This window comes from Antechinus flavipes, chromosome 1 (assembly GCF_016432865.1).
Source record: "Antechinus flavipes isolate AdamAnt ecotype Samford, QLD, Australia chromosome 1, AdamAnt_v2, whole genome shotgun sequence".
NCBI classification, from domain to species: Eukaryota; Metazoa; Chordata; class Mammalia; order Dasyuromorphia; family Dasyuridae; genus Antechinus; species Antechinus flavipes.
The window spans coordinates 62,077,725-62,332,679 of record NC_067398.1 but is presented as its reverse complement, the minus strand read 5'-3'; the positions used below and the strand labels follow the sequence as shown (position 1 = coordinate 62,332,679).

At 35.0% G+C, this 254,955-nt stretch overlaps 1 protein-coding gene and 1 pseudogene across 2 annotated transcripts; both read left to right on the top strand.

Annotated features, from left to right (window-relative positions):
- The first annotated feature begins 89,228 nt into the window (after positions 1-89,228).
- Positions 89,229-236,961, top strand: FAM120A (family with sequence similarity 120A). 2 transcript variants are annotated; one of them, XM_051983899.1, is made up of 18 exons: positions 89,229-89,796; positions 117,497-117,743; positions 124,751-124,833; positions 149,615-149,743; positions 150,616-150,712; positions 166,649-166,746; positions 167,008-167,291; positions 174,359-174,446; positions 177,300-177,524; positions 180,515-180,689; positions 194,513-194,762; positions 205,551-205,665; positions 214,237-214,446; positions 216,634-216,817; positions 217,574-217,711; positions 219,843-219,984; positions 226,834-226,930; positions 235,066-236,961. In XM_051983899.1, exons 1-18 carry the CDS (start codon positions 89,323-89,325, stop codon positions 235,375-235,377), a joined length of 3,348 nt encoding a protein of 1,115 aa, XP_051839859.1. In that variant the 5' UTR covers positions 89,229-89,322; the 3' UTR covers positions 235,378-236,961. The 2 variants fall into 2 exon arrangements, with proteins under 2 accessions (XP_051839859.1, XP_051839866.1); XM_051983906.1 differs by lacking the exon at positions 217,574-217,711.
- Positions 222,983-224,218, top strand: LOC127545929 (receptor-binding cancer antigen expressed on SiSo cells-like; annotated as a pseudogene).
- Positions 236,962-254,955: the final 17,994 nt, after the last annotated feature.

The window sequence follows — 254,955 nt, the reverse complement described above, 5'->3', positions numbered from 1 at the left end:
CCTTCCCCCTCTCCTCCAGCAACTTCCACTTCTTGGAGAGTTTTATCTCACTTCATTTGCATACACTAGCTGCAGTTAATTAGTATCCCACTTCAGCTCATAAACTGTCCCAGATAACAAGGTTGTTTTTTTTTTTTTTTCCCCTCCTGAAACTTTCTTTAAGGATTTATAGCCTTTATACAGAACAATATTTTGAACAATGTTTGTGAGCAGAAATAAAAACTGGTTTTAGGAGAAAGTCCAGTATCTGGACAGTGACATATAGACTATTAGGTAAAGCTGAGAGTCATTAGATGTCCCTAGTTGTTGTACGACTTTGGCCAAGTCATTAAAATTTCTGCATTTTATCTTCTTATAAAAACCCAGGAGTTGGGCTAAATAATTTCTAAGGTTCCAGTTCTTCCAGTCCATAGCCTGTTACCAGAACCCAGCAGAGTTGACTAGAGAGGGGAACTCAGCCACTTGTAGGGGGCCCTAGGCTATGAGAGGGACACAGTCAGAGAATCTTAACTCCAATTCTGGCTCCTGTTTGTCCTGGAACAAAATATCTCCCTTATTTGGACTTCATTTTCCTCCTCCGCAAAATGAGAGTTGAATTGGAAGATCTTTAAGTTCCCTCCTAGAATTGGTCTGTAATTAGTTATGAGGCAGTGTGGCCCATTGGGAGAATCTGGGGAGGGGAAGAAGATGCTGGAAATGCCCTCTTTGCAGGGGTTTGGGGAGAACAGAGAGATGAATGGCAATCCTGAGAATGGAAGAGTCACCTCATAGAGGGATGTATCACTAAAAGGTCTTTGTATGGGTGTGTACCACGATTTAAAATAGAGAAAGGATAAAGCTCCCAGCCAGGGCTGAAATACGCCTAATGAAGTCTGGTAAGAACATCATGTAGAGACAACTAGATGGATAAAGCACTGGACCTGGAGTCAAGAAGACCTAAATAAAAATCTGGCTTCTATCACTAGCTGTGTAAGTCACTTACTCTGTGTTTGCCTTAATCTACTGGAGGAAAAAAAAAAAAAAAAAGGCAAACTACTGCAGTATTCTTACCAAGAAAACCCCAAATGGAGTCATGAAAAGATGGACGTAACTGAACAAGAACAAAAAAATACTGAAAATTTAACAATCAGCTCTGAAAATTTAACAATCAGCTCTCTGGAGTAGTTACAAGGTAGCTCTAATGTTCCCTGGTTCTCCCCGTGCTGGAAGGCCCTTTCCTCCTGAGAATCCGGGCTTCCCTGGCTGCCTTTTATTGGAGGTCTGGCCAGGTCCTTCCTGCTGCTAGTTTCCCTCCTTCCGAGATCTTGCTCTATCCATTTGTACACGCATAATACACATGTATTGTAAATTCACTTATATATGCTTGCACACGCAGTGACTGAAGCACCAGCATTTTGCCTTTCTTGGGGTCCCCAGGCTCCAATCCCCCCTCCCCCCCCCCCTTGTGCCAGAGAAGGCTAAAACGGTTTTTTGCACGGTCACATCATGGCAGGGAGAAGCCCCCTCACCCCCCATCCAAAGAGATGTGTTAGCTGATTTCTCATAAGCTGCATTATGAACGATGATAAAGGAACACCAGAGACATCCTTCTGGGGATGTTTAGTCTGGAGGACGGCAGACCTGGGCTTTGGTTTTTGAGGTTTTGAGGAGGAGGAGGAGGAGGAGGAGGAGGAGGAGGAGGAGGAGGAGGAGGAGGAGGAGGAGGAGGAGGAGGAGGAGGAGGAGGAGGAGGAGGAGGAGGAAGGGTGGGAGGGGCAGATTTCAGCTCTGAAAGAAGGTTCTAACCACCTGAGCTGCCCAACCTCGTGAAGGGCTGACTGCCTTAGACAGAAGTAAGCTAGCTGTCCGTCACTAGAGAAGTAAATTGCCCATGAACTAGAGTTCAAGCAGAAACTCAACAGCCACCTACTGAGGAGGTGATGGACGAATGTATTTTCAGGCAGATGATTTGGGGGATCCCTTCAAACATTCAGATTTTATGATTTTGACGCTTTCGCCATTTTCATTCATTAGACTTTTATTTCTCCCAGAGTCATAAAAATGTCCTGTGGATTTGGATTGAACCCGTGGTTTTCTTAACACAAAGGACTCCCAGCAGAGGAAGCTCCCATTATCAAAGCAGGTCGGCAGCTTCTGTGTAATTTCCTTTCTTTGAGAATTGCCTAAAACCCTGAGAAATTAAGTGATTTTCATCGTCTCCTGCAGACAGTAAGACTCGAATCCATAACTTCCTGGTCCCAAAGCCAGCCGTCCCAATGTTCCTAAAATACTTGGTGAGAATCCCACGGATCCCGGACGGAGCGGGCGGGATGACTCTCAGCACCAGGAGGATAGACCACAGGCCCAGTTATCTAAGAGACCCACGCCAGACCACTGTTGGGACCCCTGAGCCCGCTAACGCCGCCTGCCTTCGGTACCCATCCCAGCTGCTGTTTTAACCCAATTAGCAGCACACCCAGGGGCTCCCAAGAGACGCTAGGACTTGGAAGAGCCAGCCAGCCCGGTCACATGGCCAGCGTGGGGAGCTATTTCATCTCACTGGCTTCAGAAACATTTCCTTGGCCGTAGGCAATCACTGCTAACCTACTTAAAGAGAACTTTCCAAAACATTCCATTTCTGTCCTTTCGTAAGCCCTCCGGGAAGCCGGCTTGTCCCTTTTCTGCATCGGAGAGGAAAAGTGCCCAGTGTGGCAATGAGCTCGGACCGTTTCTGAGAAGTTGTGTGCAGGAAGGAGTGCCGGACCGAAATGAGAGGAAGCAGTGGCTGTCCCCGGGCGGGGACAGCCACCAAATAAAATACAAACTCCTCCACAGCCTCAAGCCAAACTGCCTTTACATAAGGATCTGCCGAAGGAACTGGGGCTCTTTCCCCTGGAGAAGAGGAAGGAGGGGAATGGGGACGTGGGAAAGACATGACAACTCTCGCTAGAACTAGAAGTGACGAGTGTTCTTTCCCCCAGCTAGACTGGAAGCTACTTAAGATCACAAATAATTTCATTTTTATTTTTGTGGATTTCCTAGGGATTGTGGGGAGCTGCTCGCTCCCCCCCCCACCATCCCCCTCCCGCCTCTCTCTTCTCTTCTCTTCTCTTCTCTTCTCTTCTCTTCTCTTCTTCTCTTCTCTTCTCTTCTCTTCTTCTCTTCTCTTCTCTTCTCTTCTCTTCTCTTCTCTTCTCTTCTCTTCTCTTCTCTTCTCTTCTCTTCTCTCTCTTCTCTTCTCTCTCTCTCCTCTCTCTCTGTCTCTCTGTCTCTTCTCTCTCTCTCTCTCTCTCTCTGTCTCTGTCTCTGTCTCTCTCTACTATATATTATATATATTTAATATATATACTTTAAAATATATACATTAAAGAGAGACAGTTTCTATTCTCTATCTTGAGCTGTGAACTCCCTCTTCCTCTCTGGGACTGCAGATTTCAGGCTTTAGGTGGCCTGCCCTGTCCTAATAGAAATGGTTACTGCTTGTCTATGGCATAGGTGGATGGTCATAGCTTTGTTGGCAGCCTCCCAAGTTCTATCGAGGAGCTCCCTGGTCCTTCAGGAAGCCTTAGTTGAAAGCCCAAGGGATTTCTTGCATTGGAAAGAGTGATTATTGAAATAGTAGAGGGATCCCACTCTACAGTAAGGGAGTAACTGATGAGAATCCCGTGGAGTTCCCTGAGCCAGCCCCCAGAGTGCTTCCTGATGGCTCGGCTGGGGACAGGACACTTTGACATGAAGCCGTGGGCCCAGCATGGGGAAGGGGAGTAGATCAGACTGAGGTACAGGAATGGTGGTGGAGGGGAAGGGTTTGGTGCCCAGCCCTGGCATAGTGGGCAGCTGCTCCACTCCCAAACAGGAGACAGCAGTTGACTAGGGCAGCAGTTAATGTCAAGGAAGGAAGGAACTGGTCCCATTGGGCAACAGAACTGGACCCCACAGCAGTGACAGCCCAAGGCAAGCCCTCTGGCCAGTGGGCACCAGTATGGGTAGTGGAAAGGCAGACCCCACAACTCTTTGCTGACTGTAACCTAAAATCTACAGACCCCCCCTCCCCCAGGACAACTCCCAGCAGTTGTTATGTCACTACTCCCCAGGAAGAGCTTGTATTTTTAAATAAATGACTTCCTTTCTGGTAATAAGGGAAGATGAAAGTGTCTATTCAGCCTTCCCAGAAGAAAAAAAAAATCCCTCAAGAGGCTGTAATGGGGCAAAGATTTGGTCTTATGCTCCACCACTATAGAGCTGCCACGAGGGAAGGGGAGGTCCTGGAGTGGGCCAGGGCAGTGCTTTCCAACTCAAGGGAACCATTGGTGACTTAAGTAAGCAGACCATCAGCAGCCTGCACAGGAGCTCTGATTTTCTTAGTCTTGGGCTTCCTTATCTGTTGACATCAAAAATATATATGATAACTAGCAAAGATTTGGCAGATACAAGCAAAAAAGAAATGCACTCCCCACACTCATGCAGCTTATATTCTAATGGGGGAGCAGGATAGTGAGAAGGGAGGGGTAGAAAGAGAAGGAGAAGGAGCATTCTGAAGTCAAGAACAGGTCCAGGAGGGGAATGACGCACAGATATATATATATATATATATATATATATATATATTTGCTTTTGTTTTGTTTTTGCTATCCTTCTCTCCTTGCTTTTCTTTTCTCCAATGGCTTTGCCAGGCTTCTTGCTTCCCTAAGAACTGACCAGTAACAACCCTGAAGTCAGTTAATGGTATATCTGAAAAGCTTTTCAGACCCTTTTGTAAGCCCTAGACTTGCTCATCCTTAGAAGGTATTAGAACCATTCTCAAGACTGAATTGACTTAGGAGACTAAAGGCCCAGGTTCTTACTGTAATGTCCTGATCTTCTGAATGAAGAGCTTCAGGACCTCTCTAATGCTCGGATGGTGGAACACTATGGGCAAGAAACAGATTTAGATTGCTAAATCCCCTGTGTTGTCCTTGATGTCTGTCCCTCTTGAGCAGCCTTCCTCTGCCATGGCTAAGGGAATCTCTTGTTAACTGCTTAATGATCTTTGAGTTTCCTATTTCATTCTAATGTCAAGACTTAAACCACCAGGGGATTGGTCTAGATCAAGACTGGTTCAAAAAACCCAATTCCTGCCTAGTATTACTCTGTTCAGAGCATGATGCAGTCATGGAGGTTATAGTCTAGGAAGATGATGAGATATATGGAATGCCTTCATTATAAAATAATACAAAAAGCCAAAATTAAGCTCAGCTGAAAGGCCAGCTTCCCACCCAAAATAACTACTTCCTGATCTCCACCCAGCACCCCATTCCAAGAGATCCCTCCTTCCCCATAATACTGCTTTTCACCTCTCCTTTGCACTTAATAGGGGTCAGCAAACTACAACCCATATAAGAAATCAGCCTGTCACATTTGGCCCAGAGGCCACAGTTTGCTGGACCCAGATTTATCCCATGCTATTTTGTACCCTAATTATTTGTGTCATTGTCAAATTTCTCTATGAGACTGTGGATTCCTCAAAAATGAGGGATGTGTTTCATTCAATTTTGTGACTTGCACAATGCCTAGCATAGTGCCCTGCACGGAGTATAGTCTTAATAAACATTAATTGAATTGTCCAATTATCCTGGACTAAATCCTGTACAATTATTCAATTATCCTGGACACAGTTAGTTACAAAAATAACAAAATTTAATTTAAAATCCATCCAGTCTCCTTTGCTACCACAGCCTTTACCCCATATAAGCCTGGTGAATTTGTACAAATTTCTAAAAATGTTATCAAGGTTTCTTCCAAAATTCCTTTTTTTAATCTGTTCATGTTCAGGTCCCGTGCACTAAACAGGCCTCCTAGCTCCAGGGAATGATTGTGGGCAGCTTCAGGTCAGGCTTGGAGGTCCCCTCGGCAGAAGCCCAGTTTGTGTTACCAAATGGGGGCAGCATCTGTCTGCTCCCCACGAGACCTTTGTCCCCTGCGTGTCCCAGTTCAGAGGCCTGTAAAAGATAGGCAGCATGTTCTGAAAGGGCCTGCATTAGTTGGATGGGGGTGCCCAGCTGTGTCTAACTCCACAGCAAAGGACGGCACCGACTGACAGCCAGCATCAGGAGGATGGTCCTGGCTGCTGGGGATGCTGAATGGCAGCATCTGTACAGAAGAGGGCCAGGAGGGTGGAGAAGGGGAGGGATACCCTACAGGGATCTGATTGGGTTTGGGGACGCAAGGAGAGACTTGGTGGAGGATGAGCTCACCAGACACAGAATACATGGCTTATATCACCCTGAAGTGTGATTAAAAGCGCTTTAATCACATTAAGACATCTCAGCATTAAGGATGTTTTATTAATTTACTCTTAATTGTGTTGCTAGCACTCTACCCACACCCTGAGAGAGAATTAATACAATACAATTCACATCCTGTCACGCTTCTCTCGAAATGACTTCTTCCTCAATTAACTCATACATCAGCCCGTTATGGCACATTCTGGGACTCAGCCATTAGAACATGCACTCAGCGAGGAGACCCAGATTTTTTTTCCCCCTTCATTTAACGAGACAAACTATCTACTGTGGAGTCTTCTAGATTCATGGCCCACATTTGTAGTTAGATACATTCTTTTTTTTTTTTAATCATTTATTGTTATGAACCCAAGTCATCAACCAACATGAAACTTCCATATACAAAGAAAAAGATCACATAAAAAGTTGAATCTTCCACGAGCAGCTTTTTTTTCTTCCAGATTTAATATGGTAATACGAACTCTGCCTTTCTTATCTGTATCACTTTCAGTGCTTCCTTCTGCTATTCTCTGTGTATTGTTAAGTATGTTACTCAAGCAGGTGGCCATCTTCATCTCAATACAAAGCATGTTATCCTCTCTTAGCTAGGGACTCTGCATCTACTGGAAAGTACTAAAGCCTTATTGGCCACCCTGGGGGTCCTGTGTGATTCTCTGTTTCTGTCATGGGGAGGAGGAGATTTCTGTCCCTAAAATGATATAGTGAAATCCATCAAACACACACATATACACAACACACACATACAAAAATACACACATACACACTCACTCATGTGAACAAAGGCATCCACCATCATTTTACTCACCTCATAAGCAAAGGGGGAATTCAAATCCAGTTGTTAATTTACAGTTGGAAGGGATTTAGAAGTCATAGAATATAACCCCCTTGTTTTACAGATGAGGAAACTGAGTCCCAGAGAAGTAAAGATCTTACAGGTGGGCAGTAGCCAAGCCTAGCTCTGACTTCAAATTCAGAACTCTTTTCCACTTACACGACCCTGACATTCACATCAAAATTTTAGATACAAAAGGAAATGTATCTTTAAGATATTAAATGTCATCTCCAATGTAATGTATAATGGCTTTTTTTTCCTTTTCGTGCTTACTCAAAGGGCACATCTGAGGTTATGAGGAACACAATGTCAGGGCAACCATTCCTAATCTTGCCTTACTCTCTCCTTCTTGCCAGTTCTTTAGATTGACAGTGGTATAAATGACTGTTGTTTAATTCCACTACTCATTCAAATTGATACCTATGGAAGACTTTAGCTTCAAAAAGACCAAGGTCTCCCACTGCATCAGGACCATCTCCGATCATCCTGATCTAAATTTGGCCACTGGACCCAGATGGCTCTGGAGGGGAAACTGAGGCAGGTGACCTTGCACAGCCTCCCTCACTTAAATCCAACTCACTTGCATGTCATGGTACCATCTCCTTAATGTCACTGTGCTCTTCGAGAATGAAGGACAAACGATGACAATTGTGCCCTAGTAAAGAATGTTTCTTCCTCACTTTTTGGTATTCTCCCTCCTCAGGCCCGTGGTATCTCTGCTAATGAGGCTTAGCCTCTATATAAGCCTTCAAAACTACTCCCTGCCTGAGAGAAACCTCCTAAGTGAAGACATAGAAAAATGATCCTGGAATTCAAAGGCCACAGAAAGGCCACACATTTCCAAAAATAGAACAAATTCTTAACATGAGTCTACTAATTGACATGGAAGCAGTTTAAGTTTCCAAGTAGAAATGTTTTATTTTTGAAGGTCTGTGATATGGAGCATAGAATTATAGATTCATAGGTTGGGAGCTAAAAAGTCTAAAGTCATTTTATTTAAACTTCTCATTTTTACAAATGAGGAAACTGAAACTCAAAGAAATGATGATTGCCCCAGACACTTACAAGCTGAACAGCTCACTGTATCCTAGCTCTTGGTTGGCAGTTCACTGGTTATATAGATCTTAGTCATCAAAGTCTCCTGATGCAGAATGATGGAGTTATTTGCTTCTCCCTCAGTCCCAGCTTTTAGTTCTATCTTGCTCAGCATCTTAGGAAAATAAGGTGAACAGAATCTAATTGTCTGATTTGTTCAGTAATTTCAGTCACTCCAATTCTTTGTGACCCCATTTTGGGATTTTCTTAGCTAAGAAACTGGAATGGTTGGCCATTTTCCTCTCCAGATCACTTTATGGATGAAGAGGCAAACAGGGTTAAGTGACTTTCCCAGTAAATATCTGAGGTTAGATTGGAACCCTGGAAGATCCAGGCCTGATACACTATCCACTGTAGCACCTTGCTAATTGCCTCATTAGTAGCATATTAATGAATGATTTAAGTTTTGCCTGTGATACGGAGTCTGATTTTATTTTCTTAATTTTTTCCCCCTTTTGTCATATTCCTGTAAATTAAAATAAGGCTCACAGTTTCTTTATGTGAAAGTCTGAAAAATCAAATTGAAATAGTTTATTTTCAAAAGCTACCTTTAAAATATTTAGGATAACTCTCTATTATGGTCTATATTTAAACTCCCCTACCCAAGAATGCTCAGTTATTTGCTCCATAAAGCACCTCTGTGGCATGATATGTGGAAACAGAAAAGGCACTGATTTAACAAACATATTTTTCAACACCCTAGGAGATGTCATGAAGACAATCAGAGCAGAAAATTTAGGGTCATGTGCAAAAATTGCCCTTGGGGACACTGACTCTGACATTTGGCTTCTGTGAAATGAGGTGATGGAGTGTGGTTCGAGAGCTGATCATGGACTCAGGAAGCTCTGAGTCCAAATTTGTCTTCAAATACTTACTAGCTGGGCAAATCACTTAACTTCTGTCTACCTCAGTTCCCTTGATTGTACAATGGAGATCATAATATCATCTATTCATAGAGTTGTTTTAAGGATATAGAATAGTACCTGGCACATAGTAGGCATTTAATAATAAATGCTTGTTCCCTTTCCGGTGCTTCTGAATCTTTCCCCAGCTTCATCAGCTTATATTTGCATCTTATTCTGAGAATCATAGAATGCTAAAGTTGGAAGGGACCTCAGAAAACTCGGAGTCCAACCTTGCTCCATAATATCCACCATATAATATGGCAGGGTACCATGCCATATTCCCACATGCCCAACCTTTCTCCAATGCACAATAGATATTTCATTGCTTTTATTGTTTGTTTCATTTGGATATGGAGTTTAAAGTTGTTGCACAGTCATTTTTTATTCATGTCTGATTCTTTGTGACTCCATTTGCAGTTTTTTACAAATGAGGAAACTGAGGTAAAGAGAGTTAAGCGACTTGCTTGGGTTCACATAGATAGGAAGTATCTAATGTAGGATTTGAACTCAGGAAGATGAGATTTTCTGACTCCAGGCCTGGTGCTCTATAGCTACACCAAAGTTTAAAGAACCAGGTTCAAATCTGTTGCATTCTGGCTCTATAAACTTAGGTAAATCATGTTGTCTCTTAGGACCTTAGTTTCTTTATCTGAAATAGGTGGATGCCTGTACTCCTGTAGCTATGGTATGAATAATGAATGTGAAAATGTTCTATAAAGATAAGAGACTTTTGATTAAGCATCTGATTCTAAGATAGAAAACCTAGGTTAGAATCCCAGCTATTCTACATACTTGTTGGATGATTTTGGCCTAGACAAACTCACCTTATGCTTCCAAGCTCAATTTCTTCATCTATTAAATGATGGAATTGAATTAAAAGATCTCAGAGCTTCCTTCCAACTCTAAATCCTATAAATATGACCTCTAGTGATGGGAAACTGACTGCATGACTATCTTCTGCAGTGGATATTCTACTGCTCTATAAGGAGTAGGCTTTGCTTAACTAGCTGCTGAGTGTGTGAGGTTTATTGATCAAATGATACCAAATAACAGAAGGAATGAATGTGTTAAGAATCAAATACAAAATTATAACAGCCAGTTGGACCTCTGAAGAGAAAAAAGCCTCTGGAAAGCAATTTGGAATTATGCCAAAGGGAATGAGTAAAATGGTTCTGATATCTGACTGTTAGGCATAATTCCTCAAGAAAGTTAGATATAAATGTCCCAAATACACCATGATACTCATAACTCTTATGATAATAAAGTAGAAACCCATTTGTTAGAAAATAACTAAACAAACTGTGGTCCGTGGATGTAATGTGATATTATTGCCTTGTAAGGAACAAAAAACATGAAAAATTCAGAGAAGCATGGGAAGATTTATATGACCTGATGAATAGTTTAAAAAGTAGAATGAAAAAAAAACAATATAGACAATTATTTCAAAATTGGAAATGAAAAGAGCTAAAAAAAAACCTTGAATATTATGTAGTTATAATTATCAAGTTTAGTCTGAGAAGAGATGAAAAAATGCAATGAACTTTGAAGACATGGGAAATGGGTGTGGATGATTGCGTAATTATTAAACTGTTGATGTGTTGGTTAGTTTCGTTGAACTGACTTTTTTCCACTACTTTTTTTATTCTTTGTTTCAAAGGATGATTTACTAGGTGAGAAAGATATTTTGGAAAAGAAGGTGATGGTAGTGTTACAAGTGAAAAAAAGAAAAGTGTCAATAACATATTAAAATATACAGAAAAAAAGAAGTGCAGAAGGGAACATAGCAATTTTGTTATTACTTAAACTGTTATTACTATACTGTTAAAAAAAAAAAAACCAACCCCCTCACTCTATACAGAAGTTCATAACTCCTCATGCAATCTCTTTTCTTACTCTTTGTATATACTGAAATGTTTGTATTTGTTGGTGATTAAGTTCACAAGAAAAAAATTAAACATAAGAAAAAAGTAATTAAAAATAAAAGATATCAATAAAAATTTAAAAAGAAAACTCACCATTCTTGCTTCTTAGATTGCCAGCCTCTTAATCCTACTGGTCAATCTTCAAACTTAATCGCAGAGATTGTACTGAATTCTTTTTAAAAAGAAAGCTAGTTCTATATGAGACCTCCTCATAGCTGAATCAGACAGGAACATCTCATTACTAACTGAGAAACTAGTGCCCATTTCACTTAGAAAAAGGAAGAGAAACATCCTTTTTTCCTTTGCCCTTGCCTTTCTGTTCCTTCCTTTTCCTCTCCTTCCTTGTCTCCTGCCTTTTCTCCTCTTCAATCTTTCAATCTATCTTTCTCTCTTTTTTTTTTTCATTCATCTTCATCATCTTTCCCTTCCATTTCTATCTTCTTCTTAAGGTCTCTGTGCTCAGGACCATAAGACATCTAATCATTTTAGGAGCAACAAGGAAGAAACGTGTGTCCCTGTCCCTAATTTCCACTCCTTCTCCAACCAATCCAGTAAGCATTTATTAAACACTTTTTACTTGCCAGGAGAGAAGCAACATGGTAGCTGGCTTCAGAGTCAGGAAGACCCATGTTGAAGCTCCACCTCTGACACATACTATCTGAATGACTATGGACAAATTACATAACCTCCTGGGGTTCCAGATAACTCTAAAACTTCAAATTAGAGAGAAGGTGCCGACCTGTACTGGAAGAAGGAATTTCTTAATCCAAGAGTTTTCTCTATGTCAAAGGAATCCCAGATCCCTTCTCTCATCCCTATATATATATATCAGGAGCTGTGCTAGATGCTTTACAAAGATAAGAATAAAATATTTCTTGCCCTCAAAGAGCTTGGGGAAAACAATGTGTCTGTAAGCATGTAAATACTAATGGGGTAGAGAATCCTGACCACTAGGGGTATCAAGAAAGGTTTCATATAGGAGGGGATTCTTGAGCTAAATTTTGAAGGGATCTAAGGATTCTGAAAGACAAAGGAATATTTTTGTAATATTCTTTTCCTAGGGAAAAGCTTTTGTAAAGGAATGGAGGTAAGAAATGAAAGGTCATGTATAGAGAATAAGTATGGAATGGGTAATGAATATAGGAAGGAGGGTACTAGAAAGACTGATTGAGACAGACTTAGAAGAGCTTTTAAAAAGATTTATTTCTTCAGAGGTCAAGCAATTGAGAAGCATTTATTAAGTGCCTACTATATTTTGGGCATTGTGCTAAACCCTAGGGATACTAAGACAAAAAAATGAACAGTCTTGGACATCAAAGAGCTTATATTCTATTGGAGGAAACAGCATGCATGTATATATTACATATAGTATATACCATATAAACTGCTAGATGGATAGTAGTGTTGGAACTGGAGGCAGTAGGGAAAGACTGAAGATTAGAGAAAGACAAAGAAAATTGTGGGGGCAATATGCAAGAGAAAATGGGAAGAGATGGGATGGGATGGAAGATATATGTAAAAGGACAAAAAAATGAGTCACTGAAGCTTGTTGGGCAAAAGAATAACAGAGGAATTATTTAGGAATATCAATTAGCAATTTTATGGAGGATGGGTTGGAGAAGGAAGATTCGGGAGAATGATTAGAAGATAATTGTCCAGACAAGATATAATGAGGACCTGAAGCAGAGTGGTAATCATAAAGAGGAAGGAAGAATAATAAAAGGAAAATTTTGTAGGTAGAATCAACAAAACTTGGCAACTTATTGACTATGGGAAATGAGAATGAATGTGGGGGACTTAAAGGATAGTGATATCCTCAACAAAATTAGGGCAATTATTAAGAAGGATAGTTTTGGGGAGAAAAATAATGACCTATATCTTGCGCATGTGGAGTGGAGATGCCCAAGGGTCATCTGGTTCAAGATGTCCCATTTTTATCAGATATTAGTTGAAGTGAGAATAGAGTTCAGAGGAGTGACAGGGACCAGATAAGCTATATAGAGCTAATGAGATAAATGAATGAGAAATATAGATCTTGGAATCATTTATGTGCAAATAATAATTAGAACAATTGGGACTAATGAGGCTGTTAAGAGAGTGAACATATAGAGAACACATTAAAAGACCCAGTTCAGACTTTTTGAGGCAGTTAGATGATGAGTATAATGAGAGCACTGGACTTGGGATCAAGAAAATCTTTGTTCAAATCTTGCCTTAAATATTTATTAGCTGACTCTGATTAAGTCACTTAACCCCCTCAGCCTCAGTTTCCTCATCTGTTAATGGGAATAAAATAGTACCCAACTCACAGGATTGTGAGGATCCATTGAGATAACACATAGAAAGTCCTTTGCAACTTTATCCATGGTAGCAATAGGAACATCTCTATCCAGAGATATGAAATAGAGTTTTCTAGATTAAGCAGCACATTCAGTAAATCAGAACACCCCTCTCCTCAAAATCTGAATCAAATAAGCATTTAATAGATGACTATTATCTGGAAAACACTATTATATATAAAAACATATAATCAAACCTTAACCTAAACGTTTATGTACATTTGGCCACATGGACCTATGGACAGGGTGGATAGGAACAAAGGAGCTCTTTTGCTTCACTTTGCCCCTACTCAGAGTCCAAAGCCAGCTGTCTGGGAGGCTATTCCTGCTCAATGGGAATATCTTTGGACCAGAGGTCTTCAACTGCTCTATCACTGATTCTATTCCAAGATTTCCTGTTTGGGAAAGAGGGCTGGATTACTGAGAGGGCTAGAATATGGTATTCAATCGACAAGTGTTTATGAAGCACTGCTGCATGGGGTGTCCAAGGACTAGCATCTCAAGGCTTGCCAAACCTTTTTCAGGGGTACTCACCTACCTTTGGTGTCCATTTGTTATCCAACTCCCAGCAGATGGCCTAAACCAGATTGAGGGCAACACTGACCTCAAACCTGCCAATAAATTAGGGGGATGTCCATCCCAAACATGTGAAACATCCCAAACATCCCAAACTTCCTCTGGAAGAATAAGCTGATAAGAACAATTTGTTCCAGTAACCATGAAAATGGCTGAACCAGGCACTGGGGAGCTCTTAGAACTTGGTCAGAAATCAAACACACCAAGGTCATTTAATGCATCTGGGACCACCTCCAGTTGACTTGACTTTTTATCTTGCCATCGGACTTTGATGAATGTAGAGGAGACAGTGAAAGAGACAATTTTGCACAACTCTGACTCACTTAAATCCAATTCACCCCATAATTTTTTGACCTCTTTGAAAATGAGGGACAAATAATAGCAAGATGAAACACTGGACACATTCCTGGTAGATGGAACTTGGCTTGGGATACACCCTTCCCCAGTCGGCTCCAAAGGTTCCCCATCTCATGGGGTTTCTACATCTTCCTGAAGGAAAACTAACTTATAAATCAGAAAACATTGTGATTTGTTAATCAAAATGAATAATAGAACTAAATTTTCATTGTACTTCATGAAATCTTTTGCAAAATATTCAAAGTAGCAATGTTCCCACTATAAAATCACCCTCAGAAGGGACAGTTTTATCTGATATTATATATGATTATATATACATATATTTTCAGCTGAAGCATGCACAATATATATATTATATTCATAGTATATATAATAGACATACTATATATATGCACAGTATATATAGTATAAAAATATATAAAAATATATAATATATACAGTATATATACATATGCATGCACATATTAAAATGCATTTATATATAAAATACATACATAAAGTATATTCATATACATGCCTTTTTAGGGTCTATTGGAAGATATTTCATAAAGTCACTGTAGATGCCTCCAAGCAATGATGTGGTAACTTGAGCTTATGGATCCACCTTTGGAAACTATCCCCTCCTGTAGCCGTAGGCAAATCGTACCCTGTGGTACTGACATACATCATTAAAGTATTCCACAACCTGACCTCATCCAATTATTACAGCCTCTAAATCCATCACTCCCTTCCTTCACTTTAAAATCTAGCCAAATAAATGCCTTCTTTCTCTTCCTCAATAATGAGTGACAGCTAGCGCTGATGTAGCCCTTAAGGGTTTGCTTTGCAGAGATGCTGGTCTATTTTCTGGTTCTGTGCTCTTGTTTATCATTTCCCATGCCTAAAATTCTCTCCTTTCTCTCCTGAAGCAGCTTTGATTCTGCCTTCTATGTGAGACCTTTCCTGATTCCTCAACTTCTGGCAGCCTCCCTCCCAAACTAACTTGTCTTGATTTTTTTGGTTTATTCTGACACATGTTTATTGTGTCTTTCCTGAGTCTCATATTCAAAAATTACTTCACAAATATAAGATGGGGATGTATGGTTAGATAGCTGTCTGTTTGAAGGAGATAGGGATAGGAGATAAGGTTAGGAGATATGAAGGTCAATATGAGTCAATAGTGTGATGTGACAATCAATGAAGCAAATTCAATCTTGGGCTGCTTTAAGAGAGACATAGCCTCCAGGAAGATTGAGATGTTAGTCCATTTGCATTCTACTGTATTCAGGCCAAATCTAGGGTATTTTGTTCAATTTTGAGTGCTGCAATTTAAAAATAATTTGGGGTAGGGGCAGAGCCAAGTTGGCAGTTTAGAGGCAATTTAGCAAAACTCTCTCAACATTCCCCTTCAAACAACTTAATTTTTTTGTATTAAAGCTTTTTAATTTTCAAAACATATGCATGGATAATTTTTCAACATTGACCTTTGCAAAACCTTGTGTTCCAATTTTTCTACCCCACTCCCCAATCCTTCCCCTAAATGGCAAGTAGCCCAATATATGTTAAACATGGTAAAAATATATGTTAAACCCAAAATATGCATATATATTTATACAATAATCTTGCTACACAAGAAAAATCAAATCAAAAAGGGAAAAATGAGAAAGAAAATAAAATGCAAGCAAACAACAACAACAGAAAGAGTGAAAATGCTATGTTGTGATTCGCACTCAGTTCCCACAGTTCTCTCTCTGAGTGTAGATGGCTCTCTTCATCACAAAATCATTGGAACTGTCTGAATCATCTCATTATTGGAAAGAGCCATGTCCATCAGAATTGATTGTGATATAGTCTTGTTGTTGCTGTGTACAATGATCTCCTGGTCCTGCTCATTTCACTCAGCATCAGTTCATGCAGGTCTCTTCAGGCCTTTGTGAAATTATCCTGTTGGTTGTTTCTTACAAAACAATAATATTCCATAATATTCATATACCACAATTTATCCAACCATTCCCCAACTGATGGGCATCCACTCAGGTTCCAGTTTCTTGACACTACAAACAGGGCTGCCACAAACATTTTTGCACATGTGGGTCCCTTTCCCTCCTCTATTATCTCTTTGAGATATAAGCCCAGTAGTAACACTGCTGGATCAAAGGGTATGCACAGTTTGATAACTTTTGGGGCATAATTCCAGATTGCTCTCCAGAATGGTTGGATTCGTTCACAACTCCACCAACAATGCATTGGTGTCCCAGTTTTCCCACATCCCCTCCAATACTCGTCATTATCTTTCCCTGTCATCTTATTCAATCTGACAGATGTGTAATGATATATCAGATTTGTCTTAACTTGCATTTCTTTGATCAATAGTGATTTAGAGCACCTTTTCATATGAGTAGAAATAGTTTTAATTTTTTCATCTGAAAATTGTCTGTTCATATCCTTTGACCATTTATCATTTGGAGAATTGCTTGAATTCTTATAAATTTGAGTCAATACTCTATGTATTTTAGAAATGGTGCCTTTATCAGAACCTTTGAATGTAAAAATGTTTTCTGTTTATTGCCTCCCTTCTAATCTTGTCTGAATTAGTTTTGTTTGTACAAGAACTTTTTAACTTAATATCATCAGAATTATTTTTGGTTCAATAATAAATTCCAATTCTTCTTTGGTCACAAATTCCTTCCCCCTCAAATCTGAGAGGTAAACTATCCTATGTTCTTCTAATTTGCTTATAATATCACTCTGTATGTCTAAATCATGAATCCATTTCAATCTTATCTTGGTTTATGGTGTTAGATGTGAGTCAGTGCCTAGCTTCTGCCATACTAATTTCCAATTTTCCCAGCAGTTTTTGTCAAATAGTGAGTTTTTATCCCAAAAGCTGGGGTTTAGAGGTTTGTCAAACACTAGATTACTATAGTTATTGACTATTTTGTCCTGTGATTCTAATCTATTCCACTGATCAACTACTTTATTTCTTAGCCAGTACCAAATGATTTTGATGATCTCTGCTTTGTAATGTAGTTTTAGATCTGGTACAGTTAAGCTACCTTCATTTGCATTTTTTCATTGATTCTCTTGAAATTCTTGACCTTTTGTTCTTCCAGACGAACTTTGTCATTATTTTTTCTATATCTGTAAAATAATTTCTTGGGACTTTGGTATGGCACTGAATAAGTAGATTAATTTAGGTATTATTATCATTTTTATTATATTAGCTTGACCTACCCCATTTTTTCCAATTGGTTAGATCTGACTTAATTTGTGTGGAAAGTGTTTTGTAGTTGTATTCATATAGTTCCTAACTTTGCCTTGGCAAGTAGACTTCCAAATATTTTATATTATCAACAGTTATTTTAAAAGGAATTTCTCTTCGTATCTCTTGCTGTTGGACTTTGTTGGTAATATGTAAAAATGCTGATGATTTGTGTGTATTTATTTTGTATCTTGCAACTTTGCTAATGTCAAACAACCTTAAAATAATACCTCATATCAAATTTTGAGAGCCAAATACAAGTCAGAGTGAGATATTTTTCTAGCCTAAGAAACTTAGAAGGTCAGAAGGAAAAGTCTGTGACATGGGCTAGAAATCTGTCTGAAGTCCACATATTTTGCAGCAGCAATGGCAGCTTATAGCAGCAACAGCTTCAGGTGCTCTGGCCAAAAATGGTTGGACAATTAGCTAGAAAGAGATTATAAAAGATTATAGCGATTATTTGCTGGCATTGATTGGTAACACTATTACACATATGCAATTCTGAGTTGCATTTCCTGGATGGAGAGGAATAATGGTGCTTGGTCATAAGAGCACAGAAGCCCTAGTATCATTTCCAAGACAAAAGGGAAAAGTAGTGTGGTAACAGGGGATCAGGGTCTCTTTTCAGGTAAAGATCAGAAAGCAGAGTTCACTTGTCTCCCAAGACCATACTACCTTGAAAGCACCAAAAATTTATAGCTCTCCCAGAACTAGCTCAGCACAAAAAAGCCTAAAGCTTGGGACAGTGCATCCCCCTTTCAGGGTAAACCGAGTTCAACTTTTATATCAAGTTCAAAATTTTTAAAAAGCTAGAAAAATGAACAAACAACAACAACAAAAAGAACTTGACAATACAAAGCTTCTATCTTGGCAGGGAAGACCAAGACATGAATTCAGAAGAAGAAAGAAATGTGACAACTACAACAAGGCCTTGGAGAAAATGCTAATGCAAAACAATGCATTAAGGAGATAAATTTAGTAGAGGAAAAAATGGAAAAGTAAATCAGTATTACAAGAAAATTATGAAAAGAGAGTTTGATAAAAAGTGGCACAAAAATACTGAAGAAAATAATACCTTTTAAAAAACTTAAGTGGCCCCAAATGGTAAAGAGGCACAAAAATTCATTGAAGAAAAGAACTTCTTAAAAAAGTAGAATTGGCCAAATGAAAAAAGAAATACAAAATCCCTCAGAATAAAATAATTCCTTAAAAATTAGAATGGGATAAATGGAAGCTAAAAAAGACATCAAAAAATGATAAAAACAAAGTTTAAAAAAATAAAAAGAAAATTTGAAACATCTCATTGGAAAAACAACTGCTCAGGATAATAGAGCAAAGAGAGAACTGAAAGTCATGATCAAAGAGTCTACACATCATGTTTCAAGAAATAATCAAGGAATATTGCCCCGATATCTTAGATCCAGAGAGTAAAATAGAAATTGAAAGAATTCATCATTTATCTCGTGAAAGAGATTCCCAAATGAAAATTCCCATGAATATTATAGCAAAATTTCAGATCTCTCAGGTCAGAGAAAATTCTTCAGGCAGTCAGAAAGAAATAATTTCAGTATTATAGAACAACAGTGAGGCTTACACAAGATTTAGTGGCTTCTGTTTTGAAAGAATAGAGGGCTTGAAAAATGATATTCCAAAAAGTCAAAGGATTACAATTAACAATAACCGACCCAGCAAAACTGAATATAATCTTTCAGGGGGAAAATGGATTTTTAATGAAATACAGAACTTTCAAGCATTCCTAATGAAAAGACTAGGACTAAAAGAAAATTTGATATTCAAATACAATATTCAAGAGAAGCATAAAAAGGAAAACATGAAAGCATAATCATAAGAGTCTCAATAAAGTTAAACTATTTATAATCCTATTTGGCAAGATGATATGTGTAACTCCTAGGAACTTTAATTATTACAGCAGTTAAAATTATTACACAGAGGGCATGAAGATGAGTTGATTATATTAAAATAATCTCTAAAAAATGAAGAGTTTAGAAAAAAGGATGCACTGAGAAAAGGATGCACTTTTAAAGAAGAGGTATATTGGGGAAAACTTTATCACCTAAAAGAGTATACAAGGAAAAGTTTTTACAGAAGGGGGGAAAATAAGAGTTGGTGGAATTGGAATTGGTTCAAAGAGGGAAAAAAAATATATATATATATATACACACACACACACACACACACACACACACACACACACACATACACACATACACACTTGTATGTATGCATTATATATTGCATGCATACACACACACCTTCAGTTCTATACAGAAATGTAATTTATTCAAGAAATAGGAGGGAAAATTCTTCAATAAAGAAGAGGAGGAAGATCAAAAGGAGAACAGATTAAGGAAATCAGTGGTTAGAAGCAAAATAGATTTTTGAGGAGGGACAAGATAAAGAGAGAGAAAAGTAGAAACAGAAGAAAATAGGATGGAGGGAAACAAATAGTAATCATAACTGTGATTGTGAATAGGACAAGCTTACCCATAAAACAGAAGCAGATAGAAGAATGGACTAGAATTGTTTTTGTTGTTTACAAGAGACACACTTGAAATAGATAAGACACAGAGTTCAAATTAAGGGTTGAAGCAGAATATACTATGCTTTATTTGAAGTAAAAATAAAGGCAGGGATAGCAAACAAGATCTCAAACAAAGTAAAAGCATTAATTAATTAAGAGAGGTAATCAGGGAAACTACCTTTTGCTAAAAGATGCCATACACCTTTCTTCAACGATGAGATGATTCAAAGCAGTTACAATTGTTCAATGATGAAGAGAGCCATCTATACCCAGAGAGAGGAAAGTGGGAACTGAATGTGGTTCACAACATAGGATTCTCACTCTTTTTGTTGTTCTTTGCTTGCATTTTATTTTACTCCACTTTTTCTTTTCTTTTCCTTTTTTTTTTTTTTACTGGTTTGATTTTATTTTTCTTGTGCAGCACGATAATTGTATAAATATGTATGCAGATATTGGATTTAATGTATATTTCTACATTGTCTAACATATATTGAACTAGTTGCCATCTAGGGAAGGGGGTGGGAGGAAGGAGGCGGAGAATTGGAACACAAAGTTTTGCAAGGGCTAATGTAACAGAATTGTCCATGCATATGTTTTGAAAAATTAAAAGCTTAAATTAAAAAATAAATAAATGAAATGAAAAAGAAAGCCTATATAATACTACACATTGTGTTCAAAATAAATTTTTAACAAAAAAATTAAAAATGCCATAGACAATAAAGAAATCTCAAAAAAAAAAAAGTTATTGCACGTTTCTATGACAATGGCCTTATTTCCCAAATATGTTACCAAGTATGGAACTGAGTCAAATTTATAAAAATAAGAGCCTTTCCCAATTATTAAATGGTCAAAAGATATGAACAAGCAGTTTTCAGAAGATCTCAAAGTTATCTATAATAACATTTTTTAAAATGCTCTAAATAACTATTGATTAGAGAAATGCAAATTAAAACAATTTGGAGGTATTGTCTCATACCTATTAGAAATGACAAATGCTGGAGGGGATGAGGAAAAAAATAAATACACCAATAAATTGTTGGTGGCATTGTGAACTAGTCCAATCACATTAGAAAATAATTTTGAATTGTACCCTAATGGCTATAAAATTGTGTACCCTTTAACCTAGCCATTACTAGGTCTGTATCCCAAAGGAATCAAAGGAAAAGGAAAAGTATCTACATGTACAAAAATATTTCTAGCAGCTCTAAGAATTGGAATTTGAGATGTCCATCAACCAGGGAATGGTTGCACAACTTGTGGTGTATGATTACGATGGAATACTCTTGTGCAGAGGGAAATGACAAGGGGAAGTTTCAGAAAAATTTGAGATGACCTATATGAACTGATACAAAGTCAAGTGAGAACTGGGAGAGCATTGTGCACAGTAATAGCAATATTGTAAAGATGATCTACTGTGAAAGATGTGGATACTCTGTTCAATACAATGATCTCAGACAATTCCAAAGGGCCCATGATGAAAAAATACCATCCACCTGCTGAGAGAGAACTGATAAACTTGAGTGAAAAATGAAATATAATTTTTTCACTTTCCTTAATTGTCTTGCTTTTTAAAAAATATGGCTATTTTGGAAATATGTCCTATTTCTTGTCTTCTTGATGGGTTGGAGGGGATAGCAAGGAATGAGAGAATTTGGAACTCAAAATTTAAAAAGAAAATAATACTATGGCAGCTAGTTGGTGTAGTAGATAGAGCACCAGCCCTCAAGTCAGGAGGACCTGAGTTCAAATTTGATCTCAGACACTTAACACTTCCTAGCTGTGTGGCCCTGGGCGAGTCACTTAACCCTAATTGCCTCAGCAAAAAATAAAAATAAAAATAAATTTTTTAAAAGGAGGATGATTTTGATAAGCTGGAGTGTCCAGGGTGGTCAGATGAAATTGTGAAGGGCCTTGAGTCCATGATATATGAAGATTGGTTAAAGGAATTGGAGAAGAGGAGACTCAGTGGGAGAATGCTATCTGTGTTCAAGAGTTGAAGACGAGAAACTGGGCTTGGTCTATTTGGCAGTAGAAGTATCTGTAGTAGCTAGGGGGTGTACAGAGCACTGGGCCTGAAGTCAAAAAGACCTGAGTTAAAATTCTGACTCAGACTCTTTCTAGCTGAATGGTGCTAGACAAATCGTTTAAACTTTATTGGAATCAGTTTCCTCTTCAGTAAAGCTGGGGTAATAAACTGCACCTACCTCACAGGGCTGTTTTCAGATTTAGCTGAGATAATTCAACAATCCTTAAAGCCCTATATAAATAAAGCTGTGGAGAGAGAACTGGGAATCCAGCGCAGAAGTTGTAAAGAAACAAATTTAGCCTGGATGTCAGTGAGAATTCCCTACGATTGGGGCTGTTTAAAAGTAGAACAGGCCGCCTGCCTCCAGAGCTGGTGATTTTCTCCCTCCTTGGGAGGTCTTAAAACAGGGGCTGGAAAATGACCACTTGTCAAAGATGTGATAGTGGGGTTTGTTTTCATGTAAGGATTGGGCTAGATGGTTCCTTTTCAGCTCTCAAATTCTGTGATTCCCTGCTGCTGGCTCATTCCCCTCAAAAACTGTGTCTAGTTTGAGAAAGAATGTCCCAAAAGTCTTAGTGCAATTTAAGTCCAAATTTACTGCAGTTAAGACTTTTGAAACACCCCATATTTCCTATGTGCTTATAGACAATACTCTCTATTGTTTCCACAACAGATTCAACTTCTTGAGAGCAGGAATTATTTTCCTTTTGTCTTTGTATGGCCAGAGTTAAGGGTAGTCCCAAGTATAGAATAGGAGCTTATTAAATGCTTGTTTCATTAGATTGGTTGAATCTTAGAAAAAGAGCAATAAGAATTTAAGTGACTTATTCAGGTACATATATTTATATACATACACATATATTATCATATGTAATCAGATCATATGTCACTATTTTATATGTATTTTTGTATGTAAATATAATTGACATAAGTGACTTATTCAGGTGTGTGTATATATATGTATAAATATATATGTCACCATATATACTTAACTAATATATGTCACATTTTAATATATGTATGTATATATGTAAATAGACATATAAGTGACTTATTCAGATGTGTGTATATATATATGTCACCATATATATTTAGATAATATATATCACCACAATTTTGTATATATGTAAATATAATAGACATATAAATAACTAGTTTCTACAGCAGAAATCCATATGATATCATTTTATAATTTCTATGTAAATGCATTTTTAACTCTTCTTGTTCCTCATCTGAAATGATCTGATTGGATGCTGCTTTGTGATCTTTCTGTTTTCTAAGTCTTTATGTACAATAGAATTAATCTTCTCTTTCCTGTTTCTGTTTGTCTTTCCTTGGCATCATGTTTATTTTCTGCAAAAGATGGTGGTCTCTCTGAGTGTTTTGCATTTAATAGCTTTCTACTAATAAATATATAAGCACAGGATCATCATTTACATACAACAGGAATCTTTAAGACACTTTAGACTTTGCTATCAGGAACCACACTTAGCATCTCATCCAGAACCTAGATTGGTCAACCCTTTGTTCTAATGAAGATACATATATGTGTTTATTGCTTATGTTTTTGTGATGTGTTAGAGTTTATTTCATACTAAATGCTGTCAAACTTTTTACCCACAAACTTAATGTTTAACATAAAAAATTACTGTGATTCTGATAAAGGCCTCATTTCTAAAATATATAGAGAATTGACTCAAATTTATAAGAATTCAAGACATTCTCCAGTTGATAAATAGTCAAAGGATATGAACACACAATTTTTAGATGAAGAAATTGAAACTATTTCTAGTCCTATGAAAAGATGCTAAAAGTTATTATTAATCAGAGAAATGCAAATTAAGACAACTCTGAGATACCACTACCCACCTGTCAGATTGGCTAAGGGGACGGGAAAAAATAATGGTGAATGTTGGAGGGGATGCGGGAAAACGGGGACCCTGATGCATTGTTGGTGGAATTTGGAACTGTGCTCACAAAGTTATCACACTGTGCATAGCCTTTGATCCAGCAGTGCTACTACTGGGCTTATATCCCAAAGAGATACTAAAGAAGGGAAAGGGACCTGTATGTGCCAAAATGTTTGTGGCAGCCCTGTTTGTAGTGGCTAGAAGCTGGAAAATGAAAGGATGCCCATCAACTGGAGAATGGCTGGGTAAATTGTGGAATATGAATGTTATGGAATATTATTGTTCTGTAAGGAACGACCAGCAGGAGGATTTCTGGAGAGACTTCCACGGACTGATGCTGAGTGAAACGAGCAGGACCAGGAGATCAGGATCCATGGCAACCAGAGATGATTCAAACCAATTCCAATTGCTCAGGGATGAAGAGAGCCATCTGCGCCCAGAGAGAGGACGGCGGGAATTGAGTGTGGACCACAACATAGCATTCTCACTCTTTTTGTTGTTTGCTTGAATTTTGTTTTGCTTCTCTTTTTTTTCCTGTGTGGCACGATGATTGTATAAATATGTATATACCTATATTGGATTTAACATTAAAAAAAAAAAAACAGGAAAAAATTCCTATGTAGGGCGCTAGGGGGCGCAGTGGGTAGAGCACCAGCCCGGAAGTCAGGAGGACCTGAGTTCAAATCTAATCTGACACTTAACACCGGTCAAGTCATTTAACCCCAATTGCCTCAGGAAAGAAAAAAATTACTCTGTAGTTCCTATTAATTGAGAGATGGTGGTGTCATGGACATAGAAACATTTTTGAAGTTAGGAAAGACACAAATTCAAACTCTGAAGAAGTCCCTTAAACTCTTGCTCCTGTCTCTAAGAGTTCATAAATAACAGTTCCTAATCTCCATGGGGGAAGGAGTTTCCACCCCGGAAGATCTCTAAACCAAAGGGGTCCCAGGTCTGGACCCAAACCCCTCCGCTCTCCCCCGGACTCCAAACGGAATTGATCTCGCGGCCTTCAGGGAGCGCGAAGGCGTTGGATTCAGTGTCCTTCAGCGGGCCTCCCGGCTCTGCTGTTCGGCGCTGTGATCCCCGAGCCCGCTCGGGTTTGTCTCGGGCAGCTGCGGGGCCGCCCGGGAATCAAAGGCTTGTTCCCGAGCCAGGGCCGAGCTCCGGTCAGGAATGTGAGTGTCAGCGGAGCTGGCCGGGAGTCAGATGGCGTCCCGATAACGGGGAGAGGGAGCGCTGTCCAAGTGTGCAGAACGGGCAGAGCCGGCCCCTGGCGGGAAGGCAGGGGCTCCGGGAGAGGCGCGCGAGCACGGGGACCCTAGTGGGGGCGCTCCGAGGGCGGCCGTCTATTTATAGGCCGGGGCTTGTCACTCAGTTGCCGCTGATGTGAAAACTGCCCTGGAGCCAGAGCTCTGGCATTAGAAGGCCTAGCATTTGGGAGCAAGGGGGAGTTCCCTGGGAAATCTCAGCCCCAAAGGCTGGGGAGGGTCCGCCTGGCTGGGTCAGATCTAGGCCGGCTATTCCACGGGGAGAGAATGTCGAAAGCCAAATATAGAGGAACTCCTCTGAGGGGGCGGGGGAGGGGCCGCCCTCCTTACGTAATCCCCACCTGGATTACGGGCTTCTTGTCCCGAGAACCGCAGCTTATTCTTAGGGGAGAAGGGTTCTGACCCCGACTGGGCCACTGCATCGAGAAAAAAGTCTGATCAGTGACTTGAAGTCAGAAGATAGGACTCGGTCAGTTATGATCTGTGTCACTGTGGGGACGTCAGCTGGCTTGGGAAATGGTGATAACAATAGGCTGGCTATAGATCGATATTATTGATCTGTGTATGTATAGGCATGTATCTATATAGACACACGTATGCATGTATTGTGTGTACATATACATGTGTGTACATGCATTGTACATGTGTGTATACACATATATTCATATATTATAAGCTACACATATGTGGACTGCTCCATTAAAGTCAAAAGGGGTTTTGTTGCACTAAGGTCTTTTCCCTCTTTTTTTATCCAGTTTTCTGGGCTGGAGAGAAAAGAACTATGGCAGGGAGGGCCTAAGATCAGCAAAGATAAGGGGAAATGCCGGCCAATTAAAGCCCAGGGGAACAGGTGGGTTCAGGTCCTTAGGCAGACCATCTGCAAGACCTACTGTATTGGGTCAGCAGGAGCCTTTGATGAAATAACTATGCAAATCACTTTATAAACATCAGAGAAGTCTGTAAATGTCAGTTATTATTATTACTATTATTGGATAGATGTCACTACTCTCTAAAATACTGGAGCGAGGCAATCATGATAGTGGCTTATTAACTACTGGTGAGGTTGCCATCAAAGGCAACTAAGAGCAGCTTATGGGCCCCACAAAATAAGGAGGATTGTCTGCGAAAGTTCTGCCCACCTTGAACCCAAGGGGGAACCAAAGTTGGAAAATATGAACAAGGAAAGGGAACCAGGGAGTTCTAATTGCCTAAGAAAGGGCTGTGGTCTTCTATGACTCCAACTAGCAAAATTTGAACAGGTAGCAGAGTGTTCTTTGACAGATTCCCAGGACATTCACCATGAGCTCGACCATTTGTCATATGTGGGGCCCTGGGAAGAATTATTGGACATAGTGAAGTACAGGCAATAAGAAGAGAAGAAATGTCCAGATACAGATGGCCCCGTGAGAAGGATTGCCCAATAACCACAAAAGACAGATCCAAATGGATCAGAGGTAGTGTCAGAGCATGGGGATTGTCCACACTGATGCAATAGTCTGTCCACAAAGACGGAAGCAAATAAGGAATATCTGAAGACCAACCCAACCAAATCCACGTACACTAAGTTCTAAGCAGGCTGGACACTTCTTAACACGCCTCTGTGCTCTCCACCTCCACACATTTGCTCACTTTGTTCTCAGGGCCAGGAATGTAATCTTCCCTCCCCCTCTTTTCCTGTTCAATTCCTCTCCAGCCTTTAACACCTAACTCAAATGTCAGAGAGCTTTTTTCTGCTCCTCCTTGCTCCCTGGTAACAGCTCCTTTCCCATCAGACCTCATATAGCACTTTATTTCTCACCACTTTAATAAACAAATAATGCTGTAAGGGTTGTTTTTTAACTTATCTGTTTATGAATCTTGTTTCCTTATTCTAGGAGGAAAAAGATTTTTTTTTTTTTAATCTAAATTTTGTGTCTTTCCAGTACCTACCACTGTGCTATGCACACATAGGTGCTAAATAAAGGCTTGTTGTTTTTAATTAAATAGAATTCAGCCTATAAAAATGTTAACACAGTAAATTGTCTTATGTTGCTAAGATGGGTAAAAAGTCCTGACTCACCTATTAACTATTATTATTGACTATTAAGATAGGAAGCAATCTTTTTTTTCTCCTTTGAGCTAGTTTTGTGAAACATTTTTATTGATCTTTTGTTTTTATATTGCCTAGCTTTCCTCTTATGTCCCTTTCCTTCTCCCTCTCACCCAAATAACAAAGAATATTTTGATAGGAAACCATCCTGTTGTAGAAAAATATCCAACAAGGCTCGAGTTTTTGTTTGTTTGTTTGTTTTGGTTTGGTTTTTGCTCAGGCAATTGAAGTTAAGTGACTTGTCAGGGTCACACAGCTAGGAATTATTAAATGTCTGAGATCAAATTTGAACTCAGGTCCTCCTGACTTCAGGGCTGTTGCTCTATCCACTACACCAACTAGCTGCCCCTCAAGGTTCTTTTAGGAAATAGGACCTTACTGACTTCAGGTCCAGGTCCTTATTCATTGAATCATCTAGCTACCCTAGTTTACATATCAAAATAGATACCTATTTCCAGTGGGTCAGGTTTACAATCTCAAGTTTATTGTCATTTTCCCTTACTGTAAGTATCTAATCAATTGCCAAATATTGACATTTCTACCTTCATGACATCTTTTGAATCTGCTCCTTCTTTCTACTTATGTACTTACTACCTTCATCCATTCTCACTTAAACTATCACAATGTCCTTTTTTAAGTTGCTATTTACTTATTTTTAACATTCTTTTTTTTAAATGTTGATTTCCAAATACTCTCCCTCCCTTTCACCTAATGCAAAGGCAAGAAAAGTGATATTAATTATACACATGAAATTATGCAAAATATATTTCCATATTAGTCACACTGAAAAAAAAAGTAAGAAAAATAAGAAAGTGAAAAAATTATGCTTCCATCTGCTCTTTCCATCTTTCTGGAGATGGAGAGTATTTTTCATTATTAGTCCTTTGGAATTGTCTTGGATCAATCTATTGATCAGAAGGACGAAGTCATTCACAATTAATCCTCATACAACATCACAATGATTGTATATTGGTTCTGTACCAGTTCTCCTGGTTCTGCTCAGTTTACTTTGCATCTGTTCATGTAAGTCTTTCCAGGATTTTCTGAAATCATCCTGCTCATCATTTCTTATAGCACAATAGTATTCCATCATAATCATAAGCCACAACTCGTTTCCCAGCTGACAAGAATCTCATCCATTTCCAATGCTTTGCTACTACAAAAAAAGAGCTATTATAAATACTTTTATGCAAATAGATCCTTTTCATTTTTCTTTGATCTCGTTGAGATGCAGAACTAGTAATGGTATTGCTGGGTCAAAAGGTATGCACAGTTTGCTGGCCCATTGGGCACCATGCCAACTGCTTTCCAGAATGGTTGCATTAGTTCACAATTTCACCACCAATGTTTTTCCACTTCCCCGCCAACATTTGTCATTTTCCTTTTCTGTCATCTTAGTCAACTTGATAAGGGTAAGTTGTTTTAATTTGCATTTCTCTAATCAGTAGTGTTTTAGAGCATTTATTCATATGATTATAGAGAACTTTGATTTCTTCTTCTAAAATGTACATTCATATTCTCTGATAATTTCTCAGTTGGAGAATGGCTAACTTATGGTCTTACAAACTTGACTCAATTCTCTATCACAATATATGTAAAGATAATTTTCAACATTAATTTTTGCAAAATTTCAAATTCCAAATTTTCTTTCCCTTCCTCCCTTACCTGTCCCCTCCCCTTGCAGGCAATCTGGAATCGGTTATAAATGTATGATCATTTTAAACATAACCTTTCCCCCTTCTCAAGAAACATAAGTGGCTCCACTTTGCCTCTAAAATAAAATATAATCCATTTTACTACATCAAAAGTTTTTTATGATCTGGCTCCTTCATGCCTTTCCAACCTTCCTAACATTATTCCCCTCTACATACCATAATTTCTGGCCATACTAGCCTACTTTCTATCCCATATACATTAGGTCCGTCTTCTACCTCCATGCCTTTGCTCTAGCCAGCATCAGTATCTGCTGTAATCTCCTTCCTTGTTTTACCTCTATACCTTAGAATCCTGGTTTCCTTCAAGCCTTAGCTCAGACACTGCCTGCTAAAGCGGCCTTTCTTGGTCCTCCCAGGTGCTAATGCCTTTCCCTTTAAGATTGCAGAATATCTATTTTATATTTATCTTATATATCTATACATACATGCCATCTCCCCTTTTAAAATATAAGTTCTCTGACTGTTGTTTTCCTTCAGTACTTGAATCCACATTGATGAGTAAAATGCTTAATAAATTCTAATTGATTGTGTTTCCCAGACTCAATACAACTCTTCTGGATATACTCTAGCTTATTATTGCCCCCCCTTTTAAAATAGAGGGACAGAAGTGAGCAAAATGCTACATAAGTGAGCTGACCAGGGTACAATAGAGTAGGACTCCCTTCAACTAAAAAATACGAATTTATTAAAATAATCTTAGATTGTTGACTTTCACTTACCAGTCTTTATTGACAGTTATCTCAGGGAGGAAGGCAAAATGCATATATATATATATATAATGAGATCCTGGGTAATGAGATGATGTTGGTAGAAAAAACCTGAAGTATTCCCTGAGATAAACAGAAGAAGGGCACCTATGGAGATCAGTTTAACCTTATAGTTCCACTTTCTGTGGAGGTCATAGGTAACCCTAGCTTGCTGAGAACAGTCAGAAATCCAAGTTATGTCAAATCCCTGAGGTTAAATTTCTCCTATAAATCTGCCCATGCCATCTTGGCTGAACCCCTTTGGGGGTAAGCCCACCATGGCACTCTGTCTCATGGGTCTTTCTCCTTACTCTTCCCTCATGCCTCATGGTGTCTTTGTCCTTCTTACAGTTAATATACATATGTATTACATATTTTATTATTATATTTCTATCATAAAATATATTTATATATAATATAATATGTTGCTATATTATATATACATATATAGCTTTTTATATGCTCTCCCAAATTTATTTCATATTTCCCATTCCTGGTGTCTATTATATCTCTTCATTTTGTCTGTAACCTCTTCTAAATAAACCTACTTTTTGCTAAACAGAATGGCCATTTTGAATTCTTGACATGACCAAACCCCATCATCTCATAGTTTGGTGCAAAACCCCCAGACACATCATATATGAATAAATATTCTAATTTACTTATCCTAATTTATCTTTGATGTCTTCAAAAATCTTTAATGAACCCTCTGATTTATATGAAATAATTTCCTAGCCTGGCATTCAGAAACTTCTATCTGTCCTCAATCTACCTTTCTATCCTTATCTCCCACTCTTCTCCTTCATGTCCCCTGTGTTCCAGACAAATTGGGCTACTCCCTGAGTGTTTTCCATAATTTCCCTACCCCTGGACTTTTGTTTATGCAATTATCTCTGCTTAGAATGTTCTGCCGTCCCCCCTTCACAAATCCTATCCATCCATCAAAATGCAGCTCAGTTCCACTTCCCCCATGAAGCCTTCCTTTATCCCACCAACCTTAATTAATTAATTTCCTCCAAACTTCCATACTGCTTTGTGCCTCTTTAATGGAATTAATCACATTCTACTTTGTTTTATAGTTGTGTATGTCTGACATCCATGAGACTTACTAGCACAAATGGAGCTGTCTTACTCATCTTTGCATTCCTTATTCAATTATCACAAAGCCTTGCACACAATAAATCTGCAAACAATTAATGACTTAACTGACCAAAGAAAAGTGACTCCCAGGCTGCATAGAAATCAGAAGCAAAATTAATTGGAATTTAGATCTCTTAATATTTCTTTCTTCTTTTAGTAAGTGAGTGATCAGAATAAAAGATTACTTTTTAAAGGCAAGTCCACATGTAAAGCAAAGAGAAGGCAGATAATTTTCACTTAAAAGGCAATGTTTATATTTAGACTATCCTTTTAGGTTTGGGATTTAAGTTCCTTTGGTTCCTGAGGAGAAGAACAAAGAAGCTGCTGCAGCCCTAGCTTATTATTCAGGTTTCCACAAAGAGTTGAAGGTGCACTGGGGGTCCCCAAGTGCAAGACAAGAAATGAGGGAGAAGAGAGACAGAGGCAAAAAAAAAACAAAAAACTGAGCAGTACCAGCTTTTGCCTTGCCATACCTGTCAGTGAAAGGTAACTCCTTCCATTTAACCCTTTTGTTATGGCAGCTAGGTGGCTCAGTGGACAGAGCATTGGTCCTCAGGAAGACCTGAGTTCAAATCCAGTCTCAGATCCTGACTAGTTGTATGAACCTAATTGTAATCTGACATGAACAGATCACAGATTTTGTAGCTCAAGTCATGCTGTTCAACTCAGAGGCCCAGAGAGGTTGTGACTTGATCAATGTCACACAGGTACTAAATAGCAGACTTAGGATTCTAACCTAGGTCCATGGACTCCAAATTCAGCCTTCTTCCCACCATACAATGCTGTCGCTTGACATATACTGGCATTACTTGTTTGTCTGCTTTTTAAAATAATAGCTTTTTTTTTTTTCCAAATACAGGCAAAGAAAGTTTTCAACATTTACCCTTGCAAAATCCAATGTTCCAAGTTTTTCTTCCTCCCTTCCTCCCATCCCTTCCCCTAAACAATAATCCAATATATGTTAAATATGCAATTTTTCTATACATATTTCCACGTTTATCAAGCTACACAAGAAAATCAGATCAAGGGAAGACAAAGGACAGTGGGAACTGAGTGAGGATCACAACATAGCATTTTCACTCTTTTTGTTGTTGTTTGCTTACATTTTATTTTCTTTCTAGTTTTTTCCTTTTTGATTTGATTTTTCTCATGCAGCAAGATAATTGTATAAATATGTATGCATGTATTGGATTTAACATAGATATATTTTACCATGTTTAACATATATTGGATTACTTGCTATCTAGGGGAGAAGGAGGGGAAAATTGGAACACAAAGGTTTTGCAAGGGTGAATGTTGAAAAAAATTATCCATTATGCTGCAACATATTTAACATATATAGGACTGCTTGCCATCTTGGGGGGGGGGGGAGAGAGAGGGAGGGGAAAAAACGAAACATAAGTGATTGCAAGGGATAATGATGTGTAAAAATTATCCTGGCATGGATTCTGTCAATACAAAGTTATTATTAAATAAAATTAAATTTAAAAAAAAAAGAAAAAGAAAAAAATTATCCATGCATATCTTTTGAAAATTAAAAAGCTTTAATAAAAAAAAAGAAAAAGAAAAATCAGATCAAAAAAGAAAAAATTAGAAAGAAAAAAGCAAGCAAACAACAACAAAAATGATGAAAATACTATGTTATGATCCACATGCAGCCCCACAGTCTCTCTCTGGGTGAAGATGGCTCTTTCCATCACAAGACCATCAGAATAGACCTGAATCACCTCATTGTTGAAAACTACTTTGTTGTTTTAATGGAGACAAGGGAAGCAAAGGAGAGAGAAGAGGGAAATTATGCAGGGAAAGCAGTTTTCTGGATTGTACTTTCAAAATATGCCTATGGCTATATTTGAGGGAAATACACGAATACTTAAAAATAAACAAGGAAGTGTGACATATCATATTTCTCTTTAAGGAAAACATGGCTGTTCATTTTGTAGGGGGGAATGGTGGAAAAACTCCCTAGTATCAGAACAACATTTTGCAAGGATAATCAATCAATCAACAAGCATTTATTAAGCACTACTATGTTCGAAGGAACTGAACAGATGGCTTAAAAGTCTCTTAAAATGCCTGACATACACCAAATGTTTATTATTAATAATAGTACAAAATAAAATATATTTATCTGACTATAACATACACCAGACTCCAAGAACAGGGAGGTCTAGGCTTATAGCCTGATTTTCCCAGCTTTATCTGAAAAGAGGTTGGGTGGGGAGAAGAGAGAAAACATATTCTCAGACTCCCAGAATGTTATTATAGCTGTAGGAATCTTAGATGAGCTAGTTAATGTTTAACAACTAGTTCTTTGGGTGAAAAATGTGCACATGACACACTTTTAAGTGTGATCTTTATTATTACCATTTTCTTGATACTTTCTTAAGCCCAGAAAATCAATCAAATAATATGATAAATCAAGTCCTTATTAGTAGTGTTTGCCCATTTGGGAGTTGTAAATATTCACAATTGAATCGATCAATTCTCAGAGCCAGCTCTAGCCCATCCAACCCCTTGGTTTTATCTAGATGTCCCAGTGCAGTGTAGCAGAAACTTAGTACATGGGAACTTATCCTGCCTCCCATGTGGTTAGTTCAAAGATCCTTTGATTATGATTGAATGATTAAAATTAATCTTTTAAAGGAAAACCAAACCTTGTATAGTGAGATAAAAAAAAGACTTAGAAGTTTAAAAATTGAAGGAGAAGAAGATGCTCCAAATAGGAGTTTCTATAACCTAGTAAATATAAATTTGAGGGGGATGCTGTATTCGAAGAATAAATAGTTTGCTTTTCCCAAATATTTCTGTTCTTCCCTTTACAAGACAGGCTGAGTCACAAGACAGATCAATTGATCAATAAATCAACAGACATTTGTCAAAGTATAAGGGCAAGGATTTTATAATCTTTCCCTCCTCAGGCGATTTAGTCAGCATATAATCACAGATTTCTTCCTGAATAACTTTCTCTGATGAAATGAAAAGGAGCCTAGTCATTGGACTGGGCAAACAAATTGGTCTCTCTCACAGGAACAAGTGCTAGAGATAGAGAGGTTTGTGCAATTCAAGGGCTGGAGACAAGAGGTAAAAGTCAAGAGTGGCAGAAAAATCCAGATCTTTGCGTCTTGAGTTGAGTTCTTTCTCTATCCCATTATTTCTGGCAGATAGCATGGACACCTCCTCCACTACGTGGAGTTCCCCTCCTGGAAGGAAACAAACTACCCAGCTGTTCCTAACAGAGTGACTCATGTGGACAGAGGGAGGGTCACTAAAGATAAGAAGCAGTTTCAAGAAGCACAAATACCCCCTCCACCCAACAATGAGAGCCCATGGTGGAGTCCATGAGGGGCAGACCCCAGAAGTGCAGATTAGTAGCTTCCTGCTAATCCTGCCAGGGTCCTGATAATATCATGACAGTTTTACAGTTGAGGTAACTGAGGTAAATAGGGTTCGAGTGACTTATACAGGGTCACATAGCTAATAAGGGTCTGAGGCTAGATTTGAACTCAGATCTACGTTGTCCCAGCATCATTGTACCATTTACTTGCCAAAAAAAGGACCCTGAGAACTAGAAGTCCTAGAGGAATGTTTCCTACATGTGTACCTCCCTATATTAACATTATAAGTTTGTATGCACTTTTCCTAAAGACACTGGTTTTAGAAAAATATGCTCTAGGTTTGTGGGCATGCAATGTTTCTTATTATGCCATTTTAATAAAAGCCTTTGTCAAGAGACAATTGTGTTGGGGGCAGCCAGGTGGCTCGGTGGATAAAGTGCCAGCCCTGAAGTCAGGAGGACCTGAGTTCAAATCCAGCACTTCCTAGCTGTGTGACCCTGGGCAAGTCACTTAACCCCAATTGCCTCAGCCCAAAAAAAAAAAAAAAAATCGTGTTTATTGGCTGACTATTAGGTAAGCTTATTGGTGGGGGTTCATGGATTGCAGTGTTAGGAAAGCAATTCCACAGATGGATCTAGAACCTGAAACTAGCAGCTGCCCTTTGGAAACAGGTTCAAGATGAGAGAATACCTGAACAGATGCTATAGAAGCATCTATAATGTTCCAGGCCAAGGGTTGGCAAACTATGGTCCACTACGTATTTTTTTAATTAAGAAATGAAACAATCATTTCCATAAGAGTAGAATAGAAAAAAGATTATACACAAAAACTGCAAATCTATTATGTACAATTTGCCATATCTTTAAAATATAAACTAAAATTACCATATAACTTTTTTCTTCTCTTTTTCTTCCCTTTTTACACAAAAACAAGTGGAAGATCAGATTTGGCCCTTTGGGCTGTAAGTTTGCCAATCCCTGTTTCAGACTATAAAGCTGTAAATAGAAGATATTTAAATAGACAAAGACTCATTAATGACATGAGTGTTACCCTTAAATGACTATCTGCATAGAATCAGCCCATCAACTTGTTGGAACTAACATAAGAATTAGAAAAAAAATAAAAAAAAGAATAACGAGGAAGATATCGCATACAGTTTTAAAAAATTAAATCTTGAATTATTTAAACAAGTAATTGATGATTTAAAATGGAAAATAGTTAATAGAAATGATGACTGTACAGATTATAATAAGTTTATGCAGAAATTTATCTAATGTAGATTAAACTGCACCAATGAGGAGACCTAAGAAAGAACCTTAGCCAGCAAACATCTACCTGCCAAGTGAAGAGACATGGATGCCAAAGACAATCTCAAGTTAAGATATAAACTAATTTGTAAAATGTTCCAAAGATGGACGATTACTAAGTTTGTCATCTCATAGAACAGAGAGAATTGGTGAAGGCTAAAGACCAATTTAAAGAAAGCTTGCATCTTAAGGTCAGAACCACTCTTTTCCTTACTTTGGGGAGACTGGAAATGTGTTAGGAAAGCTCTAAATTGATATTTGCAGAAGTAAATTTATTTCAAGGAAGTATTCTATTTAACCCTACAATGATGAAATGAAAGGAAGCCTAGTCATTGGATTGAGTAAACAAATTGACCTTTTTCACATTGAGAGTTTTAAAAAATGAAGCCCTGGAGACAAGGAGATGATAGTTTATGCAATCTCAGCCCTTCTTTCTCTTGCTCTTTTTCCCTCTGATTTGGAGCCCTATTTTGGAGTCATCTATGGCTATCTTTGGTTATTTCCCTTTTCTCATTTTCTTTATGTATTTTCTAGGGTTTTTTTATGTTTACATTTTGAATTCTGTTTAAAATAATACTAATAAAAACAATAAATACAGAGTATCAAAAATAGTGGTTATTGTTCATATTCACTAATAATCAGAGACAGGCATATCATTAAATCTACATGGCAGGTTTGGCTAAATTTTGCCTAGCACAATCCCTGTGCTGATCACTTTGAATCCTTCTGGGCTTCTTGACTGTTTATGTGACTTTTTGAATTAATGAAAATTGATATGGAAAAAATGGCCCTTATGAAAAGGATGATGGAGAATATCAGTAACTAGTAATCTAAATGCATATTTTCCCATCTGTTCAAAGTCTTTTGAACTAAGGGCATTTTTGGTGAAGATATTAGGAGAGGATAAGTAAATTTTCATGATGATCAGTAATTCCTTTCACAACTGACTGAAAGACATAAAGAAGATCCCCATAGGCTTATTGTTTGTTGATTATGAAAAAACATTTGATTTGGTAGAACAGATATCAAGTGAAAGGCTCTTTTTTCACCAGGTGTCTCTTCTCCATATAGCAAGAAAGCTATAGCAACACAAATAACTCTTTTCAATGCCCCTTGTATCATAAACATCAGGCAAGGCTTCCAACAGGGAAACAGACATTCAACAAAAGTGTTTATCACTATGATGGAAGAAAAATGTGTAAGTTGAAAAATGTAGTGTCTATCAACTAAGTTGAAAAGTAATGTCTGTGAATGGTCATGTCCTCCAGATATTCTCCATTGTGGATTGCATCGTGTCATTTGCCCCAAACTATTGCCAAGCCTATTGGAAGAATCTCTAATTAGTCAAAGAAGTTTGATCTGATGACCAGCAAAGCCCAAGTTAATGAAGAATGTCTCTTGCTTAGATTGCAACATGCATTTAAATATGCAACCTAAGAAACTGGTCCATCAACATGTATATCTGGGACAAACAGTAGAAATGGACAAACAGGTTAGAACCAGAGTTGGACAAGAGGAGGAGAGTGGACTAGATTGCCTTCAGAAAATTGCGAAGTTCCTTTAATGACTGGCAACTTTCCATGAAAGTAAAAATCCATCTTTCTATGAGTGTTGTTTTAGGGCAATGAAATATGGAATATGTTGAACAAGAATTAAAAATGAATATCACACAGAGGATAATGGAAAGGCACATGGTGGGTGCGAGCAGGCTGAAACATACAATCAGTAAGGAATTTTGAAGAATAGAAATAAAAGATGTCAGCAAAACAACTGTATGAGAAGAGAACATGGGCTAGTTACATAATACTCCATTGTATTCTTCACAATGTCAGAAGACAGCAGCAAAGCCTATTGTGTGAATCCCTAGCGATAAATTTTTGAAGGATGTAGCCAAAGATGGCTACAGATGAAAAGGCAGGATCTTCATCAGGATTAGGAACTGTTGCATTTGAGGGGTCTTCAAGACTGTTGAGATCCATTTGAGTTTTTGAATATGAGCCACTTTTAGGCCCTTGGAATCCAAAGACAATGAAACTCTCAAAAGAATTTATATTCCATAGTGGAAAACAATATGCACATGTATAAGTACATACAAAAAATAGGTAATTTGGGAAGGAAAGATTATTAATAGTTGGTGGATTGTGAAAGACTACATTTAAGAGCTGAGACTTAAAAGAAACTAATAATCCTAAAAGGCTGAGTTGAAGAGGGCATGCCTTCTAGCCAGTACAAAAGTTTAGAGATGGGGAGCCCAATCCATTTCTAACATTTTAGGGGGCTTTGAATATTCTGACTGTAAATCCAAGTTAGCCTTATATACAAGCAGAGCAAGCTTCTTTGGGGTGATATAAAGAACATGCAAATCTTGGCTCCACTCACCTGCTATGTAATGCTGTCTTTGGGGTAAGCCATCAAAACTTCAGTAACAATAATATTACTTAAGAATGGGGTATCATCAGCCACTGACCTTTAGCTCAAGTTATATTATACCACTAGTCTTACTAAAAAGCCAGGTCCTGGCAGAATAGATCTGAGAAAGCAAAGTTTTAATGGCAGAGAGACAGGGGAGTTGGAACATGGACATATTTGGATATAGTAGATATTAGCAATTTTATATATCAATAAACTCAGGATCATGTAAAAATTTCTTGGGCAAAAAGGGGTCACAAATGAAAAAAGCTTAAGAAGCCCTGCTCTAGACCAGAGCTTTAACTAGCAACAGTCAAATGTTGTCTTCTTTGTCCCAGGACACTTGCTCCTGGGACATGATGGTCTCCGATATCTCTCTGTCAGTCCTTCAGAAAGCCAAGGCCCTGGGACCCTCCAGAAGAGCTCCTTTTTCAGCCTGACTGGGTCCCCGGGGGGACTGTCTTCTGTTTTCAAGTCTTTGCTATCCCATCTTCCATAACCATCTATCTACCTTCCTCAAATGTCCTAAATGAATTGGAATTGTGGTGCATTGTAGGTTACACATTTTTGTTCACAGGGTCAAGATTGAGGGAAGAAGATAATTGAAACTTTTTAATATTGTGTTACTTTTCCAAAATACATATGTTCAAGGCCCACAACTTCCATTAGCAGTGGGATAGAAGCATTTATTGTGTAATAAGCCAAATAGCATACGTTACAAACACTCTGCCTCAGAGAGGAAGTGGGTACAATGGAAAGCTTGATGCACCTTCCTGCAAACCCTGGCTCTGACATTACTTGGCAAATGACCTTAGGTTAATGGCTTCACTTCCCTTATCTGTAAAATAGAAGGGTTGGATTAAATGGCCTCTATGGTCCTTTCTGGGGCAGCTAGGTGGTATCATAGTGCATGAGCTCCTGGCCTGAAGTCTGGAAGCCTCATCCTCCTAAGTTCAAATATGGCCTTAGAGACCTGAAAATGCCTTGTCCAGCAATTATTTGTCTTATTTATTTCCTCAGTAAAGAGGGAATTGGATTAAATGACTCTACTGCTAAATCTATGCTCTTAGTGATTCCTTCTAAAGCTAACATTCTAAGGTATTTTAGCTATTCCAACTCAGCCAAATAGGAAATGAATATCTGGGCTATTATTGGGTTGGGTTGGGTTGGATAGAAGGTTGGACTTGAAACAAACATTACTTTTCCCTTTTGTCAGGCAAGTCAGGGAATCCAATTTCTATTGCATGAAATCGCGCTAGAGTGCTCTGTAAGAAAGACAATGGAAAGTGCTCCATTTATGCTTAAATGCTATCTAAATGCAATTATCATTATTACTATTATTATTATCATCATCCCAAGCTGACACAAGAAATACTGAATGAGTGAATATAGTCCCAGCATGATAGCCACCTGGGTTTCATTCAGCTGAGGTCACACAAAATGGCAACCTGCACCAAACCTTCAGGTGGTTTGCCAACGGTCAGCTCTGAAGGAAATCTGACTTCTCCAGAGGGGAAGAAGACTTCCCAATTCTCACATCCATGGGTTCCTTATCCCAGAAAGTACTTAATTTACAGCAATAATTTTAACTCAAGGACTTTTCTCAAAGAATGAGAAAGGAATAAGAAAGGTGCCCAATATACAAACACAAATCTGGTATGAAACAAAGTTTATTCTCAGACAGAAAAGAATACACTAAACAATGAGAGAATTGGTTGGGGAGTTAACAGTATTCAAGCCTTATTGGGATATGAAGATTTTTTGCTGTACTTCTGATTAGTCAGTTCACATTTCACTCCCATCAAGACCACAAATGACGTGCATAATCCAAGCACAATTGTACCTCTCTCTCAGGTGCCAGCTCTTCCCCTGGCACCAACTTGCTCCTGCTGCTGCTGCAAAAAGACACGCCAGCAGATACCATAGCAGTTACCCAGCCAGTCTCCTGGAACCTCTTAATCTTTTGAAGCTCACCAGGTCACATCTATCTTGAGGGGGCTGATTAGACACCCAGTTGGTGAAGGAAATGTATGAAAAGAGAGCTAGCCCCATTGCGGGCACAGGCTTGCCTCCAGAGGAACCGTAGTCACAGGTGTAAGGGATCAAGTGGGGAATGTCTTTAGAGATTTGCCCACTTATTTCTCCAAATAATTCTCACATTTCAAAGCTGGAAAGAAAGAGGAGCCTTAAAAAAGGAGTGGATGGCTTCTTTATGTATCCCTGAAGTTACAGATTAGTAATCAATCAATGGGTCTCAATTCAGAAATGATTCACACAGAAAAAAAAAAAGCTCAAATTTCCATGGTCACCGGAAATGCTGGTCAGGAGGAATAGTGACTGAGCATGTTCCAAAAGCTGGGGCGGAGGAGGAGAGTTCACCTGCTAAATACTGGTGCAAAGATAGCTTAGGAATAGCTTTACCCTCCCCTCACAACAGCAGAGGAAGAATCATTGTTTTAGGTGCATCCTTTTTCCTTTGATGGCTTCATTTCCAATACCATGTAGCCCCTTAGCACAGGCTATTCTGTCTTCCACAAGCTTTTCTGAGTTCACACTATCCCTGAAGAAATTACCAATTCAATGATCACTTCCACTTTGATGACCCCCATATCTACATTTCTGCATCTGATCTGTTTCTTGAGTTTTCATTTTTAATACTTAAATGCATCCCACCAGATGATTCACCAGTGCATTGTTCTCCCCAAATCAGCTTCTCTTCTAAATGCCTCTATTTTTGTCCATTGTTCTAGTCACCTTGACTTAGATCCTTGTTGGACAAGTCTCTGAGCTAGGAAACTCTAAAATTTATCTCCTCAATCCTTCCTTTTCTCTCCTTATTCAGTCACTAATTCATCCCCCATAATTTTTCTCTTTCTGCTCATGCTAGTGCCAATCTAGTCCAGGCAGAAATGTGCAGGAGACAATTCTAACCGATTTACAACAGCCTATTTTTAAATTTTCAGTATTAGCACTTACATCTTGAAAATAGTCAAACACTACACATTAGTGCTAGATTTACTGCTTTTTTGGTTGTTGAGACAGGAAAATGATGGGAAAAATGTTGACAATGCATGTTAAATTTGAAAACATTGGATCTCTAAATGATAAATGAACAAAGGATATGAACAGACAACTTTTAGATGAAGAAATTAAAGCCCTTTTTAGTCATATGAAAAAATACTCTAAAATATTATTGATTAAAGAACTTCAGATTAAGACAATTCTGAGGTACCACTTCAAGCTCTTAGATTGGCTAAGATGACATAAAAGGATAATGAGGGGATGTGGGAAAAGTGGTTGCATTGTTGGTAGAGTTATGAGATGATCCAACTGTTCTGGCGAACATTTTGGAACTATGCCCAAAGGGCTATCAAACTGTGTATACCCTTTGATCCAGCAGTGTTTCTATTGGGCCTATATCCCAAAGGGATCTTAAAGAAGGGAAAGGGACCCACATGTGCAAAAATGTTTGTGGCATTTGTGGTGGAAAGAAATCGGAAACTGAGTGGATGCCCATCATTTGGAGCGTGGCTGAATAAGTTATGGCATGTGAATGTTATGGAATATTCTTGTTCTGTAAGAAATGATGAGCAGGTTTATTTCAGAAAAGCCTGGAAAGATTTATATGAACTGATGTTGAGTGAAGTGAGCAGAATCAAGAGAACATTGTACCCAGCAACAACAAGATTATATAATGATCAACTCTGATGGACATGGCTCTTTTTAACAATGAGATGATTCAAGACAATTCTAATAGACTTGTGATAGAGAGAACCATCTGCATCCAGATAGCTGTGGAGACTAAATATGGATCAAAACATAGTATTTTCACTTAAAACATAGTATTTTTCACTGTTTTTTCCTCCACATGTTTTTTCCCCTTTGTTCTGATTCTTCTTGTATAACATGACAAGTATGGAATTATGTTTAAAAGAATTATATGTCTTTTCTGCTGTCTTGGGGAAGGGGCAAGTAAGGGTAGAAAGGAGGAGAAAAATTTGGAACACAAGTCTATGAAAATGAATAGTTAAAACTATCTTAACATATATTTAGAAAATAAAATATTATTGAAAAAAATTTTAAGCGTATTGGAAAGTTTTTTTTTTTTTTTTCCCCAGAGATCTTGTTGTTAAACATTTATGTGGGTCCTTTGGAATCAGAGGAACTGAGTTTGAATCTTGTCTTTGTTTCTTACTACTTGTGTGACCTTGCCCAGATTCCTGAGGCTCCTCAGGTTTCATTTTCTTTATCTGTGTATGAGGAGTTGGCTTACAAGACTTCTGAGATATTCTACAATTCTAGACCGATGGTCCTGTGATACCATTGCTGGTCCATGATTATATCTCCTAAATAGTTTCCCTGTCTTCAGTCTTCTTTAAAAGAAGATATCTTTCATTTCTATTTCAGTATTTCCCAATATAACTATATCTCTTCCACTCCCAGAGAGCCTTCCCTTATAATAAAAGTAAGAAAAAATACTTTAGCAAAATTAACTATTATATCAATCCACTATGATATAAGTCTCTTACCTCCATTAAAACAAAGGTCAGGAGGTCCATTTTTATAGCTCTTCTTTGGGGTCAGGTTTGTCCATCAAAATTGTTTTTATTTAATAAATTTTTCTTGGGATCTTTTATTTTTACACCTCCATTTTTTGCTATAACCTCTCTTTCCTCTCTTCCAGAAAGCTATTCATCTCATATTTATCTCATAATAAAGAATTTTTAAAGACATATGAGAAAAATAACAGAATCAATGAACAAATGACAAAATTTGACATTATATGCAATAGTTTACAACTATAATTCTTAACATTTGTGAAGAAATGGGGGGAGGAGTCTTCTCATATCTATTATTTGTCATCTGTGAGTCTGACATGCAACCCAGAGTTGTTTTGATTTGTATCTCTCTTATTAATAGTAATTTGGAAAATTTTAAAATATTGTTATTCATCTTTTGTAGGTCTTTTGAGAACTTTTTGCTCATATTCTTTGACAATCTGTCTATTGGGAAATCACTTTTGCCTATACATATTTCTATTAGTTTTCTCCATATTTTATATAGCAAACTATTACCAGAGATACTAGATAAAAAATTCCCAGTTGACTTATTTCCTTCTCTTACTCTTGATATGTTAATTTTGTTTATGAAAAAGCTTTTCAATTCTAGGTAATCAAAAATGTATTTTATCTTTTATATGCTTGGATCCCTTATTTGATTAAGAATACATTTCCTAGGGGCACCTAGATGGCACAGTGGATAGAGCACCAGCCCTGAAATTAGGAGGACCTGAGTTCAAATCTTGCCCTAGACATGTAACACTTCCTAGCTTTGTGACCTTGGGCAAGTCACTTAACCCCTATTGCCTCAGCCAAAAAAAAAGAATATATCTCTTATCCATAGCTGTTAAAATATTCTCTAAATTTTTTGTTGTATAATCATAAACATCCAGGTCATTTTGAGTTTTATGCTATATTGTATAAAGTGCTGATGTATATCTAATTTCTGTTAGTATCCTTTCCAGTTTTCCAAATAGTTATTAGGAATAACTTGGATTATTCTTTCATATAATTGTTAATATTTTTACAGTGCTCCTGAGAATATTTTGTTCATAGCTTTTGACAATTTGTTTATTGTGGAATAATATATTGTGGAAATATATCAAAAGTGATATATTTGTTAGTTGTCCATATCCTTTGGATATCAAACTATTATTTTTCTTAGATCATTTATGTTTGATGGTCTATCATGCCTTAGGTTATTGATTTCAATTATTTCTGATTCTTCTTTATCTAATATACTTCATTAACCTTTGTTTCTATTTTTTAATGAACTTAATGAAGAAATCATCAAAATCACTTTTCCTGTCATACGTTTTCCCCTTATTTTAATAGTATTTTATTTTATATTCTACATGTATATTTACATGTAGAGGTATCTTTTGACATTCATTTTTGTAAGATTTTGAGTTCAAGTTTTTTCCTCTTTCCTCTCTTACTTCTGCCCTCCCAAGACAACAAGCAATGTGATATAGGTTATATATGAACAATAAATTTTTTTCTTCTTTTTTCATTTTTTATTAAAGCTTTTTATTTTCAAGATATGTGCATGGATAGTTTTTCAACATAAAACTTTGTGTTCCAGTTTTCCTCCCTTTCCCCTACCCCCTTCCTAGATGGCAAGAAATCCAATATATGTTAAACATGGTAAAAATATATGTTAAATCCAATATATTCATATTTATACAATTATCTTGCTGCACAAGAAAAATCAAATCAAAAAGAAAAAAATGAGAAAGAAATAAAATGCAAGCAAACAACAACCAAGAGTGAAAATGCTGTGTTGGTGACCCACACTCAGTTCCCATAGTCTCTCCCTGGATGTAGATGGCTCTCTCCATCACAAGATCATTGGAACTGGTCTGCATCATCTCATTGAAGAGACCCACATCCATCAGAATTGATCATTGTATAATTTTGTTGTTGCTGTGTATAATGATCTCCTGGTCCTGCTCTTTTCACTCAGCATCAGTTCATGTAAGTCTCTCCAGGCCTCTCTGAAATCATCCTGATGACTGATGAACAATAATTTTTAGCATGTTTCCATACAGTCATGTTGGCCAAAAAAAAAAAAAAAAAATCAGAACAAAGGGGAAAAACCATGAGAAAGAAAAAACAAAACAAAGCAAGAAGGTGAAAATAGGAGTGTTATATTTTGATATTTGCTTTTGACTTTTGTTGTCCTTGTGAGCTTGTGTGTGCATGCTATTTTTTGGTTCTACTCACTTTTTTTGTCATAGATTCATATAATTTTCCCCATTCTTCCCTGTAGTCATTAGATTCATCACATCTTACATTACAATAACATTTTATTATGTCAGTATATCCCAATTTCTTTATTTATTCCTCAAATGCAGCCTTTAATCTTAATCCCTTCAGGGCATCTACTTAACTATGGATGAACGGTTGTCAGGGAGGGTACACCATGGATTCTTGCTCAGGTAAGAGCTGGTCTAAACATCCACAGGGCTCCCTCCCCAGCTCTCAGAGTCTTCAACTCTATGGAACTGAGCTACTCTAGAGCACCAAGGTAATGAATTTGGCACAGGGAGACAGCTCCTAAAACTAGAGTACCAAGAAATGAATTTCATTTGAAACAAGGCCAGAATCAGCCCATGAGTCAAAGGGCCAGGAACGAGCTGTCCTGATTCTGAATCACCCAACCTATGAATTCACGTATGAGTTCTTCTATTTCCCCTATTTAGGAAAACTCAACTTTCAACATTTTTCTGTTAAGAACTTTCCAAATTCAGAATTACATCCTTGATGAAGGCTGTGATAGGACAGAGAGGAATGAACAGATGTTTTGTTTTTTCCTTCTGTGTCCAATGCTTAAGACATAATAAGTATTTAATAAGTACATGTTAGGTTAGATTGAATGAAATGGATGGAGCAAAGTCTGTTTGAAGCACAGCTTAATAAGTTTCAGTTGTGAGATCTAGAGGATGCCCAGAACTCCTCCATAATCCCACTATGTTTAAAACATCTTCGTGTCCCCTTTGTCTAATATGGGGCCTTGTATGCAGCAGGTACCTAGCAGAGAGAGAGAGAGAGAGAGAGAGAGAGAGAGAGAGAGAGAGAGAGAATAATTGTATATATAACCTATATCAGCTTGTTTGCTATCTGAGGAGAAAAAAATGGAGCTCAAAATCTTACAAAATGAATGTTGAAAACTATCTTGTAATTGGAAAAATTAAAAAAAAACTTAACCAGACAGAGAGACAAAAACAGAGACAGAGAGACAGACAGAGAGAAGGAGAAGTAGAATGATTGTACATATATAACCTATTTTAGATTACTTGCTGTCTTGGGAGGAGGGAGGGGAAAGAGGGAGAAAAAAATTGGACCTCAAAATTTTACAAAAATGAATGTTGATGGGGAATGGCTCATTAAGTTATGGTATATGAATGTTATGGAATATTATTGTTCCATAAGAAATGATCAGCATCAGCAAGAGTTGTGTTCAAAATTTTTCTCTGGCATGTACCAGTTGTGTATCCCGAGGCAGGTCACAAAACTCTGGGGCTGAGGTTTTTTTCATCTATAAAATAAGGCTCAGAATATTTGTATCTACTTCATAGATGGTTGTAAGTTAATTGTTAATTACATTTTTATATGTAAAATATTTTGCAAACTTTAGAATATTATTTATCTGTCATGGTTTTAGAAAAATGCTTGTTGCTTGTTGTGACAAGGGTACTGGTGATGACAATTTTATAAAATCGAGTCTCATCACGTCATTCTTTTGCTCACAAGCTTTCAAAAGAAAGAATTATATTGGTTTGTATCAAAGGTTGAGTGGCCTGACCTTACAGAGCAATGAGTGGGTACATTGCGATCTTTAAAGCAAGTAATAAAAATACAAACAGAACAAAGCTGCCTGGATTTCTGAGTGTAAAAATAGGTGACATTTCAGAGTTCATTTCATAAAAGAAGTAATCAGATCAGTGCATCACTGGGTCCTTTTGTCTTAAATTGAGCTCTGAGTTTTGAAGTGGTCAATGCATATGGAGTCCCTTGATACAAGATACAAGAGCTAATATCCTAGCTGGTCTCTCTTTGCTCCTGTCAAATTTGTCCTACAAGTCACTTCCAGATTAATTTTGTGCTACCGTGATCACAACCTCGATCTTGTCATTTTTTTGCTGGAAAACTGTCAATGGTTCCCTATCCTCAACAGGATAAAATCTGTCCAATATTTCTCTCATACTACTGCCCTATCTGATAGTTTATATTTTCACCGTTTCAGTTGTGAGATCTAGAGAACGCCCAGGACTCCTCCAAAATTTCACTATGTTTAAAACATCTTCACCTCCTCTTTGTCTAATATGGGGCCTTGTATGCACCAGGTGCACAGCAAAGAGAGAGAGGTAGAATTGTATAAGTATAATCTATATCAGATTGTTTTCTGTCTTGGAAGAGGGAGGGAGAGAGGGAGAAAAAATTGTAGCTCAAAATCTTACAGAAATGACTTTCTTATTGTCTATGGCTGGAATATTGTTTCTCTTTCTTTGCTTCTTGAAATTTTATCCATGTTGCCCATCAATGACTGAATAAGTTGTGATATAGGAATGTAATGGAATATTATTGTTCTATAAGAAATGATGAACAGGCTGATTTCAGAAAAGCCTGGAAAGATTTATATAAACTGATGCTGAGTGAAGTGAACAGAACCAAGAAAATATTGTTCGCAATAACTGCAAGATTGTGTGATAATCAACTATGATAGACTTAACTCTTCTCAGCAACGTAGTGATCCAAGACAATTCCAATAGATTTAGGATGGAAAATGTCATCCACACTCAGAGAGAGGGCTTTGGAGACTGAATGTGGATCAAAGGATTGTATTTTTGCCTTCCTGGTTTGTTTGTTTGCTTTTTCTTTCTCTTTGCTTTTTTCCTTTTTTGGTCTGATTTTTCTTGTACAACATATTGAAATATGTGTAAAAGTATTGTACATGTGTATATCAGATTGCTTACTGTCTTACGGAGGGAAGAGGTAGCAGAGGGAGGGAGGAAAAATTGGAAATACAAAATATAAAGATGAATGTTGAAAACTATCTTTATATGTATTTGAAAAAAATAAAAGATTTTTGAGAAAAAAAATTTTTTTCCACCTTCCAAAGATCATCTTCAGTGCTTCCTTCTTCATGAAGTTGTCCTTTAGCTCCCTCAATTAGAAGGAATCATTTCTACATCTTAAGGCCTATAGTATTTAGCATATTCTAACTTCACAAGATCATGGATTTAGGGTTGGAAGAGAATTTAGAGATTATCTATTACATCATCCTATTTTACAGATAAGGAAATTGAGTCTTAAAGAAGCTAAATGAGTGTAGCCAGATTGCACAGTGGAAAAAACACCAGCTCCGGAGTCAAGAGGACCTGAGTTCAAATCAAGTTTCATAAATTTAATATTAGCTTATGACTTTGGGCAAATCATTTAATTGCAATTGTTTTTTCCCTTCCCTTTCATTTCCTATCATCATCAAAGAAGCCACAATGGCATTCAGGATTCAAATCCAATTCTAATTCCAAACCTACTGTAACATGCTAGACATTATTTGAAGAAAATATCTATCTATTTATCTATCTCCTATATCCTGATTAAAATATAGTAATCCTCAATAGAAATTTTTTCTTTTTACCTCTTTCCTTCAAGACTTCCATAGCACTAAATCAACTGTGTAAAGCTAAGCATGAGTTACCAGAGATACAAGTTGCTAAGCAAAGAGACCAAGATAGTGGATTAACCCAGACTGGAAGTCTATGATGTTATTACAGGATCATATTATTAGGACAGAAAAATAATGCATCAAGATCAGAAAGTCCTCAGCCCACTTCTAGGAGGCCCATTTGTTTGAGAGGTCAGTCCAACTTTCCAGTTTTCTTTAAATTAAGGTCCATCAATCAGCTCCCCACTGACATCCCTAATATTACCCTCAGCGAGACATCATAGGTGGATACTGAAGGCTGTAGCCTTCTTTTCCTTTTTATATGTAAAGCACTCTACCAATCTTAAAATGGCATATAAATGCTATTCATTATTATTGTTATCTTAGGAGTAGTAATGTGACCATTTATATGATACTCTATTGTTTATCATTCTTGATATATGACCCATCCTATAATCCTCACCTCCTTTTCTGACCATATATATCCTCAAAAACATATTTTTAAAAAAATAATTAATTTTAACTAAATTTCATTGCTACCTTTCATTCTAATATTATAGAATTTCCCCTCCCCTTCCCAGAAAGCTATCCTTTATACTAAGAATAAAAAAAGAAATAAATTTCATCAAAACTAATCAACACATCGATCAAGTACAAAATTGTATAGTGTTCCACACCTGTAGTTTTCCATCTCTATAAATAAGAGAGGAAAATTAATTGTCACATCTGTTTTTTAAACTGTTTGGTTATCATAATTTCAAAGCATTAGGTTTCAGTTTTACTGTTGTCCTTTCCAGTTACATTGCTATCATCACTATATATCTTGTATTTATGGTTTTGCTTACTATACTTTGCATCAGCTCATATGTTTTTCCTAAACGTCTATGTATTTGTCATATTCATTGTTTTTTATGGCACACTAAATATTTAATTACATATTCATTTGCCATAATTTGTTTAGTGATTCCCCAATCTAGGGACCCTCAAGAAAACCTTTTTATGCCCTTTCTTGCAAATGGCTTCATTGGTAACATACTGAAGCCTACTTATGGCCACTAATGCCTTTTCCAAGTCTTTTGGGTGATTTGTAATTTTAATTCTTCAGAGATCATAGGGTTCTGTGATCCTCAGCCATATGGCATGACTGAAAGAATATTGATGGTAATGAGACAGACTTTTGCAGCAGGAAGCAGCTTGGAATTATTGGAAGCACACCGCATTTTTCTTTCTTTTTTTGAAAACCCTATTGCTAGCTGCCCTATTCATGCCCCCCATCATTAAAAAAAAAAAAAAGCAAAAACAAAATATACATAGTCAAGCAAAACAAGTTTCCCCATTGGTCATGTCTGAAAGTGTATGTTTCATTCTATGCCTCCCTGTCAGGAAGTGGGTTACATACTTCATTAGTGATCATCTAAAATTGTGGTTTGTTATTATACTGATCTTAGTTCTTAAATCTTTCAAAGATGTTTTTCTCCACAAATCTGCTATTATTGCATAAATTGTTCTTTTGTTTGGGTTCACTTCTCTCTAAATCAGTTCCTACAAGTCTTAACATGTTTATCTGAATCTGTCCCTTTTATCATTTTTACAGCACTATAAAATTCCACAATATTAACAAACCTCAATTTGTTTAGCCAACCCCCTGCTGCTGAGCACCCCCACCACATTCCTATTTCCAGGTTTGTTTGTTTTTTTTTAATAACAAAATGGAGTTATTATAAATACTGTGTACATATGGAACCTTTTTCTCTTTCTTTGATCTCTGGTATCTGTGCATTAAAAGGTATTCAGAGTTAAGTGTAGTTCAAGTTGTTTTCTAGAATAGCTAAATCAAATCCAATTCTCCCTGTGCAACAAGAGAACTGTTTGGTTCTGCACACATATATTGTATCTAGAACATACTGTAACCTATTTAACATGTCAAGGACTGCTTGCCATCTGAGGGAAGGGGTGAAGGGAGGGAGGGGAAAAATTGGAACAGAAGTGAGTGCAAGGGATAATGCTGTAAAAAATAACCCTGGCATGGGTTAAAAATAAACAATAAATAAATATTTTTTTAAGTGCTTTAGAAACCTCAAAGCACTATGGGAATGCCAAAAAAAAAAAAAAAGAATAGCTAAATCAATTCACTATTCCACCAACAGTATATTAGGGTACCTATTTTCTCATTGGTCCTCCAGCAATTGTCATTTTAATTGTTGTTGTTCTTGACAATCCAGTGAGTATGAGGTGGAAAAAGGGTTGTTTTAATTTTCATTTCTCAAATTATTAATGATGTTAAGCACTTTTTAATATAGCTCTTAATGACTTGAATTTCTTCCTTTTGACCTGTTCATTTGCTTTGTTATCTATTAGGGAACAAGTTGTTGAATAAAGTAATTTCTTCCTTGGAGTCATAAGAAATTTTAATATGCTTCTAAGAGACATCTGAGAAGGCTCTTCATGCTTCTATATTATGCTACTGAATCAAATATTTTCTTAAAAATCAACAAATAATAATCACACCAGGGTTTTTTGTTCTGTATTCACCTTACAATAAATCTATGATAGTATATTATAGAAAAATCACCCCTGAAAGTCTATCTGTTCCTTTCTTGTGCCTCTCATAAAGATTATGTTGAGATGCAAAAAAACTAAAATGGGATGATTATTGCTACTATCTCCTCTATATCTTTTGGGGTTAAAAACATCTTTTCTATTCTTTTGGAACCTTTGAAATATATGCATAATGAGAGAGGCCCACTTATGGCAAAAATTGTCCTCTATCTGAGGGTACCATTATGTGATTCGAAGGAAGATAAAATAGATACTTCTAGCATCTTCTCCCTCTTTTATTCCTTCTAGAATGGGAACAGTAAGTTGGAGCTTACAGTCTCTCTTCTCAGAGAAAGAGGTTACTGGGCTGGAATATCCATCTGCTCCTTTAAATATTATTAATCTAGGAGATGTGATCAGGTCCATCCCAAACTTTGATTGCTATATCATTATTAAAATTTGGAGATCCCAAGTTTTATGTCTAAGGCTTGACTCTTTCTTCATCAAATACCAGTTCAACAATGAACATACATAGTGAATAACAAAGAAACCCATTTATTCAAATCATAGTAAAACAAATCAGAGAAGGTACATATAGAAAAAGAGATACCCAACAAGATACTATGAAGGAGCTCTCTTATTGGGAGCAAGATAATACAGCTCAGCCAAGAGAAATCTTGGGGAACTCTGCAAAATTTCTAGCGCAGCAAGCTAGCTTAGGGACATGATGGAGACTACAAACTCCTGTCATATCTTCCCATTGTCTTTTCCTTCAGCAACCTAAAATGAGATTGACCTCTTCCATCTTCCCTTCTTGAAACCATATGCTAGAAGCTCCTAAAGAGAGTTGATGTTTGAAGAGTCTCAAAGAAGACTTGAAACTAAAAGAGATCCAAAGAGAACTGAAGAAGGCTGGTGCTCTTCCATTCTCATTAATTTTGCCCTGTCTTCGCACAGGAAGGGCCTTCCTTTCCACCAATAAGGAGAAAGTCCCATAACAGTGGACTTAGGGACAAAGGGGCAGAGACAGACAGACAGAGCAGAAAGACAAACAGACAGGGACAGACGGAGAGAGAGAGGTAGACAGACAGAAAGAGAGAAACAGAGCAGAAAGACAGAGAGATAGAGAAAGATGGAAAGAGAGGAAGAGAGAAAGAGAGAGAGAGAGAGAGAGAGAGAGAAAGAGAGAGAGAGAGAGAGAAAGAGAGAGAGAGAGAAAGAGAGAGAGAGAGAGAGAAAGAGAGAGAGAGAGAAAGGGAGGGAGGAGGAGACAGAGCGACAGAAACAGAGAAAGAGGGGAGAGAAAGAGAGAGAGAGAGAGAGAGAGAGAGAGAGAGAGAGAGAGAGAGAGAGAGAGAGAGAGAGAGAATCACAGATTTAGAACTGGAAGAACTTAAAAGTAATTTATCCTGTTAGAAGAGTTAATAGGATGTTGTGAACTGAAACAGGGCTGGAATAAAAGTACACTTTGGTAGGCAGCCTGAAATCTGTCTCTGCTCCTGATAGGGACGCCATCACCAATCCCACTCAGCCACATCAGTGGGCACCCCCGCCCACAGAAAGCCCCAGGGGAGGGTTGTGGATGGTGCTCCCACTCAGGACTTCTGAAGAACAAACTGATATCTCAGGCATGTACAGTTATTTAAAATGGATGGTGATTCCTTCAAAAAAAAATTATATGATATCGATTTAAAGCTGGACCACTGAATCCAGCCCCCTCGTCTTCCTGAGTTCAAATCTGGCTTCAGACATTTGCTAACTATGTGACCCTGGACAAATCACTTAATTCTCTTTGCCTCAGTTTCCTCATCTGTAGAATGAACTGGAGAAGGAAATGGCAAACCACTCCTTTCTTCTTCAAGAAAACCCTAAATGGAGTCAGAGTCAGACATGATTAAACAACAACAATAGCAAGCTGTACATTGCCAGCTACATATTGACTTAATTTTAAAATGTTATCTGTGTTTTATTGTATTTTTATCTTATTAAATATTTCCCAACTAACTTAATAATTCAATCCAATAACCATTTTAAAGGACCTACTATGTGCCAAACACTGTGCTAAGCTTTGAGGATATTAAAAAAGAAAAAGAAACAGTACTTGCCTTTAGGGAATTTATAATACAAAAGGAAGCTGGAAGGAGGTGTCTGGGACAAGGGTTGACACCAGCCAGCACCTGCATTAGGGCATCTTCTGTAGAACTGAGCCCAAGAAGATCAATAGAGGGAGAGTTGAGGGAGCTGGTGGTCAATCCCTTCTCTTGGTCTTTTACTTCTAAATTGTTGGCCCCCCTAGATTTCATTAGTCTTGGACCTTCCATCCACTGCACCACATTCTGCTCTCTCTGGTCCAAGGAGACAAGATCCTTTTCCTTTGAACATTGGAGACCACTGCCATGCTTTTTGGCAGGTTGAACAATCTTGGTTCCCTCAAGTGATGTTCATTCAGAAGATTCAGGACTCTCACTATCTTGGTTCCCTTTCTTGTTAGGCAATCTTCTAATTTATCAATGACCCTTTTTTAAATGTGAAAAAATTATAGCACGTTTCTCTGATAAAGGTCTCATCTCCCAAATATATAGGGAACTAAATCAAATCCATTAAAATAAGAGCTATTCCCCAACAGACAAATGGTCATGAACCAGCATAATGGACATGAACCAGTAGTTTTTTTTTTCTTTAAACAGTATTTTATTTTTCCAAATCCATGCAAAGATAGTTTTAAACATTCGCCTTTGCAAAATCTTGAATTTCCAAATTTTTCTCCTTCTCTCTCTATCAATGTTCTTTGTAAAATGTGGTTTTTAGAACTGAATACAATCCTCCTCCTCCTCAATTCTGCTCTATCTGGGGCAGAGTATAGTCAGACCAACATCTCCCTTGCAGCCCAAGCTGGCATTACTTGGGAGGCTTCTTGTTCATTCTACTGATATATTCAGTTTTCAATAGATAAAATAGATTTTTTAAATCTCCAGATGTCTTTCAGAAGAAATATTGTTCATTATGCTGCTTCTATCCTATTCTTACTCAGTTGGGGATTTTTTATCCTAAGTATAAGGCTTTTCATTTTTCCCCATGACCCTGATTCTCTCTTCCAACTGATTAATTATCTCATTCAGATTTGTGTCATTTGGAAACATTATAAGCATAACACTGACTCATCTGAGTCAATGGGGAAAATATTGAATAGCACAGGGCTCATAACAAATCTCCAAGCATTCCACTATTGACCCATCCAAGTTAAGATGACTTCACTTAAGAGTTTCTTAACCAGTTCCAAATCTACCCAACTGTACTGTTATCCAGTCCCCATCTCCCAATCTTGTCTGCAGGATTGCATGAAAGGACTTGTCAAGGGCTATGCTGAAATTCAGGTTTGTTATGTCTATAGCCTTCTGCTATATAGTTTAGCAACCTCACTAGCAAAAAAAAAATGATGTAGGCCGTCATGATTAGCTCTTAGTAATCAAAACTTTTTTTAATGGTCATAAATCATTTAAAATATTTCTTCTCATTTTTTGACAATAATCAGAATCAAGGTCACAGGTTTAAAATTTCAAATCTCTACTTTCTCAATTTTAAAAAATGGACATTTCGATGATTTTTCAAAAATCATTGATAGCAAAGTAGTCTCATTGACCCATCCCTGTACCATGGAGTAGAATTCTATTGCCCTGGTAATTTGGTTTAATATCCAGTCAGCCTGTTCTCTCCAACTGATATCTTCCTGATGTGGATTACCTGTTACCTGAATGCCCCAAGCTGTTAGATGCTAAGATAAGTGCCTATTTGCAAGGGAAGTGTTTCAGAGGTTCTTTACCTGAGGCAAAAATTAACTTCTTTTTGTGATTTTTGTTGTTGTTGATGATGATGCTTTGTGTCTAGAGTTCTAAATGATCACCTGATATGAAATTCTCTTTGCCTGTAATTATTGAGTAATTTATCGTGTAGATAGCAAGCTCAGGTTGTGTGTAGACTAGAGAAGACTAGACAACATGGGTTCAGTTTTTACCTCTGATACACGCCGGCTGTCTGAGCAAACCATTTATTCTTTCACTGGACTAGACAACTCCATGTCTAAGTTATGATAGAAGGAATTTCTTTATCCTGGATCTTCCTTTGCTAGCAAAACCCCAGGTGCATTTCCCCTCAGTCTCAAAAAAAATTAAAAATAATTCTAAGTTGTCCACCCGCTTTCATTATGAAAGGTTTAATTCGAAATGGACCGGGGCAGAATGACATCATCCCAAATGTTGCGATAAGAAGTCTAGCCCAAAGGGAATCAAGCTCAGAAAGAGAAAGCCCCGCTTCAGACAATAGCTCAGGGGAAGAGACCTGGTCTAGAGGAAAGAGCTGGCTTCTTGCCATTTCAGAAGAGGAAGGCAGCTGTTCTGAGGGCCAAATGGGGACTTTGCAGACACCCATCCATGACTTAGGTACATCCTGTATGACTCATTCCATTAAGGTCAGATCAATAGTCCTTGATTAGATTAGCCACTAGATGGCACTCATCCTTGGTAGCTTATGCTTTGGAAACCTTGTTCCCTTTGGCAAGTGGGTGCTGGGAGAGAAGTTCAGGAATACCCATTTAGGATTATAAAATAATTTCTTGACTGGTTCATTTTTTTCTAAAAAAATTAATAAGCTACTTAATAGTTATAAGAATACAAAGCCATTCAGCAGATGACATTTTAAAAAAGCAAACAGCTCAAGAGCTTTACTCTCTAGACTCACTCTACAAATAATCCAGTGTTCACCCAAAGTAATATGATTTACAGTTATCAGCGTATGTAGGTTAGCAGGAGATTCCCTTCCAGCCCTAATGGCATCTCTGTGCAGCTGCTAAGTAACATAACTCCCGAAGCTAAATGCTTCAGGACACATGCCTGGAGTCTGGAGACCCTAAGGAGGATTTTACTCGGTCAACAATGTGCTCCTTAATTATTCATTCACTAGCCTATTCAAATTGGGAAATTTTCACCTACTCTGGGAGACAAATAGATCTTCTTTTCTATTGGTGAATGGGGCAAGGGGAGGGAGGGAAACAAATCTAAACTGGGAAAAGTGGTCATTTTCCTGTTTCCTCTTTGCCATTTGACTATTGAGCCAAAATGGAATCCCCGCTACTTCTTAAAACTGCAGGACATAGATAAGATCGTTGTCATTTCTGGAAGAGAACTGATGACATTCGAGGATGATGTCTTGACTTGTACATCATCAGCCTCTGTTTCTCCTCCAGTCATTGAAGTCTAGATAAGATTCTGGAGCTAAAGAAACTTTCCTTGTCATCTAATTCAATGACCTGATTTTACAAATAAATGATCTAAAGAGAATTAATTATTCATTCCTGCTAGATGTGTCTGGTCTTGCTTAGAAATGGTTGAGACTCTGTTCTTCTCCTAGGATTTAAAGCTAAGATGGAGTCAAAATGTTGGAGTAAAGGCAGGAATTCATCCACCTCTCCCCCAAATAGCTCCAAATTCCTTTCAATAATGACTAGACAAGTTTTAAGCCTCAGGACATACAAAAATAGGAATAGAACATTTTCCAGCCAAAACCAACTGAGAAGATCAACAGGAAAGGTCTGTGACACTGGAGTCCAGCAAGCAGTCCCTGTGCAGAAGGGGCCAACATAGCCCCAATCCCAGCCCTACCACCAGCAAAGCAGGAACAGGTGTAGGGAACTCTCAATCAGGATTTAAAACTAGAATAGCCTTTAAAGTTTATCTGACCTGTCCGTTTTATAGATGAGAAAACTGAGGGACAGAAGAGATAAAATAATTATAAGGTCACACATAGGACAGTATGGGGGTGAATTGGGGTATGAACCCAGACCTTCTTATTCCAAAGCCAATCCTACCTCATTCAATGAAGATTATCAGTTGTTTTTGCTGATGGCTAATTAGCCTGCCTAAAAACCACCTTGGCTCCTTGTGGACACATATTAGAAGCCCCAAGAAACACATGTAAAAGTGTTCAACACAGATTGAACAGATACAATATATCTATCCTGAGATCAAAGGAAAAGCTGATCAGAATATTTTAAGACATTGGGAACTGACTTCAAAAACAGCCACGATATAGCTGTGCATGTGACTTATGATATAAAATATATCAAATAAAGTTATTTTAAGCAATGAGATAGTATGACTTGCTTTTTTTCCTGTGTTCTCTATTTTGGAGCTGGTTGGATTATGTCAATAAGGCAAATGAACAGCTTATGTGAGAGACAATTCAGTTGAGTGGATGGAGAATAGGTATTGGAGCCATGAAGATGGGAATTCATACTCCAGTCACATGTACAATATGTGTGTCTTTGAGTAAATAAGTTAGCTTTTAAGTGGTGTAAACAACTTTTTAAGACTAAGATGCAGTGGGTTTTCATGAACAGAGAAAATTTTTCTTCTGGGAGCTCCCTATATTAGGTCCAGTCCTTGTCTCTATTTTTACTTAAACAAAAGTTTTATTTTAAAAACTTACAGAACCTCATAAAAGTTCTATAAAGATGGTAGATGTTCTCTGTTGTTCCACTGGTGTGGCTATTTCTCCCACTCACGTGGATGTCAAATCTACTTTTCACTTAGTGTTTCGGTGACCCCACAAATTCATCATCTGGTGGTAGCTTGCCTCTGAATTTAAGCAGGCTAATTCTTGTTTACAGAGGGAGTGACCATTCCCATATTCAAACTTTGCCAGTTGGAAGGCCCTACCAGAGTATGTGGTTTGCTAACAAAGCTTGGATAATTCAGGGTCTACTCCATTTCACGCCAAGGCACTGGAATACTACTTTATTAGATACACATCTCATTGATTATATGTAATATGCATGAAATGTAAGAAAGCACTGTCGGTTCACCTTAGAGCAGCAGATGAGGCAAAGGGCACAATGCAGGCAAGACTTGAGGAGCTTGCTGGGGACTTGCCCAAACCCTCAATCAGTGATAGGAATGTCAACCTGTTTCTGACCTGCTGCCTTGCTATGACCTGCCTTACCTGTTTCCCTGGTTCCTAACTGGTACCTGGTTTCTGACCTCCCAAGCTGCCTTGAAATAGAACATTTGATTTCTGCTCACATTCCTCATTCAGGATACAGTGCTTTGCCCTCTCTCCTTTACCAGAGGGCTTCCTAATTGATGATACTTTGATGGGCTGTATTCCTGTCTCACTAAATGTCTAGACTAGATGTCGCCCATGTCTAGATCATACTTTTTCTTTCCTGCTTTGCCTGGATTTCCACTCTGTTTTTATGATTTCTAATTTGATACACCATGGATCCGCATGTAAATATAATTTTCAACATTCATTTCTGCAAGATTTTGTGTTCCAATTTTTTTTCTCCTTTTCTCCACCCTCTCTAAAACAGCATGCAATCCAATAGAGATTAAACGTGTACAATTCTCCTAAACATATTTCCATATTTGTCATGTTGCACAAGAAAAATCAGACCAGAAAGGGAAAAAAAAAACAAAAGAAAAAGCAAACACAGAGATAGACAAAGGTGAAAATACTATGTTTTAATCCTACATTTAGTCTCCATAGTTCTGTCTCTGGATGCAAGTGGCATTTTCCATCCCATGTTCCATGACAAAAATTAAGGAAATTGGGCAAAGGTTCTCTTCACTGAAAATGATTGAGGAGTGACATGATACCAATGTTGTAGAAAAATTGTCCTGGTAGTTATGTTCAAGATGGAGTAGAATAGGAATAAGCTAAAGACAAGAAAACCAGGATAAAATAATAAAATCCTAAACTATCAATTAATCACTATTTTTTAAGCACCTGCTATGTCCTATAGGCACAAAAACAGCAAGACAGTCACCCTCTCAAGGAGCTTATAATCTAATGAGGAAGACAATATACAATAAATATATAAAAAGACAAGTGTGTGTGTGTGTGTGTGTGTGTGTGTGTGTGTGTGTGTGTAAAGCAAGGGTGCAAGATAAATAGGAAATAATTAAGAGGAGTTAGGGAAAGTCTCCAATAAAAGGCAGGATTTTATTTGGGATTTAAAGGAAGCCAGGAAAGTTAATGTGTGAAATGGAGGAGGATTCTATCCCAGGCACGGAAGACAAAAGCAAGAGCTGAGAGAGAGAATGCAGTGTTCCTGGAACAGCCAGGGGGCCAGTGATTCAGAGTATGTGATGGAGAGTAAGGTATGAGAAGACTAGAAAGGGAGAAGGGAGCTAGGAAGATACGGTTCTCTGGTTGAGTTGGTGTCTGGCTGTGAACTTACTTCTTACCCTCCCAACTTGAGATGATTCAAGGAGATCTTTCTTGCCTTTCTTCTTTCAGTCAAAATCTGTATTTCCTTTACCTTTCTCCTAATCTAAGCTGATAATCTAACTGGTAAGAGCTGATAATAGCTGACATAAATTATCTCACTTAAGCCTTATAACAACTTTATGAGGTAGGTACTATGGATATTATTGTTCCTCATCATATTGTACGTATTTAACCTATATCAGATTGCTTGCTGTCTTGAGGGGAGGGGAGAGGGAAGGAAGGAAGGGAGAAAAATTTGGAATGAATAATCTTACAAAAATGAATATTGAAAACTACTTTACATGTAATTTGAAAAAATATTAAGTGCAAAAAATAAAATAATAAGCAAATAAATGAAATTATTCTGCACCATACAGAGAAGAAAACTGAAGCAAAGACACATTATTTAGAACCATAAAAATATTCCATCTAGACTTCCACAGGAAGTTTTTCTGACCTTTTAAGAAAATCTTTATTTTTCTTTCCTTGTAAGATTAAAGTAAAACACTCATCTCCTTTCTTTCCTGAATCTATATAGGATTTGCTAGTTAATAGCTCTCATAGCTGATTCCCCTTAGCAACACATGGCAACTGATTTTTCTTAGACTTTACCTGAGCTACAGAGTTTAAAGTGACCTCAGAGAGCTCCTCCCAAATTATCCATTTAAGGAGGACAACCAGGGCTGGCAGCTATTAATTTCTCATGTGCTGGCAGCCCTCTGGATTTCATGATGCCCCTGGGACAGTTACCCTCTCTTTTCCGACTCATCCCATCAGTTTTCAGCTCCTTTTTATGTGTTATTTTTTCCTATTAGATTGTGAGCTTCTTGCTGGTCTTTCATTCACCAGTGCTTCGATCTCAGTATCTGGCACATAGTAGGTGCTTAACGTTTATTGATTAACTAACTGGCAATACTTGGGAAATGACCTCTTCTAGATTTTATCTAAGCTGTATGATGAATTTAATGTGAAAGAGTAAGCGTTAGAAGAAATTAATGGGCTTTTAAAATAATAGTTATTCTTAAATCTGTTAGCGGAAACTGATGAACCATGAGAATGGCAGCATGGTCTTGAAACCAGGACGCCCTAGATTCTAGTCCAGCCTTTTACATATACTGGTTGTGTGGCCCTAGTACAGCACTTGACCTGTGATTGCTTTAGGGAATTTTCTAAGGTTATAAATTGCAGAGAAGTTGCTGACTTTAATTTGTTGGGGGAGCTTCCTTATATGAGTGTTCTCTAAGATAATGAAATTAGAGATTTACTCCCAAGTCAATATTAGCTCTAATACTTGATTTTAAAAAATACTTGTCAAATTTTTAAAGCAAGATTTTGTTATATCTTAGAGATAAGCTGTTTTTTTGGAGGACAGGCTAATTTTATAACAATATTCTGTGGAAAAATAGAATTTAACACTTAGAAAACTGATTGGCAGATGTGTTTTTCTGAAATGTGTTTCATAAAATGAAGAGTGTTATGATCCATAAGCCAGATGACATGAAATGAATTTTTAAAAGTTAGATAAGATAGACTACTGGAGAAAACTGAATGAAAAAAGAAAGGAGTATACTGTTTTTTTTTTAAACTGTTGACATCTTCACAAAAATTGACCATGTATTAAGGCATAAAAACCTTCTAAATAAATACAGAAAAGCAAAAATATCAAATGCATCCTCAGGTCATGATGCAAAAAATTTACATTCAACTAAGGACTATAGAAACATAGATTAAAAGTTAATTGGAAATGAAGTAATCTAATCCTAAATAATAATTGGGTCAGAGAACAAATCACAGAAAGAATAGAAGATTTTATTAAAGAGAATAACATTGAGATGGCGTAGCAAAATTTATGGGATGCAGCCACAGCAGTACTTAGGGGAAAATTTATATATCTAAATATTTATATCTCTAAACATTTATATCAATAGAGAAATAGCAGATCAATAAATTAGGCATAAAATTTTAAAAATCCTAGAAAAAGAACAAATTAAAAATCCTCAATTAAACACCAAATTGGAAGTCCTGAAAATCAAAGACGAGAATAATAAAATGGAAAATAAGAAATCCATTGAACCAGTATATAAAACCAGGTGAAATGATAAAATAAACAGACTTTATAATAGCTAAACCATTAGTTAATCTGGTTCTTTTAAATAAAAAAATTACCTGTATAAGAAATGAAAATGAAATTAAAGTAATTATTAGGAGCTATTTTGTACAACTGTATACCAATAAATCTGACAATCTAAGTGAAATGGATGAATATTTACAAAAATATAAGTTGTTCTGATTAATAGAAGAAGAAATAGAATACTTAAAAAAAAAACCCTCTCTTAAAAAAAGAAATTAACAAACCATCAATGAATGCCCCAAGAGAAAGTCTCAGGACTGGGTGGATTCACAAGTGAATTCTACCAAACATTTAAAGAACAATTGACTCTGATATTATATAAGCTTTTTGGAAAGATTGGCAAAGAAGGAATCCTACCAAATTCTTTTTATGAGACAAATATGGTAGAGGCAAAAAAAAAAAAACCCCATAAAGAAAACTATAGATCAATTTCCCCAATGAATGCTGATGCAAAAATTTTAATACTTGTAAGGAGATTTCAGTGACATATCACAAATATTATATAATAAAAGCAGGTGGTATTTAAACCAGGAATGCAGGGCTGGTTCAGAATTAGGAAAACTATCAACATAATTGACCATGTCAATAATAAAAAAAAAATAACAAAAATCAAAAGATTATCTCAATAGATGGAAAAAAAGATTTTGATGAAATAAATGCTGACCTATTAAAAATAACCAGAAAGCATGAATAAATGAAGTTTTTCTTAAAATGATAAATTGCTATGGTTGTTCAGTTGTGTCTGATACTTCATGACCCCTTTTTAGGGATTTTCCTGCCATTTTCTTCTCTAACTCGTTTTACAGATGAGGAAACTGAGGTAAACAGGATTAAGTGACTTGCCCAGGATCAGTCAGTAAGTGTCTGAGGCTGGATTTGAACTCAGGAAGATGAGTCTTCCTGACTCCAGGCCTTGCACTCTCTTTATAGGGCTCCCCACTGTCACCACTTTCCCATCTCCTTCCCTCCATCTCCTAGCAAAACTGGATTTCCATCTGCATAACTTTATTTTATATAATTAAAAGTATCCATTTTACCTCTGATGATTCTCCATATTCCTTGTTTGATCATGAATTTTTTTCCTATCCAAAAATATAAGTAACTTTTCTATGTTTCTTTAATTTTTTGACCTTTTCTATACAGATCCTGTATTCATTTAAAGACAATTTTTATGTAAGATACACATGAGGTGCTCTTTGAAATCTAATGGAAGCCTCTTGAGGGAGAAAATGATCTCATTTTCACTTTTGTAATCCCAAAGCCAAGCCTAGCAAAGTAACTGGCATATGCTTCAAGAATATTTACGGCATTGAAATTAAAGAACACTAACTCTGACTATTTTTGGATTATAGAGTTAAAAGATAAAATTTTCCAACAAGTTATCCTGGGAAATGAATTTATCACCTAGTAACCATCAGGTAACAGTATTTCCTGTTGGGGAAGGGTTAAAAGCATACAATACTCCATTGTCAAAGAATCAAAATCATAGTTGGCCCAAAGGTCAATGGAGGGACATATGGTAGGCTGTTAACATGCCTAATAATGGCTTTTATTCAAGAGATGGCATTAAGATTAGCATGTAGGAAATGTATGACTGGAAAAGGAGGTGGGCTGGGAATGAAGATGTCACAAACAGTCCAAGGGTTACACTTGTAGTCATTAAATATTAAATGACCCTAAAAAAGGTATCCAGTATATTAGGGAGACCTTTTCCTGGAGAACATTGGCAAGAACCATATAAGATAAGAAAGCATGGACGTATTTGAATATGTACTAATGTCCAGATAAACTCAAAAAAGATCCCTAAATCTTATTTATATAAAATTAAATGTGGTAAAACATTTTTGTATATTTGGAAGTCAGGATTTCCTGTTGAAAAGAGTCAATTCTACCAAAAAGCCCCTCTGAGTTGGAAAATATTACATGTCTGAGATAATTCACTGGATTCTATTAATCCTAGTCAAATCTTTTTATGTTATTTTAAAGCATTCATAATCAACTTGTCAAAGACATTCTTGAAATGTGTGAATTCTACATTTGTCCATTAACCATGCTTCTTTAGCTAGCAAAGTGAAAATGTACCATGAAAATAATTTTGTGGAGAAATGTCTATTTTTCCCACCCTGAAGTAGCTACTACTACCTTCTTCCATTGAAACCCCACTATCATGAAGTCCTGAGGGTCAGCACAAGTATAGTACATTGTAATGAGGTACTTGTGATAACTAGGCCTTCTTGCTTGGATAGGATCCAAGTTCAATTTGTTATGTTATATTGAATTCCATGACACAGTGAGACTTCCGTTTGTATTATTAACATGATTCGTGAAGAATATGGAGATCGTGAACATATAGGATTTGCCCTCGGGCAAAACTATAAGGCAAGTGAGGTTTTTTAATTCCCCCAGGTTATTTTATTCTCCATCCTCTGTGGATGGAAGGAGATGATTGAACAGAATGAAGGAGGAGAAACTAGAGTTCAGAATTTTCAAAACAAATGTTAAAAAAATTGTTTTCCATGTAACTGGGGAAAATAAAACTTTATGGCACCCATCCTTTCTGTTACTCACTTCTCCCTTTTAGACATCTATCCATTTATGGCAATGCCCTCATGTCACCCACTGAATTCTCAGGGATCCCTGTTGTGGCACTTTCCTGGTGTTCCCATAGTTTTCTGTGACCCAAACCTTTGCCTCCTTCCACACCCTCCAATATTCAATGCTCTTCCTGCTGTGTTGGTGGGTTACTAGCTACATAATTTGATGCCTAATTTCTGCTAAAGCCATAGTGGGGTCTGACTGCTTAATGTGTTGCTGACTTCCATACAACATTTGCATTTAATAGACAGTTCTTTGCCCTGAAAGAATGAGAACTAATATGGGAATTTCAAATATCACAGCTGGCCACTGGGGAAGACATTTTGGATGTTGATGAGCCTTTATATACTTCAAGTAATGCTGCAGGAGTGGCTGTCTAGTGCTTCTGTTAACGTGCCCGACTTGTAGTAGAGCAAATTCGTTTACCCACTAATCTACAACTATCCCAACCAAACAAATTGCCTTATTTCTCTTTAATCATCTTGTTCATTACAACCTCCTCACCTTTGTTCATGTTGTTGAAATCTTTCTTTAAAATTTAACTTTTCACTTGTCCAATTTTTAATCCATTAAATACCCAATTCAAGATCCACCTTCTCTGTGAACTCTTCCCCAGACACATTGCTCTCATCCTTTTTTGAAGACTTATAAAATTTATTATTTAATTCAGTCACTATGGCACTTATTCATACATCTTATAATGTTCTCTGATGAGCATAACTGAACATATAGTCTATGAACATATTATGTATACATCTATATCCCCAAAGTCTTAGTACAGTTTTAAGCTATTAAAATGTAAATATGAATATATATCACACTTTTCTAGTATTTACTATGTGGTTGTGATTTCCTTAAAATCAAGGAGCACATCTTATATTTATTTTTTCTAGGCCTTCTAAATGTTTACTACAATGGTAATCATCAAGATAGATAATCAATGTTTATGAAATCCATTTCTCTAAAGCACTTCTGTAAACTTTCAAATCTAATATTAAAACATTATTTTACTATCCCTATTCATTTGGGAAGAAGGGCAATTAGTAATTAGCATTTAAGTCATTATCCTATTACATATACCAAATATTTTCATTTTTTGCTTGATGCACTTTTCTGAATTGTCTAATTATAAGATGCAACTATTACAATTTCAGTGGGTTTTTTTTCTAATGGTCTTCCTTCTTAATAGCACCTAACCAGGTTAACTAGCCATGTGCAGCCAGTAGACCAGGTTGGCTAGATTTTCTGCTCTGCAAAAAGAAATACCCTCCCAGTTCAGAGAAGAAAAAGTCCTGTCTCCCTTACTCAGGATCTAATTTCTTCATCAGTGAGTCCCTGGTGTAATAAGTTTGGGGCACTCAAATTACCCTCTATTATCCATACACCCCAGAGACAGATTCCTGGTTCTTAATGTCACACCTTAGTTTCTAGTCCTTCCAGAGATTATAGTTTTATCAGTGGACTTTGGTCCTTATGGGTGGGTATCTGCTATCTGCTATCAGATATCACCAAAACGCCTGTTTACTCGTACCTCTTCTTATTGCCTGCTACTAGAGATGCCATGTTTTACCCACTTGCCAAGACTTCCAAATATTTGGATATTTCCTGACCTCTATCCAGACCCTGAAGTTCTGTATGATAAATTCCAGCTTTCCATGATCTGGCTGGATCTTCATCCCCAAGACTCAGTTTCGACAGGGAATATTTTTTTCTCTTTTTTCTTTCCCCAGCTGTTCCCCTATTGCAAAATTGTGTGTGTGTGTGTGTGTGTGTGTGTGTGCATTTTCACACACATATGCGTGTACATATGTGACCAGAACCATAGAGCCAGGAGGAACTCAAGTCAAACCCCCTTATTTTTAGATAAAGAAATGCAAGTACAGAGAGCTGAAAATGACTCATTAAAAGTCATATTTCTAGTTAAGAGTCAGAAAGGAGCTCAGACTGCCTAGTTGCTAATCCAAGTTTCCTCCTCTAAACCTCAACATTCTTCTCAGATATCCTTCCTTAGGGTTCTAGGATCCTGAGTTTAGAAGTTGAAGGGATCTCAGCACTTTCAGCACTTCACAGGAGAAAATGAGGCCTTAGGTGGGAGAGAATTTTGTCAGCGGTCACAGTGTCAGAAGCAGGATTTGATCCTGTGATTTGAAAAACAAATCATTTGTTTTTCCATTCCTTAAATGGCTAACCAGATGTATTTTTTACAATTTAGACAGTGACTATTCTAGGAAGAACTTAGTAAATTTAGAGATATCACTTTTGATGTGTACAGTGTTTTAATTACATTGGCTGTCTCTTACTAGACTCTGTATATATAGCATCATTATATATCTCCAGCTCTTGTGGATTTATGTTGTCTCTTTGCTGGTGATTCTCAAATCTACCTTTCCTCCAATCTTTCTGCTGACCTCTCATCTGACATCTTTAACTGCCTTTCAGACATTTCTCTGATATTGGATATAACATCTATTTTAACATGTATAACATATATTGATTTGCTTGCCATCTAAGGGAGGAAGTAGGGGGAGGAGGGGATAATCTGAAACACAAGGCTATGTAAGGGTCAATGTTGAAAAATTATCCATGCATATGTTTTGAAAAAAAAGCTTTAAAATAAATTTTAAAAGACATTTCTCTAGATGTCCAGAAGATATTTTGAACCTAACATGTCCAAGATGGACCCCATCTCTTTCTCCAACTCCTCCCCACCTTTATTACCATAGGAGCAACACCATCCTCCCAAGTCTCTCAAGCTTGGTTCTCCTACTCTCCTCCCCCATAACTAATCTGTGGCCAAAGCCTGCTGATTTTACCTTTGCATTGTCTCTCAAATATGTCTTCTTTCTCTTCTGACACTGCTGTCACTCTAGACCAGACCCTCATAACCTCACAATGGTTGCTGGTGGGTGTCCCCCACTTCCAAGCCATCCTCCATTCAGACACAAAGTCACTTTCCTAAAACCTCCCATGTCCAAGACCTCCCATCTCCTCCTCAATAAATTCCAGTGACTCATTATTTCCAGATCAAATACAAAATCTTCGGTTTAGTACTCAAAGTCCTTCATGATTTCCGCCGCTCTCCTCACCCCAATTTTTAGTCTCCTTCTATCTTACTCTCTCTGACCCAGTGACACTAGCCTCCTGGAGGTTCCCTGATAAAATAGTCAGTTCTGAGCACTTTCTCTGGCATCTACTTTCAAACTTACTAAACTATTTCTATTTGTGAAAGTGATTCATTCAGCTTTGTATCTTGCACAGGGCCAGGGCCATGCAGATAGTTGCTGCTCAGGAAATATTTGTTGAATGAACAACCATAGGCCACATTTGTAACATTAAACATTTCTATAGTACATAAAAATTTCTAACAACCCTGTAAGATTATCCTTATGGTATAAAATGAGAACACTGAGGTTCAAAGAGTAACTTCCCCATGATCATGTAGTTAGGTGTTAGAGCTGAGATTCAACCAAAGACTTCATATGAGCCTTTCTTTCTTTTTTTAAATAATTTTTTATTGACAGAACCCATGCCAGGGTAATTTTTTACAACATTATCCCTTGCACTCACTTCTGTTCCGATTTTTCCCCTCCTTCCCTCCACCCTCTCCCCAAGATGGCAAGCAGTCCTATACATGTTAAATAGGTTACAGTATATCCTGGATACAATATATGTGTGCAGACCCGAACAGTTCTCTTGTTGCACAGGGAGAATTGGATTCTGAAGGTATAAATAACCCAGGAAGAAAAACAAAAATGCAAGCAGTTTGCATTCATTTCCCAGTGTCCTTTCTTTGGGTGTAGCTGTTTCTGTCCATCATTGATCAATTGAAACTGAATTAGTTCTCTTTGTCGAAATCCACTTCCATCAGAATATATCCTCATATAGTATCATTGTTGAGGTATATAATGATCTCCTGGTTCTGCTCATTTCACTTAGCATCAGTTCATGTAAATCTCGCCAGTCCTCTCTGTATTCATCCTGCAGGTCATTCCTTACAGAACAATAATATTCCATAACATTCATATACCACAATTTACCCAGCCATTCTCCAATTGATGGGCATCCATTCATTTTCCAGCTTCTAGCCACTACAAACAGGGCTGCCACAAACATTTTGGCACATACAGGTCCCTTTCCCTTCTTTAGTATCTCTTTGGGGCATAAGCTCAGTAGAAACACTGCTGGATCAATGAGCCTTTCTTTCTAAAAATCTTATTTTAAGTGGGGGCATTTTATTAAAACAAAACAAAAAATTTTTCTGTATTTATTTTGACATCACAGTCATATTTTAATAACATACTTTCTATTGCTCCCACAGGGAGCCTACCTTTGTAACAAAAGTTTTAAAAAAGTTAAGCAGAATCAAACCAATATGATTTCTTTCTGCCAGCATATGCAATTACCCATAATTCCTTAACTCTATAATGAAATGTGGGAGGTATGTTTACTCATCTTTTTTTTCCAGGGTCAAAATTGGTCAATACAAATACATAGTATTTAGGACAAGCCAACTTTTGAATTTTTGTTAAAATACAAATTTAATACATTGTGTTTAACTTATATGACTAAACTTTCTACATAATACCAATACAATTTGCCACTACAGAGACAGATTTTTAAGGTGTTCAATCTCAGCATAGCAATTAGAAAAGAGAAGAAAAAAATTGATTTATATATCTTTGTGGGGAGAGGTGTTCCATATAACAACACTTTGATTTAATGTGTGTGACTTGTGTCTAGATAAAGAATTTGTTGCTTTTGAAAATATTTAGACATATATTTTTACCATGTTTAACATATATTGGATTATTTGCCATCTAGGGGAGGGAATAAGGAGAAGTGTGGGGGGGTGAGGTTTGGAACACAAGGGTTTTGTGTTTTGCAAGGGTCAATGTTGAAAAATTATCCATGCATATGTTTTGAAAATAAAAAGCTTTAATTAAAAAAAGAAACTATTTAGAAATTCTTAAATCTGGCTTATGTAAAGGGATACCCAATCAGCCTCTCATGACAGAATATTTTAGCGCAAATACAATTCAGGGAAGCTTTTGAAGTGAGTGGCTACACTTAGTACTCTGTTCTTTATTCACTTCTCCCTAACTTCCCTTGAGCTTTCCAATTCAAGTCGGTATTTCTAAAAAGAGGTAAGAACAAGAATCTTTAAGCAACTTGAGTAAGATGCAGAGTGCTTTAGATAATCAAATCCCAAAGATTTATTCTTCCTTTCAATATTCAAAGATGGGCATTAAGGCCGAATTTTTTTCAAGGAGGAAGGCGATTTGCCCGAGTAACAACGGCAACCCTTTTTCTTATGTTCATTGATCTCAATGTGTTTAGAATTTGAACCTTAATGAGATTCACTTCTTAGTTTTTCTTTCTCCTACTGTACATAAGAAATGGTGTTTATTATTATGCTTTAATTTTATTTATATTAAATTAAGGATGTATGTGTGTGTGTGTGTATGTACAGATCTATGTGTCCTCCTAAATAGACATATACATCCCACGTCATTTTCTTCTCCTTGGCTCAATTAAACTCCCTGGGGGTTAATTTTGGTGCCTGAACACATGCAGAACTCCTTGGAGTTGAGTAAGTGTTATGTTCATGTAAGGACTTCAGAATCGGCCTGTGGCCTATTCCTCGAATTCTTACTTGAATTTCTTTTGCTTAGTTTTCAAAAGATAGTTTCCCGGATCTCTATTCATCTGTACACTGCTCTTTCTCTTTCCCTTTTGTAAATCTGGACCATTCAGACCCCGACCCTTTCCTTGGTTGCCACAAGTTCCGCTCTCCAGCTCCCTGTTGCCTGGCAACGGGCTCTCTGGCTTTTCCTTTCTTTAGTTCGCCACCGAATTGCAGATCAAAGCCCCCACATACTCTGACTTATTTACTAAGTGAATATGAGGAGACAGCCTCTTGTTCTATATTACTTATGGGGCTATAAAATATGCCATGGGTCCTCCAAACACCAGTGAGATACAGATCTCTGGGATTTTATTAAAAGTTTCGTTGAAATCTACCAACAGGCTTATCTTACCACTTCTAATTATTCTTTATTTTATATGAACTCTTCCTAATTTCAAAGTTGTCAGCTTTTAAAAATCAGTAAGGTGAACGTGATTTAAAAAAAAATCAAATGAGGAAAATCTGTTCACTTTAAATCCAAATTGTATCAAAGAATGAGTATATATACATATGTACACATAGGTCTTAGTTACCCTTATAGTCTAGTTTAGGAATACTGTGGGAACTTTTCCAGCTTAGCTTATCTCCTAATGATAATTTTATATATGTATATCTGCTAAGGAAAATCTACCATCAAAAAGGGTGGCTGAAAGGGCATTAATAACCATTAACCAATATGCCTACATTTGCTTTATGAGAATAATCTACACATATTTTGAAAGTATCCTGGATGGAAATATAAGAAAGGAATAGTCAGGCACTCACAGATAATTTTTGTGGAAGACCACATCTTTGTAGTTACACAACTGAATGAAAAATAGTCTTTGTGTTTTATAAGAGGTAAATGTGCTGAAGATTTATTGGTCTACAGAGGTAATTCAAAATTCAGAAGACCTGAAGACACTTTGGGGAATGGGAAACATTAATATTTCCCCCCACAAAAACACAGACCCTCCCCTTTAAATTTCACTGGCTTAAGAAACTCCCAGTGAGAATTCAACCCACACAGATCACCACCCACTCTGCAAAACTTAAAAATACTGAAATGACATCTTCCTCAACTGGGAAGTGGGTAAAGTTCCAACAGTTTGTTTTTAAAGAGAGGCCTCAGTGATAAAGCATTATAACATTAAAAATTCATCACCTGCCAAATTACCCACTGTCCTGAAAAACTCCTGTTGCTAGGAAAAGATCAAAAAGAATTCTTGAGCCTCTTGGGGTGGGGATGGGGCTAAGGGTTGAAGCTCTTGTATTGCTAAAAGATCAACAAAGTTTTTTAAATGTACACAGTTTTGGAACACTTTGTTGTGCTGCTTTTGGTTGGGACCCAGAACTAGCTTTGAGATTTTCAAATCATTTTGTCTTTTGAGCCAGTAAGAAAGAAAATGTAACTTTCCCCCTCACTTAATGTACCAATCCAAGAGACTTAATAGCTAACATTAATATAACCCTTTTTAGGTTGGCAAAGCACTTTACATAGGTAATCTTATTTGACTTAAAACAATGTCAAGTCCTTTAATGAAAACATCTTGCCCTAGCTTATTATTTGGCTCTGAGAGAAAAATATTATTTTATATGATGGGGACCCTTTTACATGTGCGATTGGGTGATAGGTCTGTGAAATATACTTACTGGTCAATTCTCGATTGGCATTATCAGGCCTTTATTGTATCAAAGATGTATTACATCTTTGTGGTCACCTATATCAAGGAAGTTTATATGATTTTAATACGCATGAACGATTTTTTAAAAAAAAGAACAATTAATATGTGGCACTTTAAAATTTACAAACAACTTCAAGTATTTTATCTCATTCAATCATCACAACAACTATGTGAAGTAGGTGCTATTACTATTCCCATTTTACTGATGAGGAAATTGAAGCTGTGAGAGATAATGTCATATAATTAGTAAGTCTTTGAGTCAGGATTTGTACTCAGGTCTTTCTTACTTCAAATGCAATGCCATAATCCACGGCATCACTAACTTCCTCATATTGGATTTCACACAAGAGTATCTTATCTTTCGGCAGTCTTTCACTCAGTTGTGCAACTACAAAGACAGGGTCTTCCATAGAAAATTATTTGTGAGTGCTTGCCTATTCCTTTCTTATATTTCCTTCAAGGATACTTTCAATATGTGTGTACATAATTCTCATAAAGCAAATGTAGACATATTGGTGAATAGTTATTGTGTCCTCTCAGACACCTTTTGTGATCGTAGACTCACCCATGATTATTTCCATTCTTTTCAGAACTTCTTCTCCCTGAGATATCCTGTAAAAGAAACCAAATAGGATACTTGACTTTCAATGTTGGGTCAACAGGATTCATTTCCTTGCTAAGTACCTGTTTTCGTGCTGCTATGTTTCCTACCTTCATTTTTAAGTATTGTTTCTATTGCCTGATATAGTCCATCAGAGACTGATATAGTACTTCCACTATCACTAGGAACAAAAATAAGTCATTACAGAAGCCCTGATGGATCTCTATTCTGTTTTCTGTCTACTTGCTGTCCTCTTGCCAGATTCATCTATGAATGGACTTAGGATAGTATGACTTGGTTGGACCTTAAGCTAAGCTTTTGGTATACTGATTTTTTATCATCACTGCTTTTCATGATTTCATGATGTTGTTTGCAATCTTCCACCATCTTCCTCCTCAAGGGATTTCAAAATGAGTTTGTATTCTAAATTGGAGTCTACCTTTACAACTTTCTTATTGGTGGGGAGAGTATTTGTCATTTAAAACAATTTCTAGTCCCTTTTGGCTTCCTACTTATAGTGACTTCTTTAAGTCACTTGGGGTTTTTTGCAGGAAAATCAAAAAATTTTTTCCAGGTTTTATTTTTCAGTATTGATGGCCTATTTGAATAGATTAGGCTGAAAGGCTGACATGCTTATATTGTATTGTACAAGTTCTTATCATTTTATCCATTGGATTTTATCCATTTTCCTAACTAACTGATCATCTTACTGGTGATAAAATATTGGAATCCAAAAAAACTCTCACATCCACATAGAGTTGCCTTTCCCTCCCTTTTTTTAAGTGAACCTTTGTTTGAGCACTTGTTTTTTGTCCACCAAAGTACCCCTGTAAAATAGGGGTCTGATGCATGTGCAGATCTCTTCAACTGATAAAACTTCTACATGAAAGATAATAGGGAATTGCTTCTGGGATAATGGTGATGTAAGGAAGTGTCTTAAAGAAACTGTAGCGCAAGCAGAACATTCTATAACTAGTTCCATTGGCTCATCATCACATTCCTGGGATAATCGCTTCTCAATATCTATACCTATAGTTATGGGCCAGAACTCTGTACTTAAACAAGGATCCTTACAAGGTGCTAATTCAGTGGAATTGATGAGACAATGGTTATCTAGTTTAGCATGGTGATTAATAGTTCTCTAAGTTCAGTATAATTGATTTAATTTTACAATAATAATGGTTTCCTAGTGATATAATGATTATACTCAGTGTAGAGCATATAAACTGGGACCCAGAGCAAGACACAGACTCAGAAGGGTTCAGAGAGAGACTCAGAAGGGCCAGACACAGACTTGGAAGGGACTCAGATACAGATTCATTCCCTCATCCACATTTGTAGTGACTGGAGGCTGAAGCACAAGCTCTCGGACACAGAGAGTCAGATTCATTCACTTCATTCACTCCATCTCACACCACTGTGGAGGCAAGACTGGCCTCCTGCACTTCTCCAATGAAACCAAGACTCTGGAAGGCCTCTAAAAAAGCTAGCCCAGGCCCCAGGAAAGGAGATAAGATTGTGAAGGAGATAATAAAGGATTTGGACTTAAACCCCTGGCTACTCATGTGGTGATTTCTGAACTGAAACGAAGGCTGCTCCAAGACTTCCAGAAAACCAACAAGAACATTACATCTATATAAAATTCTAACATTCAACATATACACATGCATATATATTATATATTCTCCAATTACATGTTAAAACAATTTTAAAGCACATTTTAAAAATTCTGAGATCCAAATTCTAGCCCTTCCTCCTTCTTTCCCCCTCCCTGAAACAGTAAGCAATTCAATATAGGTTATGTCTTTATAACCATGTAAAATGTTTCTATATTATTCATTTTGTATGAAAAGACTAGAATAGAAAGAAAGAGAAAATAGCATGCTTTACAAAGTCTGTATTCAGATAATCTCAGTTCTTTCTCTGGAAGTAGGAAGTATTTTTTAAATTTTTTATCCCAAGTCATTTGGGATTGTCATAGATCACTGATTATGACTGAGAACAGCTAAGTCATTCATAGTAGATCATTGCACAATATTGCTGTTATATTGTACAATATTCTCCTGGTTCTGCTCACTTTGCTTTGTATCAATTCATATAAATCCAAATTTTTCTGAAAGCATTCTGCTCATCATTTCTTGTAGCACAATAATATTCCATCACAATCTTGTTTAGCAGTTCTCTAACTGATGGATATCCTCTTGATTTCCACTTCTTAATCACCACTAAAAGATAGCTGGAATTTTTGACAATTACCAAAAGTCCTGAGTCAACTCTGGTTTTGATTTTGCTTCATTAGCATCTGGGGCAAATTAGTGCTTCTTTTATGGTTCTGAAAGACAACCAGTAGTAGACAAAATAAAATCCAATTCAGATCTTGGTTGAAAGAGTGAGCCACAGGAAACCAAGAGTTGAAATGCAGGCCAGGTTTTGTAGCTAGAGCAGAATCAATACCCTAAGGAGCAGGGAGTGATATACAAGAATAATATTTGGGTTCTTATTTGTGGAAGGATTCATGTAGTAGTTTTACTGCATGTCCACATGAACTTGGTAGGACCAATGGGATTTGTAGGCACTGAGCTAAATTTGAGCCTGCTCCTCTAGAGACCAAGGTAGTATAGAGGAGAATAAGTCCCAAAAGTATAAGAGAAAATACTTGTACATTTTTTCTTGGTATTATCTTTGAAGTAACTATTTTTTTGTTAGAATAATTAAATGTTAAGTGTTAAATATAAACAAGGTACTAGTTAATGGGCCCCTAACAATGAGGGGATTATAGTTAGTGGGAATTCATGCTACTAGATTTTGTTTAGTTGTGTCTGACTTTTTGTAACCCCATTTGGAGTTTCCTTGCAAAAGATATTGGAGCTCATTTTATGCCTGAGAAAACAGAGGCAAACAGGTTTAAGTGACTTGACCAGGGACACACAGCTAGGAAATGCTGACAGCAGTAGAGAAGAGAAATACTCCTACTATTCAGGGAGAGAACATGTAGAAAACCTTGAGAAAGAAGGGCAGGTGATATGTGCTATACTTGAATTAATCATTTTTTCTCTCTGGGCCTTTTGTCATCTATAAAACAAGGAATCTGAATCTCTAGATGATCTCTAGATTTTTTTTTCCAATTTTAGGATTTCTGTTTTAAAGAGTACAAAGATCAAAATTGCCCACACTTGCAAACAAAAGCTTACTTTAAGAAAAGCAATTTAAAAATAATAAAGTTCATCTAGAAGAAGAAAAGATCAAAAATTTCAAGGGAATTAATAAAAAAATACAAATGAAGGTGGCCTAGCTGTACCAGACCTAAAACTATATTATAAAGCAGCAGTTATCAAAACTACTTGATACTGACTAAGAAATAGAGTGATGGTTACTGACTAAGAAATAGAGTGATGGATCAATGAGATAGGTTAGGTTCATAAGACACAATAGTTAATGTTAGTAATCTAGTGTCTGATAAACCCAAAGACTCCAGCTTCTGGGATAAAAACTTGCTATTTGACAAAAATTGCTGGGGAAGATTTGAAAATAGCATGGCAAAAATTAGGCATTGACCCACATGTAACAACCTATACCAATATGGATTCATAATTTAGACATAAAGGGTGATGTTAAAAGCAAATTAAGAGAAAAAGGGATAGTCTAACTCTCAGATCTATAGAGAAAGAAGGAAATCATGGCCAAAGAAGAACTAGAGAACATTATAAAATGCAAAATGGATCATTTTGATTACATTAAATTGAAAAGTTTTGTACAAACAAAACCAATGCAGCCAAGATCAGAAAGGAAGCAAAAAGCTGTCAAAAAATTTTATAGTCAATGTTTCAGATAAAGGCTTCATTTCTAAAATACATGGAGAATTGACTCAAATTTATAAGAATATATCATTGTCCAATTGAAAAAATGGTCAAAAGATATGAACAATTTTCAGATGAAGAATTTCTAGTTATATGAAACAGCCATTTCTAGTTATATGAAATAATTCTCTACATCACTATTAATTAGATAAATATAAATTAAGATAACTCTGAGTTACTAATTCATACTTTTCAGATTGATTAAGATGACAGGAAAAAATAATTGGAGAGGATGTGGGAAAACTGGGACACTAATGGATTGTTGTTGGAGTTGTGAAATGATTCAACCACTCTGGAGAGCAATCTGGAACTATGCCCAAAGGGCTATAAAACTGCATATCCTTTGATCCAGCAGTGTTTCTACTGGGCTTGTATCCCAAAGAGATAAAAAAGGAGGGAAAAGGATTCGCATGTGCAAAAATGTTTGTGGCAGCTCTTGTTGTAGTGTCAAAGAACTGGAAACTGAGTGGATGCCCATTAATTGGGGAATGACTGAATAAGTTATGGTATATGAACGTTATGGAATATTACTATTCTATAAGAAATAATGAGTAGGCTGATTTCGAAGAAGCCTAGAGAGACATATCAACTGATGCTAAATGAAGTGACTAGAATCAAGAGAACACTGTACACAGCAACAAGAAGATTATGGGATAATCAACTGTGATAGATTTGGTAGTTAAAGGTGATTCAAGGCAATTCCAATAGACTTCTGATGGAAAGTCTCATCCACATCCAGAGAAAGAACCATGGAGACTGAATGTGGATCAAAACACAATGTTTTCACCTTTTTGTTGTTGTTTGCTTGGGGTTTTTTTCTTGTGTTTTTCCCCCCATTTTATTTGATTTGTCTTGTGCAGCATGACAAATATGAGAATATGTTTAGAACAACTGCTCATGTCAAAACTATATCAAAATGCTTGCTACTTGGGAAGGGGGCAGGGGTGATGAGAGGGAGAAAAATTTGGAACACAAGGTTTTGCAAGGATGAAAATTGAAAACTACCTTTACATGTTTTTAGAAGAATAAAGTACTAATAAAATTGGGGGAAAAAAGAAAAAAAATAGTTATTTAAAAGCAAGATTCCATCCATCTTACACTAAATATCATAATTAATTCAAAATGGATATGTTACTTGAATATTTATGATCATACAATAAAAAATTAGGAGACATATACTATGTCTTACACAGCTCTGGCAAGAGGGATGAATTCTTAAGCAAATAAGGGATAGGACAGATTAAAAAAGACAAACTAGATGACTTTAAGTACATGAAATGGAAAAGCTTCTACCTGAAGCTTGATAATGCAACTAAAAAAAAAGGAAAGTAGCTTTCTGAGGAAAAATTTTTGTATCCCGCATCTCTAAAAATGGTTGATAACTAAGAGACTGAGACAACTGAAATATATAAAACCAAAAGCCATTCCAAAATAATAAGTGCTCAAAGGATCAAAGTTCTCAAAAGATTTGTTGTCTATTAACAATCATATATGGGAATGTATCATATCACTACTAATAAGACAAATACAAAACTGTCTTAAAATTTCATTGCACAACTAGTAAAGTGGCAAAGATGATAGAAGATGGTAATTTTCAGTATTGATATAATTTGTAAAAAAAAAAAAAATAGGCACATTGAGCTATTGTTGGCAAAGCTGTGAATTGATACAACCTTTCTGGAAAGCAATTTGGAATTATGTGAATAGAGTGACTAAAATATCCAGATTACCCAGGTCCTCCACTGCTGAGCCAATACCCCCAGGAGGTCAGTGCCAAAAAGAATTGTCCCATGTATTGGAAAATATTTGTCACAGCACTTTTTTTTGTGGTAGTCAGGAAATAGTAACAAAATATACACCCATCACAAATTGTGGTACATGAATGAAATATAATATTATTGTGCTTCAAGCACCGATGAAAATGATTAATTGAAAGAAGCATGACATGACATATGAAATGTTGCAAAGTAAGAATTTGGAAAATTACATACTCAATGACTACAAATGTGTCAATGAAAGAACAACAGCAAGACAATTGAACTGAATGCTGCAGAGTTCTAATGACCAATTTTTGTTGTTATTTAGTCAATTAGTCATGTCCTATTCTTCATGACCCTATTTGAGGTTTTCTTGGCCAAGACATTAGAGTGGTTTGTCATTTCTTTCTTTACAAATAAAGAAACTGAGGTAAACAGGGTTAAATGACTTGTCCAGAATTATATAGCTAGTAATTAAGTGTCTGAGTCTGGATTTGACTTATTTGATCAATAGATTGCTGAACTTTTTCTTCCTCTTTTTATTCTTTCTTAGAAGAGATGAATCTCCTGGAAAGGTAGATGCAATGATTCATGTAAGTAATGTAAAAACAAACGATACCAGCAAAATTTATTTTTTAAAAAAAGATTACTCAGCATCAGCAATATTTATTAGCTATGTGGTTCTGGATAAGTCGAAGCTTCTCTAAGGTTTAATTTTTTTTCATTTGCAAAATGGAGGGTTAATTTGGCATGGTGGAGAGTAGGGTGGGTTTGGAGTAATTAAGCATCATACTTTAACTTTGACTTTGAATATTTTAATAATTTTTATGTAAGTAAACCACTTAATCTTTGCAAGACTCAGGATTTCATCTGTAAAATTGGCAAAATAATCTGTAGTACCTACTTCACAGGAATGTTGTAAGGATAAAATAAAACCATGAAGAAAGAGTGCTTTGTAAGTTTTAAAGTGCTATGAAAATATAAATTATGATCCTTGAATCATGTCAGACTTTAATCTCACTTTCTTTTTGATGAATACACCTAGAACACCCACCACATTACTTAAAACAGGATGGATGAAAGCCAATTTTAAAAATACATCAGATTTTAAAGTTCATCTGTTAAAAACACTTTACAAATAAAGAAATTATGAGGTATTTATCATCATCATCATAATTACTAACATTCACATAACACTGACTTTGTTCTAGGCACTATGCTAAACTCTATAATTATTGTCCCATTTTACAGATACCTTTAAGCCAAAAGACATGGTAGATTCTTCTTCATCAGCTCTAGTATACTATACAATGCTGTCCTGGACATAGAAGGGACCTAGGGGACACTCACTAGCTGTGTAACATCCGGCAAGTTATTTCATCTCTTAAGTTTCAGTTTTCTTAGCCTAAAAGAATAATGGGTTTGGGTTATTGTGTGAAAAGTACTTTACAAACCTTTAAGAGCTATTGTGAGGAAACTGGGGAGGAGAGAGGTGGGAGATTGAGAGCAATGTTGTTCCCTTGTGTTGCTGGTACCTTCTATGGGGTTTTCTTGGCAAAGATACTGGAGGTTGGCCATTTCTTTCTCTAGCTCATTTCACAGATGAGGAAACTGAGGCAAGTAGGGTTAAGTGTCCAGGGTCATATAGATAACATGTGTCTGAGAACAGAGTTAATCAACAGACATTTATTAAGTACCTACTACATGCTTGCACTATGCTAGGCTGGAGTTACAAATTTAGGACAGTTCCTGCCCCCAAGGAACTTATACTGGGACACATAACAAGCTGGCACAATGTAAACATTCGCATGTATGTGATCTCAAATTTGACTGACTGACTCACCTATGTACCAGTAAATTCCTAGGTATTCAATAACTGGTTTAGTCAGTTTCCTTGAAGTAAGGAATGCAAGGTTTTCCTGCTCATAATCAGTTCAGCAAACTTGCTATTTTACATATATATGTAATATATATATATTACATACATATAATGCATATATACATATACACATACACACTCTAATTTGATAGCTAGGTGGTACAATGAATAGAGTACAGAGTTTTAATCCTGCCTCAGATATGAGTCATATGACTCTGGGCAAGTCATTTCCTCTTTCTCTGCCTCAGTTTCCCCAGATTTAAAGGGAGGATTATAATAGTTCCTGCTTCCCAGAGATAGTGTAAGGATCAAGTGAGATAACGTTTGTTAAGCCCTTTGCAAACTTCAAATTGTTACATACATACATATACTCAGTATCATGGATACTGGTGAATCTTATAGGCTGGTCATATCTGTTATCCCTCACTTTCACAAGACCACCCCCCACATTTTCCAATCCTCTATCAATGTGATGGTATCTCAGACCATTTATCATGAGCAAGGTCTGCTAATATGCTGCAGACTGCTTGCACCCACCAAATATCTTTTTTATTCTTCTCTAGTCACCAGCATCTGGCTCACCAGATCATGGATACAGAACTGTGATTGTATCTTTGTGGGGAACTGTCAGTGTAGAAATGCAGACCAACTAATTGTTCTTTATTGTGCAGTCTCCACTGATGCAGACCAACAAGTATCCTGTAACATACAGTCCTAGAGAGTGTTCCATAACACCAGTGGTCACATATTGAGCACATCAGGGACAGGACTTACCCCCAAGTTCCCCTGCCTCCAAGACCACCCTATTGCTCCCTTGGGATCATGGATTTCAACACTGAAAGATAAATAATAATACAAAGTAGTCTGGGTCTTGGTGCCAAATGAGTGGGACAGATAGGCTAACAATGCAACAGGAGACCAGAAGATGAAATTACAGTGGTCAAGATTGGTCAGAGAAGATTTTGCAGAGAGAAGATGAAGCAGGGACTTAAAGAGTAAGACATGGAGGAAAAAGTAGAGTGTAACAGAGAACTGGCTAAGCAAATGAGTGAAGGTCAAAATGTACCTTAAGGTTGAGCAATCTCTTCCTAAGTCTAAATTGAAGTCACTTTGTCAAAAGTTATCAGTGACCTTATTCTAACCTAATCCAAAAGTATTTTCCTTAGTCTTTATTTTCAATAATAATTTCTCTGACACCAGTCCCCTCTTCCTTAAAGTTTCCAGGGCCAGTCTCAAGGTCAAAGTCAAGAGAAAACTTCCAAGCTCTTGTTTCCTTTTTCCATGCATCTTTTTGCATGTTCTTGCTAACCTGCCTCTTGAATGTCTTTAAGCCTGGAAGGTGAGTTGATATTTAACCCAATATGAATACTCAGGGCCATTATATACCTTGAATCTTAGGCAGGGATCAGGAGGATATAAGGAATTTACCTTAGAAATATTCTTGTTCAGGGCAGCTAGTTGGTGTAGTGGATAGAGCACAAACCTGAAGTCAGGAGGACCTGAATTCAAATCTGGCTTCAGACACTTAATACTTCCTAGCTGAGTAACCCTGGACAAATCACTTGACCCCACTTGCCTTAGCAAAAAAAGCAAAAAAAAAAAAAAAAAAAAAAAAAAAAACCCCAAACAAACACTGTCATTCAATATTGATTTTTTTTCCTACTAATCCAATCCCCTAATCTTGGAATAGCTGCTGCAGTACACATTAATCAGTAAAGAAGAAAAACATTGCTATGTACCAATAAGGGGACATTTGAAAGAAGATAATATGAATCTGTAGTTTTCAGCTTATTGAATTCTTCTGTCTCAAGCTGCTTTTGTGTGGCCCCTGACCCAGGTTGCTCTGGTCCCATTTGGATTCCTAGAATTGCATATACATGGAACACTGAGAAAATACAGACACTACCTGGTTCCAAGAACCCTGCTCCCAGTTCCAAGGAGAGATGCATCATATCCATTAGTGACTCCCTGCTGAGAGTTACAAAGGAAATCCTCTGTAGGTCAGCCATGGCTGATCTGAGCTTGTGCTGTCTTGATGAAATGGGTAATCAAGATGTGATAGAGACCCTACTTGGGACTAATGAAACATCAATTACTCCCAATTTCTGCTGATATATACACATATATATATGAACTAAGACTGCAATTAGAAGAAATCTGATATCTATCAATAACTTTGGGGGACAGAGAACATTTTCATCTTTTCCTTCATTTAAAGATGATCTTGGAAAACAGAGCTATCACTAGTTTTTTGGTGGAAGTCTGAGTATGGATGTGGCCTCATGGTATACAATTTATGATATCAAAAGGATGGGCTCCTACCAAAGGAAAGAGTACATCCTATTAAAATTGTGAGAAATATGTTTTGCAGAAGATTCATAGATCTGACCAAAAATGCTTTAAAACTGAAATGTGTTCCTCTTTTCACTGAAGAGGTGAGGGACCATGGGCAAGCAATGTCGAATATGCTATCAGGCACATTAGGTGTGTTGAATAGTTTGGCTGAAATAGTTTTTAAAAATAAGAATCTTTGCTCACTGCATAAGGGAAGTGGAGAGTAGTTAGAAACCTGCCTCTGGCATATGCTAACTGTGTGACCCTAGGCAAGAAACAACTCTCTCTGCCTCATTTTCCTCAACTGTGAAATGAATATAATTTTACCTATCTCTTAGGGTTACTGTGAAAATCAGATGAGTTTGTTTGTAAAATGCTTAGTTGTTCTACTTCTTTACTTCCTTCTTTTCTCCCTTTCTTCTTCCTTTCCTTTCTCATGCCTTCCTCCCTCCCTTTCCCCCTTCTTCTTTCTCTCTTTTCCTCCCATCTTCCCTCCTTCCTTCCTTCATCCCTTGCTTCCTCCCTCCCTTTCCCATTCTTTCCTTCCTCTCTCCTTCCTTCCTTTTTCCCTCCCTTCCTCTTTCCCTTCCTTTCTTCCTCCCTTCCTTTCTTTTCTTCCTTCCTTCCCTTTTTCCTTCAATTGGAAATGGAATGGTTACAATATAAAAGTAAAGATATCAACAAAACTTTAAAAATTGAACCTTATAAGGAGAGGAAAATGCCCAAAGCAATAATCTAGATACTGTTAAATATGAAAGGTGTGATATAAGGAAGATAGTATTGGAAGTGCCCAGTTATCATCAAATGAAATTAACAGGAAATGGGATCCTGGTAAGAAACAGAGAGTGTTTCAGGAAGACAAGGAAGAACGTGCCCGGCCTTGGCAATAGACTCATTGACATGATTAAGAGACCTTTAAACAGAAAACTTCCTTGTACTATACCAACCTTGCAATACAGGTATAAACTCAACTTGGTCACAAGTAGATAAGCCTTTTATTGCAGTGCTGTATCCTGTTTATTTTTAAAATTTCATTTGTGATTTTTGCATTTATGATTAAAATGACAGGCTTTAAAATTTTTTTTTGGCAATATGCTTAACAAGGTTTTTGAGTTAACAACTTATTTGTCTCATAAAAGCCTGTGTACTGGGTAAGACAGAGCCCCTTCCCACAGAGTTCGATACCTGGCTTATATTTCTCCACCACAATACTTAGTCCTTTCCCATTTTGGTTCAGAGGGAAAATGCTCAATTTATAACTAGAGAACCTGGTTTGAATTTTGACTATGCCATTCCCTATGTGACCTCAGACAAATTACTTCACTTTTTTACATCTCAGTTCCCACATCCATAAAATCAGGTGTTACACCTTTCACGTAGAAATTTACGAACCAATACATCTTTTTTCAAACTTGAAGCATTCAATATGCATATTGTCTTCCGAAATACCATCACTTCTCAGTTTATCATCTTCATTTCCTATTACCTAAAATCTTCAGTCTACCTCAATCACTGGTAAGGATGGTCACAGTGATCTCATATACGTAAGCTATCTCTGTGATACTGAACTCTGAGATTCATCTTTTTTTTAAATCATAACTTCCTATGCTACCATCTATCCCTCTATCTCCCTCCTAACCTATATTTTTGTCCTGAGTAGGAGATTGTCTTTACACCCTTTGCTGTTTTCCCAGTCTATCACTCCTGTTGTGATCCCCAGCATTTTTTAAGTGTTGCCTAGGTGTTAGGCCTTGTGCCAGGCCTGAACTTGAGGCTGGCCATCCCACTGGTACACTATCTTTTACTCTCAAATGCCTTTCTCTTTTGTCTTATTGCTGCTCATACCAAGCCAACCCTCACCCTTATGTTAATCCCACCATTAGTTTTCTCCACCATTACTCAAGTGCCAAGGAGGTAAAATCATCATTCTGACTGTGTTCTCTACAAATTCATATCATCTGCTTTCAATGTGCCTTCACTGGTACATAGCAAGTCTCTTCTACTTCATTAACATACATTGAAGCAGGTATTCCAAACTTTCTCTTCTTGCCTCAACTTCCTTGTACCATTTTCCTCTTCCCTGGCCAAAGAGAACGTCAACCAGGAAAAGGTGAGTCGCTACCTTTTCCTCACCCTCCAAAACCCTCAACATCAGAGGTATATCATATGACACTCAAGTTTGCAGGATGTCTTAATCCATGATATCATTTGATCCTCACAACAATCTTGGGAGGTAGTTACTATTATTATCTGAAGGCCGAGAGAGGTTAACTGGATTGCCCAGGATCAAATGGCTAGGAAGCAACTGCACAGCACTCAGACTCAGGCCACTCATGTTGCTTTGTCTACCTGTTAAGATATAATTATTGCCTTTATGAGGTTTACGATCTAGTAGGATTCAATGAATGCTATAACAATCAGATACCATTCTGTTATTGGCAAGAGAACAATATTAGTCACTAGTGACTCCAGTGACTTTTATTAAAGTCAAATCACTTTACTGATATTTGTATTACATTTTCACTGGTGTATTTAGCTCTTTAAAATTTTTTCTAAAAATCAATACAGTTTCTTCATAATATTCTTATGAACAAGATGGACTGACATGTCCTGGATATGACCATGCATTCAAATCACTGTAAAGGTAAGAAAATGTTGATTAATGGACGGATGCCACTTTGGAGTTGCTTCTACTACTGTTCCTCAAAGCTCTATCATTGGCCCTGCTTCATTCAGTAATTTTATCAAGAATTTGGAGACAAAGAAGCCAGGGTTGCCAGCTTCACAATTTCTGGTGTGGTTCAGGGACAAGCTGCTACTGTGCCTATGAAAATTTATATCCCCAAGAGTAAAAACTAGGATTTTTCTGTAACCAAAAAGTCAGTGAGAACCAATTGTGTATGAAGTATTGAGTCAAAATTCCTTTGGCTCAGAGACTTGAGTTCAAGTTGTCGATACAATTTGATAGTAAATCACTATCTGCTTATATTTTGTGTCATCCAGTTGGAATCTGGGAACTCAGCTGTTCAACATGCTAACAGACTCAAACAAAAAACAGCATTGAACACTTAATTTGGATTCTTGAGTCTTAGCTCTCAGTGACCCTATTTAGGGTTTTCTTGGTAAAGATACTAGAGTAGTTTGCCATTTCTTTCTCTAGCTCATTTTACAGATGAGGTAACTGTGATAAAAAGGGCTAAGTGAATTACCCAGGGACACACAGCTACAAAGAGGCTAAATTTGAATTCATAATTCCAACATGAAAAGCATGGACAAAGTCTCAGTGCCTTGAATGAACTCTTAGATGTCCTGGTTTGGTCTGACCTCAGTGAATGGCTATGTTGATGTCCAATCAGTTGTTTGGTTCCCTCTTTGTACCCCTATATGCATGATCTGTAATCCATCTCTCTTTAAGTGGTTCCATCTCCATGAAGCTTCTATTTTGGATTACATCAGGTACTCATTATATATTGACCACCATAGGCCAGAATATCTCTCACTGGACTTGAAGTTGAGAGTACAACAATAAAAAGCCTGCTACTGTTGCTCCTTTTAAAAAACTGCATTGCTCTGCATGGTCACAAACCTGAAAGCAAATTCCATTACTTTTTCACTTTTCCTGAAGACTCCTTTGACATATCCTGTCCATGACCATACATACCTTGTGGGAAATGGAGTAGTTGTCCTGGGAAATAGTCCTGTCACACTTATGCCTGTCACATGCAACTTGGCTGCTGAAAAAACTAACTCAATCTTGAGGCAAGTTAACAGAAGGACACTATGCCAATTATGGAAAATAAAAGTATTCTGTTTTGGATAGACCAAATTTTAAGTATTGTATCCAGTTTTTAATGCCATAGTATAGAAAGAAAATAAAAGTATATTGACAAACTAGAAAAGGGTGGGGTGTACCAAATTCTGTGTGGATACATGAATTAAAAAGCTTACTATATTCTAAGTGTTGGGACTACAAATCAAAAAAAGCAAGACAAGACTATATTCTCAAGGAGTGCACACTTGGAAGAAACCACATGTATAGGAGGGCTTCAAGATACATCAGATAGAAAAGTTCTGTGATCTTGAGAGTATGGTGGCAGAGCTCATGATGGTAATGACTTTTTGTCACATCTGCTAATAAAACCATCTCCTGTTTTACTGTTGAACTATTTGACAGTACTAAGGAACTTTGGTTAGGAAGAATGTTTTTTCTGAACCTTCAGAAAAAGGTTTCTGCTGCTAAGAAGACAGGGGCTGCAGCACCTATAGAAGCAATTGCCAGATAACAAAGGAGCATTGGTATTCCCAAGGTTCTCAGCAAACCTGCATGTTGATGGTAATCACATAAGCTGCTCCCCTTGAACATGAGACACTAAACTAGAAGCATGACTGGTCATTTGGGTCAGAGGAATTGCCACTATTATTTGGACTCACAATTCTGGACTTTCTCTAATTAGACCTTAAGGGGAGGTGATAGCAGTGGCTTGACTTTCCCGGCACTTGATACTCTCCTTCAGGGTGCCCAGCTACTTCACCTAAACTGGCATATCTGTCCTACTGGTGGCACTTGGTGGATTGGCTGGCCCCCTTTTCACAAGTATTGCTTTCCTGGATGATGACCACAATGGCAGTACTTGAAGGGGTCTGAGATGGAGGAGAGAGCTGCTTTTCCTAGGGTAGCAGCTGATCAGCAGTTGGTATTGAGGTGGAGCAGGGACCCATGCTCTGCAGAAGCCTCTGCCTTTGACAAGAATTTAAGAAAACTGAGTAGAGACTCCCCAAGGGGTCTGGGAGGCACTGCTACTCCCAGAGCTCTCGGGACCAGGGTTCTGGACTATCTTGATATCAGAAGGGTAGTGGTCCTTGAAATGGTGACAGTGGTTGGCTTTATTCATTGTTTGAAGTGTCATCTATTCTGATTTTCTGGGGCTATCTGGTTGAAAGGTCTCTTTAATCTACCAGCACCCATGCAAACATACATATCACAGTGTTTTAGAAGTCTCTAATCTTATCTGAACTTCCCCCCAATCTTCCCTAATATCTAGAAGTGCTCTTTAAGGAGCTGGAACTTTATTGAATGAATGAATAGGTGAATGATTTCCGACTCTGTCATTTACTGATTGTGTGACTATAAAACTCCTTTTCCACCTTCTGGGCTTTAAATTTCTTCCTTTCTTGTATGCTTCGCTTGCTTACCTTAATTTTGTTTTAAGGGTCAGGAAAAGTAGGCAAAAAACTTCAAAAACTATAAAAACTATAAAAGTTTGATACTGTTCTGATAGAAAAAGCATAGTGTCAAGGAAGAACTAATTTTCTGAATAAAGAAACATGGTTCTGGATTACAGTTCTATTATTTATTAGTTGTTATAAGAAACTCAGTTTTGCCACTTATAAAATGGGGATAAATATTTGCACTAATTCAAAGACTTGTCATATGCAAAATGTTTCTTAAATTTGTAAAGGCCATAGCAAAGTGTTATTACTCCAGTGTTCATACACAGCCACTAAGAGGCTGCCTTCCAATTTCCCATACAATACTTCAAGTGATTATGTACTCCCTTGAACAGGTGTGATAGAAAAGCCTGAGGCTTGCAATAGTTTCCTCAACACACTCAGCTTCTAAATGTCATAGCAGTTTTTAGGGTGTAGTACTATCATAATCCAGGGCTGCCTCAAATCGACACCTTAAATCGACATTAGCTATTGGCTAATTTCTGAGAGCTCCAATGCTGGTAAAACGTAGTCTCCTCAGCGTTGACAAAAGGCAATGGGTTTTGCTATCATCGTTTATTGGTTTGCCGGTGAAAGTTGGAACACCTCGTAATTTTCAGGAAAAAGCGTGGGGATTCCATTTGGGCGTCTTTCCTTTATGCGCGGCCCGTTTTCCCGGGGCGCCTTCGAGTACAGCCGACCCCGGGGTCTCTGGCCAAGGAAGGCTACCGGCGGGCCCGCTGCCTTTCTCGGGAAGCAGGTGATCCAGTCTCGCAGCACTTTGGGTTCAGACACCTCTCGCGTACGGCTAACAGAGATCCCGCTGCCCCTCCCCCACCAGCGCCTGAGCGGAGGAAAGGAGAGGACCAGCCTCCATCTCCATTTTTGGAAGGGAAAAAAAAAGTGTCAGGAGGCCAGTGGGGTAGGGCGAACGGGATGTGGGCAGGCTGACGTCCGCGTGCGGCCCAAAAGTCATTTGCATCCCTAGTGAACTTTGGTAATCCTCGAGGCTTGAGGGACCGTAGCATGAATCGCGCTGCCTCGCTCCAGGGGCGGCCCCTCAGCGCAAGACCCTTAACGCGGCCTGTTCCCTCCCTCCTCTCCCGCCGCGCCCCTTTCCCGAGCCGCTTGCTAGCCCAGAGCCTCCAGGCCCTCCCGCCCTTTCTTCCACGCACTTCGCACGGACGCATGCTCCCTCCCCCCCCTTCGCCCTTCCCCTTCACCCTTGACCCAGGCTTTCGGCCTGTGCTTTCCCCTCCTCCTTCCCCCCTCTCCCCAGCCCTTTAACAGCCCTTTCGCTCCCCTTCGCCCATGGCGCATGCTCCATGATGCAACCGGCCCCAGCATCCCAGGCCTCAGGCCTCACGGCCTCCTGGTGGCCAGCTAACGGCGGTGGAGGGAGGGGACAATTCGCTAGGGAGTTTCAGCCCGGCTTATCTCCCTCCCTCCCCCTCGTCCGTCCATACATTGGGAGCTGGGGGTGGGGTGTGACCGTGGCGAGGGGGAGCCTGTCTTCCAGCGCCCGTGCGTCCGCTCTGCCTGGGGCTGAGGAGCGGGCCTAGTCGAGCTCCGCTGGGCCCAGGTTGGGGCCTGTCCTCACTCCCCCCCTCAGCCTCACTCCCACTCCAGCCCAAGGCACCGCCTCTTCCGCCGGCCCCTGCAGGGTCTCCTTCCCGTGCGGCGGCGGGCTGTACGTCAGCGCTCCCCCGCTCGCCGCCACACACCACCCTCCTCCTCCTCCTCCTCCTTTCCTCCTCCTCCTCCTCCTCCTCCTTTCCTCCTCCTCCTCTCCTCTCCTCCTCTTCCTCCTCCTCCTCCTCTTCCTCCTCCTCTCCTCTCCTCCTCCTCCGCCCTCGCCCCCTCCCTCCCTCTGGCAGCAGCAGAAGCAGCAGCAGCGGGAGGAGCAGCAGCAGCAGCGGCAGCAGTAACAGCAGCAGCAGCACCACCACCACCACCAGCAGCAGCAGCAGCAGCGGCGGCGGCGGCAGATCCCTCCCCAGCCATGGCCCTGTGAGGCAGTAGCACATGGCGGCCGCAGCAGCCATGAGCGCCCCCCCGACTCATACAACTCCCCCCTAGACACCACCGCCTGCCCGGCTCAGCCCCCGACGACCCACCAGCCACCCACCCAGCCCAGCCCGCCCGCCCACCAGCCAACCGCCTCCAGCCGCCGCCGCCGCCGCCGCCGCCGCCGCCAAGGAAACCTCCGGCTCCTCACTCATCCTCCCCCGCCCCATTTACCAGCCGCCGCCGCCGCCACCACCGGAGACCGAAGGGGGGAGCTCCCGGGGAGGGAGGGAGGGAGGGAAGGAAGGGGACGGACACCAGCCAGTCCAGCCGAGCCGCTGCCGCCGCCGCTGCCGCTGCCGCCCGCCGGGCTGAGGGAGAGGAGCGGGCGAGGGGAGGGGGAAGGGCAGCCTCCGCCAGGGACCTCCGCCCGCCGCCGCCGCCGCTGCTGCCGCCGCCGCCACCGGCCGGCCTGCTAACTTCACCTCATCGCTGCCGCCGCCTCTCCTGCTCCCGCTCCCACTCCTCCTCCCGCGCCGCCGCCGCCGCCATGGGAGTCCAGGGCTTCCAGGATTACATCGAGAAACACTGCCCGAGCGCTGTGGTCCCGGTGGAGCTGCAGAAGCTGGCCCGGGGCAGCCTGGTGGGCGGCGGCCGCCAGCGGCCCCCCCAGACCCCGCTGCGCCTCCTCATCGACGCGGACAACTGCCTGCACCGTCTCTACGGCGGCTTCTACACGGACTGGGTGAGCGGCGGCCAGTGGAACCACATGCTGGGCTACCTGGCGGCCCTGGCCAAGGCCTGCTTCAACGGCAACATCGAGCTCTTCGTCTTCTTCAACGGGGCCCTGGAGAAGGCCCGGCTGCACGAGTGGGTGAAGCGCCAGGGCAACGAGCGCCAGACGGCCCAGCAGATCGTCAGCCACGTCCAGAACAAGGGGACCCCGCCGCCCAAGGTCTGGTTCCTGCCGCCCGTCTGCATGGCCCACTGCATCCGACTGGCCCTCATCCGCTTCCACATCAAGGTAAGGGCCCCCCGCCCCGGGGGGGCCCCTTCCCTGCCCCCACGCCCGCCCCTCCCCCACGCCTGGCACCAGCGCCCCCTCCGGCTAGGCTCCGGGCACCCCCACCCCGCCTCGCTCCCCTGGCATCACAGCGCCCCCTCCTCTCCCCGGGCATCTGTGCTCCATTGGCTCGCTTCGCCTCTCCCTTGCCAGGCTCCCCCTTGTTCCTTGGCATCCGAGCGCCCCCTCTCAACTCCCCTGGCATCGCCCCCGCCCTGGCCATGCCATCGACGTTGGCTCAGTGGCACCCACCCAGTCTGAGAGGGAACCCCTGCTCTCGGAACGGGAGATGGATTTAATTGGCCCGAACGCCCGGGGCGGGACTGGGGGGGTGTCTCCCGGGCTCCCCGGAGTTGAGCTGGTGGGGTTTGGGAAATCGCACCCCTTTTCCTCCTTCCCGGATCAGCAAAATGTCGTCCGAAATCGGCGGTGGTGCTGGGGACGGAGGGAGGGAGAGGAGACCGTGCCCTGGGGACGGGATTTAGACTGAAAGTTTGCTGCGCTGGGCCTCGGGGGAGAGGAGGCCATGAGCCGGGCCCCCGGGGAAGTGCGAGCCCAGGGCGAAGGGACTAGAAGGGAGGGCGCCTCCGGGAGAGAGTCCTGGAGCGCCCGGGCCTCCCGGGCTGCCTCGCTCCTTCGGAGGGCCTTTTTCCCCCTTTTGCATCACAAATTAGGGCTTTCTCTCTGCAACTTTCATTTTTCCTGGTGATTATGATATTGAATTTTTAGTCGGACTTTTTATATCCAGGATTTGGGGAGGTTTGGATGGACTTGGTAAAAATAGCTTCAGAGCGAAATTGAATGCATTTCGGTGACATCAATGCTAATAAATCTCTTCTCCTCCCCCACGGCTGTGTGTGTGCGTGTGTGTGCGTGTGTGTGCGTGTGTGTGTGTGTGTTTTGAACTCTTTTCACCTAGGGTAGAGTTCTGAAGTAGTTACTTTCCTAATAGCAACAGGTTCTACGTTGAAGAATAAAGAAAAGGCTTACCAAAGCCATGGTATAAAAGCTAAAATTATATTTAATCTGGAAAAATGGCTCATTAAATTGACCGACCCTCGGGCAAAAAAAAAAAAAAAAGGTAATTGTATAACTCTCAAAAAGATCCCAGATCCCAGAATCTTATTGCTAAATTTAAAAATTTAACGTTTTTTCTATTAAAAATAAATTTTTAAGTCCAGATTTATCTTATCGAATATTTAGAAGTTGTGAATCATTCGATAATTTAGTTAGTTTTGTCAGTTTGTGGCATATACGTGAGAGCTTGCAGGCGACGCTAGAAAGTATATTTTATATGCTTGATAGGAAAGGACTGTGTGAAGCAAAGACTTCGAAAGTAGACGTACATAGGAATGCGTCGAATCTTTCCCCTGTCTAGCCCAGGCCCTGTTCCGTGACCTTCGGGGCTGGGCGCTGATCAATGCTCAGAGCGGATGGCGACCTGCCCTCCCGAAGCTTTGCTGAGAACCGGTGCCGTCCAGTTTTGTTTTGGGGGGGCTTTTTAAAAGGGGACATGAGCCCCCTCTTCTAGTTTTGTTTGGGGAGCTCGTCTGAGGCCATTCTGAAGTTCATTCACAGCTCCACCGCCAACATCATGGCCATTCTTTTATGTCTGTCTGAAACTGAACTTGAAGTTTGAGGGATTTTTCACTACTAAGAGTAAGTGCTTCCATAAAATCCAAGGAGAGTTCAGACTAAAATGATAGCGGAAGTCCCACCTCCAGTCATAATGCTATTGGCGAAAATGTTTTTTGAGTCTGTGGGTCGATGTATCCTGAGAAGTGATTGGCTCAAGGGAATAGGAAATGTACAGTGTATCACTGCTGTTCATAAGTTACTTTGAGAGGGAAGAGCTGCTTGTTTGAGTGTCTGAATTTGAGGTTGAGGCTTCATGTGACGGCAGTCAAGGCAATAGGTCAGATGTTATCATTATGCCAGAAGAAAATAAAAAATTATCAAAACGTCATTTTAAATTGTTTATTATTTTAGAATCTTATTTAGCAACTTTTACTTTGATGTAAAATCCCTTCCCTCATCTTTACCTGGGGAAGCCGTTGAAATTTTTCATGAGAGTGATTTTTGAAAAGTAAGACTTAAATGTTTCACATAGATCACCAAACAGATACTGTAAAGAAATACTATTGGTAAACTTTAACACTAAAAATCTTTATTAATTATGCAGATAAACAGAGTAACTGATCACTTATCTAGGAATCCCATCCGTCTGAAACAAAGCTGATAAAAGACTTTTAAGTAGTCAAAAGGGCCCTTCAGTGGAGTGATCATGTCTTTGATTTCATAGAAGAACCTCTCAGTCTTTTACCCAGATCCTATTTATTTTTCTTACCCATTATATCTAGTAGAAGGTAAGCTCTTTGAGGACAGTGATTTTCAAAACTGACTTTATATCTAGCACCTGGCACAGTACTATTCAAAAGTAAGAGGTACCTAATAAGATTTATTATTTGATTTTCCAGATCTCAAAAAAGCTCAGCTCAAATTCCCCCTTCTTCATGTAATGCATTTCCTTATGCTTCTAACTTCTAGTGCTTTTTCCAGTTACTTTGGCTGTTTTTTTTTTTTTTTTAACCCCTTTTTAATGTCTGCTCCTGGAAGGGTGTGAACTGTTTTGCTCAATGTGTAGCATATAGCTACTAAATATGTACTGATTGGTATTAGGAGAATCTGACGTTATAGAAATACCCATAGTTCCCTCCCACCCCTGCAAAGAAAGCAAAGTCTCTTCTCTGCAGAGAAGCCTGGTCATTATAATTGATTAGCATTCAATTTTTTGTTTAAGAAGGAAAGAAAGTATATAACACATTTTAGAGAGGTTTCCACTAAAATTGTTGTTGTTGTTGTTGTTGTGTTGTTGTTGTTGTTGTTAACATATTCTGGCATTTAGAAATAAATTTTATTCTTTTGGAAAATGTATTTAGATTAAATGTAGATTAATTCTTTCCCCAAGAAAGCCAGATATGGCATTGGATCCAGTGACTGGAGTTATGAAGACTTGAATTCAGATTTGGGCCTGGATCCCTTCTAGCTGAGTGACCTTGGCCAAGTCACTTAAGCTCTGTCTGCTTCAGTATAATGGAGATAAAAATAGGACCTACCTCTGAGGGTTTTTGTGAAAATAAAAAGAGATAATATTTGTAAAGCACTTTGCAAATCTTAAAACTCTGTAAAATACTAGTTCTTACTGTAAATAAGGCCTTAGCAAAACAAAAATGTGCTAGTTTATTGACTCAAATGTAAGACTTAAGAGTTTGGGATGTTTTTTTTTCCTTAAAACTGTTCAAGTTTTGAGTATCCATCTATGCTGACCATGTCCTTGACTCCTCTTAGACTTGACCAGGGCCCCTGTAGCATCCATGATGGTCCATTTTTGTTTGTTTTTGAGGTTCTCCTTGGATCTAAAAATCTAGGGTTAAGATATAATTCAAAAAGCTGACAGTGCCAGGAAGATTCCAGATGCAATATTAGAGGCTGTGAAAGATAAAAAGTAAGTGGAACAAACCTGTTCCCTGCTTTCATGGAAACTGCAGTCTAATGGGAAATAAGACAACACAAAAGAGTTAATAAGAAATTTCGAAGTGAAGTGAAATGAAAGATAGCTTAGTTCCCCACTGAAAGTAGCCAGAGGAAAATGTCTCAACCTAGCTGCCCTCACTTTAAAGTATGCAAGATTTCTAGCAAGGTTGGTTGAATTTACAGAACTTCATTAATCAGAAGTTCTCACAAGAGGGTGCCGAACATGGCATTACTGGAAGATAATTTTCTCTGTGGTCCCAGATTCCCTTCCCTCCTCCCCCATTTATTTGCAACTTTAGACAAGTCAGCTGATTGTTCCGGGCTTTTGGTCTTCTTAGCTGTAATAACAGAGATGCAAAAACTTAGATGTGAGTACCAATTCTGTTCTGCCTTGTTTGAATTTTTTGGGGGCAACTCCCACTTTACCTTTTTGGGCCTGATGTCCTTATCATTAAATGATGGAGTGGATTAGATTTTGTCTTAAGGTCCCCTTCAGCTCCAAGTATTATAGTTTTATGAGGAATTGAAAGTCACCAACTATTTCTATTTACACTATTAAAAAGCCCAATCTGAATTTGGCCTTAGTATCATAGAAAATGCTCCCAAAGCCTTGAGCTTCTTAATAACCTATGAAACTTGAATAGCTTGGTTTTTTTTTAGGCACTTGGGTATTAAGTTATTTTGAAATCCTCTTGTATAAATGCTGTCTTCAGCTTCCAAACCTAATTTGTAGATGAGACACTTTTAAAGTGTGATAATTTCAAACTTTATTTGAATTTCTCTTGCATATAAGTAACATGTATGTTTTGTGTTTTTAAGTCAAAAGATATGAGATTGTATAAACTAATGGTGAAAATACTACATATTACTTTTGTTTTGATGTGACTTTACTAGCAAAAGTTCATTATTAAATAATACCTTTCCTTTTGATACTTTTAGAACTTTTAGGGAATTGGTGGTTCTAGAATTGATTGACTCTATTCTTCTACATCTGAATAAACAGAAGTTTACTTTTTCCTAGTAACTTTTCTTAAGTGAACTACATGAACCATTTAAAGCTATATTTATATAAAAATTGTCATTTAAAATTTTGAGCATCTATAGTCATTGAATGTGATACATTTTTCAAAGTCTAAAGTAATTTGACCTCATTTTATACTTGCTAATAAGTTCAGTTACTTACAGGGTCAGAATAAATTCTTTGCTTAAATTTGATTCTCTTTCCTCAGGATTGGAACTCTGTAAAAACATTGTTGATATAAATTTTAAAAATGTATATTAGGAAATAAATTTTTTTTTTCTGAAGTGTTTAGTATACAAAATTTAGGAATAATGGAGCAGGTTTTGATGATTAATCTTTGTAAGCTTATCAGAAACATTAAACCAAGGTTCCTGTTTATTCGTGTTTTCTCTTTTTAAAATTTTTTTTCAGTTACATGTAAAGACAATTAAAAAATTTTGACAATTTATTTTAATGGTGCAAAAACTTATTTGTACTCACCAAAAATATTAATATCTTTAATGATAATAATGTAATTTGAATATGACTCATTTAAAAAGTTTTTTGTTTTAATAATTTGTGATAAATCAGTGCAAAGATCTGGTTCCATTTATTTCAATTTGTGGTTTTAGTTGCTATCATCCCACAAAAATATGATTTACAGTGATTCCTAGATTAACACAGAAATGTATTATTTGCTTGAATTAGAAATCATGATACTTTTTTTATATTGTGAGAATTTTTTTGCTTCTTAATTTTTTAAAATAGTTTTTTTCCCCCCGAAATATATGCAAAAATAGTTTTCAACAAATTCACCCTTGCAAAATCTTATGTTGCAAATTTTTCTTACTCCTTTTCCCCGTCCCTCTTCCTCAGACAGCAAGTAATTTAGTATAGGTTAAACTTGTGCACTTCTTCTAAATATATTTCCACATTTGTCATGCAGCATAAGAAAAATCAGATCAAAAAGGAAAAAGGGAGGAAGAAAAAAAAGAGCAAGCAAACAACAACAAAATGGTGAAAAAACTATGTTGTGATCTACATTCATTCTCCACAATACTTTTTCTTGATGCAGATGGCTCTCTCCATCACATCTATTGCAATTGGCTTCTTGTTGCTATGTACAGTGTTTTTTTGGTTTTGCTCACTTCATTTAGCATCAGTTCGTGAAAGTCTCTCCAGGCAGAACAATAATATTCTATGTCATTCATATACCATAATTAATTCAGCTATTCTCCAACTGATGGATATCCACCCAGTTTCCAGTTGCTGCTACAAACATTTTTGCACATGTGGGTCCTTTTCCCTTTTTGAATGATCTTTTTGAGACAAATCCAGTAGAGACACTGCTGTACCAAAGGGTATGCACAGTTGTTTTTTTTTTTTTTTAATTGAAGATTTTTATTTTTAAAATATATGCAAAGATAATTTTTTCAACATTGGCCCTTGATGAACCTTGATAAACCAATTTTTTCCCTTTCCCCATCCCTTCTCCTAGATAGCATGTAATCCAATATATGTTGAACATGATAAAAATATGTTAGATCCAAAATATGCACGCGCGCGCGCGCGCGCGTGTGTGTGTGTGTGTGTGTGTGTATAAATTATCTTGCTGAACAGTTTGATAGCCTTTTGGGCATAGTTCCAAATTTCTCTCCAGAGTGGTTGGGTTAGTTAATAGCTCCACTGACAATGTATTAGTGTCCCAGTTTTCCTATATCTCCTCCAACAATTATCATTATCTTGTAAACACAATTTTTAAGATTTTGAATTCCAAATTCTCTCTCTCTTTCCTTCCCCTCTTCCTAGAGCAAATTTATGCAATTTTATATTGGTTATAAAAGTATGCAAGTATGTTTTCATAATAGTTCTGTTGTGAAAGAAGACAGACCAAAAACATGAAAGAAATAGTGAAAGTGAAAAAGAGTATGCTTTGATCAATATTCAGACTCCCACTAATTCTTTCTCCTGAGGGAAGAAGGCATTTTTCATCTTGAGTCCTTTGGAATTGTCTGAGATCATTGTATTATTGAGACAGTGAAGTCATTCACAGTTGTTCCTTCTATAGTATTGCTTTTACTATGTACAATGTTCTCCTTATTCTTTTTACTTCACTTTGCATCAATTCATGTAAATCTTTCTAGGTATTTCTGAAATCATCCTGCTCATCGTTTCTTACAGCACAGTAGCATTCTATCATAATTATATACCACAGCTTGTTCAGCCATTCCTCAGTTGATGAGCATTCCCTTAATTTCTAATTCTTTGTCATCATAAAAGAACTAGTATATAAATATTTTTGTACAAATAGATCCTTTTCCTTTAAAAAAAAATCTTTTTGGGATACAGACTTAGTAGTGGTATTGCTAGGGCAAAGGATATGCAAATTTGATATATCCTTTGGGGCATAGTTTCAAATTATTCTCCAGAATAGTTGGGTTTGTTCTCAAACTCCACCACTAACCAGTATAGTAGTATCCCAATTTTCCCACATTTATTCCAACAATTATCATTTTCCTTTTCTGTCACACTAGTTGATCTAAGGTGATATCTTGGAGTTGTTTTAATTTGCATTTCTCTATAATCAGTAGTGATTTGGAGCATTTTTTTTCACATGACTATAGATAGTTTTGATTTCTTCTGAAAACTGCCTGTTTATATGTTTTGGTCGTTTCATTTCTTCTTGAGAATTTCATTCAATTCTCCTTGAAAAATGAGGCTTTTATCAGAGACATTTGTTGTAATTCCTACTTATGTTTTTAATTACATAAATGTTTTAGTTTCTCTGAGAACTCAATGCCCACAATTTAAGAAATTCTAAGACTTTGACTTTAACTAAATCTATTTACAATGCATATATCACAGAAACTTGTTAAGTAGCATTGATTGCTGAGTCGGTTGGATTTTTTTCCCCCGGTTATCACTTCAATGCTTCAGTTTCTCAATCTGTAAAATGAGAAAGTTGGATGAGATTAACTTTATTGGAACAATATAGTTCCAAAGGTTCTTGTGATCATCTGTTAAATACCAACTCTTACTCTTTATGGCATAAGAGTGGCATGATGTCCAATCTTTTTTCTAGTCAAGTGCAAGCTGGTCCTATCAAACTAGAATGTGTTTTGTTGTGGGATTGTGTCTGTTGAGAGGGCAACACCAGAGCATTTAGAAAGACTCCAATCATGAAAATTGCCATGAAAATGACTGGTAAAGAGTAGAGAGATTCTGTTCAGTATTAGTAGCTGTACTCATGAGAACATCTTTAAAATATATATGTATATATACATAGTTTATGATTTTTTTCAATTATATGTAAAGATGGTTTTCAACTTTCAGTTTTGAAAGATTTTGAGTTCTACATGAGAAACTCTTTGAAGAATTGGGATCATATAGTAAATAAGAACAGATATTCTAGGAAGCCAGTCAAGAAAACATAGTTTAAGGAGAAGCAGTGAGAGGTAGTATATTCAGCCTTTGGTATTATACTTTGTGCAGTTGTAAACAAGAGTTATTTAATCTCTTAGTATCCCAAATAACTCTTAAAAAAAAAAAGTCCTATATTTTATTTTCACTGCTGCAGAGTCCTGCTTACCCATTTTAATCAATTTCCAGTGAATAAACATTTTGAAAAATTAATCTCCATGGAGGGTAAAAATAAAAAGAAAAACATAATTGTCCTTAATAGATAGTTATATAGTCTAAGTTTTAACAAAACCAGTTTTCACATTGACTATATCCAGAATTCGTTATCTTTCTATCAGTAACTTGTTTCATCTTCATTCTTTTGAATTTCTAATTTACCATTGCTTTGATTACCATTTTTAACTCTTTCAAAGTTGTTTCCCTCTACATTCTTTTATTGTATAAATTGTTCTACTTCTATTCACTTTATTATGCATCATTTCACAGAGATCTTATCCCAGTGCCCTCTGAAACTGATCATTTCCTTTTTTTGAATATTTTAAAAAATAATTATTAGGTTTTAACATTATAAGATTTGGATTTCCTTTTTTTCTCTCCTCACTCCCCAAGACAGCAGTCAGCCTGATATAGGTTATATATGTGCAATCATAATAAGTATATTTCTATGTTAGTTATGTTGTGAAAGAAGAATTAGAATAAAAGAGAAAATCATGAAAAAGAAAAAACAACCAAAAAAGTAGAAATAATATGCTTTTATCTGAGTTCAGATTGAATAATGTTCTTTCTCCAGATGTGGATAGCATTTCCAATCATGAGAGTCTTAATTTAAGTCTTAAGTGTTAGATTTTGGTATTTCTGAGAAATACAAGGTTTATCTAAGTTTGATCATTTATTTCTTATGGCATAGTAACATTTTCATTACAGTAACAGTTCATTACATGAACATACCATAGGTTTTTGTTGTTGTTTTGTTTTTTGCCTTTCTCCAATAGAAGATACACTTTTAATTTCTAATTTTTTGGATACCATGAAAAGAGCTGCTCTGAATGTTTTTAATACATCTAGATCCCCTTCCTCTTTCCTTTGGGTATAGACCTTGTAGCAGTATAGTTGGATCAAAGGGTATGCTTAATTAGGTCACTTTCTGGTTACAGTTCTAAATTTCTTTCCAGAATGGCTGGACAACTTCATTGATTCACTAATAAACTAGCATACCTGTTTTCCCACAGTCCGTCTACCATTTGTATAAGATAAAACCTTAATGTTGTTTTAATTTTCATTTCTTTTATTATTAGTGAGTTAGAGAATTTTTCCATATGATTGTTAACAAATTGAGGTATTTTTTTTTCCTTTGAAAACTTTTTTGTTCTTTTGAATACTTTTATCTTTTATTTATTGGGGAATAGCTTTTACTCATTTGTGTTTGAATTAGTTTCTTATATATCTTGAATATGACAGAGAAATTTGCAGCAAATTTTTTCCCCCAGTAATTCTAATACTTAGTAATAATCTTCTGTAATGACCTCATTCTCCCAGATGAGGAAACTGAGACCCAGAGAGTTTGGCACTTATCTAGAGTAATATGGGAAATAAACATGAACTCATGTCTTTAGATGACAAATGAGTTAATATATGTAAACAGCTTTCCAAACTGTATAGTGCTAAATAAATGCTACCATCACCACCACCATTTTTCCCCCCTAATGTATTCTTCGGCTTTGGCTATGGTTTTTCTAACTTTCAAAAAATGCTGGATTTATGGCATTTTCAATTAGTTGCTTAGTTTTACTTTCTTCCTCGCTTTCCCCCCAGTATTGTTATTTAAAAAAAAAAAAGTCTGTGCTCTTATTTAAATTAAGATACATAAAAATTGTTCCTGTAAAATTGCATGGTTGTCAAGAATTACTAATGTTTTTGTTTTTAATAAAATATTCAAGAATATTTTAATTAAAACATTTGTATTGACACAATACAATTCTGTATTTTCATAGATTTGTTTATAGTTAAAATTCATGTCACTTGTCTCTGTATTGTGATGTTTCTGTTTATTTACTTCCATGTTCTATAATTCTGCAGTTTTATAAAACTATTCTATAATATAGCACATTATTGACCTAAATTCTGTCATGTATGTGATAAATTAACCATGAAGCAAGTAAAAAAAAAAAAAACCTAAATATTTGTGACTGAAGATTAGTTTAAAAGTTATGATATCACTCATAATTAAGACTTGTGATTTCAGTGTTGTTTTGCCTTCAGACCAATTATAAACTAATTTCAACTAAATTGCAATCACAGTGAAATGTATTCATAAGATATTTTGTCATTGTCCGCTACTACTAATTTTCATGGATAGGAAGCATCTTCTCTATTTGGGGCACTGTTTTATTTTTTGAGGATTCAGAAACAGATGGGAAGAATTGCTGCTGTCAGCATCAGTGCTCTGCTTCAGAGACTCGATCTGATAATGGCACACCCTAGACTTTGGATAGATCTGGAGTCTGTGTAGTCCCACCTTCAGAAACAAAGTGAGGCAGGAGTCTTACTCTAGATTCCTGTGTTTTATCATCTCCACTTCAGACTAGACAGTTCCAGGTACCATCCCTAGAACACGGATTTAAGCTTAAATGAAGAACTTTAAACTTAAAATTTAAACTCTGTGAGTTAGGATGATGACTGTTACTTAGAAATGCAGGACTTTGGGACCCATAATTACATATGTTGGTGAAGTGGTCTTAGAATTAATAAAATTATTTAATAATATATTTGAAGTGTAGGTGACACAGGGAATAAAGCATTAATTTGGAAATTAGAAAGAATCCTCATTACAGTCCTCAGAGGTAGGTACTTTTATTATTCAGATATTACAGAAGAGGAAATTGAAATTTAGAGAGCTTAAGTGACTGGCCCAGAGTCCCACAATTAGTGTCTGAAATAAGTTTAAACCAGGGCACCCCGATTCCAGGTCTGGGATTATGTTTTAACACCTAACTGCCTCTCTTAAATTTGAGATCTTTGTAAAAGATGATTTATGTCACGTTTTACTTAATATATCAAATTAAGTATAGTACTCAACATGATTAGTAAAATTTTCTTATAATTTTCTTATATTTAATTATTAAATAACTAATAATTAATATTTAATATTAAAAATGGTTTTTTGTTTTAATTTCATTTGTTCAGTTGTGACTGACTTTTCATGACCCCATTGACCACATAGCATGCCAGGACTGTCCATGGGGTTTTCTTGACAGACGCTGGAGTGCTTTGCTATTTCTTTCTCCAGTGGATTAAGGCAAAGGTTTACTTGCCCAGGGTCATATAGCTATTAAGTGTCTAAGGCCAGATTTGATCCCAGGTCTTTAATTTTAATATTAAAGTAATATTAGTTTTTGAGAAATATGAAGAGAGGCTCCTTTGATTATGAACTTTGCCCTGCAGAGAAGGTGTGTTTCACATTTAAACATATTACTGATTCATGCCATGACATATATAAATTGATGTTTTTCTATATCTTACTATGAAATCTTCCTCCTAATTGAGATTCACTTTTTATATGTTCACATTGAGAGGGGAAGGACAAGAACTACACTGGAAATTGGTTGTCAGTTATTAGTACCTACTTAAGAGTGAGTAAGCTCTGTTAGCCATTTATCTCCTTTTAGAAATAGGATTATAGGTCAAAGCCTGAATTTTTGTATAGAATAATGGATGTTTATTTGTATTTGATGTAGATTTACTTCCGCATATCCAAAGGAGGTTCATTCTGTTAGTCCCTAAATTTGGTACAGCACTACTGAAAATAAAAACATATATGCATAGTTATAAGAACAGTCTTTACAACAACCCATTGTATGGTGGGACTTTAAGATAGTATAAAAATACAGTCCCTCTTTTCACATAGCTTACATGTATTTGAATGAATTTTCCCTACTCTGTGCCAGTCAGCAGTCACACTAACTGGCTGTAAATGTGAGTTACTTCAAGATGGGGACTATATTTGTCCTCTTTCTTTGTATCCCTGGTGCTTAACTCAATGTCTGGTAAAATAATAAGCACTTATGAAGTACTTGTTGACTGACTACTGGAGTGTTTTTCTTTTGGAGGGTTGAAAGTTCTAAATTTAGTTTAAGTTTCAGTTATTTTTAAGCATTGGTTACTAATTATGTTTACAAAGTTCTTAAAGGTATTTGATAATCTTCTGTAAGGTCTGGATCCTGTGAAGATGGAGAAGCTTCTTTCTTATATCATGTTCCTAAGAGTGAGGAAGTTGAGCCACAGATGTGTTATCCCATCAAATCTCATCTAGTGTGGGGCAAAGGAAAAAGGAGGAAGAAAGAAGAGGAATTGGTGAATTCTTGCTCAAGGTTATTGAGGGGACTCTTGGTCAGTGTGATGATAGTAACAGAGATCTATTATCTGTCCAAGACACATATCTGCTACATAACAGGGATCTTTCAAAGACTTACTTGAAAGTGATTTGTGTGGGAACAAATGACACATTGAGAAGAAAACTAAAAAGTATTGACAGTGATTTGTCTTGAGCAAGAAACTTAGACCACAGAGGCACAGGGTTTTTTTTTTTTTTTTTTTTTTTACCCTTTTTGTCCTCAGTGAAAGAAAGGGATGAAGAGAAGAAAAATTATTTTGGGAAGTAAACAACTGCTTATCCGAGAGTAGGATTTGGATTTCTGGCTCAAATTTTACAATACATTGTTGACAGATTTCTTGGCCAGAGAGAATTTACATTTAACCAAGGTCAATAAAGAATGTTATTGTCAGGTGTCATAGTAGTTAAACTAAAATACTCTTACATGGGGGAGTGAAAAGACTGCCTTGGTCTATCCCTCATAGTTTTAGATATTAAGAGTAGTTACAGAGAAATTACAGGAAGCAGAATTAACTGGAATGTCGATGACTTCACAGAAGACAAAATCCAAGAAAAGTGCCCTTGAGTATATAACAAATATCCAAAGTTTAGGAAACAAATGGAAGGAAGTAGAGGATGTATGCCACAAGAGGGCACATTTGACTGAGCACATATCATTGAGGCTTGGTGGAATGATTCCTATGATTGTACTGTGGTTCTAGATGAGTACATTTTAATTACAAGAAACGGGATAGGTAAAAGAGTGTAGGTAGCATGCATGTTGAGAAGATAAATTCAAGTTAGGAAGTCCAGGTGCTAGAGGGACCAACAAGAGAGAAGAGTTGGGGGAAGGTCAAGTGGAAGTAGAGGGACAGAAATGACTTTTATCATTGATTGGTATACTCTGCAGACTCTTTGATCCAAAAGGGAAATTAAATGATTTTGGGAGACAGATCACAAGTCTGGCCCAGAGGTATAATGTAGTGATGGAGAATTTTAATGATCTAAATCTATTGGAGCAGGCTCTCTTTCTCCCTTATGCCACACTTTCTCAAACTCCCATGTCCTTTCACCTGTCTCCTATCTCAGTGAAGAACAAAAGAGAAAATGACTTTTTTTAGTAACAATTTCATCCTTTAAAAGGTGGAAGAACTAACAAGGAGAAATTTTATTGGACCTGATTCTCACTATTAAGAGGCACAGGTGTCCAGGGTATAAATAATGAGAGAGAGAGAGAGAGAGAGAGAGAGAGAGAGAGAGAGAGAGAGAGTGTGTGTGTGTGTGTGTGTGTGTGTGTGTGTGTGATAATTCCATCATAAAGTTTGTGCTAGAAAAAGAGGAAATTTAGGTATAGTCACATAGTTTGATATAGCACTGATAAGTCAGTCATTGAGCATTAAGTTCTTACTATATGCCAGGCACCTTATTAAGTACTGGGAATACCACTATAAGCAAAAATATAGTCTCTGCTCTCAAAGAACTTACATTTTAATAGGGAAAGACAACACATAAAGGAATTTGAGGAGTTTAATGGGTAGAGAAGATCTCCTTAAGTTGACATGATAAAATGCAGTCAGAAATAGATCCAGGAGAAGAAGGCAAGTTGATTGGGAATCCTTCCTCAAAAGAGAGATTTCCAGAGGAATTCATCATTGGAAAAAGAATTTCATAGGAGTGGAGAATGTATCAGAGTGAATGGATCACAAGGGACTAAAAGAACTTCCAAAAGGAGAAGTCAACTGAGGAATGGGCGCAAAGTCCAAAGAGTTAGGATACCTGGAAGAGGAGAATAAAGTAATCCTTAATTTTGGGAAAGTATGATTCTCTTAAATCAAATGATTCAGAAGTCATCTGAGAAGGAATTGGAAATAATAATGAAATTCCAAAAATACAAGAGGAGACAATTACATTGTGAAAGAAAGTGGGATTTGTTCTTAGATTTTAATGTGGATACATACGGAACTGACTTGCATAGATTTTAGAAAGAAATGTACAGGAGATGGAACTAAGGTGAGGTAATAATTAATATGAGCGTGGCACAGATATTTTAAAAATGCTATCAGGCTAAATGATCTGGGACTGACTGGAAGAACTAAGAGTAATATAAAGGGTGGTTTTTATTTTATTTTATTTTTAAAATGTTTTATTTTATTTTATTTAATAGTAACTTTATATTGACAGAATCCATGCCAGGGTAATTTGGTGGTTTGGTTTTTAAACTCTTTTGGGAATAAAATGCTGGTCAAGAAATGATAAGACCTTTGCATTGAGTAGATAAGGTGATGAACTGCTCAGTTCTTTTCTAAATCTTAACTTCTTTGCAAAGGAGAATGACTTTTATTTGGAGAATTTCAGAATAAAAATAATTAACAGAGAATTTCTACCTAAGGTAAAAGACTTAGTAGGAGGACACTCAGCTGCTCTTGATGAATTAATTCACCTCATCGAGAGAAACTATGTATCTCAATTGTCTGGTTTTGAAAGATCTGACTGATGAAATGGTTGAGCTACTGTAGGTGACACTTGCAAAGTCAAGGGAAACCAGATTGAGGAAGAGTAGCCTAATTTTTAAAAATGGGATGAAAAAAGCATTAACTAAGTTCCTTAGACCAATGAGCTTAACAAAGAGCTATGATCTCATCAAGAAAAGATCCTATCAAATAGCCTTTCTTTTCTTTTTTTTTTGGACAGGATTATTAAATTCACAGATGAAAGATTATACTGTGACTATAATTTACCTTGATTTACAAACTGTTCTTGTGGAGAAAATGTAGAGAAATTACTTACCGGATACATTCAGATTCAGAATCAGTTGGATAGTCAGACCCTTCTTGGTTCAGTATCAGTTTGTCAGGAATAACCCAGGGTTGTATGCTTGGCTCTTGGATAAAGACATTTATGGAATGCTAATCAGTTTTGCATATAACATCAGGCTGGGGAGAGGGAGGGGAGTAACTGTGAAGGGTCATGGAAGTATTCAAAAGATTCTTTAAAGAATAGAGCAGCTTGATCACCTAATAAGGTGAAATTCAATAGAGATTAAGTCTAGTACTTGAGTCGGAAAAAAAATCAGCTTAAGTGTGGGTAGAGAACTGTTTTGGAAAAGATAGAGGCATTCATGAACAACAAGAATAATAGGAGTCTGCAGTATAATATGGTGTTAAACAGACTTAATGTAATTTTCCATTGCTTTCAGGAATTTATGGATATAGTTTATGCCATACTTCCTCTGAACTATAATTTTCAGTTCTGGGCACTCTTGCTTAAGGAGATCATCGGTATGTGGGAGTGTATTGGACATTAGCAGCTGGAAGGTTAAGGGGTCTTGAGTTTACAACATATGAAGATGATTTGAAAGAGTTATAGATGTTTAACTTGAAGGGGAACAAAAAAAAAAAAAGATTGGAGGGACAAGATAGTTGTGTTCAGTATTTCAAGAGTTGTCATGGTTTCTTTGGCCATAGAGGGCAGAACCCAGGTACAATGCTAAGAGGTAAACTTAGATTAGATGTATTAGAGCTGTCCAAAAGCTAATTGGGCCTCTTCTCATGGTAGAGGATTTCCCCTTTCTTTGGAGGTCTTAAAGCAGAGATTTGACCACTTGTTTTCTTACCTTAATTACATTGTATTCAGTTTTTGGTTCTTTCTACTTCAGTTGTAATAATTAGTCATTGTAACATTGTTTTTTTGATTCTGCTTACTTTACCCTGGCTCTATTCATGTAAGTCTTCCTATAATTCTTTGTATTCATTGTTTCTTACTGCACTGTAATATTCTATTACATTTGTACATGCTAATGTACAATGCTAATTTGTTCGGCCATCTCCCAGTTTGGGGATATCTGGTTTTTTTGTTTTTTTTTTCCTCCCAGTACTCTCTTATTGTCATAACAAATGTTACTGTGGTTATTTTGATATATATGGAATCTTCAGTAATATCTATTGACCTCTTTGTGGTCTTGTTTCTTCTAGTGGATTTTCTGTCACTTTCAGTCACTTTAAAATATAGTTCCAAGTTGCTTTTCAGAAAGCAATGGTTGAACCAATTCACACACTTCCATAAAAAATGTGTTAATCTTCACATTGTTCTAAAATCCTTCCTCAAAATACTATCTTTGCCAACGTCTATGGGTGAAAGTAACATGTCAAAATTGTTTTGATTTGTTCTTTCTAAAGCAAGGATTCTTAACTTTTTTTTTTTTTATCAGTAGATCTCTCTCTGTTAGTCTGCTAAAACTTAGGGCTTCCTCAAAACAATTTTGTTACCTCCATTCATAATTGAATGAGGGCTAAATTTGAGAATTTTATATTCATATTCTTTGAACACTTAATGGAGAATGACTCTTACTCTGTCTCTTCTGTATGTCAAATCCCTCTCAGAGATATTTGATGCAAAGATTTTTCTCCCTAATAATAGCTTCCCTTATTCTAATTGCATTGAATTAATTTTGTTAAGGTCAGAGTTTTTCAATTTCATATAATCAAAATTACCTGTTTTCTGTTTTCTCTTCTGTGTTTGGTTACGAACTTGGCCCTTAGCCATAATTATGAAGGACCCTTGATTTGAATCTCTTCTGATTTCTTAGTATTACTTTTTGTATTCCATTTGCTTATTATTTTGAGCTCATTGTGGTATTTTAAGTTGTTGGCTTAACTGTAATTTGTGCTACACTGGTTTCTGATCCCACTAGTTTTTTTCTCTCATAGCCTAGTCTCTATTCTTATCCTTTTTGACCAAATTGACCACTTCTCAAATTACTCATTCCCTGGCTTGTCTGATATTCTTCTCAGTATCCTTTGTTGGACTGTCATCAAATTCTCACTTTCTAGGTAAGCTTAGGTGTCTCTCATGGCTCAATCCAGCTTTTGTCTTTGTTTATATCTTTTGGTGATCCTATTGATTCCCATGGGTGCTGATGTCTATTGCTCCTTATTTCTTCCTTCATCTGACATTATAAAGATCTCTACAGTATTGCTTTAGCCCCTAGCTTTATTTCATTTTACTCTCTTTTATGTAATTTGTTCCAGTCAAATTTCAAATTTGGCTTATTACTTTACCTTGATCAACATAACTTTTTTTTTTCCTTCAAGCTGCCTTTCCTGTTTGAAATACACTCCTTCGGAGCTCATAGTTCTGAAAACCTACTCACATTGGGACTGGGCTCAATAGGCAAAACTACATATATATATTAGGAAAAGTATAGCACCTTCCAAAATCCATAAAGAAATAAGAGGGGAGGGAGAGGTGCATGGGGACAGCAGAGGGTGAGGGAAAAAGACAAGGGAGGGGATCCTATAAGCCAAATTATGGAGCAGAATTTAATGAAAGAGTCAGCAGGAATAGGAAAGGGATATATGTGTATGTGTGTCTGTGTGCGTATCTACATATCTATTTATAAATATCTTTTCTTAACTGTAGCTTGATTAGGAGTAGTAGGGGGATGAAAGAGAGATATGTGTATTTATTTTTTTGCTGAGGCAATTAGTGTTAAGCGACTTGCCCAGGGTCACAGAGCCAGGAAGTGTTAAGTGTCTGAGGTCACATTTGAACTCAGGTCTTTCTGACTTAAGGACAGGTGCTCTATCCATTGTGTCATCTAGCTGCCCCCTACATATGTATTTATAAATGTATCCTTTTAAAACCATAGCCTGCTTGGGGGTAGGGAGTGGGGAATGAAGGTGGGGGGAGGATAAATTTTAAAAGGTGCGCAGCAGAGAACAAAAGAACATTTTACAAGGAAGAAAAGATGGACACTCATGAATATAATTTCTTCTAATATATACTTTCTTAAATTGGTATTTTGTTATATATTTTGCTGGGCATATGATAATGTTCTCTTTTTGTTTTGTATTGCTTTTCTGTTTTTGGGGTTTTTTTTCTTATTCTGTTTCTTTATATAAAATAATTTTTTTTGAGGGGGGGAAGAAATATACTCCTTCTTTGCTGTGTGTAGAATCCTTAAAGATAGTGAAGTAGCAGCAGCATGTAGGACTTAAATTATAGGATAGAATTCTATTCAGGGTAAGGGTAGGTCCTGACTGGTAGGGGTTTTTTAGCTATAAGAACATAGACAATACTTTACAGGATTATTAGGGTCAAGTAATGTAGATAAAGGTATATAGAACTGTTTGTAGCAGTTTTATACTATATAGATGTCATCTAATATATGTCATCTTTCTGTTAAAGCTTAGCTTTTCTTCATTCCCCAGTTGCTCCTTCAAATTATCTTTAGTCTACATGTATTATAATCTTCTGTGAATTGAGGACAGTGACTTTTTTGGTTTTGATGTTTTAATAGTTTATAAATATTAGATACGAAATTGACACATACAGATGCTATAATTAGCTCCCTAATTTATGGAAATAACTTTACTTGGGGCCAGCTACTAGAAAAAAGTTTTAGACAATATTAGTAGTAATACTTGAAACATATCGGCTATCTCACCTATTTTGGTAGGAAAAGGAAAGATACATAAAAATGTTTTTTCTGCTGTCTTCCATGATGATTCCTATATCAATCTGATTTTTTTTTAATAAAAGAAGTTACCTGTATTGTATAATAACTGAGAACTAAAGCATGTTGAACATTTAATTTTATTTATAAAATATAATACAAGCCTTGTGAAGTTACTGGTAGTATAGTTAAACTCAAGAATAACCAGAGTCTAGTTCACAGTATCATTACTTTAGAACTACTTAAATCAATTGTTCTGTTATTGTTCCATCATATTGTCTCCCATTAAAAATACAAATACTTTCATTTCTATAATATTTGGAAGGCTCAAAGGTAGAAAGGGTTGTTTTTTATTGCCTCTTTTTAAAATTGAGAATAATATATAGTAGATTACTTCAAAAACATTGTTTTCTCTTTCATTTCTCTGGGAATGACTTAAAACTGATGTTCCAAAACCACTACATCTGGTGCATTAAAAAGCTGTATAAATTGTTTAACTGGAATCTGAAACTCTGGTTTTTATCTTTACGACTACATTTTGTGCCAGATGTAATACACATCTGTAATTCCTACTTCCTAGGATGGTGACATGAATGGTTCACTTGAACCTGGGAATTCTTGGCTGTAGTAGATCTGAAAGTGATAAAGTTTCTGTACTGACTCTAACATCAATATGATGAGCCCTCTGGAGCAAATAGTAGGTTGCGCATTGAGGGGCAAAGTGGCCCAGGTTAGAAATGGAACAGATCAAAGCTTCTGTATTTATTAATGGGATCATTCCTGTAATTAATCATTGGTTTTCCAGCTTGAGTGATGTAAGGATACGTAGTCTCAACCTTCAACCCCATCTCCATCCCCTAAAAGACTTTGAAAAAACAGACCCAGAGTTAAATGTTACTATAACCCAAGGGTAGGGAACTTTTCCTCTAATAAGTATTGCATGCAGGTAAAAAGCAATTTAAATCCTTGGGATGAATTGAATTGCACATCATTTTGATCCTTAAAACACTCCTTTGCCTGAAAGAAAAGGTACAGTTCATTTTTTTAGTTTTGAAAAGGCTAGAGAAATGAAAAAGAAGCATTCAGGAAATAAGTGCAGGAGACCAAAGGGAGAAATCTATAGCAAAAAGGGGAAAGAGAAATTAAATTTAGGACAGAGGAGCATAGAAAGAAGCAGGTGGGAAAGTATAAGAAAGAGAAAAAAAGACTGGAAGAGCAACTTGACATTTATCCCCAAATTAAACCTTTTAGAGAATCAGATTTGAGAATAGCATTACTTGTAGCATACTCTCTTTTTTTCATAACTGAACAAACCTTAGTAGATTTTCTGGCTGATTACTAGAAAGGATCTATTGAGGAAGAGCAATTTTTAAATGGAATTGGTCTACCCAAGGGTTTTATGTACCTTATCTGTCATTTTTTTTTTCTCATGTGATTTTTTAAAAAGAGATTTTTCTGTGGTAGCTTTTTAGATTTCACAGTTAGATTATTTTGTTTCATTTTATTTTTAGGGTCTGGTGTGTGTGTGTGTGTGTGTGTGTGTGTGTGTGTGTGTGTGTGTGTGTGTGTGTGTGTGTTTTAAATAATTTAAATCTTATTGAATAAAGTATTCTTAACATAAGGTTTCATCCTAAGGTGGGTTTTTTTTTTTTTTAATCTACTCACTTTTTTGTTGTCCTTTTCTAAGATTGAATAAATATAAGGTGTTACTTGTGATGATTGGAACAAAGAAAAGAATCCTCTTATGAGTACAATATTCTTATTTTTGAATTTTTAAAGCATATTTGTATAGTTTCGAAGTTATTGGCATAATGAGTTTCTTAATTTAAATTGGGCCTAGAACTAGAGGTTCCCTACTTTTGTTTTAAGCAAACTTGAATTTGAAAATTTGTGTTTACAAAACTAAATTAGAAGATGATTCAGCTTTTTAGAAAAGAAGTTTTTGCACATTGACTACTGTGTATCTGGTATTCTGCTTAAGCATTTTTGTTATGGATAGAAAGAATTTTATTCCTTGAGAATCTTCAAGAAGCTTAGTTGGAAATAATTCACAATGATATGGAAAGTTTAATGATACAATAGATGTCACGAGAGAAGGTGATTAATTGGCGTGTGTGTGTTCTACATGTTATGTTTTAGGGACTCAGTAGGGAGAAAATTACTATTGATTGTATGTATTAGAGTGGCTTAGGAAGGTTTTATGGAGAGAGAGAGTTGTGAATTGGGTCTTTAAAATGAGTGAGATATAGATGAGAGAAAAGAAATGGTGGCATTTTCAATAAATGAGGAAAAATGCTAAGGCAGAAAATTGTAAAGGATGATCAAATGATAGAGGACCGGATAGAAAATCTGAAAAGTTAAATGGAGAAAAATCTAATAATATTTAAGTATTACTCTCCCTGATACTTGACTTATCCACATTTTGAAGTCTGCATCTGTGTGTCCATATTTTACATTTCCCTTCAAAGAAATTTATTCTCTATTATATCATAGTTCTTTAAGATATCTTAAGGGTTTTCATTGTGCACTTGCCTCTATGTGTAGTGGAAGGAACACTGGATCCAAATTAAGAGAACTAAGCCCTAGTCTAGCTTTGTCACTAATTAGTTTGTGACTTTGGAAAGAGAACTAATTCTTTGGATAACAGTTTCTTCTCTTAAGAAGCATTTTAGTCTACTTTGGGACTTCCCTAATTATTAGGGTATTAGTTATTCATATATAACAAATTCATTCATTTTGCTTAAGGAATTGAGAGTTTAGGAAGAGTTTTTCAGAAACCATTAATTTTTGAATATCTAAAAGGTGCAAAATTTGCCACAGTTGGAACCAGTACTCATTAAAGACTGGGAAATATTATGTCTGATTTGTTTTGTTACAGTTTTCATCCTATGCAGCTATATCTCCATAGATACTGGACTCTCTATCAGCTGAAGAATAAACTTTTTTATTTTATTTTGAAAAAAAAAAGATTTAAAAAAATAATATCATTATAAAGTCATTTGAACCTTGTAGATCTGAAAGGGAAAGGCCTCAAGAGGTCTGTGGATCATATCTTGAAAAACATTGTTCTTTTATGATAGTACTTATTTTGAGTATAGTAAAATCATCATTATCCTCACTGCCAGCATTTATCCATATAGTCCCCACTATGTGTCAGGCACAGCACTAAGCACTTTATAAATATTATGTTGATTGATCCTCAAAACAATTTTGGAAGGTCAGTGCTATTATTGTCTCCATTTTACAGTTAAGGAAATGGAAGCGGACAGAAGTCCAGTGATTTTCCAATGTCACCTAGCTAGTAAGTGTAAGAAACACAGTGAGAACAATTTTTCATTTCCATTAAAAACTTGTTTTTCCTTTAAATATATTAAACATATAGTAAAGTCTTCCTGATACTTTATAGTCATGAATGGAGATGACTGTGCCATCAGAGCCTCTATAGAGCCTACCAGATTAAGAAGGCAGTGGATAAGTATTCTTACAAATCTATGACAAGCCAAGTGACTGTATGCCTGTTTTCCTATCGTCAGTAGGTTTAAAACCCTAAAGCTCAACTCCAAGGTTGGCAACACAGCGATAAATTTTTCAGCAACAACTGTCAGGTACCATTTTTCCTCAGTGGAGGGAACTAGTGAAATTACAGATTTTTAAAGTATTTAGACATGTTATTGAAAAAGAATTACTGATTATCACAGTATGATAAAGGATTATAGTTCTTACAGAGCAAGATTTTTTTTAATTAAACATTTTATTTTTCCTAGTTATATGTAACATTATTGTTAAACATTTGTCTTTAAGACTTTTGAGTTCCAGATTCTTTCCCTTCCTCTCTCACTACCCTTTTCCCTCTTCCTCCATTGAGAAGGCACATGTGAAATTATGCAAAGCATTTCCGTAAAAGGCATGTTGTGAAAGAAAATATGACTCCCACCCCCCCAAAAAAAACCTCAAGAAAAATAAAGTTTCAGTCACTATTCAGATATATTCGGTTCTTTCTATGGGTATGGACAGCATTTTTCATCATAAGTCTTTCAGGATTGTCTTGGATCATGTACCTCTGAGAAAGGTCTATTCATAGATGATCATCTTACAATGCTATTACTTTGTACACAGAATATTTCACTTTGCATGAGCTCATGGAAGTCTTTACAGGTTTTTCTGAGAGCATCCTGCTTATCATTTCTTATATAGTACAAGAGTATTCCATCATAATCACATAGCACAATTTATTCAGCCATTTCCCAATTGATGGGTGTCCCCTCCATTTCCAATTATTTGCCCTAAGACAAGAGTTGCTATAAAATTTTTGCACAAATAGATCCTTGGGCTTCTATTCATTATTTATCCATCTATCTATCTATCTATCTATCTATCTATCTATCTATTTAGTTAGTTAACTCCCTATCTATTTATTTATTTATTCATTTGTTCATATATATATATGAATTATATAAATTATATAATTGTTGTAGGTATGTATTCCAATAGATATATATATATATATAGATCTATAGATATATGTGAATTATATAAATTATATAATTGTTGTAGGTATGTATTCCAAAAGATATAGATAGATAGATAGATAGGTATCTGTAGGTATGTATTCCAAAAGATATCTAGATATCTATCTATCTATCTATCTATCTATCTATCTATATCTTTTGGAATACATACCTAGCAATGGTATTGTTAGGTTAAAGGATATGCATGGTTTTATAGCCCTTGGGATATAGTTCCAAATTGATCTACAGAATGGTTGAGTCAGTTAACATTTCCACCAATAGTGGATTAATGTCTCATTTGTCCCATATACCCTCCAATATTTGTTGTTTTCCTTTTCTGACCAATCTAATAAGTGTAAGGAAGTACCTCAGAATTGATTTAATTTGCACTTCTCCCATCAGTAGTGAATTACAATATTTTTTTTATATGGCTTGATTACTTCTGAAAACTATTTATATTTTTTGATTATTTATCAATTGGAGAATGGTTTTTTTTAATAAATTTGTTTCCTATACATTTGAGAAATGAGGCCTTTATCAGAGAAACTTGCTTCAAAATTCTATTGTTAGCTGTATTCACTATTCTCTCTCTCTCTACTTTCTTTCACCCTCTCTCTTCTGAAAAGTGTTATGTTTCTGCCTATCTCCTGCACCAGTATTCCCTCCCTTCTATCACCCTTCTCCCCTTCTCAGATCACCTACCCCTCCTACTTTCCTGCAGGGTAAAATAGTTCTATAGCCAGTTGAGTGTATATGTTATTTTCTTTTTGAGTCAGAGCAGATGAGAGTAAGATTCATTTTCCTTTCCCTTCTCTCATCTTCTTCCCCTTCAATGTAAAAATTTTTTCTTGCCTCTTTTGTGGCAGATAATTTATACCATTCCACCTTTTCCTTTCTCCCAGCATATTCCTTTCTTAACTCTTAATTTAATTTTTTTTGTTTTATCCCTTCATTTTCAGCTCACACATGTGTCCTCTGTCAATATATACTATTCCTTTCTGCCCTAATAAAGAGAATGTTCTTAGGAGTTACAAATACCATCCTGATTACCTCCTTATGCTTTTCCTGGATTCTGCATTTGAAAGTCAAATTCTCTATTCAGCTCTGGTGTTTTCATCATGAATGCTTCAAAGTCCCCCATTTCATTGGATGTCCATTTTTTTCCCCAGAAGGATTATGTTCAGTTTTACTGGATAGGTAATTCTTGGTTGTAATCCTAGCTCCTTTGTGCTCCGGAGTATTATATTCCAAAGGGCAAAATATTTTCTAGTAAGATGAATAGGACATGAGATTCCCCAAGAGAAATATTTGCTTTATAACTAAGTTTGCTTTATTGGTTGAGCAAGATTTCATTTTTATTTGTTAATCTTTAAGTCTTAACCAAAAGTTCTTAACCTGGGGGCCGTGAACTGATATTTTTATATCTATTTATAGGCTTTACAATACTGCCAAAGAGAGCAAGGACACAATGAAGGCTAAGGCTAAGAACTCTTGGTCCATTCCTCTCCTATGGTCTTAACCCAAGTTTTTTTTTTGTTTTTTTTTTTAAACACATTCACTGAATCTATTATAAAACTTGGATGCCTAGAGCAGCTAGGTGGTGCATTGGATAGAGCACCAGACCTGAAGTCAGAAGGATCTGAATTCAAATTTGATATCAGACACTTAACACTTCCTACCTGTGTTACTCTGAGCAAGTCACTTAACCCCAATTGCCTCAACAAAACAAAAAACTTGAATCCCTTAAGAAATATACTTGTATGATCAAAGCTCTTGTTGGAGTTTACTTAGTGAATAAAATTTCTGAAAATCATCCCTTCTTCTCATGCTTGTGGTTTGATACTTCCTTGGATCTGTAATATTATTGATCTAAGTCTCTTCATCTCATAGTTCAGATCAGGTCTTGTTTATCCCCTCTCATAAATCCTTTATCAAGTGTCTCTACAATATTCAGGGAGTTTTCTTCGCAGCACACATGTGGTCTCAACTCATACCCTGTAATCTCTAGGAAAGGAGACTTCTTAATCTTCTAGGTAGAATAAATTCTTAAAAGGTGCCATGAATGATTTAGGTGAATTTTCTTAGGGATTGTTTCTCGTTGTGTTTTTCCTTGGCACAGAAATTTCTTTTTTTTTTCTTTTTCTTTTGATAGGCTAATTAATACATTAAAAATCTGATTTTTTATTATATATTTATAGTACATTATTTAATTTTTGAAGTAGTTTTGATTTATAAATTATGCACATATCAAGCATGTAATAAATGATAGTTGGCAGCATATTGTTATTCAGTAAGTATGTTTAGATGATGAGACTTTATGATTCTATACTATAAGTGAAGATAGTCAAAACTGGATAGAGAAATAGAAAAAAACAAGTCCTATTTTCATTCCTCATGTATTATGTTATACACTGTAATTATAGAATTTTTTTGCAAATATCTTTGGTGGCTTAGGCTGCATATTATATGCTTTAGAGAGCTTCAGAGACATAAAATAGATATTCTGAGAGAATTCATGCAGGTGGCTCTCCATTTCCCAACATTAATCATTTTCTCTCTTTTTCCTTCTTTTTCTTCATTTCAAGAAATGTAAGTGAAATTTGAGATTAGATGGTAGTTTGTTTTCAAGGATCTCCTATTTGATACTTTATAACAGAACTTGTTAAGCCACATTGTAATATGGTGTAGTATCATTAAGTTGCTGAGCAGAAGATAATTTAAATCAGTTTCTTTTTTTCTTTTCTTTTCTTTTTTTTAAATAACTTTTTATTGACAGAACCCATGCCAGGGTAATTTTTTACAACATTATCCCTTGCATTCACTTCTGTTCCGATTTTTTCCCTCCTTCCCTCCACCCCCTCCCCCAGATAGCAAGCAGTCCTATATATGTTAAATATGTCGCAGTATATCCTAGATATAATATATGTGTGCAGAACCAAACAGTTCTCTTGTTGCACAGGGAGAATTGGATTCAGAAAGTAGAAATAACCTGGGAAGAAAAACAAAAATGCAAACAGTACATTCATTTCCCAGTGTTCTTTCTTTGGGTGTATCTGCTTCTGTCCATCCTTGATCAGTTGGAACTGAGTTAGATCTCTTTTGTCAAAGAAATCCACTTCCATCAGGATACATCCTCATACAGTATCGTTGTTGAAGTATATAATGATCTCCTGGTTCTGCTCATTTCACTTAGCATCAGTTCGTGTAAGTCTCTCCAAGCCTCTCTGTATTCATCCTGCTGGTCATTTCTTACAGAACAATAATATTCCATAACATTCATATGTCACAATTTACCCAACCATTCTCCAATTGATGGGCATCCATTCATTTTCCAGCTTCTAGCCACTACAAACAGGGCTGCCACAAACATTTTGGCACATACAGGTCCCTTTCCCTTCTTTAGTATTTCTTTGGGATATAAGCCCAATAGAAACACTGCTGGATCAAAGGGTATGCACAGTTTGATAACTTTTTGGGCATAATTCCAGATTGCTCTCCAGAATGGTTGGGTTCGTTCACAACTCCACCAACAATGCCTCAGTGTGCCACTTTTCTCGCATCCCCTCCAACATTCATCATTATTTTTTCCTGTCATCTTAGCCAATCTGACAGGTGTGTAGTGGTATCTCAGAGTTGTCTTAATTTGCGTTTCTCTGATCAATAGTGATTTGGAACACTTTCATATGAGTGGAAAATTTCATCATCTGAAAATTGTCTGTTCATATCCTTTGACCACTTATCAATTGGAGAATGGCTTGATTTCTTATAAAGTAATTCTCTATATATTTTGGAAATGAAGCCTTTATCAGAACCTTTAACTGTGAAGATGTTTTCCCAGTTTGTTGCTTCCCTTCTAATCTTGTTTGCATTAGTTTTGTTTATACAAAGGCTTTTAAATTTGATGTTTAAATCAGTTTCTTATAACAGGGTGTTTAGTAAAAAATTAAGAAGCTGTTTGCGTATATCTTTATGTTAAAGTATTTCATTTCTTTGAAGTAGTTCTTAGCCATGGCAGAGATTATTAACCTTTTCTTCTATGTTAGGAGCCCTTGGGCATTCTGAAGCTAGTTGTAATGTTTAGAGATGCATAAAACAAAAACACCCAGTATTACTGAAGAAACCAATTATAATCCAGTTTTTAACATATATTTAAAACAAAATTCATAGATACTAGGAAAGAACTGCTGCCTTAAAGACTTAGCAATTGGTGGCCTGATTACTGTGATCCTTTTGACAATTTGAGATACTTGAATATACTAATGACCTTAAGAGTTCTCAGATTCTTTAAAAACAATTATATCACTGATTCTTGTTTTGTAAGAGATCATTGTTTCTATTTAACATTACATTTGATGCTTTTTTCCCCATTTACATAGGTTGCACAGAGCATTGAGGATCATCATCAAGAAGTAATTGCTTTCTGCAGAGAAAATGGTTTCCATGGCTTGGTGGCATATGACTCTGATTATGCGTTGTGCAACATCCCCTACTATTTCAGTGCCCATGCCCTAAAACTGAGCCGTAATGGGAAAAGTCTCACAACAAGCCAATATCTGATGCATGAAGTTGCCAAGCAACTGGACCTGAATCCAAATCGTTTTCCTATTTTTGCTGCTCTATTAGGTAGGTGGAGTGGTGACAAAAGTTTATGTATATTATGTAGGAGTTAAGTTTGCCAACATCAAGAGTAGCAGTTTTACTTATGTTAATGCAAGAATTGTGAAATTATTTAAGTTGTTTAAAGACCCTTATCTAGGTGCTTCCTGACTTTTTAGCATTGTTGTATTATGTAAGTAGCTGCCATAGATATCTAGAAGATAGCTATGTCTTGTGTGCTTATCTAGTTTTTCCTTTAAACTGAAAGAAAACTTCATTTTCCAGGTAGAAATTTAAACTTTGGTTCTATGTGTGTCTGTGTAGAGATCTTATTTTCAGACATTTTAATTATTTAAGGACTAATAAATGAGTTTTAAAAATGATCTTCAGCTTGAAAATAGGTAAAATATATGTTTACATGCAAAAAATTAATATGCATTATTGATGTAGGCATGCATAAAATGTAGGTATTGCAGTTAGCCCATTTTTATTTTGGTGATGAGAATTTTAAATTAAGAAATACTCTGCCACTTTGCCATCCAAGATTGTGTTTATCAGTTGATATAAATCAGAAATGACAAAAGTGAATATTTCTATTGTATGAATCTTACCCAGTGACATGTTAAAATATGTTTTATTTTAAACAAGTTGCCCAATAAAATATTTATTGAATTGAATTGGACCACTTCAGTGGAAAGTGAAATGTTTTATGTATATTTGTTCTAAACATAAATTTTGTAAATGTTTACTCTAAAACAGGGAAATATTGAACAAAAGTTAGCTTTTTCTTAATGGCTTAGAGTCATCATTATGAATATTAATTGACTATCCTGTAGTAACAGTGATGCACTTCAGGGATTCTGAGGTATGTAGAACTATAGCTTCTACACTAAATGGCTCTTTATTGCTATTGTGTTTGATTTCTTGTATCTACTTTTTTTATAGATCTACATTTTTTCTTTTTTCTTTTTTCTTTCTTTTTTTTTTTTTTTTTTTTTTTTGGCTCTCAGTTGTCACTTTTTAATGCAGTCAGTGTGGCTTCCTTTAGCAGCATTCCTAATTTGATTTCTAATTTGTTGTGGTCCAGAAAGTTATGTTTAAGGTAAAAGTAAATAGAATTTGAGTGAGTACCTGAACCATAGTCTCTACTCATAATTTTGTTGTGTATTTTTGATATCTCTTTGATAACTTTTGTTTTTGGAACTTTGTCAAAAATCATGAAACACAGTGGCTGGATAAAGCTGATATTACGTTTTTAAGTTATACTTTTTATTGTTTTAGATCCATAGCTAATAAACAAGCTACTCAAGAGTTTATTGGTAGTTTATTATGAATTCTTTTACTTCTTGTCCATAGATAAGTTAGGAACCTGGGGGTTGAGATGGGGGTATTGAATTTGCAAGAGAGCACTATGAAGTTAGCATTTTTAAGAGGGGAAATTATTGTTGTCTAGTTAGCATTTTATGGAATATTTAAGATATTTTATTGCTTTGCAACCAACTAAATGCATAAAATTCTTCTCTCATAAATCACCTTTGTTGGCCTTATTCCATTTAATCTTTTATTAGCCACTTAAAAATTAAAATTTATAGGTGGGGTTATTTGTGGCCCAATTTACAGCTATAGCACTTTAATATACTTTTCATGAATTTTCAAAGATGAATGCTTCTTGTTAGACATTGTTTATCTTTTAGGGCATATTGATTTGAAAATTTTAATTTCCATTAGTTGTTTGGTCATAAGTGCTATGTGTTCTAACACAGTCAAAAATTGAATTTATTTTTGTAAAAGCAGACAGAACACTACGTTTTTAAAAAGTTTAAAATTTAATGCAAACAAATTATAAGTGTTGGCTGTGTTGTATGGTAGGAGGATAGGTTTCTTATCTTTTATTTAAATCAGCCATATTTATAAAGTGCTTACTTTGTGCCAGTTCTATGCTAGGCACTACAAATACAATTATAAAGAAGGAAGCACCTTCTACTCATATTGAGCTTACATTCTGATGGGGGAAATAGTGCATATAAAAATATAGTATAAATGTAATGATAATAATACATATAATTACAAAATAGTTGAAAACAAGGTAGTTTGTGGGAAGGAGGGTCCTAACAATTGAAAGGGTTAGGAAATGTTTCATGCAAAAGATGCTGCTTGAGCTGAATCTTAGAAAAAGAAAAAAAAATCTGTGAGGTAAATAGTGAGGGATGGGAAGCAGGGAGAATGACTTGGTAAAAAAGAATGGAGATAGGACATGGATTGTCCCAAGGGAGGAACAGAGGAAAAGGCTCTTCAACTTGATCACAGTGAGAGAGAGGGATTAATATCTAATGAGGCTGGAGAAGTAGGTTATGATCAGGTTATATCTAGCTTTAAAGCCTTGACAGAAGTTTGTAGTTTTTTTCCTAGGGACAATGGGAAACCTCTGGAATTAATTGATTATGGAAATCACATGGTCAAATCTACACTTAAGGATAATTACTTTGCCATGAGTGTGTAAAATAAACTGGAGTGGGGAAAAGCTTGAGAGACAGGGATACCAATTAGAAATTTATTATGATAATCTAAGCCAGAGGTGATAAAGGTCTGAGTTAAATTGGTGGTTGTATCATTGGAGAAAAGGATTTAAATGAAACAGTTGTGAAGGTTAAAATGGCATTATCAGATGAGATAATAATTGTGATATGCTCTGTACCATGCTTGCCAGAAAGTAACATATAAATGTTAGCTTTTATTATTATTAGGCAATTGTTATTAGCCAGGATTAGAGGAGTGAGATAGTAGATGTCATTGAGATTATGTACATGAGAGGCAGCTAGATGGCTCAGTAACCTCAGAGCACCTTCCCTGGAGTCAGGAGGACCTGAATTCAAATCTGGTCTCAGGCAATTAACATGAGTAAGCTGTGTGACCCTGGATGAGTCACTTAACCCCAATTACCTTGCCAAAAAAAAAAAAAAAGAGAGAGAGAGAGAGAGAGAGATTATGAACGTGAGACATCCTGAATGTGTGCCTTTGACAGAAATAAAGTAAAAGAGAGAGCTTGGAGGCAAAAAAAAAAATGAGTTCAGTTTTAGACATTTGAAGTTTAAGATGTCTCTAGGACATCTAGGTTGAAATGTACATTAAATATGGTGATATGGGACTAAAGCTCAGGGTAGAGTTGGGGATTGAATATGTAGATCTAGATTTTGGAGTCATTTGTATAAATATGTTGAACCCCAGGGCAAGTTAGATTAGAATAGAAAGATTGTAAGGGGCCCAGATGTGAGGAACATTTATGGTCAGGGGTATGGTCTGGATGATGACCTCACCAGAACCCACAATGGAGAGAATATCCAGCAGTAGAAGGAATAGGAGTTTAAGGGAGCAATGCATGGATAATTATTCTCTTTTTCAATTTGACAAGCATTAGTTTTGTTTTGTTTTTAAACAGCTGGTTAGCCCATATCATTTCTATTATTTTGTATATAGTACATTTCACTTTGCTTGAGTTCATGAGGGAATATCCGGGTTTTTTTTTTCTGATGGCATTCTGCTCATCATTTCCCATAGATCAATAATATTAATCCATAAACACATACCACAATTTATTTAGCCATTCCCCAATTGAGGAACATCCCCTCAATTTCCAATTTTTTTGCCCTGAGAAGAGAGCTGATAGATATGTATAAGTTATTTTCCTTTTTTATTTTAAATCCTTTTTGGTATTCATGCTTAGTTAGTAGTGACATTGTTAGGTCAAAGGATAACTGCATGGAATCTCCATCTCTTAGGGCAGAAATTGGGGAGAAGAGGAAGATGGTGAGTGAGAAGCTGAAATCCTTGAGAAAGAGGAAAAATAATAGGGGTAGAAATACTACAACTATCGTGCATGGAATCTCCATCTCTTAGGGCAGAAATTGGGGAGAAGAGGAAGATGGTGAGTGAGAAGCTGAAATCCTTGAGAAAGAGGAAAAATAATAGGGGTAGAAATACTACAACTATCGTAGAAAATTTTAATCACGCATAACTCAGAAGAGAGAAATGAGTGAAGGTACAAAGAAAGAGTCTAGAGATGACAATGGGAAGCCAAGCATATTCCAAACTTCAAGGCCAGCCATTGCTGGGGAGGATAACCAGACATGGAGCATCATTGGAGGGGAAACCCAGGCTTAACAGGTGAAAAAGGTGGTATATACAAAATTGGGGAAGTGACAGCACTTCCAGAGAGCACAGTGGGAACAAGATAGGCAAACCTCGATTTTGAATGTGGATGAAGGTGAGTGAACTTCAGAGTAGAAGGGACAGCTGTTTCTAGCCTTATGATATGAGAAGGGAAACATGAGAAGCTGGAAAATGGAGAGAGAGCATTATTCCTTAAAAGAATGGTTAAGGTGACTAGTCAAAAGTTGAAACATTGAAAGTAACTAAGTAGTAAAAATCTATTTCTGTTTCAGTATTTAGAATTTAGAATTACTTTTGGGTTCTACTGATTTTATTGAACATTTAAACGTAAAGTATAAAGAAATTAAAACTTATCTTCTTAGATTTTTTTTTTTTTTTGCAGTCAGCTTGTAATTTGTGAAGACATTAGGTGAATCTTCAACTGGGCAATTCCTTTTCCACTTCTCACCTCTTCTATTGTATAAAATGGTGGTTATAGCTAGACTCTCCACAAGTCATCTATTTGGAAACTTTTTGGTTGGTTATACTTTAAATCATCTATTTTGGGGTCTTTGGATAGGTGTAATATTTTAAGGACAGCTAGGTGGCATAGTAGATAGAGCACCAGGCCTACGCTTGCTGAGTTCAGATCTGGACACTTTAGTCACACTAGTTGTGTGACTGAACAAATCCCTATTTACCTCAAGTTTCTCATCTATAAAATGAGGATGGAGAAGGAAATAACAGACCACTCTAGTATCTTTACCAAGAAAACCCCAAATAGGGTCACCACAAAGAGTAGAATATGACTGAAAACTGTTGAATAACAACCATAAAAATACTTTAAAAGATCCTGGATATTTCAAGGTTTTCTTGAAGTCTACATGGTTTTCTCAATGGGAACTACTTGCAGTGATTGCAAATCCAATCCATCTTTAAATCAGAGCAATAAAAGTTTATTGGAGCTGACAAGGGTGCTTGACTTTGTGGTGGTCACACAGCTAGATGAAGCCTTGAATGTAGACATATGGGATTTGACCTCAGATCTTCCTTTTTCTAAATCTAGTACTTTAACCACGATGCCATGCTACGTCTCATTCATCCTGAAGGCAAAACGGACCCAAATCTATTTAGTCATTTTGTCTACTAGCATTCGTTAAAAAAAAACTTAATATTTTCCAGGCACTGTACTAATTAAGTGTCAGGAGTGCAAAGAAAGCAAAATCTGGACCTTTCTATATATCTTGTATATATTAGTTATAATATGTAAATGTAATTTTAAGAGTAAAGCGAATGAAGGGAAAGAGAAGGGTCCCCAGGAAAGACATCTTGCTACAGAAAGTATTAGGAGTTTGAATTCAAACTTGAGAGAAGCCAGGGCAATTAGGGGGTTGGAGTTGGGCAGGAGGGAACTCATTTAATGTACATTTGCCAATAAAGTATGTTTATATTTGTTGGAATGATTGTTTCTTAAAATTGATATCGAAAAGAGGTTGAATATTTTCTTCAAACTACATCTTAGGAAAAATATGATGGGTATTTTGTGGATATTTCCTGGTCAAGATAAACATATTCTCCGAGTAAGGGAAAATTTGAGATTATTTAGATGTTCTTGTTCTTTTAGTCTCTTTTTGATTAAACATATTATCCTCCTGTATTTTGCATTTTTGTGCTTATAAAAGGTGCAATACAAGTATGTTTGAAATGAAAATCTACCTTTCCTCTTTAAGACACCTAAGTTGCATAGTAGATAGACCACTAGGCTTGAAATTATAAGTTCAGATATTGCCTTACACATGTACTGGCTATTTGACCTTGGGCAAATCACATAACCCTGTTTGCTTCATTTTCCTTACCAATGAAATGAGGTAGTAATAGTATCTACCTGCTAGGGTTGTTGTAAGGATAAAATGAGGTATTTGTAAAATGTTTAACACAGAGCCTGTCACATACTATATTTCATATATGTATGTATGTATATACTACTCATTGTTATTCCATCATAACAATTTTGATTAATTAGCTAGTTAGTAAATCTACTCCTTAAAATAGAGAAAGTTAAATGATATAAAAATAATCTTATAGAGATTGTGATTCATGAGATGGGACATATCCTTTAGGTAGTGTAGTAATAGCTGAAATACCAAAAGATTTAAAAAAGGATTCTCAATCTGTTTCTTAGTTGTATAATATGGACTCTGACTCTGGATTGGTAATAGTATATAAACTTAATTGTATTTGTTAGCATTTTTTGCAGTGTTCTTTTTTTAGTTGAGTTTTGGATTATCTTAAAATGACTTGGTGATCTTTGTCCTTTTGGATAGTCATTGTCATGGTAGTCAATAATTCTGAAGGCTCCTCTTAAGTTTCTGTGGTACATTATCAACTTCAAGAAAAATTGAATCATTGCTGTTTTGCAAACAAATGAAAATATGTGATGAGTCTTAGAATATGTTCACCTTTCTGGAATTACCCGACAAGCAACTTGTGCCGGCACAGTTTCCTAAAGATGGAAGAAAAAACAGTTATGATTGTTTTTTAAAACTATAACTAATAGGTTTTGATAGGAAAATAATTTTTAGTTACAACTTTTGCTTTTAAATTCAGTTCTTTTGTTTCACAATTGCATCTTTTGAATCAGTTGACTACTTTTTTTTCTTTCTATGAAAAGATTGAATCACTGTCACACTTGTCACAGAGAGTGTTGGTATAACAAGTAGTCTTTGGTTTGACTTAATTGAAGGTGAATGATTTACAAGTTAAATGTTTGACCGTCTTTTTTCAAAAAATGAGTGGATTGTGATAAGAAATATAGCAGTTTTTAGAAATCCCCCATGTATTAATTTTAATGTTAATTAGCTTTAAGTTATATATATTATCTATTCTAGGTAATCACATTCTACCTGATGAAGATTTGGCTTCCTTTCATTGGAGTTTACTTGGTCCAGAACATCCACTAGCCTCACTTAAGGTACAAACTTGACTTTGTTTCTATAACTTAAAATAAAAAATTGTTTACATTTATATATCTTTAATATTGTAGCTGGTTCATAGATTATAAAATTAAACATGTTGACATTACAAGGTTTACTAGGGAAAACATGCTATTTGATCACTCACTATGAAAAAACCGCTGGGGGGCAGCTAGATAGTGCAGTGGATAGAGCACTAGCCCTGAAATTAGGAGGACCTGAGTTCAAATTTGATCTCAGACACTTGACACGTTCTGGCTGTGTGACCCTGGGCAAGTCACTTAACTCAAATTGCCTCAGCAAAAAAAAAAAAAAAAAAAAAAACAGAAAAAAAGCCTATTTTGCCCTTAATCCTTACTTGTTTTAGTTTATTTGTAGTTCTTAAAAGAGTCATTTCTGCCAATTTGTCAAATTTACATTTATTTCTATTTGTTTTCCAAAATTGCCTTTTGCATTCCTTAATCTATATTATTAATAGGACCTTTTTTTTTTTTCAAATAGAATTGTATTAATTTTTCATGTTAAAAAATTAGAACACAAAACTTTTTTAGTTTAGGTTTACTGTTAATAACTTAACAGTTTTAAGTCAAAATCTTTATAACATACAATAAGAAAATTTATAAATTCCTTATAATTTTTAGCTTACATAAAATTTGAGGGCTTAATCTTATTAATAATATAGGGTGATTTAAGCTTCATCAGAATTACATTGTTTTAACTTTTCACTCAAAATAATCTTATCTATCTTAACCATTTTTCCTGTTTTCCCTTATTCTTCATTCTCACGTGCAATAATAAGAAATGATCAGAGAATGTCTTTTAATTATTAGATTCCCAAGGTAGATATAGTTCTTTTAAAAAATATGTAGTGTTGCTTTAGAGTAAGGGATTCTTAACTTTTTGCATGTCATAGACCCCAAGATTGACTAAATCTGGTGAAGCTATGGACCTTGTCTTGGTATAATGGTTTTAAATGCTTAAAATACTTAGAATTACAAAGAAAACAAATTATATTGAAACAAAATATTTTAAAAAACATAAATTCATAGACCACAGGGTTAGAACCCCTCCTAAAGAATAATGTATAGATTTGTGTAGCCTTCATATGAAAATAGTTGTTTTAAATTAGAGTCACACCAGATACTTTTTAATAATCAATGGATCAATTTCTTCTTTCCCTCTGGGTCAGCAGTTTACTGTTTGTGGACACTCATGGTTTTTCTGGTTAAAATACCATGGTCTAAACTGTCATTGAAAGTCATAATGGTTTGCTAGAGAGCTGGATAAGTCAGAAGATCTGGATTCTAATTCTGACCTTATCCCCACTCCTTACTTCTCCTTAATTTCTGGACCTCACATTGCTTAACTTAAACAAGAATGACGATATATAAAGTCCTTTCTGGCTTTTAAAAGTTAAATTTTTATATGATAAGCTGAAGGGCTATAACTGAAATTGGACATATATATTTTGCTGCCTATTTCTTTGTGTATATTGAGAATGAAAATGAATGCTTGTTGGTATTCTAAGATTTCTTTGCTTCTTTCTGTCCATATTGTCCCATGATGGTTTAAAACCCTCATACATTCTTTCTCTATCATGCCTTAGTGTAGTTCGCCAGGCCCAGATGAACTATATCCCAGGGTACTGAAAGATCTGGTGGATGTGATTGCTAAGCCACTGTCAGTGATGTTTGAAAGTCCATGGAGAACAAGAGAGGTAATGCAGGAGGATGAAGCCTGTCACCTTAGGCCAGGGAGCACTACGTTGTTTCCTGGCAAAAGGTAGCATTGTTAAAGGGACTGTGAGGGGACATCTCACACAGGAAGCTGTGATCACAAAGAACCATCGTGACTTTGACAAGAACAGCTTGCGCAGACCAATCTTGTTGCCATGTTCTTTTTTGACTCAATATATAGAATAGGGGATTGCTAATATTGTTTACTTGGATTTCATTGCAGAATTTTCAGTCTCCCATGTTGTTCTTGTGGAAATGATGATGCAAGCTAGATGGGAATATAGTTAGATAGATTGGAATTTGATTAAACAGCTGAATCCCAAAGATTATTAATAGTTTGATGTCACCTTGAAAGAAATCCTTCAGTGAAACTCCTAGGGATCTGTGTTTGACCTTTTTTAAAACTTTTATCATAACTTGGGTTAAGATACAGATGGCATGCTGATTGCAGATGACATAAAGCTAAGAGATAGTAAGTTTACTGAATGACAGAATCAAGATTTTAAAGTCTTAGGCTAGGATTTCAAGCTAAGTTTAATAATGTGATAAGTGTAAAATCCTAAAATTGAGTTCAACAAAATCAAATACTAGCTGAAAATGATCAATACTTTTTAATAGACACGCTCAAAGGAGTTGATGATTTTAGGACAACAAAAACGTAATTTTCATTTTTAGATATTATTAACAGAAATATGTATCCCACTGAGCTTGACCCTGCCTAGACTATTTCTAGAGTCATCTTAGTTCTGAGTGCCACATTTTGGGAAGAAGATTGACAAACTGTAAAATGGAGTGCAACAAGAATGGTGAAGCCTCAAAAATTACGTCTTATGAGGAATAGTTCAAAGAACTGGAGAAAGATAAGAAGACTTAGAAGGCATATTTTGACAATATTTTAGTATTTGAAGGACTGCTATTTGGAGATAAATTATTTTGTTTGTCTCTAGAGGGCCAAATTAGCAATGGGTGGAGTTACAAAGGGAAGATTTAGATTTAAAAAAAACAACAAAAACTCCTTCCACTTCTCCCTAACAATAGTAATGATTCAAAAATTGAATAGGGTGCCTCTGAAGATGACCCATCTTTGAAGCTCATTTTAATGATGAGATTTTGTGATTATTTGTTGCAGGAACATTATCTGTTTTATATAGGCTTGCCTGATTTCTCTTTAAAAAGACTAAGATAGAATCCCTTAGGTTTGCAAGTGAACAGATAACTAAGTAAGAATGCATCACTACTTTTAGAAAACTAATTTATTCTATTGAAAAAATTAAAACTATTTTTGTATTTATTTTTAATAGTAGCTTGACAATGGATTTTAGGAGCAAAATTAGGATTATAAATGATATTTAAAAAGTGGAATTTTAAAATGTAAATACATCTTTCCATTTGGAGTTAAAAATAATGCACGTGTTTATCAGATATTTTTAGAAAAACCTTATGTTAGAGTTTCTGTACTTAAGTAACATTTCCATCATCATTAGGTTTGTTTAAAATGAAGACATGATTTTTCTGTGAGCATACATCTTATATGCATTGGTTCTAAAACTTAGCTTTTGGACAATTATGTAGTTGTATTTCCCAAAATCTCCAAAGGCTTATCAAAGATTTGTTTCTTAAATATTACCATTTTGAATTATCTGAACAGAAGTTTCAAAAAAATTTGGGGAGTCCATGTTGCCTTAATGAATTTAATATCTCGCATTTGGAGCTTTAATGAAAAAGTGCAAACCAAACATTCAGTCTAAAATTTAGCATTTTGTCAAATGCTCACTATGTCCTAGGCACGTTGCAAAGTACTGCAAATGCCAAGAAAGACAAAAACACAGTGCCTTCCTTCAGGAATTCACCTTGTAATTGGGGTGGCAATATGCAAAACCTAGGTAGGGACAAAATATATACAGAGTAAATGGAATGTCATCTCAGATGGAAAACAGTAACATTGGAAAAATTGGTTCCGGTGACATGGAGATGGTGGAGTGGAGGACCTGAAACGTCACCTTGAAGAAGGTAGAATTTGAGCTGAGTCTCAGAGGAAGTTGAGCCTGAGAAGAGAACATTCCACACATTGGGAATAGCCAGTCTCTTAAAGGTGCAGGCCTAATAGAACTTAAAACTTGGGAATTCTAACATCTAGGCATCTTTAGTAATAGCATACTAGAATGAAAGAATATTTTCTTTTAATTTGTTATAGCATTTTGCACTAATAAAAGTCCATTAAAGGAAGAATATGAAAAAAAATGAATAAAAATTATTTAGTATTCAGGCAGTACTTAGATTCAATATATATGTAATTTTCACACTATTACACATGAATATGTACTGTAGGAATCTTGAAGTGAAATTCTTTTATTGTTCTTGGTGCTAGTCATATCCTTCTTAACATTTTTATTTTGTTTGAACCCTGCAGTTTGAGGTACAGCAGAGCAGGTTAAATAAATATGATTAAGATGTTCACTAAATAAAATGTGTAGGGAAATAGGAATTAAAATATTTTTTAAGTCAAATGAAACAGAGTGGTAAAATATATACTTGGTACTTGTATTAAATAGGTGGTTTAGATTGTTAGATTGGTAAAATAGCATGACCCATATTCGAAACATATTCTAGGAATGTTTGTACATTGGAGCTGACTCTTTTCCTCTCCTCCCAATCAGACTGCTTTCCTCCAATGGCTGTCTAATGCAAACATTAAAAGTATCCATTCTAATAAGAATGGCACTTAAAGACTTTGGATTTAATGTTATATCTGTTGTATAGAAGCAATATTAAAAAATGCAAATTTAAAAAATAGCTAAAGCACCTCTTAAAATAGTTTATTATTTTTAGTTATGTTTGTCTTTTTCACATGTATTACTTTGTTTCAAAATAATTTCTAAAATTACATTAATTTTAATGTATTATTATATATACTCTTATAACTGTAAATATATAGGAATATTATTTCTCTTTTTTATCATAATTGGAGAACATAATGTATCTTTATGCACCATGGATAAGGAATGAGATATTCCAGAAATATGACACTTGTTAAAGCCTTTTAAAACTTTTTAAAAATTTATTTATTTGAAGAAACAGAATAAGAAAAAAAAAGAAAAACAGAAAAGCAATCCAAAACAAAGTTAAAAAAAAAAAAAAAAAGAATATTATCATGTGCCCAGCAGAACCTCAGGGGGGACTCAAAATGTATAACAATAAATATTAGTAGAAAAAATTATATTCATGAGTGTCTATCTTTTCTTTATTTCCTTGTAAATTGTTCTTTTGTTCTCTGCTGCACACCTTTTGTGCTTTATTCTTTTTTTCCCCTTTCATTCTCTTTCTCTGCCTCAAACCCCCCCCTTCTGCTACTGCCCCAGCAGGTTGTAGTTAAGAAAAGATGTAGTTAAGAAAAGATATATTTATATACACACACACACACACACACACACACACACACACACCACACACACACACACACACACACACACATACACACACATACATATGTACTTACACATCTTTCCTATCCCTGCTGACTTTTTCATTTAATTCTGTTTTATAACTTGGCTTACTATTCCTTAACCTCTCCCTTCCTAGGGATTCCCCTCTTATCTTCTGCCCTTACTCTTTGCTTCCCCATCTGCCCATCCTTCCCCTCTTTATTTCTTTATAGATTTTGGAAGGTACTATACCCTTTATGATATCTATGTAGTGTTGCTTATTGAACCCATTCCAGATGTGAATAGGTTTTCATAACTATGAGCCCTCCTCCCCACTCTAATGCCTCCATGTCTATTCTTCCTCTGTACCTCATTTGTATGATGTAATTACTATTTTTTATCTTAACTCTCTCAGTCTTTCTTTTGAGCTTACCCTATTATTGATGTAAATCTTAAACATATATCTCCCATGTAGAAAAAAACAATTTGTCCATGTTTAAAGTTTGTTCATGTTGAGTTCCTTAAAATTGATCTTTCATATTAGCTTTTATATGTTAAGTTAAACCTTAAAACGTTTAAAAACTATTATTTTGGTGGAGATTATATAATTTAGTCTTTAATGATGACCTAGGATTTTTATTATGAATGTCTATTATGGTGCTTTTTTTTTAATAGATGGGAAAGGCATGAAACAAAACTTCGAACATGTTTCCTACATACTTTTAGTCAACTATTTCAGCCTAGTTGGTGTTCTCTTTAGTGGCATATGAGTTGGTCTCTGAGATTTGGTTTATAAGCCTATTTCTTCCAGACAGAAATCCATTAGGTAGTTGTGTTCATCCAGTTGGATCTTTCTGTTCTGTGCTATGACTTATCTTCTCACCACCTTTGTTGCTCCTTAATATCCATATTGTCTGTTTCCCTGTGTGTGTCGTCCCCCACCCCCCACTCCTCACTTTGTTGCTTTCATTTCCTGTTCTCACTTCCTTTGTTGCTTTATATTTTCATGACCAAATCTATTATCTTCTGGTTTTGTTTTATTCTCTTTTTTTTGTTTTTGAACTTAGATACATATGAGTATAGTGGGTGTATGAGCTATTCCTAGAGAGATCCCTTAATCATCCAGGTAAAACCATTATACCTCCTTTAATCTTCATTTTCTTAAATCTTCTTTGTTTTCATTAGGCCTTAAATTAAGAGGTTGTGGTTTGTTTTGGGTTTTTTTTTTTTTTTTGCTTCAGCTTCATAATTATGGATGGTTGAGAATGCTGGATGTTTCAGTTACAGATGTTATTATTAGTCTCTAAGGAACACCTGACACAAAAATTCTCATGGGAATCAGGGAATGGGAACAAATAGTTTTTTGTTTTCAGTGATTGAAATTTTTTGTTTTTTTCATAAATTCATTCTACAATTCATATTTTTTGAGGGCCTTCTGTAGGTGCATGATTTGTTTGTGATACAACATTGGGAATTCCTTTTCTCATTTGTATAAGTAATGCATTAATTGGCTTGAAAATTTTGGGAGAATTCTATTTCTTGATATCCATTTTTTCTTTAATTTAGCGTGTCCAGAATTCTTAGAATGTTTTTCCCTTGATCTTATTTTTATTTCTATTTAAATGTGCATTTTGGGGATATGATTCTAGAACCATATATATATATATATATATATTTAATCATATATATCTGTTTTAAAGGATAATTCCTATGTTTAAAATTTTTTTTGCTCTATACTTTTATTGAAATATGAATTTAATATAATCAAGTTGCGTTACTCATTTCTTCCTGTCTTCATTGCTTTTGTCTAACAGGTTGCTGAACTTTTCCTGGGAGTTCCCTTCTTATACATTTTGCTTATTTCCTTTCAAATTTTGTGCAGATTACCCCCCTAAAATATACAACATGAGTCATCCTTTTATAATCCATTTTTCTAGACTATCCTTTTCTTAATACATTCCTTTAGTCACTCCTCCCTTCAAAAAACACCCAACCACAACTAATCTTTTTCCTTTATAATTTAGATTAGAATATCCTTTTTAGCCTTGTATTCATGACTGTTCTCCTTTTCATTGTGTTCTTACCTTTTTTTCCAGTTCATCTTGTTTTGACAGCATCATTGAACAATCCTCAGCAGTATATAATCTCTCTATAATCAGCAGTATATAACCCTAAATTCGCGCCTCCCGACTCTAACCCTAACCCTACAGCTAAAGTATGTTATTGATCTGTTCAAGGTCGCTTTCTCATTTCACATAATTTGGGGAAACCCATTGTCTTCAATTAAATTAAATGTTTTCCTAGAAAACAAAATAAAAAAAAAACCATATCATTCACTACATTGGATGTGATGCCTGATGCAGGTAAAAGAAGTAGAATAGATGGCAGTTGTGGTCTTGTGGAGAGAGAATGAATCTCTTTGACTTTAGAACATTTCTGTCCCTAGAAAGATCCCTGTAATAAAATTAATTGGTGACTAATGAACACTTATGTAATTATGATGACTTTTTTAGTTTTGGAGGAAAAGAGCTGAGGGGCAATTTCAGCATCCTTTCTGCTCAGGAAAAACTTTGGGATTTGGTAGAAACTTAGCAGTGGTTTTGCTTGAGGTAGCAATGGTGGTTGCTGCTGCTGCTACTTCTGCTTCCTTCTTCCTCCTCCTTTTCTTCTTCTTCTTCTTTAAATCTTTGAACCTCTGGAAGACATGTTTAAATTGAAATGTTCTTATTTTCCCATTTTGAGTGTTCTAAGTATGTCTAAAGGACTTAGTTTATATTGCTGTTTTTGGCTTTGTGCCTTAAATCCTCATATTCCTAAATGTATAAATTCATTTTTTATTATTTTGTGTGAAATAAAAAAAAAAAAAGATATAGCAGAATCTTCTTCATTTATATATTTAGCTCACCTCTTAGTTAAGCACATGATTGTGATTTTTTTTGTATTTCCCTAAAGCAAAGGGTAGGTACCAGTATCTAACTTGGTTTGTATTAATAGGTTTTTTAGGAAGAGATGATGTAGAAAGTTGCTTTCTTCCTTTTATATTAAAGGTAAAAAGCCCCAAATAATTATTACCAGGGAAAGTAGATGGAAAATTTCCTTTCTATTGGAGATTATCTTTCACATTTGACACAGGAGACCCCTTTCAATTTTGCTTCTTCCATATAATTATTAAAGTCTGCCAAACAGAATTCCTTCTTAGTGAGTTGGAACATATTGGTCTTGCCAGGTAGCTAGGAGAGAGGCCAGAGAAGGGAGAGAACTAATAGTGTTGAGGGAGCATTGCCTCTTGTTCATATTTTGCATGATTTATCCTGTTTACAAAGTATCCTTATACTTCTAAAGTATTGGGAAGGAGATCAAGCTAAAAAAGAAAAATTAAATGAAGAAAGATGAATAACAATAGTATTATCATCCTTCAAGCTCCAACCCATTGATTTGAGGTTTAATGATTAAATTATACATAGCAGTGTTTAACTTAATATTAAAAATCAATATAAGATTTCTTCTAGGCTATTGTTTTACCTGCTTCACGAAGCTTATTGATAGTAAAATAAATAAAATAAACATTACTTTCTCTGTACAAACATTAAATTTTTACTTGTCTGGGGGCCAAGTAGTAGTTCCAGGGTTAATTTATTTGTATGTATATTCTTTTGTTAACCTCAAACTTGAGTCACAATAGAGGTAAGAACATAGTGATATGTAGTGGATACCCTAATCTCTCCTTGGAAGACATGGGTTCAGATTTGCCTCTGGCACATCCTGGCTGTATCCCTGGCTTAACCTCAAAATCTTTCCACATAGCTGTCTTTTAAAAAGTGTAAGTGGCATCATAAATGTCTATTGATAGAGCAGATTCCTCTCCAAAGGTTCCCCAATTTGCGTCAGTGAAAACCCAGTTGCAGTTCCTCAAGGTGAGGACCATGAATTTATTATTAATAAATAGACTTTAATGAGAAATAATTTTTTTAAGTTTAGGAAGTATTTAGAAAAGTAAATTGTATTGTCCCTAATAGCATGCCAAATTTTAAAAATTTTTTTCTAGTAAATTTATTGATTTTTAATACACATTGCTTTATGAATCATGTTGAGAAAGAAAAATCAGAGCAAAAGAGAAATCATGGGACAGATTAAAAATGGAAAAAAAGAAATGAACATAGCATGCATTGATTTGCATTCAGTTTCCTTAGTTCTTTTTCTGGATGCAGATGACATTTTCTGTCCAAAGTCTATTGGGATTGCTTTGGAGCATGTCAAAATTTAATAGAAATAGATTTAAATCATTGCATTTAGTATTTTATGACTCAAATGTGATAGATGGATAAGATTTGGTAGCATGAACTGATGTAAAAAAAAAATGGTATTATTTTTGGTTTCCTGGTTACAGGATTGGTATATGTTTGCAGTGTGACATAGATACCAAAACTGTGACTGCTGCCATAAATAGAGATCTATTATCTATGTCAAGTCCCAATAGCCAAATTAAATCTGGATTATTCTAAACAGTTTTGATTACAATTTTTAAGAGGGTTATTATAATGCCCCATACTCTTGTGTAGATAGGTCTGTCATAATGGTGAGGCCATTGTTATCTGAATCACATGGGTAATATTCCAAACTAGAAATGTTTTAAAAAAAGAGAATTTGGAGCGGCTAGGTGGTGCAGTGAATAGAGCACCAGCCCTGAAGTCAGGAGGACCTGAGTTCAAATGTGGTCTCAGACACTTAATACTTCCTAGCTATGTGACCCTGGGCAAGTCACTTAACCCCAATTTCCTTAGCAAAAAAAAAAAAAAGAAGAAGAAGAAGAAAAGAGAATTTATTTTTCAGTTCAAATCAAGGACATATATAATATGTAGGATATAGTGTGGGGAGAGATACAGAAATAACATACTTTTTTAAGTCATGGAGCTTACAATCCAATGAGGGAAAATATAACTCATACAAATGGATATAACAAAAATTGTCCAGATCTTTTAAAAGTTGTCATATGAGAAAGAGAATAGACTTAAGTTGTTTCAAATGGTATAATTAGTACTAGTAATCCAAATAAGGAAAAATTGAGAAAAGCAATTTAGGAAGGTAGGACTTATTTCTACAGCTAATTCTGTTACCCTTTCAAAAGATTTCTTTCTGTCACCAACTTTTTTCATTATTTTAAGAGAATATTAATGTCCTCAGAGACTCTGGAATCTGATAAATTCTGGGGCAACTAGATAGGCCCTTGAGTCAGGAGGATCTAAGGTCAAATCTGGCACTTAACACATATGTGTGACCCTGCGCAAGTCATTTAACCCCAGTTGCCCTTCCCCTCCCCCCCCCAAAAAAAAAAAAACCCTCAAAAGATAAATTCTGTTTCCTATACTTTGACAAAGACAAGGTTAGGGTTAAATAGATTTGCTAAGAAATTTATTAATAAGAAACAGACTTAAATAAAATATAATTATACATTTATTAGAAGAACTCAAACTTAAATATTTGCATCACTTTTTTTCCATAAATATTCTTCCTCCTCTTTTTCTCATCAAACCATCCCTATTATGAAAAGTAAAGAAGAGAAAGAAAAACTTTTGCACAAACCTAACTAATATATCAACCATTGCAGTCTTAAACAATATATTATACTCTTTTTCTCCTACATCTGCAGAGGGCAGTGGAAGTTATGTGCATTTTCTTATCTGACTTATTATGTCATTAAACTTGCTTGTCATACAATTCAATTTTTATCCTTTAATTTACTTTATAATTTTATTTATTTTTCTGGTTTTGCTTATTTCATTTTGCATCTGTTTATATGTTTTTACATTCATCTGAATTCTTCCTACTCATTGTTTCTTTAGGGTACAATATTTGCCAAAACAATTCATGATTATTTATTTTTGTTTCCATTTCTTTGATTTCACAATGAAAGTGTTCCTATCAATATTTTAGTTTATCAGACACCTTTCATTCTATCTTTATTGTCTTTGTAAATTGATTTTTCCTTACAACTCTATGCCTATTAGGATCTCCAAATCAAGGAAATTTTTAATCTTGGTTACTTTTTTAAACATGTAGTTTCAAATTGCTTTCCAGGATGTTGGAACCAATTCACAGTTCCATCACTTTATTAATGTGCCTGTTTTAGCTCCTTCCAACAGAGACTATTTTTTGTTTTGTGTTTCTCTTTGGTAATTTTTGTTGGATTGCCAGATGTGATCATACATTTTCAACATGGCAGTAAAAGTTTCCACTTAATAGGGAAAAGTTACTTAACCCAAAAAACTTTCCAACAATAAAAATGGCCTCCTTTACAAAGTAGTGAGTTATTACCTAGAAATATTCAAATATTTTTCAAGGTTTATCTAGAGGGATCTGCCATATTGGAAGGATAAATTGAATGAAAGGACAATTTAAGGTCCCCTTCAGGTTCTCTGATCCTGAAATATTCCTCTGTTTATTTCTTCCCTCCCCGCAACATTTACATTTTTATTGATATCTTTTGTTTTTATGTGACTGAAATTTCCTACTTTATCCCTACTTGCTACACTTCCTGAGAGCCATCAATAAAAAAGCAAAGTTATCCCACAAATCAACTCAATCCAACACATCTTCAGTATACCACAACAGTAGTCCATATCTCTAAAGAATGGGAGGGAGGGTGTACTCTCATAACTCTTCTATGAAGCCAACCTTGGATATTGTAATTTCACAGAATTTAGAGGAAGATTCTCACCAGGTGCTCCCTTCACCAATGAAATTAGTTTCAGTCATCATCCCTTTTATTATGCTGGTGATTTTTTTTTCTGTTGAAACTGTTGTCGTTGTGAATATTGTTTTTCTCATTTTGTTCATTACTTCATTTTGCATCAGTTAATGTAATAATCTCCTGGGTTTTTTTCTTCACCATTGTCATCATCAACATTATAATTCACATGTAATCCTTGCAAAAATAATTTGCAAAGGACTTTACAAATTATTCCAACCTGGGAGGTTGGAAACTAAGGGTGAAAAAGATTAAGTGACTTGTCCAGGTAATAGCTTATATATGTCTGAGGCTGGGTTTGAACTCAGGTCTTCTTAATTCTAAGTCTGGGGCTTTATTTATTCCTGGGTTTCCCAGATTCCTTCATAGTTTTTTATAGTGCAATAATATTACATAGATTCATATAGTTTAGTCATTCATAACATAAATGTTTAGTCATTCCCCAATGGACATTTGTTTTATTTCCTTTTGTAGCTACAAAATTCTAATTATTTTGATCTATATGGATCATTTTTCTTTTTCTTTAATCGCCTTCCTATCTATGGCTAGTAATATGGTTTATTAAGGATATAAACATTTTGATCCCTTTCTTAGCATAATTTCAAATTAGAATGGTAGGATCAGCTCCATGAACAGTGTGTAATTAGGCTTTTTAATGACTCCTTCACTAGTCTCTTTCACTATTGATCCTTTCATCTTTTGTTTATCTTTGCCAATTGGCAGGTTGTGAGATAAAACCCTCTAATTGATTTGATGTGTATTTCTGTTATTATTAGTGAGTTGGAGCAGTATTGTCATAATATATAATTCTTCTTTTGAGAACGGTTAACATTCTTTGAACACTTATCCATTTTTATTATTTATTTTACCATTTATTCTAAATTCATGTAAAATAAGAGCTGGCACATCATTTACATGACACTTGAGTATACTTTTTCTGAACTTTCATCTTCAAATTCAAATTCTTCAAATATTAGAACTTTTAGAAATTCTCTTCTTAAAGTAAAACTGAACAAAAACAAGGAAGTGATCTTATCTGTGATGTGACAACTGTGTGGTGCAGTGGTTAGAACACTGGGTCTAGTTAGGGGGACTACTCTTCCTGAATTCAAATGGACCCATAACTAACTAGCTGTGTGATGCTGGGCAACTCACTTAACCTTGATAGCCTTGATTTCCTCCTCTGTCAGATGAACTAGAGAGAAGGAAATGGCAAACCATCAGTATCTTGCTAAGAAAACCCCAAATAGAATCATATAGAATCTGGCACAGCTGAAATGACTGAAGGACAACAGTTGTTGTGGTGAACAATTGGTTCACACAAATTAGAGGAATTCCTATGATTCTTTCTCTTGCTTAAATATTATTATGAAGTTTTCCTTAATTCTTTCATTAAAAAAAATTATACACACATATACATTTATTTATTTTTTAATCAGCAAAAATCTGTCTTTTCCCTCTCCTACTCTTATTTCCTCCTACTTGGGACTATGCTTAATTCCTTAAGATCTTTAAGTCAAAGTGATTTCTCCTCTACTTACATTTAGGGTTTGCCTTATATCATAGTCAGTTATATATAGATTTCTTTATCTTAGTACATTAAACTATAAGATCCCTAAGGAAAGGATGATGTAATTTTTCCATCTGTATCCCACACCCTGCCTAGACGAACTAGCAATGTATATTATACACACATACTGGTACCTGGCACACTTGCTGAGACATATTAAAGCCTTATTAATTAATAAACCTTGATATTCTAGAACACAGATACAGTCCACAGAGCAAGCCCCTAGGCTCGGAAAACCAAACTCCGCTTCTTATTTGCAATGGCTTAGGGGAGTGAGCAAATTTCTTAATGAACCTTAGCAACTATATAAAACCATGATTTATAGAATCCAATGATGATTAAAAATATTGAATAAAAAAGTGAACCAAAGTTACTCTCCTGATTAAATCCATCAGAACAAAAACAAAATAAACTCCAGACATATCAACAAGTAATCAATAAGAAGTTAAACACCACATTAAACAAACAGAATGGAGAAACTGAAGGATATAAGTATTTGAAAGTGCTATCACTTTCACAATTCTCAGAAATTTGCCTTGCTTTCCTTTGCAAGTTTTGGTCCTTTTCATGTATAGTTCCTCTGGAATAAAAAAAACCACAATTTGGATTTGTTCTCTTAATATTTAATTTTTATTCAAGTAGCTTCTTCCAATTGTTTTCTTCCAATTGTGTTACTATCTCAAAACAGCAATTTACCTCTCACCATCATGCTTTGCATTATTTTATATTAAGTATGTAAAAATAGATGTTAAAATAAATCTTTTCTTGTATCTTAGAATCCTCATTCCATACAAGAGTTTGCATTAGATTCCTTGAGGGCAAAATCTGTTATTTGTGTCTCTAGTGAAGTCTCTCCTGGCACAGAAGTATTCATAAATGTGTGAAAAGGTGAGGAAGAATCAGCAGATCTTAGCAATTGAATGAGTATAAGTGGTAAAATAAAAGAGGCTAATGAAGAAGATAGATGAGGGAATGGTTTGGGGAGATGATGGAGTCATCTTTAAACTTGGTGAATTTGAGTTCTAAATGGGAACATACTGGTCTAGCATTTGGATGTATATAACTGTGCAAGAATTAAAAGTAGGAAATAAACATCTGGGAGACATCCACATAGAAGTTAAGATATTTAAGCTCTGTCTTTAAGGGATAGAACTTACAGAGTGAAGAGGTTAAGAACCAAGATTTGAGGAACTTTCTGTGTGTGTGAAGTGGGAAGAAAAGGAAATTAATGAATTCTTATTAAGCATATACTGTGTCCCAGGCTCTATGCTTAAATGCTTTTGGTACAAAGTTAATAAGGAAATATTCCTAGTTCTCTAAACGATATTAAATGAGGAATACTACTTGCAAATGTCTTAAGTATATGCAGAATAAATACAGGTTGGTTAGGAAATTAGGATATTAGTTTAGGAAGATTAGAAAAAGTTTCATCTAGAGGATAGTATTTGAGATGGATTTTAAAGGAGGTGAGGGACTTTTAATTGAACATTAGGAAAGGAACACATTCCAGATAAGAGGGACAACCAAAGCAAAAGCATAGAGATGGAAGATGTAGTGGAGTGTTGAAGGAACCAGTGAAATAACTAAAATTAGAAGTTGAAGGGATGGGAAAATATCTAACAAGGACGGTGTTATTATGGAAGGTAAGGAAAATGGTCTGTCAAAACAGTTATCACTGTCTAATACTGTAAAAGAACATTTGAAGATCGCATGGACTGAAGAAAGTATATTGTTTGGTGATTGACCTAGATCATCAAAGACTTTGAAATTTTGTCTTTCAGTAGATTAGTAGAAATGGACTGAAGCCAAGTTTCGTGGAGTTGATTGAGAATTATAGAGAATATGTGTACCATACATTCTAGAAGTTTTATGATGAAGGGAAGAAGGAAAGATAGGATGATTGCTTCAGTAAGTTACAAAGACCAATGGAAGATGGGGATGTTCTTTTTTTATGTATATGTTTCTGTTGTTTATTTCTTTTTTTACATATTTTTTTAATGAGACAGAAGGAGGCAAGCCTATTTATAGGTAGAATGAAAGGTGCCAGTTACACAGTCCTGATCTACTTTTCTCATAAAATCTTGATAGAACCATATTGACAGACATCAAAGGAGAGTTTCTATTTATACTTCTTGATTAATATAAAATGGGTATAATGAACCATTTTTTGGTTAGAATAAAATATGTTCTATTTAGAATATACTTGGTTTTCAAGATATACTCTTTTGAACAGCAGTATACATTGGGACCTTTTTTATAATAGACTTAACAGATATCCTTTCTGTCAGATATAGTGGGAGAAAATTTACAAAAATAGGAGTTTGTAGTTCTTTAAGAACTTTGTGATTTTGGGAAAGTAATTTTTACCTCTCAATGCTCACACTTAGACCATACACACACTGTGGAAATTGTTCCCTCTGATTAGAGAAGATATTTTGCCATTTTATAAATAAAAGAATCAATTGCAATAAAATTCTGTTTTGAAATATTGGAAGAACTGTCCTCTAGAAGATGGATTCTGTAGGACTTTAAAAGGTAGAAGTAAGAGCCATAAGTGGAATTTACAGGAAAGCAGATCCGAAGTTTAATATAAGGAATATCTTACCATTATTCTATTGGCTCAACAACAAACGGGATGACACATCTCATTAAAGATGTTTTGGGCTAGATGCCTTAATTGGAAATGTAGAGAAGATTTTTATCAATTACAGATGTGAAGTCAAGACCAGTTATACACAACTGAACAACCACCAAGTGGGAAAGTTGATAGCTTCTTTGGGCTGTTCCAATTCTTAAGATTCTGTAATTCTGTATTAACAGACCCATTGTGATTGAGCAACAGTTCTTGTGTGACATTTCCATTTATTTTTGCTTTTAATAGTATATTTTAAAATGAGATGTATGAATTAGGTAGTAACTGTCATAGGTCCTTTTCCATTCTTAGGTTAAATTGGGCTTTTGAGAATATCGTGGTATAGATACCTTCCTTGTTAGACTCCTATTTCTTTGTCATCATTGTCTGTTCCCATGTCCCATTTCTGACACTTAACTAGCTTTCTGTCCTTAGACAAGTTATTTGACTGTTTTAGATCTCCTATTTTCTCATCTCTAAAATGAAAGATTTGGACTAAATCACCTCCATGATCTCTTCCAGCTCTAAATCTTATATAATTGAGTCCTTTCCTAATTCCCCCAATAAAGCTACTATTATTTTCTTTATGTAGTTTCTTATTTATGTGCATGTTTTATGCTCACCATCCCTACTAAAATATAAACTACTTAAAGGACAGGGATTATTGTATTTTAGTCTTTTTTTATCCATTACACATAGCAAAATGCTCAGCACATAGAAAAATACGTGATTATTATACTGAATGAATGATCCTATGAATCTCAGAGGTGATGTGGCAAATGTGTTAAAACTTAAACATTCATGTTAATGAATAGAACTAAATGTATAAATCATCTAAAATTTACTTACTATTTTGGAACATATTTTTCCTTTTGGGAATGTAATGTCTTGCACATCATTGGTACTTAATAAATGCTTGTTGAATCAATGGCATTGAGCCAGTTTGCTTTTTTTTAGCATGTAAATTAAGCAGTAGGCAAATGTGGAAATGATGTTATAGAATTCACAATGAATGTGGATAATTGATAATAAGAACATAATGTTTTATTCTTTGGTATTCAGGATACTTATTTGATCATCCAAATAATTAATAAAAATAATAATGCATGTGGTTATTTGTTAATAGTGTCAAATTTGTTTGAGTGACTGGCATTACTTATAGTTACATTCAGATTCAAATGGCCAGGGGAAAATGAACAATGTTGGCAAAAATGTCAAATGAGAAACTAAGCAGAACATTATATATTATGAAGTTCAATTCAGATAATTTAGATATTCTGATTAGGGATTTAAAGTAACTTTGAAAATATAAGACAGTCAAACACTGACAATGCTGAATTAACACAACAAAAGTTGTAGTGGACAACAAAGATAAAACTGAAATAGTAATATAGTGTTCATTAGAAAAATAAGATATATTAAAAAGGTAATTCATTGTTGAAATGCCTTTAGAGTTGGTTGTCACAGTCTAAACCCACTGTCCAGTTTTGGATGCAGCAATAGAAATATGATATAGAAGAAGACTTGAATACAGTTTTGAGGTTCCACTATGGTTGGAAAATAAGGACATGGGGAAAGAATGTTGAAGATGGGGAGTTAAGTGGAACTCAAGCTTGAATGGATCTTTTGTGTGTAAAAGTAGATCCCTACTTCCATATTGCATTCCCCACTCAATTAGCAAAAGACTGGACTGAATGGCCTTTAGTGGTACTTTTAAAGTGTAACTACATATAAAGAATGCTGCTTAAAAAAATAAGGCTACATAGTGATTTACCACTAAAGTTGTTGCATATGCAAGTTAAAACTAACTTATAAGTATGTACTCTACATTCAAATTAACAGCTGAACTATTTTGAGATGAGATGCAATTTTCACTGATGTTGCTTAAGTTCATTGCAGTTTCTTCAACTTTGCCTTTCCTAACATCTTTGAGGGTGAAGCTGAGAAAACCATTAAAAGGATTTGCTCGAAAAAAAAGCTCTCTTTAAAAAAAAAAGAAAGAAAGAAAATAGGCTTTTAATTCTTTGAAATCCATAATAAGCGAAGAAAACCCTGACAGATAATTAGTTTGACTGTTAAAAATGTTTTTGAGACAAGGCAAGGACAAATTATTTTAACCCTCCTTTGCAGTTACTGCTGTAATGGAATGTTCCAAATGCTGTTTTAGTGCTTCTTTGAATACGAAGATTCAGCAACATAAGGTAATGTCATTTTTTGTGGGTGTGGGAAAGTCATAGTGATTTTTGCTAGTTGAGTGATTTGATTGGTTAGTATATCTTTAATTTAGGAAAAAGAGACATTAATTATTGTGGAACAATTCCTGGTTTTGTCACATGGAAACATTTTGATTATGGGCAGAGTTAATGACTAAAGATAGATTTGGAAGTATCTGGTGTGATTAATTTAGAGGTGTAGAACTTCACAGGTTCTCTGTTACTTAGCTTATATCTAGTATATTATTATCAAAACAGCAACATAGGATTTTTTTTCTTAGTAATTCCAAGTATCCCTAGATATGCTGTGAAAGATATTGTCTAGCAATTGAAGAAACTGGGAAGTACTGGTAAAAGTCATTTGAATTCCAGGGCTAAATTCTTGAATATATTTTTGAAATTATTTTAATTTAAATCTTTGTATATCTAGCTCTTTGAAGGCAGGGACTGTTTTGTTTTGTTTTTTGTCTTTGTATCTCTAGTATCTTGTGTAGTGCCTTGCGTAGAATAGATACTTTATTCTTAGAAAATTTTCTAAAATTTTTTGATTGTCTCAAGATAGTTTGTTATTAAAAGGAATCCTTTAAAAAAAAAAAAAAAAACACTCCCCAAATCCTATTCCCTTACTTTTTTGTTATTAGCACTTTCAAGTATATCTATAAAATTGGCATAACTGGCACTGCATTGAAATTATTTTTTATGCAGTCAGTCCTTTCTTCTATATTCAGACTCTCCAAAACTTTATGTTACAACACTATTATCTCCAATGGAAAGACAGAGGGAAAATTTGAATATATCCAGAGACTAGCATCCAGAAGAGGTCTCTGGATCTCTCTTGAGTGCAGTACTCTATCTACCAAATTATATAGTATACATGACTGGACCATTTCTGCACAGCTTAGCATATGGAAAAATTAGCTTGGGAAAACTTTAGGCTAATACCCATCTATCAATTACATGAGTTATTTGGTCATTATTATAATGATTTCATTTTTAATTGCTAATAAAATATAATGATCTTTCTGCAAATCTATATTCAGAGATATCTTGTTTTAAATACTATTACTTGAATTCTCATTAATAGTAATATAAATCCTTGATATCTTTTGTTTCTAGTCATAACTCATAACTTCTCAAAATGAAAGAAGCAGAAAAGGTCATTTTAAAGTATCCTTCATTATAAAATTATAGTTGTTTTTCATAAAATTGTAATATTTGAATTAGGTTTTGAATTTGTTTTTATTAAAATACTTATGAACTGCCCAAAAGATGAAAGCGCTTTCATTCTAGATTATACTTTATCATGATGATACTGTGGTTTTACTGAAATATTTTTGTGTATATTAGAAATAATGGATTTAATATTGAAAATATTTCATTCAATATGAAGTAGTAATAAAAAATAGAAATGCCATTAATGATATTGTTTTAACATTTGAGATTTATAATAAACATTCATAAATTTAATCTTTCCTAGAATTTCATTTTGAAATAGCATTGGTCATAGTATATTTTGATCTTAAGTGATTGTTTAATAATGGAAATGTTGAATTTTATTGATAGACTGGTTGTACAAATATTGCATGTGCATTGAAGTCATTCAAGGATGTATAATTTTGTTAAGAGTGGTACTCTCTTCATAAATGAAGCTCATGATTCATCTATAACTTACTAGATAATCTTGCTATCTTCTCAAAATTCATGTCTTCACAGGTTCCTTTTGGAACTTAAGTAGGCTGGTCATGAACAACTGGCATACAGTCCATCACGAGACATGTCCAGTTTGGTACATTGTTCCAGAGCTTGCAACATGGCATAGCTTTGGAGAAGCTAGGGTTACTTTCACACTAGGATCACACAAGATGGAATTCAGTCTAGGAAATGCTTGGAAAATTGGAATCTTAATTTTTTTCTCTTTAGTGGATAAGGCAAAATGTCAACTCAACTCATCCAATTAGGAGGCTTTTGAAAAAACGTGTCATTAAGAAAACACCTGGTAGTGGAAACTAAAGAGAGTGTTTTTAAGATTTTAAGATATTGTTGCTGCATAGCCATTTGTACTATTTTATTGCTTGCCAAAATGTTTATACTAATGAATACTTTTTAAGCATTTCAAGTTATAAATTGTTCATTAAATATATCAGTATCCAGTATATAGAATAACTTTGTGAAAACTTTAAACTTAAATTAAAAATGAGGCCAGATGAGAGAAATGATATAAGAACATTCATAGGAAGGGGAAAAGATGAGATCAGTCATCTGCTACTCAAGGACCTGTTAGCTACCTGGAGCACAGATAGCTAATACCTTTGGAAAAACTTGGAGGTCTTCCAAGCAAGTCTATATGCTTCTTGAATAAATTTATATATATATATCTATAGATATAGATATATATATTTATAGATAGATAGATAGATAGATAGATAGATAGATAGATATGTGACAGCAAAGTTAGTTGATTTATTTAGATCTTTGAAAAGCCATATATATATGTATATATATATATGACAGCAAAGTTAGTTGATTTATTTAGATCTTTGAAAAGCCTTGCTAGAATCCTGCAACTGCTTAGAATTTGATTTAGATGAAGATGAGACTGTTTAAATTGCCTTCTAAAGATGATTATTATAAGGAATTGATATTTTAGAACCAATTTAAAAAAAATATATCTCCAAGGAAGTGTATGTGTTTTTTTAAAAGTATATACACTAACTTTGTTTTTTGCTAAAGGATGGTATTTTGTATTGTGAGCAATATACTATTCTTTGAAAAGTGAAAAATATTCTAATTTTATATTGCTATACCTTAGCTAATTTTTGGAAATCTAATTAAGTTTTAAGAAGATTATTATTGATCATATATATGATCATAAATCAATATTATTAAATTAATTTCCCTATAGAACGAATGGTAGTGTTACAAGGAGAAAAGTCAAATCAACAAACATTTGTTGAGCACCTGCTATGTCTAGATACTGTATTAAATGCTGGAGAGACAAAAAGAAAAATAAAACAGATCGTTCCTGCTAGAAGTTCATAATTATAAAGATATTTTTAAATTTTGGTTGATGTCCTATAGTACTAAGTACTAATCAACCTAAAAAAAAAAGTGATATCTAATATCATTTGTATTTTCTATGGGATAGACTGGAAATAATATTGGAATCAAGAGACCTAACTGGGACACTTAACTAATTGACACTCCTTACCTGACTCAAGTCACCTAATTCTTCTCTGAGCCCTCAGTTTGTTGATCTGTAAATTGAAGGGATTTTCCTAAATAATCTCAAACTCCAAATTCTATGATGTCTTATAAGTAGAAAATATATTTTATATCTTATTTTTGATGTTTTTAGAACATTGCCTTATCTAGTGTCTAAGTTTGTGGTATCTGAGAAAGAAAATCTTTTCATTTTCTTTTGTTATGTTTGATTACAACAAATAGTAATTTACTGCTCAACTTTGTTCACTCCTGTGTTTTAGACATCCTTGTCAGCCTTGCCAAGGAAGTCAATCAACTTCCAGATCAATTCCAAGCCTTCTTACTTTCTATATCAAACGCTGAGACCCCTCTTCAGCAGTTCAAATGTTCTCCCTCTACAAGTCAAGAGCTGAGAAAAGAGAAGATTTAGGGAAGCAGAGAGAGGGAGAGGGAGAGGGAGAGGGAGAGAGAGAGAGTGAGAGTGTGTGTGTGTGTGTGTGTGTGTGTGTACACATACGTGTGCTTGTGTTGGGAGGGCACTTTCTTGAAAGTATGTCAGTTTGATAAAATGTCTTTTTCTTTATTTGTTTAAAATTCCAATTTTGATTTGCTATAGATTGGGTAACTTTTTCATTTTTCCAGCTACAATTGTGTTTTCTGGAAGTAGATATCCTATCATGAAATTCCAAAGTATGTATTTTGATGATAGAGAATGAATTTGATAAACTCAGAAGTTGGCTGATTTGTGGCTACAGAATAACTTATTCAGTAAAAGGTCACACCGAAAGGCATAAATGATCACTCTCACAAATGAGTTTTAGGAAGCTGGTTAGCCCTGTGAGCCATAATTTTGTTTTTTAACATTCTTAGTTTCTTGAAATCTGATACCATTTGAATTTAGCCTGTATATTTGTAGTTTTTCAAATTGAATGACTGATAAACATTTTAAACCTGGAGAATGTAAGCTTTTTTAAGTCAAGGATTGCTTAGGTTTTTGTTTACATAGTAGGACTTAATACATGTTTGCTGAATTAAAAGCCATGAATATTCTAATGTTATATGATTTTATATATTTGGGATTCACATTTATGGGCTAAATTTTTACAGGCATACCTCATAAAGTTTAAAAATAATAATTGTTTCCCTTTAATTATTTTTATAAAATATATTGAGGTTCTAAAGTCTCTTGAAATACTTACTTTTTCTTTAGTGGTGTAGGAGTTTCTAATTTAATTCTAATTGGTTAGAAAGAATGAAATATTTGAAAAAATGGAGAAGACAGAAAAATTTTAGGAAGAAATATCTTGGGTAAGATATTCCCTCTTATTGCACAAATATCTGAATGTATTGTTCTTAATGTAGCAAATTATACAAATAGTTACAGCTTAAAGTTTTAAGTTTTAAGACCTTTCAATTTTTTTTAAAAAATTGAGCTCTATGAACTCAATTGGTAGCATACAACTATGATTATAGGCTATCCAATTTTATGCATTAGAAGCAAACAAGTTTTTTAAATGAGGGGAATATAGTTTCCAGGGGAAGAACCAATTCTTTTATTTTCAGAAAACTAATTTTGTAGAAGAAAAGACATAAAGAAATAAACACATCTATTGTTTGACTTTGATTGGTTTTAATTTGTTCTGTTTGATCTGCAATCCTTATTGCTCTCTCTGAGCAAAAGCAAAATTACTTGGATAATCCAGCTTGGAGAAGATGTAGGTGAGGGATAAATTATTCCCAATCTTAAGATTTTATAGAAATGATGGTGACTTGCTGGTCATGTTTTACCATCTACAGAAATGAAGTGAACTTAAATTCACTTAAATTACAAATTTTCATTTTAGTGGGGAAGAATTGACAGTGTTAAAAAGTTGGAAGGAAGGTACCAAAGCAGATTACATAGGATTATTAGACTCCAGAAATTTTTATTCTGAAAACTGATTATGGATCTTTTATAGATGAGGGGGTAGGTGAAATACAGAAATGAACAGGCTATGCCTTACAATTTCATGAGTTTTTTGGAAAATTGAAATCATTTGTTTGATAGATTAACCATAATGTGCAATCTTAAATATTTAAACAAGAGTGTCATGGTTAGCAGTGGTAGGCATTTTAAAGAATTGGTGGCATACAACTATGATTATAGGCTATCCAATTTTATGCATTGGAAGCAAACAAGTTTTTTAAATGAGGGGAATATAGTTTCCAGGGGAAGAACCAATTCTTTTATTTTCAGAAAACTAATTTTGTAGAAGAAAAGACATAAAGAAATAAACACATCTATTGTTTGACTTTGATTGGTTTTAGTTTGCTTTTTTTTTTTTAAATTAATTTCAGAAAATTCTTATGTTTACTGGCATCTGTATCTTCTGGGGGAAATAGGACAAATAAATACAGACATAATCACCATATATACATTTTTTTTTAATGGCTTTTTGTAATCCTTGGCCCTAATGGAAAGTTAGAGCAAAAGTGTGTATGTGTATGTGTGCGCACACAATATTTCAGAAAAATTCTAATCAAGAGTAGGCATATAATATCTTAGCCCTGAAAGGGTTTTGCTTTTATCAATAAAGAAACTAAGGTCTGGAAAGATTAATTGACTTGTCCACGTCATATTCCTAGTTAGTTTCAGATTTAGCACTATAAAGTACACGTAACTGGCTGCCTTTTCTTCCCTGCAGATGCTCTCAAGGGATTGATATTAGTGCTTTTTGATCTAGCTATAAATAATAGGAAGAAAGTTATGAAGAATATAAAGGTGTTTGTATAATTCCTTTCATTTTTATTTGTATTGATTTTAGGACATTTTCAACTAAAAAGAAGCAAGGCACTAGGTGGTTTTTTTTTTTTTTGTTTGTTTGTTTGTTTGTTGTTGTTGTTTACTCTCTAGTACTTGTAGACTAGAAATGTAATTTCTGAGAATGTCAAGAACAACATTTGGATATGAAATTCATGATAGTGGGATTTCACCAATATCAAAATCAGATGACCCCTTAAGTTTAGTGGTATATCCAATAGTATTGGATATATGTCAGATAAGATAACCATTATAAGCTTTATTTAGCAGTAATGTAGAGCTTGAAATAATCTTGGTGCTAAAAGCTTTTAGGTAGAATCACAATTGTGGGTGGTGGTGTTGGTAGGGATCTTAAAATGTAACTCATAGTATTAATAAGTCATCAGACCCTTAGTTATTAATTTAGATTACAGTTAAGTATTCTTTGACCCATTTGTTTACATACCTGTTTATTTTCCTAGGTACGGGCTCACCAGCTAGTTTTACCACCTTGTGATGTAGTGATCAAAGCTGTTGCTGACTACGTTCGTAATATTCAGGATACCACTGATTTGGATGCCATAGCTAAAGATGTTTTTCAGCATTCACAGGTAAAATAGCTTGAATGTGTTTTACCTTAGGCATCTGCTAGCTTTTAATTGTTTAACTGAAATAAGCTATTTGGTTCAGTTCTTGAGTAGTCTTGCCATATTGGGGGGCGGGGGGGGGGGAGGAGAGAGAAGGAAAGGAAGAGAGAGAGAGGGAGGAAAATAGAGATAAGTATATATTGATAAAGACAAATAAGTAGTAAATGGCAGAATCATGGTTTTAACTCATGCTCTATAAATCTACTGTCTTTTCCAGCACACATTAAGCATATGAGAAAATCATTTTCTAGAACCTTATCATGTAATCCACATAGGAAAGCTCTGGAACCACTTGGGTTCCAGAGTAGCCCAGGGGGGCTACTGTTGTATGTCTGTCCAGTTAGTTAGGCTTGTGTAAATTTGGCATTTATATTTCCACCTCACCCCCACCCCACCTAGTTCAGTAAGAACTGAAGTAAGTTGGGACCAAAATATTGGCTTTTATTAAGAGATTCCACTCTACTTTTATCCAAATTCCAAACACTTGGGCAAATATTCCCATTGATGTTACTTGTATTGAGTCTTATGTATCAAATAGGAAGATAGGAAGGAAATACCTCAAAGATTTAAGTAGTTGTACAAGTTGATAATAGAACTGCTGATACAACACATCTTTTCTCAGTCTTATATTAGTTTAACCATATTACTTAAAAATAGTACTAGATAGTGTTTTTCCTAAATATCTTTTGCTTTTTCTTAAGACACTTAGAATATTTTTAAACTTATAAGCTAATGTTAAAAAAAAAAATTAAAAGTCCAAGAGGGTTTTTTTTTAATGTAATTGATTAGAGGCATAATGGTTTTAAGAAGATTTTGTTTTTTTATTTCTATTTCAGTCTAGAACAGATGACAAAGTTACTCGATTTAAGAGAGCAGTTGGATATTATTCAGCGACTAGTAAGCCTATGCCATTTCATCCACAACATTACTTAGGTAAGTAAACAGAGTTCCAAATGAAAATTATTGATAGCATATTTCAATCGTTTAAAAATATTTTGTCATATGTTCCACTCCCTCTTTTCTTTCATTAATCTTCATTTAAATTTCATGATTCTATGAACTTAAAATGCTGGAATTCATTTCAGAATTTGGCATAATTCCCAGGGCAGATTGAGGATGGGTATTCTTTAAAAGGGAAGGAAGGCAAGAATATGAACATGTATATAGCAGAATTCCTGATAACTTTGGGATATTGGTGTTGGGGAGCTATAGGATATGTGAATAAAGAGATCTGCCTTCTCTCCTTTCTTGTAAGGTTTTTTTTTTGTTTTTTGTTTTTTGGTGGACTAAAAATGATATGGAACTGAAAGGATTTCCTTAGTTGAATAGTATGTAGGGTTCTTAGCACTGCCCCTATCTGTCACCGGTGCTGCCAGTAAATGTGAATTCCTGGATATTAGGGGGTTAGAAGGTGCTTATTCTTGCCTCCCTTTCCCAGATTCTGCCCTTCCTCATTGGCCAGAAGGAAGGAAGCTGTGGGTAACAAAGACTTGAAGTGAGCCGCAGTGTTAGAGATAGATGCATGATGTTATGAATAGTGTTCTTCCCAGAAAACAATGGAAAATTATCTCCTTGGGTAACTACTTTGAGAATTGTATCTCTTTGAAGTTGCAGAGTGATTGAAGGAACATAGAAGAGGAAACTGAGACCTAATTTTAAGAGAATACAACTTTCCCAGAGTCATTAGTGGTAGTGCTGAGATACAGATTCATTTGTGCTAACTGCCCCCTTGTTCTTTCCCAAAGCTAGATCTTTATTAAAAGAGAAACTGAAATCCTGCTTTGAAGGTAGTTAGGGCTGACAATTTAGCATCTAAATACTTGGAGCAGCATAGAATTGAGAATACTTCTGAAGGAAAGAAAGTTTAGAAAGAGGAAGGGGAAAAGCTACCACAGAAAGATCTCGGTAATGTCCAATTCAGGATTGGTAGGTTCTGGTTTTCTTAGGAAAAACCACTCAGAAGTTACTTGTATACTTAATTTTAGATGTAGATTTTTAATGTCTTGTAATGTTTCAGTTAACTAACTGTTCTTTTGTGTTCAGCAGAATAAGATATATTAGGCACTGACCTTTAGCTTAAAATCTTTTACTAAACTATAAGGTAGTTGACAGTAGTAAAAAATAAGTGATAAAATATAAAAGGCCAAGTAGCAATGCAGGTTATTAAGACTAAAGTAGTTCAGAAAAAGATAAATCAGTATCTTTCCTTAGATTACCTCCTGTTATTTTATATTCTTTTATATATTCTATTATTCTTGCATTATTCTAGAATTCAAACCAAGTTACCATGGATTTTGAGTAATCTTGTGTCAAAGGATAGAAAATTGACTTAAAGATAAGAATCAAAGGATAGGGAGAAAAATCTTCTCTAAACGGGACAGTATATAAGTAGCATTTATTCTTCAGTGTAATGTCTTTGGCCTGGGTCATATACTAACATTTTTCTAAATAATAAGAAGAAAGGAAGAGTACAGTTAAATAGTTATATGTTTGCAGGTTGTATGCCAAAAGAAATGGCAAGTTTATAGTATTAAAGACAAGAGTGACTCTGAACACTTAAGTCAACGAAAGATGGACCAGGGGTTCTTCATCTTAAGCAAGGGTACAGTGATAAATTGCAAAAAATTGAACTTTGCACATTATCCGTTATAAATCTGGAAAAGTTCCTTAGTGCTATTGTTAATTTGTAATTTGTAAGAAATCATTCTTTTTGCCACTGTGTGGCAGAAATAATAGGTATTAGAAACAAGATGGGAAGCATGATTTTGTTATATAAAACAGAATATTATGTGCAGTTCTGACCTTAATAAAAGAAAGATATGAGAATTGAATTTCAGTAAAGAAAATACACACTTCCATATATGAATGATTAGAAAGATTAACTTTCTTGTTTTATCAACTAAATATTTATAGCTAAGAAAGTGTTGCAAAAGTTTGTTTTTAGGACTCTGATAAATATGCATTTATGCAACTTAACATAGATAATTAGAAGTATGGGGCAACAGAGTAAATGGAAAGAACAGACAACATTAGCCAATTGAAACAGTGTTTCCAAATTACAGATCCTGAACCTGGCTCCCAAGAAGTATTATTAAAACATAAGTTTTGATGTATCAGTTGGTTTTGCTGGATTTTTTTTTTCCTTTTCCCTAATAAAAATTGTTGTATGAGAGGACAAAAAGAAAGTTTAGGTAATGTAACTACAAAAATAATTTTATTTTATAAAGTTGGGCACTCATAGAACCTTGGAAAAGAGTTATAGAAGTGAAGTTTTCTACAAGAAACTTTGCCCAAACCTTAATTTTAGTACCTGAAATCACCCCCATTTTATCCTGTCTATATCTTATTCACAGTTATTTTGCATGTTGTCTCCTGCATTGCTCTGGGACTTTCTTGAGAAAAGGGTCTGGTTTTTTTTTTTGTCTTACTTTATCTCTTCAGCGTTAGCATAATAGAGCACAAAGTAGTCTTCCTGAATGCTTGTTGACTGACTTATTACAAGATTTTATAAATTGTAGATAGCAAACATATGAGATTGATTAAGAGATGCAGAATATATCCAAATTTAAGAACCATTTCAGTAGATTTGTGAATGGATAATTATCTTGAAAATTAAGCATGATTAGTTTAATTTTTTCAACATGAGATGAAGTCAGCTACCATACTCTTAGCCATTTTCTGTTACTCCTATTAACTCTTCTGATCCAGTACGTAGTATTTCATATATTCTCATGTGTGCTTACTATGTGCTGTGTATTTACTAAACAAGAGCTCACATTCAGTTTTTATTGCAATTATCTTTCAACCTCTTAATGTTGTATAGAGTAACATATAAGAAGTGTAATATAGATAAGTCAAATTCACGTAGTTTTACAAATCCACTTAAAAACGTGAGCGTTTCCCCTGGCTAAGTATTTTTTAAGAACAACATTTAGGTGTTAATATAAATGGGTGGGTGGTGTTATTATCACTATTTCTTTTTCTTCTACTTAATGTAATGATAAGCAGTACATTGCTTAAAAATGTTAAGACAGGGGCAGCTAAGTGGTGCAGTGGATAGAGCACCAGCCCTGAAGTCAGGAGGACCTGAGTTCAAATATGGTCTCAGACACTTAACACTCCTAGCTGTGCCCCAATTGCCTCAACCAATGAAAAAAAAAAAGTTAAGGCAAAAAACAAGGAAATTTTCAAATTCGTCTATTTGATTTCCTAGTACATTTTCTGTATTGACTCTAGCAAGAATCATTTCTACAGCACCTAAATTTTATTCTCCTCTTCCATCAATCTTTTAGCTCTCAGCAGTGAGCTTACCTTTTACGTTAATGAGAAAATCAAACCTATCATATGTAAATTCCTAAATAGAACCCAGAAAAAAAGAACTTTAGAAGCTATCTCAACTATTTCTGGATATATTCAGTTTATCCTCTTTTCAATATCCCCATTTTATAAGGCAACACATTCCATTTTCAGAAGACCTTCTAGTGAACTGAAATTTATCACTTTGTGGCATCCATCTACTCATTGGTTCTAGTTCTGTTCTTTGAACTTAACAGGAAAAAAAAATGCCTACTGTAGACAGAATTGGTTGATGATGTAGGGATCATGGGAACCTGGGGAGAAGTGACTATTCCATCCTAGATTGCAGGATAGAGAAAAATAACAAATAGTCTGATAGACACCCTATATATTTGAGGAGAATATATTACAAACTGTTTAGAAAAAGGATAGAGATGGAATTTTATGGAATAAGAATGGTCATAGAAAGAAGCTTCCAAGAATGAAATTCTGAATTGAAACAGTGCTAATAAGGAGGAAGAGAGATGGTTATTTTGGAGAAACCAACTCATTAACCAACTTGGGTTTTGTTTTGTTTTTTGAAGGTCTATTAGATAGATGTAGGGGGACAAGTAATGAAAAGTGAATACAAAAAAATGAAGTAGTCCAATAAAATTAGAATTAAGAAAGTTCAAACACAACAAATCATAGCTGTCATGGAAAGCTAATGACAGTGAGACAGATCTTATTAATAGCCATATTGTCATAGTTCTTTGTCAAAAGGGAAAATTCCATATGCTAGGAGGTGGATGGAAAATCATTGTGATGTAAATACAAAATACAACAATAAAATATGGATTTCTTTTAAAGGAAGTAGTGACTACTAAGTCAGGATGACTTCTTGCTTGTTTGCTTGCTTGCTTGCTTTATTTGTTTATTCATTCATTTATTTATTTTTTAGCTGAGGCAATTGGGCTTCATTGATATGCTCGGGATCACACAGCTAGGAAGTGTTAAATGTCTGAGACCAGATTTGAACTCAAGTCCTCCTGACTTCAGGGCTGGTGTTCTAACCACTATGCCACCTAGCTTCCCACCAGGGTGACTTCTTTTAGAAATGTACACTGTAGTCCAAGTGTGAACTGGGCAGAACTGGATTCTTTTATTTCCTCAATTTTTAATCTTCATGTAGTCTCCAATTATAGTTGCTTTTTTTTTGCTGCCATAATCACACTGTTGACCTCTATTAAACTTGCATTCTACTAAAGTCCTGGCATTTTCAGATGAGTTATTTATTGTCCAAGCCATTACATTTTCCCCATTTTGTACTTTGTGAAATTTAACCCTGTGTAACAAGTTACATATGGAGGCAACTTGTTGTTCTTTGTTCTTAAAGAGGACCGGTGACATGAGGAGGGTGAGACAAAACTGTGCAGAGTCATTAGCTTCACTATCTTCTCTAGGTTCATCTTGAGTCAATGAAAAGACATAGTTCAGAATGACTGATAATGACCCCATTGAAGGCAACTGGTGGCTCAGTGGTTAGAGCACTGGGCCTACAGTCAAGAAGACCTGAATTCAAATCCAGTTGACACTTCCTAATTGTTACTTAAGCAATCTAATTGCTTGATAAAATAGATTTACTGAAGAAGGAAATGGCAACCCACTCCACTGTCTTTGCCAAGAAAATTCCAAATGGGGTCATTAAGGGTTGGACATGACTGGAATGACAGAATAAAATAACAACTGAGAATTTAAAATTTGCCTTTATTAAATTTCATCATGTTTGATCCAGCTTAATATTCTAGACTGAACCTTAGGAAGAATGCCTGTTTAAGGAGCTTTGTGAAGTTTAGCCTTCAAAAAAGGAAAAGAAGAAGTTAGAGAAGTAGGAGTAAGATCTGTAAGAAGACAGTATCATGAAGCTCAGAGCATTGATGACATCTGGAAGCACAGGATTGTCTCTAATGTCAAATGTTTGAGTGACATGGAAGATAAAGTCAGGGAGAAAAGAGAAAGATTGTGAGAATAATATATGGTCTTGTAGAGAATAGTTTTAGTTTAATGGTAGAAACAGAAGCCAGCTTGCAAGGGGTTAAGAAGTGAGTGGATAATAAGGAAATATTACCCTATTATTGCTAATCCCTAGATAATTTCGATGTGAACAAAAGCAGAATAAGTTTACTAATAACTAATTTTTCATTAGAAAATGTTCTTTGGAAGTGTTGTCACTTAAAAAGATTCGATTTTTGTTTCATAGATATTTCCAAGTCTTCATTATTTTACATATCCACAGATGATGGAATCACATTTCAACAAATTTGAGTAGCTAGTACTATGGTATAATAGAAAGAAATTTGTAGATACCTCTAATTACTTTATCCACTGACTTTCTTAAATAATATTTTATTTTTTCAAATACATGTAAAGATATTTTTAAACATTCATTTCTATAAAACTTTGTGTTCTAAATTTTTCTACCTTCTGACTTTACCTCTTCCTCCCCACAGGGAGTAATCTGTTATCCCATTGACCTTCAAAACATTTTTGAGCCACTTATCCCCTCTACATGTTTTTTCATATTAGAATGCAAACTCCTTGAGGACTGGAATTGTCTTGTTTGTTTCCTCAACATAATACCTGGCACATAGCAAGCACATAATAGTCACTTGACCTCTAACCTAACATCTCCAAGTGCATATTGGACATCTTGAAATCGAGATGCTGTATACGTCTTAAACTCGACATGTCAAAAACTGAACTCATTATCTTTCTCCAGAAGCTATCATTTCACTTTGCAACATTATGTGGAAGTTTTTCCATGTTTCTTGATATTCATCTTTTTTTGTTTGTTTCTCACCACTCAGTAATAAATATTTCATTACATACTTATTTAAAAGTTTAGCCATTCCCCCAGTAAATGAGCATCTACCTTGTTTCCAGTCTTTTGCTACCCCAAAAAGTGTTGTTATAAATATTATGGTGTATATAGTCTTTTTTTTTTTTTTTTTTTTTTTTTTTTTTTTTTTTTTTTTGCAGGTGATCTCTTGAGTTATACATCTCAAAATGGGATCTCTATAAGTTAAGGGGTATGGACATTTTAGCTACTTTAACATCAAAATGTGAAACAGTCTTCATGAAACTATGAAATCAAAGGCATTCCTTCCTCATTGCTTTTAGCATCAGATACAAATTCCTTTATTTTTATGGTCTGTCTCCAAATTCTTATTTCCAGTTTTATCTTGTTTTCTTCTTTTGAAAGTACTCAACATTTCAGCCAGACTAGGTACTTGTTTGCCATTCATAACATTCCATTTCTTGCCTCTCTGTCTGAAATAGACTTCCTTTTTCCCCTCTTCCACTTGGGTTCTCTCATTCCATTCACAGTTGAATGCCTTTTCTGATTACTCCGTTAGTTGTTAGCCCTTCCTGTAGTACTTTTTGACTAAATACTGATTCTCTTCAGAAGATTATAAATTCCTTGTGGTGAAGACTTAATTAATTTTATCTTTGTATTCTTTAACACCTGGCACTGAATGAATAATTATTGACTTGAACTGGATTTTTAAAGTTAAATTCTTAGAGAATTTGGAAGCAGTGTTTCAGGATAAAAGGCAATGCACCCATTACATTGCTGTAAATCTTTTATTTGATTTTTAAAAGAATAAATTAATTTTTTCCTAACTATATTGATTTTTAGAGGTCTAGATGCTAAACCAATTCATGTGATTTGTTTTAAATATAATGAGTAATAAAGTCCATAGTAATTTTTCAGTTTGGATATTTTCTAAAATAGTTTCATAAACAGAAATTTAAGCATATCATTTGTTTTAGTGTAGACTTGTTAAAGTGTACTCTTCTAATATTAGGAAAAATAATTCACAGTACAGTTTGTGTAATGTTTTCTCTTTGCATTTTTATCTCATCATCAAGATTTTTTGAAAATCAACTGTTGAGGTTGTTTTAGTTACATGCTACATCTAATTGACTTCAAAATTTACTTTGAAGAGAGTATTTTCTTTCTATAAAAACTTGAAGAAAAGATTTTGGTTCCAGTTATTTTATATTTAAAGTTAATATACAGTAGAAAAATATATTTAGTGCATCAAAGTCTAGAACATTAGTTTTCTTTGCTGATCTTTAAAGGAATTTGAGACTTCTTACCTCTGGAATTTTGTGATAATGCATTTTTCCATTACTTCTGCTATTCATGAAAGATGATTGTTGGGAAAGAGGGAGGAGGGAATTTTGTTAGAATTTTTTTCCTTACTTTTTGGTGAGAATTTTCAGAAATCCCTTCCTTTATCCCTGTAGAGAAGTAAATTTTAATGAAGCCAAGGATGCAAAACTGCTAAACTAACCTTCCTGGAGAGAAATAGTGCCAAGGGGGGAAGAGAGTGCCAAGTGAGTACAGGTGTGTTCTATGTTGGAAAAATATGAACTTTACATAAAAGGTGAATTAGGGATGTATTCATATTACTAATGGATTCACCAAATGGGTTCCGTGATATATTGAGCTCAGGCAGTGATAGTATATTTAAGTATTATATTTGTAAATAATTTAGTATTTGACCAGGTTTTTAAAAATCAGTTTTACTAGAACTACAAGAAAATTTAGAAATCCTCTACTCCAATTCCTTCATTTTATATGTAAGGTAACTGAGATAAAAGCAGTTGTGATTTGCTAGAAGTCATGGCATTTTATTAGTGACAGCGTCCTAATAACCTTTTTGCTCACTATTCTAATAATCTTTCTACTTTCTCAAACTTTTTGGTTTCAGGACCTCTTTATATTCTTAACCATTATCAAAGACCCCAAAGAGATTTAGTCAATGTAGGTTATTATATTTATTTACATTTACCATATTTGAGGTTAAAACAAATAATTTTTTAAAGTTTGTTAATTCATCTTAAAACATATTATTACATGCTAACATAAATGTCATATTTTTTATGAAAATATTTTCTAAAACAAATAATTTGTCAAGGTGTGGCACCATTTTACGTACTTTTCTAAATCTTAATGTCCAATTTAATAGAAGGCAGATGAATCATCATCTGTTTCTGCATTTAATTTGTTGCGATCTGGTTGTTCTGGTTGAAGTATTGGGAGAAAATCTTGACCTCAAACAAATACGTAGTGGGAAAAGACCAGGAGTATTTTAAAAGGGAAGTTACATCTTTTAGCTATTACAAAAATGGTTTTGACTTCGTGGGCCCCATTGAAAGGACCCAAGGGGCTTTACAGACTATATGCTCTAAACCCTAGTTCTCAAGGGAGCTCTTTAATATGTAATCATAGGATCATAGCTCTCTTCTTGGGATGGTGCCTTATAGGCTGTCTTGATTCAACCCCATCATTTCGTAGTCAAGGAAGCTGAGGGCTCAGCAGGGGAAATGTCTTGTACAAGATCATGCAAGGAGTAATCCTCCAGCTTCATATCAAGTATTCTTTTCAATATGCCACATTATCTCTTAGATTTCATACTTATAAAGTAATGATGAGGAATAAAGTTAATATTTATGTTTTACTTAGTATCTGTCAGGTAATATACACTTATAATTATTTTCTCATTTGATCCTCACAATGGCCCTGAATGGTAGGTGCTGTTATTATCCCCATTTTTATAGATGAGGAAATAGTGATTAATAACTTGCCCAGGTACACACAATTAGTAAGTATCTCAGGCCAGATTTGAACTCAGATCTTCCTGAATCCCAGCATCCACTTGACTCTTCTCTAGCAGTTTGGTACTAAAAGCAGTGCTTAGTGGGGAACATCCAGACGGTGGGCCATAAAAGGCCTATGTAATCATTTGGTCTGGCCTTTCCAAGGCAGTGTAGGCAATAATGAGCTGAAAGCTAAGTGCAGCAACCTCCCACTGCTTGAGTTTTTAAGTAGATAATTTTTTATGGCCCATGAATGATGTTATGTACCCAATCATCCTTGGCAGAAAAAAGGTTCATTACACCTGTTCTCTTGGGATATATTAAGTACTTACTGGATTTTTTTTTTTTAACTGAAAGATGGGAGGCAGTGAAGACAGATAAAAATTACTCTAAATCCTTGAATCTTTTCATTCAGTTTTGCATGCTTCCAAAGGACCTGATGGTGAAGTTATTGCCAAAGAATTTTCAGCATGCTAACATTTTTCTCTAGGGTAAGAATATTTATTTCAGGGGTGATTTATTTAAGGGGAGTTAAACCACAGGAATTGAAAATATTGGTACCTATATAATTGCACGGCTTAGAATGAACATCTCTGGACTCCTAGTCATTGAGATAAGACATTTATGTTAGTCAAATATTTATTCAGCTTCATTGTGTGTTTAATGTATGTAGTATAAAGAGCTAGCCAACAGGTATATATAAAGTTAGATAAATTATGGTGCCCCAAGTGAAAAAAGAGCAAAAATTGTTAGTCTCACCCCACTGGAATTATGAAGTTTTTAAGGCAGCACCCTTAAGATAAATAGGGACCAAAAAGAACTTTTCTTGTTATTTTCAAGTTACACCAAGAATTTAAAATAAAAAGGGTTTTCCTAAATTTGTTTCATAATCTTTGTTTTTAGCACTTGTAAAGCTTTAATGTCTATTAAATATGTAATTTTAAAACATCAAAAATATTTGGAAATTTTGCCCTTTTCTTAAAATTTAATGTAGAAAATTATATTGATTTATCTATTTATGTAGATAATTACCAGAGTTAGTGATTTGTAGTGTTATATTAGCAAATTATGTTCTGGTGTCAGAATGACCCAAAACCCAATGTCATTCGAATTTGCATTATCAAACTTGAAATGAAAAAGTAATTACTAGGTGAGCATTGCCCTTTGATTTTACTTGTTAGTCTTCAAGGTGAAACGCAAATTAAATTCTCCTTCTTTCTGTACACCCTGATAGTATTCCTTCCCTCCCTCCTTTCTTTCCTTTCTTCCTTCTCTCTTTTCCTCCCTCCTTCCTTCCTTCCTCTTTTTTCTTTTTTTTTTAATTAAAACTTTTTATTTTCAAAACGTAAGCATGGATAGATTTTCAACATTAACTCTTGCAAAACCTTGTGTTCCAATTTTTCCCTCTTCCTCCCACCCCCTCCCCTAGATGGCAAGTAATTCAATATATGCTAAACATGGTAATATATATATTAAATCCAATATATGCATACATATTTATATAATTATTTTGCTGAACAAGAAGAATCAAATCAAAAAAGGGAAAAATGAGAAAGAAAATAAAATGCAATTTTGATTCTTTCTGTTGTTGTTCATTTGCATTTTGTTTCTTTTCTCAAGTTTTTTTTCCTTCCTTCTTGATCTGATTTTTCTTGTGCAGCAAGATAACTGTATAAATATGTATACATATATTGAATTTAACATATATTGTAACATATTTAACATGTATTAGACTACTTGACATCTAGGGAAGGGAATTGGGGAAAGGAGGGGAAAATTTGGAACACAATGTTTTACAAGGGTCAGTGTTGTAAAATTACCCATGCATATGTTTTGTTAATAAAAAGCTTTAATAAAATAAAATAAAATAAAATGCAAGCAAATAGCAACAGAAAGAGTGAAAATGCTATGTAGTGATTCACATTCAGTTCTCACAGGCCTCTCTCTGGGTGTAGATGGCTCTCTCCATCACAAGATCATTGGAACTGGCCTCAATCATCTCAATCATTATTGAAAAGAGCCATGTCCATCAGAATTAACCATTGTATAGTCTTCTTGTTGCCCTCTATAAAGATCTCTTCATTCTACTCATTTCACTTAGCATCAGTTCATGTTTGTCCTTCTAGGCCTCTCTGAAATCATTCTGCTGATCGTTTCTTATGGAACAATAATATAACATAACATTCATATACCACAACTTACTCATCCATTCTCCAACTAACTGATGGGTATCCAGTCAGTTTCCAGTTTCTTGCCACTACAAAGAGGGCTGCTACAAACATTTTTTGCACATGTGGGTCCTTTTCCCTCCTTTAAGATCTTTTTAGGATATAAGCCTGATAGAAACACTGCTAGATCAAAGGGTATGAGGGCATAGTCTAAACTATGAATTTTGTTTGTTTTTAGTTTGTCTTCTGTTATTTTGTTAGGCCTCATAATTAAATTTCAGCCATTTCCTACAGTCTCATTTTTGAGACTCATTTACAACAGAAAGAGTGAAAATGCTATGTAATGATTCACACTCAGTTCCCACAGGCCTCTCTCTGGGTGTAGATGGCTCTCTCCATCACAAGATCATTGGAACTGGCCTCAATCATCTCAATCATTATTGAAAAGAGCCATGTCCATCAGAATTAATCATTGTATAGTCTTCTTATTGCCCTCTATAAAGATCTCTTCATTCTGCTCATTTTTCAAAGTTCAGTTGTCCTCTGGGAGTAGTCTTTTTTTCTTTAGGGTCCTAGAGCAGTTCTTCCTTAGCTTTTTTGGTCATATATCCTGTTCCATTCTGGTAAAATATGTAGCCTTCTTTTTAGAAAAATGTTTTTCAGTGCATAAAGTAGAATTTTTAAATTCTAGCTAACATAATATAAAAGATAAGTTAACAGACCTTATATTAAGAATCTTTATTTTAGAGGAATTACTGATTTATTTTTTAATGACTGAGTCTACTAAAAAATCCATATGAAGTTTTTTTTCCCCTTCACCTATTCTTTCTTTTTCCCAATTTTTCCTAAGCATACTTTGCAACAAAAGCCACTTCTATAGTAAGTATTTATAAAAAGGAGTAGAATGAGAAACTGGTAGTGTTAATCTCCATGTGAGCCCTTGTATCTATTCTGAGAAAGATCCTCTTGTCATGAAAAAAAGACTGACAATGACTCTGCTTAGCCAAGCTTTGGAATGAGAACAAGAACTAATTTAGAACACTCCCAGTAGCACAGAAGCCTGTTATAGTTTATTCTGCCTTTCTGCCATTTTCCCCAAAAATTTTTTTTAAAAATTAATTCATTAATTAGACTAAATAGGATTTATTAGTGAGTTGAATTTTACATTTGGGAACAGGAATAGAGCGCAGTTTGAGTTTGGCAGTTGTAATCACTTTATGATACAGCCAGTCTATGGACCATGTTTTGTTTTCAGTTTGTTGTTAACAAAAACCTGCTTTTCAGGAGATTCAATATGGAATGATTAAATAACCAGAGTGTATCAAAGATGTTCATCTTCAGTTTAATGCTAATTAATGGTAATCATCATTAATGAGGCTAGTTCTCTTATCATTCAGAAGGTTAAGAACTTGAAAATGAAATTATAAGGGTGATAAATGTTTGTAGGAAACAATATTACAAACACTTACCACCCTTATAATTATAAGTCCCACAAAACTAAATGTATAAACTTCTAGAGATATGTAGAACTAAACATCCTTCAAAATCTTTGGGGAGTAGTTTATAGAATAGATTATTTTTTAAAATAGCTTCTATTGCTAAGTTTTAGCATTCTAGGATTCCTCTCTCCACCCTAGACTTCCCCAAACTATAGTTTCATCACTGTGCGGACTTCCCAAAGCAAACATTTCCTTCACTAAAACCAGACAGGCAACTCATCTGTAACTTGTTCTAGAATTGTTTGGAAGCATTGGGATATTAAATGTCTTGTTCATAAGTACTAATACTAGCTATATCATCTAATATGTATCAGATATACATCACCCAGATTAAACTCATGTCTTGGGTTGGCTTAACTGCCCTTTGTCTGCTATATATTACTTTTCACTAGGATTCACATAATCATATAGATTTAGAGCTAGAAAAGATCTTTACAATCTTCTAGTTCAAATCATTCTCATTTTATAGATGATGAATTGCAGCCCAGAGGAGTTAGATGATTTGCCCATCGTCCTTCAATTAGTAAGTGGAAAAGTCAGGATTTACTTCTATGTCCTCTGTCCACTTAACCATGCTCCCTAACTGATTCTAGCTTTTTAGCCAAGATTTGTTTTATGTTTCATATACTAGATTCAAAGAGTTGTATCATGAAATCATGGCATCTATTCACCTTCATTCAAAGGAGTAATCTCAACTGTACAACATAATAATCCGTGGTTTTAAGCTTTTGTTTTTTATTGTTTTTTGTTTGTTTGTTTGTTTTGTTATTTTGGTGTCTTTCTCTTTGAAAAGTCCTGGACCTTATCTCTAGTCCCTACTCTTGGAATTATAATTAAAATATAATATATTGAATTAAAAGATAAAGACTCAGTACCAGTTTTTTAAGTTTGCCTTGGTTTAGTGATTTTTTTGCCTTATAGCCAGAGTTATATAAACATCTGTTTTAATTTGTCTTAATAATAGATATTTTTATATGTTCTAATTTTATTCTCCGATGACTACCCTTTTTTATTCAATTTTTTTTAAAAATAGCAGTTTACCAGATAGCAGTAGAAACTAGTATCTGACAAATTTTAAATGAATTTTAATTTTATAGCTAATAAAATATATTTTTTAAATTAAGGGTTGAAGTTTTTTAAGTTTCTCTACAATTTTGAAAATTTGAACGTCAGTGTAGTGATAATCAAAATGGTTCACAGTTTTTATGATAATCCCTCAAGTTTCTTCAAAAGAAGCACCATTAGTTTTTTCTAATTTTTACTTAGTATTTTTTTTCCCAATTGCATAGAAAATTAGTTTCATTTTTGTAAGATTTTGAGTTCCAAATTTCCCTCCCCCTCTCCAAGATTGTAAGAAATCTGATATAGGTTATACATGTATAATTATTTTAAATATTTCCATAATAGTCATGTTATAAAAGAAAAAAGTCAAAACAAAAGGGAAAAACTACAAGAAAGAAAAAAACAACCCCCCCAAAAAAAGCAAAAATAGTTACCTTTGCTCTGCATTCAGTCTCTGTAGTTCTTCCTCTGGATGCAGATGGCAGTTTCAGTCCTTTTAAATCTGTTGGAATTATCGTGGATCATTGTATTGCTGAGAAGAGCCAAGTCTATCATAGTTGATCATCACACAATCTTGCTGTTAATATGTATGGTTTTCTCCTGGTTTCTATTTACTTCACTCAGCATCAGTTCATGTAAATCTTTCTAAACTTTTCTAAAATTACCTTGTTCCTCATTTTTTATAGGACAATAGTATTCTATTACATATTCGTAAGAGTCATTATTTAAACAAGTTATACAGAGTTGGTGTTTGTTTTGTTCATTTGCTTTGGCATTTGCAAAAGAATGTTGTTATTGCCTCATGGTAACCTAGGATTTACCAACACTGTCTTCTATGGAGCTCAAGTGCTGTATTACTCAGTTCCACTAAGCTAAGCAGGAAAGATTTTGAGTAGAGACCTGGCGGTGAAGAAGTTTTTTGTCTGTTGTCGGAAGGTCCGTCTGACTCACTTCTGAGTGGTTCATGACCATAGATTGTTTTGCTACAGAAATTCTTGAGGACTCTCTTGTAAGTTATATAAAGTTTTTGATCTTTGTCTGTGGAGGGAGTAGCCATGTCAGTGGAATGACAGATTCTTGAAGTAGTAAATTAAGGAGGCAGGTGAAGGAAGTGATTCATAAGGCTTCAGGAATGGTGGTATAAAGCAGAGAACTCAAATTTATTTTTATGACTTCTTTTAATTCATTCTGTGAATATATAATGTTTTTGAATTATAATTACAGCATGTAACATTAGATAAACAGAATGGCTGTCTAGTCCATATGAGAAATATGTAATTATTGCTTTAACAAAAATTACATTTTAATTCCATTTCTATTTTTATAATGCCATCCATTTTATACATGAACTTAAGTCCTAGTTTGCCAGGAGCATAATGGATTCTATTAGAAGGAATAACTTTTTTAGTATTGAGTTTTTCCTTGGCCTTTTCAAATTGAGTTGCTGTATCAGCTGAAATTCTTGATTTTATTTTACCTATTCTGGCACTACTTTGTGTTTTCTGTGCAGAATTCTTGCCTTTGTTTGTCTTTTTTATCTTGATCTCTGTTGAGCCATTCTTCATCTGACTTTCTTCTGGGCTCAGGTTCCTGAGCTTTGCCAGTTAGCCTGAAAATAATAAGGATTATATGATAACTGTAGTACTGGTTTGTAAATTAATTTTCAAGGAAAAAAAGAGCAAGCTTCTTAGTGTTCTAGCCTATTCATGCAGAGCATAATAAGAAAATTACTTATTCTGACTTTCTTTTGGAGAACTTCTCCATTTGAATTCTAATGTATGAAGATTGTTTTGCTCAGAATTATTATTATTAAGTATCAAAAGAAATAGAACGAAGATAAAGTGAAATTTTTTTTAAAAAAATTAAAGAGAGAAAAGATTAAAGGAAGAGAAATGGTCAAAATAACTACTGTACTGTTACTGAAAAATAAAACTTTTCTCACATCGTTCCATGTAAAAATATATTGAGGTTTTCAATAAAATTGAGATTTTTTCAGTTTTTGTTGTTAAATAGTTTTCTAAATAGTTCTGTGGTAATGGGAAAGTTTAACGGTGATGAAATGAGAGATGTCACAAGTAGGCAAATGAAAAATGGGTAAGTGTACTGGACGTTAGCATTTCTGAAGTAGGTTCTGTGGGAAAATGTACTTCTATTCACTTTTGTTTTGTTCTTTTCTTCTCTTTCTGATGAAACAGCCAGACCAAATCAGTTTGGAATGCCTGGGATAGTGCCACCGTATGTTCCCCCTCAGATGCTTAACATTCCACAGACCTCTATACAAGCAAAACCTGTTGTAAGTATGCTTTTAATTCTGTTAGTAACTTGTATTGCCTATTCTAAGGAATATGTATGTGTTGAGATTCAAATGTATACAGAAATCATTCTTAAAGTCTTCTTAAACTGAATATTTGGAAAAGAATAGACTATCATATAGTGTTAAAAATCAACTAAAAATTCTTTCACAGGATAAAACAATCTTTTACTTACTGGAGTCTGACAGTATCCATTTATTTTTTTTTATTACCTGTATTTAAAAGAGACCATTTTGTTCTAGGCCCAGCAGATGTCTAGCCCAGGTGGTGCTCCAGGTCAGGGTCCATACCCATATAGCCTCTCTGAGCCGACTATCACCTTGGAAACAAGTGGAAAAAATTTGTCTGAGCAGAACAACTATAGTAACATTCCTCATGAAGGAAAACATACTCCATTGTATGAACGATCCTCTCCAATAAATCCAGCTCAGAGTGGCAGCCCTAACCATGTGGATTCAGCCTATTTTCCTCCCTCTTCAACATCATCATCATCTGATAATGATGAAGGCAATGGAGGAGCTACAAAGTAAGTAATGAGTTAAATGGTGAATTTTCACTCTTGTATGGGATCCCTTTAAATTCTCAAGTTAGCTGGAAGCATTTGTAGTCAAAATATTCCAGCTATTGGACATAGTGTTTTTGATTAAAGATTCAATTACAAAGATTAATAATATATGTTTGCTATGATAATATATATTTGATAAATGAACATTGAATCTCTGGGTGTGAAATGGAACTAATCCATACTGTTTAAAAAATCAGTTCTTCAAGTTCTGTTTATAAGTTCAAGTTCAAGACATAACATGATTTTGATTAGTGTTTCTTAAAGGAAACTATTTCTGTGAATCTTAGATTATGGCTACAGGAAAATGGGCTCTAATTATAGGAAATTGAAACCCAGATTCTGTCAGACTACAAAGGGGCACAAATGTAGAATCAAAGGTCAGGGTCAGAAGGCCTGTCTAATTTGTAACCGAACAAAAATCTCTCCTACAACATATGTTTTAAAATGATCATTAAGTTTTTTTCAAAGATTTCTTTGCCTAGCTTTTTACCCTTCTAGGAAATGCCACTTTTTCATTACATGAAGCCTAAATGTTCCTCTTTAGCACCTTTTCCATTACTTTTGGCATTGTCCCCTAAGGCAAGCACAATAAGGCAAATGCTTTTTTTCTATTTAATAGCCTTTCAAATATTTATAGGATTGGCATAATATCTGGCACATGGTAGTTACTTAATAAATGCTTATTAAGTTGAATTGACTATTATTAAAGACAACTGTCACTTCCTTAAATGTCTTATAGAAAGAAAATTTCCATTTCATTCAATTACTGTTCATATGATGTGAACTTGAGGCCTTTCCCAGAGATCTTGCCTCTTGTACAACATTTTTTCAGGAAAATCTTAACCATATTTATTCACCCTGTTAACTCATCTTTCCTGTAGCCTCTTCAGAAGCCCTCTGTACCCTTTTCCCCTCCTTTTTTCCCCACTCACTTCATCAAGTTCTGGACCCATGGACTAATAAATGTGGTCTCCCTCATGGCCTTTGTTACTGTCGTTCCAACAGTCCCTCCTGGCCGCCATCCCCTGCTTTAGATGTTAATTGCCTGAAGCTGTGGAGTCTTTGCTTTCCTTACTGCTTAATCAGCGTTTTGTAAATATTTTTCCATTCATTCATCCTCCACATTCTTCAGCTGATCAGTGTGTTTCTTAAAGTGTGATACCCAAAGCTGAATACAGTCATCCAGATATCGTCCAATCAGAGTAAAATAAAGTGGAAGTGTTCCCTCTACAATCCTAGAGTCTTTATGAACTATATAAGATGGCTTTAGTGTCTCAGAGATGACTTTATTGTCTTTGAGCTTTCTGGTCAGTTAGGAACTATAATTTATCTTTTATTTTGTAATTTGGTGTGTAGTTATTTGGAAAGTATTTCATGAAAATAAAAGATCTCTAGCCTTTTATTTCTGAGATGTGAGAACATGACAACAAAAGAAAAATACACTAAAATATTCAGAGTACTTTCTATTCTGACCAAGAAATGAACATAAACTGGTGACCAGTGAATAGGAAATAGCTAAGCAAATGATGGCATATGAATATAATTTGTGCTATGGGAAAGAATTTAAGTTCCAAATGTACGTCAAGTTTTGTGCTATGTGTTGGTAAAACGACAGAAAACAGGCCCTATCCTCAAGTAGCTTACATTCTACAGGACAAGACAACCAGTCCACAGCTAAATGTCTGAAATAAATACGAGGAAACTTTTAGAAGAGAAACTGGTTTGATCAGTAAAGAACACATGCAATATATGCCATTTGATCTGAGTTTTAAAATGATGTAGGAATTCTGAGAAGAAAAGTGCATTCCAGGTGCAGAGGGATAGTTTGTACAAAAGCATCCAGCAAAAGGCATGTTCTCTAGGAGGAACAGGAGCGCCTGAAGAGAGTGGCGTATTATTAAGGCTGATTGGGAAGAGTGCTAAATGCAGAACCAAGTAGGGGAGGTTTTTCCCCTACTGGATAGTATTTTTGGGAGGAGAGGGGAATTACAGGAAAAGATAGTTTTAAACATTTCATTTTTATATTTTCAAGTTCCATGTTCCTCTCTTTTCTTCTCCTCCCCCTTTCCCAAGAGAGCAGTCACGTTAACTGCACATTCATGTTAAACATATTTCCACATTAGTCATTTCTTAGTGTTCTCTATCTCTTGTTTGTTCATAAATTCTTCCCTTCTCCATAGTTCTTTTTTTTTTAATTTATTTTATTTGAAAAAACAGTAAGAAATAAAAAGAAACACAAAATAAAATAAAGCAAAACAAAAGAGAACATTCTTCTCCATAGTTCTAACATAAAGTATTCCTCTCTCTATGTCTAAATCATGTACCCATTTTAATCTTATATATTATTTCTATGCAATATACCTTGGCATACAGAGTGAGTCTATGCCTAGTTTCTGCCCATACTGTTTTCCAGGTTTCCCACCAGTTTTTGTCAAATAGTGAGTGCTTTTCTTTTTAGAAGCATTTTTATTGACTGTTCTTATCCCTGGAATCCTCTCTCCTCTCTACCTTCTGGCCTCCCCAGATTCCTTCAGTCCTCGGCTAAAATTCTGCCTTTTATTGGAAGCCTTTCCCAATCCCTCCTAATTCTAGTGCCTTTTCTCAATTGACTATTTCTAATTTATCCTGTATATAGATAACTTGGTTGAATATAGTTATTTACATTTTTTTTTGTGGACTTCTTTAGATTAGGAACTGGCTTGTATCTTTTTGTATATCCCTTAGCATTATCACTATGCCTAACATTTAGTGCTAGGTGTTTAATTAAATATTTATGAATTGTCATCCAGACATCATGTTGGCCCCTCTCTCCCATTAGTGAGTGCCTTCCTGTGCCTTCATTTGCATGAAGGATCCAAATTTAAGCCTCATACCTTTGCCAATAACTTTTCAGGTCCCTTTTGTGTGTTGATTTCCACCATTATAATGTAAGCTATTTGAGGGACTTCTCTCTCTCTCTTTTTTTTTTCCCTTTGTATTTGTATCCCTAATCCCCAGCACTTAGTAGAGTGCTTGGCACATAGTAAAGATTTGCTCTTGTCTTGGCCTTGTCTTCTCATCTCATCCCATCCCTAAAAATGTTCAGGCATGTACCTCCAGTATTTGTTTATTTATAATTCTAGATTTGGAATGTTGTGCCAGTATATGCATTGAAAAATAACAGAAATAAAAAGGATAGCACTGTTGAAAAAATGTAATAATGTTATAAAAGCTTTTTGTTCTTATTAAATTATTAAATAGTAATGATTTTAGTCATCAGTGTGATTTATTATGCTTTTAAATGAATTTTATGAATATCTTTTTTTTAAATCACCTGAATTCCTCCCAGTATTTTTCTCCCTCATTCCTTCCATATAGCAAGTAATATTTTTTATAGAAAAAGCATAAGAAGGAGGGAGGAGAACATCTATCCCAAAGTCTGAAAATATATGCAGTGTTCCAGAGCTGTGGCCCTCTTACTTTGGGACTGTGTGTTCTTTGTAATTTTACACTATTCAGTTTTGATTGTTTTGTGGTTCCTTTTTCCTGTTACATTCTTGTAGTCATTATGAGTATTGTTTGCTTGGCTTTGCTTCATTCTTTATTCGATCGTGTGTATTTTCTCACATTTCTCTATATCATATTAATTCTTTCTTATAGCACAGTAATATTTCTTTACATTCATGTGCTATGTTTATTTAAAAAACCCTTTTTCAATCAATGAATGTTTTTAGTTTAATTAAACAAGATAATGTGATAATCCATTGATATATTGAAGTGTATTGAAAGCAAATAAAGGTGAGAGTAGCACTGTTACCTCCCTGATGTGTAACTCTTACACTCACCCCAAGATTAACCTCACATAATCTGTATGACATAACCATCTGGTGCATGAATGTAGAAAGACTGGCAATGTCATTTCTATTAAATAAATCACAAAGTTCTAAATTTTCTCTATGTTTCCTAGTTTGGGAATCTTTAGAGACTATTCCAATTGGCAGTTGGTGGTATGGGCAATGCTTTCTGTCAATTAATGCAAATTGAAGGAAACAGAATTAAGAAAACAGTTCAGAGTGACTATCATATAATTGAAAAGAACAACAACAAAACAACTGTATGTTGTGTATTTATGTAAGCCAGTCCTAGAACCAGAGGAGAGAGAAGAAAGTGGACTTCTCTCCCTTGGTTTTAGAATATGGCATGTACTGTGAGATTTGGTTTAATGGAATTCCCCTTCTTTTTTTTTTTTTTTTTTTTAATTTTCTGCCCTCTTTCATTTTTATCCTTTGTTAAAAGGAATGACTAGTTATGGGAGGAGGGAAAACTGAATAGGGAAATGAAGGTGATATATAAAAGCGAAAAGCAAAACAAATTTTTTTAAAGATACCTAGTGGGACCATAGTTGACCCAGTTTTATCTTTTCATTTTACATGTCTATCAAGGTTTGAAGACTGATGGAATGCAGCTTGTTATGTTAGTCATGACTGAGCACAACCTCCCTGAGCTCCCTTCTGACTCTAGTTATATGATCTTATGAAAAAACAAATCCACATCTCCCAACTTCCCACTATACTGCTCTTTGCACTATACTATGTTGCAAGATTTCAAATGAAAGCTTTGTAATTTGTCTCTAGGCCAAGTTGAAGTTTAGGGGAGTGAAAATAATAGTATTGCTTTTTTTTTTGTTTTTCAAATAGAGCATTGTTTAGTGGCAAAAATTTTTACTTTCCTAATATTTAAGAATTTCCATTAAAAATCATTTCTGATATCTACTTACCTATTTTTCATTTTACAAATTTTCTATACTGTACTTAGGTCAACAGAAGCTGTTTGCTTTTTTTTTAAATGCTGTTTTTGTCATTTTTGAAAGAACATATCTTAGAAAAGAAATTTCTATAGTACTACATCTTTTTTTTTTCTGAAAATTTTTCTTTGACATTTTAAAAACTTTTATTTTTACTTCCAATTTCTTTCCCTCTATCTACCCTCTTCCCCATGTAATTGAGAAGGCAAAAAATATGATACCTATCCAATGTATGAAATAATGCATATTTCTATATTAGCAATTTTGTGGAAATGGGGGCAAAGGAAGAAAAATAGAGGAAAAAATATCTTCCAATTGCACTCAGAGTCCAACAGTTCTCTTTTTGGAGGTAGATAGCATTTTTTATCATGAAACGTTTGGAATTGTCACAGATCATTATATTGATTTATCTAAATCTGCTGTGTGTGTTGTTCTCTTGATTTTACTCACTTTATCTTATATATGAGTTCATAAAGGTCTTCCTAGGCTTGTCTGAAACCATCCCTTCATCATTTCTTATAGCACAGTTGTGTCCTATCATAGTCCCATAACATAATTTGTTCAACCATTCCCCAGTTGATGGGCATCCTTTCAGTTACTCATTCTTTCCCACTACAAAAAGAGCTGTGATTATAATTATTATTGTATATGTAGCTTCTTTCACTTTTTCTTTGATCTCTTTAGGATATAAATCTGATAGTGGATACAAAGGGTATGCTTATAACTCTGGGCATACTTGCAAAAAGTTTTCCAGAATGGATCCGTTTACAACTCCACTACCAATGCATTAGTGTACCTTTTTCCTACATCCCCCTCTGTCAGTTTTTTTTTTCTTATCATCTTAGCCAATCTGATGGCATCTGAAGGGATGTCTGAGTTATTTAATTTCTATTTATCCATTTTTTTCATTTGCTGTGATTTATTCTGAAAACTGCCTTTTCATATCCTTTGACTATCAATTGGGGAATGGCTTTTGTTTTTACAAATTTGACTCAATTCTCTATAATTGAGAAATGTAACATTTATCACAAAAACTTGCTTATAAAACTTTTTCCGGTTTCTTGCTTTTCTTCTAATTTTGGTTATATTAGTTTTATTTATGCAAAAACCTTTTAAATTCATGTAATCAGAATTATACATTTTATAATCTGTGATCCTCTATCTCTTACTTGGTTGTAAACTCATCCATATTTGTAAATCTATCTGTTAATTTTTTCTGTGCTACCCTTATTTGTTTATGAGATCTCCCTTTATGTCTAAGTCATGTGCCCATTTTGACCTTCTCTTGGTATATGGAATGAAATGTTGGTCTATGTCTAGTTTTTGCCAGACTGCTTTTCCAGCTTTCCCCAGCAGTTTTTGTCAAATGAGTTCTTGTCTTCAAAGCTTTCTCAAACAATAGGTTACTATGCTCCAGTAGACTTTCTGAAAAATATAAAAGTAGATTTTTATGAATTCTTCATTAATGGTCCATCTCAAATTTTAGTTCACTGCCTCCCTCCCTCTTTCTCTTTCTCTTTCCCTTTTACCCCATGTACTACACTCCCACTTCTGCCTGCTTCCTTTCTTTTTCCAAATGTGGCAGAGAAAAATGGTTCAAACGTATTGGGAGTGCTTCATTGCCAAGGAGGTACTCTTGCTCAGTGACAGCCACATCAGCAGGAAACTGAAAAGAGAGGGCTCCTTTCTGCAAACAGATGGTGGGGTTTTGTTTTGTTTTTTCTTTTTCTCTAAGTCTTTTATTGTTCTACCCACTTTCAGTGTCTTTCTTCTTTTTTTTTCCCCCTCCTTATGCTGGCTTCTCTAGAAGACAAAACTGAGGCTTCTGTTTCTCCAAAGTGGATTCCCATATTGTCCCTTCTTTGAACTTCCACAACATTTATTATCTTTTAGCACTTATCCTTTTTTATTGAATGCTTCCTAATTTTATCTTGATGGGATAGTGAGGATAGAAACTGTATTTGCTATCCTGCAGTTATTATCACACCACCAATTGTTTATAAATACTTAATAAATATTTATCAAATTAGAAATTATAAATGTTCAGTATTTCCTTTTAAGCCTAGCAGCAAAGATGTGATGTTAGTAGTGCTTATATTAATTTCACTGAGTTATTATCTATTCTTTTCTTGAAATAGTAAGGTGCCAGTACTATGGATTCATAGATGAAATCGTGTGACATTTTTGCTATAATGAACTCTTTGTTATAAAGAGATTTGACCTTTAATCTTCCTTTTGTATTCAGCCATGTCAGTGGGAACAAAGTTGGCTGGGAAAAGACAGGAAACCAGTCAGAAACTCAAGCACGTGGAGATCCAGGAGACCAAACAAAGGTAGCATATGTAGATTTTTTTTTTCCTTTAATTATAAAAGTTCTTAAACTTTCAAAGCAAATGAATGCATATTTGTAATTAGCTTAACAAGAAAACTTTTCCTTAGTAATATTAAAATTGAGGAGATTTTTATTATCTCTTCTGATTTCTTACCTTTTGTATCCAATCAATTACCAAGTCCTTACAAGTTTACTTCTGCTATATCTTGCACCCCTCTGCCCTTTTTCCTTTGCTGTGACCTAGTACTGGCTCTTATTGTCAACCACATCTCTTATTTTCCCCTTTGAACACATCTTTTATATCACTGCCAGAAGAATGTTATGTTATTTATATTGAAATTTTAATGTGATGAATAACAACATTAACATTGGATTTGGAGACATAGGTTCAGATCCTTGCTGTTCTACTTTTACTGCCTGTGACCTTGGGCAAATCATTTATTCCTCTAGGCCTTAATTTCCTAATTTTCTAGACTATTATTTTCTCTTCCACTTTACTCTTTGATCCTTTGTTCTTCATGATTCCCTATTGTTACCTTACTTTTTCAAAAGTTATTTTATATTGTTACACTCTACCTTCTAATCAGATTGGCATACTCTTATATTGACAATGTACTTCCCACCTTGACTCATATTGTTCTCTAGACTTGGAATGCCATATTAGCTCTCCCTTTTTTTGCTTCATTAATATCTTAACTGTTCTTTTAAAAGAAAAACTGAAACACACTCTTGTATAAGAAGCCTTTCTAATTCAGTAACTAACAGCTCATCACCTGTGAATTTCACCTAACACTTTGTTTTAACAATTTTCTAATATACTTTAAATGAAGTATGTTATTATTATCTGTATTTGTATTCTCACTAGTAAGTTAAATGCTACACAAGATCAAGGATCGTGTCTTGTCAACTTTGCATCTTCTCTAGATTCTACCATAGGGTCATGCCTACATAAGGTAGCTTATAATTAGATATTCTTCATCAACTCAGTTCTTGACTTTACTCCTGCACAGTTGGCTGGACCATAAATTTGCCAATATAGGACCCATTTATTTCATCTAAAATTTTTAAAAGGCAAAAGAAAAAAGTTTGAATTAACTTAAAACAGATCACAGAGATGGAGTAGTTATAGAGGAAAGAGCAATGCATTTGGAATCTGAAGGCCAGAATATAAAAAGTGGTTCTACTACTTAGGATGTTCGTGATCTTGCAAGTTGCTCAATTTAGAACTTCACTTCTAATCTCTTGGTTTGAAGAAGGATCAAACATGTATAAAATAGTTGCTTAGTACTTTCTGTTTCTTCCAGAACATTTTGACATTTAATATTTTATCTATGTATTACCCTTGTGGCAGTAAAACAGTCTCCCAATTTAAATATAAGTAATCTTGTTATTCTCCTAAACTTCAGTCTTTCATCACTAACTGGTTGCTCCATATTTCCACCTGCATAATCTTGCATTAATCTCAAACTAAGTATGTGTAAAACAGAACTCATTATCTTCCCCTCCCTGAACCTTTCTCACCTTCAGATTTTCTTTTTTATTGTTAAAGTTAACATCTTTTTTTCCCCCAGAAACCCAAATCTACAAACTCTGGGTCATCTTTGATTTTTCTCTCTGGTTCAATGCCCCATAGGTTGCCAAGTACCTCCATAAGATTAATATCTGTCCCTTTTTTGCTACTCAACTGGTCACCACCTCATTCTCCTCCCCCCCCCCCCCGCCCCCTTTCAATACATCCTTCGTGAAGGTGCCAAATAATCTTCCTAAAGTACAGATCTGAGTATATAATTTCCTTGCTCTATAATCATTAGTAACTCCCAGTTGCCTCTGAGATAAAGCACAAACTCCTTCACCCTCCATTTAACTCCTTTGCCTTATTGTCTGACGCTTTCTTTCCAACCCAATTTCACATTAATCTCCTTCATGCTCTTTATATTGTAGCCATATTGGTCATCTTACTGTTACCCATTCATAACATTACATTTCTTTTATCTTTGTCCTTACGCAGGCTGTCTTCCATTTTTAATTCTTTCCTTATCTTTCATCTTAAAATGATGAGTTCCAAGGGTTTGTTGAAATGCCGCTGTCTGTTGAAGGCAGCCTTCTTTTCTCCTCCTAGTTGATAGTGCTTTCTACTTAAGTTATCTATAACTAATCTTTATTCATGTCATCTTCACAATAAAATTGAAATCCCTGGAGGTCAGAGATGATTTTGCTTTTCACCTTTATATTCCAAAATGCCTTTTGTATGGTATATCTATTAATATAATATATCTATTAAGTAGATATTTTTTAAATTCTCTAAGTCACGGATAATGGAGATGAGTTGTTTAGTATCAGTTTTGATTTATCTTTTTAGCTTATGTTTTGAAAAATGAAATTAAGTTTCTAATGTTCTATTTGTTTTTCAAGCTTATTAGAAATGCATTAGAATCTAACAGTATGTTTTACTGTGTATGTTTGAGATGGGGGTAGATGAGGAGTTTATTTCCTTGAGAATAGACCCTCACATTATAATTCAACATTTTTTCCCCAAGTTTTTAACTAGTGGTGCATTTCCTGTATTCCATAATTTCCTTGTTTGCAAAACCCATTGATTGTCTGTACATCGAGACATTTCAGAAGTCACTGAAAGAAGGAATTCACTGCAGAAAGAGCATTGCATTGGCACCTGGGTTTCCACCTTGGCTATCTTTCACTGCCTCACTTTGTGATGGCAGGCGGGTCATATTACTTCTGGCACTTTTTTCCCTCAATCTATAAAAGTTGAGTTGATTGAACTTGATAATTGTTAAATTACCCTCTAGTGTAAGTAATGTGATTGTTAAAGTTTTTTTCCTTTTCTTTCTTCTAGGCAGAAGGTTCCTCTACTGCCTCTTCAGGAAGCCAGATAGCTGAAGGGAAAGGGAACCAAGCCAACACTGCACAAATCCCCTGCCTTTTGTCAATGCCCACCAGGAACCACATGGATATTACCACACCTCCATTACCTCCTGTTGCACCAGAAGTATTGAGAGTAGCAGAGCACAGGCACAAGAAGGGATTAATGTATCCCTACATCTTTCATATTCTTACAAAGGTATTATCTAAGATGTCACTAGTATTACTGGGTTTATAGATGGTAATTTTTTCTTTTTTTTTTTTAAATTATAGTTTTTCTGTGTACCTTTACAAAGTGTATTCTGAAAATAATGTCACTATACTGCAAATTTTTTTTTTCTGAAACAGGAATGGAACATATCAAATTGCACAAAAATTTTTCCCTAACTACCACTTTATTGCACTAAGACAGTCTATTTACTTGTTGTAGATATGATTACTTCATTATAGATATGAGGGTTTTTTTCTTCAGTTTAGTGTAAAATCTATTTTAAATTTTTCTTCTACTTAAAGAGCAACATATTACCTAAATTATCTTTGGATTTCTTGTTTTTTCCATTTTGATTTTACATTAAAAATTTTTTTTCCATAGATTAATTTGAGGTTTTATTCTAATTTTAAATAGTCTCTAATATGTACAACTTATTGTTTGCCTTTTAAGTGGCTAATGTGTTCTGTATTTTGACATGTTCATCTAATTGGAGACAATTTTGTAATGATTAATTGAAATGTAATAAGTCAGGATGTTTCATGCTGAATGTGCATAAAATCAGAAAATGCAGCGATCTTTTTCACATAAATGTACTTTAATTTTTAAGTATCTTTCTAAGTGTATATCTACATATATATGTTATTTTGGTATAGAATTTTAGGAAATCTTTCCCCCCCAGTTCTAAAGGTTATGTACAATTAATTTTTACACTGATTTCCACGTTTTCTTTATGCAATAGTCATAGGCCTTACCTTATAGTATAGGGAAAAAAGGAACTTTGCTCATCATTCAGTTTGTTAATTAACATGTAAATTTTAAATTGTTTCATAGAAACACTACTTCCCTTTGTGTAGGGAGAACCTTTCAGTCAGAAGTTTCTTTTCCATTTTAAGATAATTCCATTTGAAATTTGTAGACAGCACTTGATTGACATAGGAAAAAACCACACACACAAACACAAAATTCCATAGGACTTCTGAGATGGATTTATTTTTGTAGGTAGTTTTAACTGATGAGCGCCAGTCCTGCTTAGTTTTATAAATTAGAAACCAGGGGTATTCAATCTATCACTGTTTATCCCAGGGCCTTCTATTTGTTCCTTAAATTGTAATTGCTTCTGATTCACTGCATTATTGGATTAAGATGTATGTGTGCAACATCACTTTTAATTTATCTTATTTTTGAGATGGAAAAGTTTTTGAACTTGAACAGAAGTTGAAATGGATAAGTGCTAAATGATCACTGTAGGAAAAGGAAGAGGGCTTAATCCTCTAGAGAACCAACCGATTATAAATGCTGCAGACTCTTCCCCTCTGTATTTTTCTAGATGTCAAGTTCTCTGAAATCACCTGGTTGTATCAAAATAATCAGATCTACACGTTGATGTATATACTCCTCAATTTATGTATAACTGTTAAAATCCAAAAGAAAATCATATAGTATTGTGTGCATCTGCATTTAACTAATATTTATTATTCTCATAATTATTTTAAAGACAAACATTCACAAACTATGAGATACTACTGTTTGTCATTAAGACAACTTATTTATTCGAGTTTGCAATTTAGAAATAAGGGCATTCTTGAATCCAGGAAAACACAAATCAAAAAATATGTACTGAGTTAAATCTGTTTCTATGTGAAAATTGACTTGGTAAAAACATTTTCAGCGAGATAATACTTGAAAACTTTTTGGAATGGTATTTTCTGTTGAAAAACTAATCCTCCCAAGACAAAAACATTTCAAAGATATTGTCTACATCTGACTATATCAAAGAGATAGTTTCCTAAAGAATTTTTAGTTTAAGAATTTACAAAATATAGTAAGTAATTTAACTTTGCTGGGGAAGTTAGGATATTGGAACTACCCAGGGGATAAATAATAGTATCATAGTAATCATGAAACTACATGTAGAATTAGAACCTATTCATAGTTTAATGTGACATATGATTGATTTCTGGTGTCAAATTGTATTTGGAAAATCAATTTATTATTGTATCAACCATTGTTAGATGGTGCTAAGATAGTTTATTCTTATATTGTGAATACAAAATTAATTAAAAAAAAAACACACAGGTAACCTAAGTCACAAAAAATCCTAAAACATGCCTCTTTCTAGGGTGTAAAACAGTGTACCTAAGCCAGTGAAGTTATTTTGGAGCCCTTTTGGAAGATGAACCTCTTATTCTCTATTAGCTAGAGAACATCTTAAAACAGTGGTTGGGAAAGGAGGGAAGGGAAGGGGATCGGAGGGGAGGGGAGGGAGAGAGAAGATGAAGAAATCCAGCCTGGCCTTTGTGAGGTTGCAGCTAGTTGTTGTGAATTCAACCATATTTGTTGAGCATTTACTATATCATAACAAAAGAATTAATACATTAAGACATAAATTATTGTCATTTCAAAAGTTTATTTTAGGTAAGTCAGTTTTTAAGATAGAATAATCTGTGCAGAAAAGGTAAGAAAAGTTTAGTCAAACTCTTTATTTTCTTAGAAAACTGGGAGTCATTCCCTTGAGTTTTAAGATATGCAGTGTAGGCTTACTTATTAAATAATATAAGGTTTATTACTTGTATTTTTATACAATTAAATATATAACTTCATGAAATAGTTTTGTATATTAATTTTCTTATCTGTTAAAATCGCATAATCTTAGAATGGGAAATCCTTAAGGGATCACTTATCTGATAAGATTTTTCTAAGCCATTGCAGTGTTTTGATCAAAGGATTTTTTTCTTTCCTAATTTGAGAACTAAAATAGTGAAAACTGTATTTTAAGCTCTAAAAACAGGTTTTTGACTACAGACCACTAAATGAACTACATCAAACACTTTAGTACTGGTTTCTTTTAAGATGGCCATTTAATTTAGACTAGCATTGAAAAAATGTTTTAAAAGGGATTATACGGTATATTTCTGTAAGTTTTTTTTTAATTCAACATGAAAAATGTGCAATATTATTCTGCTTTCTTCCATGCAAAGGGTGAAATCAAAATTGCTGTTTCTATTGAAGATGAAGCCAACAAAGACCTGCCTCCTGCTGCTCTGCTTTATAGGCCAGTTCGTCAGTATGTTTACGGAGTCCTGTTTAGTTTGGCAGAAAGCAGAAAGAAAACTGAAAGACTTGCTTTTAGAAAGAACAGACTTCCACCAGAATGTATGTACTGTAAAATCCATTGTTTGCTTTCTTCAGTACCTCATAATCTTTTGTGCATTTTCCAAAGGTTTAGATCAGACATTATTCAATTAGTTTTGAGGACCTCATAAATGTAACAAAGGTGAGAGACTTCTATCTGGGCAGCAGGGCAAGATTTGAGATTTGGAGGGGGGAGAAGCCTATCACTGGTCTTTCTCTCATTATATTATCTTACTTTAATAAAACAATTAAATGTTAAATTTTTATTTCATACTGAAAGTGGACATGAAAAGTATGCTTCCTGACACTTGTTTCCTTTCTGTAATCAGTATATTTTATTCCACAGTATGTGCTTAAGTACATATGTTGTGGTTTTAAATTTTAAATTTAAACTTTTTGAGATGCAGTATGTCTGTGAATTTCTAGTGTGTTTGCTGAAACTCATGAAAATACTCTGGTGTCTTTTCTGCTCTAATTCAAGGTGTTCTTTTTTTCTTTAAGTTTTGAACTCATGGCATTTGTAGTATGATTTTATTGCATCATTAATAAGACTGTTATCACAATTTTTCACAAAGTCCACTTAAAATTTGTGTACTGGTCAACAGCTTATTAAACCATTTAGGGGAGACTAAAAACATCTTTGAAATGTTGACTTTTTAAAATCTTTTCCTCACAACTATGTAGGGGTTAAGCGATGTTGTAAAAAAAATGTTATTCCCTCCTCAGAAATTTTATTTAGTAATGGAGATAATAAATGTGTTGTTATTTTGTGTTGTGTACAAAAATTTTCAAAAGAAAGCAAAAGAAACTCTACATCAAATTATATTTTATCATGAATTTTAGACAAAAATTGTTACTAATAAATTAACTAAAAATTATCTTGGATACATCTGAAATAGTAAAAGACAAAAAAGTTTCTTAAAAATTCTTTAGGTCTTATGAATGTAACTGATTATAGATCACATACTGAGGATAAAGCTTTTTAACACAGAGTTAAACTTGAAGAGTATTTTGAAATTTTCTAAATAACATTTTTATTTGTTACTTGAATATTTTATAGCGTAGTCATTTAAGTATGATTGTAACATAAGTTTTATTTCATTTCCTGTGACAATACCACACAATTCTTTGGGTTGTTATAAAGTTAATTGGCTAACACTGTCATTAGTTGAAAGTATATGATTAGTGATTGCTGTTTTATTATTCTTTGAATAATATGTACTTGAAGGGTATATATTATGGTACTTCTTGGTATTGTAATGGAAAGATTCTTTCCAATGCTTTATAGTATGCATTTAAATGTATATATTGCCTTTTCCCCCCCTGACTATGCCTCATATATTCTGTTTTAACTACCTTGACTCTACTTATACATTTTCATTTATCTTACACAAAGATGTTGCTTGGACTTTCTTTTGGAATAGTGACCTATCTCTCTCCCTTCCTTCAAATGTAAGGACAAAGAAATTAATTTGAAAATTTAAGATAAAATTTAAGTGATAGGAACCTAAAATGTATGATATTTTGCCATCATACTGTATTTCATTTATTTATTCTCTGATCAGAATTTCATGATGGTTTCCACTGGCATGATGAATGTCAACACAAGATCTAAGGTTCCTGAATATTTGTGTCTAAACCACTTGACTTCCAATAATATAATCCTAATTGGTGTTTATGCTTTAAGATTATAGAGACTTATTTTATAGCAACTACTGTATATCACCCTTAAAGATGTTTTATGATCATAATCTGAATTGAAAATGATTTTTACTTTAACTTATCATGAATTCTAAAATTTATTTCAAGCTTCTTGATCCTTTTGTGATCACAGGTACATAAAATGCGCTTTGAATAAGACAAACCAGTTTTACCATTCTGTAATTTATAATGTCAATGCTAAATAATGTAGGTTAGTTTAAGCACCATAAATTCTACTATGATTGACTATACCATTAGTTTTAACTTTTGAAATTTTTTAAGATGTCCAAGTTTATGGGCTTTCCAAAGTAATTAAAAAAAATTTAATAAGCTTGATGAAGATCATTTATCAGTCTTTATTTTTCTGCCTTTTTTTTCCTCCTGAGGCAATTGAGGTTAAGTGACTTGCCCAGAGTCACACAGCTAGGAAGTATTAAGTGTCAGATTTGAACTCAGGTCCTCCTGAATTCAGGGTTGGTGCTACCTTTCTGACTTTTTAATGCAGCTAAACCTTTTCTTTTCTGTCATATTGATGTTTGAAATAGCTTTCATGTACTGGAAGTATTCTGTTAGCATTATTATAGTATCCACTACTTAAGAAAGAACAAAAAAGTATATAACAAAGATATGGAGGAAGAAAAGTAAATTTGAGTAAAAGCTATGATCCTCCAATTCTGAAATAAGTGTTGACATTTTCTTTTGCTCTCTCTCTCTCTATATATATACATATATGTGTGTGTGTGTGTGTGTGTGTGTGTGTGTGTGTGTGTGTGTGTGTGTGTATGTGTATATATTTGTGTATAAATACACAAACCTCTTACATATTTAGGTAACATTATGATTTTTCCTGTTCATAATTTTTTAAAAACTTGTTCAGACATTCTCTAATATACTTAAAAGTATTTTACAATTACTTGCTATTGAAAGACAATGCCATTAGTATTTTTGGACATGTGTGCTCTTTTCCTCTTTCTTTGGTCTTTTTTGGGTATAAATTTAGTATCGGTATCTCTAGGCCAAAGGTATATGCAGTTTGATAATATTTTGACCAAATTTCAAATTATTTTCCAGATGTGGCTAGACTAATTCACAGTTCCATCAACAATATATTAATGTACTTATTTCCCTTCTGCAATATTTCATTTGTCATACTCATTTCAATGTCATTTTCTCTTTTTGTCAGCTTTGAAAATTTCTTTCATTACCAATGATTTAAAGTGTTTTTTCCTATGACTATTAATAGCTTGAATTTCTCCCTCTGAAACCTTTGTTCCTAACCTTGGATCATCAGTTGGGATAATGATTCTTATCATTATATAAGACATAGGGAGAACTGATTCAGATGCTTAATGGTAAAAATCATTTTTTCATTTTTCAGTGAAACTTTCTGCAGAGATAGCAGCCAACTATTATAAATAATATATATTATATCTAAGCTGAACATTTCTTTCCTAATCCTGTAGTACTCAGGAGACTGCCTTGCTTATAATAGATACACAAAAATATTTGGTCAGGTTGGCTTTAGAATAAAGATTTTTTTTAAATTCTCATAATTATTATTGGGGATAATATCCTAACTTTTTTAATTTTTAAGGAAATAATATCATTTAAGAGGAAGAATGAAGCTAAACATTTTCACATTCAGGGGTCATTAAAAGCAGCTATAAAGAAACAGCTGTTTTCCCAGGTTACTGCTGTTGTTAAAAAGCAGTTCAGTGTATCTAGAATTATCCTGGGAATGTTTGGTGAAGATAACTATAAAATCATTTTAAACAATATAGTAGCTATATCTATATGGAAATAAAGGTATGTCATTCCCCTCCCTCCCATTAATTGAAGGATTTCTATTGTAATAAGAAGAGCTGCTAATTTTTTTTTTTTAATCACGAAAGAAAAATTAGGACTTTTAGACATCATATGGGCTTTGAAGTGGGGTGGCAGGGAATAGATAAATTAGAGAAAGGTGGAAATGATTTAGAAAAGCCTGTTAAGAAATAGTGTTTCCATCATTACAGTGTCTATATCATTCACCTCTACACAAAAAAAAAAAGTCTTCTTCAGCAGTACTTAGAATTTTTCACATTGTTACTAACTGTAATTTTATCAAGTAGAAGTTCATTATGAGTAAACTTCTTTCAGAAGCATAAAGGGATAGAGGGAAAGGTTGATAGAAGTTATTTCAATTATTTTGATTTGAGGAATAGTATTGATCTCCCATAAGCACCTCAGAACCACATTATTTCAAATGCTATGCTTTTTCTTTCCCGGGAACTCTACATGTCTTGACTTCTCTGTTTCTATTGAGGACACAACTCAATTCCATTGGCCCTGGTCCATGACTTCAGAATTCACTCATCAATGTCTCTTCTCAGTCAGCGGTTTAATTCTTTTTCATTCTGTTTCCATAAGATCTTTAATCTTTAATCTTTTGATTCATTTAATCCCTTTTGCTTCATCCTGACTTTTTCTGCACCTGCTGCTTCACTCACTCAATTGGACCATTAGAGACCACATGAAGGTGAAGCTAAGGGACCAACTGTTTTTTTCCACCCTTTAGCCAGGAGTATACTCCCTGTTTACCTTTGTTGAGCTTGTATTCCACTAAATTCTCAGATACTTTTTTTAAATCGGCTGTTATCTAGCCATTCAGTTTTATATTTATAAAGTTAGTTGGGGTTTTTTTTTTTTGAACCCACACAGAAGGCTTAACATTGATCTTTATCAAATTTTGTTTTACTACATGTGATGCTCAATATTTGTATAAACATTGGGAGGTATATTCAAGTTTAAAGGGCCAAGTGAAGATGAAGAGCCAATAGAAAAGTAATAAAGAGATCAGAGAGAAAGGAGAGCAAAGGTGACATCAAGAAACAGAGAGTGGGATGCAATGGATAGGGCACTGGCCTTGGAATCAGAAGAACCTGAGTTCAAATGCAGCCTCAGACACTTTATCATTTTTTTAGCTGTGTGACCCTAGATGAGTCACTTAACCTGAGGTGCCTCATCAAAAAAAATCTTATAAAAGTTAATGTTGAAAACTATCTATATGTAATTGGAAAAAAAATATATTAATTGGGCAAAAAAAAAAAACCTTTTAAATAAAGGAATTAAATGCTTGTATCTTTAAACAATAAGATACTTTTTTAATCTAATCTTGTGATAAAAGATATTGATGTATCTTCTTTGGAGACTCATATTTGAATCATTTCTAATTGACTACATAGAAAAACTTAGTTGAGTATGCCAATTTATGCTTATTTCAGAAAAATTGAAATTTTTTATAGTTTTAATTTTGATTGGAAGAGCTGTTTTGATTTTAAGTAAGTAGACTTGGGTTTTACTTTTGATTCTACTATATTTATTACCTTTTTAACTTTGGATAATTTATTTAATTTGTTATAAGGAAATAGAACTAAATGATCACTTCCAATTCTAAATCCTTTAATGGTGGGAGTGAATTTTTTTTTTTTTTTATGCCTTGAATTCTAGCTAAAGAATGGTAGCTTAGCAGAAGTATAGGAAGTACCCAAAATCTTTGTGTGTGGTTGTAAGACTGCTGAAGTTATTAAAACTTGACGATACTTTGGTAAATTTTGGAGCATGATTTCTTAAACTAATGAAGCCATTTCTTAATTAAATATTAAGTACTTTTATGTGCAATAGCACACTGTTGGGAGTGTTGAGGATTTATAATGATAAAGGTAATTCCCTTCCTGAAGGAGCATAGTATTGTCATAATATGCCTTTGTGGAATGATATACTGAAACTTTTTTTTTTATGTCCTTGAAGTTTCTGTGTTGAGAGAAACTTTTACTGAGTCTTATGGGAAAATTAATCCTTCTATGTTGGCCCTGAAATATGAAATAGACCCTGTACTGGGATTTATGATATAGTTGTTTCTTAATTAAAATTTTTAAATTAACAATTATTTCTCATTTTTATAAGTTTTTTGGTCATCTCAAATGTGATGTGAAGCATTTCTTTTTTTTTTCTTTTTTAAAAATTAATAGTATTTTGTTTTTCCAAATACAGATAATTTTCAGCATTCACCTTTGCAAAACCTTGTGTTCTGAATTTTTCTCTATTGCCCTTCCCCTCTCCTGGATATCAAGCAATCCAATCTAGGTTAAACATGTGCAATTTGAAGAATTTCTTAATAGCCTTAGCACTAGAAAAAAAATTCTGAAGGGGAACTAATTTTTCTCACGTATACAGCAAAATTAAAAGTTTGAAATTTAAAATTATCACTTTATGCACCTAACTCAAAAATATTTCAGTATAGAACTGTTAAACCAGTTTAATAATAACGTTTATTGGATTGTAAATTTCCACCAATTCTTTCCTTCTCCCACGTTTTAGATGATTAGAACCATATTTCAAAATATAGCTCTACTGAATCCATATACAATTTTTTATGTATGAAACTCACCTTCATTTTTTCACGTTTATGCCATCCTCTTATGAAAATTAATTCATCTCTAAGAAGTCTTGTTACTTTTAAGCATGATAATGTACAGAAGTGTGGAGGAACATACAATTATGTTATTTCCCCAGAATTCATGTGGCCAAGATTGTCTATATTGTAGGTGAAGAGTAATTAATAGAGGATCTTCAGCTTCCCAGTTCTTCTACATTCCACAGGTGACCACTTCTTCCTTTTGTTTTACAAACTTTTCATAAATAATTGAGGCAGCTAGAATTGTTGAGTTTTTTCCTTCCTCATCATCAACGCAGAACAGGAAAGTAATATATGTATGAACTCTGTGTTATTGACTATATTACTTACACCCTTGCCTGTGCAATTCATTTGACTATTAACACAAGTGACTTAAACATTTAGAGAGAACTTAACACTTGAGAATCCTGGGTGAATCTTTTTGACAGATTATAATATAGATCTACACCTTGTTTTTGTTTTTTTGAGATAGTTGTGATTAAGTGACTTGGCCAAAGTCGCACACCTAGGAAGTATTAAGTGTCTGAGGCCAAATTTGAACTCAGGTCTTCCTGACTTCAGGGGCAGTACTCAATCCTCTGTGCTATCTAGCTACTTCTAAATTCACATCTTGATAAAATCTTAAAGGAAAATTTTGAAATCGTTCTTAACCAAGAAAGTAGGTATGACCTCTTTAGTCTTCATTTGCTTTATTTTTTTAAAAAAATTTTTATCTCTTTTGTTTTTTAGTAATGCTTTTATGTCCAGATATATATTTCCTCTATATAGAACCAGCAAAAATGGTCCAGACCCAGCAAAAGCCATCCCTTGTAATAAAGAATAAAAAAAGAAGACTGGAGTTGGGGGAGGCTGGTCAAAACTAGCCATTGTCTTCATTAGTCAAATATGATAGTTCATGCTTGTAGTCCTCCCCTTCTATAAAGAAGTGAGGATATTGCATTTTTAAAATTGCTTCTTTGAGGCTAGTCTTGATTATTACAATTACATTTTATTCAGTTTCATGGGGTTGTTTTTGTTCTTTCTGTTCGTATTGTTAGAAGTCTGGTGCATGTTTTCTTTATTTGCTTACTCTCATTTTTCATTTAAGTCTTCCTCAGCTTCTCTTGATTTGTCATTCATTGTTTCTTATGTCTCAGTCACATATATTCAGGAGCTGCAGTTTATTTAACCTTTTTCCATTTTCATTTCTTTGCTACCACAAAAATGGGATCTATTGTGGCATATGTGGAATCTTTTTTTTTTCTATCTGACCTTCTTATGGATACCGTGTGTGTGTGTGTGTGTGTGTGTATGTGACAGAGAGAGAGAGAGCGTGCTCACGAGCACATGCACAACACACCTCAAGAACTGGGGCTAAATGGGTAAAGGGAGGGTAGTATAAACTATAGGGAGGCAGTCCTAAAATTTAACACAAAGAAGGTATTTTCATTAAACCTAATGGTAGGTTTAAAATATTGTGATAAGAGACATATACCATGACTATTATATTATTTTTTAAAAGAATTATCCATTTTTCATTCTTCTGCAATTTAGAACAAGAAGAAAACTACAAAAAGGGAATGGATGTCTTGGGACATTTCATTAATGTTTTTTTGGTAGCCTGATAATTTATATACTTGCCACCATACATTTAAGTAATTCCAGAGTAAAATCATTTAGACTGTATTTTTGAGTAACACATTTTGAACATTTTGCAAAATTCAGGATTGTGGAGTATATTAAATGTATTATTTATGAAAAATGAATGGTAATTTAGTGTTTTTCTACCATGACTTTTAGGAAAGGTGGTCACCATTTTATTCTGTATGGCATATCTCTGATTCTTTGTACTCTCTATTTCAGAAAAGTTGAATGGCTCAGGCACAGTGACCATTCAGAAGTTAACAGAACAACTGTGGGGAATCTAAATGTTGTTAGAAGTCATTTTTTAAAATTTTGGGTCACTATTTCCTTCAAAAGATTTGACATACTGAATCTCTTCTGTGACTTTTATTCTGGGAATAATGTGAATAAGGAAAAGACATGATATAAAAGCCTTGCAATATACAACAAAGATAGCCAATGTTTCATGTATGATGAGGATCAATTCATTCTAAAGCCAAAAGGTTGGAGTTAAATCTGGCATTTACCAGTGGGATTTGGAGAGAAGAATATGGGTTCACCTTGCTATCTGATAGATGAATGTCAGATTTGGGCAGTTGCACTAGATAAAGTCTCTAAGCATAAGGAAATAGTGATTGCATGAATCCCATTTATGGTAAAAACATACATTCATCTTGTAGGGCCCTCCAGGTTTATAGAGCACTTGATCCCTCAAAGCCGGTAATGTTAGTATAAGGTGTAAAGTGGCTGCTGGGGCCTAACAATCACAGAGAGGCTGAGCCAGCTCAAATCCATGTCTGATGTTATTTCCTTTATTCTTTTCCTTACTTATCCCCTGCACTTTGTCTTCCAATAAAGATTGGAAATTTATGAAATGCTCATTAACTTAGATTAAGCTCAACCTGATTTTTCTGCTATTCTTCTCACCTGGCTATAAGAAACAGAAAGATTTAGAAATGAAATCTAAACATTTATTTCTCCAAATAGATTAGTAATGGAGATTAAAAATGAATTAAGGTCTTTATATTAAATTACAGAGATACTGAAAATAATTTGAATTAACTTTATTAGAATAGACATTAAAATGAGCTACTTGACACTTTATTTTCTCTCAACATTTCAATGAATCACTCATTAGGAAGAGTAAAAGAATGGGCAGGGGTTACAAACATATCTTTTATGCATCTTTTAAAAGTAAAATTATTGTTTACTAAAGGGCATTTTTACTACTTGCCTTCATTTGTTTTCCTTTTGCAAAATGCTACCCTCTCTAGGGGAACTTCATTGGAGCCCTAAACATTTTCATTGGTCCATATCTTTTTTTCCCCTATTCTAAACATTTAACAGTACACATTTTAAAAAATATCTTGTGGAGCTCTTTGATCTATAAAATATTTTAAAGATTGTGTTTACTTTTAATTGCCCAATACCAAGACTCACATTCTTCATTTTACTGTGTTCATAATTCTCTAAAATTATTGAATTTTTTTTTTTTTACTATTTTGCTTTTTTCCTTTTCATAGGATTGAAAGCAGCTCTGGGAAAATTGTGTTTAGATTTTATACCTCATACAATTTGCCTTCAACTTCCTTCACCCTGAATCCTTTGACTTGACATCATGTCTGCTATCTTGAAGACAAATTTATAAAAATCCTTGTCAGGAATGTTTGTGACAGGGAATATAAATGCTTTTAACTTCCAGGTGATGAAAGATCATGGAAATGACAAATAAAAATTTGAACCTGAATTTTGTTTGTAATATAGAAAATGATTTACTACATAGTACTTAGGAAAATTCAGTGGACCAACTACTTTGAACATGTAGATAGAGAATGTAGAATATTCCCATTTGTTTTTTGAGGCTCCTGCAGCCTCAGTGACCAAAGCCATTGTGGAAACAACAATATTCAATTTAGTAGTAACCAAGTTTCCCTTGTTTTTATTTTTAGAAACTTTAATTTTGCACAAGTAAATGCCTACAGGATTAATAGTTTTTGAAACTAATTTTAAGCTGAGAACAAACCGAGAAATAGTATTGATTTTGAAAGTTCTGTTATTCTTCAAACGTCAAGTCAGAGAATGTTGGAATAAAGAGTTGAAAGACCAGCTCCATCATTTTGTAGATAATCAAAATCCCAGAGGATTAGTAATGGTATTGAAATCAAGTTATTGGTCCCCTCATTAGTTTAGTATTCTTTTCCTACACCATCCCTTCCATCTGTGTTTCTGGTTTTTATTTTATTTTAATTTTGAGGGACAGTAAGGAAAAGGGGAAATGTATTGTGCTTAAATTCAGAAAAACCTGCAATCACATCCTGCTTTTGTGGAGCTTCGTCGTTATGTGACTGGGTGTAAATTACTTATTTGAGCTTTTAAGTCAGCTCTGACTTTAGGTTATAACAGGATTCTGTGGTTGGAGGGAATTCCCACACCAGTGATTAACATCTTTTTTTTTAAAGTGGAGAGGGTTGGAATAGAAGGAAAAAGAGATCAGGTACATGAAAAGAAATGACATGATGTACTGAAGAAAGAGATGCATTCGGTCAAGAGATCCAGGAAGTCCTGGGTTCCAAATCCCATCTAATACTTAACAGCTGAATGATACCAGAGAATTCTTAGAACTGTAGACAATTGTTTGAAATTATAAATTGCAAAAAAATAAATAAATAATTTTTTGTGCAAAATTTCCTTATCTAGGGATTTCCTATATCATTATAATCATAGGCTTATACCTTATCTTTTCTCCCTTTAAAAAGTAGTAATCCTGTGATTAATCATTTCTACTGAAAATGGGGTAGAGGGAAACTAAGGAAACCTAATAACTATGATTTCAAACTAATATACTAGAAGTAGTTGAATTGTTGAATTGAAAATTTTTCCATTCAGAGCTTTAAAAAGAGCTTACTTTTTTTAGGTATTGTTTAGGTGATGACATGTCAAAAGTAAAGAAATGAAATTCAACAATATTAGCAGCTGCTTAAGGGTGGGATCTATATCTTTATATGTATTTTTCATTAGTCTTCAGAAAATTCTGCAGGGACTGTTTAATATATAAAATGCATACTACTGGGAATGTGAGGGTGGAATTCACAATTTTATGCATGTAATTACTGAAGAAATTTTGATTTGAGTGCCCCTTACAACACTGTCATGGTATCTGAGTTAAAAAATCTGGAAATCATTAATAAGATTATATTCACAAAATATTAAATAAAGATATATAATTTTGATGTCACAAATGATGCAGAACTTAATCAATTCATAGTCCTCTGCCAAATGACTTGGATACTCTTGGATACCCCAGGACCATGAAAAAGACCTCCAACTCAGCCATCTTGGAGTTTGCTTTTGAGAGCCTAAGAAAATCTATAAGGACTGAGGTGATTCAAAGAGGACTTTGTATTAAATTACAGGGATCCAGTCGCTTGTTATCCTACACTAAGGAGAATTTTAACTAAATTTATTGGAAATAGATTGCATTCAAATGGGCTATTTAACACTTAATTTTATTTTCTCACTATATTTCAACAAATCATTCATTGATTCCACTATGGTAAATCCAAGTGAGAAATAATAAATGGGTGAAAAGAACAAGAATAACTGATAGAAAGTAATTAATGGTGTACCTGAAGTAATTATAGATTAAATAAAAGTTTTTGTTTCCTCAGAAAAGCACAAAAACATTCTCTGATGTAAAATCATAGATATTAACTAAACTTCATTGATAAGATCTGTAACATAATTGTCTTGAACTATAATATCCAAAGAGGGGAAAAAACTAATGCATGTTAATCCATAAATCAAGGATAAAGGCATATAAGTTGGTGTATTTACATCCTGTAGTATTGAAACAGGTACATTTCTAGAAAAGCTAGTCTTCCTTTAATATCAAGGATCTGATAAAATTAATACAAACTGCTTTTTTTTTCCCCATGGTATGTAACGATGACATATATAAAAAGACTTTGAAAGAAATATTGTCAATATTCTGTATTTAGCAGACACCACTTAGATTGCTTTTTTTTTTTTTTAACATTTTATAGTACTTGACTCAGAAAAATGAAAACCTGGTTTTCTGATTACAGTTTATAAAACCTGAATGATTATTAGAGTGTGAGCCTAAGGGCAGGAACAAGTTGTGTCATTTTTTTTTCTTAGTTTGTATGTAGCTCTTCTGAATATTGATAATACCTATAAATGTGCCTGTATACATGTATGTACAGATATATACACATACTGACAAAATAATGTGAGATGTCTAAAACTTTTCTTTCAAAATCTTTCCAAAACATAAATACTTGTATGTATAAAAGATCCATAATTTTATCAATATCTTTACTCCTTATACTGACATAGATCACAAACCTTTTACCCCCTGAATAAAGTTTCTTGAATATATTCAGAAAATTTCAAAAGATAAAAGAAACTTTTCAAATGATAGCAGTAGTAAAATAATAAGAGAAGTATTTCTTTTATGTTTGTCTGATGTAGTCATTAAAAAGATCAGTTTTAAATGAAATGGCAAGTAATGTTGATTAATCATTAGGAAATGGAATGACTTATAAGATTAGGCTCTATCATTCTTGCTATGTCATTATATGACTTACTGAAGTTACTTAAATCTTTGAAAAAGTCTTAAAGATTTACTTTTATTTATTTATTTATTTTGCTGGTGGAATACTTTGGTGTCAAGTCTAATTTTTCACTTTATTTTATGAAAGATCATAATCTGTATTAAAATAGTAATTAAGCAGTCATTCATTGATTAGTTCTGGTATCAACATCTCTGCTTCAGAATGTTTTTTTGGTGTAGTTCATCTATTAACATAGTGGACTTTGCTTTATGAAATCCTCAATACAAGAGTATGATTATTACTTTTATAGGATGCACTGATGCTAAAATTAGAATTTATGGTATGAGTCAATCAAGTATTAAGTGCTTACAATATGCTATGTTTTCTATTCAGCCTAAGTTGTCATGTTTAGTTATCTATATTTAGCCAGCTCTAGTTGTACTTTTGTAGTTGGCCTGGTCTGTGCTAGCTTCAAAAATCTCCTTGCTAGTTATACAAGTAAAACAAATTATTTATTATCGTTTTTTGGGTTTGGGGTGAAATTTTAAAAACATGTTTAAATTAATAATTCTTTGAGAATTTAATTTGCTTCTAGGTGATAGAGAGTAATTGTATTGTAATTTGCCTAATATGGGTCTATGCATAATTTGGAAGTTTGGAAATGTGTGTGTGTGTATGGTTTTTATAAGTATTATTTATTGCTGCTAATATCTTCCCCTTTCCTTTAAAAAAATTTTTTGTTAGTATATAGCCTTTGTTTTTGTTTTACATCAACATAAAACTTTTTACTTTTTAAAGTGAAAAACTTTTAATATGTCATTTATTTTGTATTTAAACTTAATTTATTTTAATTTGTTCCTATTTGGTTTGAAATTTCAGATTCTTGAGTTTTATATATAATTGAACACTTAGGTGGTTTTGAGCCAGTTACTAAATTATTATTACTTGCCAGTCTTTAAAATGAGACAATAATAATTCTGTGTCTGTAAATTTAGAGAACCTTAGATAAAAGGAGAATGAAAGGAAATTTAGACTCCTTTCTAGTAGCTGTATAAAAGGATATAAAAGGAGAGAAATTAAGTCTTGTAAATTAATTGCAGTGTGTCCTAAGGGGTGTGGTGGTTTTGCAATGCTTTATAAACTAAAGTATATAAATTATATTATTAACTTGTTAGGTAAAAATAATTAAAACAAAAAGTCAGTTGGGATGTTTCTTGTCATTAGCAGGTCTTTGGAGGAGAAATAGTTTTATATTTCCATTGCAAAAGATTTTGTATCTTCTCTAACTGTTCAATATGTACTTCTCTACCAATATCCTAAGTGATTTATTTATTGCGTAATATTCAATATGCAAAAAAGTACTTAAATTTTTTGTTTGGAGCTTGGTTTTCCCATTACTAACAAGATTTAAAGTGCCCAAGAATAATTATTGTGGTTTTTGTGTGCTAAATTTAAAGTACACAAAAGTAGACACTATAAGAGGCTTTTTTGTACTTTTTTCTTTCCTGTAGTCTCGCCAGTGATAATTAAAGAATGGGCTGCTTACAAAGGAAAATCTCCCCAAACACCAGAACTAGTGGAAGCACTTGCATTCAGGGAGTGGACCTGTCCCAACCTGAAGAAATTATGGCTGGGAAAAGCAGTGGAAGATAAGAATAGAAGAATGAGAGCATTTTTGGCCTGTATGAGATCAGATACACCAGCAATGCTCAATCCAACTAATGTGCCCACTCACCTTATGGTGCTCTGCTGTGTATTACGGTTAGTATTTATCACTTTATTACAGTTAAGTTAAATGTGAATTAATACTAAAGTAAAACTTAAGTGAATCAGGAAATTCAGAATGTTATTTTCATTCGTTTCATTGAACAAATCTTGAAATACATTCTATGCATAGGGGACATGGCTAATGGCAAGATTTCCTCGATCTCTAGCTTTCTTCGAGGCCCAGTTTCCATATGAAACTTTCATTGACTCTTTCTCCCTTGACTTTGGTAAAAATTATTCACTTTTTCCTCACAGTTCCTAGCATTTTGCCAAGTTTTTTGCCCTTGCCATATTCTCCCTTTTATCAGCTATATTTGTCTACACATCCTGTCTCTCTTAGTTAAATAATAGGTTCCTTGACCTTGCTTGAGTAATGGAAAAAGCCCTGACTTTAGAAGATAAGTGACTCTTTGGGTCCCAGCATATCCTATCTGTAGGAGGTAATTCAGAGGTAGGAAACCTAAGTCTTGCCATGACCTTTGCTGTTCATCAGTTGTGTAGCTTGAACAGGGCTTCTAATCTTTCTGGATCTTGGAATCCTTATCTGTGAGATGAAGTTTGTCTCATCTGACAATTTCAGAGCTATAAGATTTCAGAGGAAGAATAAGCATTTCCAACTTTTGAGTCGTTGGGCAAAGGGGAAGACAAATAGAAGTGTCATGGAGGAAATAGTGTTTGAGCAAGATTCTGGAAAGCTAAATAAAATTTAATCAGGTGAAGATAAAGGGATTTCTAATTAGGAGGAAAGAAATAGACCTGAGAAAGCAGATAGTCTGTTTTGTGTGATCAAATTGCCTATATCTTCTGATGATATGGGAAATAATAAAGAGTTGAGAAGGAAAAAATAAATTGAAGATTTTGTATATTAACCAAGTTAAAGACTTTGGGGTTTGCTAAGTAGTCATTGGAGAACAGTTGAAAATAAAAGGGGTATGATATGATTGGAGCTCTTGTTTCAAGATCAGTAGGATATAGTATAGATTGCAATGAGAATATCATTTACCGTGTTTGAAGTAGAAATTAAAAAAAGGTAATATGCAATAGATTGTAATAGTAAAATGAATAGAATTTGAAGATTGACCAGATGGTAGGAACAAAGCAAAAGAAAGAAGTCAAAACAACTGAAAAACAGGAAAAGTGAAAATAAGGTAGAAGAAGGTTTGGAGGCTACATGATTTTAGTTTTTGATATGTTGAACTGATGATGTGAACAAGACATCTAGTTAGAAGTATGCCTTTAGCTCAGTTATACTGAGCTCCAACTAAAAATAAAGCTTTAGAAGAAATTGACATAGAGTAGTAGTCAAAAGATTGTGAATGGATTAAATCACTCTAGAATTCTAAAGACATATTTACTGGACATATGCTATGTGGGAAGCATTGTAGTAGACACTGATAGAAATATAAGGATAAATAAGGTAGTCTTTGCTCTCCAAGGATTATAATCTAGCTAAAATTTCTTTAGTACTTAAAAAAAAAAATCCATCTTTGACAGGGTGGATACTCTCTACTGACATTTTTTAAAAGCCTACTTCATCTCTTGATGGTCAACCTTCAGATCATGAGCTTCTTCTTAACTAAGCTTTTCGTTGTATGACAAGATACAAAGTCCATTCATTGCTCGTCCATACTGCGAACCTTTCCTGGTTGGAAGGATTTTAATAGAGTTCAGTAGAGCCTTCAAAAATCTAGTTATATGCACACAAAAATAAAAAATTGTAGTCCTTAATGTAACCTCCACTAGTACATTTTCATCTTATAATTCTAATATTGTTTTGATACTACCAGAAAAATTAGCTGACCATCTGGAAAATAAATAAATTAATTTCTTTTTATGTGATTTTTGCATAGATGCCCTATCCTTAATTCAGAAGTGTTTTTGTGGTGATCATTAGTCATTTTAGAAAAAAAAAAGTTGTGACAAGAGTAATGAAAGCTGAATTGTAAGGGACTGGGATGGAAGGCAGAAAGATCATTTAGAAAATTACTCCATTGATAATTCTGAGTGAAGGTTAAGAAGACCCAAATTAGAACATAAGGGCCTCAGCAGCGGTAGGGAAAGGATTATTTGGAAGTCATTTCAGAGAGAATTAAGGTTTTACAGAATCAAAAGATTGAGATGTATCAGACACATGTATAAGGTTTGAATCTGATGGTTGAACAATGTTGATGACATAGGTAATTCTGAGATTGTAAGTAGATTTCTGAAAAGTGTTCTTTCTTAATATTTGCAGAATTTTCAGAATTTCCCAGTAAATGAATTGATTTGTAACAAAAAAAGTGGAAAATTTGTCAGAAATCATGTGAAAAAAATGGCCTTTTTAAAAAATTTGTTGTGAAGAAAAGGCTAGAGAGATAATCATTTTAAAAGACATTTATGGTAGTCAAGTGTTCCAATGCCCCAATATCTAAGTGAATAGTGGTATATTTTGGCACTAGTGGTTGGTGGAAAGAATACTAGATTAGATATAGGCATAGTTTCAAATCTTAGTCCTCTTCCTTATTATCTCATTTGACTTTGGTTAAATCATTCTCCACATATCAGTTTCTTCCTGTGGAAAATGGGACTGGTGAGAAGGTTATAGTAGTTGAAAAGGAAGAAGTATATTATACCCTAGCTCCTCTACAAAGATCTAGAAAACACACCAGACCAAGTTCTGATTGGGAAAACTAAGAAAAAAGTCACTAAGTCATTTTTCTAGCCCAAAAGAGTCTTAAAGACATGATAGATATTATCTGACCAGGAGCTCACTATATTTGGAACATTTTAGCATCTTGGAACTAAAAGAAAGCCAAGAGAGAAGCATGAAGTAGGAAAAGATTCTAGAGGATCCCTGAAATATTATAGGGGTGCAGCAAAGAGTACCATGTGGCAGCTTTGTTACTCATTACCTAGTTTTTGGTTAGACTAAGAAGAGATTTGCATATGAAGATAATGGAGAGGAGCAGGACCTGGATGCATATTGAGAAAAAGAATAAATTCAGAAGCAGAATACCTCCAGGAGCAGTATCTAGGATTCAGTTCTTGCCTATAGCCCATCTTGTAAGATGGCAATGTAACAGTCAAGAGCCCCAGTCCAGAGTCCCAATCCAGAGAAAAGCAATCAGTTCTGTTGCTCTGGATCTACAGAGCTTCTCTGGGTTACAAATGGCCAAATCATTCAGTATTCTACTGAAACTTCCAGCCAGGGACAAATCGATAGACCCAAACCTGCATCAGATACTTGCAGAGCTTAGATCAAAACAGTAAACAGACTTTGTTCCAGATTGTGTTACTTTCAAAGCAACTGAAAGCTTGCAGCCAACCCAGAAAGAGGTCAGAAGCTCAGAACAGATATTCTCCCTAGAAGTGTACCGAGCCCAGCACTAATTCAATATCTAGAGTTAAGAAGCCTATTTGAAAATTGAGCATGTAAGGAATCCACAGTAGTGAAGAAAATGACTTGAAAACATTCACAAGCAAAGCCTCAAAGAAAAAAATACAACTTGGATACAAATCCATGAAAAATTCATGGAAGGAAAAAAAAAACTTTTTAAAGCAAAATTGATTTTAAAAATCATATGAGAATGGTTGAGAAAAAAATGGAAAAAGAAATGAGAGATGCAGAAGTAAGGTAGGAAACGAGAACAGCTGGATTTAAGTGATAAAAAGCCTTATCCAAGAAAGTTGCACCTTGAAGATTCGAACTGACCAAATAGAACAAAGACCTACATAAAATATCACGAATTATTCAAACCACAAGAAAACAAAAGAATATATACAATTTCTCATAGCAACTGACCTGGAAAACAAGTCAGGGAAAATTAATTTAAGAATTAATATCCTACCTGAAAACCATGATCAAAAAAAAAAGTCTTTTTGAAAAAACATTTCAAGAAATTATTAAAGAATACTGCCAAGATCTCTTTGAACACAGGTTGAGGTAGAAATTGAATGATCCACCAGTCTTTTCCTAAAAGAAATTCCAACATGAAAATACCCAGGAAAATTGTAGCCAAAATCCAGAGCTCCTAGCTCAAAGAGGGTGAAATGCCAAAAGCAGCAAGAAAGAAAAAATTCATTTAATAAGGAGCCATTGTTGGGATTTTTCATGTTTTAGTGATCACAACTTTTAAAGTGTAGAGAAATTGGAGTATAATATTCCAGGAAGCAAAATTTCTAGACTTAAAACAAATATAACTTGTACCTAGCAAAATTGAATACAGGCCTATGGGGAAAAAAATAGATCTTCAATAACATAGAAGAATTCTGATTATTATTGATGAAAAGACCATAGCTGAGTAGAAAATTTAACTTAAATACAAGTCAAGAAAAGCATAAAAAAAAGGTAAAGATGAGTAAGCATTTGGAAGGAGCTAAAGTTTAAACTGTATTCTAATATAGGAAGATGATAAATGTAGCCTATCAGAATTCTCTCATTGTAAGGTTCATTGAGGATTCTCTTATTTTGATAATCTTAAAATAAGAATTGAAAAGATGGGGAAGATGATCATATCTAACAGAAAATCAGGAGAGAAAAAGGGGACTGAAAGAAAGAGAAGGAATAAAAGGGAGGGTAAATTAAAGAAGGGATTAATTAGCAACAAAATAAACTTTTAAAAGAAGGGTTGGGGGAAAATAAAGTGTTAGAAAATAAGATAGAGAGTTTAACAATCATAACTGATGATGAATCACTTATTAAACAGAAGAGAATAGCACAATAGATTAGAAGCCAGAATTCAGTAATAAGTTGTTTATGAGAAATATGACTGGAGGATAATCTATTATGGTACACCTGAAACTAGAAAGAAAGGGATGGTAATCATGTTCCTAGAAAAAGCAATAGCACAAATAGATCTGATTACAAGTGATAAATAGAGAATGTATTCCCAAAAAGTACCATAGACACTGAATTAATATCAATACTAACCATATGCATCAAAAGACATAGCATCTAAATTCTTAAAAAGAAAAGCCAAATGAGTTATAGGAGGAATATAGTAAAACTGTAACAATAGGGAAACCTTCAATTTACTCCATTTCAGACCTAGAAAAAATATAACCAAAAATGAGAAAGACCTGAATGAAATTTTAGAAAAGTTAGCTATAGTAGACCTTGAGATTATATTGAATAGCAACCCCCAAAAAAAAAAAAAAAAAAGAAGATACTTATACTCAGATGCATTTAGTAGCTTTACAAAAATTAACCATGTAGTAAGGCATAAAAAGTTACAAAAAATATATAGAAGCAGAAATATTAAATCTATCTTCTTTTACAGACCATAATGCATAAAAATTGTATTAAATCAAAGGCCTTGAAAATGAAAATTAAAAATTAAATACCTTTATTCTGAAATGGCAGGTCAAAAAACAAATCATAGAAGTAATGATTTCTTTAAAAATTGGAGGGAGAGGAGAGGATAAATATTTATATAATACTGTGTATGAGGTCCAGTGCTAAGTGCTTTACAAATATCTTGTTTCACTACAACTACCCTAAGAAGAAGCTGTTTTTGAAATAATCCCCATTTTATAATCAAGTAAATTGATCCAAGCAGAGGTTAAATGACTTGCCTAGGCTCACATAGCTAGTAAGTGTCTTGTGGCAGAATTTCAGTTCGGGTCTTCCAGATTCCAGGCCCAGGGTTCTTATCCACTGCATCAGTAGAAAATGACAGCAGTGCCAACATTTTAGTGATAATAGTCAAAGCATTACTTAAAGGAAAATTTGTATCTATAAACACTACCATAAAAGAAAGATAAGAACAGATAAATGAAAAGGTTATGTAACTAAAAAAGAAACCAACAATTAAACCTTAAAATAATAATACTGAAAATCAAGAAATTAAATAAAATAAAAGCCTTTGTATTTAATAATACAAATCCTTTGATTTAATAAATCTAGGAACTTAAAAAAAAACCAATAAAATAGACAAGCCATTAGCTAACTTGATGTTTAAAAAGAAAGAAAATCAAATTGACAGTCTCAAAAATGAAAAAAATAAACTAACCAAATGAGAAAGGAATAAAAATATATTAATAGTTATTGTGTCTAACTATATGCTAATAAGACTGACAAATTAAAAATGAGCATTTACAAGCATGTGTGTAAATTGCCCAGGTTAACAGAACAGGAAAGAAGTAGGATATTTCCATAATTCTAACTTAGAAAAATAAATATTAGGAAAACTATAAGTGTAACTGGCCATATTTTTAAAACCATATGATTATTTTAATAGATGCAGAAAAATATTTTTAACAAGATACAACACCTATTCCTGCTTCTTCAGTATAGATAATATTAGAAATGTAAGGATAAGATAAGAAAACAGAAGTGAAAGAATAAACATAGGCAAAAAGGAAATAAAATTATCATTTTTGCAAGTCATATAGTTTTCTTGAACCCTAAAAAAAAAAAGCAAACAATAACCAGCAAAGTTGCAGGATATAAAATAAATTCCTACAAATCATCTGCATTTCTGCATATTTCCAGCAAAAACAAAAAAAGTTGAAATAGATAATGCATTTAAAATAACTAGAGACATTATACAATATTTAGGAGTTTAATTTTAAAGACACACAGGCACTATAAAAATACAATTAAAAAGCACTCTTTACCCAAAGAATAAAGGTATTTAAATAACTGGAGAAACAATAATTGCTTTTAGGTTAGCCAAGCTAGTAAAACATTAGTGATGATACTACTTAAATGTATTTACTGTGCCATAACAATTAAACTAGCAAAGAATTTCTTGATAAAACTTGGAAAAAAGAATAACAATTTGGTGATTGATAAGAAATAGAGAAGCCTATCAGTTAATATTATTGAGTATATAATATCCAGGAGCAAATGAAAATAATAGCCTACTGTTTGATAAATTCTAAGATCCCATGTGTTAGGACAAGATCACACTATTTAAGAAAATCTTTACCGAAAACCAGAAAGCAATGTAGCAAAAAGAACTAGACAGAAATCAGCATGTTATACTATGTTCCTAGCTCCAGATATGGGTACATAATTTAAACATACACAGGCTGGCATCATAGACAAATCAGAGACACAGGAAAAAATTACATGTCAGATGAAGAATTCATAACAAAACAAAAAAAAGAAAGGCTCATAGGAAGTAAAATAAAAAGCTTTTGAACAAACAAAACCATGGCAACAAAAATTAAAAGAGAAGCGGAAATTGGAGAAATAATGTTTGTAGCTAATTTTCTGGATAAAGGTCTCATTTCTAAGATAGGTAGAGAAGTCAATTAAATGTAAAAGAATAAGAATCATTATCTAATTGTTATATACCCAAAGGATATGAATGGAGAATTTTCAGAGGAAATAATCCAAACTTTAAATAGTAATTTTAAAAAAAAGTTATCTAAATCATTAATAAGAAGATAAGTACAAATTAAAACAATTCTGAGCTACCATCTCACACTATTTAGATTGGCAAAGTTGACAATAATGGAAAATGACAAATTCTAAAGGAACTGTGGAAAAATAGGTTTATCAGTGTACTGTTGGTAATCTCTGTAATAATGCAGCCATTCTGGAAAGCATTTTGGAAATATGGCCTTAAGGTAAGCAAACTCTAATACTAGGTATTTATTTCAAAGAGTTTGGATTAAGAGACAAAGAACTGTGTGTACCAAAATGTGTTTAAAAGCTTTTATAGTGGTAACAAAGAATTGGAAACTAAAGGGATATCCCTCTCTCTGCTGGAGAACAGCTGGAGATTATTAAGGTTTATAAGTGTGGTGAAATAGTGTTGTACTATAAGAAATGGTGAAGGAAATGATTTCAGAGAAACCTGGAAAGACTTGTATGAACTATGCCAGCGGTCCTCAAACTTTTTAAATAGGGGGCCAGTTCACTGTCCCTCAGACTGTTGGAGGCCGGACTATAGTAAAAACAAAAAACTTTGTTTGTGGGCCTTTAAATAAAGAAACTTCATAGGCCTGGTTGAGAGGGATAAATGTCCTCAGCTGCCGCATGTGGCCGCGGGCCACAGTTTGAGGACTCCTGAACTAGGCTATTCAAAATGAAATGAGCAGAACAAGCACAGCATTTTATGTGGGTAACAACAGTATTATAAAGACAAGCAATATAGACCAGCTCCAGTTTCAGAAGACTAATGATAAAACATGGTCACTGTCTCCAGATAGTATATAAGATATTGGACTCAGAGTACAAATTGGAGCTTATTTTTTATTACATGGCTAATACAGGAATTTTCATTATATATGTAGCAGTTTGTGTTTTTTCCTGTTTTCTCATCGAGTGATAGAGGAAAGATAAAAGGGAGAGCATTCAGAATTGAAAATTAAATTACTGATCTTTATCACAATGTTCTAAAACATGGTGGTAAAAAGGTCTCCTGACTTGTCTCAATCTTAGCATGTGTTAGAAGCTACTGGCAAGTTTTTGAAAATGAAATACATTTCTACAAAAAGTAAAAAAGATTGTTTTCAGATATTCACCTCTGCACACAAAAAGAAGATACCATTTGTATATTGGCAGTTGACCCTTATTCCGATGTTAAATTATGGAAAGCATTTTTTTTTTCAAGAATAGAGAAAGGTTAAGAAATATAGATAGCACTTCAGAAATTAGAAACTTTTTTCCCCAAAATTGACAAGGACTATTGGAAACTTTCTCATGTAATGTTTTTGTTTGTTTTCCCCTTAGTACATAGCATGGTACTTAATAAATGCTTGTTAATTTTGATAATCAAAAATTATAATAATTTAATTACTTTTCAGTTTATATAAAAGAAAGAAGGAGAGGCCAGTCATTCAAAAAACACATATTAAATGCTTGGCATTGGAAACACAAATATAAAACCCAGCATTTTCTGCCCTCAAGCAACTTGTATGTTGTCAGGGCCAAGGAATACTTGTTGTTCGGTCATTTCACTTTGTCTAATTTTCTGTGGCCCCATTTGGGGTTTTCTTATGAAGACACTGGAGTGGTTTGCCATTTCCTTCTCCTGCTTATTTTACACATAGGGAAACTGAGGCAAACAAGGTTAAGGTACTTCCCTTGGGTCACATAGCTGGTAAGAGTCTGAGGCCAGATTTGCACTCAAATCTTCCTGACTCCAGACCATGCATTCTATCCACTGTACTGTAGAGCTCTTCCTAATCCATATATTATTGGTAAACATACAAGCATATTGAAGGCAAATAGAAGTTCTTTGAGGAATGGCTCTCATAACTGGGGCTTCAGAAAAGGTCTTAAATAGTAGCTAATATTTGACCTAAGTCAGACCAACTCCCAGTGCTATCTGTGAAGAAATTAAAATGTAATGGGAAGTGTTTAGCAAAATAAATATAATATAAATAATGTTAATTTATGGTTTTCTAAGACAATGTGCAGCCAGTGGGATCCTTTCTATTTGAATTTGACATAGTTGCCTGTCTCTCTTTCTCTCTGTTTCTCTCTCTCTCTGACTGGGATACTAGAAGCCCATGTAGTTGGTTCCCCCAGACTCTAATATTTCCCTAAGCCCAATTCAATCCTTTTGTAAATATTGATTGTCTATAGGAGAGAGCTGTCAAACCCAGTGCCCATACACCATACACAGCCCAAACATTCCTGAGTGCTGCTGAACCAAATTAAAATGTATTTGGAAAATAGTTACAATAAATTTTTTAAAAACAATAAAATATCGATAATGAATATATAGCTTTCTAAGTTTAGTCCACAGGATTCCTAATGTACAGTTCAATGGCTCTCATTTCTTTTTGAGTTTGATACACCTGGTCTAGAGTAGTTATTCTCAAAGAGTATGCTACACTTCCTTCTGATTATGAACATGCTTATGAATCTTCATTGCAAAGAACACTGTGCTGTGAATTTTTCAAAGTAAAACCAAAGAAAAGAATCAAGTCTAAGAGCCTTGAACTTAGAATCAACAAATAAATTAAATATGAATTTCAAATATTTACAACAATACATTGTTTTGCAACACATTTACCTTCCTAATTACATTGTACAAAATTAATTTTAGTCACTGATCAAGAACCACCAGCTATGGCTAGGAATGCTTAGTATTATGGGTAACCATAAGGATTTTATGGTTGAACTCTGTATTTGATCAATGTGTCATCTTAATTTTGCCACTTACCATCATTATAAAGGAAATAGTTTAAGTGTTTGGAAGGATCTAGAAAGACTATCTAGTTATTCTTCTCCCTTTTTTTTTTTTTTTTTTTTTTTTTTTTTTTTTTTTTTGGCTTGAGGCAGTTGGGGTTAAGTGACTTGTCCAGGTCACACAGCCAGGCCATGTTAAGTATCTGAGACCAGATTTGAACTTCTGACTTCAGGGCTGGTGCTCTATTTACTGTACTAACTAGCTGTCCTGGAAAATATTTTTTAAATATATCTGACAGGTACCACTTTTCTACAGTAAATAACATCATTCATAGTAAATTGATAGCTTTCACTTTGCACATTAGCAATTTAAATACTTCCATATAATAACTGTGAAGAAAAGGGGTTAAAAGTCATAGGGATACTAATGTTGAGTAAATATAACTCCATGCTATTTTTTTATCCTAAAACATTCTCATCCATTCAAATGATAATTAAGTTGATAGTGATTTATAGCATCACCTTAAGAGGTAAATTAGTAAGAAACACTTGTAGATATGCCTACCTTATATCAACTCCACATTTATTCAGAAAATCAGTCTGGGTTGTTTTGTGGTTTGGTTTGGTTTGGTTTGGTTTGGTTTTAATTTAAATTTTATCCTAGATGTTTAATAGCAATTCCTTTCCTTGTCATATTAACTCCACTTTAGGTATATGGTGCAGTGGCCAGGAGTACGGATACTGCGGCGCCAGGAACTTGATGCCTTCCTGGCTCAAGCATTGTCTCCCAAACTTTATGAGCCTGATCAGCTACAGGAACTCAAGGTAATTAGTAAACTTGATGTTGGGAAACCTTTCTTATATAATGTAATCATCTGAGGACAACTTTTCTGTAGTAGATCTATAATTCTAGTAATGTTGGTTGGATGAGTTACCTAAGTAACATTGTTTTCTAGTTATGAATTGCTACTACTTGATTTATAAATACATCTTCTTTCTAGTTTACTTTTATTATGTTCTGAATTTTCCCATATTTAACATTCTTATTGGTTTTTCACTATAGGAGATTGGATTTTGAATTCTTTATTCTTGTAGATTATTCCAAAACCTAGTTTAGTCTTCTTTCCCACCATCTTGCCTAAATTTTTCTTTACATAGCTTGTCCCATTATTCCTGTTCAAGGGGATGAATGAGCTTTTTTAAAGCATTTACTATGTGCTGAGCACTGTGTTAAATGTTGGGGATATAAATGGAAAAATGGAGACAGTTCTTGCTTTCCAAGAACTCACGCAGGAGAAGGGGAAGATAACACATAAAAGGAAGATCAGCTGTAGGCAAATGGAAAAGCCTGAAGTCCTGCTGGCCCACAGGCATGGCCAATGCCTAGCCTGGGCTTCTTCAGGTTTAACATTAAGTCAGGGAACTCTCAGTTTGAGAGACAGAGCCAGTGGCAAGCTTGGTAGTTGTGGGCGTCAATCTCATTCAAACCATGTGAGCATTCAGGCTCCTTTGGAAAAAGGAAAAGCAAAGGATGAAAATGCCTTGTGAGGACGATGGCAGATCCTTCCATCCCGTTGTGTGTTGTGGATGGATTCTGGGATAGTCAGGGACCAGGGAAAAGGAGGAATCAACATTGTGATTGTGGGTTATGATTTAACTTCATATGCCTTTGAACTTTTCATACTGATTCCTTCTGTTCCTTCACTAGTTTGATTGCCTGGAATTTCCTTGAGTTGTTACTATTTAATACAGTAGCACTCTGCTTTGTGGTTTTTTTCAGTACATTATTTATCATTAGCTATACTTACCTTTATCACAAGGTAGTTGTCAAGAAAAGTTCTCTGTAAATTTTAAAATGCTATATTAATTTGAATTATTGCTTACAAAATCTATTTTCTGAATCTTTGTCTTTATTGAAAGTTCTCAGTAAATCTTCCTTTTCTCATATATGTATGTAGAAATTTTAAATGATGCCTTTATAACATTACATTCATTTCCAAAAAGTCTCTCTCCCCTTCCCATCCATAGAGCTTTCCCTTATAACAAAGTTTTTTTTTTTTTAAGAGAATGAATAAAATAAAAGTTTAGCATTCTGATATTTTTTCCTTATTTAGCTTTTCCATTATTTCTTATTTGCTCAGTTATTTCCTCTATTTCACATTCTCTCAAGCAAAGTTTCAGTACTAAGTTTTTAAGTATCTACTGTGTGCTGAGCACTGTGCTAGGTGCAGAATATATAGCAACCCAAAGGAAAAAAGTCCCCCTAGAGGAATTTACATTCTAATGAAAGAAAACAACATGCTTTTAAAAACACTGAGCCACAGCTCAAGAATGTATATTGGCATTCTCCCCTTCCCCCCCATTCTTTTCCAATAAAACATTTTTTCCAAGTAACCCTTTGGCTTTTTAATTTCTTTTGTAGGTTCTTCTATCTCCCTTATTTGAGGTTCAGCTAAGTTTCTTAATTTTCCTCACTGTTTCTTAAATGTAGTACTTTGGTGTTGAACCATCTTGCTCTCTAGACTCTGTTCCAGCTCAGGTGACTTGTAACTTTCCTGTTGTCTTCAAAATAGAAACCTAAACTCCAGGATAATGTCCAGCATAGCATGGATGGTGAGCTGGATTTGGTGTCCTCAACTCCTAAATTCAGATCTCCCTTCTGACACACCCTGTCTGAATGACCCTGGACAAATTAAACTTTTAATTCCTCTGGCAACTCTTTAAAGCCAAAAATTGCTGAGCAAAGGTCAGTCTACATTGTACCAGGAGTGATTAGTGAATTCACAGGTTTGGGCTCCTTTGAAAAAAGTCTCATTATTTTCTTCATTTTGTAGAACAAAATTTTGTATGGAAGAACCTTTTTGATATATTCAAGTATCTTTGACTTTTCTTCGTATCACCTGGTCTGAATCAGATGCTAACTGTAGTTGTACATTCCTTGTGTTCCTACCCAGATTATTTCACCATCGCCACCACCACCTTCATTTTCATATTGCATGACAGTGGTATTGTAAATATTTTAATTGTAGTGTGGTACAACCCCTCTACCTCTACTTCCTATTTCTCTTATATAGATTTTTACATCAGTATTGACATTCCAGTTCTGAAAATCAGATCACCGGGTATCAGGTATGCCCACTAAGTCTTATTTGCCATCAAGTTTTTATTAGTAGTTCATCTTAACTTCCATCTTTCCATTTCTGGATGGACATAGACTATAACTTTTTTATATATATTACTTCTTTGAAGATCTTAACATTAGAGCAGTTTTTTCCCTGATTCATCTGAAGACTCAGTTCCAGAATTTTGATTTTAAAAAGATACATGTTGAGTATAATTAATTTAATCTCATTCCTCATTGCTTTTTGCCTCACTTATCTTGCTCCCTTGGAAATTGTTATTTTCTTTTGGAGAGTGAAACTTGTACACAAAAGTGACATCTGTTTTTTTATTTGTAAGGAAAGTTATTAAAAAAAAAAAAAAAAGATTTGCCTATTTCTAGGGGCAAGAAGAGCAAAAGAGTTATCACCAAATGGCAGGTGCCAAATAGAGAGGAAATTAAAGGCACCTCCATCTATGAAAATGTATATTAAATATTTTAGGAATAGTTTTCATTTATACACATATTTAAGTGAAGTTGAAGATGGTGGAAAATTGACATCTAAACAGTTTATTGATCCTTTTTTTTTTTTTTAAAGATACTGAATTTTGTCTCATTTTAAAATAGGATTTTTCTGCAATTTTAAAAGCATTTTCTTGCTTGAAATTTATAATTCTAATAAATTCTTACTTTTTCAAAAATTTATTATCCAACCTGTTCTTTGCTCAAATTTTGTCTACATATTGTTATTTTACCTTATGACCCTTTTACTGCTTATTAATAACTTCTCCATTGGAAAGAAGGGAAAAAGAAACACCTGTCTTGAGATTTTAGCAACTTGTTAATTCTTCCAGTTAAGAATTTGATAGAAGCTGAAATTATGAAACAGATTTTCTAGAACTTCATTGTGTTCATGTGCTATCATCATTCATTGCCATAAATAATTGAGGTTCTTTTGATAACTGACAATGAGTGATTTTCTCAGGTATTTCCTTTTTTATTCTTAGGGGATGTTACTTGATTACTGGCAAGCCAAACACCAGCCATCCATTTCATTTTGAAGAATTGGCATAGTAGAATAGAAAGAGGCCTGGCCTCAGAAGATCTGAATTCAAATCCTGGCTCTCTGCCTATGCAACTTTGGACAAGTCGCTTAAAGGCTCTGGGCCTCCGCTTCCTTATTTGCAAAGTATGAGGCTTAATATAGAGGATCTTTAAGGCCCAGAGAAGTCTAAATCTTAAGATTTTGTCATAAAGAAAAGGAAAAATCTTTCCTTGATCTTGCCTTAAAATCTGCCAGTTTCACTTTAGTGCAAGATGTAGAGGACAGAAAAATTACATATTTTAAAAACAATTTTAAGAGAGGGAAGTGCATCTTATTGTTAATCCTATGATCCTGTGATTTTTTTTTTTTTATAATTTTGTTGCACATCCCAGGCATATAGTATAACAGTTTGGCATTGAACCTGCTCCTGTGGACTAGAAATAAACATGATTTCACATTTAGCTAATAAACAAACTACAGACATTGAATTGCATTTGTGTGTGATATAGTACATAAATCTTACCTATACCTTTCCCTCCTTTATATCATGTTCAAAAATGGGTATTATTAGTGGTGTTAGTTTTATTCTTTTTAAGTAAATTCCCAATTTTGAAGTGAGTTATTAATGTAGTATTATGAAATTAATACATTATTAAGCAATTCAATGAATGCTTATTAAATGCCTACTTCCCTACTTGTTACTAATGGTTTCATTTTCAGCCCATGTGGCATGTAGGCTTCTCCAGCATCAGTTAATATAGTTATGTTTAAATTCTTTACTGATGATAGGAATAAAATTAGATAGTGTTTATTTTTAATGCTTTGCGATTTTAACAGTCATATGTCCTTGTATAATTGTCACTGAGAAAGTATCTAGTGCAAAACACAAAATGGCATGTACTAGCCTTACTTTTAGCCTAAAGTGATAGATAAAACTGTGTGTAATCTTGGTGCAATTTTAGTACTATCGGTAGTAATATTTGTAGTTATGAGGCATTTTTCTTTATGAAATTGAGTATTCATCTAAAATTATAAAATTTCCCAAAGAATCCTTTCTCAACCAATAGTTTTTAAAGTAGGTTTTTAAGTTTTAAAAGTGTGTATGGATCATCTAGAATTTTTCCATTTTCTCCTTTTTGTACTTGAAAAAAATGCTAACCCTTTGTAGCATTTTTATATTTTTAATGCCCTCTGTGTGCCACACCCTGTGCAAAGTGCTTTATAATATTATCTCAGAGTAGTTTTGTAAAGAGCTATCTGCCAAGAATTTGGTTTTGTATTGTAATTTTATTTCATTAATTACTTGATGTAATATGTAAGATAGATACAATAAAATTATTGTTGAAATTTAAATAATAGGTGCATTCTTATAAATAGCAACACACAGTTCTGATCCTTACATAAACAGCTCTTGTAGATAGAAGGGAAGAAGGGTGTGACTTGGAGTAATGGATGTGTCTTAGAGATGTAGAGAGTGTTTCTTCTTCACAGTCATAAGTTCTGATTGTCAGCCTACAAATGGAAATTTAAGTAATCCTCCCAAGAAGTATTTTTAAAAGTCTGTGATTTGGGCTTGAAAGAGGAAATGTTATTCCCTGTTTGGACCATAAAGGCAGAATAGCTGTATGGAAATCCTCCCAATTTTGAAGTGAAGACACTTTATCTCTTATGCCATCACTTTGGTGGCCACTTTTAATGTTTAAAAAATATTGAAGTTGTGGTTTTTGAGAGCATTTCTCCTATGTACAATTGCCCTGAAATTGTTTTTAAAAAAATAAATAGAAAGGGAAAAGAATTTATCCTTATGTAAATGGGGTTTAGAATATTGATAGTGTTAGTGTTATGTTGAAACTTAACAATTGTGAACTTATTTCATTCACTTTAGCAGCTGATCCTCTTCTCTGGCCTCCATTACCAAAAGGCCTTAGTTATCCTCACTGTGTCTCAACCAGAAGATACATTGTGGTGGATCCTGAAATTATGATTTTCCTTGCCCAGTCTTTGACTGGGATTTGAAAAAAATGAAGCTTGTGGTAGCTATGGTGGAAAGAAGTTTGTGTAGTGGACAGAACCCTTGTCTTTGAGTTGACCATCCTAGCTTTAAGTATTGGTCCTGGTTCTTAATTTCTGTGACCCTGAACAAGTCAATTGACTCTCTGAACCTAGTTTCCTTATTTTGGAGATATTTTGTAATACCTACCTGGGAAAATAATTACAAGAAAGTTAATAAGCTTTAAGCTGGTCATTAAACTCATACTAATAATTCCAGTGAGTGAGAGAAAGTGTGTGTGTGTGCGCGCGCACATGTGTGTATATACGCATGCACATGCAAGCACATATCTAAACATATGTGTAATGTTATCATGAAAAGATCACTAGACTTATAGTTCTCCTTTTCCACTAGTTTCTACTTGTGTCAATCTCTATTAACACTTCAGTTTCCTTGTCTGTTACATAGATATAAAAATAGTTTATCTCACCCTGTAGTTTTTTAAGATCAAATGAAGATTATGTAAAGCACAAGAATTATATATGGTTCTATAATATATCTATGCATATATCATTTGTGTACATAAGTATATAGAGATGCATAGATAAATATACAAGAGTAAGTCAGTAACTTAAAAGAATTTAAGCAAATTCAAAATATCTTATTATAAATAAAAATCTTGTCAATTTTATATTGTAGAAACTAAACATTGTTTAAACCTAGCTAAATAAGGGTATGTAGTAGTGTGCATGTTAAACATCAGTAATGTCTATTTAAAAAATTCAATTTGCCTTAATTATTGATGGTTCCTTATTAGCTTGGTCAGGGGTAAAGAGGACTGGAATAGGAGTTAGAAGAACTAAATTCTGGTCTCAGTTCAGTTGTTTATTAGCTGTGTAACTTCTGAAAAGTCAGATGATGTCGTGAAGCTTAAGTCTCCTCATTTCTGTAAGAATTTAATTTGATAGCCTACCTCACCAGATTGTTATGGAGATGATAAATGAGTTAATGTAAGTTCAAATATTTTGTATACTATAAAACATTATAAAGATAGATAGTCCAAATTCCTGTCATCTCTTTATTGTAAATTACTATCCTAAACTTTCCAGCCTTATCTCCTGCTATTTCTCCTGTATTATAGATGCTTCAGCTAAACTAGACCTCATTGTCCTGCAAAAAACATACCATTTGCTTTCCTGTAACTATGCTTTGTTCAAACTGGGTTCTGTTCTTGCTGTGTTCTCACTCTCTCTACCTTTTGATTTCCTACTTATATTTTAAAGCCTAGTTTAAATATCATTTCTTCCATGAAATATATTGGGAAATCTAGATAGCTCAATTAGGTAGATGACAGAGATGTACCTTTTGGAATGAAGAGCATATCCTAGTTAAATTCAGCTATATGGAAAAGCCACTGTTTCTAGACTCTCATTCTTAGGTAGAACTGTATATTTGGGATGTCATAAGGCATCAAGCTGCAATTGCCTTGTGGTAGCTTTGGCTCATTTTGCTTGTTCAGTCTTATTAAGGTTTAGGTGAACAGCCCTAATTCTACTTCAGCCTGACAACTCTTTGTATTCTTGAAGAATATGCTTGTATGTTTCTGTACACTCCTCCTTCTCTCCATCCCCAAATCTACTTTAGGCCTCAACTAAAGATATTCATACATGATTTTGAGGTACATTACTATCCTAGACTCTTGTTTATTTATTTCTATTTTAAAATGTGATGTCCAGAAGGGAACATGGTGGGCGAGAGGGGAAGAGACAGAAATAGCCTACTTTTAAAACTCTAGGTTTTTTCAGATAAATTGCTGTCAAGGTATGCCCCTCTCATTTTGCTTTTAAGCTAATTATTTAACCTAGTTTTAAGACTTTATCCTATCTCTGTGAAATTTTCTCATGTTCTATCTAGTCTGTCAGGATCTTTTTACATACTACTATCCAATTTGTTAACTCTCCTTGCTAATCCTTTGTAGATCTGAAAACATACATCTAAGTCATTGATTTAACAAATAAACTGATTTAATTGATTTAAAATAAATTGATTTAACAAATAAATACTGTGAGTTCAAGTACAGATCCTTGGAAAATTCTAAAGACCACCTTTAAGTTGATAACAAATGATTAATGATTTCTGTTTGTATCTGGCCCTTTATTCATTTGCAACTCTACCTAAATAAATTATGATCCAGTCAACACATTTCCATCTTTTCCACAACAATAACTTGTCTAAAATGTAGGTAAATTATTCCTACAATGTTAAACTGATTTAATCAAGTTGATAATCTTATCAAAAATAAAAAACAAAATGAGGTTGTTCTAACATGGCCTTTTTAAATCCACATTAAAATGAAGAGTTGGAGGCAACCACACAGAATAAGATCCTATAGAGCTAGACAAAATAGTCAGCTTTTTAGATATTTTGCTTATTTATACAGCATTATTATTAGAAACTACTCCTTGACAGCAGCTTAAATAGGTGATAAGTAGGGTAGAAATTCTTTTAGATAGCATTATCCTTGAGCCTGGCTATAGGATCCTGATTCCATAAAAAACAGTCATAGGCAGTAACTTTTTTTCCCCATGGATTCTCTATTCAGGAATTGGGAACTGCCCATCATTTGTTAGATTTTTCTTCTCTGTGGCTTTCTTGTATAATGTGCTCACTGGTTATAGAAAAACAAAATTAAATATTCCCTTCTAAAATTTCTTAATTTCAATCAAGAATGTTATTACAGATAAGTACATTGTAGAATTAGTCATTTAAGCAAGAAAATTCCCAATCATCTGATGTTTCCATGATAATGTTTCAGTATGTTTAAGTTTGTTTAATATAGCCAAAGCTCATTTGTGTACCGTAACAAACTCTAACTAGGCAAAATGGTAAAGTTAAGGTAGTCCTCCTTAAACTTTAAGAATGGGTTGAAATCTTAGCTTGCTAGTCATGTGACCCTGGGCAAGTCATAAACGTTCTTATTTAAATCTCAATCTCCTCTTCTTTTTCCATCTTAAAGTGGATACAATATCAACAGTAGCTACCTCCAAGAATATATATAAGAAAAGTGCTGCAAAACTTGCTATGAATTTGAATTTAAAATGTCTGAAGAGTTTAAAAATATAATACAATAGCTAGCATTTAAATATTAGCTATTTAGCTAATGTATTTCCCATTTTAATCTTGAAGAACTTAACAGTTTAAGGGGGAATTCTAAATTGTAGTATTATTATGGCTTAGAAATTCTTTCTTTTTCATTTAAAGATTGAGAACCTAGATCCACGAGGAATTCAACTGTCAGCTTTGTTCATGAGTGGTGTGGATATGGCACTCTTTGCAAATGATGCATGTGGACAGCCAATCCCTTGGGAGCACTGCTGTCCTTGGATGTATTTTGATGGAAAACTCTTCCAAACCAAACTCATCAAAGCAAGCCGGGAGAAAATTCCACTCATTGACCTCTGTGATGGTCAGGTAGGTAACCAGAAATGAACACAATATAGAATTGTGGGACTCTAGTAGTTATGTGAATAACATTGCTGTTTTTTCATTTGTGCAAAGAAATAAAACTTATTGTATCTCTAATTACTTAATCTATCTGTGTCTACTGTATCTCTACTGTATCCACTTACTCTATGCTTTATCTGAAATGTTGCTCTTGAGAACAGAGACCATGTTTCCCACAGAGTGGGTGCACAGTAAATGTTGGCTTTGAAGATGACCTGATCCAAAGTTCTCTTAGCTGAATGACATGTGTTTAATGTTTTAGCAGTTGATAAGTTGAAAGTTATTAAACATTTATGGGAAAATAGCTAAACTTTTGAAATTGCTATAACAGAGAAAAACAGAGTAATGATTAGTAGATATGTAAGTGAGGTGGCACAGCAAAATGGACAGAGAGCCAGCCTGCCTGCCTGCCTGCTCAGGTGTCAGAGCAACCCAAGTGTAAGTCCTATCTTTATATATGTGTGACCCCCGCTTTTTACTTAATGTCTAACACTACAAAGACTATAATGCAGAACGTTGGTGGTATTTAGTCATTGGTAAAGTATTTTTCTCACCAGGATTTAGACTTTTCTCTTCCTTATCCATTCCATCCAACCCTATCTATCCATTCCTATCCCAACCCTGAGGAAAAGTGATGGTTAGGTGTTGGAATCTTTACAAACTGCTAACTCATTACAATTAATAGATTATTGATCTGATCTTACAAGAAGATGTTTTGGGCCAGAACCTGAAACAAGGTACTAAGTAGAACTAATTGATACAATGCTTGTGTTCATGCCTTTACTCATTGGAGTTCACAAGTATGCCAGATTCACAAAGTTAATTATGTAACTTTGTGAATTCACACCTCCCTTGAAGCTCTTAGGGCCAGAGAGCACCATGGGAGAAAACCCATAATCCCTCTCTATCATGTAAAAGAAACAGACAGAGCCTCTCGGACAGATTTCAGCGGAATTACATGAAGAGTGGAGCTGGATTGAAGGCCAAAACATCTTCTTGTAAGATCAGATCAATAATCTATCGATTCTAATGAGTTAGCAGTTTGTAAAGATTCCAACAGTAAGGTGCATAATCTAGAGGAAATCGTGGTTATCTAAGTGTCACAGGGGTTGAACTCATAATGATTTACAGGAAAAAAAAGAATATTTTTATTAAAGCTAATAAATGCATTTTAAAACAAATTTTAAGTAATATTTTTATTTTCTTCCATAGAAGAAATCTTGTTTATGCACTTGAATTTTTATTTTTATTGGTAGTTACTAATTTCAAAAGTCTTTCTTAAGAGAAAAAAAATTGTAGAGACCAGAAATTCCAATTTCCTTTCTTCTTTCCCATACAATAATAAAGAAACTAGTTGAGAAAAATAATAACTTTACTAAAGTTGCAGAATTAATTAATAAATAATCAGTCATTAAACATCCACTATGTACTAGGGTGTTGTGTTGGATGTTGGGGATATAAAGTCAAAAATTGTACAAATTAAATTCACAAAAATCTTTTTAATATTTCTATATTGCAACAGCAATAACTAACAGGAAATGAAAGAGGGAAATTCCCCCCTTCAGTATAATAACTCTTAAAATCAAGTCTCTGCATTACTCTGTTTCCTGCTTTCCTCATGTATAAATAATCGTTATTTTGTTAAATATTTAAAGTATTAATGTAAAGGTTAAGGGGGAAAAAAAAGAGGCAGTGAATACATGTGTATTGAAAGGAAGATTACTGATCTCTTCATTCAACAGCCATTTACTATTCACTGTGTGTATCTCCTTGGGATTGGCATATTTCTAAGAAGAATAGTAGAAGTTGTTGTATTATATTTACAACTCAGTCACATTTTTAATCACTAAGTATTTTTTTTGAAGTTAGATACAAATTATCTTTTTTTTTAAAGTTTATCAATATCTCTGGTATAAAGATACTTTAATAACCTTTGATTATATTAATAAGAATTTGCAAGTAACAGACCTTGTGATGTTTTCTAAGATTTGATCCCAGATTTCTCAAAGTGTTTTAAAAGATTATCATTATATTGGTTGATAGTTTTGTAATTAGATATGTCTTAGTAATTTTATATTTTTTTCTTTCAGTGTTAATTTATAATAGCTTAACTTGTTGTTCAAAATTTTTAAATATTATATATTTGATTTCTAGGCTGAGCAGGCTGCCAAGGTAGAAAAGATGCGCCAAAGCATCCTGGAAGGATTAAATTTCTCCCGGCAGAATCATCCACTCCCTTTTCCACCTCCTCCTGCTCTGCCTTTCTATCCAACTTCAATGTATCCTCGACACTTTGGGCCAGTCCCACCACCTCAGGGCAGGGGTAGAGGTTTTGCTGGTAAGTACATGTGAAAAGCAAGTTTTTTAATCACTCAAATGGATTTTCTTTTACTTATGTCTTTTATTGTATCTAATGATATATTCACATAAATTGCAAAAGTAGAATATGGATTCTGTTTCTAGTGCTGTTCAAGTTGACCACACTAAACACAATATTTAGAGCTCATCATTGTTAGTATGATCTATGAATTCTGCAAGGGCAATGGAAGGGGGCACTAATAAGTTGTATACATTTCAAAAATCCATCTATCTATGACAAAGGACTGAGAGGAAAAACAGGATCAAGAAACACTAATTTAGAAACCATTAAAATTTGTGAGTGTAACTAAAACTGAGATAGACACCCTCTCTTTATACTGTAAATGTGCTCTTTTATGGTTATGTAGAAATCCTGTAAGATGCCAGAGCTGAAAGTAAACATACTCCCTTCTCTGTTTCCAATCATTAGAACTTTTCCAGAAACTAGCCTTTGCCCAAAACCAATGTTTACACGTGCTCTGGATCAGCTCTCTAGAGGGAATCCTGGGGAAGTGATATACCCAAGATTTGCCAGTTTTAACCAAAATGCTAGGATAGTGAGGTGTTCTTAGTTGTTTAATAAAATAATTTGTTCATCAATCAGCTTTTGATGTAAACGTTTCACTTTTTTAAAGTCATATTTAAATGAGGCAGTCACCACAACTTACAACCAAGCACCGAGGTAACTCTTCCCTCCTGGTGAATCCCCTGTCTCTCTCTACCCTGGGTCTAACAGGAGTCTATGGCTTTGGAGGCCCTTATGGGGAAACAGTAGCGACAGGTGCTTACCGTGCCTTCCGGGTGGCAGCCACAGCAGGACACTCCGCAGCCTTCTCGGGCAGTGACAGCGGCAGGACTAGCAAGTTACAGGGCGGTAATTATACCTACACCTTTTTTAGAGCTTCTGCCAACAGCTTGTGCGTCATGGTCTGTTGGCCCCTTACTGACGGCCAGTTTTTCTTCTTCCTTAACTGCCTATTAACTGCTTCCCTCTTCTACAGAGCATTTTTCCCTCTAGGTCGCTGTGATGGCATTTACTAACTGCTAGCCTCAGCTAGAATCTTTCTTCAGACCTTAGTAACCTCTTAATACATTACTGTGTCCTCTTGTGAGTTTTTCTAATGGATTTGATGTCAATATTCATGATAGGAAGAACTACTAAAGAAAAAAAATGTCATTGTTTTATATATAATAGTGTCTCCTAGTAGAATACGGTAAAATTTGGTAAATTTTAATCCTATACCAGAAGTACTGGCATAAAGATTTTGTACATTAATTAAAACCTACCTTTCAAGAATATGTTAGATAAGGATAAATAATCTGGAAGGATTGATGAATTTTGCCTAAATAATATGAAATTTATGGAACATATGTAACTTGGTCCTTGACTACAGAACAGAATAAGCTAGTTCTGTACTTTTATGTTGTTGTACTTTTATTATTGCCAAGCTCATCTTATGAACTCAGTCTATTTAATACATATAAATAGTGTAGCAGGATATGTTTTTTTTTTCTTAATAGCAATAAGATAGGAAAGATAAGTTACTTAAAAATATCAGCCTTTAGTTCTTTACAGGCTTATGAAGTTGCTATTCCCTTCTCCCTTGTTTCCTATCTGCCTTCACTATCACTGTCTTTTCCCATCCAGGCTTTACCAGGATGGTTTCCTCCACAGCTTACCTTTCCTTCCATTGTGCTACCTCACTAATTTCTCTATTTGATTCTCTGCAAAGCTGCCTCTGCTTCTTGACTTAACAAGTTTCCTCTGTGATGCTATTTATTTCCCAGCCTAATTGTGAAGCTAGCTAATGGTTGGGATGAATTTGGGGGGGTTGGGAGGTAAAAATGATATTGGGTTGGAAGACATTGAAATAAATATCAATTTTTTACCTCTCTCTTAAGGGTTAGTAACAGCCTAACCTAGACAAGAAAACTATGATATTATGTGAGGGAACTTGAATCCCATTTCTCCCTTGCTTTGAGAGTTCTATGTTACTTAGAGCACCAAAGGGGATGCATAATCTTCACTTATAGTCACATGATCACAAGTTGACTCATAAATTCATTCCTCATTGTTGACTCATAAATTCATTCCTTATAAATTGTAGAATTTTGTTGTAGAATTTTGTCCCATATGTAATATATTCATAATTAATCTAGGTTAATTAACATTGAATACTTATAATCCTTCTTAAGCTTGTTGATACTAGGCATTTAAGATTTGACAAATATAAGAAACAAAATTGAATACGTTTTAAGCAACAACACAGAATTATAGGGAAAAGAAAGTTGTTTAACAAAAAAGTTGCTTAGCTTTTTAGATTTATAGCAAAGCTATATTAAAAGATGTTGTCATCCCTGTTATTCCACACATACACACTTCCTCCCCAAAAAAGACTATAAATTGCAGATTGGAATCAATGGCAATATTCCTGGTCTATAGTTTGAAGAATACACTGTCTTACTCATTAAATTTTTTAACATTATATGTGTATGTGTGTGTGTGGATTTACCCTAATTACATGTTAAAAACATGTTTAAAAATTAAAAAGAAAATATTTCTCAGTAGCATACTTTACAGAATCTGTTCCTATCTATGCAACTGAATGAGGTCAAATGAGATAATAGATTATATGTAGCTATTACTATATGTGGCCTAAGGCACGTTTTACACTTAATGTACTTTATATCATGTAGGCTTTTTGAGTACCTGGAAGTGCCTTAACAACAAAAATTAGAGGGTTTTGTTTTATAAGACAACAGTTCCAGTCCTTACACTGAATTAGAAAAAATTGGAATGATTAACCTGATTTTTTTCTTAAAGTAACAAAATGTTCTTTTGAAATCAAAAAGGGTAGATATGAATATTCAACATAATAATAATGATGTCTATAAACTAGAACAGGGAGTCTTCATATAAAACAAAATTGGTGAAAGAATTTTGTGCCTCCATTAAACACCTTTAATTCTGTGGTTGTAAAGATTTTTTTTTCTTTTTTGTGCAGGAGTCCAACCTATTCCTTCTCAGGGAGGGAAATTAGAAATAGCTGGCACCGTTGTTGGTCATTGGGCTGGAAGCAGACGAGGACGGGGTGGACGAGGGCCTTTCCCTCTACAAGTTGTTTCTGTAGGAGGACCAGCAAGAGGGTAAGTTCAATATACAGAGCTTGTTCTTTGGATTGAAAATTTTTGTTTTGCAAATACAAATTTTTTTTAAAAGAGGAGGATTCTAGGAAGATGGAATAAGTTGGTAAATTTCAAGCTCTCCTGAGTTCTCCCAGAAATAGAAGAAATTTGCACCTCAGGGGCTAATAGTAGAACAGAGGTCCTCCTGATACAACCAGAAAAGATTTGAAGAAAGACCCTGAGCTGGGGATTAACTTGTTTGAAGTGCAAATACTTGCAGGCTAGCTGGGTGTGGCAGGAGCCTCAGCAGGAACCACAGAGATTCTTCACCTCACAGTCTGGGTCTGAGTCCTGGAGGACTGACTGGGAATGCCAGACCCAGCTGTCCTCAGAGCCACAGGCCTGTTCGAGAAAGAATAATCACCCAGTGAGTGCAAAAGCAGTGGGGCTGGTATGCTGCTGACTGTGGGAGCTCACAGAAGCAGGGAGCTCTTGGTTTGGGGTTCCTGGTCAGAGGGCAGAGCTGAAGGGAAGCTTGAGGCACCATCCTCCACCCCACAATTAGAGAGGCTTATACTAATACCTTTTATTAAAAAGAAAAATGAACTGGTAAAGAAGAAAGAACCCCACCATTGAAACATATGGGAACAAGGAAGACTGGAGTTCATCTTTAGAGGAAGACACTTTAGTATAAAAAAAGCTTCTACCCCAAAGAGTAACATTTGAAATTCCCAAAGAGAATTTATAGAACTCAAAAAAGAATTTAAAAATCAAATGAGAGACATTGAGGAAAAACTTTAATAAAATAAAAACAAAACCATCCAAGAAAAACAAGAAGATTATGGGGGAAAAAAGAATTAACCAACTAGAAAGGGAGGTACAGTCTCAAAGATGAAAATAATTCTTTGAAAATTAGAATTGGGCAAGGGAAAGCCAGTGAACGTATAAGAGACCAAGAAATACCAAAGCAGATTATAAAGAATGAGAAAACAACAGAATGTGAAACATCTTATTAAAAAATGACAGATCTGGAGAATAGATCAGGAAGAGGAAATATAAGTATAAATGGACTGTCAGAAAGTTGTGACCAAAAAGAGAATCGTGATATAGTAATGCAGGAAATAATCCTAGAACGTTGTCCTGGAATGATAGAACATGAAGGGAAAGTAGAAACAGAAAAAAATCCATTGATCACCTCAAAGAGATCCTTTGCAGAAAACACACAGAAATATTGCTAAATTTCAAAAAATTCCAGATCAAAGGGAAAATTTTGCAAGAAACAAGAAAAAAATCAATTCAAATATGCAAAAGCTACAATTAAAATTGTACAAGATTTATCTGCAGCCACAATAAAAGACTATAGGTTTTGTAATCATATCTGCCAACAATCAAAAGAACTAGGCTTGTTGCCAAAAATACCATATCCATCAAAATTATTTATAATTTTGAATGAGTAAAACAAACATGCAGATTTTCAGGACTTTCTGTGAACTAAACCCTAATCTAAGAAAATTTTACAGGTAAAAGCTTTATATCAAAGATCAATTTTAAGGAACTCAACATGAACAAACTGTTTAAACATGGACACATTGTTTATGTTTTTTCTACATGGGAAATGTATATAGTGTATGTTTAAGGTTTACATTAACAATAAGGTAAGCTCAAAAGAAAGATTGGCAAAGTTAAGGTAAAAATAGTAATTATCTCATACAAATGAGATGCAGAGGAAGAATAGACATAGAAGCATTAGAAGGGGAAGGAGGACTCAGTTCTGAAAACCTACTCACATCAAGAATGGGTTCAATAGGCAACACTACATAGATATCATGAAGAGGTATAGCACCCTCCAAAATCTAAAAAGAAATAAGAGGCGAGAGATGGGAAGATGGGGAAGCAAAGGGTGAGGGAAGAAGACTAGGAAGTGATTCTTGGGTGGGGGAAGGTTAACTAATAATAAGGCAAGTTAGGGAGCAGAACTTAATTAAAGAATCGGAAGAGATATAAAAGATGTTGGGGGGACTATGTATCTCTGTATGTCTACATATGTATACATAAATATATCGTTTCTAAACTATAACTTGCTTGGGAGTGGTGAGGGGGATAAAAGGGAGGGGGGTGTGGGTGTGGGTGTGTGTGGGTGTTAGTTTAAGTAAAGTGCGCAGCAGAGAACCAAGAAACAATTTACAAGGAATATATTTTCTTGATCTGGTCATTTGTTGTTACATATTTTGAATCTTCCCTGGTGTTCTGCTGGCACATGACAGTGTTTTCTTCTGTTTTGCTTTATTTTGTTTCGTATTCCTTTTCTGTCTGTATTTTTTTCAAATTAAATAAAAACAACAACAATACACACACAAATACCTTACTAAATTAGTTGAAACTTCCTCATTTCATACCTTTTGATTCAGAGAGTAAATGTGCAGTGGACTAAATGATCCCTCAATAAAAGTAGTATTCTCTGTGATATTATATTAAATCGATTTTATATATACTTTCAGTTGCCAAATATTTACCACATCTACGTCTATGTACCTCTTGTTTCTCACCCAATCTTTCTGTTCATTCAGCTATTACACAAGGTCAGAATTTAGTAACCTTTCGCTTGAACTATTATGGTTGATCTCTGTGCCTTAGATCTGTATACTTTCCTCCACATAGTTGCTAAAGTTATTTTTCCTAAGCTTTAGATCTGCCCATGTCACATTCTCTACTCAATAAATTGGCTCAAATACAAATTCTTTGTCATTTAGAGTTATTCATAACCTAGCTATGACTTTCCTTTATAACCTTCCTCGTATGACTCTTCACCTTCTTACATGTTATAATACAGCCAGTTTGGCTTTCTTGCCCTTCCTTATATGTCCTATCTTGTGCTTTGGCATAGGCACAAGATGCACACCTGGCCTGGCTCTGTTCTGCCTTTACCATCCATCATCTACCATCTTCCCTGCTCCCCTCACCTGATAGGTCTCCCTCTCAGAATTACACGGTGTCTATTTTGTATCTTTTATGAAGGAGAATGCAGTAAGTAGAAAGCTAGCTTTTGTGATTGGGAATACTATTGCTCTTATGGGAAATGATAAGCAGGATGTCCTCAGAAAAACCTTCAAAAGACCTCTATGAGCTCATGCAAAGTGAAATGTGCTGTGTACAAAGTCATAGCATTGTTGTGGAATGATCTCTGCTATTCTCAGCAGTACAGTGATCCAGAGAAAAAATACTATTTATACCCAGAAAAAAGAAATGATTGTGTCTGAATACAGATTTGAAGCGTTCTTCTTTTTTTTTCTTTTTAACTCTATTATTCTTGAGGGTTGTGGGTTTTTCTTTTTTTTTTTTGAGGGAGGTGTGGTGTCAAATCTATGTCTCCTTTTACAATATGACTTATGGAAATGTTTTGCATAATTTCACATATGCCTTCTTAAGATGGGGGTGGTGTGGGAAGGGAAAGAACCTGAAACTTGAAAGATTTATTTTTAATTGTTTTACATTTAACTAGAAAAACCAAAATATTAAATTTAAAAAGCTTAAAAAAAATCTTTAGTTCAAATTCTATTTAGATACACTGACTACATAGTCGTACTAGCTTGGATTACTTTCTCTTGGAGCTATAGGCAGTTCTCTTAAGACTATATAAGTTGGCAGGTGTGTGCCTATGTGTGGCACATAGTCTGTGCCAGCTCAGTCTCTGGCAGGGAGGGGAAGGTGTGGGTTCTGCTTGACTGTCCCACAGTTCAGTTTTTAAAGTTTGTACCTGCCTAGCCACAGCACTCTTATCCATTAACAGGTTAATATGCAGGTCTGGCAGAGAATGGAAATTCAGTGGAGATCAACTAACTTTACCAAGCACAGGAGGTAATTGGTCAGTTTCTAAGTAGTCACAAGTTGAAAACTAGAGTTCCTGGGGTGAAGATGCACCCCCAAGTATAAAGATTGAAGGAGGGAATGGAAATGGAACAGTGGAAACCTGACTGTTTAAAGACATGTCACCAAATGTAAGGAAAACACAGTAAATTATTGAGAACAGTTAAATTTTGGCCTCCAGACAGTACATCAGGTTTCTCCAGGAGATAGCAGTTACACAATTATTCTCCAGTCTCCTGAATTAACTGGCTTAAATAACTGGCAGGAGAATATAAATGCATGGGAAGGAGAAGATACAGCCTAGCAGGCAAAGGAAGTCCCAAGGCAGCAGGAAATAGCCAACAGAGAAAAGAGATCAGCCATTAATGAAGAAAGAGCAGAACAAAGTTAGTGTGGAACTATCATAACAGGTGTTTACCATTTCCTCTTGAAAGGTTTTGGGCTCCATATTATGTGCATCATTTGTTTGGGTATGAGTATTTTTAGAATACAAACAAGCTGTTTGATTTCAATGTGCTCATCACGCTATCCAAGATACTAGGATTTTCCCATAGCCACTTGAACTGCTGGTAGATGGGACTTAGAATATTATTTTAAAAGTCTTTTCACTTTGTCTTTCTTCAATGTCTTCCAAACATAAAAGAAAATTGATTGCTGCAGAAAGATTATTACAAATGGGATAAGCCAGCAACTCTCCTAGCTTGGAAAAAATTGGGTGTAAATAATTTTCTGGTGGGAGAATCTACTCTCTATTATGCTTTCCTTTAATTTGTACCAAAAAATAAATAAACAATTTTTAAAGGGGAAAAAAAAGACTATATAAGTCAAAGAAGAGGTGTTGACCTTTATTGAAAAAGGGAATTTCTTCATACAGAGTTCCCAACAAGGACTGAGCCAGATTTATAATTCTTAATAATAAGAATTAATTGCCATTACTCAGTTGATGAATGGTCAAAGGATGTGAATAGTATCTATCTGGAAAGTATCTATTTCAGAAGAAAAAATTCCAAGGTTTTAATAGCTATATAAAATACTCTAAATCACTGATAAGCAGAGAAATGCAAATTAAAATTACTCTAAGCTTCCACCTCACAGATTGGTGAAAATGATATGTTAGAGAAGGTGTCAGAAAAGCTACTGCGATACAACTTAGAGTTGTGAATTGGTCCAATCATTCTGGAGAATAAGTTTAAATTGTGCCCAAAGGGCTGTAAAAGTGTTTATTCCTTTTGACCTAACAAATGCTACTACTAGGCTATACTCTATCTATAGAGGTCAGTGAAAAGAAAAGGGATCTATATGTTCAAAAATTTTTATAGCAATTTTTTCTTTGTGGTGACAAAGAATTGATAATTGAGAAAATAATCATCAATTGGGAGTAATTGAGAAGATACTCATCAATTGGGGAGTGACTGAAGAAATAGTGGTATACAAACCCAATAAAATGCTATTGTGCTATAAGAAATGATGATGGGGTGATTTCAAAAAAACCTGGGAATATATGTATGAACTGATGCAAAGTGAAGTGAGCAGAACCAGAAGAACACAAAGTAAATAACTATATTGTAACAATAATCAACTGTGAATGATTTAGTGATTCTTATCAATGCAGTATCCCACCACAGTTCAAAAGGAATTATGATAAAACATGGCATACATCTCCAAAAGAGCACTGATAGACTCTTGAATTGAAATTGAAGTATTTTTATTTTTGAATGTAGCTAATTCAGGATTTATTCATTTGTTGGTTTGGTTGTTTTTGTCTTGTTTTGTTTTTTTCATAGGTGTGCATATTTATAAGTGGTTTTGCTTTTCTTGCTTTTTGAATGGGTTGGGAATAGGAAGAGAGAAAATTTGGAACTTAAAATTTTATATAAATTTCTCTACAATAATAATAATAATAATATTGGACCTTTATCATTGACATCACCAGTTTTGTCTCCATCCCTGTTATTATCTGTATGCTTATTTGTGTCTATTATCATCTTGTCTTGTATATATCTATATCTAAGATCCTTAAATCTTATTTTAGAGAGATTATTTTAGTTTTAGCTTGATATCTCTAACATTCAGCACAATGTCTGTGATATGGGATAGGCTTAAGAAATACTTATTTTTTTAACTGACTGATGGTGCTTCTGCCTTTTTTTTTTTTTTTTTTTTTTTTTTTTTTTTTTTTTGCTGAGCAATTGGGGTTAAGTGACTTGCCTAGGACCACATAGCTAGTAAGTGTTAAGTGTCCAAGATTTGAATTCAGGTTTCAGGTCCTCCTGACTTCAGGGCTGATGCTCTATCCACTGTACCACCTAGCTGCCTCTTCTTCTTTTCTTTTAAATGAAGATGACTGAAACAATTCAGGATTGTATCTGATATTCCTATAATTGATAAAGCATTTTTAAATAATTTTTGTTTAAATGTAACCATTCAAATGAAAATTCCTGTTAGATTTGTCTGGTTTTTAGTGTTGAGTTTAGATTGCATTTTGTTACTAGGGGCAAAAATTCTTTTTACATTGGTGGAAAACAACTTTTACTGTTTCCTCAATGTTTTTGCATGAAATGAGTATATATTAAGTTATAAGTAATGATCCCTTGGTTTTTCTGTTTTCAAAAAAATTTTTTTTTTTCCTTTAGTAATACAGGTTTAATAAACTAAGTCAACAGTTGACTTCAATTTGCTGGTAAAAAGAGATATTTTGTCTTTGAATTCAATTTAGTGCTTTACTCAACCATTTTATCTATATTCACTAATTGTTGACTTAATTGTTCATTAATTGTTAAAAATTGAATTTTACCTACAAAACACAAAGATATTGGTACCCTATACCTCCTGTTTGATACTTGGGCAGACACATAGTTGGTATTGCCTTAAACCTGCTAATTTGAGCATAAACTATTATGAACATTAAGTTAAACCCAGTTTGTGAATTAGCTTTCCAAGAATCATTTTACTTTATTTGAAGAATTGTCTATAAAAAACTAAGTTTATTTTTGTTTTATACTTTAGGCGTCCAAGAGGAGTTATTTCCACGCCAGTGATTAGAACATTTGGAAGAGGTGGAAGGTACTATGGAAGAGGTTATAAAAGCCAGGGAGCAATTCAGGTAATCAGAAGTTATTTCCTTGTTTTACCCTATATATTATCTTAAATTGGTCTTCCACTTTACATTATTTTTATTTTCTTTACTGGTTTCTGCAGGAAATCATTGACATTTCTGCTTATTAAAAATTAATGGGAATGTCAGCATGTTGTTACAGATAACCATTGTAAAACACCCATCACCAGTAGATTTAATGAAAGTGATCCAAATTATTTCAGGAACAAGTTTATGTTAAACATTTTTAATTAAAAAGATAATTTGAGGACTTAAGGGGGGGAAAAGATGTATAGTAAAAGGAACTTTTACAATTTTACCCTTCCCCCACTTCTGTACTATTTTAACCAATTCTATTAACCTACCTTTTTCTAATTGTTTTTTTCCTAGTTTATCTGAGCATGTAGAGCATAGAAGATTGTAATTGCTGTTTGACACCCCTTTAAATAATCTTTTTTTGACCACTTTTGAGAACAATGATAGCATTTAACTAAATGTCTAATTTTTTATATACTTATACTGATTATAATACATAACATAAACAAAATCATACTTATTAAAACTTTTGAAGAGTAGTTCACTCGTATGATCTAAGTTGGAAATTCCTAGGCCAAGAAAACCCTCCTACTTCAAATGTTATCCTCCCAATACTTTGTTTTTTTTCCAGTGCTTTTTTTTTTTTTTTTTTTTTTTTGATTTTAGTCTTGGGGTCTGGGAGTTGAGGGCAATACTAAAAGCATCTGGGGATATGTGCAAAAGAAAATGATGCAAGTTAATATTGAAGTAAATAAGCAAATCAACAAGCTAAAACAAAATAAAAGAAAGAAAGAGAAAAAGAATCGCTGTTTTCTCAACAGAAATCTATATTTTGACCAGAAGAAAGTGATTTTCATGGACAATCCAGGTGTTGAAAATGTAGCAATCTTATCTGGTAATACAGAGGCCTGACCTACACTACTAGTCAGATCTGAATTGAGAAAAAAAATAGAAATGGGAAGTGATAATTTTAGTCAGCCATTTATGACTTTAATGATGGGCTCCTAAGATTAGAAGCTATTTGAACAAAGGAAGAATAAATTCTCTTGATGTGTCCAGGGGATTGCGAAGCAGCAATAAGGTGCCAACTTCCTTCTGTTCCCCACTAAGAATTCCTATAATCTACAGAGAGGAGCACAGTGTCTATTTTAGAGATCTCATTGGAGTCTTGCCTTAAAGTTACCAATGACTTTACTAAATCAATCTCTTAGTATTATTTAAAATCCTCACCAACGTATTCTTTAATTCCATGATAATTCCCTTCTCCTTTTTCTCCTCATACCTTTCTTATTTGCCCCTTTTTTGTTTTTTTTACCCATTCCTTCTCATTTCCATTTCCTAACTCCCATAGGACAGTTGACGTCTCCCAAAGCTCTGTTCTCATTATTTCCTTCTTTGTATATTCATTCATTGTCTTGATCATCATTTCATATCTCCTAGTCACTCACTAAGACCTAGTGGATTTCAAAACCTTATTAATCTTAGCTGCCCATAGGAAATCTTCATCTGAATGCCTTAACCATTACTACAAACTCAGTATTTCTAAATCTGACCTCATCTTACTACCAAGGTAATCTGAATCTTTCCTTTCCTTCATAGAATTGTAGAATGGATCTAGAAATTGTCTAGTTTAAGGATCTTAACTTTTTTGTGTCATGACCCCTTTGGACAGCTATTGAAAAATAATTTCTTTAAATGCATAAAATAAAATGTGAATAGTGAAAAAGGAGGTCATTTCCATTGAAATACAATTATCAAGAAGAGAAAATATTATCTTAGTATAAAATAGATGGTATAAATATAGATAGTATCAAATATAGACAGTATAAAAATCTGAAAGAATATATACCTGTCAAAACAGGTATCTAAACACAAAACACATTTTATACAAATAAAGCTAGATCTAAGTTGAAGTAATATTTATTATTCGTGAGTAGGTAAAGTCAGCAAAATAAAAAACATGACAATTTTATCTATCTATATAATTTTATCTCAATTAAATTGATTAAAAAATTATCTTGCTGAATTAGAAGAGGCAGAGAGTCAGGAATTTCAAGGAAGGGAAAGATGAGAGTACTATTGAAGTATAAAATGGTTAATTTTGATTTTGTTTTAATTAAAATTTTCTTGTATAAATAAAACATATTCAGCCAAAAATAAAAGAAAAATTGAAGGGAAAACTTTCATACACAGTCTCTTGGTTGTTGACTTAGTTGAAATGGGATTGGACTGGAATATTAGGAAGTGATGAGCTAGTTGGGTTTTTTTTTTTTAATTATGGAAAGACTTAGACTTATGAAGATGCCATCCACCTTCAGAGAAAGATGGCAAGTGGAAATGAGTATAGTCCAGTCCTACATATATATGTATGTATGTAGAATGTATGTAGACATCTACGTATATGTATGTCTACATGTGTGTGTGTGTCTGTGTGTGTGTTTCCATGCTTAATTGTGGCCTTCTTGGGGAAGAGAGGGGAAGAGGGAATAATGTAAAAACTGCACAGAAAATAAAAGGAAGGAAAGCTACAAGGAAGCAAAGAAGGACAATTTGAAGACAATGTGTAGTATTTATTATATAGATTTTAATGAAATGGAAATTTATTGCTTTATATTGAATCCTCTTTGCTGTATACATGGAAATGTTTTTTTAATTTTATATTTAAGTTTAAAATAAATTTTAAAACTTTAAGAAAAAAAGAAAAATAATTATCAAAATATTTTTTGAAAGACAGGAACCCCTAATACAATAAAGGAACATGATTTATCTTTATATACACAACATTTATGTATGTGTGTATATATTAAAAGTCCTTACTATATATTATATCATGTTATGCTATACTATATATTATACTTTGTGTATTAAATCCATATTGTATTTTTTACTATATGTTAGACTATATATTATAAGGTGACTAATCTCAGTCCTTATTATTATTCTACATCCAGCATTGGGCACTGTTATATCTAGTACTCTCTCCTACACTTTCACATAGCCTTAAGCTTTCACTTTTAAACTTTGTTTTTTGATCTCCACTGTAACTATAGTTGTTAGGTGGTGCAATAGATACAGTTCTGAGCCTGTTGTCAGGAAAAACTGAATTTATTAGCTATGTTACCTTGGGCAAGTCAATTAACCTCTGCCTCAGTTTCCTTTAGGGTTGTTGTGAAGATCAAATGAGACAATAATTAGAGATTACTTTAACATAATATGCCTGGTACAAAATAGAACTATATAAATGTTAGCTACTATTAATTTTTAAATTTTAACTCTTCTTTTTTTTTTGACTGATTTAAGTCTATAAACAGTTTGTTTAAAGTGCCTTTTATCAGTTTAGAATCTTAAAAATCTATTCATTCAGTATTCTCCTTACCATTACTTACCTCTAGTTTTTTTTTTTTTTTTTTTTTTGGGGGGGGGAGGGGGTTGGTTGGTTTGTTTGTTTCATTTTTTTCCTTCACATTGAATGCTTTTTGGATACTAAAAAAAAAAAAATTCAAACAGAAAAAACAAAATTAAAAAAAAAAAGTATGCTTCAGTCTGCCTTCAGCCTCCATGTTCTTTCTCTGGAGATAGGTGGCATTTTTTCACCAAAAGTCCTTTGGAATTGTCTTGGGTCATGCAGTGGCATAGCTCTTGAACTGAATTAGTTTCTAAATTAATTTAGATATAACTGCATTACTTTTGTCTGTGATAGCTACCTGAAGATAAAGATCATGTACAATGAGGATACATGTAAGGTGCCACTTTTATCTTGGAATACCAGTAGTGCTGTTTTCTGGTATAGTGATCAACAGACAGGACTCGGAAGGAATACAAGAGTGTAATTCTATGCCATTATTTTTCTATTGCCAATAGCCTTTTCAAACTGAAAAACACACTGAAGGTAATGGTGCTATTCTTCTGTCATTAGCACCTTCACATACATTATTTTACTGATTTTGAAATCTTTGATTTTGAGACAAGGCAGTTAGTACCATCCCACCTTACTCATAAGGGAACTGAGATCTAAATTGAGATTTAGTCCAAGGATAAAATTTCTTAAGATCTGATTGTGTGTGCAGTACTGCTGACTGTACCTCTGTCTTCCCTTTCTGAAGGGATGTACTCTGTCTTCTTACTGAACCTTTTAGGAGAATACACTACTCAGTCATTCCTGCCACCATCCTTTCTTCAGGAGACAGATTTAATATAAGGGACACACTCAGGAGAGAGCTGCCACTCCCATCCCATTCCATTTTTGGGGGGATTCATCATCTTGCTCTTCTCATGTGCTCTTGTCAGCTCATTTGATTCGACTAACAGTAATACCATTTATCACCTGGGGAATACAGCATGTAAAATTAACAAAACTTATTAATGACTTGGTTTTCCTGGTTACACAGAAACATTAATACAAACTACCATATGAACCAAAAGGAAGGAAGAATCTGTAAATAGAGGGATGGTGTGGCTTCACCCTGAAAGGAAAAAAACAGTAACTCATGTGCACAAGAATGATAAAACATGTGAGGAAGAGGAAGCACAAATTTTTTTCTTTTCACCGTCTCCTTTTACACTCTTTCCCCAACCTCTGCCCTCATCCAGAGATCAAAATCAATCACCTTTTTAAGGTCTTTACTTTCTTTTCAGCTCTTCCCAGCAGAATGTACCTCAGCCAGCAAGGCACAAGTCATTGCCCCATAACTTTCCCTTCTTTTGGCCCTTAATACTTCTCCAACACCCTTTCTGAAGTAGCTATTGGTAATTAGCACATAATTGACACTGAATTATTATTATTGGCTTTGTATTATTTCTTTCTGTTGACTTTAGTTTGGTCACTCAGACTAGACCCTAAGCTTTTTAGGGCAGGGACTGCATTCTCCTTTCTTTATGAGCACTGCAACATAAGTCTAGTGAATACCTGATAAATTCTCACTTGTGGTTTGTGTTGTCATCTCAGAGAATCTTTCATTGTCATTGCTTTAAAATGAAACTAGATTTAATGGGGATGGGAATGAGGAAGTAGAGAAGGAGAGAGAGAGAGAACGCGCGCGCGAGAGCGAGCGCGCGCGCATGAGCAAGCATCTTGTGAGATAAAATTCTTGAAAATTCCCATTTAGCTCTTTTTCTTTAACTGTCTCTTATTTCTGTGTAAGCATTTTCCATTTCAATACTATAATAAAATAATTAGTCTGTTTCTAAGTACTAGTTTATTTGCCTGACTGGACTAAAGGATAAGATAATTGAATGGAAAAATTTTTAGAAAAAGCAATATCTGAGAAGAAATGTTGTTTCATTCCTTATGTTTATAAATTATAATTTCTCCTCCATCAACTTCATTGATGAAAGAACATGAAATGAGATTTCTTTTTTATCAAGATAATTATTGAAAAGCACTGTTCAAAGAATCTCAAATATGAAACAAAATTTCAGAATTTAGAGGGCTGTAATAATGATCCAATATAACCCTCACCCCGAAGGAAATCCCCATAAAATAGGCCTAACAAAAGGTCATTGATATTCTACTTGAACTAGAAGTCAGAGGAGCCAAACCTCTCCAAAAAATCTCATTCTGATTTTGGACAGCTGATTATTGTGATGCTATTTTTTCCCCTTTGATAGCAAACCTAAATTGGCCCGCTCTTTGTGACTTCCACTCAATTTTTCTGGAGCCAGTAGAACCCATTTAATCTGTCTTGCACATGATAGCCTATTAGATACTTGGAGCCAGCACAACCTTTTCTTCTTCATTCCAAAAATCCCATTTCTTTTGATCGGTTCTTCATGTGTCACAGATTCAAGTACAAAACTCTGGTTGGCCTCCTGGATATTCTTAGATGGCAGGCTCAGACATCTGATCAGAAGTTGAAGGGATTGGCCCCCACATCCATTTTCCTGGAAGCCCAAGATCCCACTAGTGCCGGTGTTTTGTTTTGTTTTGTTTTCCTCTTCTCTATAACATCTCAATTTCACTTGAAGTGCTTCTCTAGCCTTTTCTTGGTAACTTTGGTAGAGGGAAACAGTGGTGGAATATAGTGCCTTCTGGATTGTTTATTCTATGTTCAAACTTATCTAATGGGAAAGAAATTTCCTCACACTTAAAAAATGTGCCTCTCTGAAACTGCTCTTTTTGCTTTCAGTTTTACTCTTTAGCATCAGACAAAATAAATCACATCTTACTTTCATTAATGTCTCTTCAGCTCTTTGAAAAGAGCTGTTTCAACACTCCTTACACACACACTCAAGTCTTTTCTTTTCCAAGCTAAACATTCCCATTTCCTTCAGCTGATCATTGCAAAGCTTGGTTACTGTTTTCTGGTCATCCTCCAGGGTATTGGTATTCTTCCTAGAATGTGGTACTCACAAGTGAGCAATGTGCCCAGTATGCTCTGTTGGCTGCCTTTCTAATCTGAAATGGCATTCGACTGCTTTTTCATACTATTGACGCATCTGGATCTTGTTGTACACTAAGTTTGTCTTTTTCTGCTCCCCCTATCTCCCATCATTGTCCCATCTCTAGGTTGATAAAGGGTTAAAATTGGAAATTTAAGTCCCACCTATGACACCATCCCTGGAGTCTTGGGCAAGCCTCATCTCAGTTTGCTAATCTGTAAAATAGGTACATAGCCAAGAAGCATTGTTAATGGTACAGTGGAAACAAACAAAGGACTCGGCACTCCCCATTTAGCTTGGACAGGTCACTTAACTTCCCTGTGTCTTCATTTCCTTGTCTATAGAACTATGTCTATGTTTAGAATTCTGTGATTTGAAGAATCTTAAGTTCTTTTTAGCTGAGATTCACTTGTATTTCTCTTAAATTTCCTTATATTAAATTTGGTCTGTCATGATCCAAGATTCTGACTCTTACCCAGCTTGTTAGTAAACTTGGTAGGCATGCCATTTGTGCCTTCGTGTATAGATAATGATTTAAAAAAAAAAAGTGAAACAACTCAGGTCCAAGAATAGATCCTTGGAGCATTCTCTTAGAGACTTCTTTCCAAGTTGGACATTAGAACATTTGTGATCTCTCTCTGATTTCAATCATTCAGCCAGTTCCAAGACCCTCTTAGTACATATCACCTTGTCCATAAGGCTATTCTATCCTGGACTAGAGGGAGGTGCAGTGAATTAGAAGGCAGAATTCTCAATTTCTTCCCTAGTGAGCAACTACCTTGGTGTTCTCCTCTGTAAAATGAGGGGAGCTATGCTAGGAAGATAAATAAAGATTTTCTCCTGTTTTATGTATCATTCTGATTTTCTGATTCTTAACATAATTATCGGGTAGCTTTTGGTTATCTAGAGGGAATTTTAAGCCTTTATGAGAAAAGCAGAATCCAAATTGCTTACTTCATTTGAAGACAATTTTTTTTAAACATCTTGGAAGAAAGAAAAATAAAACCAAGCCAACTATAAACCTATCATCTTTTTGTTTAAGTCATTGCACTTCTCTTGGAATTTATTTCATTACAAAGTAGAAATTCGTATTTTAACATTTGGGTCCAAGTACAGCATGAACATATCACTTAGAAAATAAAAGTTTTCACCTTAAGAAACTTAATATAAACATTTGGGTTTACACATGGGATTGGTTAATGTGCCTCATTTATAAAAACCCAGTTATTGGGGGAAGGGAGGGAAATCAGTGTTGCTTCTGCATAGAAACATTTATATTTATCTCACACCTGCTCAAAAACAACCCCAAGTGTGTTCTGTATTCAAGGCATGTAGGTTTGATTCACTTATTTAATAAATCTTTGCAAAGCCTACTGTGAGGTACTTATCTAGGACTTTGGCAAAAACCTTTCAGTGGCACTTGCCCTTTTGCCAACGATTGACAACATCAAGTGATTACGAAGAGGAGAAGGAACTGAAAACTGGAAGGTGTCAAAGCTAGTAGTCCCTGGAAAGCAACACTAAGGGAGACTGTGATGTGAAGCAGAGGTGATAGGAAAAGCAAGTGAAATACACAGCGTTTTTGGAATACTACTGGGTACTTACCATATACATGGAGGTGAAACTGTTGTCTTTTGTTCAAGTATCATTTGACTAGTGTCCGATGTCCTTTTTTCACCAGCATATCCCTGGAACTTTTCTTACTTCTTATTTTCTCTTGTGTTGAACAGGGTAAACCTCCTTATGCTGCTTCAGCAGAAGAAGTGGCCAAAGAACTTAAGTCAAAATCAGAGGAATCAAAATCCTCAGTTGTGTCTTCAGATGGATCCCTGGCTGAAAATGGAGTAGTGAATGAAGAGAAACCAGCTTCCCAGATGAATGGGAATACAGCAGATGGCAGGGCTTCCAACCAGTCTGAAAGTGCCTTGAGTAATGACTCTAAAATGTGCAATACAAATCCTCACTTAAATGCACTAAATGCAGACAGTGTTTGCCATAAAGATGATACTCTTGAGGCAGCTGTCTTAAAAAAAGAAGAGTAAACTTATTTTTTATAGAGGGTGAAGGATGTTGGAATGGTAAGGATTAGGAATATCTGGAAAGAAAGAGAGCCTACAGTTATGTACATTTTTTCCTTTCCGTAAGAGAAAAATGAGGACTTTGGAAATTCGGATCCCTCTTTGATGTCAGAGATTTAAACAACACATTTTTAGTTTTAACCAGTTGTAGTCAAAATGCTACAATAAAACACAAAAAAAGAAAGAAAATGAAGAGCATTTGACTCCCGCACTTAAAATGAAGTATACATAAAGTTTAAACTGGTTATGACAAAAGCTTGTAGTTTTGTTTCTTGAAATATAAAGAAAACAAATTTTGGCAGTCTTTAAGTATATATAGCTTAAAATATAATTTTTAGTATTTGGCACCATATGTATGCCATTATATTTGATTTTGCATTACTGTGTCACAATAAAAGCTTTCTTTAAGGCTTTGATTTCATGATTATGAAAAAAATAAGGCACAACCACAGTTTTTCTTTCTTACTTAAAATTTCATCACTGTTGATGTGGTTCTTTTGTGTTAAAAATGTGCAACTATCGAAACTAAAAATTATAAGAGTAATCTTGCAGTTCTGCTGATTTTCACTCTACAGTACGTCATACATACTTTACAAGCAAGTTCAATGGAGATAAACTTGAAATCATAGAAGATGCAAATGACCTTTCAAAATCAACACAATGTGTTCTGAAACTTTTTGTGACTAATACCATGCATCCGTGATCAATGAACTATGTGGTTTTGAATCGGACGTAGACCATTAGTACTACTATTTGAGCTAAACTTCTGCATGGTTCATAATTTTTAAAGTGTGTAGTTAATATTATGCATGTTATTGTCCTTTCTTCCATTCTTACAAGTACTGTGCCCATTTGCAAAACAAAAAAAGCTAATAATCAGTAATAGTCCTATAAAAGATGTTAACTATGTTTAGTCATTGACTGATCTTGCTCTAACCTTAAAATTTTGTGATTATTGACCTCTGTTGCATTTATTCTAAAACTTAAAAAATTATCTAGCCGTTTTGAATATCAACGTTACCCTGGTGTACTCATTGCTGTATGCATTATTGTTCTCTGTTGCTGTTTTATGCCTTCATATTAGCAAATATGAATTCTGTGAAAAACAAAAAAAAAGCTTTGATCTTCAAAAACTACCCCCCTTCTGTAGCAGGAAACAAATTGCTTGTTCTTGAGAACTTTCCCATCAAGAATTTAGTATAAGCAAATATACCTGTATCATTTTGATGTTTTTGTTAGTGTTTCCAAACTTAATGTACTTCGAAATCAGAATCATTTCTTTATATTCGTTTTCATATAATTCTCCTGATGCTCTTCATCACACATTAGTGATCAGAAATGAGGTGTAATTCCCCATTCCCTGCCCGCAAGAGCTAAGTAGGTATCTTAATGTAAGTTGAAGGGAGTTCTGCCCTAACTCATGGATTGTGCAAGAATGAACTACTGTTGGGTTTGATTGACTGTAGATGGATTGTGGTGTGGTGTATTTGAAGGCTATTGAATGCAACTTACAATGCTTAATAAAAATCTTTATTCTTTTAGTATAAACTATAGTATGCCTTTTTAATCTTTTTTTTTTTTTTTGCTGAGGCAATTGGGGTTAATTGACTTGCCCAGAGTCACACAGCCAGGAAATGAGCTGTTAAGTGAGACCAGATTTGAACTCAGGTCCTCCTGAATTCAGAGATACTGCTCTATCCACTGCACTACCTTAGCTATTCCTTTAATCCATTTTTTTAAAGACTACTAGCCAGGTATTTACAATCACACACTTCAGCAAAGTCAATCTCATAGATTTTAGTAGTTATTTAAGAACTTTGAAAAAGTGAACTTTTTTCCTTGTAGATATTTAATAGCAATTGAAAACTTTAAAGGGATCACTTATCATGTGGCAAATTAATAAAATAGAAAGAAATAACTGCTTTTGAGCATTTCATCACTAAACTTAATGGAAGCAAAGGATCAAAATTACATTTGCCATCTTGCAAACTGAATTTAGGAAAGAAAGGACAGACACATTGGGAAATTATAAACAAGTTATTTTAGCCTCCAGTAGGAATTTTATGATTTTTCATTATGCCACAGATTTTAACTTCAAGTAATACTTAAGGGCACTTCTTTGTTTCCAAAAATAGAAATTAGACAATTCTAGACATCTGCTAGAACCACATTATTTACTGTAGGGTCTGGAAATTAAGGATTATACATTGTTTGCATTCTGTATCACATTGAAAGATGCACTAAATATCATGTACACAGGATGTGATTTGACTTAAATGTTAACAGATCAACATGGTGCTTTGTGTTTTTGTGTAATGTAAATACATCCACAAATACAGCTCTAGTATGAGAAATCATACTCCTTTCTCCTGTAGCATTGATTGCTGCTGCTACCTACTCGGCAGAACTCAAGGAGAGGCAGCATTTATGAAATGGATGGAGAAGACTGGCTTTTTAGAGACAAAATGACCTCTGCCCCACCTCTAGCACTTGTTGGGTATCCCAGAACAAGTTATTCAATCACTTAATAACCTCACAAATTCATTACAACAATAAGATGCATAGTTGCTTTGCAGAGGCAATTTTCTCACTCGTATCTACTTGTATAGAAAGGAAAAAAGAATTTCTCTTAAATTTTAAGGTCAAGAAAGAAGCATAGAAGGGTACCAAGAATTATTATGAAAAGATACCATCCTACATCCTATCTACTTTTTCAAAGAGATGGGGGTTCTGTATGAGTGAACCCTGACTGTTGCTTGTGGTTATTTCAATATTAATTGGTTTTATTGATTTTTTTTTCTTAAAGTATTATTTGTTATGAGATGAAGAGGAAGACAAGGGGAAATTTGATAGAAAACAAAAGATCAAAAAAATTAATGTAAAAAATGTAGAATGCTAAGAGGGAAGACTTAATTTCTCACTGAGTGGTATATTTAGCCTTAGAATGATTAAATGAAGAGAATAGCTGCTGTAGTCATCCATAGCTTCCATCCATAGCATTTACATAGCAAATTAAGGTTTACATATTTCCTTTTGTGTAATACTTAAATGTTAAGCATTTATTTAGTACCTATGCTATGACTGGCACTATGCTAGCCATGGTGTATATATAAATAAAAAAATAACGAAACCGTTCTTAATTATAAGCAATTTGCAGCATGTACCTGCTTATCTACTGTGCTGAGTGCTTTTCATAAAGCTCATTTTATCTTCACAACAACCCTGAGTGGTTGGTGCTATTTCTTGTTGTTCAGTCATGTCCGACTCAGCACAGACCAGAGGAGTTGTTCATTTGCTTCTGCTCATTTTGCAGATGAGGAAACTAAGGCAAACAGTGAAGTGATTTGCTGAGGCTCACATAGTAAGTGTCTGAGCTCAGGAGTTTTCTTCATTCCAGGTCTGGCACTCTATGCACTTTGCCACCTAGTTGCCCATTGGGTGCTATTATCCCCATTTAATAGATGAGAAAAGTGAGGCAGACAGTTTAAATGACTTGCCGGAGTCACACAGGAGGAAGTGTCTACAGCTAACTCCAGCTTCAGTGCTCTCTATCTGAGATGCCCTGTCAGAAACAGCTAATTGGAGTCCAAAATAGCTCCCAAACTTAAAAGCTTATGCAGTGGCTTCCAGGTCATGTGAGCAACAAGAGGGAGGACTAGATATTTTCTCTGATCCCCATGACCTCACAAGCCTCTCCAAAGCACAAATTATGCACCAAAGATAAAGCATCCCAGGCTGTCTCCGAGATCTGGGACAGGGCTTCTTAAACTTTTCCCACTGGCCGTCCCTTTTCATCTGAGAGATTTTTGCGGGACCCCAGCTCAGATTCTGAGGTGCTTCTGGCAGCACTTGGGCGTGGAAAGTGCACACGTGCGTTCCCAACCGAGACTGCTGTGAAGCTGCGTGAAACAGCTTGGATTCATTACGCATTTGATTTTGAATTTTTTGCGATCTGAAACCTTTTTCTGTTGCCAAATTTTGCGGCACCCTGCTTTCATTTGACTGCATCTGGGGTTGCAACCCATATTTTAAGAAGCTTTGATCCGGACACCCAGAATCCCAAAGGTTTAAAAAAAAAAAAATGAACTGAGAAACGCTGGCCTCGAGCTCACCAAGGCCCAATAATTCCCTGCCTCTTGCGTCCTGTGCTACTTTTTGGGGAGCCACCCTAGCAGACCCAAAGCTGCTGCAGTCTTTTAACAAAACATAGCCTTGCTCTGGTTCCCCCCTCCCACTGTGCGGGGCTGTAGAGACTGCCCAGACCGGGGCGTTTGTGCCCCCGCAGCCACCCCCAGCACCAGAGCTGGGAAGCTAAACTGCCCCAGGCGCTGGGGAGCAAGGAGTAGCACGGGGAAAGGGCGAGGGGGAGGGGATTGGAACACTCCTCAGCATCCACTGTTCTCCCAAAGACATTCGCAAGAATACAAGGCAAAAAGTCCTGATAGTACAAGAAACAATAGAGCCCAGAAGTTCTGAACACATGGAATAAAATAACGTTAATCAGGAAAAAAAATCCAACTATACAACTAATTCAGAAGCAAGAAGTTCTGCAAACGATCAGGAGAAAGACTGAAATCTAAAAGAAAGGAGATCTGAATGATGCAATAGGCAGCTAGAAAGTGCAGGGAGTGTGTTCTGAGCGCCGTGGAGCTCCGTTATGCCGCTCAGAGGGCATGCCCTGCAAAATCTGGCCTTCGCTGCAGATGTAAGAGGATGCACGTTCCGTAAGGAAGGTACTGGAGAGTTTTTTAAGAAAGAAAGAAAGATGGAATTGAAGAGATTGTTTGTTTGCTTCTCCAACATCCCAGATGACAGAAATTCAGAAGGAATGGAGAGCACTGGCAGCGGAATGATAAGAGACTAGTTAGAGGCTAACTAATGTGCACCAGGAGACAGGGCAAGAGCCCAGTGAAGTCGGAGAAGGAATGGGCCTGGGGCATTAGGGACAGAATCTGGGGAATAGAGTTCTGTGGGACGACTTGGAAGGGACATGGAGAGAGGGATGGAGCAGGGAGATAGAGGAGTGTGTGATGTGCAAAGGAGGCTCGCATTGAGGGAGGGTGGGGGGGTCGGGTGTGGTCTCAGAACCTTCAGGAAAGCGCGGGAAGGGAAAAGGCCTTGCTTTGGGAGTGGGAGGGAGTTCCACTGATGCCCCTCGGGGTGAAGGGAGAGAGGGACCTTGCACTGAGGTTAGTTTGGGGAATTTGTTGTCTCATTAAACCCTGGCGGGGGAGAGAGTTGGAACACCTGGGGAATGGAAAAACGTGAGCCCAGGGAGGTTTGAGAGGTAACTGGGAGAGGGCATCATTAGGGGTGGAGGGCTACCCTAAGGCCGGGTGCTTCTCTGGCACCGTTCCTGACGGCACAATGGAAAGGGGGTGCCCTTAGGCATTCCCCTCTTATGTTGCCGAGAGAAAAGAGCCTAGAATGGCTGAGAAGTTTTGCAAGAGGAATAGAAATCAGAGAGCTTAGATGTTTACAGGGGTCACAAACCAGAGAAGAAAGAACTAGAATAGCAGAGAGGATGCATAATGAAGAGAGCAAGAGAAATCCTTTGTGAAAAGGGATGCCCAAAAAATGAAATTTAAAAATGAACAAAACTAGTTGAAGGAAAGGGGAAAAGTGGAGGAATCCATTTTGCTAAGAGAAGAGGAAAGGAGAATTATATAGCCAGATGAGAGAGAAAAGGGAACTAACTAATAAGCAAAATTTCCAAAGGGAAAGGGGAAACCAATAAGAATGAGTTCAAGGATGAGGGGAAGAAAGACAGTGAGACTAGAGCCAGCCACCTTAAAAGATATTAAGTTAAAATAACAGAAGCATAGGCACTATGTTTAGAGCTTGGGGTGTAGGGTCATAAATTGGAGGAAAAAAAATGCTATTAGAGACAGATGAAAGAAAATATAAATCTAACTTGAAACTTCAAATCTGAACAAATAGATCATATAAGAGCAAAATTCTACAATATGTTGTTCACAAGAAACACATTTTTTTTAAGTTGACAAAATAAAACTGAGGAGATGAGGGGAAGGGGGAAATTACATCAAATGAATCCAAAAAAGAAGGACTTGAAATCATTTTTTTGAATGGATGAAATGAAAACATTTTTTGAATGTTTTTGTTTTATCAGAATCTGATAAAACAAAAACATTCAAAAAATAAAAAGGAACAATAACCCTCTCAGTTTTGGATGTCTAATGAAGATAATAGTGAAAATGTGAAACTGAACACATTGTTGAAAAAACAACTTAGTCTTATGGCATTTTCTAAAATGGGAGAGAAAAAGAATACATATAATTTCTCAGGATACAAGGAACTTTTTTTTTTTACTTGACTGTGTATTGAGGGACAGAAATAAGCCAAAGAATAAAATAATAACTATGTAAAAGAAATTACAATGATGAAGCATCATACCAAAATTTCACAGATGCAGCAATCATTTCTGAGGAGGAAAATCATATCCCCACAAATGTCTATTAACAAAATAGAAAAGGAAAAAATTAATTAACTGAATGTGCATTTTTAGGAAATGTAAAGACCATTAAACTTAAAATAAACACAAAGTCCTAAAAATTAGAAAAGAAATAGGTAAATTGGGAGGGGGACATGGAAATGATAAAAATTAAAGTCGGTTCTTCAGAAAACTAATCAAATTGATAAAAATAGTTAATTAAAAGACACGAGCAGAAAATCAATTAAAACACCAAATGAACAAGGTGAAATCACAATAAAATCAGAAGATGAAAAATAAAAGAAATAATCAGGACCTTATACAGTTACATGCTACAAAACTGAGAACACAAAAGAAATAGAGGAATACTTTCAAAAATACCAAACAACCGAATTATCAGTAGGCCAGTTGGTGAGCTTAAATAAGGAAATAGAACTAACTATAAAGGAAAAAAAAATCCTAATCTTGATGGAGAATTTTGTTAAACTTTAAAAGAACATTCAGTACTCATACTTTACAAATTATTTCCAAAAACTGAGAATGAAAGCACCCTATCAGAATCTTTTATAAGACAGATATTGTTCAGAGACCTTACCCAAGGAATAATAAAATACAGGAGGAAAACTATAGGCCACTATTATTAGTGAATATTGACTCAGAAATTTTAAACAAAATCCTATCAGGCTATTTAAGAAGTCATTCATTATGATCAATTAGAATTTATTCAGGGATGTAAGACTGGTTCAACATGAAGAAACCAACCAACATATTTAATGTAAACTAAAACATCCAAAATCACATGATTATCTCAAAAGATGCAGAAAATCCTTTGACAAAATATAGCACTTTTTTATGCTAAGACCCCTACAAAAAATTGACAGGAGGACATTTATATATATATATAATATATAAAGCATCTATCTAAAAACCAAAAACAAGTATCATTTTCAATAGGAATGTATTGGAACTTTTCCCAATAAATATGGGAGTGAAGCAAGGATACCCGTCTTCCTCATTACTCTGGAAATGCTGGCAACATCAGTAAGATGAGAAAGACATCAAAGGTATAAAACTAGTTAAAGATAAAACTTTAAATAAAACTTCCTATTTGCTGATAATATGATGGTATATGTGAAAACTCATAGGGAATCAGCAAAAATATTAATAAAAATAGCTTCAGCTGCAAAATAAAACCTAAAAAGATAGTATTTCTGTATAACAAAGCAAGAGAAAGAGAAATCTCATTCCAAATAATTACAAAATGCATAAATTATTTGGGGATCAACCTATTTGTATAGATTCAATTACAAAATACTCTTTAAAGAAGTAAAGAATATCTTAAATTGCTGGAGGAATATTCAGTGTTCATAACAAGGCATGCCAATATAATAAAAACCTAGTACTATCAAAATTAATTTACATTTTAATACCACACCAATCAAATTGTCAAGGGAATAGTGTATAGAATGTGATAAGCGAATAATTCAGTTGGAAAAAACAAAAGATCTAGAATATAAGGAAAATTATGAAAAGTAGCAATGAACAGGCCCTTCTTGACCTCAAACTATATTAAAAACAATAGTTATTAAAACTGAGTTTAAAAAAAACACTCTTTTTTTCTTTAAAACAGGTAGCTCGTTGAAACAGACTAGTCAATTTGGAATCAGAAATAATAGAATTGAAAAACCCAGTCTTTTATAAAAAGGTAAAAATTTCTTATTTGCTAACTACTGCTGAGAATACTGGAAAGCATTCTTTTTTTTAAATATAGGGTTTTTTTTTTAATTTACAAGATATATACATGGGTAATTTTTTCATTAAGCCTTGTAAAACTTTCTGTTCCAATTTTTCCCCTCGTCCCTCTCTCCTCCCCCAGATGGCAGGTTGACCAATACGTGTTAAATATGTTAAAGTATAAGATAAATACAATATATCCATACAGTTATTTTGCTGCACAGAAGAATTGTACTTTGAAATAATGTACAATTAACCTGTGAAGGAAGTCAAAAATGCAGGCAGACAAAAATAGAGGGATTGGGAATTCTATGTAGTGGTTCACACTCATTTCCCTGAGTTCTTTCACTGGGTGTAAGTGATCTATTCATTACTGCACTACTGGAACTGATTTGGTTCATCTCATTGTTAAAGAGGGCCGCATCCATCAGAATTGATCATCATGTAGGTTTTTTGTTTTGTTTTGTTTTTTTGTTTTTATAATAATTTTTTATTGACAGAACCCATGCCAGGGTAATTTTTTTACAACATTATCCCTCGCACTTGCTTCTGTTCCAATTTTTCCCCTCCCTCCCTCTACCCCTTCCCCTAGATGGCAAGCAGTCCTATATATGTTAAATACATCATGTAGTTTTGTTGTTGAAGTATATAATGATCTCCTGGTCCTGATCATTTCACTCAACATCAGTTCATGTAAGTCTTTCCAGGCCTTTCTGAAATCATCCTGTTGGCCATTTCTTACCAAACAATAATATTCTATAATATTCATATACCACAATTTATTCAGCCATTCTCCAATTGATGGGCATCCACTCACTTTCCAGTTTCTGGCCACTACAAAGAGACCTGCCACAAACATTCTTGCACATACAGGTCCTTTTCTCTTCTTTAAAATCTCTTTGGGATACAGGCCAAGTATAGGCACTGCTGGGTCAAAGAGTATGCACAGTTTGGTAACTTTTTGAGGATAGTCTGGAAAGCATTCTTGTCAAGGGGCAGGTCAATTCACTGAGAGCCTCCACAGCTGTGGATCATAGCATCTGAAGGAGTTGCCGGGCAGCCTTTGCTGACACAAGTGTCACAGACTGGGAATGAGAGGCAGAAGGAAGAGGAGAGAGGTCAGACAGTGCAACGGCCACTCAGTCAGAGAGGTCAGAGAACAGTAGCTGTCTCTCAGTCTCCTTGTATCATCCTCTCACAAGAGGAGATCCATTTCTGGGTTGGATCTCCATCAACCACTGTCAGGTGGCTCCTGTGTATTCCAGCAACTCTCCCGTGAATTCCAACACATTCTGACAGAAATTAGGCTAAGATCAACACCTTCATGAAAGACTCAATTTCATGAATTCAAATCTGGCTTTAAACGCGTCCTAGTTGTATTACCCTGGGCAAGTCACTTAACCCTGTTTGCCTAGTTTTTCATCTGTAATACGAAGTGAAGAAGGATGGCTTTAGTATTTTTGCCAAACAAAAAACCAAAAACCACAAAGAATCAGCTGTGACCGAAATAACAACCATAACACCATCTTATACCACATTCCACAATAATTTATTCTAAATGGATATACAACCTTGATATCATACTATTTTTTTAAAAAATTAGAAGAGAATCATATCATGTACTTCTCACAGCTATGTATAGCAGAGATAATCTTAACCAGACAAGAGATAGAGACAATGACAAAAGATAAAATAGATAACTTTGATTAGATGAAATCAAAAGCTTTTACATGGACAAAATTAGCATACCTAGGATAATAAGGAAATTCTTAGGAAAAAAGGAAAAAAAATTATCAAACAATTCTAATAAGGGTTTGTCGGTAAGATATATATGGTATGGGTATATGTGTGTGTATATGTATATATATATATATATATATGTAAAACTGTTAGCCATTTCTCACAATTAATTGATCAAAGGAGAAAAACAATTGCGAAGTCTTCACAATCATATGATCAAAAGCTTCAAATCACTAATGAAAAGATAAATGCAAATCAAAACAATCCTGAGTTTTTATCTCACATCCTTGTAAATTTGGTTTTAAAAAAATGGTAATACTCAACCTTTGGAGGGATTAGGAAATTATGTTCAAGGAGTTGTGAAATGATGGGCATGCTAAAATATTATTGGTGGAACTGTAAAATGGTACAACCCTTTTGGAAAGCAATTTGGAATGAATGTACAAGTAAAGTGACTACTTTACTCTTTAAATGAGATTTCACCCTGAACTTTTATCCTTAAAGAAAGAAGCCATCTATAAGAAGAAAGTCCCCATATACACAAAAATATTTATAGCAGCACTTTTTGTCATAGCAAAGAGGTGGAAATAAAGTGGATACTCATCAACTGGGGAATGACTAAACAAATTCTGATACATGAATGCAATGGAATATTACTGTGCTGTAAGAAATTATATGTGTGATGAATACAGAGAAGCATAGAAAGATGTTTATTAATTGATTCATAATGAAAAAGAGCCAAGAAAACTAGCAAACAAGATTCAAATGAAGCTATATGAGAGGATACTCCCAATCCCACTACCTTTCATGGAGGAAGTAGATCCATAGATATTGCACATTGCACAGTTTTTTGGAGTTTTCCAATGTATTGATTAGTTATGACTTTTTCCCCTCCTAAACATGCACAGTTTGTTATATGGAATGGCATTCATAGAGAAGAAAAAAGAGAGAGGAGTGGTTACTATTCCAAGTTAGCAATAAAATTTATTTTATAAAGCTTAAATTGTTAAATAATTAAGAATTGTAATTTTGAATTCATTTTAAAACACCGTGCTCACAATTGATGCTTGAATACGTGATGAGCACAATAAATGAATAACACAATAAATATTAATTACTTTTATAAAATCTTACTCCATTGAATTATTGTAAGGTGGAGGTAACCCTGGTTTTATAAAAGCTAAGCTTGTGAAATTCAACCTTTGGAAGGATCTACCAAACTGAAAAGACTTCAAATGTAGCCCTGGCAGCAGTATTTGCTTTCTGAGGCCATTTAAGCTACTTACAGAGATGCTCATCATTAACAGATTTTGTTTTTGTTTTTTACCATGGAAAACCTTTTAATATTTTTTTAAAAAGAAAATACAAAATTGTCCTCTATCCTGTCTGATGATTTTCAGGAAAGGGTACAAAGGATCCTAAGAATTACATAGTTTTAAGATGATCAATATTAACTATTGGTGACATAAAGGTGAGATTTTTTTGTCCAAAGTGTTTTCATATGAATATTCACATAACTGAATCTTGATATTTTTGTTGTAAATTAAATCAGAAAACAATTTGCAGCTAAAAGTGGAAATTCTAAATTCTACAGCATCAGAACTCACAAAAATTGGAGTGAAATAATTTTCCAGACCAATACAAATAGTTTAAAAGGTCAGTTGCACCAGAGTGAGAGTGGAGTTCAGGTGCAGTACAGACCATCCCAGCACAGCCCTAATCCCAGCAAACCAGAAACAGGAATAGAAGCAACTGAATTAGAAGCAGCAGTTTCCAAGCCTTCCAAACCACAGACACCAAAGGTTAGCAGGAAAGGTTTTTCATGCCTGGATGAGAGAGGAGCAGAGTTCAGCCAGCACAGCCCTAGCTCTAGCCAAACCAGGATCATACCGTGGGAGCTCTAGAATCAGCAGCAGCAGTAATGGATTCCAGAGTTCTCATTCCACAAATAGTAACAACTGGTCAAAAAGAGATTATAAGATGAAGGACTCCTACCAAATTCCTTTTATGACACAGACATGGTACTGATACCTAAACCAGGTAGGTTGAAAACAGAGAAAGAAAATTATAGACCAATCTCCCTAATGAATATTGATGCTAAAATCTTAAATAAAATATTAGTAAAAATATTACAGAAAATCATCCCCTGGATAATACACTATGATCAAGTAGGATACCAGGAATGCAGAACTGGTTCAATATGGAAAACTATTAGCATAATTGACTATATCAATAACCAAATTAACAAAAAACATATGATCATCTCAATAGATGCAGAAAAACCATTTGATACAATCCAACATCCATTCCTATAAAACAAACAAACAAACAAACAAACTTGAGAGTATAGGAATAAATGAACTTTTCCTTAAAATAAATCTGTAGCATCTATTGAAAACCATCAATAAGCATCATATGTAATGGGGATAAACTGGAACCATTCCCAGTAAGATCAGGAGTGAAACAAGGTTGCCCACTATCACCATTCTTATTCAATATTGTATTAGTAATGCTAGCTTTGGCAACAAGAATTGAGAAAGAGATTCAAGGAATTAGAGTAGGTAATGAGGAAACCAAATTATCACTCTTTGCAGATGATATGATGGTATACTTAGAGAACCCCAGAGAGTCTACTAAAAAGCTATTAGAAATAATCCACACCTTTAGCAAAGTTGCAGGATACTAAATAAATCCTCAGCATTTTTATACATCACCAACAAAATCCAACAGTTAAGAGTTACAAAGAGAAATTCCATTTAAAGTAACTGCCAATAGTATCAAATATTTGGGAATCTATCTGCAAGGAAAAGTCAGGAACTATATGAGCAAAACTACAAAACACTTTCCAAATAAAGTCAGATCTAATCAATTGGAAAAATATTAAGTACTCTTGGATAGGGCAAGCAAATATAACAAAGATGACAATACTACCTAATCTATTTATTTAGTGCTGTACCAATCAGACTCCCAAGAAACTATTTTAATGACCTAGAAAAAATAACAACAAAATTCATCTGGAAGAACAAAAGGTCAAAAAAAATCAAATGAAGGTGGCCTAGCTGTACCAGACCTAAAACTATATTATAAAGCAGTGGTTACCAAAACTGTTTGGTATTGGCTAAGAAATAGACTAGTTGATCAGTGGAATAAGTTAGGTTCAAAGGACAAAATAGTCAATAACTTTAATAATTTAGTGTTTGACAAGCCCAAAGACCCCAGCTTTGGGGATAAGAATTCACTGTTTCACAAAACCTGCTGGGAAAAATTGGAAATTAGTATGGCAGAAACTAGGCATTGACCCACACTTAACATTGTACACCAAGATAAGGTCAAAATAGATTCATGATCTAAGCATAAGTAATGAGATTATAAATAAATTAGAAGAACATAGGATAGTTTACCTCTCAGACCTGTGGAGGAGAAAAGAATGTGTGACCAAAGAAGAACTAGAGATCATTATTGAACACAAAATAGAAAATTTTGATTATATCAAATTGAAAAGCTTTTATACGAACAAAACTAATGCAGACAAGATTAAAAGGGAAACAATAAACTGGAGAAACATTTTTACAATAAAAGGTTCTGATAAAGGCCTCATTTCTAAAATATACAGAGAATTGACTCTAATTTATAAGAAATCAAGCCATTCTCCAATTGATAAATGGTCAAAGGATATGAACAGACAATTTTCAGATGAAGAAATTGAAACTATTTCTAGTCATATGAAAAGATGCTCCAAATCATTATTAATCAGAGAAATGCAAATTGAGGCAACTCTGAGATACCACTATACACCTGTCAGAATGGCTAAGATGACAGGAAAAGATAATGATGAATGTTGGAGGGAATGTGGGAAAACTGGGACACTGATACATTGTTGGTGCAGTTGTGAATACATGCAGCCATTCTGGAGAGCAATTTGGAACTATGCTCAAAAAGTTGTCAAATTATGCATACCCTTTGATCCAGCAGTGTTATTACTGGGCTTATATCCCAAAGAAATCTTAAAGAAGGGAAAGGGTACTGTATGTGCAAGAATGTTTGTGGCAGTTCTCTTTGTAATGGCCAGAAACTGGAAACTGAGTGGATGTCCATCAATTGGAGAATGGCTGAATAAACTGTGGTATATGAATGTTATGGAATATTATTGTTCTGTAAGAAATGACCAGCAGGATGATTTCAGAAAGGCCTGGAGAGACTCACATGAACTGATGTTGAGTGAAATGAGCAGGACCAAGAGATCATTATATACTTCAACAACAATACTATATGATGATCAATTTTGATGGACATGGCTCTCTTCAACAATGAGATGAACCAAATGTTCCCTTTCATCAATAATGAATTGAACCAGCTACACCCAGCGAAAGAATTCAGGGAAATGAGTGTGAACCACTACATAGAATTCCCAATCCCTCTATCTTTGTCCACCTGAATTTTTTATTTCCTTCACAGGTTAATTGTACATTATTTCAAAATTCGATTCTTCTTGTGCAGCAAAATAACTATGGATATGTATACATATATTGTATTTAACATATACTTTAACATATTTAATATGTATTGGTCTACCTGCCATCTGGGGAAAGGGATGAGGGGAAGGAGGGAAAAGATTGGAACAAAAAGTTTTGCAGTTGTCAATGCTGAAAAATTACCTATGCATATATCTTATAAATAACAAGCTATAATAAATAAATTAATTAAATTAAATTAATTTTTTTAAAAAGAGAGATTATAGGAGTCTCTTTGTTAGCACTGAGGCAGGACTCTATTGCTTTGCCCATACTTGGTTGGATCTAGATCACAGTCCTGGATGGCAGTTTCAGGGTGAGGAGCACTAGCACTCCAGAGTTTGCAGTCACAGTGGAGCAGAGATGTTCCTCACAGTTCCAGGGCAAAAAAGAATGCTTACAGTCACTTGGAGATCAGAGCTAAAGCCAGTAAGTATGCCATTAATAACTACATCTCTCCTTAGATCATACTAATTTACAGATCCCTAGAAATATCTCTGAAAATAGCTTCACAAAATCACCAAAGATCCATGAGAGGTAATTTTAAAAGTATTGGACTACCTGAAAGCCATGATCAAAAAAAAACAAAAAAGACCCTAGACATCATCTTTCAAGAAATTGTCAAGAAAAACTGCCCTGATAGTCAGAACCAGAGGGTCAAACATAATTTTAAAGACTCCCCCAAACACCTCCTGAAAAAGATCCCAAAATGAAAACTGCCAAGAATATTATAACCAAGTTTCAGAGCTCCCAAGTCAAGGGGAAAATATTGCAAGCAGACAAAAAGAAACAAAGTATTATAGAGCTGCAGTAATATAATACACGATTTAGCAGCTTCTACATTAAAGGATCAGAGAGCTTGTATGATATTCCAGAGAACAAAGGAGCTAGGATTAAAATCAAGAATCACCCACCCAGCAAAATTGAGTATAATCTTTCAGGGAGAAAAATGGATATTTAATGAAATAGAGATCTTTCAAGCATTCCTAATTTAAAAAAAAATAGAACTGAATAGAAAATTTGACTTTCAAATATAAGACTCAAGAGAAGTATAAAAAGATAAACAGAAAAAGGAAATCATAGGACTCAATGAGGTTGGACTGTTTGCCTTCCTACATGGGAGTAAGATACTTGTAACTCATAAGAACTGTCTCATTATTGGGGCAGTTAGAGGGAATACATATAAACAGAGGGCACAGGCATTAGTTGAGCATGAAGGGATGCTATCTAAAAAATAAAATTAAGGGATGAGAGAAAAATATACTGGGAAAAAAGGGGAAAGTGAAAAGTAGAATGCTGTAAATTATAAAAGAAGAGAGAAAAAGCTTTTACAGTGGAAGGGAAGAGGAGGGAAGTAATGGGGAGTGAGTGAATCTTTCATTAGAATTGGTTGAAAGAAGGAAAGAATATACATCCTCAATTGGGTATAAAAATCTATCATCCTGCAGTGAGTAGGAGGGAAAAGGGTTAAAAGAAATGGAAAATGATAGAAGGAGGACAAAATGAGGAAGAAAATAGTAGCAAAACACTTTTGAGGAGGGACAAAACAAAAAGAAAAAATGGAATAAATGGGAGGAGAAAACAGCAAGAGTAATTGTGAAAAGAAATTGAAGCAAGTTTCTCTGATAAAGGCCTCATTGCTCAAACATACAGAGAAACAAGTCAGATTTATAAAAATAAGAGCTATTTGCCAATTGATAAATGATCAAAAGATATGAATATGAACAGTTTTCAGAAAAAGTAATCACAGTTATCTATAGCCATATGAAAAAATGCTCTTACTACTGATTAGAAAAATACAAATTAAAACAATTCTAAGGTACTACCACATACCTATCAAATTGACTAATAGGTTAGCAAAGGGAAATGACAAATGTTGGAAGGGATATAGGACAAATGAGAGAATAATGCATTGTTGGTGGAATTGTGAACTGATTCAATTATTCTATAGAGCATTTTGAATTATTCTCAAAGGGCTATAAAGCCATGCATACCCTTTGACCTAGAAACACCATTACCAGGTCTGTATCTCAAAAAAGATAGAAAACAAAAAGGAAAAGGACCTATATGTATAAAAATTATTTATATCAGCTCTTTTTTGGGAGCAAAGAATTGAAAATTGAGGGTATGCCCATCAACTGGGGGAATGATTGAATAAATTATGATATGTAATTATGATGGAATACTCTTGTGCTATAAGAAATGATGAGCAGAATCCTTTCAGAAAAATTTGGAAAGACTTCCATGAACTGATGCAAAAGAAAATAAATATATTGTGTACAAAGTAACAGTAATACTGTAAGAGGACTAGCTGTGAATGACATAACCCATTCTCAATAATACAATGATCCAAGACAATTCTGAAAGGCTTATGATGAAAAATCCTATCCATCCTCAGAGAAAGGACATCTGAATGCAGATTTGACCATACTTTTTTTTAACTTTAAAAGAAGGGAGAGAGATTGGTAAAGGATGAGATTTTAGTTGGTATTTAACAGCAGCCAGGGAAGCCAGTCAGTAGAGATGAGGAGGAAGAACATTTCAGGCCCATGAGCCAGCCAGAGAAAATGTTCACATCCAAAATATGGAGGGTGCTGTTTGTGGAGCAGCAAGGAGGCCCGAGTCACTGGATCAAAGTACCTGTCCAGGAATAAGGTGTAAGAAGATTGAAAAGGTAGGAGGAGATTACTGAAGACAGCAGAGAACTATGGCATTTACTAAGTAAGAGAATGGCAGCATTGAACTTGCATTTTAGGAAAATCATTTAGAGGATAAACTGAGGTAGGGAGAGACTTGGGGGAGACAGACCCAGCAGTAGACTATTACAACAACTCAAGTGTAAGGTGATGAAGGCCAGTGCCAGGGTAGTGACAGTGTCAAAGGAGAGAAGGGCAGCTTTGAGAGACATTGAAAAAACCAGCTGATCTTAACAACAGAATGGATATGGGAAATGAGAGACAGCAAGAGTTCTAGGATGAGTCCTTGGTGGTAAGCCTAAGAGATGAGGAGAATGATGTTGCCCTCTAGTAATAAGGACAGTAGGAGGGAGGGAGGGTTTGAGGAAAAGATAATGAGTTTAGCTCTATTAGTACATCACGGCCTGACCATGAACAGCCTTGGGACTGAATAGAAGAGGATTGAATAAGATGAAAGATTAGGACTGAAGAGACTGGGCTGCCTTTGGAAAATTATTCAGTCCCTCCAGTGACCCCTAAACTTATTCATGAAACAAAATGCATTATTTTTAATACTCATGTTTATCTAGTGATGCTATATCATTAAATCATAGAATATTACATTCTCCACAGAATAAAAATTAATGATTATTCAAAGGTTAAAAGAACATATATACATTGGATGCAAGTTGGATACAGTATACAATCAAAAAAGAATTGTGCATCAAAGTATGGAAAATATCTTCTCAGAAGATCTTTTATTGGGGGCAGCTAGTTGGCTCTAGCTGGATAGAGCACCAGCCCTGAAGTCAAGAGGACCTGAGTTAAAATCTGATCTCAGACACTTAACACTTCCTAGCTATGTGACCTAGCTGGACAAGTCACTTAACCCCAATTGCCTCAGGGGGGAAATATGTTTTATTGGAAGGGGAAGTAAGCCAATCATGTGGTTTAAGTGAGCAATTGGTGGACAGTTCTTTTATTCCATTATTATCCCTACCTGATATCAAAAGATCCTAGAACAAGGCTCTCTGCACATTGCAATCTGTACTTGTGGCAGATTCACGGGACTACATGGACCAGAGCCTTGTAGGATGAAAAACTGTGGGTAGATTTTCAAATCTCACCACTGGAGAAAGTATCCTGTCAGTGAGATCCCAGATCCACTTAGGTAAAAAGTATTATAGTGAATACAAAAATTAATTCCTGTCCCTTGCCACAAAAGCTATCTAGCAGAGATGAAAATGTGCCCAATTAAGTATACCAAAGGGTAATATGTGATTTATGCCATAAAGGATCAATTGTCTTAAAAGCCATGGGAATGGTAGAGCCTTTATGATTGGTGTTTAGGAAAGATGTTATGGAGGACAAAAAAAGACAAATAGGATTTCTATACCTACTATGTTCAAGGCCCAAGAAACATAGATGAAAAGGATTGAAAACTCCCTCCTTTTCCTCCAAAAATATCTTATAGTAGAGAAAAACAGCCTTAAGTAAGATACAAGGGATAATGTGATAGAAACAAAGGGCATGTCCAAATAACAGAAAATTTAATGGTAACCAGGAGCTAGAACGTTCTACTTGACCAACTGAGGAAAGAAAACACCAAAGCTGTAACTGGAAGAAGAATTTCAACAGATCAAAATGTTCCTGATGAAAGGAAAGATGATGGTTTACATGAACCCACAGGGTCAAGAAGGGACAGAAAAAGTTTATAGATAGTATTTCAAGTTGGCTAGAACATAGTGAATGAAGAAGAACAATGTGGAATAAGAGTGAGGAAAAGTTGAAGCCAGATTGTGGAAGGTCATCCATTGCAAGCTAAAAACTGATTATGTGCTATAGATAACAGGGAACTGGTGAAGGATTTTGAGGAAGGGAAATGACATGGAAAGTCCCATACATTGTGAATATCATGGTGGCATCTATGTGAGGTATGAATTGCAGAAGAGAGAAATAGAGAGGATACTTAATGTGAAACAGTGAAAGAAGTGTCAGATTTGGAAGAAGAGGATTTAGGGTTAAATCCCATATCTGCCACTCACTACTTTTATGGCCTCTAAGAAATCATTTAATCTTTCTAGGCCTTAGTTCCTCGTTTGTAAAAAATGAGGATTTTGGATTAGTTTACTTAACTTCTAAGATCCCTTCCAACTTGAGTTCTCAAATCCTATAAGTTACAAGGCTATTATATAAAAGAGAAGAAAGAGGTAGCGTGAGATTCAACTAGGATGGTGTCAACATAAACAGAGGAAAGGATTGCTGTGATAGAGCATCTAAAAAATTTACCAATGCTTATGGGGAATGAAAAGAATCAGAAAATAAGGAAGTTTACAAATTGAGTGACAAGAAGGATGACCTTGTCACTGTTGCCATTAGAAACAGGGCAGTTGGAAGGAACAGGAGATTAGGGGAAGAAGGACTGGAAATC

Bases quoted from the DNA above. Each gene is read 5' to 3' on its own strand.
- FAM120A (XM_051983899.1), top strand. From the start codon at position 89,323: ATGGGAGTCCAGGGCTTCCAGGATTACATCGAGAAACACTGCCCGAGC. The intron at 214,447-216,633 runs GTAGGTAACCAG...TTTGATTTCTAG, and splicing joins TTGACCTCTGTGATGGTCAG to GCTGAGCAGGCTGCCAAGGT. The intron at 219,985-226,833 runs GTAAGTTCAATA...TTTATACTTTAG, and splicing joins GTAGGAGGACCAGCAAGAGG to GCGTCCAAGAGGAGTTATTT.